This window comes from Anoplopoma fimbria, chromosome 3 (assembly GCF_027596085.1).
Source record: "Anoplopoma fimbria isolate UVic2021 breed Golden Eagle Sablefish chromosome 3, Afim_UVic_2022, whole genome shotgun sequence".
In the NCBI taxonomy this organism is placed as follows: domain Eukaryota; kingdom Metazoa; phylum Chordata; class Actinopteri; order Perciformes; family Anoplopomatidae; genus Anoplopoma; species Anoplopoma fimbria.
The window spans coordinates 18,761,014-19,049,371 of record NC_072451.1 but is presented as its reverse complement, the minus strand read 5'-3'; the positions used below and the strand labels follow the sequence as shown (position 1 = coordinate 19,049,371).

Genomic DNA, 288,358 nt, shown 5'->3' with positions numbered 1-288,358 from the left:
GGTTTTTTCAGATAAAGAAAACTTCACACACATGAAAAAAAAAATGTCATAATGGCACATACAATATATTTACAAGGTTAAAAAGATTATATATTTAAACATGACTGACTGCCCAAATGATAAATACGTCATTGCCTGCTGCTTCAACTGCATTATAAGTTTAGCATGTGTGATTGGCCGATTGTCTCATCGATATTCAAATGTCCTTTGTTTAAATGAAAGCCATATCAGACAAAATTCATTTGTTTTCACAATGATGTTCTATTGCTGGAATTTGCACCATAAAAACTCCCACACTGCAAACCATTATAACAGATTAAAAAAAACACATTAATCCTGGGCTAACCAGATCATAGTTAGTGCATGTGGCTCTAGTGTCGGGTAATGGAACCCTTCTCACATCTCAATAAGCCATATCAACCCCCTTATATCAGCCATGATTTAATGAGACAGCATAACAGCCTTTTTCCAACCCCTGATCTGATTATTAACATGCCACCCTGAACATGCAAACATTTTGGGCCCTCCTTGTCTTCCAGGGAATAAATTCAGTTCATGCTGTATAATGAGAATCGGTATGGGGTCCATATGGTTACTGCAGGGTTGGGTAGGAGCGGAGAAAAGGAGACAGGAAGGGGGTAATGCACCTTTTTAATGAGATATGAGTCTCTGTGGCACACCTGCACTCCAGCAATCTGTGAGGATTGCTCACTAGAGCCTAGAGAGGTATAAGACCCGAGTAAAGTGCAATAGAAGTGCCTTAGAGTGCCTTAAATGCGGATCTGACTTCATCAACAAGTGCAGCCCTGCTGGATTTTACCTCTGTTGTCAGTGAGCAACACAGAAAGCTAACCAGGTATTCCTTGTAAATCTTTTTAGCATGTGTTTGATGGTCATCTGGCTCTCTGTAGGTTGCCGTACAGATTGGATATGGCCCCGAGTGGATTGTGACCCAAAGCGTCAGTTACTCAGTCTATGTTATCTCTCTCTGTGGCAGCTAGTTGGGCGTTTGCCCGCCACATGGCTGACCCTTGTAGCGTCTGTTTCACATGACAATGATGTGATTTTGAGAGTGAGCCAGTTGTGATGATAGCTGGATTTCAGGTACTGCAGGAACCAACAGGGGATAATGCACAATGGTTCAGATGGAAGTCTAATCTGTCCTGCAGATGTTAATAAAGTCATCAATGTCTCATCATAGAGAATAATTCATTCAATCAGCAGAGACGAGCACACACACAGCACAGCATTGTGTCTATAATTGTTTTGACCTTGACGTCAAAGTTCTTATGTGGCATCATTGCCTACAGTGCACAATACAGGAGCTATAGTAGCATTAATTGCCATCCAACACAGCTCTATGATTTCACATTGCAGCCTGACGGGGCTAAACTATCGTGGTTTGACTGGGAAATAGCTGCTCAAGGACAAACTAAGACAAACAGCATGTTATCCTGAGCCAGAGGGGGACCGAGACGACTGATCTTTCACAAGAAGACCACACTAAGACCACTAGGGGCCTATTAGGGGCTACAGATTGTAGTGCCTTGTCATGCATTCCCTCTATTTATGCCTCTCAGTTATCTTTTAAATAATGCATCTCTGTTTAAGCAGAGTCCTGCTATTTTTTTTTTTTAACGCAGCACCTGGCAAGCTTTGGTATTCCGCAGTTTGCTCCCTCCCGGGGCACAGATTTTTTTATAAGGCTTTGTGAGGGGGCTTTGGTTCGGAGATGTGAGGGGAGAATATGACTGAACTGAGAGCTGCTGCATGACAATGATGTTAGTTGGAGGAATGGCTGGTTTGTATTGTGTAGTAGCTGCAACGCACAATGCATAAAGAAATAGGAGAGACAAGGATAAAGAAATAAAAGCACAGCAATCTAACAACCATAATTCATTACGGGTTTATGTCATTCTAAATATGGTAAAAAATGATATTAATAGTAATATATTAATCAATTTTCACACGGCTTAAATATTGAGTAATATGATGTATTAATTTTGTCATTGTAATTGCTGCTCTTAATTATTTTACTATTACAATGTACTTGAGAATATTTCTACAATCAGGAGGGCAAGTGCTTGTATATAATATATATATATTTCCAGTATATGTGCAAGATCGCAATTCGTTGCACAATCATTTGCAATTCCTGTTTGAGTGAATACATAAATTTGAAGTTTGCTACTTGTTGCAAATCTTGGTTCAAATGTGTGCAGCTAATGAGGCCCCCTCAAAGGCCTATTAGAGAAAGAGTTCTGGCCACTCTGATCTGGGTGGTTAGCACTCTTTCCCCAATGGACCTTTGATTCTGACCCAGTTTGTAGACGAAGCATGATGACCTGAATGCTACTAGGTTTATTCTCTCATTAGCTCTGACCTGTGCTCAACAGTATAAGGTCGTCCTCTGCAGTACACTTTAAGTATTCTCTATTTGTTCGCAGTATGCGTATCAATTTTTAAGGTGATACCACTTTTTCAAACCTAGATCAATCTCAGAGGCTCAGAGGTAGAGTGGCTCGTCCACTTAACAGAAAATCGGTGGTTCGATCGCCGTTTTTTATGTTGAAGGGTCCTTGAGCAACATACTGAACCCCAAATTGCTCCTGAAAGCTCAGCCATTGATGTGTGAATGTGTTTGACACATTCACACATCAAATGTTCGAGTGGTCCGAAGACAACTTGTGTCTGCCAGAACTCGTGTTCGTTGCTAGAGTTTCTATCCAGTTTTAAGCAACATTTAAACACTTCAAGATCTTGATCATTTCTAACTATAAATTTGAACTGGATAAAGGATTTTGGACTGGAGTTGTCAGAGAAACAAGTTGAGCAAACGATAAAGGCAGCTCCGTTAGTTTTAAGAGGAGGAATCCTCTGGTTAGCGCCGGTGCTGTAGGGTGGCTTCTGTGGCTCCAGTCCCAAATGTTTTCTCAAAAGCAGAGAATCTTTTAAGTTGAAAAATATCTTCAACTCTGTGTCATTTCCCCTAAGTCTCTCTAACTGGATCAATGGTGAAAAAGTATTGCCGTTAATGTCCGCCCTGTCATGGGAGATTGTTCTATACTAGCACCACTACTACTATTACTACAACTACTGCTACTACTATTCCCTAAATGAATATAATATAATTGAGCAACTATAATGTTCTTCTCAAACAATGTTGGAAACAAGTGGCTTGAAAAATAGCACATTTAGCTGCTGTAAATGGGGTGGAGGCCCTTTAGGACCCTTTAGAGCCCCGAATATTTACAACATCTAGCTCCACCCCTGCCTCTGCAGATAATTCGTCTACCAGTAAAAACCTCCTGAACGAAAAACACTGAAGAAATCAATCCTAATCGGCAAAAGCTGACTACATTGATCGAGATGGTGGTGGAGACAACAACTCTCATGATACCTCACTTCGTCACAACGTCACAATAATCCTTTTTTTGTTCTTGTTTTGATTGAGAGACCCCAAGAGGCAGAAAATGACATATTGTGCATTTATAGCTGCAGTCTGTAACTTCCAAACAGCAGGTGATTTGTGCTTGTCAGGTTTGTTTTAGGTGTGTGTTGAAAATCTGTAAAACCGCAGTTAGTGTCTTCACCCTCAGCAATGTGCACTATTGGGCAGTAACTTGTTACTTAACTGACATCACCAAATGGTTTAACAGAAAGCCTGTGTTAAAAACTGAAGATTTGGTATTAGATTGAAGTGTGGGTTTAGGATTTGTAACGTGACCTATACTACCAAATACAAGAATACAGAATAGAAGAAGTATTCAGCTATTTTTTTAAAAGAGCTGGAGTACCTTTTTTCACCATGCTTCTCCTAATACAAGGATATTATATCAATTTAAAACCATCATAACAATTTACTGAAAAGTTTACAGATGATAAGTGATTCATTGCAATTTGCTGGAAGGTGCCTGTTTGATGTCATAATGTGCACAACTGTTCACTAACTGACAATATCTTTCACATTGAAGCAAACAGTAGGAGGTTAATAATTAAAAATCCAAAAGCTCTGAAAACCTGCATTTTCTGCACTCTAATTCCAAGAATCAAAAGGAAATCTCTTCATTTCTCCCTGCCAGGGATTCCCACAGCATTGCTACAGAATGATCGGTTATCAAACGCATGGCTTTTCAATCACAGAAGGCCGCACAGTTTGGGGCCGTCTCACTCTGCAGTGGAACAAAAATCCCCAAATGGGCCTCGGATGGAAATAGAGGCAATTAAACAGGTTTTTTACAGTCATTCAATTTCACACTGCTGGAGCCTGAGGAACATTTTACCTCAGACTTCAGACTAATGACAGGCTGTAGACTCTCAGGCACTCAGGTCAACGGGATAAAGTTCAACATCAAATACGGACATGGTACCCTGCAGGGCTTGTGGCTGGTGGAAACAATCTGGTTTGTTGAAATACAAGGCTGGTTGTCTAAAAGCAAAATGATCTCAAATTTTGCCTGCCAAAACTTATTCTTTGATGATTTGCTCAAGGCACTTTGACATGATACGTATGACAGGATGGATAGTTGGGAAAAAATCAGCTGGGATTTGGCATTGACCAAACATTTGCTTTTGTACTCCTAACCATCCTTCTTTACTCTGTGAAGTTTCCCCCAAACTCAAAACCAGCAGATGTCACCAGAAGCAAAAGTCTTTACACAGAAGGAGCTCCAGATGGAAAGAAAATGTAAGGAGAAGGAACTTCTGTTTAAAAAAGATGGCTTGATTGGTCAGTTAGACCTTATTATTGAAACTTAAAACAAGATAACAAACATTTAATGCCACATAATAACACAACTTTGTTCTAGGTTTTTAGAGAAAGTTATAGAGAAAGAAAAGACAGAAAGTAGTACTCCTATAATAGTTTGTACATATACACACATGCATACATATGAGACTGTGCACACACATCTTCTCTATGAGGAGATTACATGTCTAAGCTGGAAAAGCCATTTTGAAACCTGCTCAGTACAAAAGCAAACATCAATAAAAAAAGGTATTAAGATTTTTAATCAAGGACTTATTTAACATAGTAATTGGTTGAGACAAAAGCAGAGGACCACATGATTAAATGCTCAATGACCACTTTTCTGCATCCTTTACTAGCAATGTAATTCATCGCAGTCACCTACAGATTCACTGCAGGTATTCTGGGTAGCATCACTGATTTTCAAAGCGCCTCTGTCAGACAAATGTTTAGCATATTCAACATCCCAAGATCAATATGTTGTCAGGGAATAGCGTCTCTCACGCTACACAATTAATTCACTGATGTCGACCTCTGGCTTGAGTTTTAGTGAAGCCAACATCATCCGCCTGCTGATGGGACAAAGAGGGACATAAAGCGAATGACCTGTTTTAATACTCCTCATCAAAGCCCACAATAAAAGATCAAATGGGGCAGGAACAACCAGGATCTCTCACAATGACCTTAAAGTAAGACGCTAAATGTCGTGTAGGTTGTGACAAAGGTCAGCTTGCTATTGATGTTTCCGCTGCAAGTCTAAGTAACATTCCTGTCATGCTTTGATGGGTGGTGATGTAGGCCTCTGGGTAGATATTTTAAAAGCATAACATACATTGCAAAGGGATATTTTAAAAGTCTATCAAGGGTGGGCTGCATGTAAAAAACACATGGATTTAGACTCAGAATGGCCAATCAAAAGTGCATTATATCATATCTTTTCCGCAAAATACCATTTACACATGTGGTTGTCAACTTATACAAGTAACACATTTGAGGAAGAATACATCTTAATCAGGTCTTCTCAAAAAGAAACTGAACCAATTATATATAAATATATATTTTAATCAGTTACTTAAAGGTACTCAATATTGGGGGGGCACTTTTGCTGTGCTTTTTTTTAACATACCAAGGACGGCGCAACTTCATAAAAATGTTTTTGTAAAAGCTTGCATCTCCCACAGGTTTTTCAGTAAATCGTCAGTTGGCATGATGCTGCCAATAACAGGTGTTTGTTTTGAAGCTGAAATCGTGTTTTTTCTGAACTTTAATTCGGATTGTTGTTAATGCATCCATGATAAACCAAATTTTTCAAGGGTTTTAAGGAAAATTCTAATGTTTTCATAAAATATGTGGTAACCAAATGGAGTCACAAAATATTAACAGGTGGTTTGGATTAGATAATAAACTTGGGGTGTGATTATAATACTACAAAAAAAAGTGGTATTTCCCTTTAACCCTAGAAAAATAAGAACCTCCAGTACTAAACCCATCCTGCCCATCACCTGGCCTCATCACGAATGATCTGGGGATTAGCCTCTGCTGGTTATCTGGAGCCACTGATGACAAAGATAGAGAGAACTAGGCATATTAGATGAGTGGTATATTTTTGTACTCTCTGATCGGGTGAAGGAAATGATGGATGGACTAATACCTGTCTGCCTTTTCCTCCTCTCCTGGCTCAGGCTTTATTGAGGTCTTTAGATTCACTTATCTGCAGCCCCCCGGGTTATCTCTCTCGATTCCTTCAATGACAAGTGCCACCTCAGAGAAGCCCTGCAGTCGCTCTTTTCCCTAAACAAAGGAATTCAAACTCCTCCTGCTTTATCTGTCTTTCATGATGCAGATCAAGCATGAAGTGGACGTTTTGCTCACTTTCACAACCAGCTGATTCATTTTGTTGTATTAAGGAGAGCGCTAATTGATCACAAATTGCAATTTAATCTAGTTGTTACACAGAGTTGAATTAAACCGTCTAAACTTGTTTTGCAAGTAGGAAACTCGTTGCATTTTGTGAGAGCCTGTTCTTCTTGTTCAGACCCTATGACTGATAATCATTGTTTTCATTTTTTGTTTTCTTATCTAGTTCTGCACATTGGACCACAACCAAATAAGCAGCAATACCTTTGCATGAGTTTGAACATCTGTGTTTGATGATTGTCAATATTGTGCCAGTTGTCCTTGTTTTCCGCTGCCAGCGCAAACACACAAATGGTAGGAACTGAGGCAATTCAGGTCCGTTTGATTTGAGTTTATCCTTTTGACCAGGCTGTATTTAAACAAATGGTGTAATCTCACTGAGTGGCATCTGTAAAGGATGACCCAACACAATTACTGGTGCTTAAATTCCAGCTGTACTTCAGATAGAATTAATGTTTTGTTTTGAGGAACCTATTTTTGTTCTCTGTTTGAGGAAGTTGAGAGACACACATGTTTTTCCAGTAATGTTTTTACATCCATATTAACTTTATAGGAACATAAGAGTAAAATCTGTGTATTTGCATTAAATTCTTGATAGCATCAGGCGGTTTTAGTCTCTCTATTTGTATCTAAAAACAAGCTTAGTAACACCCACAGTTTCCTTGGTCATCCTATCAGTCAGATGGAAGCAACAGAGAGGATGCATATCTACCTCCCATCCCACTGCCCCGAGGGAAAGTAGCTCCACTTTTCCCCATATGAGGCTGGATGGTGTCATTATCCAGGATCAAGTCCAGATCCCCACCCTCACCACCACCACCACCACCAGGCATGACTCGATTGAGTATTGACAGCATGGGCGGCTGTCTCTCCTCGATGATGATAAACCAACTGGTAAGTGCCATCTGGTGATAAATCAGTTAATATGTCCCAGCATGCAACACACCTACAAACCTTATTTGAGGAGATACATTCTGTTTTTAACAATTTACCCAGTAAAAATGTAATAAACAAAATGCTATCTTTTCTAATAACTTTTCTAATTTACTGCTGTGCGGGTTATACAGAGTAAATGCAAACAGGGCCTTTTATATGAGCAGATATAATATAACCACAGGTAAGCTTGCATACTACAACTAAGCCTTCTACTTCAGTAGCAGTAACAATTATATAAGAATCTATGTCAAGAAGTTGCAGGAAAGTTTGCCGAACAGTTGGCAAGTGTGACACTTTGCAAGGAGAAGACAGGAACACAATGATGTCACCTGGCCCGCTTGCTTCAGATGTCCCGGCTTCTCCGCCTCAGATGGGAAGTTGTTTCAAGGGACGCCCCAGGGCTACGGCGCCTCAAAGAACTCCAAGAAATACCCTTGACCGTCTCGAGAGCACTTCCTCTTCAAAGTGTAAGTGCATTCAAACAAAGAACAATTACTTAGCTGACTGTGCCGCGTCCACAATAATGTAAAATATTTATAAGGGAATTTTTAGGCTGTACATTGACAAATGGGACTTTAAAACTCAAGAGGGGAAGGCCAAAAAAGAATTCACAGATACAGTATAAAAGTGAAAAAAGAATTAGTTATCGTTTTTTTTCAACCTAGTGACCTGTAATGTCTTGCAAAAATGTATTGGATTTTACACTATGTATTTTTAAAGGCTGTTTTCTCAAAATTAGTTTTTCTCATACTCTGAAGATTTTTACAGAGGGGTTGTTTATACTATATTATTCATAGGCTGATTTATAGAACAGTGTTACAAAGTGAGATTGATTATTCCCTCTGTAAAAACGACTAACACGTCGACAACATTTTGAACATGGCTATCCAAAATTTGTATATTTAAACATAAGATTACAGAAAACTTTTTCTGGTTTTCTGCGTGGATTTCCATCCGCTTCATACATACTCCTATTTATCTAAAAAATCGACATAAATCTCTGTTGTACATTTGGTTGATAAAAACTTTTCCAGACAAAATGGGCTAGGTCACATGGATTCAAATTTTAAGGTGCAATGTTACAAAATCTTCTCTAATGTTTTTGTTTTATTGGTAGATAGAATCTCTATTATCTATTTTATGGACTCTTCCTACATAACAAGTTCCACAAGAAATGCATCCCAATAATGAAAAATAAAGCCACTGTTGCAATGCAGAAGGTGGAGAGGGATGAATAGGAGGTTGCAATTTGTAGTTTAGAACATCTTAATATAAATGTTTGATGTATATCTGGGTATGAATATACTGTATATGCAGCTCTCATTGAGGAAGTTGATAGTTTTGTGAAAAATATTTGTCTGAAAGTAAGGGAAAACTGCTGGATTAGCACTGTCATGCATTTTGAAGATTAAACTCTCAAAGAGGAGCTTTTTTTAATAAAAGTATCTGCCAATTTACATCAATGCTTTCCCTGAATCCAATCTAGAGCTAGCAGCCATGGTGACAGTCACTGAGCAAAGGAGAAACAATCGGCTTAAACTCTGGGAAGAATGCAGCCTCATTCCACAGGAATGGATGTAATTCATTTAACAGAGCAGGTGTTAGACAAAACAATTATTACCAAAAGATATTTCCGACGATAAATATACACCAGACACTGATATCCACTGATATCCTCCTTTAAAGCTTCTTTAAAAGCAAATTCCCAGTCTGCAAATTTCAACCTTAAATTCATTAAGAGTTGAAGGACAATGGCAGATTAAACATTATATATCCCATCTTCGTCCACTCGCACTGCTCCCTTTTGCCTCTCTCCTTCCCTCCCCTGGTGAGACTGTGGAGACCTGCGCATTATAAGTAGAAGGCTGATGATTACATTGTTGGACTGAGAGCGATGCTCATGGTGCTGTAATCCCAGCAGTAATCAATATCTCTGGCCGCTTCGCCGTCCCATCCCTTCTACTGCATGTAAAATATCCCCGAGCAACACTCAGCCCACACTTTAATTATTCTCTCAAAGTCATCAGAGGCTGGAACCAACACTGGTTCTGGGCATACTACAAATGAATCACAGCTTTTGTTTAGGGTCGCTTTACGACACCAGGGACTGCGGCAACAAATGATGGTGGAAGTTTTTTAAGTTGGAAGCGTTTAGTGAACATTTGGAAATCAGTGTGCATTTAAGAAAACAAACTTTAAAGATGTTTCATTTATGATGAACATATCAAAGTCCAAAGACAATTAAATAGCATTTTCAGATAGCTCTGTATGTAACCTTATATGTTCTCCTCTCTCTTTTGTTTCATGACCTCAAATGAAACCTTTTCAGGCCAAAGTCGCCATCTGCTTTTCTGTCTTACACTGTAGACATTACCCTGTAATATACTCAGGAGATGATGATGAGTTCAGGAGACCTTTTTTAAGCACAAAACTTAGAAAGTGATGATGGAAGAGCTGGGAGCTAAAATTAGACGACTGCCTGTTACATATTTTATCTCGGCCCATCGTGTAGAGCCAAGCTAGTGAGAGGTCAGCAGTCCAGCACGTGGCAGCTTCCCTTCCTCCATGTAGCACAGTAATCACCAGCAAATGTAACACGCAGGTCCAGCTTGCACTTCTTCTAATTGCTTTGCACCTGACTGCCTGTATGGAGTTAGTGTGTGCATGTTTTCTTAAACACAAAGCATTGTGCAAGAGAGCATTTAGCATAACTTACACACCTTGAATGCCTTATTGTTTGTATTCAATCCTTTTTGTCCTCTGCATTGTTACCTTTTCGTTTTATTTTCCCAGCATGCACTCTGTGAATGAATTCCATGAACCTGCAAAAGCTTTGGTTTTTGGCCTCGGTGCCCTAACTAAACAAAACGTCTTTTCTTTGAGCATTTATTTATGTTGATGCAGCTATTGATCATGCTCACAAGGAAATTATGTCTCTAGGCTTCAATGCTAGTTGGTGGGCCGGGACATTAATCAGGAAATCAATTGTGCTGTCGATTGGCCTGCCCTGTGTTTGGAAAAAGGATTGCAATCTTAAGACTCAGTTGGATTGGAGTGAAGAGCTATCCTGAAATTACACAGCAATGTTATAGCTTTTAAGGATTGTAAAGTATCAGTTAAAGTGCTGATATTGCAGAATCTTCCATTGACCTTAAGTGCTATTTTTTTTTTGTTGCACTGGGTTAACTGTTCTTTTACCATGAACTGTTTATTTTGAGTCAATCCCATGGATTCATGCATTTTAAGCTGTTGCTGAAAATTCTGTCCAACAATTGCACTATTTGTTGGTGTTTGAGTAACAATTGCTAAAAACTGCAGTGCCCCACTTTTACAGGAAGTAGTTAAATTCATTTTTATTTTTTAACTATATGTTTAAAGTGGCTATAAGCTATTTTGCTCTTTCTTAGTATTTATTTGCACCACAGATTAAATAAAATACTAAGATGCCCATTGCAATTTCATATCGTTGTCGATGCAATACAATGGCACAATAACCTCAACATGCACTCAGCAAACATAGTTCTTTTTTTCCACAGTTATTTACTCGACAGGCAAATCTATCCATGGAACTGCCTTTTGTTGTTACAAATTGAGATGTAAGGTTCACTAGTTCAAACATTAACACCACATCACATCAACATGCAGACCACATGTAGTTGGAATAATGAACAAGAGAACAACAATGCCACTGTTCTCGGGGTGAGATCGAGGTTCTCTTTTTCCCCCCTCACCATCACAAGTCTCTTTGACATGCTCTGAATCACTGGTGTCTCTCATTCCATCTGTCATTCTGTCTCTTTTTTGTTATCTCTCCTTGCCTCGGTTTCTCGCTTCCTTTGGACAACTTCAAACATTCCAGCTACATCTGTCTGAGGTCTGATCAACGGAAAAACCAAATAAATTGAAAAATCCCAATTTATCCCAAACTCAACCCTGTCCCCTACAAAATGTGGTTCCCATACAACTTTACTGCTGCTCAATTATTTGCAAGTGACTCCTGGATTATGATTGCAGTTTTAAACACATGGTTATAACTCATAAATAAAGAAAAAAAGAAAAACGCAACAAAGTAATTGGTTAGGATTAATTAAAAAAAACTTGATTTGCCTTAAAATAAATATTGTTATATTTTTTAAGTTTGTATGTAAATTTAAACGACTTCACATCCGGGAATAAATATGTTTGCTCGAAACAGAATTGAAACTACAGTTTTGTTTTATGGGAACATAATTTTTAGACCAGGCTGACGTTTAAGCGTACCGCATCTTTCAAAAGTGCTTCAGTAATTTCACAAACTCATGGCAATCCCGTCCTGCTATCATCATTTTAAACTTACTCTTGGACACACAAGCTTTTTCCTATAATTGCACACCGTCTCACTTCTTAGCTTTGAAAATGTCCTTGTTATGGTAGAGTATGCGCAATGAAAAAGAACCTGCAGAAACAAGTTTGATTGCACCAAATCTGTCAGGGAGGATCATTATCTCTAGAAAGTTTCCAACAGTGAACAGCTGGGAAATTGTCAAAAACCATCTTGTTGTGGATGCAAATGAACCCCTTTGAACTCCACTTTATGTATGTAGGTGTTTATATCTGTCAATCATCATCAGGATTTAGAGAGTCTAGCAAATAGTGCACACGTTCTCTTTTCTATTCACCTTCTGTTGTGCGGATAGCGCAAATGCTGTAGAAAAACGTTGCCATATTTCCTTTAAACCTTGCTCAATTTTATGATAAGGAGAACTCTGCATAGGATTCCACATGTTGAACCACTTAGAGAGGAGCACAATCTTGTTGATGTCAATTGGTAACAAACTGCTACTCTAACTAGACTTCCTGGATTGTATTTTTATTGTCATACCAGTAACCTGGTGAATAATGTGAAGAATATAAAATAACACCAGTCTCATTACAGCATTGGTTTCAGTAGCTTATTTTTATAACGTAATAACCAACCACTATTGGAATATTGTCATTTATTATCAAAAAAAAACTAAAGAAGAGTCTTTACATTTTAAACTGTACAGTGATTAAGGAATGTATCATTCAGGTTGTAAAGATCCCTCTTGGGAAGGCATATAAATAATGTGGCACTTTTCAGGACATTCTACGTCGACGTAGAATGTATGTATTTCAAGCTTTTCAAGTATCATTTCAAGCCAAAGGGTTAACATTGTGAAATGGCTTTCCGGGTGTCATTTAACGCCACTTTGTATATTACATTACATTACATTACAGTCATTTAGCAGACGCTTTTATCCAAAGCGACTTACAATCAGTAGTATATTACATATCATTCACCCATTCACACACTGATGACAGGCTACCATGCAAGGTGCCACCATCAGACTCTACCTAACATTCATGCAACATCCAGTCCACACCGACCACAAGCCTTCAGGAGCAACTTGGGGTTAAGTGTCTTGCCCAAGGACACATCGACTGCCGAGGCCGGGTATCGAACCACCGATCCTCTGATTGGACTACCTTGCTCTCCACTACGCCACAGCCGCCCATATATATATATATATGAGAAATGGTTGAGGTTATGTTAAGGGGACAAAACAATGGTAACAGCAGCACTAAGGTTTAAGCAAAAAAAAACCTTTAGTTAGGTTTAGGAAGAACATTATAATTGGGCTTAAAGTGAGTACATAAACCAAGTAAAGTACTAATGTCAAAGATGTAACATAAGTACAGAAAATACAAACTACACAGAACACAGACACTGTTCTCCTTGATGAAAGTCTTGTGTTTGACCAATTCCCATGTCCTGCCTCCGACTATAACTAGTCGTTCTCACTTTTATATTACATAAAATTGTTAAGTTTTCTGAAATAAACAGGGTCTGTTTTAAGGCAAATGTTTAATTAAAAGCTATGTAATTAAATTAATTCTGTGGACTGTGGATGATGCAAAATGATATCCCCCCACCAGCGGCTGAGCAGGGAATATGTAACATGGAGGGAAGCCAAACTTTGTTCATTTGCACATTCCTTTCACTTTGCAACAAGACAATACAAAGGCGGTTGAAGATAATCAAAGTTTCCCATTTTTATGTCATCTTTTGTGTTGTGTCACATTGCATAATAAATACGGTTCTTTGTTAAACACCCGAAATTATTAACATTTTGGTGCATATTCATTTTGCAGCATCTTTGAATTATAAACGAACAACTAAGGCTGTAGACATAAAGCTTCAATGCACTGCTGCACAGTTGACTCCATCTAGTCTGAGTGCATTGGATGTTTTATTTGCAAGTGTCAGAGTAAACACATGGGCACACATGTTTCCTGCTAAATCACAGAACTTCAGTTTTCAAGGCTCTCTTTTCCCAAACCTTTTAGATCACTTTACAAAAGATGGTTTATCTTTCATACAATCATTTATCATCATGTATTCTTCCAATGAAAAATTCTGTGACTGTCTCTCACACATTGACAAATTTACAAAGCTTCCCTGCAGTTCAGTCGACTCCTGTGTGGGAGAAGGATGTGACGGAGGCTCCCTGAAGTTTTGGTTGTGACATATTTGGAGCGCAAGAGATGTGACGATCGGTGAACTCTGAATTTATAAATTATACATTTTAACAGCCTGCCAGTGACTCAACTGTTAAGGTCAAAGAGACGAATAGCAAGCACACGGTTTTACTTTAAACTTGATTTAAAAAACTGATATGTATTTGTGACGTTGATCATGAGGTTATAATTATAGTTATTCTGAGGGTTTTGTCATTGTTGCTAAATTGCAAGAACACAATTGTCCTCATAATATAACCAGCATTATGCCTAAGTGTGTTCCCTGAAAAATACAGTAACAAACAAAATAACTCCAGGTAAAACAGAATAACGAAAATTACTTTAAACATTTTAATCTGCAAATATAAAATGTCTGAGGTGACCCAGAGGAGAGAAAAATGGAAATAGTGCTTAAGTATTGAATGTGCATCTGCTTTTCTGCCGCTTATCTCCAGTGATAATTACAGCCTAATAAGCATTGTGTATATTGAGTATATTTAAAACACAAACTGAAGAAAGATCAAATAAAGATTTGACCTCAAATGTGTTCGAGCTTAGTACTTCAAAATCCGCCTCTGACCACGAACGTTTCGTCAAGTCAATGTATGATGATATGATATATGATATGAGGTTAGAAAACTAAAACCACCGTATATTTACAGGAGTAAAAACTGATTTTTGATTTCTTGGGAGCAGCAGAACAAACTATAAAGATGATAGTGACAAGTTATCACCTTATTATCACCTTATAAAGTTGTTAATGCAAAGGTGTTGGCAAAGGGTTGCCCATTTCCACATCCAGCAGAGAAAGAGCATCTATTTGGAGTTTCATTTGTCAGCGCCATATACTGTGCATTACCCAAATGTCCCTCTGCTGCTGTATGCATGAAGATTGCTCTGCCGTCTTGAAGCTGGATCAGCTGGATGCCATCACACAGAAATATAAGTTTTTTGTTAACACACTCAGGCACTCAGGTAATTATTCAAGAATTCTATTCAATTCAGAAAGTTAATTTCTTCACAACATCATATGTTTGATCATATATTTGTCTAAGGTAATAGAATTACCTCTCAAGGGAGAGGAGCTCTACAAAAGGATTAGATTTGAGTTTCCTAGACAAATAAAAAATGCTGGTTTACTTTATAAGTTTCATCAAAGTAGAAAATATGTATTTTAGGTGATTTCTCTGCTATGTTTCTCCCTTTCCATCCCATTAAACCACTGAAAAGTCAAAGTTTGAGTTGATCTTTTCCATTGTATTGTTTTCGTTTGTTTTTAGCATACCATATTGGATCAAACATAACCTACACCTGCTGGAAACATGTTTTGTTTCCAGTGGGTGTAGGTTCCGGATGACAGCTCTAAGCAAATAAATAAATAAATAAACAAATTAATAAATAAACCAACCTAGAATCCAGAGTGCCCAACAGGTGCATATGGAATAACAATCGTAAGCCATGTTGGAGGTGGATGATGCAAATTTCTGTCTCCTTTCTTACTTTTTTTTCCTTTAAGAACATTTTTGAGAATAAACTCCCTCGGTACCTGTTAAGTCATGCTTGAGTGTGCAGCATATAGACCTTTTTTTTTTAGCAGATTATTGCCCTAGTCATGGCAGAAAAAGCACAGGTGAAACAAATTTTGTTATCAATGGCTTAATTCTAGTAAGTATCCCTGTAAGCAAACAATACCCGCACCCTGGAACTTGCTCTTAATGTTATCAATTACACCTATTTTTTTTTTCCTGCTATGGCATGACAATATGTCTGATGTAAAAAAGGGTATATTGACTTGTTTTCCAGCTAGCATTAGCTGGTAGCTATAGCACTATCAGCTCTGTACATGTCCACACCTGGAAGCTCTATCTTGACCATACTTGCTAACTGTTAGCTAACTAAAGTCGCTCACAGAAAACAGACAGAAAAGGTAATGCAAAAACTCCACTTCATAAAAAAGGCACGTGCAGGCAAAACAGAATTAAGTTTGAAAAGTTAAAAAAACATAATCAGCTGCAACGGGAACACCTGGTGTGCAGGTGAGGAATGACAGGTCAAAAGCAACAGGTGAGTTAAGAATGTCGAATGGATGGAGGAGAAGAACAAACAATAGAAAAGACACATGGCATCTTAGGTGGGAAACATCACATTTACTGCTGCTCAATTCATTATTTAATCTTGCTACCTCAACTTGAATATATCCACATAATAAAAAACAGCACTGATGCTTTTCTCATTTTATTATGAGAATAAATTTCATTATTTACACCTGTGCTTTTACTACTGGTTCATGTCAAGATGTCTACCATGGAAAAGGCCTACAGATATTTTCACCGCAGACACGCTGACTTGTTTTAGCATTAAAAGCACAGGTGTTACTAATAATGTTAACGATGGCTCTGTTCAAGGTGTCCAGGTAAGCCGTTCCAGTAAGCCAGCATGCTCAATACCACAGACCTGAAACTAGACAATTAAATGCGATCGTTATTGCTATAATATTAATAATTAAAACTGCTGTGCTTTTCCTGCTAAATGCAAAAATGTCTGCTGTGGAAAAGGTCTATTATATATCACCTACTAATGTTCCCAACAGTGTAAAAAGAGACCAAACAACACAACCACACAGCTGCATATTCAGTATATTTATTATTTTGCCAAACAAAGGAGTTACAAGCACAAATGTTTCAGTGGTTGTAATGCAGAATACACTGGGATGTATTCTTATGACATGCCACTGCGACTGACAACATTAGGGTGAATAATTGGTGAGTGTTCCTTTAAGGACGGATAATTGGAAAGGCGATGGCCTGGAACATGAAAATGGAAAATCAGCCAGAGGCATTTTGGGATTTTTTGGAAATCTTTAAATGAATATTTTTTCTCTTTACAAGAATTAATTCAGCATAGATGGAAGTAATAACTGTAGCATTTTAGCAAATCGTGCCAGGCTTTTTTTATGTCTAAAAATAGATTTAGATTTGAAATATTTAAGTTTATAAATCTTGTTGCTGTATGAACAGTAGTTTGTATGGATGTGGAAATAGATCTATGATGTCAAAAATAGGAAGGATTCAAAGCTTTTTTACATTTCAGATGTAGAGTCATGCAGGAGTCATTCCCTTTTGGTTAAGAATATAATGTTTTGTAGCCACATCTTGTCTTGTGTGAAACTCAAAATGCATAAAACAAACATTTATCACCCGATAACGCTATGCTACATATGTTTATCTCAGAAGGGTGTTCCCCCATTAGTCTGTGGAGTAATGCCCACCATAGGGAATTGTTTCTTCACTCACCTAATGTGTAACATCATTCTTAAAATTTAAATATCCTATTACAATTCAATAGATGGAGAGAGAGGGGATGAGCATCTGAAGGAAAGGCACTGGACATGCTTGGGCATACTAAACAGATTATACATATGCGTAGGGGCCCAGCACTCCTCTGTGAATAGAGAGCTATGGATTTGCCCAGACTCTGTCTCTGGCATTTTAATCCAGTGTGGAGATTAAAGCAGTAATCCACCTTCATTTAAAATAAATTGATGCATACTGTACAACAGGTCCTCACCATGCAGGTGTATTAATATAATTTGGTGAGTTTTAATAAATATTGTGGATATACATTTCTATTGAAGGACAAACACAAAGTACACCAACTTGTTAATCAAATGTAAGTAAAGGAGGAGTGGTTTTGCACCTTATGTATGTGACGTGCTTCCTGATTTTTTTTTCACATCAAAAGTTAACCAGAGATCTCTTCTTGATCAATAAAGGCTAAGCATATCTTTTTAAGTAATTTGAATTAGTTTTTCTAGACCAAGTTCAGAATCTACCGAATATTCCCAGCTGCAGCTGCACAGAGGAGCCTGACACCAAATGCTTTACAGTGAAGAGTTTTGGATCTTTGAGCTCTAATGTTTAATCCCCACGGGCAAAACATAGACCCGTCTTTCAGCTGTTGCTTTGAATGTTTCTAACGCTTATTGTTCCTTCACTTTGATGCTTCAGCTTCGTTCTGCAGAATGATGTATGTGGAGAGTTTGGAGACTGCTGACAAGCTAAATTTCTCTGCCAATCGTTGTCCACTTTGCAAATAACACAAGTTAGATGTGGAAACTTTAAACCCCCAGTAAAATATGCTGAAAATTCATCTTCCTCACGAGTAAGAAACATCTCGTGTCCAGCAGATGAACATATTTGTAGATTTAGAATTTTTTTGGAAGGCGGTCTATGTTCCCTCAGATCAGTACCTCCACTGCTAGTGAGGTAATGTTTGTTTGTTTGTTTGTTTTTCTGTCTGTCAGTTTTTGGATGTTGTTGGCACAACGTCTCAAAAATGTATAGACATATTTATTTTTGTTTGTTCTTTTGTCTGACTGTCTCTTTTTCGGAAATTGTTAGCGCAATATCTCAAAAGTAATGGACATCAAAAAGTGCACGAAGGAACATAGGACTGACCTCAATTTTTTTGCAGGGGGAGAAGTAGTTGATGTCACAGTTTTGCCAGTACTTTTATATATGTCACAAAAGATGTCTTGGGGGGATCTCTAATATAAAATTAACATTAATATTAGACAATTCCGCAGCACACATTTTAGGTCCAATGTCAACAAGAACGATGCAGAAAGCATTGCCCTTTGTATAGCGAGGCAGAAATAAGGGTTAGGAGGTCCGATTGGAGGACAGGCATTTTGTGTGACAGACTTTAATGGAGACCAGAGGAGGTCCAATTAATAATTAATCTTTCCAAATCATTTTGCTATTTCTTTTCAAGAACTGTCCCCCCATTTCCAGTCCCCTCTACTGTTATCTGTCTAATAAAAATGAAAATGACAAAATAATCTTTAAAAGAAACAATACACCATAGCCTACACTGTCAGGTTCAACTATAGCCTTGTTATCCAAAATGAGGTTAGCATGGCTGAAAGTTTCTTTAGATTTTTCTCAACCCAACTTTTGCTCGCCATAGTGATGGTACTGCCTGTAGAATATAAGCCATAAGTGGGACTCTGTATTGATCTGTGAAGAAAAATTCTCTTTTAACGTGTCCCTCTCATGGGGAGCTTAGAGCTTGAGGTCATCCAGAGAACAATGGAGGGAGCCTTGATCTCCCTAAAACACACTTTGGCAGGGGCTTGACAGAGACACCAATATCCATCCATCCATATATTTTGAGGTTTGCCATGCACGTGTGAATGTGAAAAGGTAATAAAGTATTGTCTTTACTCCCTTTCAAAAGGACACTATGGGGTAAATCTTTCCTTTGTGATAGCCTCAGGCAGTCGGGATCTCACTGCTATCAGCATTCTCCATCTTTATAATCCTGCCTTATTCAAATGGTGACTGGTTGCCAAATGTTGGTATGTTTTATTAAATCCTCATGTCTTTAGATCCACTTGGCTGGATCACGGAACTGGATGAGACACCGCCACAAAAAACAATCACAATTTTAGACATGTATTGAAAGTAGGCTTGAATTAGAATTAAACCGATTTCAGCTAATCTCATTTTTGATTTTTTTTATATCATAAGCGTTAATTCGTATAATATTAAACAAGAAGTGTTTGGGAAGGATAACAAAAAAGTGCCTTTGCTAAAATATTCATGCATAAATGATTCTGGAAAGGAAAGCATCAGTGCTTAAGTGCTGCATTAAACATTTATTTAATTATAATCACCAGCACATTGGGATAATTTGCATTATTTTATTGCCTCCTTATAGAAAAATAACCAAGTGTAGTTGTGCATATATTGTCAACTGTATAGATTGCTGCCCTTATTATTACTTTATAAGAGAAACAAAAAAGTATGCATAATATGAGCTGGCTTTTCTATTCAAGTTAATGATTTGTCATACGCAGGACAATAAAGTTGATACATTTCATTCATGCCTCTGTATTATATTATATTCTTCCTATATACGGTATTAAACTAATGAATTCAACCAGTTTTAATCCAATATATCACTATCAGGTTAAGGCCAGTGGTGGTCTGAACCTGCTAAAATAACAAACTTGATCTTTAGAATTCAGGTCACACTTCATTTTTCAGCTGATACTGACAATAGATTTATATTTAAAAATATATGTACCCTGTATAATTTATGTGTGTATGGCTTGGATCACTTTTCCTCAAGTCTTAAGTGGACATCTTCTTTTTTTTCTGCTCTGTGTGCCATCTTCAGCTCAGAGGAAAGCCAACAGTCAGGAAAAGCCAAGACGGCAAAGTTTTCAAGAGGATTACAGGCAGACTTTGTCAAACAACCCAGGACAAGGAAATCACTTTCACTAATCCCACTCTCTGATGTCCGCCCCACAAAATGTCCCTTTCATCAGCAATAATTGAACATTGAGCAGACTACCATTGTGCTGGAGTCATTTCCTTTGCCCTTAGCCTTTTGACTTTCAAAGTATCTCGTCTCTCTGTCCTGTCTCAGATTTGGAAAATGTTCTGTCAATGCTCTGATGTTGTATGTCGAGTTATTCACTTACAGTGCTGCAGGATATAACTTACGATTTTCAGTCTGCATCTAAATTAGCCATTTCAACGTCAGTTCCTTAAATCCCTTACTTAGTTGACAGCTTGCTAAGCCCTGCCCCTTAGTTACTGTTGCTACACATGTCAAACTTTTTCTTCTGCTCACACCCAGTTGACAGTGATAGGTTTACCTCTCAAAATATATTAATACAGTGGGTTCTGTATTGCAGGCAGAGTACAACAACTTTCTTTGGAATCTCAGGTCAGTTTCTACGGTAAATTGTAAGCCATTTAGCTGCTAACAATGGCAGCTTAGGTTAGAGCAAATGCACAGTTGAATCAGTTTCATACACTTTTACTCATGTGTTTTTGGTATCTTGCAACAGCCCTGTGTAGAAATCAAACCCTATACGGACATGCCGTGCCTAGTAACGGTTACTAAACTATTATTTGACAATTGCTGATTTTGAAATAGTTTTAGCACATGGTCAGTTCTCCTTCTCTGTGTAAAATTCAGCAAGATATTTCAGTTTAACCTAGAGTATCTCAATTCAGCAATCCCTGCATGTGAGCCACAATTTCCAAGTGCTCTATCCCAAACTGAGTTAGTGAAATGTTAAAACTGGGCTTTGTGTATTGCTCATGCATTTACAAGGAAGGACAGGGTGTTAAAGTTTATACATTTGGGCTTGTTGTTTTGTCTTGTTCCCCAGCAGCAGGGAGTTCTCAGGCACTGCCATCTTCACACGTGGTTAAGCCTGAGGCACTTTAAACCCCCTCCACGACAACCACACAAGCACTCGCTTCTCTCCTCCTCTCCCTCTTGGTCTCTCTGTTTCTGTGTCCGTCACTCTCTCTCTCTCTCTCTCTTTGTCTGTCTTTCCTTTTCTCTCTCTCTCTCTCTCACCTTCTTTCTTCCCCTGTTCAGTGTTCAGCTAGTGAATCCCTCAAGTCTATACCGGACCACTTCCTTTGACACACACACAGCAAAAGGCTGTCTGTCAGCCCCTGCACTGACAGGATGAGGCCAAGCCTCCCCCAAAAGTTGTGTGGGTGTACGTGAGTATATGCAAGATTTAGCTGTGTGAATACAGTACTTTTTTGCATGCTTTTGCATGCATGCGATGTCACATAAGCAAGGATGAAGTGTGGGGAAGTAGGGTCATTTTCAGTCGACATCAGTTTCTACCATGGGTTGGAATTAAAAAAAAAAAATGAGTTCATTTCTCTTAAAACGGCAATTCCATTTACTATCCTCTCGCTTTTACAATATACAAGTGGGCAGTGTGAGATCATATATTGGAGGGACAGAGAGGATTTACAAATGAATCACAAGGTGATTTTTTTTCTACTACTGTACTGTTGCACCTTCACGACAAAATACTTGAGAAAAAAGACGCGCCTGGACAAATTACCTGTTTGACTTTGCTATTCTCTTCAAGGGCATTACTCCATCCTTACCTCTTCGTCTCTGAAGGCTTGACTGGTGCAATGGAACAAAAACGTTGACACCTTGTTTCAACAAATGAGAAATGACAAATGCATAAATCATTCAGGCTCTGCCGCGTAGAGATTTCAGTTTGACACAGTCTCAGGGTGTTTGATGCTCCACTGATGAAAACTTCCACGGAAGCCCACGGAAGGCTCATGCCATCGCTGATGTGCTATAATGGTCACCCTTGTTAAATCTATATCATCATAGGACCCATAATGATTTGAGATGCGTGTCTGTACATTTATGTTGCTACAGACTTCACCACACCCTGCAGTTTTACAAACTTAATCATTCATGCATCTTACATGATGAAATTATCAGTCTGATCAATAATTCAGTTTACAGCCTCATTATGACTATATTGCACCTATATTGTGCTTGACCTCAATACAAAAATAATTCTTTCCCTGTCAGAGGTAAGTATTCCTCTGTGAACTGAAACAATATGTGAGATTTCCAGGGAGAGTCCCTCTTATTGAATGAAAATATATAATAGCACTGCAGCTTAGGTAATATTGTAAACACGCCAACCCAAAGTGGGTCAATATTTGCTCTTTGCCGAGATAACACAATGATAACACAGAATATTTAACTAAACCTGAAAATACAGTGCTTAAAATTTCCAAAAAATAACATTTCTTCCACTTCATCGAGTTGCAAATCAAGCAGCATTTCAATTATTCTCATGGTATGAGTATGGAACACAATTACAGTAAATCCAACTGCTTGCATTACAGTTACTGTATTTCAAGACCAATATTCCACTGATCTATCTTCAAGACCATTCAATTGTCTATTTAGCCAAACGTATAATTACTCGTCTGTAAGCCGAGAGTTATAATTGGGATTCCTTACACGCAATTTAAATTGCCCCATAAACAATTTGTAGGAACCATTAGAGCATCTCATGAAGTGATTCACTTAATGAGGGGGCGGGATGGGAATGTTGAGATGATGAGACGGGAGGTTGTAGCGAATAGGCACTATCCAGTGACATTGGGGAAATAGACAATTAGATCTTGGCAAGCTAAACTGCCATACAATATCATGCTGGCTTGTTTGAAATCAATATAATGAGCTACATGAAGAGTGTTGTAACACTTTTCTTTTTACAGAAACAGATGGAAATAGCCCCTCCCTTGTGCTATTTATGAATGAGTTGGATTGAAAGCTGTGTTGGATTTTAAAGCAAAACACTGAGAGCACACTGTATCTCACTGGTATTATCAAGTGGGAATCTTCCCATCACTGATGTGTTGAAGTTGGTTTATGAAGCCTCCAGAAGGCTAAACAGTATATGTGTGAGTGGAATTAATTAATCTGTATAGCAGCTGTCCCTCATTTAGTGATGATGATTGATTTACACACTAACAACATTGCAGTTGTAGATAAGCATCACAGAATACATATTTAGAATAACCCAGTCAGTGATCTTGTACTTGAGATAAAATTATATTATAAAATATTAAAAATGGGGGAATTAAAAATGTTATTATTACAGAGTATATGAAATACAATAAGGTTTAAGCACTGGACAGAATCAACAGCAAAGCATCATGGATGAAAGAAATAGAAATAATATAGAAATAAAAAAAGATGGGGCACTACACTTTCGTTTTGTTTTGTTCTCCACCTGGAATGCCAATCACTCTTCTACAGTTCAACACTCAATTCTAGTTCCCATTTTCAATTTTATACATAGTGAATTTGTTCTGTTCTGTTTCTGTAAACTGCTGTCCAGTTTGGTAACAATACTTGAAGGGGTTTGTTTGTATGCACATGTCAACACTTCAATGACTTCATTACCTTCTGCTGAAATTTATTTTATATATAGATAGATAGAAATAGATATGTCTAAGCTGTAAGTATCTGAACAGGTCCCCATTTTCTAAATTAAATTATCCTTTTGAGTTTTTTAAAAGATTTTCCCTCTTTGACTGTACATATAGCTTGTCTCTCCAGGTCTAAACCTGAGAGATCGGTAACGGTAAAGTTTACTATCTCCTTCCAAATTGTATTTTTTGACAATTTCAATCCATATTTTCAGTGATTCTTCTAAAATTCACTTAAATTTGTATTTCTGCCTAATTGCCTTGATATACATTACATTACATTACATTACATTACATTACAGTCATTTAGCAGACGCTTTTATCCAAAGCGACTTACAATAAGTGTATTCAACATAGGTATTCAAGAGAACTACTAGTCACCAGAAGTCATAAGTGCATCTCCTGTCTTAAACAAGCATCTAAAAGCATAAACCAGAGCAAAAGTATAGTGCAGAAGCAAATTACTACGAAAACAATAATTGAAACAAACTAATACGAATACAATAAGTGCAACAAACTAATACGAATACAATAAGTGCAATAAACTAATACGAATACAATAAGTGCAACGAACTGATACGAATACAATAAGTGCAACAAACTAATACGAATACAATAAGTGCTACGAGGAAGGCTCAGGGTGGTACTTCATGAAGAGGTGAGTTTTCAGCCTGCGCCGAAAGATGGGCAGTGACTCTGCTGTCCTGACGTCAGTGGGGAGTTCATTCCACCACTGTGGGACCAGGACAGAAAAAAGCTGTGACCGGGTGGATCGGCCGCAGGGACCTCTGAGCGACGGGGCAACCAGTTGTCCCGAGGCAGCAGAGCGAAGTGGTCGGGCGGGGGTGTAGGGCTTGACCATGGCCTGGAGATAGGAAGGAGCTGTTCCTTTCACTGCCCTGTAGGCTAGCACCAGAGTCTTAAACTGGATGCAAGCTCTTACAGGGAGCCAGTGTAGAGAACGGAGAAGGGAAGTTGTGTGGGAGAACTTGGGGCGATTGAACACCAGACGAGCTGCAGCTTTCTGGACGAGCTCCAGAGGTCTGATGGCCGACGCCGGGGCTCCGGCAAGTAGTGAGTTGCAGTAGTCCAGGTGGGAGATGACCAGAGCCTGGATGAGCACCTGCGCCGTCTCCTCAGTGAGCAAGGGGCGAATCCTCCTGATGTTGTAGAGGAGGAATCTGCAGGAGCGTGTGACCGATGCAATGTTTGCTGAGAACGACAGTTGGTCGTCCAGGATCACACCCAGATTCCTCACAGTCCGAGTTGGCGTCACCACGGCATCATCAAAGGTGATGGACAGGTCTCGGTGCAGGCAACCCTTCCCCGGGAGGAACAGTAGCTCGGTTTTGTCCAGGTTGAGTTTCAGGTGGTGTGTCGCCATCCACTTCGAGATGTCAGCCAAGCACGCAGCAATGCGTGCCTCCACTTGGGTGTCACCGGGGGGAAATGACAAGACCAGCTGGGTGTCATCGGCATAACAATGGTAAGAGAAGTCATGCGAGCGAATAACAGAACCCGGAGATGTTGTGTAGAGCGAGAAGAGAAGGGGGCCCAGAACCGAACCTAGTGGAACCCCCGTAGTCAGCATGCGTGGTTCCGACACGGCCCCCCTCCATGTCACCTGGTAGGATCGACCTGTCAGGTAGGATGCAAATAGAGAGTAACTGTGTTTTTTTAATGTTCAGTTTAAAACCCAACATCAGACCGAAGTCATTTTGGAAGTGTTGAATTTGGATTTTTGAGATAGGTAAAAGTTTTTCTATTATACGTTCCTCTTTTGCTAAATTGTTTCCCTTCTGCTATTCGTTTTACCTGATAGCTTGAGCCAAAGGCTCTATGAATATTACAAAAAAGGAGGGGCTAAGGCAGCAGCCCTGGTGAGTGCCTCTAAAAAGCTTAAAACTGTCTGTCAGATGGCAATTGATCTTTATTCTAGCGGTTGGGTCTCTATATAGAGCTTGTAAGCTCATAACAAATTGGTTATTAAACCCAGCCTAGCACTCTGTACAGAAGGCCAGCTGACTGACAAAATGACTCTGACTGATCAGGGCTGCACTTAGATGTTATCTATTAGCCTTTTCTACAATATGCAGGGTTCGTCTGAAGTTATCCTGTGTTTGACGACCTTTTATAAACCCTGTCTGCTCTTCATTTATTAAATCAGGCAGAAAGTGTTCAAGTATTTTTGATATCACAGATGTAAACACTTTATGATCTACGTTCAATATATAGATTGGACGATAAGATTCACAACATTCTTTATTTTTACCTTCTTTTTGGATGATAGATATCAAAGCCTCTTTTCATGATGGTGGTGCCAAAGCCTTGTTGAGTATCCAGTTGAGGGATTCTAGCAATACAGGAGCGAGGTCTTCTTTAAAAATGAATTCGGAAAAAACTGTCAGTCCTTGGGTCATTTTTTGTGATCGGTGCAGTTAATTTGTCATTTTGTACGTTTCCTATGGAAAAGGGAGGGAAGGTCTAGCGATAACAAGTATTGTTTAATGTTATCTTTATCAACTATCTCAGGCTGTAAGTACAAAGTTTCATTGTAGTCTTTGAAAATGCTAGATTTCATCTGGTTCGTAAGCTATTTTATTACTTAAAGGGTATCTGATCCTGTGTATTGAATTTATAACATGTGCCCTTAGATGTCTTGTTAAAATGTTTGTTGCTTTCGGGCCTGATTAATAAAAAGTTTTGTGAATCTCAGTTTCTTTACTGTGTTTTCATTCAAGATGTTTTCTATTTGTTTGTTTAAGGTATTTTATCTGGTTTGTCAAGCCTTTGTCCTCATCTTTTTGTTGTTGTTTCTCTAGTTTTTTTCACTATTTTCTCAAATTCATCGTTATTTGCCCTTTTCATCTTGTTTAAGTACCGTTCCAGAAATGAGTCTCCCTCTCATTATTGCTTTAACAGTGTCATATACAATGTTTGGGTCTACTTGCCCATTTCTGTTATCTTTTATACAGTCACTAAAACTTTCTTAATCTCCTTTACAACAGTCTCATTGTTTAAAAAAACTGACATTTAGTCTACATAAAGTAATCTTCAGTCTGTTATGCAAGTTTATAGTTACATAATTTTCATTGTGGTCTGATACATCTGCTGTTACTATTGAGCACTCCTTCACCCTGTGTGTTTATAGTGTTAATTAGACATTTTTCTATTCTGGAACGCGTCTGATGAGTAGCTGAATGGTTAGTGAAGTATTTTTATAGTGCACGGTGATTCCTCCAAACATTACATTACATTACATTACAGTCATTTAGCAGACGCTTTTATCCAAAGCGACTTACAGGAAGTGTATTCAACATAGGTATTCAAGAGAACTACTAGTCACCAGAAGTCATAAGTGCATCTCCTTTCTTAAACAAGCATCTTAAAGCATAAGCCAGAGCAAAAGTATAGTGCAGAGGCAGATTACTACGAGAACAATAATTGCAACAGACTAATACGAATATAATAAGTGCTACAAACTACTACGAATAGGATAAGTGCAGTAAACAAATACGAATTCAATAAGTGCAGCGAACTGATACGAATACAGTAAGTGCAACAACTAATACGAATGCAATAAATGCTACGAGGAAGACTCAGGGTAGTACTTCTTGAAGAGGTGAGTTTTCAGTCTGCGCCTAAAGATGGGCAGCGACTCTGCTGTCCTGACGTCGGTGGGGAGTTCATTCCACCACTGAGGGGCCAGGACAGAAAAAAGCTGTGACCGGGTGGATCGGCCGCAGGGACCTCTGAGCGATGGGGCAACCAATCGCCCCGAGGCCGCAGAGCGAAGTGGTCGGGCGGGGGTGTAGGGCTTGACCAAGGCCTGGAGATAGGAAGGAGCTGTTCCTTTCACTGCCCTGTAGGCTAGCACCAGAGTCTTAAACTGGATGCGAGCTCTTACAGGGAGCCAGTGTAGAGAACGGAGAAGGGAAGTTGTCTGAGAGAACTTGGGGCGATTGAACACCAGACGTGCTGCAGCTTTCTGGACAAGCTCCAGGGGTCTGATGGCCGACGCCGGGGCTCCGGCAAGTAGTGAGTTGCAGTAATCCAGGCGGGAGATGACCAGAGCCTGGATGAGCACCTGCGCCGTCTCATCAGTGAGGAAGGGGCGAATCCTCCTGATGTTGTAGGGGAGGAATCTGCAGGAGCGTGTGACCGATGCAATGTTTGCTGAGAACGACAGTTGGTCGTCCAGGATCACACCCAGATTCCTCACAGTCCGAGTTGGCGTCACCACGGCATCATCAATGGTAATGGACAGGTCTCGGTGCGGGCAGCCCTTCCCGGGAGGAACAGTAGCTCGGTTTTGTCCAGGTTGAGCTTCAGGTGGTGTGTCGCCATCCACTTCGAGATGTCAGCCAAGCACGCAGCAATGCGTGCCTCCACTTGGGTGTCACCGGGAGGAAATGACAAGACCAGCTGGGTGTCATCGGCATAACAATGGTAAGAGAAGTCATGCGAGCGAATAACAGAACCCAGAGATGTTGTGTAGAGCGAGAAGAGAAGGGGGCCCAGAACTGAGCCTTGTGGGACCCCTGTAGTCAGCATGCGTGGTTCCGACACGGCCCCTCTCCATGTCACCTGGTAGGATCGGCCTGTCAGGTAGGATGCAAGCAGGGAGAGTGCAGAGCCTGAGACGCCCATCCCCTCGAGGGTGGAGAGGAGGATCTGGTGGTTCACCGTGTCAAACACCGCTGACAGGTCCAGGAGAATCAGGACAGAGGAGAGAGAGTTTGCTCTCGCAGCGTGAAGCGACTCTGTCACCGCAAGGAGGGCCGTCTCTGACGAGTGACCCACCTTGAACCCGGACTGGTGGGGGTCCAAGAGGTTGTTCTGGTGGAGGTAGGAAGACAGTTGTTTAGAGACAGCGCGTTCAAGTGTTTTGGATAGAAAGGGTAGAAGAGAAACCGGTCTGAAGTTCTTGACATCAGAGGGGTCAAGTGATGGTTTTTTCAGAAGGGGGGTGACTCTGGCGGTCTTGAAAGCCGAGGGAAAGCATCCCAAACAAAGGACAAACGAAGCAATTATCAGGTTACGTGACCCTACCATTCATAATCCAAATAATAAACGAGTTGTATAAACGAGGTTGGGTTGTATAGATGGATCCAAAAACACCAGACTTGAAAACAGAAGCTCCGGGACAGAGGATGTCGCATGTGTACAGATTGTAAAGCCCTCTTAGGCAAATTTGTAATTTGTGATTTTGGGCTATACAAAATAAACTGAATTGAATAGAAGTCAATGTTGATATATTTTTCCGGGAACACCACTTCTGTCTTTGTTTTAAACGTGGACATATTTGTCACACAACTTCTCTATTTGAGTAATGACCCTTTCATAGTTATTATAACCCCAAACAAGATATATTTTTAAGCCTAACCAAGTAATTTTGTCGCCTTTATCTAACCAAGTTGTTTCCTGTAGGAGAACGCACGCAAAATGTGGAATAACTTTTTGTAAGAAACCATATTAATCGTTGTCAAGGATACATTGAGCTGATCCACGTAGAGCTGTTTTTCACTAATTAATACACAGGAAGGTAATTTAGTCCAGTGGTACCCCTAGTGTCCGGTCCCTTTAAAAGGTCACAAAATAAATCTAAAATAATTAAAAGGGTAGGAAGCAAGAGAAATGTCTCTTTGTGGAACTGTCTAGAACTTATACCCTCAGAAAGAATATTGTTGTAGTTCTAATATTTAAATTGTATGCTATCATATACTTTTAAGTGAAAGCCAAGTGAACAATACAGTAAGTCTTTTGAACTTCCAAACAAACCTTGAGGAATAAAACTTTGACCACAAGAGGTACCGTCATAACTTATTCACCAGCAAGCTAGGATTTGTGTTTTGATACCTCACTTCAAAGAATCTGGATTCTATTTCATGTCGGCATTGGAGGAAAGTCAAAAGGATGCCAAATGCAAAATCCGTCACTGAGGTCAAAGCTACTTCCCAAGATGACAGAGAGGTCGACAGATTCATTGTCAGTGCAGAGATACAATGCCACCTGTCCTTGAAATCCTGTTCTAAGCATTAGCTTTGTCTTTTCTATCCAGCGTGACCAGCTCTCTTTTCTCTTTAGCTGGTCTTTCATCTGTTATTTAATGGAGGGATTGCCAACATGAAAGACGTGACTACTTTGCCTTTCATCACAATGACATCATCTCTCTGGCTACACCTGAGAACTTGTCTCATTAAAATGGAATGCTCTAAGATAAAAAAGGAATCCTACATATCAATCTTGTTGTAGAGAAGAGTTTAATCAAAAGCCCTGTTTAAACAGAAGGGTTTGGGATATCATCAGGGGTCCTGAAGCCTCTGCATTAAGATGAAATGGGAGACGAGTTTGTTTCCATGAATGCTTCCCATACAAGCCAAGAGAATACTGCCATATATATGGGTCTTGTCTAGTAAGTAACCCAAAAGTTGTGCAACTCTTGCAAGATGGTTAAGGTTAGTTATTGAACTCGATTGGTTAAGGTTAGGATGGGTCATTTGGGCTTGGCAATATATTTATATTATATCGCTAATGTAATATGAGGCTAGATATAGTCTTAGATTATGATATCGTAATTCAATAATATGGTTTCATGGTTTTAAAGGTTGCATTACAGTAAAAGGATGTAATTTTCTGAACTTTTACTGACTGTTCTAGATGATTTTTTGTCAACTTAGTCATTATATCCACATTACTAATGATTAATTATCAAAAATCTCATTGTAAAAAGTATTTTGTGAATCTATCAATGGTCAACCTGACAATATCGTTGAAATATCGATTCTGGGGTATTGGTGAAAAGTATTTTGGTTTTGATTTTCTTCATATCGGCAGCTCTTGTCGACGTGAACCCAGTCTTGTGAGTTTTAACGTCTTTCAGGACTTTCTGCCTTCTAGACACAACTTATACTTGCCCATACACCAAAGAATACAGAATGAACCGCTTAGGGGCTTACCAGATCTGTTCATGTACAAGAGTCAGGCAGTACACAATGTGCTTGTTAGACTGTCTATAATATTCATGGCTGCCTGCAGGCTACAGTTTGGTTGGTAGTTTTTTTTTAGCCTTTAAAAATACGCAGAAGTTTGAATTTTTTTGTAAATTTTCTGTAAAAATAATAATAGACATGTAGCTGCAAAACACAATTATTAAAGTAAGTTCATTAGAAACACTACTTGATTAATAAGTTATCAGTTTTATGTATCCTACAGCGTAATGTTTTTTACGAGACTATTATCCCAACTTTGCAGTACTCTTATCTGGATCCAGATAAGAACTTTAGGATCCGTCTATTTGTAATGGTCTCTAAAGACTTCAGGAAAAAATGCATCTCTGAGGCACAACAAAAAATGTATAGGTCATTTGTATTTATCTGTGTGTCTGCTGGGTGCGTCTTCTTAATGTCATTAATTACAATGCTGGGCATGCAGAAACATCAGTAGTTTCACTTAAGATTTTAACCAAACAGTTATTAAAGAGTACCCCTTGAATCGCTGCACTGATTTAAAAAGAAGCTTTCTCTTTTTCATTGAAGTAGAAATGTTTCGCTGTACTATGTTCCCAAGAGACTGTAAAGACATCTTCAAAGGAACACCTGCCCTTATCAGTGTGCTTGACCTATTTCCCCAGCTTCTTTGCTCCAACCCTCCCTCTGTACAGCTCGGGCTACAGAGGACAGGTAATCCCATTGACACCAGCAGAGACTGATGTAGTGCACCTGTGATCTGGTTATCTTGCCCTATCTCGATCGCAGATAAAGCTGGCAGCAGACCGGCGAGGTTCTTGTGAGAGTTATAGGGTTGTCACAGACCATTGACTAGTGCTTAGCTAAGTGAGTACTAAACTGAAAGTTATTAGGGATGACATTGCATGGCAGAGTTGAATGATGCTGCTGATAATGGCTACTGTCACGGTATGTGTTCAATGAATATTACGCTGTATGAGAAGCAACAGAAATTCAGGGTAAAAGAGTGCTGTTGGCTTTAAGGAATCACTGTTCAAGACATCAAAAGAAAGCCTGGACTATATACTTTAGCATCAAAGCATCATATTATATATAAATAGGAGTTCTGCACAGAACAACAGACACATCTGACTGGTGTGGGCTGCTGCATTATAAAAACAAAGTTAAGTAAAGAAATTATAAAAGTAGCCTGAGCATGGTCAATGAAGTGGAACAGCTAAACATAAACAAACTTAAATATTGATGGAGGATGTGAGTCTCCTGGGAGGAAAAGCAAAGGCGTCTTCTGGTGCCTCTGCGTCTGTCTGAGCTGCAGCGAACACGGGGAGCTCCTGCAGCTATAAAAGATGTGAAGTAGCGAATGCAGTCCCTATCATTGCTGGGCATCTAGGTGCTTAACTCATCTTTTACTCATTTTAAAACATAATGTGCACTTTGTTTTATCACAGCCGTGCAACTCAATCCGTGCAAGAGTTGTCCACTCATTCAATTAATCGATTTTGCTGTCATCAGCCACTCTCTCCTGCATGCTCTCTCTATCCTGGGCAGTCTCTCTTCCTCTCCGACCTCTCTGCGGGCTCTTGATGGCAGCCGAACGGTCGTGGCGAGGCCCAGCAGGTATTTAGACTTTCAACGGCTCATGGATAATGTGCATTTAGTGCATGAAGCTAAAAATGTAGCTACTCAGGCCTCCCTAATTCATTTAGCAAAGCCCAAGGAGGCTGCGCTTGTGATATGCAAAATCCATCAGCTGGCGGAAAGATTTCAGGGCGGGAGCACGCAGAAAAAACTGCCTCCAAGAAGCTGAGTTGAAGCGTGTGGAATAGTTTAAATTACTGTCACAATGGCTACTTCCCATCAGATCAGGCCTGATAAGTCACATATGAACGTACATAACAGGAGCAAAAAATGCAGTGGTGATGATAAGTGTCGCTATCAGATCTACTTTGTTTGGCTTTGTTGGTGAATTTCACTGGTTTGGGAGCATTTTTCTAATGGTTATTTATTTTCTCTGCTACAATCAAGCAGGTTGCATCTGGGTTGTGCAGGAGATGCTCATTTCTTTGCGGAAAGGAAAGCAGGGCAACCACCTTCTGACAACTCCCTCGACTCCCCTGGCTTATGGAGTCAGACAGCAAACACATGCCTACACACAGGCACACGCCAACACATACTGTAGGTGGTGAGAGAGAAGCACACATGCATAAAGATGCTGGCAGACGGATGGATAGGGAGTAGGCAAGACACAGACAAATGTGCTGTAACTGCAATTCAAAGCTTGCTGTTTGTAATTACTCACACAATCCTATTACATTTAAAAAATGCCTCTCTGTCAATGTGACAAATCTGGGTACCATTTAAAATGATACAAATATTTTCATCGTTCTCCTAAGAAATGTTTTATTCCCAACTTTATGTTATTCAATCTACAACCTCTAGCATGGTGGGTTTTATTAAAAATTGATTGAGGCTCGTCTACCCAGATGTATTTGCTCTGCATTAAAGAAAAATGTCATCTGCAAACTATTTCAAGTATTCACAATCTCGAACAAAATTTTCTCTCGTGGCGTCAAAGGTATTGAGGCCTATCTTTGACTGATGTGCTGTGGCACGAGTTGTCTTCAGCTGAGATAGGGACTGCAGAGGGCTTTGACAGTGTTCTCTCCAAATATCCTGCTCCAAGTAGAGCTGATCAGAATAGACGCCTCTCTCAGCATTGCTAAGCGAGTTCCACATCACAGTCTGTCACCACTGTCAAAAAGTGGGGACCGCAGTTGGATGCTCACTTTACGACATGGCGATGGCCTGTAACATATTGTTATAGTCTCAAATGTCAGTTTTTCTTTTCATGCTTTAAGTATGGGTATGGACTTGTTATATACAAAATAAAATATTAAGAGGAATGGCCCAAATATATCAGGAAATACAGAGAGTTCTGAATGAAATGATATCTCAGATACAAAATATCACACATATCCTTCCATGAGAGGCAAAGTGGAACATACCGGTGTGTGCTTTATTACTTACTGGTTTATCCAGACACATTTTAGTCATTCTAGTTTTTGTGAGGTGAAAAGTTATGATCATTAATATTTCAGCTATTAAAGTATAGTTATTTAAGAATCCCACTGAACAAATGATAGTGCTCACATAAAGTCCCTCAGCCAAGTGTTTCTTTAATAAAACGTTTTCTGTCTTATGACCTCAATACATGATATACTGGAGTTCATCAGATGATATTCAACATTTGCTCAATCAGTTCCATTGAAGTAGTGTTGCATCCCTGCAGTTCCTCAAATGAGCCAACTCAAAAAGCAAGTCATTCCACATAGACCCCCATGTTAAAATGCCAAACTTTACAGCAGAAATAAACATGTTTACAGCCTGGCACAATGGTTTTGGGCCCTATAGCTAATATCCCCATTAAGGATATTTGTATGGGTGTTAATTTTTATATAACTCACCCGTTTGAATTATATTAAGGCTTAAAGTTGTGCATATCGGTAATGGCTGCTCTGAGTGACATACAAATATTTGAGTCATAGCCACAGTACAAACAGTAATTCTCATCATTAATCCATGCTTGCAGATTGATTGAGCCATTGCAAAATGTGCAAATGTGCCAAAATGCAAAGTATGATAATAAAATAGCTTATAATGTTGATTCCAAGTAAGAAACTAAAAGCTTCCGGTGTGCAAGCTCTCTTTTGAACAAAGACAACAAGGACATGACAAGCCTGACACTCTTTTTGCATATCTTTTCTGTATTTTTGCCTTGGCTTTGGTCACTTTATTTTTTTCCCCCTTTACTTTGCTAAACTAAAATCTAAAATTCACAATCAGTCCTAACAACCTTTTCTGAGGACATTTAAATCTAATGTATCTAAAGACAGCCAGAAGGTAACTCACAAAGTAGATGCTGCGTTCCTGCTGAGCCCTCTGGTGATAATAGCCTCCCAACTTCCAGGTGCTAACAATAGATGGTGTGAATTAGTAAAAGTTAAGGAAGGCCAGAAAGAGTAATTTGTGTAATAGAACCTTGTAATAATCTCATTAAAAAGAGGGAGATGAGTGCAGGGACGAGAACGTTATCCCCCTCCCTTCCCTACATTAGAGATATTTATTACTTAAGTCGTGCAGTGTTTTTCTCATCAGCACCTTGATTTCGACTCAGTGTTTGGCTGCTGGGCAGGATGGCCGGAGAGAGCTCCCATCAACACTAAGGTGAAGTGAAATCTTAGACTGACGGAGCTTTCCCTGGTGACTCTGCGACACGGCTAATGGCCTTGCTCAGGGCCTGTCCAGGCAAAGCTTGTCCATACAATTCTCTAAAGTTTTCCCACTTGCCAGTTCCCATCTGGAGCCAATTCATGAACTGAGATGGTGTGTACCTTTCCCACGAGGTCGCAGCCTGTCTCCACATAACACTTAGCCCCGGCCCCTTCCTTCCACATCCCCCTCTGGTCCACTCTCCTCTCGCTCCACTGAGCTTCTGTTCATTGTGACAGGCCATACAGTGCAGTGCATAACAGTGAGTCAACTTCCTCTTTACTGCAAAGGATTTTCTTTTTTGAAAAAGTGATCAAAGTGCTGCTGTGGGTCAATAACTACAGCCAAAGCACCACTTAACAATATATGCATGTTTTATTACTTATGTAGAATGTGAACAAATGTGAGCACAACTTTGAGGAAGTGTTATATTGTGTTTTTTTATTACTGCATTTATTTTCAGATACATTTTGGTATATCTCAAGTATATGTTAAAACTGCATTTTAAAAATTATTAATTTATTTATCAAGATTCTTTTCTTTTCTCCTGCTAAAGAACATTTATAAAGAAAGTGACAACTCAAGGTGCAGTCACGCCAGATTTCACCCCCCATTCATTTCCAAAATGAATCGGATTAGGTGGATTTGCAGATGACTTGCATGCCTCTTTCTCTCTATGCAGAGTTTAATCTGATTTTGACACTCAAAACCGAAACCTCTCGAATTTCCATCTACTTTTAATTTGTGATTGATTTCTTTTTCAGAAAATTTTAATTAGTTATGTTATTACATATGTAAATACATGGGGAAACAATACAAACAATAAATAGAAGGCATACTGATTGGCTGCATTGGGAGCATGGACACTGAAAGATGTTAATGACACCAAAGTGTTTAATAAGAAGCTGAATAGCTTTTGTGGACTGTTGTTGTTAGCCCGCTAGCCATGCTGGTTCCAGCACTTTATGCTTAAAACCCTACCCACACAACAGTATTTACCGTCGGCCTACTTTACCGTCGGCCTACCTTTAGTGTAAGGTGTAAGGAGTTTGAAATTATTTTCAACATTTCTTCATTTCATTTTCATCCTCCAACCCATGACAACCCTGTTTCTCAACATTACATCCCACTTATGTATTCTTGGAAATGCACATCACATTACAGAATCTACAGATTCTCTAACAGCCATTTAACTGTCTGTAAATGGTAGATTGATCTTTTTTTTTTAAATGAAGTTTAATACAAGACTCACTTATCTTATGAAGGCTGAGATACTTGCTCCCTGTAATCATTGCTCTCCTGCTCATTAGCTTTATCTATAGTAAACATCTTTAAAAAATGTGTCAAAGATATCCCAAAAGTATTTGACCATGGTTTATAGTCTACTGTCTGTAAAAATAGCTACCCTGTCAGTTGTCCAAATAATAAAGCAGTCAAGGGGTCTGAGTGGTCTTAACTTAATCTTAAAAAAAGTTTCGCTCATCTCATTTCATAGTTGCTAAGCTTGTGATCCACCAAAACATACCATCCATAATAAAAACAAAAAACTTTGTAAGCTGCCACAAGTCAAGTGGTGAACAGCAGGAGGCTGTCAGACAGCCCGGCTGAGGGGGTTATGGTTTCCAGTCACCCAGTCAAAGTGCATATTCATTCACGCTGCTCCGCTCTGGTTCATCGCTGCACTGTTCAACTGTGTCTCAAGGGTGACTATCAGACAGGCATAATTTCAAGGCCATGCACTGTTGCTCTCATTGCTATTCTGTGCCATATTTACCTATTTAGCAGAGGAAAGACAGAGTGAACAGGTAAGACTAAAATAACGTTTGATCGATTTAAACAGCGGGGACTTGTTTTATATTTTTTAATTAGAACCTTGAAATCATGATCAGTAATTTTTGACTGCAATGTAAATAATTTATGACTAACATCTCTTACAGATCCACTCGATGACCTTTTTAGAGTCTACATGCCTTAGCATATGCCATTGCTATTGGGCAGAACACATGGAGACACCCTGGACAGGTCAATACAAGTGCTGAAATACACACACATATGCACATGTTCACACCTGTGCCTGTGCCTGTTCAGTCACTGTGAATGAGCACATATTGGGACTGCCTTTTTTGTCTTGAGCTAAAGGAGTAGTGGGATGCCAGAAAAGCTGAGGGCATGTAGAGGGCTTTGCCTCTAGAATTTACTTTCGAGTGCACAATAATCATGCTGACACATAACCTGTAATTGTACCCAATGCTGTAATACTGACACAGTAACCCATCTGTAAAGTTTCACCCATAAAGCTATCACTCTAGAGCACTGGTTTCCTAACCTTTTAGGGATGTAACCCCTATATACTGTAAAAGCTGAGCCTACATGACAGCCCTTGTCAGCATATTCCTATTGCTTGTGAGCAACAATTAATTGTTACCTAGATTTATTTCAATACATTTCCGAGTCCCAACAAGGTCAAATTAACCATTAATTCACAACTGAAGGATTATTGGAAGGTCTTTAAAAAAAGCTTGCGTTATAATGCAATGTATTCTGGCTTCCAACTCATTAAAAAACAACACTTTCAATCTTCGCTGATAGATACCCCTGTTGCATTAATTATCGACTCAGAAATTGCATGTCAGTTTCAGCTCCATAAATGCATCCAATGTCTCTTCAAAATAAACTTCCATCAAATGATTTATTCAGCGTTCGTTGTACTTAGCTCAATCCTCTTATGTCATTTCTGGTTGCAAAACACCACAATGGCAATGGCCAAAAGTCGAGATGTCTACAGCCGAAATGCCAAACTCAAGGCTTCAATGGGTGACATTACGATGCCTACATCCACTTCTTATACAGTCTTTGCTCTTTATACTACTTCAGTTCTCTGATCGTCTAATACTGTCATAGAGGGGTCTTAAAAGACACTAAAGGTTGCCTTTGTGCGTCAATGTCAAGAGGTACTGCGAGCTGACAGTATTTGACGAGGTGGTAGTGAAACCAGGTTGCTCAGATCTATAGACGATAGATGAATTGTTGTTATATAGATGTATGAGAACTGGATACTAGACAACAGGACAACACCCATTTATTCTATTGAAAGTTGCTATCCAATTGCTTGTTTTTTCTCTTCCCGGTTTGCTTTAATTTTTTGCATGGCACTACATTTGTTATTTTTTGTCCCTGGCTTGCCTGCTCGATTCATAGGCTTTATCGATTTACTCGGCCTATATTTATTGACTGTGTTTACAGTTCCAGTTGGTGTCCTGTCAACAGTTTTCATGACTATGTTCCATAGGAATTCAACAGTATGGGCATAGTGCTTTTTGGGCTGTAGTGGATTACCTAAATCTCTTACAATAATACATCAATGCTGTCGACCCAAAGGGCTGCTCAGCTGGGGGCAAGAGGGCAGTAATGTTTTGCTTCAAGCACCCAGCTCAATACTTGTCACTTTACAGGAAGTTTACCAGTATAATCATCACATCCCACATTTCCTTCCGCCATGCAGAAAGTGGTGGGCAACCAAGATGACACTACTGGTGTCAGGGCCACACATCATAAAAGACAAAAGTACCCATCTTTCATGCCCACAGGTCTCTCCCCAGAGCAGAGTGTACTGTACCTGACACAAACCATCAGGGAAATATGCCTCCTCCCACGTATTTTCGCCTCTCGGCAAAGGTGGTGAAAACATACAGTACATCACACAAGGTTCGACTCAGTGCGCAGCACTGTAGGCCCAGGCATCTGCCTCTCACACCCACAGGTCTCTTCTTGGTCCACAGGTCTCTTCCACATCAACCGCACTACGTCAGCAAATGCCACCCACCAGCTATCCCAGCTGCCAAACAGTAGGTGGTGGGAAGCGAAATAGGCAGGTGTACGAAGTACAACAACACCTCAAAACACAAGCCACAGTCTCACAGACGCAAAGGTCTCCTTCTGGTGCTAAGCAAGGACACAGGGAGAGGCCTTGAGTGTCATTTGTAAACATTACTTACAATATGTACATGCAAAATTGTATAATAAAACAGTCTTAGTGAACTAATGTGCACACTTTCATGCAATTATTGGCCAAAACAAAGTATTTCCAAACTAATAAAAATGACATTGCCGTTTGCAAAGTAGTATTAAATTCAGTGATCTAATAAATATATACCATGCCATAGAGAATATACAGACCTTAACACTGTTTTTTGTTTGTTTCGTATCTTAGAAGCTGTATTAAAAAATTAACACTGCCTACTGTGTGGAGCTCTTTACACAAACGAAAGCAATGGACCATTAATATCACCCGCAGGCAAATCCTTGGCCAGATCTGTGTCTCCTTCCTTCTGCCGAACAACACCATTGATGATGCAGTATCCAATTATAGAAGGCAGAAGCTTGTCAAGGTTAATGAGCCCTACCGACCCCTGACCCCACAGCCGATTTGTCTATGTCTACGTCCTTATATCCAGAATGCTGCTGCAAATCACCGCTGAGGTGACATTCCGACAATCAACTCGTTTTCTCTTCACTGCTCATGCAAAAAAAGTTCCCGCACACTGTAAGCAATGATTTTATTAGAGAAACAACGTTTTGGTCATTTGTCAGGCATCTTTTGTGTAATATTGGACTATTTAGATTATTTATGCAAACTTATTTTCTTAAAAGTAACTGATTTCTGTCCATGCCTTTATTAACCATAATGAGGCTAGAGATTCTCATCAATATGTAGCACCATGTCTCCATCACCCATTGAGGAAAAGAGAGTTAATGGTGGGTTGTCAGCGAGGCACTGCTGTCACTATCATGCAGCTCATTGAGGGAGCAACAGCCAAAATAACACTGGTGGGTTCTACATGCCAGTGGTGATGTGCTTAGCACCAAGTCAGATCAGGCAGATCGGGTGAAGTGATGGTTTGGAAAAGAGACATTGTGAAGTTTCTAGATCTTTGTCCTGGTGTAAGTGAAGAAATAAAGAGGCAAGCCTATCTCCTTGTACTAAATTATCTTCCCAATAACGTTGTGCTGCTTTTCCCAATCTTTACCAAATGCTGCCAGTGCTTAAGTATAAAAAAGTTGAAATATGTTGTCACTACAAGCAAACCTTGTAAGATGGGAAGGCCTATTTTGGCAGAAGTTATAATGTTGCTGATGCAATAATTAACATTCCCTCATTATGTTAATAGAAAACAGAATCCGGTCTCCATTACGTTTAATTTAAAACCCATGGTGTTGCAAATTACGTGTATATAAATGTTATTTATAAGAGACAGGGTTGGAAGACGAGGAGTAAAAAAAACACACCCCTTATTCAAACAATCGTTTTTTCAACCAGCTTGGCTCTATAAGCAACGGGGTCCTACATGAATGCACAATTTATTTTCTATGTGAATTTCTTTGTGCTTATGTAGCTAGACCACTGTCAATCAAATCAGATCAAACAACACCCATACAGTGGCTTCTAAATTTTCAGAAGACTTTGTCATCTACCACGGCGATCCACAGATGCCTAAAGAAGCCATGCAAACATACACCCTGGCTTTTCATGTAAAATGAAAAGGGTGATTCCGTCTATCCCTCCGTACCTGGTAGCGCCGCTACTGTCTACCCACCAGGCTCTCTGAGATGGGGGGAATATTACATGCCTCTTTTTTTATGTTCTCTGTAAATCCTGTGGGGAAATTACCCGAGCCCAGTCACCACCGTTTGTGACAGATGGAAAACCTTTCCAAAGGGATTATAATGCCCTAGACTTGCTCTCGTTTCTCATTTCTTTTAAAGCCCAGGTATCAGTTATCTGTCAGCCGAGCTCTGGATTGCCTTGACAGAGGTGCACATGTCTCTGCTCATCCCTCGCTGGAGAGCGGATGAAATTCCCCGTTATGACCTCTCTGTCTCTGCCATTCACAGCTGTCAGGCAACACAATGACACGATGGCGACATTTGAAATGTACCCTCATAGTGCCCTGTTGGGCCTTGTTACCACTATCACTAAGGCTTTACAGCCTTTAACTGGTGTGCCACATTCACAACAATTGCCCCTCGAATTGGGATTAACTTTAAAGTACACATTTGGGATGACAAAATTCGAGGGGTAATAGACGGACTGAACTATTACAGGGGATGTTGCTGACTTTTCTTCTATTGAGGTTTGATGTACAGATGAAAAAGGGTGGTTCTCGCATCAGTAGGTGGGTATGAAGACTATTGTCAGCATGTCACAGGGGGTTCGTCATTGTCCTTTATCTAAGAACATTATCAAAAAATGCAGCCTATGAAACCCTAAAACAAACACAGCACAAGGTTTAAATATTGTATTTGCCCAGATTGATACGGCAGGTTTACCCGACTAACTCAATGGTTTTACACAGAACCATATGAGAAGCCTTCATTGGAAACTGTTTAGAAAAGTGCGCTTAAAAAAAATACTTGGCATGTGATTGGATGAACCATCTGTCGATCAAACTCTTGCCCGTCCAAGTCTGCAGAAGAGTGAAAACACCTTTTCCTTCAGTGTTAATCTTTGCTCTTTTTTCAATGAAGAAATACTCTCTGGTTCCAATATAACTTGTGCTAATGCAGCATCTATGCTAACCCCTTTAGGGGCCGCCATTGTTGTTTAGAAGAAACAGTCACCTCTATGTGTCATCACACATACACCTAATCCAAGGCCACGTTAGCTGCCAGTAGCTCCTCACAGGAGGCAAGATGTTTTTTTCGTATGATGTTGGGATCATGCGCCTCTTGTGTGATCTCGTGATATCAGGAGAACCCAGCTGCAGTGAAAGGTAAACGGCATATTGATATGACAGAAAGTAGGAAACAAAGTGCCTTGTTTAAGAGCTTTTCAGCAGTATCAATGAGGGACTGGAGAGAGATTAGACTCAAACGACATAAAGGTATCACAGCTGCTTCTCTAACCTGCATGCTACTGCCATTCCCCACAATGACACTGTCATGTTGTCTATTCCATTTTTAAGTGTTTGAACTTATCCATGTAAGGGTCAAAAATCCATTATTTCACTTGCTGTGAAACATAAGCACAAAGAAATACAAATATGTGACACATAAGCACAAAAAAATACAAATACACTTAAAGACATGAACACTAACCCTTGACCCAGGGGGAAAGGAGACACAATTCACTGCTTGATTAGAAAATAATTTTCTTTTCTTCTAAGCACTCTTTGTATATGAGATTCCCACTGGTTTGCCAGAGACTTATTTAAGACCACCCAAGATATAGGAAGAAATAAAGCCTGAAGGAAGCTCATTTCCATATGTTGGCCCCCTCGTCCCAGCACTTGCGAGAGAGTGTACTCTACATTGTCTACAGCTTCGCCAGGGGTATGGATATACATCCTTACATCTCTGACATTCATATGAATGGCATTCGCTGTTTCAAAGTTGATTCAAACCTCCCAGGTCATTATTTTCTGAGAAGTATCCATGAGGAACTGTTGAAAGAACTAATTTAAAATCATTTCAGGAGAAAGGAAATGACTGAATGCACAGAGGATAATATGCAAGTCTGCTCTGTTGAGCTGTATATGTAATGCAGTAAATGCTAGTTTAAAGAGAAAACAGCTAAATCAATGCACATCCCTTTTTCGAGGAGAAACTAAAGCAGCACATTTTTCTGGCTCGAGCTCTGGACTCAACACAGACGTGAGAGTGGTGTTGATGCTCTTGTCTCACCATAAGCAAGAAAGCCAATGCACACATTTCACAAAATGTCTAACTATTCCTATAAAATTGTCAAGTTTGGTCACTTTTTTCACAACCCCCCCCGAAAATTCCAAACTGTTTCTTAAAAAGCTGCAGCAGTATGTGAATTCTCTCTCCAGAAAAAACTTGAATCTGGAACCATGAGAAAATACTTCTACTTTGGCCCTCTGGGTATTGAAGTCTTAAATATTTAATTGGATTTTGATATGGCCATCTTGGGGACATTTTGTTATACATGTTTAATTTATTCTCAATACTGTTTATATCTAGATATGACCAATGTATGTGACCATGTTTCTGAATCGAATATATTCTTTCATCAGCATGAAGACAAACAGCATGAAGTACATTTTTACAAATTTTCCTAGATATGTAAATAATATATACAATGATTATGATTAAGAAGAAAAGTCTGTTTATCTTGTGAGTGCACCAATAAAGCTCTGATTTTAAACCAACATCTAAAATTAAGACTTTTAACTGACCAAACAGCATAACTAGGGGGGAAAAAAGAAAAAAGCGAGGAGGGTAATCTTTGGATACAGGGTTGTAATTTTGCTAAGTGAGTCATCAAAGACAGCCATTTAATTCCAGATCTGTCCCAGGCATGAAGAGAGAGATCTTTTGATCAGGGAATGAGGCCAACACTGGGCCTCTAGAGAAATACCCAAATCCATTTTGGGGATTGAAGTCAATTCTGGAGATGAAAAGATCAACCAACTATCTATTTGTAAAAATATTAAAGGTGGAGCAAGCGTTGAATTTGACAAAGTGTATTGGATAAGAATTGCTGACTGCTACTTTAAGCCTGTGGTTTAAAATAAGGTCTATGTCCTGATAACTATATAGACACATTCACTGGTTAGTGTATGTGTTGGTTTTGTTGTAAACATGCTTTGTACCATTCTGTTATGCAACTCTCTACACACTCCCTCTCCTACTCTCTAACACACAAAAATAACACAGCTTAGACTGCTGTCCTCTATTATAGAATAGGAAGAGAGAGAAAAACTGCAGGTGGTTGGCGTTTAATATTTAAGAGCTTTCGTTGGATACCGGCACCTGCCTCGCATACTGAAGGAAAACTGAGGATTTCTCGGCAGAACCTGGCCTGTGGACCCTGTGGCCTCTGCACCGCTCCCTCCATCCCACAACACCGCCTTCCCAGCCACCAACACGTCTCCCAACCCTTTTATGTCTTCTCCACAAAGCCTGTTCCGCACCCAAACACTTCGCCTTCATGCATTTATTCATTTTCCATAACATAAACATCACAAGTAAGTCTGTCTGTCGGGGACTCTTAAAATTCTGAGATTAACGTTAATCCCAACAAACAAAAAGGATTCAGTGGTGGATGATAATGAATAAGTGCTATTTGCATTGTAATATGCATTCATTTGATCTGTCCATGTCCAAGAGACTGCTGTCTATTTTAGCGCTGATGAGACGTTCTGTTTTTGCTGAAGACAATGCTTCCTCCAGATGGTGGGTGGAGATAGAGGTGTCCTTGTTCATCTGGAGGAGTGTTTATCATGATTCCTACGCACTCCTTTATTTTCTGACAAATCAGCTGCAACACTTTTAAACCAACATTTGGGTGAGATATGCTGGCACGCTCCCGTAGGACTCCCGTAGGACTCCCGTAGCTTCTCATTTCTGTCCTCTCCGAGGCACTCGGCACGGGAGGATATTGTTTAAGATGAAAATAGGTGTCATGAGGCGTCACTAAATGCACAGGGACTGTGCTTGATTGCTTTGCTCTGGTATGAGGGACTGTTCTCGGGTCTGTTTGGTGCCTATCACTTGCTGCTGGTTTGCCTCATCATAAATAATGCAGTCTCCACCCTGCCCACCCAACAAACACCCAAATGAAGACAGCCTGCATTGCAGATTCGCAGAATGAGAAAGGTTACTTCAAGGAGCAACCCGAATGAGAAAACAACAGGAAACATTTGACGAGGACGCCTCCATTTCAGAGCGTTGTTTACAAGGATGTGTATTTTTGTTGGAATGATATATGTGTGCGTGTGTGGGTGTTTGTGTGTGTGTGTGTGTGTGTGTGTAGAAAGAGTTGGTGTCAGGGAGCTTGTGTGTACATGTATCTGTTTGTGTGGGGGGAATAAATAAAGGTACCATACATATTAGGGGTAGTATAGAGGAAGAACAGAGAACTCTATGGGTGGATACGAGTACAGTAGCTCTATCTCCAAAAATATCATGTTTTTGGGGGAGATAAGATTGGCAGAAAAAATATGTGATGACAGTTATCTTCCACATAAAAGTCTGCTCAAGCAATGCTCCAGAAAACTTGTGGCTGAGACATTCCAACTATCCAAAAATCTGCTTCCCCTCCACTTTTAATCACCTGAGTTTCTGATGAAATACCTTAGCTGGAGGCTTGTCAATGCCTGTTAATACCCAGAGTAAAGACAAACCAACTGTTCTCTGACTGCAGCATGACAATGAAGGGCTGAATGTACAAACAGATGCAGGTAAAAAATTATGGAAATCCATTCAGTCAATTCACAATTGATTCAGTAGGTATATTTAAACAAAGTAATTAATGAAAGCTCATAGGCTTATTTATTTCTAATGACTGTCAGTCATCATTTATTAAAAAGCGGTATGGAAAAATCACTTTCCATTCCAGTTATTTAGAATTTGCTGAATATGTTTACTGTTCATTGTATTGGTCATTTGATTTGTTTTATTATTTAATTTTTTTTAGAATCTTTTATCTTACCAACTATATATGAATCTGTTTTTTCTGCCACTTAACAGAAGAAGAACAACCTTGCAAAATGAATAAAACAGTATTTTTGCATCGATTTTCTTCATTAATGATAAAAGTTATTGAAGCAAAACAAAACTGCATACAGATTGTTCTATTGTAATTGTTCAGCTTCGTTCTGTGGCATTACTAACGTGACATAACGGCTCAGTGAGTTTGCATTTATAACGTATTCCCTGAGATTCCCTGAAAGGTGATTTTTAGCTGATTTCAATCCGAAACTCCTAAACAACATAAGCTGGTCTGGACCCGGTTAGGTCTGCAGTTTAAATTGTCATAGCAATCTAGTCAGGTTTAAAGAGAGTCATCTTTGTGACATTGAAAACTCAAAATAGCTCACTAACCCACTAATCTCACTTTGTGGTACACCCCTCTGGTCTCACCTCAAACTCAACTGGATTCGCTCTGAGAATTGACTTGACATCTAAGGTTGTCTGGCCTCTGTCCCCAAGGCTACAGAAGTCATGCTGGGTAATTCGTGACCATTATATAACGTGCAGTAGGTGACGTTTTTTGGTTTAAACGTATTTAGAAATAATAATATCTTGCCATGTTTAGTGGCTAAAAACAAACTGGATAATAATCTCAGAATCAGTCTCTACTATTCTTGTTTCAAAGTGGAATGTGTGCAGTTAAGGGGAGCCAGTAGGAGCCAGAGGTTTGTTATTTGTTGAGCCGGCTGGAGTTTTTGAAGATGTGATCTCTTTCCTCCTTATACTACAGCAGCTTCAGCAGTTGATTTCAGTTTATGAGCAGCCGAGTCCCTGTGGTTTTCAGCATCCCAACAGGTTAACCTTAATGAAAAGTGGATTAGACATGGGTGAGTAAATGCTTAGTCAAGCATTTACACAAACACACACACACAAATCAAGATAGTAGACTTTATTTTACAGTGTATGCTAACGCTCTGAATCAATATTCAGTGCACCTAAACATTAGCAAGCAGTCTCCACATCAAAATGTGTTACCCTCAATCAAAAGTAGATTAGGTAGAGGTCAATGACTACCTTGTCGGCTGCCAATGGTCCATGTTGGAAATAATGAACCGCTCAGAACAAGACAGACACAAATAGCATGATATATGAGAGTAACATGCTCAGCACAGGCTGTGCAGGCTTAATCACTAGTCAGGTGATTAATAAGGACGAACACAATAAAACTCCTATCCATTAATAGTTTCATGTTTACGGGGCAACACCCTCCCTCACAGCACTGCCTGCAGAATAGAGAGATGCATGTAGCAGCAACAAAGAATAATGAAAGGCTGCTTGGAATTTTTAATTAATGACAGTGGCAACGGTTATCTGTGCTAAGCCATGTTAACATGTGCCCATGCAGCATTGGTTGGTTACAATCTGTTGACTGTCTCCTGAGTGCCTCTACTGAATGTTTTCAGCGCTTCTGCTTTCTGTAATACAATCCAATTTATAGATAATTGATTCTGGGATATATTCCATCCAAGTCTGCCTTCTGGGAAGTAGACCAGTGGTCGAACAACAACTGAAAAGCCTGAAGACATAAATGTTGAGCCAAGTATCACAAATCTTGGTCTGATTCATTCTAATTATTTTATTTTTCATTCCCTCTGACAAAAAAAACGTGATTTAATAAACTTAACAGTGTTCTCCAACAATTGATGCCACAGTTTCCGAGTAAATGAGGCTTTAAACCACACCAAATGTCATCCTGGTTAAGATCTTGCCGCAATTAACACATTGTCAGCTATTACACATTTACAATCTGAAATATAAAGCCACTGTGCTGTAGCCTGCAGAGTGTTTATCAGCATGCCAATCCACCAGAAATCTTGCAAAGAAATCACAGCTCTCCTCGGCACTACATAAAAAAAGTCTAAACCTTGTCAAGACAAAGCAAAATAACCTCAGGGAATATGTGGACTTTTTGGCATGCCGTACCTAATAAATGTCAAGAGGCTCACATGGGTTTGTAGATATGTGAATCAAAACCGAAATGATAAAATAACATACAACTCCTTCTCCAGTCTATTACCTAATGGGGTGTTCTTTTTCATCTCCATTTGTTACCTTACTTTCAAGCATTTTTTGACACCCAGCTTTGATTATATCATTTTGAATGCAATTTTTTTCAATCATCTGGTTGTGAAAATTTTAATAAGCCTGTGGCAGGTATGAGCCATCTACAGCAGATACTGTTGCAATTAAACACACAATAGCATCATGTCATTTGTCTATTGAAGTAAAGGGGCAGGACATAATCTGAATGTGTCAATTGGCCAATCGCTCAGATGGGAATAGTTCACATTTATCACCTCATTAGAGTTTAAATTTCAGCCTTTTACCTAAAAGGACACTTTCATCTCGTTTCAATATTAAGGAGGGCTGTTGATGAACTGATTTGTTGTTATGATTAAAAATGACTAGTGCTATCCATCATCAGGAGAAATGTAGCACAGCTCCCAGAGACGTTGGCGTGTTGCCCGCTTCTCTCAAGGCAAGAGATGCCGGGTTCCAGCTGCTTACATGCCCTGGTTTTGGTGCAGCTGAGTTGCCACCCCGCTTGCCTCTCTCATACCTGGCAAGGAAGTGTGCCACCCACTCAACAAGAAACAAGACTTTTGATTCAAGATTCCAAGAGTGCAAAGAGTACAGCCTTATCAATCATCCTTGTATGTCATAGATCACAGTAGTGGACTTATGATGATGTACACCAATAACAAAATGCATCCCCTTGAGTCATTTGAAATGTTTCAGAAGTGAATATTCAATACTCAATATTCTATTTTACTCTGACTTTGTTTTCAAATTGGATTTGGTTCTATCAGTGGTTCCTTCCTTCCTTCCATTACTTTGCCTTCCTTGCAACAAAGCCCAGCTACCATCAGTTCATTGTAATAGGGGGGTTGATGTGTATAGACTGGAAATGCTGTCAGTGTTCGAACATCGGGGTTGTTTGATTCGCGTATAGAGTGACCCATGTGTTTTCCCTTTGGCTCAAAGGTACATCAAAGTACTATCGTGGCGTTTTTTTCACTTTGTTGAATCACTCTCGGCATTCTACAAACTGTACGTGCAATTGTCGGAATTGTTTATATGTTACATCACAACTCTATTGCATGTCTGCAAAAGGTAGTAACCCACCCAGAAAATTTGATCCATGAATCATAACCTAGATATACCAAAATGAAAAGCTGAAAATGGTCAAAATATTCAGATGTTTTTTCACCATGGCAGTCAACACTGGAAATGTTTCTTGTATACAATATCTGTTTTGTTCCGCCTTTTTTTTTGTTGATACTGACTGCTTACTGTACTATACAATAATTTCAGTTTTACTGAGCTGAATGCTATTGTGTATCGCACTGAGCTTTAAAGATTCTGATTTCAACAGTTGGTGGAAGTTAACTTGGAAAAGACAATACGGTACTTGATTTAGGGGTTATTTTGGAAAATCTACGTCTGCCCCGTTTGGCAGAATTGTGTTGTGGTAACACAGTTAGCTCATTGTAGTGGTAACTAATAGAGGTAAGGATATAAAGACAGAGAAGTAATTGCAGTACATTTTATAATTTCACCATGAAGTAAATAAGGCTGTTTACAAACAAACTTAATGAATACATTTTATGCTTGGTGTCTCCAATCAGCATTACTTTCCCCAGCGCGCGCACACACACACACACACACACACACACACACACACACACACACACACACACACACACACACACACACACACACACACACACACACACACACACACACACACACACACACACACACACACACACACACACTGCAGTGCTTGAACTAATTCCAAAGAGTGTTTTTTTGACTTTCCCACCTCCTTCCTTACCCTGATCACTTCCTGTTCTAAGCTGCACTGCGGTGGCTTTGGCATAAAATGTCACATATTCCTTGTACACAGAGACTTTTATGTGTGGTAACAACCCACTCAAATTCAGAACTATGTCTCACTTGGAGAAAAGATACACTGTCATATGCCACCAGACAGTTGCTCAACTTGTCACTGTAAAAGGTGAAGTTTCATACCAATTATCGGTAGACTTCAGGTGACGCAATCAGCAAAGGTAAACAGTGAGAACAGCCTTCACACCCAATCTCTACAATAGATGAGTGATGTTTGTCACTGGCATGTGAATTTTTCTCTAATTAAAGACTGCAGCACTCCAAGATCTTTATGTGAATCAGCCATACCTGAACAAGTTTTGGGTTAACTCTCACTGGGAAGTGGTAAGTTATCTAATATTTATACCCCCTCTAATTGCATGCCATAATTACAACCTTGGCCGTAAGAAAGGCTTTGGAATAAATTGAATTAATTTGGCAGCCATAAGTTGTGCCTGCATGCTGATTTACTCTGCTCCTCCTCTGGAGAAAGATCTGATTGAATACACTAATAATACGTTTAAACCAGATAGAAATGCTGCATGAGAATTTAAAAAAAGGAAGCCTGGAGCTGGATGGAATCAAAATAGTGTTATTCCAAATCTCAACGCATAAGAGAAAATCTCAACCCACACATGATGACAACGGGGTTGAAAAGTGGCTGGACAGACTCATTCGTTCTCCCCGTCTTATGTATTTTAGTCTCTTCGTTCTCTCTATATATCTGTCTCTCCTTCTTCTTTTTTCTCTTTCTCTTGACTGCTCACACACAAACGGGCACACGCACACAGGGCGGCTGATCCCGTCCCCCTCTGCGGTCTTCCAACATGCAGCTGGGGTCACGGATGATTAAAGCAGTGGCAGGTGGACTCCACTTTGAAACTATCAATAGACCCCCGAGAGCTGAATCAAACAGCAAACCCTCCATCTCTGTCAGCGCGAGCTCTCTGTGGCACCGAGGGAGAGGACATGCAGAGGGTGAGAGGGCAGACTCCACCTCTGTCTCCTCAATCTGCACCGTAGGACGCTGCTGGAAGAACCACAGAGCAGCTATGGAGGAATTCCTGACTCTCTGATGTGATTTCAAGCAGGCTTTGTGGATTCATTCAGATGACCCTGCAGCCTTTGACCCGTGGGGGCTGGGGGGGGGAGTGAGGAGAGCCATCTTCTGTAGCATTTTTTATTCCCACAATCCTAAGCTGATGTAGTTTGAAAACATTGAAATTCAATGAACTGTGGTCTAATAGTTGTTGCTCGACTGTTTATGGAATCGAAAAATAGGGAAAGCAAAGACAGAAACCCACAATTCCATTATGACTGTTTGATTTTTCTCTTGTGGACTGGTCTTTTAACGTTGGGGCTTTTGACATTTATTTTAGGGAAAGCTAGCGGCATCGCTGTAGGGAAGGCAGAGCAGTCAGTCAGAAGGCCCGCCACTTTGGTCCAGACTGAAATAACACATCAACTATTACATTGATTGCCTGGACATTTTGCACAGGCATTTTTAAAGGTCCCCAGAGGATGACTCATTCTGACTTAGGTGGTCCTCTGACTTTTCCTCTAGTGCCACCATGAGATTTGTGTGATTTGTGGTTTTGAGTGAAATTAACAAATAGTTTTGGAAGGATTACCAGGAGATTTGTGTATATATGTAGCTGTAATCTCTTTGATGATCATCAGACTTTTCATCTAGCGCCATCATCAGGTCAGAATTTCCATTTTTCCTCATACTTTGGTTTATGATCAAATAACAGCAAAACTAATGACATTCCCATCAGCCTCAGACGGATTGTCTGTTTAATGCTAATAAACAAATATCATAATGCTAACACACTCAACTAAGGCTCAGCATGTTAGCACTTTCACCGTGAACATGTTAGCATGTGGACAATGTACACTTTAGGAGAAATTGGGATATACAGATGCATCCACCCCCCCTTCAATCTGTCTATCTACACTGCTCATAATCAAAATGACTGAGCACAGTCATGTGTGTGACTGTCAGGACGACATGGTAGTATTTCCAGGAGGAATGATTTAATGGAAATGTCAAGAGCAGCAGTCGCTCCAAGCAAAGGCTGAACCCTCTGATTCAATGTGAGCCACTTTACCTCAGTGGGGATGAGAGACTTGTTGTCATTCAGCTCCGGTCCCGAACCAAAATCTGCTTTTATCAGAACAGAAATGGCATTGTCGCTTTTTAATGGGATTACAGCTCTTTCATTGCATATTAATTTGCCAGAAATCAATACGGGCTGTGGTTCTATTTGGGGCATTTTAAACACTTAGCTGCTCAGGTTACATTCTGTTGAAAGAGTGATGAAGAGCTAAGAAAAAGAGCTTTGAAAATTAGACCTGTATATTAGGATTTCTTAAATGAAGAGATGGAATAAAAGAAACGAAGGTCAGACAGAACCCTTGAAACTGGGATGGTTTTATTACAAAGGGTTAATTCTTACATTATGAAATTAAATGGATAAAATGATGAAAAGAGGGTAGGGAAAGAGGGACAGCTGAATGACTAAATGTAAGAAAAAGGGAGGATGGAGGAAACGAAGGGACCCATTAGGATCCCCAAATGTGTTTTTACTATAATTAACGGTATTCATCACACACCCTTTTACTAAACAACTGTTACAAAGTGCTTTAAAGCATCATTTGAATTAATAATAAGTTACCATCTTCATTAAAAATCTACTCCAGCATGTGATGATGTTGCCTTCTTGGCACGAGAGCTGTCCAGAGAGTCCTGAACCTGCATGCGAGTATTACTTCAGAAAGTAAAAACAGGAGAATTTGTATGAAAACTGAAAAGCTTTCCAGCTTTGTAATTTATTTTTGTCGTACAAACAACAACAGACAAATATGCCCCAGTCTAATCTGTCTTTAAAAGGAACACAAACATTGAACACCACCTCTAAAAAAAAATATGAATGGAGAATATAAGAGCTGTAGTACTGATTATCTTCAACTCAGTAGTTAAGAGCCTTTATTGCACCGGCATGTGAAACGGTCCACTCAATTACTGTGGTGACCTTCGGATGGGCGCGGTTGTTCTTATCGTGCAATCTCCACCAGTTGGCATTACACCACAATTAAAATGCGTGTACGGAGCGACCTGTCACCGCGGCTGTGTGCGGTGCTGCTCGGCACCCTGTAGTGGAGAGGGTGACATCTATGACTCCTCGCCAAGGGAGCCCGGTAGACGACGCACCTCACTGTAGTTATTCTTTCAGCTCTGCCGAATAATTACAGCAACAACAACAACAACTCCGACCAGAGGAAGGTTTTTTTTATTTTTTTACCTTTGCTTTTGCTCTTCTTCTTTTTTTTTTTTTTTTTTTTTTTTTTTTTTGCAAACGCAGCTTCAATCCTGTACATTATAAGAATGGAAGGTAAGATTACATTTTGTTGTTTTTACGAAAAGCATCAAGTCTTGAAGCGGTGTCGTAGTGGAAATGATGAAACTCGGGTCTGTTATCTAGACAACCAGATCATGTTGTATTTTAATGTAGAGTTTTTTGTTTTTATTTATTTATTTTTTATAATTTATTCGAGGATCCAATTCTTGCAACTTAGGCTGAATTCGTATTGCGTTGTTCTTGTAATTTCTGCCCTGTAGACTTGCCTCTTTTAAGTTTCGGTGGATTTACTCCCCCCCCCCCCGTCATGTTAATGGCTGCTAAATTGTGATATAAAAAAATCATTACTCTTAGGTCTGATTAGCACGGCTTCAGTATGTGATATACCTCTTATCGCCAAGCAGGGCTGTTATATGTATTACTGTGTGCTGTAGTCGACAGTGGTTGAACAGCGGTGCGTTTAAGCTTCCAGCTGTTTGAGTAGGACAATGCCGTAAAAAAAAAAAAAAAAAAAAAAAAAAAAAAAAATGCAGCCCGTCACTAAGTAATTATTGAGCAACTTTAAATAGAAGACTGCACTGTGGTGCCACTGTAGATGTGTCTCTGTGTACGTGTCGATTCTTATCATGCATTTTAAAATCAGTTTCTTCATAGGAACAGAAGGGAGAAAGTAAAATGTATGTGATTTTCAAAAAAGCATCACAGCGAGATAAAAAAAAAAAAAAAAAAAAAAAAATCACCTGCTTTGTTTTATTCTAGCAACGAGTTGCATTTGAAACACCATATTAGCCACAATGGAGATAAAGATCGGGAGGCTGAACCCTCCCATTAGAATGAACGACTCCAGGGAAGGCTGAACGTTTTGTGCAGTTGCTTAAATTTAACAACCGCGTAAAACATCTATTGAAGTTGGGATTTACAAGCAAGTCGGTGTTATCTTTAGGACCCGGCGGAGTGTTCGTTTGTAACTGGACATAGTGGCTCCATTTGAGGAAGATTGCTTATCCCTCCCCTCCTTTTCTCGTCCACAACTCCACTGGGCTAGGAAATCTACCCAAACGACTCCAAGAGTTGCTCTCCCGTCGGGATGTTTTAATGCGCGTTAATGGACTTTAATGAATTTGCGACTGTGAATCTCCCTTGACGGCTACTTAAAGTATTCCTAGTGCGCCATCCCGATGAAGGCTGCGCCGAGAGCCGCGCTGCGTAAAGCCAAACAGCTTGTGTGGACACCAATCCACACTCGGCCGGCGATTGTAAGCTCCAGAGATCTGGTCTAAATTTGAGCCAGTCTTGGACTTTATATGGAAGGAAGGGTTGCATTAGTGGGACGCAAAAGTTAAAAGAAAAAAGTTGAAAGAATAAGAAAAGGTTGTGCCATCTATGTGAATGCGCATGCAATCTCTTTTATTGATCCATCTGGTCAAATAAGAAGAAATAATTAAAGAGAGAAGAATCAGTCGAAGGCGTATGAAAATCTCTCTGCAACAACACCCTGGCTTTAAATAACTTGTTGAACGAGCAGCTCGTCCCCGGGAGCGCATTTAAAATGTGAGTATTTGTTGTGTTTTGAGCATTCAGGTTGCATACCGTTACGTGTATGATGATGACAATCGCGACTAAATGGGCAATTACAGGGTAATTACAGTGGGCTGTTTCATGGGCGGAACGTTAACTGTAATCAGGTTTGAAGTAGATCAAATGAATAAGGAATGAGAGGCTCATGACATAGAATACAACTATTCCACGGCGCTTCATCACTCTGCTCTTTAAAAAGTTTTATTGTATTGAGATGGTTTTCTTTTTCTGCAAGATATGGGAGCATATAGATCTGGATGTTCATCGTATACACTTCATCTGTAGCTGTTTTTTTTTTTTTTTTTTTTTTAAACGTCTCCCCATTATCCTCAGTCTTTTCATAAATAAAATAATGTGACTTTAACCTGTTGAGCAGCATCTCAGTAAAGTAAGATCTAGGTGTGCCTCGACTCTGCGCAAAATGTGACCCAGAACATACTGAGCACAGCTTATGTTAAGTGTCTAAATTGGGACAAATGGTTGCTTCATTGGCATCTTTATATAAAATGCGAATATGACCTGACGAAATCTGAAATAATTGGACTTTTCCCTTGGTCCCTGTCCTTTTTATCTGATTGCATGAATGTTACATGTGCTGGATTTTTAAAATGTTCGCAACATGCAACTGCGTTTTCGCATGTTAGTGGCTCAGGAGAAGAACTTTGAATAATGCATGGCATCAGATTTCATGTGTGGCAGTGGGTGCAGGCAGGCTTGCTCTCTGGCTGGGCTCCACACCGAGGGGACCCTCACATTGTCTCCACATCAACCATATCTATCTGCATGAAAGCACAGTCACTGCTTGTTGTAAATAAAAAAGTGAGGCCGATTGCAGAGGCTAAAGGTGCAGCCCTTCTACGTTAATTGTAATGTTTTATGTTCGAAAGCATTTAGTGCAGCGAGGATGCTGGTGTGAGACAAAGAAATGGAGAGGGTTTGCAGGACTGAGAGACTGAAGGAGAGACCCATAGCGAGCAAGAACGAAGGAGTGAAAGACAATAAGAAGACAAATACACGCCAGTACAGACATGCTGCTGCTTGCCAGTTGATCCCACTGTGACTCATATGGAACGGTTGGTTGTTGGCACGGAGAGCGTTGGAAGCATTAACCCGTTTATTGTTGCACTCATCAGCCAACCACAGAGCATCACTCTGCTCAAACTGGCTTTGGATCAGAAGTTACTGGTTGGAAGTAAGCAAAATCAATAAACACAATGAGGCGGTATTGTATGTGTGCACATCCCAAAATCCAGACCAGGTGCTCGATACAGAAACAAAATAGCAATTGTTGCCGGATAAAGCACCCCAGAAGGAGCTTCTGTTTAGGCTGTCAGAGGCTTGTTTTTATTCTCAAATCAATAAAAGTGTCATCTTGAAATCACCAACATTAATGTTTAATGCACTGGTTGTCCAGTGTGGAGCGTAGCAGCAGTTTTTGAATCCTGTATTTCAGCACCATGAACAGCTCCCCTCCACTCTGCCCTGTATGGGAGGCAAGAGGCCATCAGAAAAGCCACACTCAGACAGAGAGCATAGCCACACTTTAGCGGGATTACTATAAAATGAATGGAATACATTCGCCATGGTTTTTAAGAGACTGGCTGGGAGGTTGTAACCAATACAAGCCACGGGGGCACGGCTGCCTGCTGACTTTTAAAACACTCTGCCATGCTTGAGCTGCCCAGGGGATGGAATGCAAGCGGACACAAGGGGGTGTTTCAGAGGCTTCGAAAACAAGTGAAGGAAAAGAGAGAGGGGGGGGGGGGGGTCAATCTAAGCTTGAGGCTCTCTCTCCCTGCATATGGAGAGTTGCTCAAATATTAATGACATTTAATATAGAATCTGACCTCTCCTTGAATTCTGAGTACCACTGGGTATGAGGTATAGATGGTGGTGGGGGGGGGGGGGGCAGGCAGGGTAAACAACGATAGATATTCTAATGGGGCTGTATATTTAATTTATTGTTTTACTGTGTAATTCATAAACGAAAGATTTGGCGTTGTGCATTTTATGTTTTTTTTACCCTCATGGGATAAAGCAGCCTTCTAAATAGTGTCAGAACACTTATCTTATGCAGAAATAATCTATTGTGCCCAATACTGATTTTATATCAAATACTATTTTTTCTGTCCTGTCACCTTAGTAGTGATCAGATGTTGAATGGCATCTGTCAACAGAGGTTCATTGAGCATCCCGTTACCTTCCTTTCATTTCTATAGATTTCATTACTCCAAGTGTCTATGGATTAAATCCAATATTCCAATATGGTCAGCTCTATTTGCTGTCCCTTATTAGCTATGAATGTTCCCTATTAAATAAAAATATGATAAGCGACCACTACAACGCGGCAGCTGGCAGCTAATTTAGTCTTTATCATGAAAGTCAACTTCAGTATTATGGAAAAGGGTATGTCTAGGTGTGTGTGAGTGCATGTGTGTGGCCATGGCAGTTGGGAAGGGTCCTTCCCATAACATTTAAATTTATGAATTTTGATACACACATTCCCATGAAACAAATGGCGTATTCATCAATCAGACCTCCAGCTGTGTTATCAAATTTGTAATTGGCCTTTTCTTAGGAGTCTTGTTGATTGGCATGAGCACATTTTAAGTGTATGTTTTTTTTTCTACTAGTTTCTTCCTCTCAGTCCCACCAGAGATCTGTCAGATGAAGCCTGCCATCCATACCTCCTGACATGGCTCACTTTGAGTAGTGTGCCGAGCCTCAATGGCAGTGCAGATCACTTTTCTGGCACAGATGAACATCTGTCATTCCAGTTGGAATGTATTCAAGCCTGTAGTCATTTTGTAAAAAGAGGCATTAGGTTAGGAGAAGGAAAGCAATAATTGCCTTAGATGTGGTCAAAAGGTTCAGTCCAAGACAAGATGGCCAAATTAAAATTCTGAATTCTAATGCCTCCATATGCTCGCCATGAGCACAGAAACCAGCCTGCATGTTTGAACCGTAGCTTCTCATTAGCAGGAATTTATATTCCCCAAATCTGATCTGAATCTTTCTCCTTTCACACTCTAAATTGTATCTCCTTTCGTTAATTCATTTGATTTGACTTGATAATCTTGTGATAAAAAAACTGTAATCTCAAGGGACAAATCCAAAAGTAGCGCTTTCCTCTGAAAAAAAGACAAGAAAGACTCTCCCCATGCTTCAAACCACATATTACCTAAAACTTTTCTATTTCAGCAGTGACTGTTGGTCACAGCTGTAGCCAAGAGGGCAGAGAGTAAAGCTGTTGACTGGAAAGTTACTGGCTCAACTGCATGTGCCAGCTGCTTGTGCCAGGTGTTTTTTAAGTCTGAATCTGCGTTACAAATGTGATGTGACATTGCAAACTTGTAATGACCATTTAAAGAGGATACCTCTACATGCTAGTTGATATTGTGCACTCAGTGGGCAGCGGTTCAATTAAAATGTAAGGAAACTTTCCCTCACGTGAACATAGACTTTTTTTCACAAAGGCAAACCTAAGGCCATCTGAGCACATTGACAGTCAGCAGTAACTTAACTCCTATTTACAGTGTCATTACTCTGTTGCAGGCAGCTGAATATAGCTGTTCAATTTTATTTTCCCCACTACCGCACACACGTTATACCTAAGACATTGAGATCGTGTTGGTCTCCGCTGACTGCTGCCAGGCTCCATTACCTGATGAGTAAGGCCATCTGACTGATGGCTTGTGATAGCTCGGAGAAACATACAATCCCTCAAATAGACCATTTCTGTCTCCCAATTTGACTTTAATATTTCCCAAATGCCTTTGAAGGCATTGGTACGAACGCAACTCCACATTCAGCAACAAAGAAGGGATAGAATCGGAAAAAGCAATAACTTAAATGCTGTGACCTGTTACATGGAAATAAGCCTTTTTGTATGAAAATCAAATGGAGATTAGTCTTTGAAGAAAAAGCTCAATTTGGATTGTATACAGTGATTTTGGCAAGGTTATTATTGAGGGATACATATAAACAGTGGAATGCTTTGTGTTTGTGTTTAAATTATGTATGTCTGTGTGAGTAGTAGAAAGTAGTGCCGTTAAAGTGCCGTTAAACCATAGAACGTCTGTTAATACTACAGTGATGATAACAGTGTTTCAGATGTTTTATGTGGTCTTTTTCTCCTGTCTTTTAGGATGCTGCAAAATCCACAATTTGCTGGAGATCAAGCACAGACATCTGACAACCACTGACTTATGAGGAGTGTCACTCCTCTCTGCACATCACATCTGACCGTTGCTTGACCCTTTCATCAACGCCCAACGTTTGTGAAGAAGCTCCCTTGTTGACACACCTCATCAGCTGGGCAGAAGTGGCAGCAATCAAACACAAAACAACTGAATGGTGGCTAATCGTTGCCTGAAGCTGCACACACAAAAGTAGCAACATGCTGCCACAGTTCCCAAATGCACTGTTGCACCGCTCAAAGCTGCAGTTAAATTAGAGAATTCTCAGAAATATTGTCCCGCCTGTGACGAAGCAGCGGCTGTAAAGACACAAAGAAGAAGTTCCACAGCAACCAAACAGAACGAGATCAGCGATGCTTTGGCCCGTATTATTCACCCTGCAAGCTGTGTGCACCAGCGTGTCACATGCCATGCAACATTACCCGGCGGCCTGGGGACACTATGACGTGTGCAAGTCCCAGATCTATACAGAGGAGGGCCTGGCGTGGGACTACATGGCTTGTCAGCCAGAAGCCACCGACATGACAAAGTACCTGCGAGTGGCCCTCGACCCCCCAAATATCACGTGTGGAGATCCGCCCGAAACGTACTGCGCTTTGGTGAGTCGTAACCTCGCCTGTCCCGTGATGGAGACAAATGAGGCTGTAGGCAGGATCACACAGCATACTGGGTCAGGGATAGAGAGCTGTGCATACAAGGCAATGTGCTGCCACTGCAGCAGAGATTAATTTGCACACCGGGTCTTGAGCATTAGGACACAAGTGCTAGCATGCAGCTGCACTGTCACAAGCTAGACGTCAATTTATGAACAAATCTTGGAGAAGCAGGTTTAAAGATACACAGATGCACATAAGCACACACATACACACTAAAAGAAGTAACGCACAAAGACATACAGGCGTCTATTCACAAAGAAATGCACACGTACATGATGACATACATTAAGATAACAAAGACGCAACAGGTCTCAGCCACGTATAGACAATTTTATAGATGGGAGAAAAACCTTCTTTTGCAATCTCTTTGCGCTCCCTGGATAGATTTTCTACTCTCTCGGAAAACACTGCATTGAATTGCAGAACTTAAGCTTCGTTCCTTTGTCCTGCTCCTTAAGTAAATGTATAAATATGCAGCATATTGCAATAAAAGTGTTGCGATATTGGATTTTGCCAACCACTCCGACATTCATGAGCACACGCAGGCATGCATGTATTGAACATATGAGTGCACATACGCAGTCAAACCACACACACACACACACACACACACACACACACACACACACACACACACACACACACACACACACACACACACACACACAGGATCAGCATTAACAGTAACAGGGTAATTGTAATGATGCAGTTATTATGCACTACATGCTCACCTCAATGTTCAGCATTGTGTTTCAATTGGCCCTTATCAACCATTATCAACAGTTCAACCCCAGTTTGCCTTTGTTGAGGATCACACTCAAAGTAATAGCAAGAGCCCATAGGCTTTAAAAGTGCTTCATTAAAAGCTGTGTGCGTGCCCGCAGAGAGCTCCTGCAAGTAAATATTTACCAATTAAAACGGGCATCTTTAAAAGGAGAGTTTTTATCCTCGCAGCTCCAGATGGCATTGGGACATTTAATGCCACAGTAGGATGAAAAAGGAGCTGGCCGCCAGTCGTGTATGACGTTCTGTGAAGCTTTATATCAAAACGAACAGTGAAATCTCAATCAGCCCAGTAGATTATTCTAAATACGCTACATTAACATAACACAGAGAGTAAAAAGAGCTTAATAGAGACAGGGGGAGTCAAATTGGTTAGACCGGTACTTAATTTAGCTGCATAAACTGTTGGTAGTTAAAGATGCTTTGTCGCAACTTTGGCCATGTTTCTTTGATTTCTTTCTAAGCTACAGGAGCAGAAGACTACCAAATAATGTGTTCTTCTTGACATGTTGTGGTTATCCTCAGAATTCCAGCACTAAAATAATGTCACTGATCTGAATAGCTGATGCTACGCTACCAGTAAGGTGCTGTGGGACTATTCAGCGTCTTTTGTTTCCGAATAAACAAGGAGAGCACATTTGGAAATTTGGACGAGATTAACATTGTGTGTTTATGATGGTTTACATGGTGAACATTATCTGTTAAAGGATGGCCATGCAATTGTCAGCATGTTATGATTCTGGAGTATGATTAGCTCACAGAAACACTGTCCCTTAATTGACCCTTAGCTAATGTTGAACATGACAAACATTATTTATTAAATCAGCATTGCCAATGTTAGCATGTTATCATATTGATCTTAACATTTTGCTCACAGCAACACTGTGCCTTCATTCAGCTTCAAAGATTCACTATATCACTCTTGTTAGTCTTATTTCTAATCATACTGTACTTCATTTTTTTCAGAGGGTTCGTCAAAATTCTCTCATTTCCTGAACCCGCCAAGCTTTATCAAATTTTAAAATGCGATTTTAAAAATCCCCAAAAAACAAAACTGCTTTCATGTTACAACCTGAAAAGCTAGAATTCATAGTTACGTTTTCACGAGACGACACAGTTTGTGTTTTAGACAAATTTAGAAAAATGCTTTTTGCAGCATCCTAAAAGACAGGAGAAAAAGACAGTTTGGTGAATTGAACGGACCACAAAAAACATTTGAAACACTGTTATCATCACTGTAGTATTAACAGACGTTCTATGGTTTAAGGGCACTGAGGTGTGTTTTATAACATTTCCCATCCCCACACATTCCAACATGGATATTCAAGCTCTGCCTTGACTTGACTAAAAGGTTATGGTTACGTGACTGCTCTGACATCTCTATATCTGACTGTCAGGATGCCGGGATCACCTCTGACACAAATTTGAGGTTATCATTGTCCAGATGATCAAATACAGCGGCTCCTCCTGCACTCGCTTAAACAGCCGTTGTGCGTTTGATCTGTTTACATTCTCGGCTGGCACAAAGGCAGACTGACACTGATGACCTTTTCCACCGGTGCTTCCTGAGAGTTTGTTGGAGATGAGAGCAGCATGCAAATGAGCTCTTTTAGTCAATCACCAAGTTGCCTGCAGTGAGCCTAGTCTAATCACTTTCCTCAGGAGTTTGTTTCCCTCGTAGCGGATGGTCAAAGAAGCCTGGATGGCTCATTCCCCCTCCCCTCTCTCTGTCTTGTGCTTATGATTCACATCTTTTTTGCTCAAGGATGGGTTTTTTTGTCCAGAAATAAGCTCCAGTGAATATAGTTATGACACAGTTTTTGTTCAAGAAAAGGGCATTAATCATTCAAGAGTGGATCATTTATACATTAAGGTTTGAGGTTGTTTATTTTTTCAGATGAAATGGAAAAGATACCCTTTTGGTTTTGGTTCTAATACCAGGCCTGTTTTTTCTAGAATGTTTCGGACATTGTGATAAAGGGAGTCCAGAATAAACAGTGTCGAGGACAGGTGTTATGCATCAGGGAGTTAGCCCTGTTTTTATTTTTAGCTGCAGACCTTCAGGGGTTCTTCAAAATGTTTTGATATTAAGGCTGTTCTCCCGTGGTGCACTGTGGCATTGTCACTCACTATCACTCAACAACGTTTTAAGGTCTTTTTCAACTAAGAGGCTGTGTGAAAAATAAAACATTGAAATACATATGCTGTAATTCAATAGGAAGGCTGGATCAATTGTCATTACTTCTCCAGATTTCTATAATATGTCTAAGTCATGCATTCGGTATTAACTAATGGAGAAAAATATATTTTTCATATTCAGCATTTTCATGGATTAATACAAATGATCCAATTAGACCCATTTGAATGGTTCTAGCAGAGACAATTAATACACTATCGCACCACATGCACCCTAATGAGCAATAGCTGTTAATGCAAAAGCGCGCCTGCTGTACGTCATCTGCATCTGAAACATCCCATAATCATTTTTGATATGGTTAACAGGCACAAGAGTGTATTTAATTTCAGCACTTTGCTCCCTCTCTGAAATCCAAATCAGGTTGGCTTTAGTGGATTTAATGGCTATTCACAAACAGTAACAGGCCATTACATCGTCTTCTTTGACAGAAGGGATTTAATTTTCATGCAATTTAGAGTAAAACCAAATACTTTGTAGTTGCCAAGTAATGGTCACAGGCGTGTTTATTCCACAAAATGTAAATAAGCTTTTGGCAGATGGCTGCCAGAGCATCTTGAAATTTTTCACAATCTGAATCTGCTGGGTAAATACATTCTGTTCTGTTAAGCAGACCACCCTGACAAGCGTTTCTAACTGAGGCTGCCATGGTGGAGTAGTGTTTGGATTAGTACCCTGCTCATTAGAGAACTTTTCACCCAGTGGTTTGAGATGTGGCAGGGAAAAGTCCACATTTGAGAGACACTCTGTTCTCCAACAACCTCTACAGTGATCTGGCAGCAGATCTAAATGAATGAATGTGAGCTTTGAGTTAGGTTTCAGCGGCCCACACGCTCCACAGTATCTGCAGCATTGCTGATTCATCCGCGCTACGTTGGCAATTGTATAAACATTTGTGAGACTGATTCAATGATGGTGCTTATTCCAGCAACTCTGAGTCTAACTGGGTAGATTCTTGTAATTCCTCTGAACTTTATTCAGTTCTCTCAGAATGGATGAAAGGAGTTGCGGCTGCCAGTTCACCACACGGCCCCCTCCGAGGCTTAGGAAGGAAAGACGAGACGAGAGCTCCCACTAAGCTGCTTGGAGATTGCCACGTTATTGACAGTCAATGCAGCAGACTTATCTTTGCTGGCAATGACGGGTCATTGTGAACTTTTAATCTGTGTCTTACATGCCCACAAGAATTGACGTAATAGACTTTAAATAAATTGATTATAGACAAGAGAAAAGGAAAGGAACCATTGCTTCATCTGGTGTGAGGTCATTGACAGAAATAGTGATTCTGCAGAACGGCTAGTGTCTCAACTCTGTCTCCTAGAAAATATGTTGATATACTTCTAACTTGCTTTGCTAGTTAAATTTTGGAGGAAATGTAATTGCTGTCTGGATCAAGTTCACTGGAAGTTTTCAGGAAGTATAACTGGAGACCAAAGTTTGTATCCCACGTACCATGTCAGGACTCGGTGCTTGGCAAAGATCATCTATCACAATATAGGTCTTTCATATCTCGATAAAGACATATATCACAACATAGTATGTTTTCTAGTAATTCAATAGATGAATAGTTTATATGAAATAACCACATGGTCTTGTGTTTGTCTTCAACAAAGAACTTTGGTGCAAAGTGATGAGATTTTTTGAGAAATTGGTGTTTGTTATTATCAATTTAGACAACTTCATTGTGTATCACGATATCATCACAATATGATTCCATTAAAAGATCATAAGTCATCATATTGAATTATCGCCCAGCCATATCCCACATTCAAGCCAATAAGACTAGGGTGAGGTTAGGGAAAGGTTGGGGTTTAGGTTAAATACCGAAAACGTAAATGCATTCCATATTGTGTGTCTAGTCATTGTAGACTTTTTGAACATTAACCAAGACCACAATCTCTCCCTCACTTTGCAGATGGATTCAATTTAAAAATGTCAGGCACCCTAGTAGCTCAGTTGGGACAGTGCAAAAACCAAATATCAAGGCTGAGTCCCATTTGGTGCACATTTTCCTCTCTCTCTCTCTCTCTCTCTCTCTCTCTCTCTCTCTCTCTCCCCTGCCTCCAAACAATCTGTCGAAGAAGCAGAAATGGCAGAACAAACTTTAAAATGCATTGTGAGTGACATTGAATATTCTATAATAATATATTTGCTATTGAAAACTGGTCACACAAACTTTAAGATACAGGTTGAAGTACCCTGGTTATACTCAGAGTGAGGTTTAATCACTTTCTAAATCAAACTAGACAAAAATCAGTCCCTTTTTCACTCATTCACTGCTGCCTATATCATAGACAGTATATCGTTTACTCTGTAGTGAGAAGTCAATTGAGAGTTCTTATGAATTGTAGTAATTTCAGGTCATCACTGACATGTGCAGTGTCACATAACATACAATTTATTTTACGTTAAAAGAAAATACTGTAGTGTACACTAGTTTCCCATTGGGTCAATTGTCTTTTTAAAAGGCATTTTATAGCACATACATTTCCCACAGAATTCTGAGACTCAAATAAAATGACAGACAGTTATTATATATAACAGAAAGTGATTTCTAACATGTCAGTGCCAAAGCAGTCTGAGCATCTCCAGTTGTTTAAATGACCGAGCAGTTCAGAGATCATACCAGAAACTGCCTCTCTGATCCCTGCACCCTTCCTTCTTTTATTTGTTTGGGGACAGGAAACAGTTGGAGCGTTTAGCTTCCCGTCAACCCTGTGCCCTTGACTGTGTTCTGAACTGGCCCTGCCCAGCACATCATCACCGCACCACTGCGTACCAAGACACCGAGATGACATGCAACATGTCCCCTGACTCCAGGAGAGGGGGGGAAGTCATCATTTATTCTTTCACTCGCCTGCCATCTCTTTTGTCTTCTGGCTTTTTAATTTCCCTGTCCCTTGTTTTCTGTCAGCTCATGATGCATAATATCCATGCCTTGTTTGAACATGTGGAGGTTGGATGCTCCATATGAGGCGAGCACCTGACGGATAGAGATATGTCGGCATTCTTCAGGGATCTGTGACAGGTTAATTCTTAGAGGGTTGTAAATACAAACACAGATGAATTATGCATGGAGATACAAAGGAAAGTGATGGGCTTTGTGGATCGACTAGACAGAGACTTTCTGAACAGATTAACAATTGAATGCATGTTTGCCGCCTGAAATGGAGCCCCTATATGCATTCATTCTTGAAAAAAAAAGTCTAAGCAGATATAATACTTGCCAGTTTTGAATATTTTCTGCAGATGTATGTAGGAATATAATTGCTTTCTTAGCACAAATGATAATAACACCTGGTTTCCTTTTTTTATTGTAAACTGAATTTACAATAACATCAGACAGTTTTTTTGATACAAATTGAGTCTGATATACATATAGTGTACATTATATTACCTATTCAAATTCTCTAATATCCATATTTAGAATATTTTTTTATAGTTATTTAACAGCTATCATTCTGTAAACCAGATTTTACAGTTGTATATTGTATTTTGTGACTTTCACCACACCAGGCAGCGTGGAAGACTGTCGAACATTGAGGGACTTTGATGTTGTGTTTGCCCACTGTGTTTGATAAGATGCAGGGAAACGTGCATCAGGGTTGTTCGAATGTTTCCATGTTTCCATTTAACACAGCTTGGGTCGAGGCACATTTAGTTCAAGGGAGGCAAAGATAACTGAACAATTTTTTTATTATGACATGATAAAACCATTGTCAATTCATTTTTCATCTCAGTGTTTCAGAGCAGTGGCATCTCCCCTAACAACAGAATAAAGTATTTTGTTATTTTACATTAAAGATGAGTTGTTTTTTAGATTTAAGGAAAACAAGCAGAACCATTACATTGCATATCGAAGGCTACATATTAATATTTAGGTATGAGCGGAATTATTGTTTAAACTGTCTAGAAACAACATGGATAACAAGATGATAAGCAGCATTTGTACATTTGTTGTACATTCACTTTGCTTTGGTTAATTAGGGCTGCATGCTACACGTGTGTCAGGGAAAGAAAAAAACTTTTGTGAATTGACTGCATCCCTATTTCTCAGCTCTTTTAGAACTCTAGATCAACAAACTTTACACAAGATATTAAATCTGTTTTTGTTCCCTTTAGGTTTGAATTTTAAAACAGGATGACAAAGTAGAATTTTATTTGCATTTCGTCCTCGGGACCCATATTGCAGGAGATAAGATGGTTTATGGGAATGATTCAAAGGATATTCTCTTACCTCACGCTATGACTCAACTTCCTTTCTTCCAGTAGTCCAGACACATTTAACTAATTTGCTGTAGACTCACATGCCAACGCATTTCTGCCGCTTGCCTGGCCAAGACGTATTGTAATACAAGCATTAATGTTTCATTGGTGAATCAACATGTTTGTCTTACACCTCAGTTCACCGGAAACTATTTGATATTTCAGCGTGACTCAATACCAGCGAGACAGCAGTTCTTTGAGAGCTTTGGGTGAAGTACTTTTCTTGTGATAATGTTGATGTGGTGACCCGTTGGCCTCGGCTAGTTTGAGATTGACTATCCCTCTCAGAGAGCCTCCTATCCCTCCCATTTTGCCGTGTCCATCTCAGCTCTTATACCTTTTGAATAAAGAAATAATTGGGTAACAAGACTGTCTACACTGTAATAAAAGAGAAAAAGAAAAGGGAATTCATTCACCTTTGAATAGAATTATTTGAGTCCTCCCAGCCTTCAATGCCTGTACACCCATTCAGCATCCCTCTATGCCTGACAAGCTGAATGGGATCCTTGTAAAAGATACAGTAATTGAATTACTCCAAAGCTATTTGGCAGGCTGGCTCTCTGTTTCTGCCTAAAAAAACTCAACTTGGCTCACCCATCCGTCAATTTTTTTTCTTCTTTTTTCTTAGCAGGGGAAGTGCATGTGCATGTGAAGGACTTCCCCTCTCACAAGACACGGTCTATAATTTTGGCCTGACTGAGAAGTGTCAAGCCATCAAGCAGTTCTCTCGTGGGAGAGGAACGCTTTGAAAGCTTTAACCTCAACGTCTGTGTTGGTGGGAATGCAGCTGTGTTACAGCGACAGCCTTTTTAGAAAGGATACATACACCTATTCAACATGAATAGCAGCAGAACCTCTCCCTGAATGTAAAACATGAGCTAGAATAGCATACTGACTAGGATACTGTAGGGTAACAGAAATCTATGGTGTCTCTTGCAGTGGCCAAGTGTTGCGTAGTGAAATTTAAGGTTAGGAAAACAGATAGAAGCACGATTTTCACAGTCTATATTATGTATGGCATGTGAAACATATTTTATGAGACAGATAATCACTATCTAAAATAGTGTTATCTTCTTATATTTACATGTAAAGGCAAAGTTCAAAATTTTTGGTGATATGCTAATTATCTTTCTTTTAAAGAGCTGGAGCCAAGGGATGACAATGAGTTGAAGCAGAGTTGCAGAGTTTAACCCATACATGTATAGGAATGCAAAATTAACTTCTAGTGATCCATATTTGAATAATTAGTGAGAGCTTCTGCGCAGTGTCTCCAGCAGTAGAGAACCAAAGTGAAAGCAGAAGTTGCTTGTTCAAGAAGTACTAAACCTCTTTAAAACTCACATTGACATTTCATTGACGCAAAAAATGTGAAAGACAGTCTTTAAAAAAACAAATAAACCAACCAGAAGAAAATTGTAATGAATATGAAATAAGTGTGACTGTGCATATATTGAACTGGGCCATCACTAACCAACCTTGCAAGGAAAACACAGCCACTTATGCATTCCCCATTTTTTTCATAAATGTATTATAATTATTTCTGTTGCTTTTGTTATTATTGTTGTTATTATTATTGTTATTATTATTGTTATTATTATTATTTTTATTACTGCTACTATGAGTACAATTATTGTTATTATCATTATTATTACTATTATCATTAGAATTATTACACACACTTACACACACACAGAATGACTTCATGGCACTTCCTTTAATACACACGCCCCACAGAAGGATCAAACCTTTGCTTTTGCTCTTTTACACTGTAGCCAATGCATGTTTTGTCCTGTAGTGTTAAACCAGACTTGTCACCAAATGTAGCAAGTTCTGTCTTGTCTACACGTCTCACATATCTCGTCTTGTTTACTGAATATTGATAAATTGAAAAATATATCCAGTCTTGTAAAATTATTTTACTCAATAGTCTGTTGTGTGGTTCACTTTATAAATATAGGATGGTCGTTTATTAAATGTCAAATTTCTATTTGACATTTAAATATAAACTTTTGTTTTTATGGGTTGAAGATCATTGAACAAACACTAGGTCAGACGTCATAACTCAACAAAGCAGCAAGTTTAGACATGTATGTATGTATGTAAAAAATCATATTACTTTCTTGATCACGAAGCTTACAATTTCAGGTAGCAAGGGCTACAGCAGATACTGTTTTATCTCAGAATATGGAGGGTAAACCGCAGGAACACATTTCATACTTTCAGAAAGGCTGATGAAAGAAATATTCAATGGATGGATGTCTTTGGACATCTATCCATTTTCCGTAACCTGCTTATCCAGTTAAGGGTCGCAGGTGTGCTGGAGCCTATCTCAGCTGTCAATGGGCGAAGGCCAGTCTAGAGACAAACAACCATTCACACTCACATCCACACCTACAGGCAATTTAGAGTCTTCAATGCACCTAAGCTGCATGTCTTTGGAGTGTGGGAGGAAGCCGGAGAACCCAGAGAGAACCCACGCTGACAACATGCAAACTCCACACAGAAGGTTGTCCAGGAATTGAACCCAGGCCCCTCTTGCTGTGAGGCGACAGTGCTAACCACTATACCACCGTGCAGCCCTGTCTTTGGACAGAGCCAAGTTATCTATTTCCCCTTGTTTCCAGTTTGTATGCAATGCTAGGCTAAAGACATACCATCCACACCTCTTTACTTAACATGCAGACATGAGATTGATCTCATCTTAATCTTGGAAAGAAAGCAAATAAGCGTATTTCCCAAACTGTTGAACTATACCCTGAAGGTATTACTGTAATATGTGCAGCCCATCAACTTTGTACTGTGTTCCCTCTAGAATTCCCTAGAAGTCAAAACGCTGGCTGTGTTTTTATGAAAAGGTCAAGTGTGGCTGAATTTTATGTATTTGTATTCATTTTTATTTTGAGAAAGCATGAGCTGAGTCGAAGGGGGCAAGACTTGAAAGAGAGAAGTAATGGCGAGATGACAGTCAACTGTTGTGACCCTCCTCTCCTTAGGAAACCCAGTCATCATGGTGTCAGGCCGTATCGATCTCTGAGAGAGACTTAAAGAGACTGCGGTAGTTAGGGTGAGGGAGAGATGCAGGGATGAAAGTGCAGATGGGAAGAATGCCTGTTTCCAAAAGTGACTGGTGGGATTTTATCATGCTCAGTGAAAGGGTGACATTTCAGTAATGCTTTATTCCTCACTTTGGCATTTCAAATTAATAAAAGCCTCTAATAACTATGCAGATTGAAAAGATGGAGGACGAGTTGACACACTATGAGCTAACACACTGATGAACAATGCCGCAATTTCACTCTCGCTGTCTCACGTTCTTTCTTTCGCTCTCTCAATTTCATCCCAGTTTCTATCAATTTCGCAGCGATGACCCCTGAATCTCATTGTAAAAGTGCGTCCTCTGATTTTCCCCTCACTGAGAGAGCACTTAGAATCCCTCAGCGGCAGACTGATGTGTTTTAAAAGCTGCTTATATGAAAATAGCAAGAGTCAAAAATCAATAATGCAATGATTTTAGAATATTTTATCAGCGTATTGTTTGGAAGGAGGCATTCTGGGGTAACAAATGGATGACACTTTTGTTTTCTTTATGTTTTATAGGAACGAAATAGAAGAATCAAGAAATGTTGGTTTGTGTGATCAATGCTGGGCTGCATAGTATATTGTTACACTTGATGTGATCAATGACAATCAAGATTTAGTACACACAGAAGTCTGCTTGCTAAGCAAAAATCCACTTCCTTTGCTAATCACTTGGCCATTAATATCAACAAAAAAATAAGGATTTCACATATGACATTGGCCATGATGACAAAAAACTTTATGTAAACAGGTGATAGATATGAAACCTTTTCACAGCCATTATGTTAGACAACATACTCAAAGACTGTGCAGTATGATCAAAACAAAAACCCTTTATACGTCTTACATATTAATCTTGTTAAATGGATTAAAAGATGAAAAAACAAATATTTCCATCACAGCTAAAGCCAATGAGACGCACACCTACAACCCTGGCATTGTTAGTGCCATGCTCCATCTCTACAGGATCAAAAGAGATGCTTGTATAATTAATCTGATGTGTTTATTTTACACACATATCTGCCCCTGTTAAGTATTCTCTCTAAAGTATCTTGACAAGAGAGAGATATCATTTTTTACCACACAAGCAGGCAGCGTTTCATCCAGAGGCTGCTCTGGAATACAGAGCGCCGCAAAAAGGGAGAGATGAAGCAAAGAGAATTAAACATCCTCTCATTATAGCAATGTTAAAGCGTTTTATTGAATCCTGACATCAGAGGGAATCTAATCCCACATACAACCAAGCTCCCACGTGCAGAGACATGCAGCCACACACACACACACTAATACAGAGGAAAATATGCAGGTATGCTCACAAGCAGATAAACACAAATACACAGAAAACAACAAATACACATGTAGACATGGCTTTGATTCAGTTCTCCATATGGAAACACACAGATTTTCACACATGAAGGCAAACGCACACACACACATGAATGTCCACCACCCTACCCCCTGATAATAAGGCGGTGTTAAATTTACCCCAGTGGGAGAGATAATGAGGCCAGGTGTTAATTAATGTGGAGTGCGTTTCCCCCTCGTCTACTGGCGTCCTGTGAATCCCAATCAAGGCTGGATCGCGGCGCGGTTGATTTGCCAAGCAGCGCACTTCAAAAAGCCCAGACTGGCTGAACTGCAGTCCTTAAAGGGGGTGGAGTGCTTGCCATGTGGTAAATCAGAACATGGGCGCAAGGAAAAGTTTGTGTTTTTGTTTTGATCAACAGTTACAGCCACCTCTGCACCCTCTGATGTGCTGTTTATTGAACCACTTGATGCATATTTTTTTATTTTGTTGCCTGCCTCACACAAGACACGTAGAGGAACATACTGCTGTGTTTTTGCAAGTTTTACCTAAAAATCACAAACATATGGCGAGCTATGGTTACAGGGTCAAAGTTTGACCCTTACTAGAGACTAAAAGTCAGAATATACTGACCTCTATGGCACCAATTTATAAAAACATAATTCTGTGTTAAATTATCTTATATCTTATTCCTTATACAGATGACCCCCAGGTTGGCATCCAATAGATTCAACAAATCCTTAAACAACGGTTCATATGATACCTTAAGAAAAGGGATTGTGTTTTTTTCCGTGAGTTTTCCTATCAATTTCAAGCAACACAAGCAATCAGTTTTGCTGTGCAAGCCTATGTTAGTGGCGTTACTTAAGTACGGAAGTAACGTGGAAAAGAAGTCAACGTTGACTTCTGGTTTTACACAGGACACGAACAGCTACCTTTTGCGTGAAAGTCCCGTGATTTGTGTCACTCTTAAACTACTCTTTATACTGCGTAACCTGTCCTGGCTCAGGATGACGTGGATGGATACAAATTGATTGCTTAGGTTTTATATACATTTGAATTGCTTTACTTTCTATCGTTAATTATAATGTATGAGAACAGCCAGCTTGATTAGATTACTCAAGCACGTTTGGGCTAATAGACTTTCATACTAAATAGAAATTAATATTAGCCAATGGTTACCTGGAATGGTAGAAAAGTGCACAAAAGTGCTCTTTAGCCAGTACATGCATGATATTGATTTGCCACTATCTGTTGTCAGGTCTCAGACGTTCATAACCCTTGAACCTCAGATGTGATATGACTCACAGGTCAGATGAGCAATCCTCCTGCCCTTCATTCCTCTGAAGGTCAGAAGAATGAAAAGCCTGGCTCTGTTGTGAGCCACTGCTGGCCGTGACTGCAGGTCATTAAAGCTCTATTGAGTTTCTGCCAAAGCTCTGACTCTCCCAATATCTCACCATGGCTCATCTCAGCTGTCTTTTCCGTCAGGGCTTATACCGAGCCCTGAAAGGATCAACACCCAGTCCCTGTGTTTGCTCTACACTTGAGCATTCCCTCTTCTAAAATAGCCGAAACGAGATCCACCTTGATATCATCCCTTTTTGGCCTGGCTTCTGTGAATCACCACAAACGTATCATCCTCAGTTATGTGAGTGCAGGGCATAGAGAGCTGCCTTTATTTATTTTTTTACACTGTTGAAAGGTGAAGATTTTATTGTGGTCTTAAAATGGGCTTGTGGTGCTTCAGCTCAAATAATGGTCATTTTTTGTTTTCCTGGATCAACTCCCTGAACACTGAATCACAGACGAGTGGTATCTTTCATTTGTCAAATTCTCTTCCGGTGCACTCCATGAATGAGGATGGACATCTGGAGGTGTGACAGAGGGGGTTTGGGCCAGCGACAGGTCTGCAGGTGTCATGCGGCAGGTTAGGAGGTGTAAGGCCGAGCAGGATGATGGGCTGATTAATGTAGCAACACCTCGGGTCCATTGGGAATGACTTCTCTCGCAGCCACAGAGGCTCTGTAGCCAGGAAGCTACTCAGCACATAGTAAAGTACACACAGGTCACTCTTTAATGTTATATTACTGTATGTTTCACAGTAGCTGTGTTTTCATTCGATTGTCAAATTAATTTTAAGCAAACTTTTTCAAATGTCGCAAAAAAAGAGATGCGAAGTAGATGCGTTTCCATCAACTGGTTTGGAGCTGTTACAGCCCGGCTCAATGGCTGCAACATCAATGGGAGACCAGACGAGTGCAAAGTAATAAATAACTACATTTATCAAACAAAACAAACACGGAAAGTCAGTATCAGTAATATCAGTATGTGTGGATGTGTGGAAATGTGTTGAGCAAACAAATCTAAACAGCCGCCATGTCAGCCAAGGAAGAGAAAGATCCATGTTCAGGTGGTGATTCTTTAAACTGTTGGCCTGTGTTCAACCTTTCAGATTGTCTGACCTCTTGTGATTTCCACATCAAATTTTTTTGTTCAAATGTACCAATGCGTCCCTCAATCTCAGCTATTGCTCTGGTGTGTCAAAATGACCATATTCAAGTCGTATTAATTGGGATTATCCTTCAAAGTCTAAGGTCTTTAATAATTCAAATCATGGTTAGCATTTTAAAATATTTCTAGAATTGTATCTAGTGCATTTTAATTATTTATTAATGTATTGTAATACAAAACTGTATTAATAGTGCATTATGTTGGTGAGAAAATGCAATTAATGCAACGCTACAGAGCTGTAATAACCTCGTCAGGTAGGAGAGTAATAGAATAGAATAACGAGTGAGAGAGGATGGATGTACAGGTCATCATTGTTACCATCATCAACTTCAGATTCCTGAAAAGCACTTTTGCATTAGAAATGAACTGCCATTAATTTTAATCCTAAACAAACATCTCATCCTTCTGCAAAGTATATTTTGCATGTGTAGTGTAGGCGAGAAGGTTGGTGGAAACTGGCACATGAAGAACAAATCAAAATTAAATGAGTGATTATCTGATTGACCCACAGTTATGACTGCTGACAAACTGCGCTGTATAATTGTCATCATTATACCCTTCCAGTGTTGTGGCTTCTGACTGAACTGCTTATGTATGTACTGAATGAACTCTTTATATGCTGTGGACCTTTTTCCTATAAAATGGTGCATCAGTCAAATAAAGTCAAGCTAAATTCCTATCTAAAAGCATTAACGGAGCAAAATTGTTAGTCACAAAGTAATTTGCATAGAAACAAAGCAGTGAGCGCATAGTAAAATGTCACAATGGTGAAATAACAAGCTTGCCTTAAAATAGATGGCTTTAGTAGAAAACTGTGGTGAGTTCAATCTGTGATCTGAGCTTTAAGTCCAGAAATCTGTCAACTAAACTGATTGGTTGGATTGCCTGCACACATCCTTCAACTGGAGCTGTCGTACTACAGAGAATTTATCTGCTGAGCCACATCCTGTGTCAAAAGGCACATCAACGAGAGGTTGAGCATTCTGTAAATCTCACAGGCCATATGTCACTCATTTAAACATCTGCTTCACGCCACATCATCGTGTGTGTGTGTGTGTGCATGCGTGTTTGTGTGTTTTGTGTTTGCATGGATTTTTGTATAATGTCTATATACGCACAAACCTCGAGGTTGTTTGTGTAGGTTTTGTCAGTGCAGCCTATTTAGGAGAGAAAACATCAATTAATGTTCTTTTTAGTACTTTTTTTGTGTCAATATCTCAAAGATTTTATTGATATAATCGTTGTGCAACAGATATATTCTGTGTGTTTGTCTTTTGTTTGGTCGCGGTTCAGTAATTAATCTAATAGAAACCATCAAACTATTGAATACAACCGTGAAATTACATCTAAACATCCACTGAGCCTTCGTGACAATCTGTACACCTGAATGTCCCGCATGCTTTGAATGACATTTGGATGCACATTTCCAGCTCAAGTCTCTGTCTCTCCCTCTCTCCTGCTCATTGTTCTTGTGTGACACCCTGATATTGGATTGACCTTATAGGCTGCAGAGATCAGGACATCATTAGCTGTGACCAGCCACAGACTTGCTGCTCAGGCCTCCTGCACTAAGCCACTGCCCCCGGACAGATCGTATAGCACTGATAGAAACCAGCTGGGCTACGTTACCCAGCAGCTATGGTGGCAATAGAGATGTCAGCAATACTAAGAAGAGACAGGCCATTAGAAGCCTGCAGCACTGTATGTAATGTCAATAGGAGTAGACTAAGGAGAATATTTGACTGATATGACCTGACCTAATGGAGAACCTTTAAACTTACAAACCTGGAGCAGAATAAAGTAGAATATGTAGCGTAAAAACATCTGGTATGGTGTTGAGACTAAAATTATTGGAGAGGTGACACATATAATAAAAATGTAAGATGGATCATATAAATGTGTAGCTCAGGTTGAGTTACCCTGATGACATCAGCATGACATCACCAGGGTTATTTTCTTAGACTTTAGAAAGCCCCACTGTGTGGGACTCCTCATAACAACATAACAGGTCTTTATTCATATGCACTTGCCCATTTAATACTCAACATACCTTATATGATTTATATGAGATAACATAATAACTAAATAAAGTAGCATGGCATAAGAATGATATGCCATACATATATTATCATAAATTTATATAAGTGTAGTTATTCTGTGATATGGTACTAGCATTAGTAATTATAATAAAGTGGATGAGTCTATGCACATCAGCAAGCTGCTTTGATCAAAACACAGATTCACAATATTTCAGGACATGAAATAAATCTTAAAATGTCTAAATATATATATATATATATATATATATATATATATATATATATATATATACTTTCATGGCAGCAATTCTTTTGTAAGGGCTGGTCACATTTTGTCAATTGGTCGATATCTCATTTTGGTACAAAACTCTGGTTTCTTTCTAATTCTCTGCAGACTATTTCTTTCTTCCACAGCCGTGATCTGAGGTAAGGATCAAGCTAAGAGAGCTTATTGTTTTTCAATAGCTGCCTGGCAGCAGAATACTGAAGCCCTGGGTCTTAAATGACCACAGAAGGTATTGATCTTCATAAGGCACTGTTTTTGTTGTTAAATAACCACCACAGGAAATCCAATGAAAGGTCCAAACCTTTGTCTTAGTCTCTATCATTCCAGCTTCACTGGGCTGTTTGAAAATAATTCCAGTATGCTGGGCCTTTTTGGGGAGAAAGTAAATACTGTACATGCCACTTAATGTTAGATTGGAAAAGTGCCTTCAAATTATTGAGTGTTATTTATGATGGAAGGGGCTTTTATGAAAGGTTTGTTCCCAGCCAGCTCCCACATGTGAACAGTTAGAATGATCACTTCCCTGAAGGCCTGAAGTTGAGGCAGGCAATAAGGGAATGATTAGGGATTGAATTTATGATTTCCTTTCTACTGGTCTCTAAACACTTCTTCTCGAGGCGTGATGAAGCAAATTTCTCTCTTTTCAAAACTTCTATTTACTGTGCTTCCCACTGTTTAGGCAGGAAATTGTTTTTTCTCATTAGCCTCGGACGCTGCGGTCTGGGTTCTTTATATCGTCTGTGAATAAGGCTCCCATTTCAGAAGATGCAAGGCAGCCACCCTGCTGCTGCCTCAAACCTAACCGTGACAACAAATAAAACAAATATAAGGGAAAATTCATGCTCTTGAATGACAACAGCAAAATCGTTCTCTCTCTTACACCGTCTGTGTCTCTTTCCCTCTCTTGCTCTCCATGTACCATCAAGGTCTGCGCTCTGAGCAGACCTCCATGCTGTCCAAGCACAAGTGGGGAATATAAAAAGCCTCATCACACATCATTGACAAACAGTTGACACTGGTACACCCTAAGAAATGAAGGTGAAAGCTAACCATATAGGATTCTGTGGCATGTCCTCATAGGAGAACCCTTAATGGTTTTGCTTTTATAACGGTATCGTCTAGAACCCCACTGTTTGGTTCTGCTGGGTTGTTGGTGTTCCCTTTTAACATCCATGCTTTCAATAATCCTTGAAGATTTCCTCCCGAAAAGGCTTTGTATGACAAGGGTTCTTAATTGGATCTTAGTCTAACAAGGAACCCTTGAAAAACCCTTCTTCAAAAATGGGTTCTTCAGAAATATAAATTCTAAGGAAGAACTTCAGCCCTTCAAGGTTTGGAACCCTTATTTCTTTGATCCATAAAGCAATTTATTGGCCCTGTGGTCAAACTCAGGCAGCCAACGTGTTTTCCTACAACACCTTAACTCTCTCTTTCAGATCTCACTTTCTGCATTTCTTCTTTCCGCGTGGCCTGTCAAGCTTCATGTTGGCTTTGCATGTGTGTGGGTGTGCATGGGCGTGAGAGGAGAATACTTTTAGAGACTCTGATCTTCCTTTAAAGAACCACAAACGGTGTGCTTGTTTTATATTCTCTCTACCTCCCACTCTCTCTCATGCTCTCACTCTGTCTTAGCAGCATAACACTCATTACCCTCCTAATTGGATCATGCAATGCTCCTTTGCGCCATCTCAGCAGTGAACCACAATCCCTCAGTCTTGTTCTTCTACAACTTATAGTTATCACCTCTACTATAGCTGAGGAGCTGATAGCATATCAGAGTCCCACAGGAAATAAAATGGACCAAGAAGATTTGTATCTTAAAACAGGGAAGTCGTACGAACATCTAACTGTGAAGAAGATAAAACGTCAAAAACATTTCTTTTGCTGGGTAACAAAAACGACAAAGACAAAGAGCGGCCATTGGTCTTTTCAAATAAAATATAATGGCGTCTGCTTATCAGTATTCCTGCCAGTGATCTTCACCCGACAAAGTGGCAGTCTCCGTTGAATGCACGCCAATACCAGAGAGATAAGCGAGTAATGTTGCAGATAGCGCTCTTCTCACCTTTAGATAATTTTGCGTGTAGAGTGTCGGATGATTGCTGATTATCGAACCGCTTTACAGTTGATCTGAATCTCATCTGCACTTAACCTCATTGTTCCTGGAGCAGAGGTGAGAGGAATGTCAATTGGAGTGTGTCTTGAGCTCTCTGGCTCCGTTTCAGCTCTCTCTCTTTCTCTCTCTCTTTGCCATTCACTCACTCACACAGGGATATATACAGCATGTGCGCACACAAGCAAACACATTCAGAGCGCTCTCTCTCTCCCACAAACAAACACAAACACATCAAGAGCTCCTCTTTCTCCCCACTAACACCCACAAAAACATCCAGACTCGGTGGATGTCTATAGAGCAGACACAGGCCCATGAAAAATGCATGTCCTTTTGCGTGTTTCATAAGAAACACTCATCGGGATTCCATTCCCATCTCGGCTGAAACACCACACAGGAATATCAATTACACTGGAAACTTGGGTGGCAGTGCAGGCTGGAATGGCGCTGAAGGAGAATATGGGATCCACAGTGTCATCATAATGAGAGGGTCACAGTCTCCTGCAGCTCTAGAGCCAACATTGCTTGTGCAGGTTATAAAGTACACATTGGCTTGAATGTGATAGAAGTGCTATTGAGTACGGTGGTGGAATCATGATAGGATGATGAGCCAAAGAGGCACCGGGAAAGCAAATAACCTTTAGAGTGTAGAGCTGACCTGGGAGATGCTTTAGGGTTTGTAATCGGTAGGGTGGGACTACAACAGCAAGCAGCTACATAACTAACAAGTGTTCCACTTTTCCTGTGAATATTTTATGCAAAGCTAAATATTTAAGTACCTTTTTCGACATTTCAGTTGCTTAACTTCCCTTCCTCAAACTACAGAGTGCAGTTTGTCAGTTTCTTTAGTCATTTGTCATTTTTAAATGGACAAAACTCTTCCTGCACAACGAAAAACTGCTTATTATTTCAGATATGTTCAGCGTGGGCCTTGATGTCTAATATTTTTCACAACCATTCATAAAACTTACATTAGTTAGTTTATGTTAACATGAAGTCAAGCAGTCTAACACAAAATATAATTAAGACCAAAGACTTATAATTATTGTTTAACTGTTAACTTTTGTGTATTTCTTGAATAGCTATATATATTTATTTGACTTTGGTAATTGATACCTTTTTATATAAGACAAGCAGCACTTAGTCTCACCACAAGTTATGATTTTCAATGTTATGAAGATATATATTTTTTAAATAATATTTGAAAATGAGGCACCAAGTGAGGTTTAAAATAACCCCCACTGGGTGCCCATTTCTTTTCATATTGTATGGGCTAGTATCCCTGAATTCAATCCAAATCTAAACTACTTACTCTTTATTTTGCGCATTGCACTTTAAATACTGTATTTTGTAAATTATCACTCAAAGTTAGTTTTCAAAAATTGGAACTATATAGTATCTAAGAATTGCACCATACTACATATTACACATCGTACACAGATCATTTTATGACTGCAATGTGCACTTACATGTGTGCATTTACCCGTTTTCTTTATAGGAGAATCCTTATATGTGCAACAATGAATGTGACGCCACCACCGAGGAGCTGGCTCATCCTCCAGAGCTGATGTTTGACTTTGAGGGTCGCAACCCCACAACGTTTTGGCAGTCCAGCTCATGGAAGAAATACCCAAAGCCCCTCCAGGTTAACATCACGCTGTCGTGGAACAAAACCATCGAGCTGACTGATGACATCGTACTGACCTTTGAGTCAGGCCGACCGGAGCAGATGGTCCTGGAAAAGTCCCTCGACTACGGCAGGACCTGGATCCCGTACCAGTTCTATGCCACCGACTGCCTGGACGCATTCACCATGGAACCCAAGACGGCCAACGACCTCACCCAGCGAACCCTGCTGGATATCATCTGCACTGAGGACTACTCCCGGGGCTATGTGTGGAAGAACGACAAGACAGTACGTTTTGAGATAAAGGACCGCTTTGCCCTCTTTGCCGGGCCTCGGCTACACAACATGGCATCGCTGTACGGCCAGCTGGATACCACCAAGAACCTGAGGGACTTCTTCACCATCACTGATCTGAGGATTAAGCTGCTGAAGCCAGCCACTGGAGCCACCATGGTGGATGAGAATAACCTCTCCAGATACTTCTATGCCATATCTGACATCAAAGTGCAGGGCAGGTAAGACCCACCTATATTTCTTATTAGTTTTTCTTCTAAACAAAATCAAGTCTGATTGTACTATAGTTTGGGTGCTTAAGCTTTATTTAAAAGCAGCTTCAGTTTGTAGATTGTTACTCTTTATACATTTTTAACCTATTAAAAAGGAGTTTGCTGGTTGTTGACATGCAGTGTCCTCACCAGAAACCACTGGGTGTATCCTTAATGTCTAAACCTGTAGGGTTCAAATCCTTACTCAAACATTTTGAGATAAGATTTTTCACGTATGTGAAGGTCTTTCCCCAAAACAGCCTCAAATATTCCTGTGAACTAAAACTGGCCTTTGTCAGAGGAATTACTTTTTAGTAGTAGTAGGTGTGATGAGGAACTGTATCGACTCCTTCAATGCCTGTAGTCCTCAGAATTGGATAGTGCCAGATCAATATTGACTGATGTTACGGATGGATTGATAGAATTTATGGCATTACAATGGGCACAGATCATCAGTATTAACTGGGGGCGGTAAACCATGTGCTATTGAGCACCAAGAGTTTGTAGGTTTCCATTCCCTACAAAGACACCACACACTGATTAGCACTACTTCAAGTAGAGGGGAAGAGCTCATCAGTGAAATCCCCTGCTGAGGTGATCAGCTGGGATGAAAGTCTACAGACTGTGGCTTCTCTTTAGTACATGGCAACACCCCTGGTATAGACCAACCTACTTTTTCTGTCTTTGGTGTAAAAGTTGCGCCTTCTTGGAATTGTTCTTATGGTCTGGCTCAAGTGCAACAAAATCTAACATAACTGTTATCTAATTTCTACAAAGGGTCTTCACAAGTGCTGCTTATTATGATTTGCGAAGGCACCATCAACCGAAGGAAAAAGTTAACTGCCACAGTCTAAACATGAATGGAAGTCAACGGCCAAATCCCAATGTCGCCCCCAAGGCCTTAAGCCCCGAACCCTAAGGGGCTCAAATTAATTAATAAATGGGAATGAGAGCACACCGACGCCAGAACATTTTATATAAAATTGAGGGTTTGAACTTTACGTCAAGTCAATCTATGAATTGTGGGTAAGTCTTAAGAAATCCTGACTTCAAACTGTTTATGACAGTTGACAATGGGACAGCTCTTGAAAGCTCATTTTCAAAGAGACTTTGCGGACATGTACTTCCAAGTCTGTGAGTCTCTGAGTTTCAACATTGGTATTGGGCCTATGAATGCATTTTGATAAGAAGGATTCCTGATTAAGTAAATTGGCACATTACATTACTGATTAACATTTTGAAATGCAAAGGAAAGAAGCTTCAATTCCATCCTTTCTTTACCTTTAGTCTAGCAATATTTGCACTTTTAGTCACGGAGCATCCAAAGTGTTTTGGTGGCCCAGACAGAGTAAGTTCAACCCAGCCCAAAATTCTGTTTCTAAAATAAGTCTGAATCAGGAAAAAAAGAAGCAGCCTTAGCAGATGCTGAACTCTACTCTCCTAAATTACTTATTATAACCCTAACTTGACAAGGACAGAGAGCTGAGATTTACTCCTGTGAGCCGAGGTGAAGAGAAGAGTTTTAATGCATGTCTCTCTGCATTTTTAATTACTGACCAACATCAAGATTCCACAGACTTTTCATAACCCAAAACAGGATTTAACAATTATTGGGTCAGGTAGCACATCAATTCTGGAGAGCTGAACTTTTGTTGCATTTTTTGTTTGTTTTAAAACACCATCAGTTTAATAAATAAAAACATCGATTTTTTCTTTTTTTTTTATCATTTCTACGACTTTTTGAAATGTTTTTATTTAACTTCAGTTAGTTAACTTAGTTACCCAAGTTTTCTCATTATAATCAATTAGCTTTTCCAAGTTGTATTACATCTACATATATCTCCATCAACAATTAAAACACACTTTTCCAATTGCAATATACACCAGCCTCCTGAATTGCAAGCAGAGGTCAGCTGCAAGGTTGTAAACAGAGTAATATATAATGATATGTGTACTGTTTCTTTTGTTTTTTTCTTGCCCAATTTAAACCATTTCAGTTTAGTTTATTATCTGTCTTCACACAATACAGGGGACTGATAGGACAAAGGACAAAAGACAGTTGAGAAAAGCTAGTAAGGATACAAAACATGGACAATATAGAACTGTAAAAGTGAGCTTTTTATTGTCTGATGTAAACAACTACAGTGGACATATCACGAAAGACTCACTTTTTAAGTGCCTGTGCACATACAATCAGGTATTTGGAGTGCCTACCAACCCACAAACTGTGAAATAAGTCAACACAGTTTTTTGTGGGCTGCCTAAATCAGAAAACATGTGATTCAACAGGCCTTTCAGAGTTGGCTCCCCTTTCTATGTCACATGCAGGCTTATTAGAATATACAGGGAGTGGAGTATCTCCACTCACAGCTTGTAAACTTCCTTTGCAGAGGTGCACCATATTTTTTAACTCTTATTCAAGCACTTAAACAGAGTGTTTTAGACAGGTATATTAAGCTAGACAGTATAAGAACACACGTATGTTTTTGAACATTGAAGCATTTTAACATGTTTGAGTTAAAAAACCTAAATAGAAGTATGAGCCCCGAATATGAGCATTATATATCTCCTTTATGTCAAAAAGTCAAATATCCATTAGGTTTAGGTACTTTACCATTAGCTATAGAAACAGACAGATTTACTGTTCTCCCTGAAGATAATAGACTTTATATGACTTACGTGTGACTAGTGACAAAGTCAATTTCAAGTTTTATTGCTCATTATATGATGATTTAAGGGCTCTTCAAGTGAAATGTCCATAATTTCTGAGTTCTTCTGGATGAATGATTATAAGAAATCGTGAGCTGTATTTTACATAGGGAACCCTTTGTGTGGCTAATTTTCACTCTATAGCATGGGTAGGAAGAAAATGTATTTATTTTTTTTGCAATGCAAAGTAAAACGTATGTTCATGTAATAATAATATATAAATACATAAGTTTAATTAACTGAAAGCACATGCCATACAACTTTAGTTTCATTAGAGCTGCATTAAGTGATTTTTTGCCACTTGACGCTCAACAAGCTGTTAACACGACATTTACATTTTATCAGCTTATAAAGTCCTTATGGCAGACTTGATAGGAAACAGTTGATAATTTCACCAGATGCATAGCAACATTAGCATGCATTTGGAGTCGTGCTTCTTGTCACCTGATGAAACCAAGTGCAATTTTTGCTCTCGTTTTAGCAGTGGTCTGGTCATCACAAACTCCTGAAGGAAAAATATATACTGTAAATAGAAAGACTAAATAGAAATACTTTTTAGCTGCCAATTGCTTCACCAAGTCTTTGTCTTTCTGCCATTTGATGCTGAGCAGGTAGTGTAAAATGGATAAGTGAAGCTTTAAAGAGAGACTATTTTATTTTACCTTACTCCTCCTTTTCTACTTACATTTTTCTGAATTTAAACCTTAATTTTCAGTAAAATTAAGCAGATATCCTCTGCAACGTAAAATATACTCATCAGTGAGTCATCAAAATGCCTCTGTGAGTTTCCGGGAGTGGAAACATTGTCGTTTCATGATGCATGAAAATGGCCCACATGATGGTCGTAAAGGCTCTACAGCTGCACTGCAAATGGGACCTGTGTTGCTTGCTGCAGTTGGTTTATATGAGGATAACTAGGTTGGTAATGACCCATCAGATGGGCCCTCGGTGAATTGAAACAGTTAGTCCCTAATTAGAATTCAGTCGACTTCAATGGCAGATTAGAACCATTAGCATGTTGGCTAATTGGTAGGAGACTAATCTTGTAATTAAGAGCATTTGCAGCTGATTAAATGGTAATCATCAGAGACACATCAGTGAAACGTGGAAACATTCAGAATTGCCAGGATGTGGTTCCAAATTTAGCCTTGCCCTGTTTAATAATGAGGAGATTTGTGGTTGTAACTATGAGGTTTCCTTTTTGAGCGAGCAACAGCTAATGCTTTAAATAACACACACTTGCAGACATCTCTAGAATGTTTTAATGATCTCTGAATGCTGGTCTGAACAAATCAGTCCCTGAACATGAGCTGTCATAACAGGCAAAAAATCAGAAAACACTTCATGATGTTTGATTTCTTTGATCACATGCCACATCAAGTTTTTGAAGTGTTACTGACAATTCAAGCATATCAGAGAGAGATATATATTCTGAAGTCAGACACACTATTCAATATTCAAACTCACACTGTAAACATGAATTGATGAGTTCTGCATTGCAAGGCTTGCCTTCAAGCGCAGAATAGCATCTCCCACAGATATCTTATTTTGCCATTCATTAGAAAGAGTAAAAGGTTGGATGGAAGGAAAATAAGCTATTTTGCCCAATTTTCCATCCTGCCCCTGGGCATCAAATTCAATTTTCCACCAAAAGTTTGCAGTGAGAAAGAAAAGAAAATAAACATACGATTTCTGTCCAGAGGTGGATCCGTAACTCACTTGAAAGAGGGTGATGGAGACGGGCGGAGAGAGACTTATTACAGTTCCCACCAGACTCAGCAGCCTTCTGGCTACAACCAAATGCGAAAGCCTTATCACAGAATGGCCATCCTGTCCGAGAATTCCCAGGATACTCGACAAACGCTGATTAACTTACACACTGCCGGATGTGTGCAGTGTCAGTTAACCTGTGGATATGGTTATGAATGTCACAGCTCTGTATGGGTGGATAGCGCCATGCTTTAGAAATGTTAAATTATATTTCCAAAATGTTCTGTGAATAGATTTTTGTCATTTCATATATTCAGAAATTAGAAAAAAAAAAACAATGATGAATGATAATATCAGATAATAAAGTCATTTAATTTTGGGGAATTTAAAAAATAAGTGTATATTTTGAGCGATCACATTTGTAAAAACCGTCTAGTGTTGTGATAGTGTTGTCAGTAAGGAGAAAGCCCACCGTGAACTATATAAAGTTAAATTAAACCATTGAATCCAAAATGAATCCTGTTTAACCTCATCCTTAATCTCAACCTTCCCCCACCTTAACCATACTGTAGAGAACAAGCTCAGATGCCACAGAAACAATTAACAATGAAGGTAATGCAATGAATCATCAACAAGGTTCATTTAATGAATGAGGCTTGTTACCTGTAGGCTCTTGAAAGCCATTGCGAGAAACATAATGAAATCCCAAACTGCCGATAAAAGTAAACCACATTTCATTCAGAAATAAATCCTGAGAAGCTTAAGATGCCAAACATTACCAAGTAGAAGAACAGAGTAGATTTCTCTTTGAATAATCTAAGAATTGTAACAGGGCATCCATTTATAAACCTGGCTTTACAAGGATCACTTTCACATTGCACTGAAAATACTGTGACAGATCTACCTGTATAATGGTTTTGCATGATAGAAAAGTTATGGGTAAAAGAAGACATAAGGAAAAGGCAGAAGTGGGATTATTTTGTATCTCTCCTGAGTAGAAGGTAGTGTGTGGCAGAGCTAGCCATGCTATTGATTTCTAAAGTTATTCCACATCCACGGAAAACAAAAACCTTGAACCGTGCAGGCTGTTCCACCTTTCACGTCTCCCCCTCCATCGTTCCTCACTTATTGATCAGATGTCTACTCGTTAATTAAGACATGACCGCTACTGGCTGGCTGCGCGGTCAGAGCTGCACATCTGCAGGGCTGCAGCGGGGCCTGGGAATGAGAGGCAGCTAATCCATAAGTGCTAATGTGCTATTTCTCGCATCCCCTTTGTCATTCTCTATTTTACCCAAACCGTTTCTCTCCTTTTTCTTTCTTACATCCCTTTTCAAGAGAGCCACCAGTCACTACACTATCAATGTATATATACATACATATATATATATATATATATATATATATATATATATATACAGTCATATGTATATACACACATACATACACACACACACGCATATATACATATATACACCCACATATATACATAGATACACGAATATATACCTATAAACACATATACACACACAAATACAGTATATGTATATATAGCAATGCCCACTGAAACGCTGCTCCGTCACATGTAAGGAAGAATATCTAATGTTAACATGACTGCAGTTTTGTAGAAATTAAAAAGAGAAAAATAATTTATTCCCTTTGGACTTTCTATACTGACAAATATTTAACAAAAGCTAATTTAAAAGACAAAACATACATCTTGAATGTTATCCCATGGATGGTTTATTCAAAGGCAATTTAAATTCAAAAGAAAACATTTGAAACAGTTTACTAATATTATATGCTCCCCAATGGTCCCCTCGAGCTAGAGACAAACTCTGTATCCCCCTGTCCCGGTGGGAATCCTGAACTCATGAAAGTACCGAATCATACACTTCAACTGTATCTTGCACTTAAAAAAAAAAAAAAAAAAAAAAGAGTATTTAAGTGTAGCTCCTCCACAGAGCATTCAAAGGAGGAGCTTCACACCACACTGAACCACATAGAAGATCTAAACCTGGAGGATATCTACAAAATACCTTCCTCATCATAATATTACACCATATCGACTACTGTAATGTGCCAGGACGTTCCCCTCCGTCATTATCTCCTTCTAACCTGAAGAAGTAGCCTTCCTTACTATGTTTGTGTGTCTCTCTCCCTCTTTCTCTCTATAGCTTGTACATTTATAAGGTAGGACAGGATGCAGCAGGAGGAAATAAATCGATATTCCTCTGGAGTGTTTGCGTAAAGGATGCTGTTGAGGAGGTTGATGGGATCTGTCTTTGATTTTTCGCTCAGTGGGGGTAAACAGATGATTTCATAATTTTTGACTGGTGCAAAGTCAAGTACTGCAAAGACGGCAGAGTATCCTCAATTGCAGTGTGTTTTTATACTTTCTTTCTCCTTCAGTACTTTTCCAGTAAAAAGATTTTTGAACCCAAATCGTCCCCTCATCTTGGGGAATGTCTGTTTCTCCCCCTTTTGGAAGATTTGCTGCTTTTTCTTTTTAGGTCTCAGGAAGACTGTGTTAAAGTGTGCTGTTTATTTGAATCATTCATTGCCAAAGTTAAATTAGTGATCCACCATTTGAATTTAAATGAATGCCCAGACAGTTATCACTACATGGTTAAATAGTGCACTAAAGTAATGTGCTTTAAGCAATCTTTTGCCTTTAGCTTATAAACCTCTAAAGGTGACGAAAAGATGTTGCATATAGTCCTCTTGAGTTACACCAGATTGTAACTGAAATTAAAAAATTCAGAGATCTCTAAGTGGCTAATGAACAACGCGGTATAGTTTTTGAAAAATGTGGGGGTTTTAAAGACTGTAGGAGTTTACATTTTACAAATCGGCATGCATGATTTTTAAATTTGCTTCAATCATTTTTGAATTAAGTCCCTCTAAAATTACCATTACATTGCAATCATATCATATTTAGAATAACACCACTATCAGCAAGGTTACTATATTTCATTTTAGGCCATAGGCTCAATAGTATCAATCTAACTTGCCGTTTGAAAAATGACTTAAAAAAAAGATTTTTCCAGCATCCTGCCAGTCCTGCCAATAAGAGCAGAGATCCAACAGAATTTTTAACTGAGGAGGGTATCATGAATTGTCTTTTTAGCAGTTGAAATTTAAAAGACTAGTTGGGACAAGATACATTTATATGGCTGACAGCCAAAAGTCAACATCGAGTCAAGCCTATCAGACACAGGACACTTGTTTAATTCCTCGACTTGAATCTTCCTTTAAATGGCTACATTGCAGTCTTGCCCTTCACATAATCACACCAGTCAACACAAACTGCACACACATACACCAACATGCACACACAAACTCACTGGTTCTTATCCAGCCTCTCACATACAGTATACACACACACACACACACACACACACACACACACACACACACACACACACACACACACACACACACACACACACACACACACACACACACACACACAAACGCCTCAATCCTCCACACCCGTGCCCTGTGAACCGTGACAGCTGTAGCCAGCTTGATTGACAGAGTTTGAAAGTCAGGTTCAAGTGCAGGTTCACGCGACCCCCAGCGTTACTCCACTACCACCGTAAGGCTCTGCCCGGCTCTGCCAATGCCTGCTCACTTATCTTCCACCAGATGTCTGTCACATGCTGCGATGTTTTCTGCCAGTCATCTCCCTCCGTCTCCAGCGTTTAATTAGTGCTCACATTAAGGCCCAGGCTTTCTTTGTAAATAATATATGGAGAGAAAGTACATCAACATAAGCTGTCTCTGGTGGGCCTGCAGCCATGAATAGTAAAATCATAAACACGTCCTTTTGCTATACTTATTGTATGATCAATCTTGACTACGAGTGGAACAGACAAGGTTGTTGTGGCCTCATGAGTTCAAATTGTGTATGTTTATATGTGCGTGTGTGCTTATTTGAGTAATGCAAGGCCAAAGCATGTATTTCTTATTAACACTACTTTTCTGAGAGCAGATATTTTCTATTTGTACTTTCAACCTTCCCACCATAGTAGCCGAATGCATGCAGTAAGCAACCCTTGCCTGCGTCTATGCTCACTCTCTCTCTCACACACACACACACACACACATAACACAGAGCATGCAGCCGGCCTCTGATTTCCATATTAATATGTCTTCCCATTGCCGATTTCTTCATGGCTTCCTCCTTGTCTCAGTGGCTTACATCACATGAATGAGACGGCCCACCTAGGGCTGAGGTGGGTAGACATTACCATACTGTACGTCTACATCAATGCACAACCTCAATAATAGGCCCTGTCATTGAAACAAATCACAGGCTTTCAGTGGCAGTAGCCCAAGCCACGTAAATTCAAATTTCATTTCGCCCCGGAAATTGAAGCAGGGGGAATTAACTTGTGATCCATTCCTAATATTTCTCCAACAATTTGGAGAGCCCTGCCGTAGCTACTTTATATTTTGCAGGGGACGCAAACAATTTGCTTGAGATGTATTACATTACACCCCGAAGAATGACAAAATTGGCCACAGCACAGAGCGATGAAAACAAGCCTAATCGGACTCTTCAATTTCACGGTGACACAGCCCGGTGTAATGAGGTGACTCTGTGACTCCCATCGTCTCCTCGTGGAAGAGTTCAATACCATCGAAAAATGTAAACCTAGTCAATGTAAAGTAACAATGTCAAACTCATTATGTTAGCTGGATTTACCTTGTTCTTGGTCAAATTATTGTTGTTGATGTTGACTTAATTGTTTTTCTTCCCCTGTCCCTGCAACTGTATGTTATGGAGTTTTCTAGAAGCCGCCTGGATGTAAACACTTTAAATTCGGCCTAATGCTGATTAATTACACTGGATAATGTATTTAATTCACCACTATTAACGTAAAAATTAGTTAGGTTGCACATTACAGCAAGCATCCTTTTTAACCTTTAGGGCCATTTTTAGAAACAACTGTGTTCACTCCATATTTATTTTATTTTAAGATCACATTATGCAAGCTGTATTATTTATTTTAATATACATGAATGATTTTATGCCGAAATAGAAAACACATGTTAGCAAACAATATAACATTCAACATGTGGTCCCACATGAAAGTGTCCGGTTTCTTTTTATACCTTCGCAGATTTCAACGACAAGATTTAAGAAATACTGAGGCCATGAGTCTAGGTCCCTCCAACATTCATATTCCATATATTCAGTTAACCGTTATATTGTAATCTCAGTTAATGTCATTCCCCAACTTTAATGTCTAAATGCCGTTTCAAAACCTTATCAACACTTAAGCCTTAACCACACAATTAAAAGTGTGTGGTTAATTTGTTTGCCTGAAAGGTAGTCAATTTTAAATATACTGAGACAAAATAAAACACTGGGAACAGCCTTCAAAACAACAAAACGTGTTCTCTTTTTGTTAATTGTAGACTTGCAAAGCAATTCAAAGACGTAAGCAATGCATTAAGACTAGATTTTAAAAAGAGAAAAATCAAATAGAGGATACAAAAAAATATTGAATTAACATATTCGAAAGAAAGATAACAATTACAGCGCCGTGCAAGATACAGTATGAGTGAATAGTGCCACATTTAATTAAATAACAGGCAGTGGCAAACAGGTTTTAAACCTCCTTTCACAGAACGTCTGAGAGGTCTGGATGTTCATAATATAGCAGTTGACCACTATTAATCATACTACTTTTGCTCCAGAAACAATTATTTCTGTTTTATCTTTGTTTCAACTGTTCCTACAAGACAGTAAGAGACAGGTTTACATGTTGTTAACAGGATAAACTTCCAGATTTTTGAATTAAATTCTCCTTTTTTGGTCCCCGTGTGGCTGGCATGTTTCACAGCATTCCTTCCTCCTATGTAAAATACATCAAAAAGCCTCTCTTTCCCTGTAAGGTGCTGGCAGGTTATTCTGCTTTGTCCAGGTAACACATTGACATTCATCTAAAACTTTCAGCAAGGCCAAAGTTTCCCCTCAACAGCCTCGATCTCTCCATATCTGTCAGAGCTATCACTGGGCAGGATATGTGAGGCTCTCAAAGTGTCTTGTCGAGGAAAGTTTCAGGAAACCTCAGTATGTATTTATACAGCATGGAGGCGCATTACTGGCTCTGACCATGGGCAACCTGTGTGAGGGAACAGGTGAGTTATAGAGCTGAGGGAGCCCAGCTTGCTCAGTCAGTCAGAGTGGCGATTATGGGTTAAATCTCTAAAGGAAAAAAAAGACAGAGAAGGGACTTTCCAGTCTTAAAATACTGTATAGGTATTTATAAAATTCTCAATAAAAAAAGGTTTTTTTTCCTCAAAACCTTTTGCCGTTTCTTTACAGCATACTTATAATAAAAAAAAGCACAGGTGTTACTTATGACATTAAGGATGGCTCTGTTTTACCGACGTGTCCCATGATACAACGAAGCCATTATTAAAGTGTATGATCAACACCTGAGCTTCTCCTTCTGTGACGTCTCAAAATGTTTTCTGTGAAAAAGGAATATGCAAATATCAGGTAGAGAGATGTCAATCAAGCCCAGTCTGTACATGCCCCAACCGGACTGAGGTCTAATTAGGGAAATAAGATGCAACTTCCATGTGGGTGGACTTGTAGGGCCTGTAACAAAATCTGTAGGAAGGTATCTGCTAACAATCAATCCACCTTGTTATAGCTTTCAAAGCCAAATGAATCCCTATATCTTACTGCAGATTTGCAAACAATGATGTGTCTACTGGATGGCAACGGTTAACAGGATATCACTTAACAGTATTTTTAATTCATTTATATTCTTTAGACAATTAGACTCCTTATTGCAAACATTTCTATCGCTTGACACCAAGATCACTGTAATTTAGACGCTGTGAATTTGTCAAAGAGGCAATGCAGTAAATGGAAGTTGTATCATGCCTGTCAGTCTTCAACAATTATGTCAGGGCAGTATGCTTTACAGTGACAAAGATTGTCACTGTTTGGCAAAAATGCAGTTTAATGGTTTAGTTACTGTAAATGCGGCCAAAAGCAGAAACATACATTTACAGTAATAACCAAAACGTACACTTGATGAAATCAGTGGCTTTAAAGTAATTTCTCTTGGTTAAAAGGTTAAACTTGAACATTTGTGTGAAAGCAAAAGTTTCCTGAACCTGTCTGTTCCACTCCTTTACTTTGAGGTTCTCATTTAATAAGTTCTGGGCTCCTCTTTTGTCTTGGATCAGAGATGCTACAGTGGAAGCTGTCACAAGGAAGGAAAGCTGTGTTCGACATAGTGAGCCTGTCAACACAGTGCCAAGCAGCCAGGAGAAGCCAAGGTTAGGCAGCAGACACAGGGCACACAGGGCCGCTGTCTACTCCAGAATATCAACATATACTACCGCTCGCCTCAACTTTACTTCACTGTAGAGATTTGTTCTTTGTTACATTAAGCATGCCCATGCACAGGCCACAATTTAGTCTGTATCACATTATTCACAAGGTGCAGCATAAATCAGACGCAGAGCATTGTGCCGTTATATTTTTAAAGATTAAAGAAGGTCATTTAAGGTAGTAAGAAGGTCATGACAACTCTAATAATTAGATGAAGCCTCAAGTCTACCCTGATTAATGTAAAAGCTTTGGTCCATTCAAACTATAAAAAAAGATGCATTTATTTATTTTTTGGATTAACTAGATTTTATTAAACCCTGCAGCTAGATCTGATTCTATTTGCCCATTAGATTTCTTCCTCCAGACCAGTTCAAAGAAAATAGAGGAATTTAATTTCAGGTGTTCACGACAATGATGAATTTAATTTATAAAATTCAACAGCAGTACCTGGGTACTCTGGACATTTTAAAGACTTAACTGGGAATATTTGAAAACATAATAATTGGGATTTTTTTTATTCGTATTTCTTTTTTCAGTAATGTCTTGTAGTTACTCCAACTTCCCCTTTCTTACACACACATATACCTGAACAATAACAGACATTTATAGCAGTATCAATTTCATTATTTCTGCAAGCATTTCAACACCCAGCTGAAGAACTGCAACTGATGAGGGAGGGACAAAGACGCTTCATGATCTCCAAGGTCTCTTAAGGGAGGGTCACTTGGCTGGATAATGGATTATACCAATTGTTTTAGTGCAGTACAATGAACAAAAGGTCATTAAAACTTTAGGAAATGTGTCTTCCTAATGATCCCTGTTGAAACTCTGGACATATAGGGGGTCTCTCTTGTGGCCCAAACTGGTGACAGAAAAACTCTGATTTCAATATGACAATGCCAGCGGCAATAGCATCACATCCCAGGGCTCCCCTGAGTGAACTACGTGCACCGGTTGGGCTCGACGATCCAGATTTTGCTGGTTTTTAATTAAGTGGAAGGTCAAATCTCATTGCTCTTGACTTGAGGGAGCTGCTGCTGTCAGCATGGCAGAAGTGCTACACCCAGTCATTAATTTTATAGAGCAGGGACTTTAATTGATTAAAAAGTTAAGGACTATTGGGAATGCAGGGTAAGAGGCAATAGCATTTAGTTGCTGTGAATGAGAGCTGGTATTCAGTAGCATCCATTATGGCGGCTAATGTTGTGAGACGGTACTTAACCTGAGGAAAGATGATGATTTTATCTAAACGTATAGACCCAAGTTGTTTTCAACTTTAATTTGGCTCTAACTGTGGAAATCTGTGTTACTGCAAATGGCCAGGCTGGTCTCATCCAGCATTCGTAGCTATAACTACAAAAAATAATGTGCCTTAATTTGTAGATCATTTTGAATTGTACAAGGATACATTGAAACGACAATTTCTGGTTTAAACTGAAAGGTTCCCAAGGTCATCTAAGGTTTATGTGAATTCCTGCATGATAAAGTAAGATTTAATGAATTTGGAGTACTTTGAGTGATTGAAAACATCCAAAATCATTTTGTATAATTTCTAAAATTGCAGTGAGGTCTTTATACATTGATGGTGGTGTTAATAATAATTGTGCTCTTCTTGGCACTTCTGATGATGAATAATTATATACATCAACCATTTTCACTTAACATATTCATAACTAATGTATAATCAGTTAATGAATAATAGTAGGTTTAAATACTGTATTTTTACAGCTTAGTATGTACACCCATAGGCGTTATTAGTTGATACAGTATATGAATATCTTGTTGCTACTCTGTTAAAACCCTAATGGTAACATACAAAGGATTTGTGCATGCATGCTTGCATTTGTGCGTTATCATTTAGTTAATGATTATTATACACCTTAAAACTGGAGTGAGCTGTTAAAAAGAATATCTTCTATTCAAATACTTTTTAATATTTATATGTGTGAACAATTCCAACCCTAATGAGGCACCTTTCAAAAAGTAATTTTATAAAGATATTTTACAACCCAATAGTGTATTATAGTGGTATACATATTTAATATGTGTGTATGATATTTATAAAGGCTAAACAGAGGGGTTAAAATAAAGTGTTACCAATTAGTGGATGTTACCAGACATCCACATTTAGACCTTATTTACCGGCTTTTGACTGCTGCATATCAGCTTTACAGAACAGGCTACAATTTCCCTCGTTTCCCGCAGTTATCTATCATTAATGTGAGATGTCAAAGTAAGGCCAGGAAGTCAATTAGAATGGATGTTTTTCTGACTGCTGCTGTCATTTATCTGTCTCATGTTCACTGGCGAATGAAGGCGAAAGATACCCGGCTCCTCGGTCTCAAATGGGAGAAATCTTTTCACGGAAGCACTTGTAACAACAAACATAGGCATGATGTGAAACCTTGAGCCGCCCTAACCCCTGGGGACGGGTAGTGTGTCAGAACCCCCCCCCCCCCCCCGGTAGCCCTCCCTCCAACTGATTCTGTCACCCTGCCCCAACCCCAATCTACTAAGAAGCTGAGGTTACCAGTTGTAACCTTTTACCCTCTTGGGAATAAAATCAAATACGGAGAATTATATTTGGAATAAGCATGGAATATGAACTGGAATATCTCATGTGACAACAAACACGGCCTGTTCTGCCTCTGACAGAGACCGGAGTAAACACAACTCTCACTACAATTTAAAAAAAGGGTTACATTCTGAGTACACATAATTTACTCCCTGCTCATCCATGTTTTTAGAAACACACAAGTGAGACTGAAACAAACTTTTCTTTTTTTTTTTTTTTCACGTTCAAGAAAATATGAGCGAGCTTGTTCCATATGGTCAGAAGAGGGGGGGGATTTGGTTGAGTGTTGAAAGCCGTCATGCCTTCTCTCCTCTTCGTTTCAGCAGCGTCTGTCAGCTCTGCCACAGTTCTGTCTAATAAACCAGCTCTGTCGACCGGTAGGGTTTCTTGCCTGAAGGCTCCCTTGCCAAATAACACAGTTACTTTGAAGAAAAAGAAGAAAAGGAGAATTCTCAGGCTACACGGCTTCTCTTTGTGCTATCATTTCGCTATCAGATCCCTGTTTTGTTCTCAATTAGCGAATCTTACAGAGTGCCTTTTATTTAGCTCTCAGAGAGGCAAAAGTGACTTATTTGCATTGTTGTTCTCTCCACAGAGGAAACGACAAATGAGATCTTGTTTATCTTTTTAAAAAGGAGAAACTAATGAAACTTAGTGGAGCCAAGATCTGAGTCGGATAACCCACCAGGATTTCAATTCAATTCAAGCACAAATACACACCGCAGCAAGGGCAGACTTTGTGCATTCTGTCCAGAGGGTATCGATTCAATGGCAGCAGAATGAAGCTTATTCACGTTGTCTGTCTTTTGTTGTTATCTTTCTGTCTCAGGTGCAAGTGTAACCTGCATGCCAACAGCTGTGTGTTTGACAAGGGGAAGCTGGGCTGTGAGTGTGAACACAACACCACAGGGCCAGACTGCAGCCGCTGTAAGAGGCACTACCACGGAAGAGCCTGGAGTGTGGGCTCCTACCTCCCTATACCCAAAGGAACGGCAAATATATGTAAGTATATCAGTATTTCTTATGTTTGGGAGATAAAGAGTGGCTATAGAGACTTTTTGTGCTGGCAGTAATATACCATTTCCAATCTGGCTACAGCAGACACTGGTATCTGATGCAATAATGAAACATCGTACCTTTTAAGTTTTACTTTTTGCTCTTAAGAGATTGTTGCACCTCTTTATCATATAACCTCTTTTCTTCTGGGCTGCCCCTCTCTGAATGTTTTTTTTTTGTTGTTCTAATCAGATACTCCCAATATGTTTTATATTTGGGTGGTGGACTTAGTTATCTTCCTCCAGTACAAAAGGAAGTGCAATTTGTATTGGAAAGTATATCAGACAGTAAAACTCGAATAACTGCCTCGCAGTTATATGCCTCCTCCAACCATCTTTTTATCCAATTAAATATTTTTGTGAATTGTCAAAATTAGCATATGAATTATTGGGTTATGTACAAAAATGTGTTTTGTGAGGTCACAGTGACCTTTGACCACTAAATTGGAATCAGTTCATGGTTTGTGTCAAATTTGAATAAATCACTCAAGGCCTTCCTGAGATGCTGAGCTCAGGAAAATGGACGGATGTGCGGTCCCAGTGACCTTGGCCTTTAACCACAGAAATCAAATCAGTTCATCCTTGAGTCCAAGTGGAAGTTCGCGCCAAATGCTTGTTCATGTGAATTGGACAATCCAAAAACTTAACGCCACTGCTGGAGGTATAAAGACAACCTTGGCCGCTTGTTCAAACTCTTGACATTAAACTCCTTCTTTTCTTACGTGTTTCTTATATGTCTTATCTCTACTCACTCAGAAGCAAAGACGGAACTAACAGGACATCATTCTACTCTAAAAAATCTCTTTTAAGTCTGTTAAGACGTAAAGTGAAGTGAACATTTTCCTCGCATCATTTGCATGGATTTGACCAATTGACCATTCGTACCATTTTGACCATTTTGACAATTTATGTGCCAAAAAAACAGCCAATTTCTAAACTGTACAGACTTAGTTGTAAGCTAGCAAGCAACGAATGCACAGCTTGTGACTGTTGGAGTGTGTCTGTGTTCAGCTCATCCGTCTGGCCATCCACTGACTCCTCGTTGATCGTTTTGACCCCTTTCATCTCCTCGCATCCAAAGCCCCAAGCCAATCCTTGAGCAGGCACAGGGTTTTCAGTAAGACTGTAGGATACAGTTGAAAGCTCCTCAAAAGTCTTGTAAGGAAACCTTCAGCTAACATTATTGCAGTAGCTTTAGTTGTCTAAATGTTACCCATACAGGCCAATCAGGAAACCTTGATAAGAGTGTTTTTCAGAACAGTCTTATGGCTCATTTTGGGAGGTAGTGATGACAAATGACCTATTTTGTTATTTAGATATGAGCACTTGTTGAGTATGTGAGGTTTGTTTTGTATGGACTTAATAATTGATAAGTGATGGTGTGTTTAATTCATTCAGTAAGTGAAAATAAATTCCATTGCATTGAATTTACTTTGTGTCACCTAATGCCTAGATATTTTTCTGCCTGTTCACGTGGTAGTTCTGAGGCAGAAGGTGCTCTTTTGCCTTATCCCCATTATAATCTTGGACGGGAGTTGAGTCACATTTATCAAATCCCATGCCTGAGGCAGGGGGCTCATTGCCTCAATAAATCTAATACAGCGGCTCAGGGATGTGGTGGTGGACGGCTAGCCGAGGCCAGATGGTGGAAGATCTAGCCCTCTGGTCCTCCGTTCACACGGATTCAGCCTTCAGTCCAAAACTCAGCAGCAGCAGTCTGCTGGAATTGACAGCAGTTGTTTTTTTATTTTTATAAATGCTCAGTTTAATTGTCTGACTTGAATTCTCAGACATGGTCCTCTGATTAGATTTGTACATAGATGTGAGGTTGACATTTGATCCACTGATTTGGTGTACGTTTGTACAGTCAGTAACGTCCCACTTACTTGCTCTTCCATGGGCTATTTGTTGATGATGAATTTGAGAATTACTCAGTCATTTATATGAGTCGTATGTATGTTAAGAGTCTGTGGTTGTGTATGCATGTTTGTGCACAAAACTGAGTGGGTGTGCAACACATTTGATTGTGAGTGGGAGTTTGTTTTTGGGAACGTCTGTGAACTGTAAGGAGATATTGCTGGATTTACCCCTGCACCTCTGTGTTATGAGTCTCCCTGCAATGTGGTGCTCGCTGTGAGATTGACAGGCCGTTATTAAAATATCCAACACATGGCCGCATCTGCACTGAACTGATGAAACCAAGGTCTAGCCATATCAAAAGCAATATTAGCACTTGTTTGGCAGTGGCATTACATGCAATAATGTCACACATGGAAGTGACGTAATAATATTGGTCCCCCAGGTGTTCAATGAACACACCTTTGTCTTGAATTATTCTTATTTCTCTCATAAGTAAAGCCCAGGCCCCGTAACATGCCTTTATCCATTATGTGAAGCTCATATTTCCTATGAGGATATTAAACATACAGGCTTCGTATCAAGACAAATATGCTGAACGTGCAAAATGTAATTATGGTCTAATAGCTTTCATCCGTCATCAAGTCTTCCTCTTTAATCATGGAAGTCATTTATCTCACAGGTAGGAACAGGGCGAGGTCTATTACATATTCAAATCCCTGCACATGCAGATATATGGACATACATGACCCTTCATCTGATAAATTAGAGCCAAAAATGGAGCCCTGCGTTGCTATGGGCCATAGCTGTCTGCAGCAGAGTGACTGAGAGTGATTCAAATCCAAGGCTTCCCGAAAAGAAGAAGGAGAAAAAAATATGTAAGTAGCCTGGAGAGTTGAAGAGGAATCACTTCTAGAATTATGTTGACAGTCCACTTTGCAGAAAGCGTCAACTCATCTTGTGTTCAAAAGCGGGTTCGCAGGTTAAGAGAGGTTGGGGCTAAGAGTTTGATCAGACTGTAGAATGTGCTTTGGCTTCAAAGGGCAATATTGCTTGCCCTCCATTTCTCACACAGAACAACTTTTGGTTAGGAATTGCCATTTTCTTGCTTTCTTGCAAATAGCAGCATAAGATCTGTGTTTTTCCATGCTGCCGCAGTATTGTGACAGCCCCAAACTGGTAATTATGTGATGAATAGGGTACAAAAGATATGAAAACCCTGTGAAATATAATCAGAGAAGGACAATGTGATAAAGCACTAGAAAATTATAAGAATTTGCGTTAATCGCAGGGTAGGATTTCCCTGCTGATTACATTAACGCAACACAAAGATGGTGAATCAACAGCCAGATACTGGTAACACAAAGGCTTTCAGAAAAAGTCTGCAACAGGGTTGTCAACATCACATCCAGGAAATGTAATGTATTTTTCAGCATATTGTCTTCAATTTGCAATAAATCATAGGCAAATTATTTCTTTGATTGGATTTATCTCTGTTTTCTAGATACTGCCAATAACACTTAACTGACAACCGGAGCAGATTACAACAAAGTGTATTAATTGTGTGCAGATGCTCTATGACATGATGATACAGAACATTACAAAGCCAAAAGCAGATAAGGAAGGCAAATTGTCAAATACATGTTTATTTTTAAACAAATGAAAAGGCTGATGAAAAGATGTTTTCCGCATCTAGATTTTTGATTATGTTGACATTTTGTCATTGGCAGACCTGTTATTATCATCAGAAGTAGGCGGGTGTTGGACCATGCAGTGGCCGGGTTCTCTGCAGAGCCATGGCCGCTGTTAATCAGTGGACACAGTGGAGATCAGTTTGATGTGTTGGTGGGCTTTCAGTTATTCAAGGAAAACAATTGTTTTCTCTTGCAGTAAAGTTTGAAGAGTTCCATTATATGAGTCAATTCTTTCATGAAACACTGTTTCTTTGCTCTTTACGCAGGTATCCCCAGCAATCATGGACCAGTGCGTAAGTTGATCAAGCTTTTTAAATTGGCATGCTGACTAATGGTTTCCTCCCTCAGTGGTGACTAACTCTAAGCTTGACTGATGACGTTGGTGTGAGAAATTGTTCTGTACATTACCATTATCATTCATGAATATGTATTCCATCCTAACAAGGCATTTATGTAGAATAACATCTTAATATGATACTTTTATGAATGGAACTGTGCATGGTGTGAGAAAAACCATACTGTCTCCAGTTTTAATAGTTAAAAACATTCCTGGAAGACTTTAAATATAAAAGAAACTAGTACAATTTTCTTATCACATTGACACATTTTCTATTTATTTTAATAAGAAAAAGAAATGTTTTAAAAATGATGTTTATTTTATTACAATTCAAATATACATAAATACATGTTACTCGTGTATACTCGTGCTAATAGTTTTGCAAATCATGCTATACTGTGATGTTTTAAAAATGTATACCTGTCTTTCTTGGAAAAGAATGGCAGATTTTCATATATTTCCATGTAGCATCAACATTTATGAATAGTTAACTTAAAGACCATGGAGCTTTGTAAACTTTTTGAGCGATTACATGCCAAAATATTTCTATATTGTACAGAAATGAATAGAAATGGACCAATGTTAAACCCTCAATGCCTGAGATTAATTCTACTTTCCAGGCATCCATTGTTTTAAGGAAGGAAATATTATAAAAACTCTACAGCATGCTTTGCAAAATGGTCAGCAGTTATATAATGTGTACAATTAGTATTTAATAAGCAAAAACTTTGAAAAGCGCTATGATTTTAGATTAAATTACTTGCTATTTCATAAAATACTGTAGGAGTCCTGCATGTTTGGGCCAGTGAATCAGCAGGCACTATAAAGAACTATTTTTTCCCTTCCAAACTAAAATATTTGCTGTAAAGTGGTTTTAACAGTAAGATATTTGCCCAAAGCCAGAAAAGAACAAAAATATCATGAAGACATGGCTCCCACCATGCATCCTTAAGCATGTTGCTGCCTGAAGGCGACTCCTCATACTGGATAACAAAAGCAGCTACCATATGTACATGTCTCTGCCTTTGTCTTGTGGAAGAATCACTCATTTAAGCTGCATGCACACAATTTAACATCAGTCCATTTACTATTTCAAAACAAGTGGCAGAAATTCTCCAATAATTCTGAGGCAAACCAGCCAAGATAACTCATAGATTATTGTTAAAAAAAAAAAAGAGAATCTCTGCATGCTGTCCCTGTGCTTTAACTACATAACAGCATGAAACATATGACAACTCAGTGTAATATATAACCTTTCCCATCTTTACACAGATCGAGCAAATGCTTCATCTCTTGGTGTTGCAAATCGTAACCAAGGTAGGCTTATAGGCTTTGTAACTTCAGCATGACATTAACAGTACAAATAAAGAACTGACTGCTTATTGATTGGCAAAAACAGTGTTATGTAGAATTTGCAAATAGGTTGTTTCCCTAAAGCTGAGATGCTTTCATCCTGCATGCACACAAACACAAGCTGGTCTTACAAGGCAGACTTTAGGGAATGGACCACATGACTCATGATCACCGAGTCCACAGCCTCCTAACCCCTTTGATCATGCCCTCTTTTTAATTACCAAGAATGCTCTCTGGGGGTATACCCTCTATGCCATGTTCACAAGGAAAAAAAGGATAGAGAAGAAGTAGAGGGAAGGAGAGAAGAGGCTTCAGGGGGGTTTATGTAGATTGATCTCTAGCTATCTCCGGCTAATCCTCAAACCCAGATATCCTGTGTAGTGAGTTTTAAGTTGCATCTGCACCACTGCTCTCACAGCCAGGAGAGAAAAAAACAAGAGGACTTTCAGGATTTCCACGATCGAGACAGGGTGTTTCCCTCTCTTTCTGGACTCACAAAGCTGGGAACGAGATGCACCTATGAAAATAATCCATTCTTTGCTGCAGTCAGAGGTCAAAAGAAACTGGTTACTGCACTGGAGTCGATTACAAACAACCCTGCTTTCCTGTGTAATCTGCATCATTTCCATATAAAGTGTCAGAACACAGCATCACTCAGACCTAGAACAATTTCAATGAAAAGCTTTTTACATGTAGATGTACTCATTTGGTCCATCCTGCAGTTACTTTAGCAGTTCTAAATGCCTTTTGACAGTAGGTGTTTACATAGGAAAAATGTTCTAGTGCAAAGAGGGGGGACATTTTATACTGCAACAGCAGTGTCGCTGAAATAAACACAGGGAAGTTATTCAGCATGTGCAATAGGTACCAAATGGGCTGCAACTGACGATCGTTCTTATTATTGATTAATCTATAAAAAAAGATATTGATGAATGAATCTATCGTTATAAAATGGCATTAAACATTGGAAAACAAAACCTCAAATTTCCCACAGTCAGTAGTGACATTTGTTTTTGTCAAACCAACAGTCTACAATGATATAAGAACAAAGAAAAGAGATCATTCTCATATTTGTGAAGATGGAGGCAGATTATGATTAGAATTTGTTTTGCTTGATTGATTTGATTGTGTCAAAATGAAGATTAAAAAGTAAAAATGACATACGTGAAACAGTGTAAACTATTTTTAAATTATCTTAAAAAAGTAAAATGTTTCATAGATACAGGTTAGACATTTTGGGAAATATGCTTAAAGACTGGAAGCAGAGGGAAAAAAAGTTTAGCCAGACTTTGTTTTTAAATATGCAAAACAGCACCTCTAAACTTTACTAGAAAATGTGTTGTGTCTTATTTCTTGACAAAAAAACAGCCACGTAGAACCAGCGGAGACTCCAGGACCTCACTACATCCAGCTGCTGTTTTCCAACAAATAGTAACAAAACTCATTTTTACATTTCTGTTTGTGTACAGATTACACAAACAAAATTCAAATTCAAATCTTTATTTGTGCTGGTAGGGTATTTTTCAACAAAGTCAAACAAGCCTGCTTCCAATCTGTGCTAAACGAAGCTAAAAGGCTGCTGCTGGATGATTGTGTTAACAATCTTCTCATCTAACTGTCAGCAAGAAAGAAAATATTTTATATATTAACTATTTCTTAAATGGCACTTTCTTTTGTTCCAATTCTGACTTGACAAGCTTTTACCAACACAGGACTTGAGTGAAAGGAAAATCAGGCACTTACTATCTTCAGATGCAGTATTGTATCATTGCCACTGTCAAGTGCTACTATGCAGCTGACAGCTTATTGAAGTTCAGAGACTCAAGTCATGACTAATGACAAAGCCTTCATGTTAATTTGATAACAGGAGGCATCGCTGAACACAGGTTTCAGCTTACCCTGACACAATGGAAAAAAAGACATTGATCCAATGTAATTTAAGCAACACAATTCTTTCTCAAAGCCTATAATTAGCAGATTCTGTATCTGAAAACTGTATCCAGTTATAGTTAATTGCGCTGGTGAATCTAGAGTTATAAAGGATTTTTAAAGTATTAAATGAATCCATCAGCTAGTCAGGTACAGTTAACATCCATGTCTGTCCAAAATGTCATCACTTAATCATTTTATCCTATTAGATATTGGTGTGAAATTGTCATGATTAGCATATAAAAAATCTTGAGTTATGGCCTAAAACATGTTTTATGAGGTCTGACCTTTGACCACCAAAATCTAATCAGCTCATCTTTTAGTCCTAGCAGCAGACGTTTGTGCCAAATTTGAAGTAATTACCTCAAGGTGTTTGTGAGATATCATGTTCACAAGAAATAAAATAAAAAGCCGGGGGAATCTTTAATACCATAACTCAGTGATTCATTTCATATTAAAATTATTGATAAGAATTTAGATTTTTTTTAAATTTTGAACTTATTGCTATCACATACAAAATAGATCTTCCACAAAACGCTGTTATCTCGTAAACTTCAGTCGGAGAGTACTTAGGACATCTAGAGTTTACTGGGAAAGAGAGGATCAGGGAGCTGCCTGATTATATTTATGACAGTGATACTCAATTAATGGCTGCATGCAAAATAAAGTACCTGTGTGCCGCTGATCATATTATAGTTCAAAATGAAATAAATTGATTCACCATGTCATTTTTCTTTTTTTTTACTTTCAAATAAGGTGCCAGGTAGAAAAAAAAACATAAATAGACTAATGGAGCTTTCTTATGAATAAAATGTCCCCTGGGCAACCCCAAACAGAGGTACGGGTTAAACCCTAAATGTCTGCACTGTTTATTAACTGGGCTATGGCCTCTTGTCATTTTGCAAAAGTGTTCCCCAAGCAAAGCAAGTCGAGTACTCCTTGTTTTGGACCAAAGCAGACTGCTCAAGAGAGACAATTTGTCAAATATCACAGTATCATTGTAGATTAAATATGCTTTAATTCACAAAATAATCTAAGTCTGTAGTGTCTAACAGAATGTGGCACAGTACGACAAAAAAAGCAAAAAAAATCACATTTGAGGAAGAAAAACCCACACCTTTCAGTGTCATTATGTTTCCAGTCACACAAGCCGCAATATTAGAATTTAATTCAGCTCTTGGTCCATCCTGTCTATCACTGTAGTGTTGTTGCTGTGGTGAATTTTCTCAATGTTGCTTCGTGCAACACCAAGGCCCAAGGATAGATCTGTCATAACAGTTATACTGCTAAAATGTCACACATCTGACCGAGGTGCGAGGTGCCCATATGTCCCAGAGAGAGTCTGCCGGTGACTAACCAGGAATCAAATTGGTGCTTTCTCACTTGCTGCCAGCACAAGTCTAAGACTGTGTCTCCCACAGGCAAGTTTGTCGATACAAAGATACAGTTACGTGTAGAAAATCATTCAAACAGCATGATATTGTATTTCATATTTGATTTTTTAAGGGGCACTCTAATTCTGATGATTCTTTCTAAATCTTTCTCGTCTCTGCTGTGATGGAAGTGCAAACTTACTTGAAAAAAATGCCCTTTTAAACATTCTTTCTATTTACACATTTGGCTTTTCATACCAAATAGTTTTTCACATTTAAGATTGAATTTCTAAATATAAATATTTAAATTGAATAGTTTAAATTAGTTGTATTGTGTACACTGCACATGTGAATGCATACTATTGTACACTAAATAGCCCAACAATTTTAAAGGAATTCTCACTGTGTTGAGTTAAAAGTTTCACAGAATGTTAATTGTATCTATAATAGATAGTAACTGAAGATACCAACATACAAACTTTATTAGTACACATAATATTTCACTAAGTGAGGTTTTTTGTGAGCAACACATAATAAATTACTTATTTTTCTCTGTATTTTGTGATGACAGCAGGGACCTGTTGCTCCACAAAGACACCGCAGGCTTAGGCCTCAGCTTCTGTAAACAAATTGGGCTACAGATGCTTTTAGAAAGACAATGGTCCTCAGGGTCTGCTGTAGGACACACAGATTATCCTTTGGCCACAGGAAACTAGTTAATGTGTAGAATAGACAATGGAGACTCCACTGATCCCATGGTAATTTTTTACCAAAACACACAGAGCAGGTGTTTTCAATTAGCTGTAAAATAAGAAAGCTGCTTTGAAATTACTCATTGGGGTGTAGCCAGTGGGCCATTAATGTTTGAACGCTCTGAGGATAGGAGAGCAGCACTCGTAAATTCAGGTGTCCACTCTAATGCATGCAAAGTTCAAGTATAGACACTTTTGCACTAGTAAAGTGCTCATTTGTTGGGCATGGCTGGACTGAATAGAAGTCTAAATCCTGTCAAACTTGGACAAAGACTGTCAGGGCCTGAGCCATATTTTGGCTGGGCTTAGAGTAATACTTCACCCATTTTGATTCTTAATTTGTTGTGGAGGTATTTAATAAAGAATTTAAGATAACACCGGCTGAGTAGTTGATATACAAATGTCAATTTTGTAGTATACCTCCAAGCTTATTTAGCATCTAGTGTTTTGGGACAGGTCTAGGTTAGGTTGATTATAAACATTACAATAAACATTACAAACCTGCAAAACTGTTTTTGGCTTGGGATTAAACCTGCAATATTGCAAACTTGTTATTAAAAAGTTTTTTTATTTACAAATCTAGCAGTTCAATGTTAACATTGGGATATCAGTGAAAGAAAATCTCGGTAGCTGGAAAGTTCTTGATTATTTTTAAACTATTGTTATTAAAGAAAAATTGATTATAGCAACGGTAATTATTTAATCCTTGCTTTGCATCACCAAGTAATTGCAAAATATATAGACAAAATATTGTGCTTTGTGCAAAATCTACAGTACAGAAACTGTCAGTGGCCATGACAGAGAGCCATGGCATTCCAGCCACTAAAACATCCAATAACAATTTCAGAATTCTAATCTAACCCCCTTTCACCGCTGCACTACTGCCTCTAATTATGAAAATTATAATTTTTCATTTTTATTATTCTTTTTCTTGTTCAGTATTGATTTGCCCTTTAAATTGACCTGGAATGTTAACAAACAGCTTATTCGTGATATGATTTGCAGATCAGAGTCTTTTGTGTCTGTTTTTTGTGTTCCATCTAAATATAAATATCATGATGTCATACTTCCAGCATAGATTCGAGTTTTGTGGACGAAAAAAGTGCCATCTATCTAAAACATCAATTGTAAATGTCAAGTTTTCTTGTCAGTCTCTGAATTAAAGAGCAGTGGCTCCTTGCCAGACTCATTACTTTTGCACCAGTGTTCAACAATCACACAAGGAGAAATCTAGCATGCAACGCAGCCTTAAGACCTGCTGCATTTTGAGTAAGGAGTTTGATTTACTGTTGGAGCTGCTATATATGCTCTTATAATGCCACCATTATAAACCTGTCCATAAAAACATACAAACAGTTTAACACAACAAGGCTGTCATACCAAACCTCTTAGGGTTTCTGAAAGGAGAGGCAGATGAGGGAAGGAAAGTGGGTTCAACACAAGAGTAATTTACAGCACTTCATCACAGAATTATTGAAAATCCCATATTGATGATAAAAACCCTCTATCCTCAGTTATACCTTCCATTTAAAGCACATAACAGCAGTGGTGTCTGTGTGAAGGAGATGGGAATTTTATTAAGTTAAATGCAATACCAATGCCTTTTTAATCAGTTTTGGCAGGAGCAATGATAAAGCTATTTGTTGCGTTTATTCTGATGCATGAGCCACATTACAGAAAACCCAAAATGTGATTAGTATTTATGCAAGTAGAGATATCCAATTACACTGAAATCTCTTGGCAAATATTACCTCTTCCAGGATTTCACCTCTCTCGGCAGAGAGGCTTCCTGGAATAATTGTTTTTGTCTGTAAATGTGAATATTGGCTTATGTAGTCCCAATCAATCTATATGACAAAAACATGGTTGGTGGCCAGAAGAACAATGCAGACCTCAATTTAACATAATTTTCCTCTAACAGGGAATTGTATTGTTTGTTGTAAGGTTAACCGCAGAGAATAAAACAACAACAATTGGTGAAATACTAAAAAGTGCTTATTTGCATATCAAAGGCAGTGGTGGTGCAGGTGGAGCCAGGTATCAATCCTGCGTCTTCTCCTCTTTCTGTCCTTTGAGTGTCATTGTGCCAGAGGGAACACAAATTTAATTCTCCTGTCCTGCACTAGGGGACTGTTTTTAACAATACTCCAGCATCCTTGGATTCACTAATCATTAATTTCACCTCATCACTGCCATGGTTTGTTTTGCTCTTTTGTTTTGCCTGGATTATTTGCTCTGAAGTCCCTTTGGTGCTCCTAAAAATAATCACAAATCCATAAAACGTCTGTCTGTGTTCTTTTGTCATAAACAATCATTCATGGAAAGGGTTGTCACAGGCTGTGGGCTGCGTTCTAGTATTCATACAGTATGTGTCCTGGTTATCTGTCTCCTCTCCTTCTGCACACTTATCCAAAGAAGTCCTTGGCTTCACCCTCCCTAATGTGTCAGCTGTGCTCTAAGGACGCAGAGCGATGCAGACAGGACAAGAGGAGGCAGCTTGTGCCCTGTGAACTTGCCTGTTTAAGTTCTCTGATGCCCCATCACTGAGTGATCTATTAATCACCCCTCCCTGTCTCCCCTGCCCTTTTTCCTTCGTCTCCGCAGCTCGTGTGTGTGACAACGCGATGCTGCGCTGTCAGAACGGTGGCTCTTGCCACCACCATCAGCGTTGCCATTGTTCCCCCGGCTTCACGGGCGTCCTGTGCGAGAGGGCTCGCTGCCAGGGCCCCGGGGAGTGTGATGACCAATTGTCTGGACGGGCCTCCTTCCATCGTCCCCCCATCAGCCGCCAGCTCGCTCTTACCCTTGTTGTGCTCCCACTACTGATTGTTTCCCTTTGCTGAGGGACCCGAACCGGCCTCCCATCCGCAACCAAAACCCTAAGACCACATGTGTTGAGACTGAACTCTCAACCTTAAAGGACATAAATTACAAAGGATGTGTGGACAATGTGCTCAGCATACAATATAAGTAACTCTTTTGTATATCCAATGACACAGTGATGGGAGACAGTATTACTACTGCGACAGATTGTGTACTGGTTATACTGAATGCTAGATGGATTTGTTGAAGGCTGGTTGAAGTCACTGCTGTCTTATAATGTCACAGAGGAAGCGGTTGGAGGACTCCCTTTGTGATTATGTCATTGGCTGATACTTCATCAACAGCGGACTGGAGACTCAGATAGAGCTACAGACACTGAGAGCAAACTGTACAAAAGTAGACACATGATTTCTAAGTATCATCCGAACTTATTAAAAAATAATAATGTGGACAGGGGACATCTTAAAACATCTTGGCTCACCGCCTCCTTCCTTGCTTTCTAGCCCCTTCTCTCCTTTCCTCACTCTTCCCTTTTCCCTTCACCTTCTCCTCCCTGTGCTTTGGTGACTCTGGTGATTTTACTTTGCTGAAAGGTTGTCTGTTGTTTTGCCAAATGCTGCACATGAATTATTATCAAGCCCCTTGACAAGAACCAATCTAATACTTTTTCTTTTTTTCAGAGGCTTTGTAGTCACGCTTGAGCTCACAAGTTGTAACATACTGTAACTGTATTTAATTTTTGTATAAAAACAGATATTTTCATGACTACGCAAAACAAAAAGATGTATTACTTGTTTTCTATTGCTGCCGACATGTCCTGGATGTGGACTATGAGTGCGTAAAGAGTTTGGTTGTATTATTTCTTTGCTTGTGTGGCACATGGTTCTCCTAATTTGAGAGCTACTGTCTAAACTATGTTTACAGTACACACTTACACAATACACTTCCACCAAAGGGAAAAGAAAAACATGTCTTTGTCTTGTTGTTGAACAGTAGTCATTTTATTCAGTAGTAACATTTAAGACCAGATGTGTGTATTGTTTGTAGATACGTACAAGCCGATGACAATAGCTGAATGTCATTTTAAAGGGTTTTTGAAAGCTATCAATACCAATCGTTGACCTATTCAGTGAAACAACAGTTGCTGATAGCAATATATCAGTCAACAAACTAGTTCCTAGTTGTATGACTACAGTTGTTTTTTCTAACGTGTTGTAACCATCCTTGTTGTGCTCATGAAACATGGGAGAATCAGATGAATCTCAAGCCAAAATGCCATCTGCTTTATGTAAATTTAACAAGAAGAATTGGGGGGGGGGAGAGAGATGGATTTTCTGTCACAGAGGTTGTCCAGCTCGAATCTGTAATCAAATATAATCCTTGAATCAAATGGAAAGAGGGGAAGCTTTTTCAAGCTGGTGCGGTTGAAAGCCTGCATCCTGCTGCGGGAGCCTCCGAGAAGCAGCACGTTACGGAAATGAGCTTTAATTCACGAAGGGTCAATGAATCGAAATGAAGTCGCTTCCCACTGGGTGACATACTGATCACTGAGACCAATTTCATTTGAGAGATTAATTTTCTTACCAAGGTTGTCATGAAACACCTAATTGTGTTAGAGTCTACTGTAAGTGCCTCTCATTAAACGACACTGTCTATGAAAAGAGTGGCAAATGCCTTTTTTGACAGAGACACTTGCCTTGGAGAGCAACTTTTGGAATGTGGGGCTAAAGGTGGCATCAAAAAAAAGAAAAAATGTGTTTACAATAATACATCTACCATGTGGAAGCCAGTCCAAAATGCTACTATATCTGCTTGCATGAGGGCAAGTTTGACTTGACTTGTAAGTAGGCCTACTAACTAACTCCAAACTGCAATACAAGAACAATGCTGTTTCTTTATTTTCATGTCCTTTATGTGGACGATGAAATGGTGAAGATGCAGAGTTTTCGTACAATACCATGTATGTAGCCACCAATTTTACATTAAGACCCTTTGATACTGTAGGGTTCTCCTTTTAAAACGAGTCAGTCTGAAGCAGGATTCAGCGTTTTCCACCAAATATTGGAGCAAACATTGGCTTAAATAGCCAGCCAGCAACAGCGGATAAAATCACCAGCAAATGTTGTCATTACAGCCGTAAAAAAAATAACGACAGCCAGCTAGAAATAGGGAAGCCTGCTTATTCCCACCAGTCTGAAATCCAGGATCAATTGTTTCGATTATCGTTGTAAACTGCATACATGCCACTACAAAGCAGAAAATGTCGTACAGACAGTTACTAAGGGCACTGGGGGCTTAGCGAAGGGTGAATTGTTTTTTCAACCATATAACTACGCTCTTGCCCAAAGTACAGTAACAATCATATCACCTTCTGTGATTTAATAGTTTTGTTCAAGGTTCCTGTCTCTGAACTGGCTCTGCCGTTTGTGAAGTAGCCCTCTTGAGACGGTTTGTGGTGACAGTTGGAGGAAACGAAGCTTTAGAGCAGTGTTTAAGGGCCAGATTGTGTGTGTGAAAGACAATTACCTTTATGGGTGCAGTAAAATTGGTGTTTTATGACACTTGCTCCTGGCTTTGGGATGCATTTAGCTATTAGCACAAAAAAAGTTTGAAGGTTAAACCCAAGTCTCCTCCACTTAAATGAAGATTATGGGCACAAAGGGTTGACGAACACCTGAACTGAGACCATTGCTCTGTGTCCAGAGCAAGAGCAACACACTGACATTCTTAGCCACAGAGGGAAAATTAGCTACATAATTCCTCTACATGGCCTAACCTACTGCTGGAGTACAGGCATGGGAATACCCAAAGCAACTTCTGCTTTTTGTACACCAGATTTAAGGACAGAAAAAGTTGCAGCAAGTCCAACTTGTTATTGAACATATGCATCCATATATTTGCTAATACTATCATAAATAGCTATATAAAAATGCTTCCATTTAAACTGCAGCAGCAGTGCAACATTCTATTATAATGTTTTTTTGGTACAATTCTTGAGTGCAGCATAAGGCTATATTTTTTCAGGGGTTGGAATTCAGTGCAGAAGGAAAAGACCTGAGGATTTTGTTCGCTGGTTATGTTCCCCACTGTTCCGTCGCCTTGTCCTTCCTCCTTTCACTTCTAAGGCTCAGGAGGGGGTATTAGGAGGACATTTTTAGACATGAGCAGAGCAGTCCTTGTGTTCTGCCACTGTCAGCACCGGTGGCACCAACAGAAAGTTACATTACATAAGACAAGGGGTATTCAGTATCTAGGAAAGAAGAGGCTCAGCAACATGACTGGAGCACTCGGCTTATAAGTATTCCAATATCCCTATTTAGCTCGTCAATGACACTTTAAAATGCCAAGCAGTATAACTCCAAAAACAATTTAGCGATGCTAAGGGACAGAAAGCTAAACTTTTCTGCCAGTCAACAATGTAAATAATTGCATGCATTTTTCCAAACCATTTGAATATTAATAACACTTAAATGCTAAAACTGGAAACGCAAAGCCTGATTCATATTTGTTCCGAAGGCTTTTTTCAAATCAAATGGCTATAAAAAGGTAAAGCTCATGTTTTAATCTTGTTGAGAAGATATACAGTGATTTACAGCTCAGAAACCAGTTCCTTATACTTCTCACAAGTATAGTACTGTGTTTCTAACAATAAGTCGTCCTTGACCCATCACTGAGCAAGCTTCAGCTGCTGGCACAACTGTCACGTTAACAAAATAAATGAAACGTGAAAAGTGTGGCTCCATATGGAGAGTTGCAGTTTACACTAGAGCCATCTCATCACATGTTTGTCCAGAAGAGTGCACTACTATTTACATTACAGTGACAGGCAGGCTGGCAGGGGAAGCAATACACAACTATCTGCGATTTCAACCCAGTTTTATTTGTCTATTTTTTCAGTTTGTTCGTCCAGACAACTTTGTCTTGAAGGAAAGTTGTTGATTTTGAGATGGTGGATTGAACTTTTTGTATTTTTTGCTACTTTTTCCAATTTAGACTTACATGCAACATAAATTCCTTCAACTATAAAGGCCTGGTCACAACATTAAGGGGCAAAGCAAAAGTGATCTGCTTGTATTCGAGAAATGTGTGCTTAGCTCGGTTGCTTAGGGGTTAGCCTACTCGCAAGGCTGTTTGGCAATCGAGCTTAACTCCAGCTTGCCAGCCAGCTGGGAACAATAGCACAGAATGGTCACAATAGCTCTCCGAGTTCTTTCTATTTTCTCTACGTTGGTTGGTTTAGTCCCTACTGGAATTTTGTTCTCATAATTATACCATATTTCATTCAATTAAGATTCTTTGAAGAGGGGGGAAAAGGTCTCCACACTAACAAGCTTACTTTCAGATAAGTAGCATTACCTGTTATTTATTAAGCTCATTAACCCGGCTGCTGATGGAAAAATAAGTTCAGATATAAATATACAAATATGTATTTATACCCTCAACTACTGTCTTCAAAGCAATCCATTTTCTGGAGGAGTTTGTTATCGGACAGAGGAGGGTTACATCAAAATTGAGTAGCAACACACCAAATAAACCATGGTAGCTTCTTCACCACTTCTCTGTTCATTCAAAGGGCAGCATTGTCAGGTCTGCTTCCGATCGATCAATGACACAAATTCAATGCAGAAAATGTGTCCAGATGTGTACATTGTCCCCACGTGTGACTCGACTGATTGTAGCAATTCCTTTGAAAATAACTGATTTGGCTGCAAAATGTTGTCCTTTTGAGCATTGATGTGACTGGGCCTAACAGCGACATAACTTAATAAATAACTTGCATAGGAGCAAAACAGTAATCAATTTCAGATTTCTTCCCCTGTGAGATACAGCAAGCTTTTCTTAAAGAGGTGCGGAAGTGCAAAGATGCTCCAAAGGGATAAATCAGTGATACAGGGTAGAATAACTGTTGCAATGTATCCACCTTTTGCATAGCATTACATATATCACCTTCTATGTACACTATTTAACAGTTTAAATTAGTTTTTATCATTTAAATACAAATTTACAAAAACATAACTAGAAATAATGATAAAGCTGGTGCTTTTGTGTAGAGAATAGGGATTAAACTTCTATTATATTGTATTAAGTAAAAAGAGGTTACAAGTGACACCGCCTGAAGCACTAAGGCATGCAACAGTGCACCTCATGGGCTTGTATTTGTACAATATAGGCACACTAACTCACCAACATCTATAGGACATTCAAACCCCTCAATCTTAACGAATGTGTCAGCCCCAGCGGTGGAAATTGTATCGACTACATTTATGTGGCAACCCATCAGTAATGGCAGCTATGGAGGGGTGGGAGCAGCATGTCATCTGTGGCTTTATCAAACCCCTATTCACATCCCTGACTTCGCAAGGACAGCTAGTGGGTGGTTTGCTGGCTTGGCACATAGAGCCAGAGTACACTAGAATCAATAGACTGAACAAAGAGGAAGTTAAGCTGAACATAATGGAAATACCTTTCTTTCTCCCCAGTGCTCTTTCAGAGTTCTTGGAAATGACTAAGCAGGAAGCAAAGCTTTCACTCTGCCACCATCCATTAGCTCAAAAAAGATGTAGGGCTATCCCAATTTCGAAGGTTAAGTGAAGAATATTGGACCGTGTTCAAAGCTTCAACGGTGCGGAGGGCACTATAAACGTTACAGAAATTGCATCACCAAAAAGGTACAGGCCGGCTCAGTGTAGGCCAACTGTATCAATCTCTCTTACACATAATGCACGCTTACACACATACACAGAGAGGAAAAGAGGGAGAGGGAGAGGGAGAGAGAGTGTCCTTCTCTTTAAGAGAGTCAGTAGCCTCTTACCCTTCACTCTGTCAGTCAGTTAGAGAAACAGATCTCAGTCAGATATATAACTGGGAGAAATAGTCGTTGTGCCTTCGGGACAGACCCGGTAAGCCTGTGCATTTCAATGGCAGAGGGAGGGGGTTCAAGACGAGAACGCAAGCTGTCAAACGTTCCCCAAACTTGCAGTCATTATTTACTTCAGTGTCCATTTAGAAATGTAGACAAAAATGGGACTGTCCAAAAATGACTAAAAGGTTTTCAATAATCACATCAAATAAATAACAGCAATAGCACATAAAAACAATTTTGCTTACATGTAGGCCTATAAACATATTTGTCAATAAATAGACTGTAGCCTATGTTGACATATAAAATAAAATACCTTTGTTCCAACTGCCTGTCTATCAATCTCCTCCGCTGTGTTTCAGCACCCTGGACAGCACCGAAATGACACAAACGTCTTCTACACCAAACCAACAGCACTATCCATCTGAGAATACATAAAAAAAATATATCGATGCATAATGAATGATGTGATTTTACTATTTCTTATTAAATGTGCTATTTGGGATTTTTTAAGTAATGCTAAGTTTTTATAATTTTTTTTAAATGAAAATAAATAAAAACTATGCATACTGATTTGAACATCTATGACCGTGGCAACATTAAAGCTTCGGGTCAGCCTTACTTTTTTTATACAAGGTACAGGTCACCTATTTCATTTGAAACTATCCTTTTATCGCTGGGGAATAATACCATAAACATTTTGTAGGATGAGATGGCGTCAATGTGGGTTTCTGTGAAATAATATGCACAACAATTATTGCAAAAAATATGGAATTGAAACTATTTATCTGTAATGCATAGGCATTTTCAAGCAGGAACGTTTAGAGGCACTAAGCGAAAGCTATATAAAAAAAATCAGCTTTCTTGTCACGACCATAAACCAATCTGATGTCCCCTCATTTCAATACAATCTAGAGCAGCAATCGGCTCTTCGGATGCAGATGGTAATCCTATTCAGTGTCACACACGATCACAGCTCTGGTATATTTTTTCTCAATGCCAAATCCAGCACTTCTGGCCTTCAGTGCCACACCACAATTGCAAATCAGCCACGGCTGGGTTTGGCACCGCGAGCCCTCGACACCCTGTTGAAGAAATTATTTATGTATCACACCGGTGCCGTCCATAAATAAAAGATACCATTCACAGTCTGTTCTAGAGTTCCCGGAGCGTGGAAGAAAACGGTTTCTCCTCATTTTTTCACATGCTGAGAGGGATGTGAGGTTTGTGTTGTTCCCTGGGTTGCATCATAGACAAAAATAACAAACCTGTTGAATGTATAAGTAATAACTGCAAACAGAGACTGATATCAATTTTTTTTTACAGTATGAGACCTAAAAATCCCACCTAGGCCAATTTTAACATTTAGTTTTTTTTGCTCTACCATATTTAAAGTAGGCACCAAACAAGCTGGTAGGACCGCACCCTGAGCGAAGTATTAGAGTTTAGACTCAAGTAAGTTGTACTTGACGTTTTACTAAATCAAAACGCAAACAGTATGGGACAGGGATACACTGAGCTAAAGCTGCAAGCTGCAATAAAAAAAAGCTGCTTGATAAAAAATGAATCCAAAGGTAAACTGTAAGCATTGTTGTGGAAAGCATGCACATATTGAATGGTAGCGTCAATGATTTATTTCATTATTATTTCTCATTTATTACATCAGAGGGGCAGTAATTTGCCCTTTTTGGAGCTCTTTACCTCTGTCTCCTCACAACCCCAAACTACTGGGTTAACCCAAACATTAAAAAAGGTAAATACCGGCTTATATTGTCATATCTGGTTCAACACGCTTCGTAAGTGCAGCACCATTTTATTAAGGGCAGCAAACACTGACGCACATCAAAATACCTGCACCCATTGTAATCTATGCATGTAAGTTTTCACAATGGTGACATCTTGACCTGTGTGACTGTAGGATCACATGAGTCAATTGATGTAGCACACAATAAGGCAACAGAGGAAGTTGTCAAAGTACAGAAGACAGAGTGCTCCGATTGGCGGAGGATATGTGATACAATTGCCTTTTTTCTGAGGGATGGACATGCACTGAAGCTAGGAAATAGAACATTGATGTGTTCTGATGTGTTGATTATCGTCATCATACAGTGACAAGATGTCGCCACTGTGCGGGCTTATATACGCAGATTACAATGTGTCTGCAGGTATTTGGATGCATGTCACTGTGTACTGGCCTTTACACTTCCATCTACACAAAAAACAAAGCGGAAGCAAAGTCCAGTTCATAATTCACAGGCCTCAGTTTTCATACGGACTATTTCCTATGTAAAAGCGAGTCACCCATATTAAATAAGGGAGGCAGCAGAAATGGATATCTGAAAACTAAAAAAATGTACTATGATTGCTGTAAATCTGCAACCTTCTGACATTATTTGAACAAGTATGTTATTTTCACAAAAAGTATTTGTTCCACATTTGTAGCAAACCAGTGTTGGCAATGGTATTGGTTATCCAATGTTGTCTTGTGTATTAGATGAAAAAGAGGCACAGGTGGTGGTGGTGGCAGAAAACGCCAAAACAAAGAGCTGGTACAAAGAAGCAGTTAAGTGACAAAACTGACACACAGAAAGATAGTCAGCGATACAGACTGACTGGCACAAGCAGTGGTGTTTTAGAGGCAGAGAACAGGCACACAAAAACAAAGAGATTCAAGTTACAGTGGCAAGGAATAAAGGAGGGAAGACAGAAGCCTATACCACAGAAGTCCACCATGAAACAATGGTTCCCTGATGGAAAGAGGCAGCAATAAACACCCCCGTTTGGCAGACCTGGAGGAAGGGAATAGAGAAACACTGGGAGGCCGAGGGGGGAAGAGAAAATCAGCAGGAGGGGTGAGAGACCAACAGGCCCTGCCAAAGCGGCCCCCATGACGAGCAGCACCACCTCGTTAAACCTGTCCACAGGAGTCACAGGCAGATGCTCTGTTTTTTCTATGATAATGGCCGAGCTGCTAAGCAGCTAGCGGCGTCACGCTCCTTTGAACAACTATTGACCTCAAAGCTGTCACTTGGTTTCACGCCAGCGCCGTTTCCAACTCGCCACACTCACAAGGGGCTTGTTGCACTAAGTTTTAATGCAGGCCTAGATGTGTGAGTGTGGCTTGTTATCAAATGTTGGGGGGGGAAAAAAACACCTTTCCGGCGATATGGTATTCATAAGTTTGTGTTAGGCTTCTGCGCTCTGCTCGCCGCATGTGGGCATCAGATAGAGTAGCTAAAGATTCATGATCACCAATTATGTCTTAAGACCTTTAAAAACATGCTCCCCAGCCTGTGCAAATTGGCATAAAGGATATGAAAGTGTTACCCATTAATGCACATTTATTCACCATTTTACATTTAGCAGACCCACCGCTGTCAAGCATCAAAGCACACTCAGCCCATGGAGCCACGAGTCATGAGGAAGTAACCAGGGTAAGGGAGAGATAGAGGGAGGGAAGCGAGGGATAGACGGAGGAGGAGAGAGCAGCGGTTCTCTGAGGATTAGCTCATTTAGACTGCTTTGATCTGTGAGATCTTAATTGCTGGGTAGCACTGATTGAGTCCTCACAGCTACTTAGCAACACTATCCCGGCGAGGAGGGATGAGGGTGGTCTTGTTCTTACCTTCTCATCCTCATTCCTTTTCTTGCTCTGGATAAACTCATCTCAATTCTTGGACATTATTATTTAATTGCATTTCTATTAATGAGAAGGAATAAGCGTCTACAACCACAGTGGTGCTTTCAATGAAACACTAAAAGTAGCATGCTAGACTGCTGATATCTAGCACGTATTGTTTACCATCTTAGTTTATTAATATGCTTGTTAATATTTAACACAAAGCGCAGGCTGGCTGGAAAACCCTTAGTTTTGCAGATATTTATACTTTAAATCAAAGTATTGGAGAAAGGAAAAGTTTCTCAGGTTTTTCATATTCCAAATTTCTATGCCGATGCATCTAGCAGATGCAGATATGTTTCACTGGATAATTGATCATGTGACCTGGTTGCGCTAGATTAAAGCCCTTATACCTAAGCAACACAGCTGGTTCCAGAATGACTCATAATACTTTTCCAAAAATGATCTGATCTACCACCCATATTCTGGGGATACAGTTGAGATTTGTCGAAGATATTTTCTCTCATTGAATTTCTGCTTTTTCAGCCACCTGCAACCTTATGTTCCAGCTTTACAGAGCTCCTCTCATTCACACATTCTTACATCACTGAATCTGGCGAATCATCATTCTTCCCAAATTCCAAGAGCCAATCCATCATTGGATGCTGCTCTTGATATATCTTTGTGATCCTCTGCTCACCAAACACACACACCCAACCACCACAGCCTTCAGGGAATCTTTATCGGTCAGACTTTTACAAAGGTGCTTCACGTTGATGGAGTCTAAATACGTTGCCATCTAAAGAAATACTGTGTACATTTCAAAATGATCTCTCATTGAACAAAAGCTTGACTTGGATTGGGTTAACACTGCGGTTATTGTTAAAAAGAGATTGTCTTCATGGTTATAGAAATCTACTTTGACTGATGACAGGAGCAGGAAGTAAACATTGACACATATTATAAGTGTGAGAAAAGATGAGTCAGAAAGGTTCTGCAGATTTGAATCACAATACTTTTTTTTATTTAATGGTATAAATAAAAGCACAGTAGTGGTATCCGGTTGAGTCTCCCCTCATCAAGTCACATCCTGATTTTTTAGCATCATATGACCAATAAATGGTAAATGTCAGCTACAAAAGCTTCTATGGGATATCTTCAATCTATACATTCTTCTTTTCTCTTGCAAGGCGTGTTTTCATGTACTTTGTCTGAATACAGAAAAACTCTGCAGTTGTACTTGTATGATTTTTGTAAGGGTTGATGGTCACAAGTCAGCAGTTGAATATAAATCTTACAGATAAAGTATTTTGGAGAGTCAAGCCCTTTTCGGAAGAACTGAGAGCTCACCGTATTTGAGGGCAGCTTCAGCTTCCGCTAAATCCCTGTTTAAACCCCGTATAGAGATCCAGAGGGGCTGACTGGCAAAGACTAGGGGTTAAGGAGATCATTCAGACAGATGAAGATGATGCATGGCTTCCTTTGCTCTCTCTGTCTGCCTTTTTGTCTCTCTCTCAGATTCACACACATACCCGTACACACCATCCTCTTCCTCCCTGCACTTTATCTACTCCGCGCAACCTTGTACACCCATTTCTCTCTCTCTCTCTCTCTCTCTGGCTGCTGTCCAACTTCTCTGTCGTCGTCTTTCATCTCTTTGGCTGAGACAGGAACAGGCAGATTAAAGAGAGGAAGAGTATTAAGGGAGCCATTCTTTCTGCCTCTCTGTGACGGGAGGGTTACCGTTAGCGCAGCAGAGCCCTCCCTCTGCTGAGTTTGGTCATTAGAGAGGCTGAAGAGCAGTGGGTGGGGGGGGTAGGATAGGCCTGAGGGAGTTTTTACATTACCAGAATGTCAAAATTGTGAGACCCTTATTTTAAAATCCGTAAAATACAAAATAGGTAATACATTAAATGAATAAGTGTATAAAAACATGTCAAGCAGCACTGATAAACGAAACAAGTCCGGAGCACTGCAGGATCATGTTCCAAAAAAACATAATTTGACAATAACTAGCTGTATAGTAAGAGTATAAATGGCTCAAAGGATCCAAAGCTGTATTCCAACAAACTTTCTATCAATTGGAAAATATCATGGCCTTAACGACCGCTTTGAAGCCCCAAGGTTGGCACTTTGGCTGTAGCCATCTTGTTTTTTGGAGCCAGATGTGAGCTTATTTGGACAAGAGAGTTGGAGAGGAGGCAAACAATATGCTTCAATCAAAATGTACTCTACGGAACAAAATGAACAGCTGACTCAGTGTCTTTTAAAACAACCAAACGCTGAACAACGCCTAAAGCATACCCTACTTTATTGTCTATTTTAGTCTAAATGGGACCATAATTTATAAAAATGAATATCATGCTGTATTGAAGAAGACTTGAAGAAAAAGCTCTATTATTGCTAGTGAGTTGATTTAATCCCCAACAGGTGTGAATATTCCCCCCCTTACAGACCAGGACAAATGACTATTGTAGAAGTTGAAATCTCCACTCGCACCATACATAAAAATACAGAAATACTGAAACAGGCCTAAAGAAAAGTATTCATACTTAGTCGGAAACCTTGGCATTATTTTGAAAACTGATCCTAATTTTGAAATTCACGTTACCATATCACCAGAACAGCGTTTTATCACTTAAAAAGATATGATAATTTTGAGCATTAGTATCACAAACTGACAGAAACTGATCATGCATCTATCTCAAGCAGGTTGGATTACTGTAACGCTCTATTGGCAGGATTATTCTTACAGTGAGAAGGACAGCTCCAGCTCATTCAGAGTCCTTGCACAAACACGAACATTTTATGTGGCGTAGTGGAGAGCAAGGTAGTTCTCCAATCAGAGGGTCGTTGGTTCGATACCCACTTCGGCAGTCGATGTGTCCTTGGGCAAGACACTTAACCCCAAGTTGCTCCTGAAGGCTTGCCATCGGTGTGGACTGGATGTTGCATGAATGTTAGTTAGAGTCTGATGGTGGCACCTTGCATGGTAGCCTGTCATCAGTGTGTGAATGGGTGAATGATGTGTAATATACTACTGATTGTAAGTCGCTTTGGATAAAAGTGATAATTTGGATAATAATGTAATGTAACACTTTACTCTGGTACTGAAATCACTTCATGGTTCCCGGATACAATACAGAATCACCTTCAAAACCCTGCAAATAGACTATAAAGCACTCAAGGCCTCTGTACATTTCTGACTTGACCACTGACTATAACACGATCAGACCTCTCACGTCTTCAGGCAGAGGTCTGCTAGCTGTACCCAGAATAAGATCCATGGAACGGTGAGGGTGCGGTCAGTTACTGTGGCCCTGCTCTCACAACTGTGCCCACATTCAAAAGCAAACTCAGAACTTTAATCAGCTCCGAGGCTTATGGTTAATCACAGTGTGTGTATGTGTAATAAAACGTGCTATATACACAACATTCTCCATTTCTGCATTTGATATGCGAGTGACTAATGCATGCAACAAATGCATCTCTCTTATCTCATTCAGACAAATTAACTTTTAGGTATCTGGCCGGAGGTGAGATTTGAACCTCTTCCAAATTTTAGATGAGCTGCTCTCAAGCAAGAGAAAAGGATCAGCAAGAAAAGGCTAAAGACAAGTAGCTTGTTTCACAAAAGCAGAGATTCTTACACACAGACTGCCAACCGTGTTTCTACGCCGCCTGACAAGAGAGATAAATATGGGAATGCAACCTGTATGGCACTTTGTCTAAACTAATGGGCATTCATGCTCACTAACAGACAAATGTCACTGCCTTCAGGAGCAATTTGGTCAGTATCTTGACCAAGGACACTTCAACATGGTCTGGAGGAGCCAGGAATCAAACCGCCGATCTTCCTATTAGACGACAACACACTCCACCTCTGAGACACAGACTCTCGCATATTTATGCATTGGTCATAGGTGTGGTGTGGCATTTGTTTTGATTGGGGAAATGTGTCAGAACTAACCAGAAAGAAATGTACACAGGTTGCAAAATAGCAGTGTAAATATTGAAAATTATGGTGAAGGGGGATTGAACATTTCCAATTGTATTAATTCAAATTAAAAAAGAAAACAAAGGCCTTCACATAGCTTACATGTTCCTATTCCACAACTGCTTTCTGGTGTCTGTCTTTCCTGTTCTGATTGTTTAGCCATGATTTGAGCCCTGCCAGGTCTCCGCTATACTTTCACAACTCTGACAGACACAACTATGATTGGTGATGCAACCACAATGCTTTTGCTCCTGCAATGTAACATGTGTCTGAGGGAAAATAGCCTATTAAATTTCAAAAGTACAATTCAAAGAGTATGCTTTTATTAAATATTGATGTCACACACATGGTTAGCGGGATGTTAACGTTTGAAGGAAAACAGCATCACTTAACGCCCTTGTGCTACCTTGCGCTACAGAGAGCAGCTGTTACATCACCCTTGAATCATTCATTCTGAAACAGCTCCAAAAAAAAAGAGTTGCGGTAAAGGCAAAATCTGTGGAATGTAAAATGGCTTTCTGGTTTCTATAGTGAATAATCAAAATATGATGCAGCACGCGGTAAAGTAGACCTATACCTCCAGTTACACTCTACAATCTACCCCACACACACACGTGCCCTTTAAAAAAGTATTTGGCTTTTTTGTTGCTTTTGTGCATACGTTTTCCCTCTGCTAATTTCACATGTGTGAAGCCAAACATTAGAACTGAGCCTCTACGTTTTCCTTCAGTGCCCTTAAATGGGAATGATGTGAAATATTATCCAAGTGTGTGTACCTTCTTCCTTTTGATGATTCGTTCTATTCACTTCACAGTATCTTGGGGCCACCTGTAATTGTAGTCATTTTCGTATTCAATGAGATGGAAATTACTAGAATATTACATTTACTTGATATCTTACTCAAGCACAAGATAACAGTACAAAGTAGGCTAACTTAGGTCACTTAATGGACTCTGATTAAACTACAATAGATTTGTAAAAAGGGAAAGGGGTGGAGGGGCAATAATGACAAAAATGTAGGCTATAGTTGTATCAAAGACCCATTAACTTATAAAATACAATACATGTCAACATGTACCAAATATATACCAAACTTCTATCTATAGACTGCTCTTTGCATACAACCAATAAGGCAATCAATACAACCACCTATTTCAGTGTATAGTCTCGCTGGACTTAACCAAAATAGAGGAGAAAATTAAACAATTCAACAAAAAAATGGCCGATAATGAATGAAAAAAGTAAAAATGACACCGCAGGGGGTGAAACATCATTAAGCCACATGCAAGAAAAAGGCCCGACACTTCTAAAACATAAGCAAGACAGAGACAACACACACTTACATCAACAGTAGAAACTCCACAGCAAAAGAGGGCTGCAGTTTTATGCGCAACCTTTATTGCGCAAACACACGCGCACAATGTTACGTTGCCTAGCAATATTGACTTTTTGCTCTGCAGTTACATTCGCAGCTTGTTTGTTTCACTCACCTGTCCAGATGGCCTTTGTGTGAGTCTTGAACGTTGTGAAGTCCTCAACAATGTGCTCCACAATGTGCTCCACAATGTTCTCCAGGTTCAACTCTTATGTTCGTACTTAAAGCATAATGAAACGTCCACTCAACCTCTGTATCCCACGCGCTCCTCAAAGTTTTCAAACATTATGTGCGGAATGAGGCTCTGCAGTTATAACGTCTCAAACACACCCAACGGAGCATTGTAGCATTTAGCATGATGTAGCATGATGATATGCAGAGTTACAATCATGCTAAACTTTAAGGTACACATTCAACATGTGGAGTGTCAGCTGTGTGCAGTGTGTCAGAGCTGCCCTCTTGTGGCCATAGACACACCAGCAGCTTCAGACAGACAGGTGTACAGACATATAAGCAGCTCCTTCTTTGTTGCTACTGCTGATTTATTAATATAAATTTAAATTTAAATTTAAACAATACAAATAATAAAAATAATAATAATGATTATAATAAAAATAATCATCATATTCATATTAATTTTGAATATATATATATATGTGTGTGTTTTTTTCTAATTAGCTACTTTTTAAAAAGATACATAAGTGCACAATAAACCCCACTTTTTTACAGAAAAAAGAGTAAATTTCATCATAACTTACATCCCTTGTTTAGTTTAGCATACATACCTACCATCACCTCTAAAGATCACACATTCCTAGAGTCTTGTAATTCCTGTGCCCACTCTTTATTATCAGCTAAGCTAATCAGCTGCCTGCTGTAGCTTCATATTAAACAGACAGTGGTATTTAACTTTTTAACACATAAGTGAATTCCAAAATGTTGAACTATTGCTTTTCATTTGAGTAGGAGGGAACAATGGAAGGGTTAAGTAGGTGTTACATTTTGGAACCAATCCAGCATCTCATGAAGATGCTTTTTAAAGTCAAAGGTATTGATTCAAATAAACAATGACTGAAAAGAAATGATAACAGAATAGGAATCAAAGCTGTGAGACAAAGCTTTATCAGCAATGGATTTCAACACTTTCCACAACATTAATCCACAACTACTTTGTCTGAAGAGGTCTTGTTCTGTAATGATATGACCAAATCACTTCTGGCTCCACAAGACTAATAGTCATTAAGTTGCAAACACACCGCATGACGGATCCATCCTTCACGCTGTGGAACTGAAATCTTTAGATCCTGTTTTTCAAACAGCATCGGATCATTTCAGTGTTTCCATTTAAATATCACATTTAAACTGTTAAAAATAAAAGTCTGAACAGCTATGTTCCAACAACAGCCAAAGCTCCTCAGGTCCTGCATTTCAATTTGGTGCGGCACCTGGGCGCTGCACTGTCAGCAGGATCTGTGTTCCAGTTGGGTGACTGAGCCTGCCTGGTATTGAAACATGATGACAGTGAAGGCAAGTCTCACACCAGCCAATGGAGTCATCAATAATCAGACAAGGTGAGCATAAAGGGAGGGTGGAGGGTTATCTGGGTACGGCACATGCACTTCCCATGGGGCCGCGGGGGAAGACGGGGCCACAGAGAGGCGAGATATGGCTTGACGCTCCCGGAATCTGTGATTTGACATCTGCTCCGTGTGAGAGTCTGTCAGAGGGCAGGAGAAGGTTTTTGAGGGCCTCGCTGCTCCCTCTTTAGTCGCCGGAGGTGGTCGGCTTTGAATGGACGCTGAATAGTCATTCATCCAACAAAGTCAGTCCTCTTCTTCCACGTAGGTCGAGGGGAACCAGCCCATCTAAGAGGCAACAAAACAGGATACTATTCAGGCAGCATCACATATATTTGACAGGATTTATATTATTCATGTACTTCTTTTATTTCCCACTCTTTCTCATAATTTTGAATGGTATATTGTCCTCATGGTGGGCACCCCCAAACTAATACTCTACATGGCGCTTACAGTGAGGAGCTTCTTTATTAAGTCGGAGATTTATTTTACCCCTGCACCACCCAGGTACCCGAATATAAAGTGTGTGTATAGTCTGAAATTACTGATAAGCTTTAATTAGTTCAAACACCAAAATATTTGAAGAGTCTATACATCAGTAAATTCACTGAAACTACTGCTAAGATAGTTGAACCAACACGAAGACTTCCTTAAAAAAAAAAACCATTTTACTCGCTTAAAAGCTATGGTTGGTAACTTTGAGAAAATATTGAGTACACTAGCTCCAAAAGTCTCTAAATCTAGTGAGAAAGTCACCAAGTTGGCAAAACTGAAGACCCGTCCTTTCAGGCCTTCCTCCAAAACCACTCCCCCAAAACTCTCATAATGAATGTAAACAATGAATTATTGATTGCCGTCGGGATGTAATGAGAATTTCAACAAATATAACAAAATAGTGTTTTTGAAGATCATTTCCAAACCTTGCTTTTAGCTTTAAGGGGGTAAAAAATAATTAGAATTTTTATTCTAATTAACTGCCAGCAGAAGATTATGCCACAATATCGCGACTATGTAAAACACATTTGTTAAGAAATTCTACAATAGCTACCACTGTATATGATAATAGCAAAAATGGCACAAAACACCTTACTGAAGATAAGTGTCCCGGAATTTGCCACATTGACAGGATCCTACAGCAAACCTACCCTGCCATCGATCTCTCCCTTCCACCACCCGTTGGACATCTTGGTGTAGATCTTGATATTGTCTCCCTGCAGCAGGGAGAGCTCCCGTGTGTCTCTGGAGCAGAAGTCATAACGTGCCACTGCAACACCCACCACCCTGGGAGAAAACACTGAGACAGAGACATCTTGTCTCATTCTTGGAAAACATCTTCAATAAATTTCACAAAGATTTTAAGAATACTTTTAGGGATTCAGAATAAATTATTCAGGTTTTAAGAGCAAGTTTTTTTTTACCACAAATGGACAAGAACTATATTATCTCTGGTCCTGTGATTATGCAGCTCTCTCCTCTAATGGGTCCACCAATAACTACCACATTAACAAAATCAATGAGTCAGGCTCCATTCAACAGTTTAACATTTAATATAAAAGTACAGTTTATAGATGCGCTTTGGTTTGTCCCCTTGGGGGCACTTGAAATGTAAAGGATGCTTGCTGACTAACTTGAAACTTTACCTCAAACTGATCTTATTTTTAAACTCTAATAAAACTTTGACAAGAAAAATGTTAAGTCAAGGTCCATACCAAACTACCAACCAAGTACTAACCCAGGAAGATCACAGGGTGAACAAACGCATGAAGCACATTTCTCATAGGTACTATGATAGTACCTATGAGAAATGTGCTTCATGCGATGTGATAGTACTACTATCTCTTAAGTACAATAAGAAGCAAAGAACCCTGACTCTTGGGCCCGATTCATACTGAGTGTAAAAGCATAACAGTCATTGATGAGGGAGAAATATATAGAGCTTCCCAGCTTGGCGGAGACAAATGTACAGCAGAGAAGACAGGTCATGGATTATCATAGTCATGTGTTGATTGCATGAAATGCTGAACGCAGCACTTATCGGGTTATTCAAGGTTTTTCCTACACATGCAGGTCGGTGCTCAAATCAATTGGGAACACAGCTGTACATCGGTTATTTTACTTTATCTGTGGAAATACAGGTGACAAAGCTGGGAAGATATTCTGGATGAAAGGAATACACCTACTCCTTTATGCACACACAGGCACATTTTACCAACACAGAAGTTCAGGCCCACAAATACATTTATGCATATATATGCTTATGCACACAAAGGCAGACAAGGTCAAAGATATCATAATAGACTGTTATGCTGAATAAATGCCGTAAAATGAATAAAACGCCCACTATTCCAATGTGGGAGCATTTACTGACATTCTAAGCCTTATAGTCACACCTATTTCGAAATTAATAATAAGTCTATAATGCTATTTTTATAGTGTAACATATTTGCTGTGGTTCTTTAACAAGTGAAAACCATACAAAGTGAAGTGTATGACTCCTTTTAATTACCTGCAGTGATAATGATATTGATGAATTTAAGTTAAATGTAAATGCCAAAGCTGGCTTTGCAGCTCTTTGCCACTGGTTATTTGACAATCCTGCAGTTATCTTCACAAAGTGGGAGACATCAGAGCTGTCAGAAATTCACAATATTTCCAATTTGGATATCCAAATGGCTGACGTGAATGTTTTTTTCCCCACATGGCAAGTCGTGCGGTCGTTGCAATATGATGCAAAAGCGGAATCATTAGACTACATTATTTAACAAAGACCGGGAAAACTAGAAGGTTTGTCTTTGGAAACCTGGAAATGTGGGCATGCAGCAAGGGAGAGACAAAAAGAGTAGAAAAGATGTACCTGTACCTGACCAGAAAGGCGAGGAAGAGGGAGGAACAAAGCTGCACCCGCCAAGAGGAACTACAGAGAAACGGAGCGAGTGATGGGTGGATTGGGGGGGGTTCAGGCCGTAGTGGGAGCAAAGAGAGAACATAAGCAAAGTAAATATAAGTTTGACAGAAAAAGAGTATGAGAGAGGGTAAAAAGAGTAAGAGAGAGAGAGAGAGAGCAAATGTTGGCAAAGTCATAGAACAAGCAAAAAGCAAGGACGTCTAGGAGAGAAGTGTGAGAGAGGAGGGCCAAAACAGTGAAAGCATCAGACAATTTGTAATACTGGTCTAATAAGGTTAAATTAAAGTAAGTCTTAATGCTAAAACATGACATGATATTTTCTGACAATATGCTGAAAAATTGTACTCCAACATAGAAAACTGCAATGGAACCTAATCCTCACCTTCTTCTGTAACAGGGTAAGGGGAGGATCATTGAAAAGTCTTGAATTTAATTTTCAGAAGTATTTGCCCATAGGATTCTTTATTTGTTGATTTAAATGGTTACTTTATACACCTTTTACACGCTGTGATAATTGAATCTATCTTCTGTGGATGCTGTTGAAGCTCAGAGAGTTTCTATACAAATATCAGTTAGCTGAGGTCGTCCATGTTTTACCGAGCACTGGGACGCATTTAGATCCGATTTGCAATGGTTTGCAGCAATAATGTGCTTGACGTTTTGGTAACAGTTTGGAAAGGGCCTGTTTCTTTCCCATCATGTCAATGCCCCCCTGCAAAAAGCCAGATGCATAAAGAAATGGTTTTCCTAAGTTTGGTGGGGAAGACCTTGAATGCCCCGCATGTGCTGTGACCCAGGCCTGACCCTGCCTGAAAAAAACAGACCATCCTCGTTCCTTTGAATAAGGCCAGTTGCAGAGCGCTCTAGCCAAAAAAATGCAGCAAAAAAGCTGAACCAGGCTCAACTTTTGCTACAATGCAACACAATGTCACCCAGCAAGGCGCTGTAGTGGCCAATCAAATGGAAACAGTAAAACATTTTTTATATAATTGAAAATGTAAAGTCATCCCATTGGTACTTGAACATGCCTCTTTGTGTTAAAGGTATCCTATGTAGCATTTTCAGTTGTCGTTTGTAAACACATAGCATTCAGAGCTGGCCACTTCTCCTTCAGAGATAGAGCACAGTGGTGGTCGAGCGAGCCAGAGAGTAAATGAAGAGAGGGAGCGGTCTATACATTGTTTTTTTAGAAAATGACTGCATGTAATACCTTGACGTTAAAACATGTCTGTTTTCACTCTGAACGTCCACTTTTTGTCAAACAGCAGTAGCTGATTTCACTGATGTTCGTGTGGGAGCAAAACCCTGCAGTTGGGTGTTAAAAACCTTGTGGAGAGCCTCCCTAGAAAAGTTGAGGCTCTTAGCATTATGTAGCAGCATATTGACTCCCACGTTTTTGATATGAGGTGTTCAGCTGCCTACATGCCTTTGCCTAAGTCGTGTAGCCTCTATAATCTTCGCCCGATCATACCGCACCACATAGCAATAACAACCCTTTTGAGCGAACAACAGCAGCAGTGTGGGGGTAAGTATATGTCTGAGCACAGCACGTCGGCATAACAAGGCAATCCACGATGCAGAGCCAATGACGTCTGCTTCCATATGAAATGCCATCGAGCCAGCAGACCCTCACACTCAGAAAACCACTTGTTGCCATCTCAACAATACGGCTACATGACTTCTTTCTCTCCCCCCATAGGGATAAATACAAGCCAGTATGTGTCAAATGTTTGTCTGATCAGAGTACATCCAAACGACTATACACATAGTAAAGTATATACAGTATAAACAAACAGATATATGTATGTGTTAGTGTAAAAAATAACATTTACTGAACATACAGTACAGCCATAAACTGGCACTAGGATTTGATACTACAGCTGATACAGTTTAGTCTGTTAAAACTAAATATCCTGCATTTTTAGAAATAATTTTGGCAGATTTTGCATTGTATTCACTTATAATCATGAATTTAAGACAGCAGAACTGTATATCCTGATAACACTGATGCTTGAATACAAAATGATTTTAGGTTATTTCCAATCCCTAACATTCACAAACATGCACAGAAGGCAAGCAATCAGCCAGACTAAATTAAAGATGCTGGCTTTGGCTCCTCCAAACAAATGACAAGTTTTGATGGTTTTTCCATAGTTCTGCATCTTGTGATCGTTTGCTCAGCCTTGCATTCTGTTTTCTTTGCTATGAGGTGTCTGTTTTGGGATTCAAACCATTTTGTGTATGTGTGTGTGTGTGTGTGTGTCTGTTTTTTGTTTTGGCATGACATCTGTCTTTCCACAGAGGCTGTTTACCAGACAGAGAACGTGGTGCCCACACTAAGTCTGTCTATGGGGGTGGACGACTTAAGGCAATAATAATCTATCCCGGAATGCATTGAGGATCTGTCAAGGCTTTCTCACAGAAGGAAGCGCGCTGAATGGCAGCGATGCACAAACACACCTCTTGCAGAGCTACTTTGAAGCCTGATGCGCTGGGAGACCGAGGCTGCCAACGGAGGCAGAGGGACAAGGATGTAGCAGAATTTTACATCCGAACAGACACAAAAGGCTAACTTTGACTTTGTTCCGGCGTTCGTCTGCTTGCCTCTGCTGTGGCGGCTGTGGGTGTTTACACGTACGCCTCTCTTTAAGTTAAGACAGTTTACCTCCAGCTGCTTTCTGCTCTTTTACATCAGATCATATTTGCAAACTTTTCACAGTTTTGTGGAAACAGGCGCGGTCCCTCAGTTGGACCAGGGGTATTCCCCAGGTGTGTGTTGGCAGCGGGCGGCTGTCACACACTTTTCTCCGCTTGCCAACCCAAGTGAAATGTCATGTCCTGTCAGGAAAATTGTGAAGCCATCTCAGAGTAGGGTAGCATGCGGAGTGTGACGTTTGGAGTAGCAGGCTCCTGGTGCTTGCCTGGGGCATTGGGCCCTAACTGGGACCTCTCTGCCAAGCCTGGAGAGCTGCTGAGGCTCCTTTCTATTTCTTTCACTCACCGTCTCTCTCACTCCCTCCTTTGTCTTTTGCTCTCCCACTGTTTCTCTCACCCCCTCCCCCTTTGTACCCTGTGTCTCCCTTACTCACACTTGGAATTAACATGCCATCTGTATTTTGATATCTCATCTGGTTAAGGAAAAACACATTAATTCAAGGTGCAAAAGCATGAGGAATACATTGCAATTTGAAAAGGATTGGATCAGCTAGATCTCATCTAGAGGTGGTCCAGCTTGTATTGAATATCTCCAAATGTAATCTGTACAATTTGGTCGCATTTTTAAAGAAATGGTTCAACATTTACGGAAATATACTTGTTTGCTTTCTTGCCAGGACTGATTGATACCTCTTTCTTCAGTACCTTAAATACAACACTAGAGCCAGGAGGTGATTCCTTATCTTAGCATAAAAACGTGTCATATCCCATAAATTCTCTTTTTAAACATTAGTTTAAATAAATGAGATAATGTATTCATTTGTGAGCGGTAAAAGGTAAAGATCTCAGCTTGCTATTTCCTCCTGTTTCCAGTCTTTACACTAAGCTAAGATATCATAAGTTGCTCTGAACTAACTGAACAGACAAGAGAGTGTTATCAATCCTCCCATCTACCTCTTGGTTATTTCAAAGATTATTTAACTCCACTTCCAAGAGCTGAAGATGACCCTTTCATGAACGGGGCCTTTTCACTTGTAACCTCCATTTCTACCTGTTTCCTTTTCTTTACTCTCTCCCAACCTCCCATTTATCTCATTCTTTCCCTTTCTTACATCATTGTCTTTCTCACTTTGTACACCCTTTTTGTCATTTCCACCTCTGTTCTCTGTCTCTCTCTCTCAGACTCTCAATTCCTAACCTGCCTCTTCCTTTATTCTGCTTCTTCCTCAAGACCTTTCTCCTTCACATGCCTCCTCAGAGTGAATGAGCATCTGCGTCTGTCTCCGAGGGCCAGTAATGACGCAGGGACTGGACTTGTTGAACTTAAGCACACGTGTGCATTTATTCATGCCTGTTAATGTCATCAGGCTGAAATCAAAGATGCTGCTTTTCCTCTTACAGCTAATAATTACCTCTTAAACACGGTGATGGTACTTCAGCAGTACACTACTGGGTGCATCTTTCATTTTGACCCTGTGAAAGCCTCTGATATTTGAGTCAAACAGTGTTTCTTTATAACATCTGATGTTATTTTGATCCAGATGGATGAGATCTGCCCCATAATTTGCTATCTATCAGATCTATCAGATAACCTAAAACACTGACACAGAGGGTCAGCACTGGCTAAACCACTTGTTTCTTTTCCTTTTTAGTAAAAATAAAAGTATTTTTTGTACAATTGTTTTATCTTGTTTGATTCAAGTTCAGAATAAGAAAAATTACACCTTCACTGAAATGGAGGTGGATCCATTTTTGTATCTATTTATACTGTATTTTATTTAATCATTACTAAATTATAAAAACGAAAATTGAAAAAAGGAAATTTTAACATCTACAATTACATTACATTACATTACATATAATTCCATGACAACTAGGCAAAAAGGTTGAATGTACATTGACAGTAATGAATCATTTGACGGTATAATTTCAACACTTTTTGATTTATCATTTTGGATGAATAGATAGAAACATGATAGATCACAATCAATGACTGGAACTGGAATATAACACACAAAACTTATCAAAGTAATTGTCATGGATTTATTATAAAGCCAATTTATCAAAACTATTTTGACTATATATATATATATATATATATATATTATTTTTATGTTTGACATCTTACATCACCAAACTAAACTACAGTTAGCACTATTTACTAGTGTTATAAAGCCATGGCAAACATTCTAAATCCGACCAAGGTCTGGCTCCCAAGTCATAAGGAGATAAAGCCCTGTGTATGTAGTTAAATGTAATTGAATTGAATGTTGAATTTGACTTCATTGTGATAATGACAAAAGAAGACTAATCAAGCAAAACCGAGGAGATACGTCTCCTAAGGAAAACTGCTGCAGTCTTTCACACTGCGCTGTTCTGCAGGGAGTCCTGTTAGCTCATTTTGCCAAATATTTCTAACATGTCTCACACGTCAAAGACAGGACTACCTCAAGTATTAAGACACGTTTTTAACTTAATAACCGGGCAATAGCTCTGCCATCATGATTTTGTAACGTAAGGTTGGACATTTTTCTACAGTACTTAGAAGTCAGTACAGTACATCAGCTGGTCTATAGTAAGAAAATATAGCAGGTGAGATACTGATTTCAGCAAACTTTTTTTTTTTCTGCCCTCAGTTTGTTCTTTTGTTACTATTTGATGACCTGGAGAATATCAGTTTTGGTGTGTTTTGGTCCTACAGAAGCTTAACAAGCAGGACTACTTCCCAGGGAAAAACAATTCACTTTACTTTATCTGAACTGGACAGTTGTAGCAAAACCCACCTTTCCTGTATCCCACACAGGTCAAAACATAAGCTTAGAATTACTTTCAACTTTAACAGGCTGAAGATCTGATCTGGTAGCATTTCCCTCTGTCATACACAGTCTCAAGGAAGGAAATGTGGATGTTTGTGAAGCAGACTCACCACTGCCAGCCCTGGTAATGGCCTTGGGCATGCTTCCATTGGACAGCTCCCTATAGGGCAACTGCAGAGTGGTGTCAAGACTGCTGAAACCCTCCTTCAATGAATGCTGCTTGTAGTAATCCACCAAGTCCTGTTAAACAAGCACAATAAAAAAAAATACCATTCCCTTAACAATGATAATCCAGGGTGAATATAGATGGCTTTGTGTACAAATGGATAGAAATGAAAGCAAAGAAATGTGGGCCAAATTGGCTTTAGAGGAAATGCTTGTTTGATCTTGATTATACATCAGCAGCCATTACTGAGGAAGTGTTCCTGAGAAGGGCAACGAACTGCAGTTTATCTTTATATCTGCCCATTTAAATTGAAACAAGCCAATATTAGCTACTGATATACAGGCAGTTGCCTCAAACATGCTCTTGTAGCTTTGTGAATGTGTACACAAATGTAGAAATAAACCAGTAGTAGGCACATCTAATCCTTGTACAATATACAAGGGTGCTGCAAAAGCAATGTAATGTCAAAATGATTATACTCATTAATGCTACAGTAGTTTAAATCCATACAAAGTTAAAAGCCTTTACCTGCACAGTCTTGAACAGCCGACTCTCAGCGATGTAAAAGCAGCAATCCTTGGTCAGAATCTTAATGTGCTTGACTTTATCTTTGAACCTGTGGAGGATGAATAAGACATGGGCTGCTAATCAACTATACATGCTTTCACATCAATCCAGTCTCTATGGTGAGCCGTCACGAAGGTCTGTCTCAGCTGACTGCCGGTTGCCACGCTGAGGTGCGCCAAGCAGCTATGTTTGACAAGAACACCTCAGGTTTTCCCTGCTGTAGAATACACTCAAATCAGATAATAATAGAAGCATCAAAGGATAACTAAGTCTTACCCTGTAAGATTAATTAATACTGCATACCAGTGTCTGATTGCGACCCTTTATTACAGGTAAAGTCGTTTTACCGAACTGAGGTTTTTCTTCTTTGTTTGATTTGAAATGTTTTGCGAGGTATTAGAAGCTAAAAGTAACAAGTAATTAAGAAACATATTGTTTTGCATGTTAACCCACTCAGCTTTTAAATAATGCAGTTTAAAGCAAAATTAATGAAGTAGTATTGTTTTAAATGCCCCACATATCAACAGCAGCAAAAAACAAAAACTAAATTTATGATTTAAATCCAATAATGGTTTCTTTGCCAAACATTTGAGTAGTGTGGACAAACTGTTCCACCAAACAGTGATTGGCTGTTCACTGTTTGAGTCGGAATTCCCGAGTTCCCAGTCGGCAATTTCAACTCGAACGCTCCACTGAAGTCAGATTTTTGACTCTGAGATTCAGGAGAACCTCACCAGCCTGACCTCAAAATAAAAGATGGCTGCCTTATATTAGCACTTGTGTTTTATTTGTGTCTCATTACATTAGACGTACACACAGTGCTTTCCTTTGCTATGGTTGTGTATGTGTAAAATATCACATAATGTCTTCTTATCAACTGGTATTTCTAACAATGGCTAACCTGGATAGAACTGGTAAAGTTAACTTCAGACTTGTTGTACTGGAACCCCGTCACCTTGGGTGTGATGTCATTCCCAGCTACAATCTCCTACTTCCAAGGTAAAATGGAAAGCAGCATTGCTACACCTATGTAAGACAGAACCATTTTCATACTGTGTACTAAATATATAGTATGTACTATCTGCAAATCTATTGAAGAATTAACATCTTGTACTGACAGGAAAAAATACAAATGGTGATCCAAAACACCACAACAAAGCCAACATTTGTATTTAATGTCACCGCCATTAATGATAGGCTTTTTTCACTGCAAACCTTTTGACAAATAGTAGGAAAAGCACAGGAGCACTTCACATAATTAACGATAGGTTTGTTCAATTGAACTTTATTACTAAGCCCTGTTGGTGAGCCAGGATACACAGTTGGAGGACTCTGAAAGCAGTGAAAATAAATGGAATGCAGCCCTTATTAATTCCAACAGTGGTTTTCCTGCTTTCAGTCAAAATATCTGGTGTGAAAAAATGGAAATGTTCTTATTTTTCTTTTCTCTATTTTCTTTCTGTTAGTTTTTCTTATGTCCAATTTTTTTAACAAAGCACCTCTATCCGGAAAGACGCATTTAATGTGCTCAATCAATTCAACATGGAAAAATGTACCACAAATAACGTACTGTAGAGTATGTGAGATAGGATGCTATTGAATAAATAATTAAATTATAATTTAATCTTATGTCATTTGAGAATAGTAGCTCATGAAAGCTTCTTTATTGAAAATATTGCAGGCCAACTTTGAAAATACACTGTTCAGTGCATACCTCCTGCAGCATTGTGCAATTGAAAGCACAATGCTATATATTGCATGTCTCCCATGAGGTGAAATGCAAGTATTCCAATGCAGTGTATAACGCATGAGAAGCATATGATATCTGATGTGAATATATATATGAATATATGGCGGGTAATGCGTTATTGATGTGTGTTGAGTTATATGGTGCATAACACAGGGAGACAGCTGAGCCCTGTTTGGTGAGTATTTCCCACCTCCTATAGACGTCCAAGGCTGCACACACAAACACACAGAAACACCATTGAACACACACAAACAAACTGTAGTGTCTAGTGACACTAGGCAGTTCCGGTTGATTAGTAGCAGCTCTCATATGAGGCACCATTATCTCAAACGGCCATCCTGATAATGATCTTAAGCAGTGAGACAGGCAATTAGGATTGGAGTGTTCAATAGCGGCCCCTGTACATCAAAGCTTCGAAAGAGGGACGGTATGAGTCCACCAAACCAAATGGGCTGGAATGGTGTGTCACTGGCTAAATAGTGCTAACATCCAAACACCATTCAGAGTGCACCCTCAATCATTATAATCTCTTGGAGCTGTCATGTCAGGTCGGGGGGGATCCGATAGTCCTTTTTTTTAAAAGACTAAACAAGCTTTGATGCAGCCTGAAAGATATTCACTGGTTAAATGGCCAGCGTTGTATTTCAAAAGGCAGCTACGGAGGCACTCAAGTTGCAGATAAAGCAGCCATTTATTAAAGCCTAAAGGGATGGATGTTTTATCTTAAATTCCAATGCATTGCTAGCCTCCTTTTGAAATACATTTCCAAGACTGGTAGCCAAAGAAACAGCAAGTGGTATGATGCAAAGCTATCAGGCTCTCCTTGAACACATGTCTGGGCAGAAGAGACAGACAAAAGATAGACGGTAAAAAAAAAGATCATCCAATTCCACCTCTTCCCCATGCTGCACTCAGCTGAGATAACTGAAATTAACTGCTACAATGTTTAGATACGAGGTAGGTTCAAATAAACCTTGTGCCACTGACACAGAAAGGGTGAATATACTCTAATTAGAAAAACATACTCTAAATTAACTCTGGTGTCTAGCCATGGAGGAAGTTTTGCTTTTCTTTGCGCAGGTTAAGGGATATTTTTTTACCTGTAACGTAAGCATAATTTAAAGTTTGATGCTCAGAGCCTTCAAATAAAAAACAGCAATAATTATTTCTTGAAATAGACCTCACTGTCAACAGTTTTCTTATTTAGGTAGTAGTTACAATGAAAACTATTCACAGTGAGGTCTGGAAATCATGCTTCAAATGCAATATTGAAGGATGGAAGAAATGTGTGTCAATAAACAACAACTGCTGGTTCATTGTGTTCTTGTAAAACAGTTATTAAATTCAGATGGCTTTCACACTTTGACCACCAAAATAATGCAAATACAAACATAAGTTGCTTAAAACGTCCCTTTCCCGGTGTTTACAATATGCAAACTCAGCTCAAATTTAGCAACAGCTGGGGTTTAATGTTATTGGCCTGGTGCACAATCCCCATAACAGTGAACTGCTGAGGTACTGAACAAGAACAGAAATGAAAACAAAATCACAAATGTAATAAGCAGCCGCTGATATGCCCACCTATTGAGTTCAGGTTTATCCCAAAAAAGAACTATTAGCTAACGTTAAGGCAAAAACAACATCCTGCTGCAGGCTTCATATAACCATTAGTCAAATGCACTTAACTGATTCTAGTTTAGCTCACGTACAAGTTAAAGTTGCCATAGTAATTTCATGAGTAGCAATACTTTGAACAAATCCAAATGCCATTTCTAATCTATAGCTAACTTTCTGAATAATGAATGTCATAACATGATTACTGCAAAGCCTTCAAATTCAGGGGCCCCAAACAAACAACAGTTTATTTTTTTAAGAGGCTGAAAGCTTTAAGACAGATACCTTAAACTTGAGCAAAACTCTTTGCTTGATACAACTAGACTAGTGAGAAAATGTGCTTATTTGCAATTTGGATGAAATAACACTTTAAACTTAATTCTGTCCTCCACCTTCTACATTTTAGCATCAACTGTGATCCATTAGACAAGATAAACTTTTTTCCGTCCTCCATGATAATAAAGTCAGCATAACTTCTTGATTCTGTCTTTGGCATGAGTAGAATACAGCATGACCTCCTTCTGCTGTGGCCCTTCCACCTTTAACATTTGATGAGCTGCTTGTTTTCATACACCACACTATTGTTGTGCAGAGCTATTATTTTCATGTGTGCATTTTGTTTGCTTGAATGATTCTTGCCACTCGCCTCTCAGAATAAGGTGTTTTAAGCCCACAAGACTGCTGCTGACTATGTGTGTTCTGTTTACTCCCCCACTCTTGGTCAACTGTAGTGAGTGAAAATTGTAGATTTCGATTGTAAATAAATGGAAACAAGCCATCATGTCACTTACTTTATACTAATGGCGTATTCAGTGCACTCTTTACTCCTGTGTCGAACCAGATAGGTGCTGTTCTCTCGGTCCAGAAGCTCCACCTCAGCCTGGTATCTCTCCATAGGACCTGCAAACCTGAACCAGCCATAAACAACTACTGCCCTTAGACTGCAATCAATCATTCCAAACATGAGGATGAGAACAGTCCATACAATCAATAAAATAGAGTGAAAATGACTTGTGGTTATTGTAAGCAATCTACAGCCATTTGTTTTCATCGCTTACCAGAGCTGGGCCGAGTAATCGACAGGTTTTGGAACCTGGCATGGAAGAGAATTGTGGTTATTTTGTATTTTTATGGAGTCGATACACGAGATGTGGAGGTCATTTGTGGTAATATGATATTCAAGCCACATCTAATGGCTAAAATCACTCTTCTATAGTGAAAAAGTGCAATTGAAAAGAACTACTATTTCTTTGCCAAGACATCAATAGAAGCCATTATCCACCAAATGCATTGTAATCACACGAAATGTGTCTTATTGATTACGAAAAATATGTACACTTACACATGGGCAAGGCCTCACAGCGTCACTTGGAAAGAAGCCAATCTTGCTTGTCGCCAGAATTTTTCCCTGCAACGGCAACTGGCTGTTAATCGCATTATATTTGTCTGGGAGCAGCGACACCTCTATCTCTCTCTTTCTCTCCTCTCTTACTTTTCCTCTTCCCCTCCCATACTCACTCCAATAAATCCTCAGCAATTAGCACACAACAAGCAGTACATCTAATTTGCAGCCCAAGTTAATTATGGTTCAAACTCTGCCGGCAGTTAGATTTGTACTGCATCAAAACAAGAGCCTCGTTTAACACGAAATAATGGATCTTATTCTGGTCTTTGAATATCCAAACAGCGTGAGCTCTCTGGCTTGCACTAAAGACTAACAATTGCATTTTAGCTAACCCGCCTCAAGCACAACACAAGCTTTTTATGAAATTCATTAATTCCTTCAACAAACATAGCGTAGAGAGACTTGTTTTCTCCAACTGAAAAAAGAACACTTTAGTAAAACAAATTACATGATTTTCCTTCAAACTTCCAAACTTGCCCCTACATAGATGCATAGATCTTCAGTTTAATTCAAACCTTAATTCTCTATCATGTACATCTCGTAGACTCTATATATATATAGAGAGAGAGTGATCATTTGAGTTACCAGTTTTGAGTTTGAGGTCAATTTGCAGTCCATTGAGTCAATCTGAGAAGACAGTAAGTGTTGAGGGCATGTGGAGCTCCTCATTCGGCTTCCTGCCCTGTTTATGCTTTCCTCCTCACTCCTCTTTATTAGAGTATGAAATGCTTTTTGGGACCGTGCAAGCCCCGGCAGTAACTAGATTGGAAAGCGAATCTTTACCCATCTCTATGATTCATTCTGTGTAATAACATTTCATCAAAGGTTTTTTGAGTGCCCCTCTCTATTTGTTATGCCTTCGATAAGCGTATGATAAAGATTAAACTTATTACTCTGTTGGCATAAATAGGCAGCATCCAAAGGATCAAATGAAATTACAGTGATTGATTGTATTGTTCTGCCAGTGGGATGGGGGATAATTGCCTCCTGGGTATCAGGGGATATGAATTCTCAATGTTCTGTAACTCCATCCTCTGGCCCCACAGGGGACGCTGAAGATTAAAAGGTACCCTGTGGAGGTTTCATTGTAAACAAACAGGGTTTTCTTGAGATTCAGTGTTTCCCACCAAAAGGCATTGGATGTGACCGTAAGACCTAACAAACTTGTTGCGAGCACTAGCAAAGCTTTTGTTTTTGCATGCGTTGAAACTTGTATTGTTTCTATGAGATTGTAGTCTTAATTGTCTTCTTTTTTATAACTGCACCATACATCTTTCAGCTCATTACTGCCACCAGCTGTTGACATGCATTACCGCAGTCACTGCAGAATTTTTTGCGGAAATGTAAATGTGAAGAACACAGACTCCAAAACATAAATATATTTAACAGACAACATTTTATCATGATTGATACAGTGTCTAATAAATTATATATGTGGTTTGGAGAACACTTTTATATTGCCTTGCACCTGTGATATTGATGTCATTGCAATCATTCACTGCCCTGCAAAGCCCCCAAAAAAGAAAAAGGTGGATAGCCTTGTTTTTTATCATGCATAGGACAGGTAATTACACAAATTTCTATTATCAATTAATTCCTTTAATTATCTCCTCCCAGCATTGTCACCATGGTAACAAACCATGCAGTGCCATCAGGTCTACAGCATGACATTCTGCTAGCCGTTCTATCGGCTTACAAAAAGCCTCCTCGCATTCATGTCCTCACCCTCCACCTTGTGCTCTGTCACAACAGAGAGAAACATGGAGTATAGGAAATCGGGCTAACCGCCAACTCCCGGCCGTGCCGTTGGCAAAGACTGTGGTCTGATTGGAGCAGCACCAACTGGTGGATGAGGCTTTAATGCCGCTGTAAAGCAGAGTGAGAAACAGCTAGGGAGGCTGCCGGAAAGACCCTAGATAATCGGCCATCCTTTCAAAAATAGATAAGGTCGAACGCTGTCAACCGTTGGCTGACCTCGTGAGATGGTTGCTAAATGTGCCCGTACATGAGGTGGTGCACCAACCATTAAAACATCCTCCAGAGGTTCCAGTGTCTGCTGTTTTATTGTCTCAGTGTGGCACTCAATTAATCAACTAAAGCCACTAATTGGTTAGATCATCTGGTGTAGGCTGTGATTCAATCTGAGGAGTGAAAAAACAGACATATACCCTATTTTTAATGCAACAGGGGTTCTGAAGAGTTCATACAGATCTTCGACTGATATTTCTAATTAACGCTGAGCTCATAATAATATGAAATTTATGGCTCACCTTACTGGACACAGAATGTGATAAAACAACCCCAATATCATTTGTGAGATAAATTGTTGATGTCAACCCATTAATATGTCTTTTAAAGCTTTTGCAGATAGTGGGACATCAAAGAGTAAGAGCGAAGAGGTGACACGCAGCACGGCTTCAAACCCACGACACTGCAGAGACATTGCGTGCACCGAACCAACCCTGTGAGCCGTGACATGTTATTTTTTCATGGAGTCACAGATGTCGAGATAAAACCAAGATGAGCCGAGTGACACGCACCTGCCACCAGGAGCTGTGCAGGTCGGCAAACATCAGTTCAATGACATCCCCCGCATGAATGCTTAGTGGGGGCCCACACTGGGGACAAGGGATGCCACTGTAGTCTCTGATCACAACCATCCTGGGTAAACCTAGCAGACAGGGAATACAAACACATTTATTCTCACACTTTTAAACATTTATCAGAGATTCTTATACAGAGGGACATACAGCAGGTGCAAGAGTGTAGCCTGATTTATCATTACTTCTAGGTAATAGATCAAAAATACTGCAACCAGGTATGACATAAGGAGAAGGGCAACACCGATGAGATGTGGGAATAAGTAATAAACATTTGAATCACAGAGCGCTATGTTGCTCAGAAAACGACTAAAATGAAAAGCTCAGATATTCAAAGTATTCTGCTAGATATCGGGAGTTAAACTTTATGTTAATACTTACTTTAACTGAAATTGTGAACCCAAAGCTTTATAGTCTACAGGGACCTCTTACTCCCCATAGAGCCAACTGTAGCCTAGCCCAAGCGGACATGCAAAATCATATGTTTGAAGTATTTAATTTTACTTCTGACCTTCTCCTTACTGACAGCAATGTCACAGTAATACGGAGACTTCTAAATTACTGCAGCAAGGTTAGGTTGGCAAAAAACAAAATTCTGCATCAAAACTTCATTGTATTGGATTGACAGCAGAAGATGCAGATACTTCAAAACGTGGGCAAATAAAACCAAAACTATCTGCCTGACTAAATATCAGTAGAGGTGAGCAAGACATTTTCTGTTTTTTAAAAACCCAATTTTAGTTCTTGTACCAATCATGTGTACAAAGCAAATACCCTCACTGTCATTGTGCTAAATATTTAAACACAGTTAATCCCTGGCGTTAAAATACATGTCTAAACCACAAGATTGGCACCATCCTAAAAAGCAGCGATTGACTCTTGCAGGAAATTAATCTCTTTGATTCCTGTAAGTTGCGGCTCCAATCTTTCCTCAGCATAGCAGACAAGCACAGCCACAAGCATCCGGCTGAGCATAAGACTAAACACCCCTGCCAGCTTAAAAGACACAGCCACTTACTCTCCACAGACTCACACATCTAGCCCCCTCAGGCACATCTCCCTGCCAGCCACGGCTCCCCTGCGAACCAGCCCGAGGAAACCATTGGCTCACGGTGACCCGCAGATGAATTGAATATCTAACATTCATGTTTTTAATAAGAACAATAAGCACGGCTGTGGCTCTCTTTCTTATGGAAATTGATTTAACACAAAGGCACATCTCAGCGGTTGGGGCCGAGGCATATAGACAGCTGGAAGTGCTTTTTCCGCCAGCATCTCTCCTGCCGAAGTCCTCATAATGATTCCACCCACTCCCATTCATTTCAATGCCGTCTTGGGTTAAGGCATCACGGCATGCGGTGAGAAAAGGGCTTTTTTTGTGCATCCTTCTGCATCCTATTATGAATTTGTTATTTTTACTCAAATATATTTGACAAAAGGAAAGTGTTATTGCTAATTTCTTCCTTGGAACCCTGTGTGTGAGCAGGAGCGATTCATGTCACTGCATTTATTTCTTTGCAGTGGGGAGTTGAATAATATTTGATCACAAATGTGAGGGGGGGTATGATAACATCTGAGGGTTAGCTTCAAACCACCATCTATCTCCTCCAGGTTTCACTCTGGCCTCCAAATAACCGTCTCCTTTTCATCCTGTCTGTGTTTCTGATTTGTTACAGGGCCAAGATGAAAGCAGCTTAAGAGGTACCACGTAAAGCCCTTAGCAGGTCTACAAAAGTGGTGAAGTGGTCAAGCCATACTGACCTGGGTCTGGTGGTGTTGTGTTTTCCTGTGAATGGAGAGCAAACGTAAGCAAGAAGGAGAACAAAAAGGGGGAAAAAAGAAAGACAGAGAGAAATATGCAGAGAGAAAGAGGATATGGAGAGGCCATTCTTACTCCTTGTGCAGGTTCAGTCCGACCTGAAGAATGTGTCATACTCTTTATACAATCATCCTTGAGTGTTATACTCTCCAGGTTTTTCTTAATTTATTTTCTTTCTAATTATTATCCTCATTTTGTCTACAACCCACCTTTGTATCATAGGGTGTTCACTTTTTAGATTAACTGTCACAAATAGATGAAACAGGAATTTCTGAAAGGCAAACTTGAAGTTCTTGCATTGGTTGTGAAGTGGGAGGATTAATTCTGTCCATCAATGGTTTCAAAAGTAAAAGCCCTCATCATTTTCTTACAGGTGACAAATGTCGAGCTTTTATATGTGCCAAAGGAATAATTATATACAATATAGATTTTAAATGTTTAAATATAGTTTTATTAGGAATTGTGTTAGGACTACACTGTAGCATTTTCCCTCTGGTAGCTCTGTGTTGCTGTCTCCCTAGTGTAGAAACACCTTTGCTCTGTTTGTGACTGTCTCCTGACTAAGGATGCTTTCCGCTGAATATCTAAGGGAAGTTGTGAGCTGCACTTTATCAAATTACACAATGGTGAGATTTATTTCTGATCAGAAGTGTTTTCAGTTATTTTTGGTTTGCCACCTCTTGTGAAGAGCAGCACACACCAGCTTCTTTAAACTTTTTCAGAGAGTCCCAAATGGGGTTATGAGTCTGACGGTCTGAAGAGGATACTACAATGTAAGCAGGGCAATAACATTATGCACAGCTAGATTTTTCCTTAAAATATTACGACTTTATTGTCAGTAAATCATGACTTTATTCTCGTAAAAAAATTAAGTGAAGTTAAAATTAAAGAGGTTACTACCCAAAACAAAGACACAAAAAATGACAGAAGAGTGAATCATGCCAACATGCGTGTTGACTCAGCAGTTGATCTATAGGATAATACCTATTTGTAAGCAATACAGAATGCCTGAGAACCTTTTCATTGTATTTTCAAACATTGAACTGTCCCCTGGTGTTTTCATTTACATGAATAAAGACAGTTCCATCATAAATTGGTGCAGAAAAATTCACCAGAATGCAGAATGCAGTTTGACGCCCAACTTTCTTTCTGCCTCACACATCTAGTTACTACAATCTGGCTTCAATCATCACCTCAACAATAGTGAAGTGGTAAAGTAATTTTGTCCAGAGATGCAGTGAATATAAAATTCTTGACCACACTACTTTAAAAACGCTGGCTGCGGCCTTAGCTCCATTATTGATTACATTTAAAGAGGCAGCAGGAGATCTCATTGGCCAGCTGCTATGTGTTGACAGGAGTCTGGCCAATCAGAACTTGTCATGTGTGTCATATTTTCTTATCCGCTATGTTATGCTTCACTTATTGTGTGTCTAAGTCAAAGAGGAGAAACAGTCCAGGACTTACCTTGGGTTTCGGCTTGGCAGCATCTGCAGTCAGGTGAGAGACAGAAACAGTGAGAAGAATACAATATGAGTGTTTGGTGGATTCCTGACATACAACCTCAACTGTCAGCCTCTGCTGGCTCTTATCACACCTCAGAATGCATAAAGACCACAGTGAGTCTGCTGAGAAGGCTTGTCAAAGGCCTGAGCTGCCTAAAGCTTCAGGAAAGGTAATGTAACTGGACGAATGCCCCACACTTGTGACAAAGACCTAAAGCTTGACAAAGGAGTATAATGCAATAACTGCTAAATATCTTTACGGCATAATTCAGCTCTAACTGCTAAACATCATGTGCAATTTAAAGTTTTTTTAATAGCAGAATTCAAATTTTTATTTGAGGGGGAAATAAAGGTAACTTGAAATTTGGGCCTGTGGGTGGCAAAGTAAAGGAAGGTCAAGGGTTACATAAAGATAAGATAAAGATAAAGAGGTTTTTATTGTCATTGTAGTGAACAACGAAATTCAGTTTGGCAGCTCTCAGCTAGCCAGCAGCAGTGTATAATAGTAAGAATAAGAATAATAACAACAATGTACAAGATAAAAATATACAAAAGGAATAAAAAACAGGAATAAAAAACGTTACTATGTACAGCATAGCATTACATCATGCAGAGAGATACTTTTTTTAAATATACACAACAAATTCCATGCTTATGTACAAGGTTGGCAAAGCTCATCGAGTGACATGTAAAGAGGTCTTCCTTTAGGGAACATAAATGTGCTCAGTAAATTTCATGGCAATCTGCCTTTTATATTTTGATATTTTGGCGTACAAGTGGAAATTGTGGCCTAATGGTGGCGCTGTAGGAAAGGTCACCAAAGAGTTAGTATATGTTCTCTGAGGGAAATAAATATGCACAGCAAATATCATGAAAATGATGCCATTTGGTTCCACAATAAGAAATTGCAACAAAAGTTACACACAATCAGTTTTGGAGGTTTCTATCTCACCTGTTCTCCCACAGATTCCCAGTCGACCCAGACACTCCTTATGAGCCCCCAGCCCACATTTCAGACAGCGGTAACCCTGGTTAAAGATGCCCCTGGACACAATAAAATGCAGGATATATTTCATGTATAACAGCGTCCTTATGCGAAATACCTTGACATTTTGAATTTTCAGGCTTCTGTCTCAGTCAAGATAAGAAATAAATTGTCACAGGAAATGTCCTTCAGCTTTCCAAAACCATAAAACTGATACTGTCTGCTGAAAACTGAGACAGCTAACAGTTTGTAGTCCCTGGTTATTTCAATTAAAACGCAGTGCTAATAAGGCATTTCCAGTTAAGTGAGAGGCTAAATTCAAAAATTGCCTGAGGAAAACCCACTGAAGACTAAATGTAAAATATTATTATTATATTCCTTTATTGATCCCCATGGGGGAAATACCATGGTGTCCCATAATACCTCTAATATGCAAGAGATTTGAAAATATATTTTCTTAAGACCAGTGCAATAACATGATGATTTGCCATCCTAGAAAAATGTGTTTAGTTACAGCCGATGTTCACCCTGTCTCAGGTCAACAAGTCAGCTCCACATAATTATCCAAAAGAGTCTGTTCATAATGTATGAATATTACCTGAGCAAGAGGTGGCAGGAACTACAGGAAGTGATCCTTTCAAAGGTGTGCATCATGAACTGGTGGGTGTTGTGGTTGGCTTTCTCTGGTCGAATATTTGATCTGAGGGAAAAACAACAGATCAAATTAACTTTAAATGAAAACATGAGGCTACAGCCATGCTAGTGGCTCTGTGATGCTGCACTTAGCCACGACTGTGCTTAATGTTAACTTCAGCACGCTAATATGCTGACAATGACGTTGCAAACATGCTGATGATAAGCAGGTACAATGCTTACCACATAGACAGTCTTAATTCAGTGTGATAGCCTGCTAATATTTTCTAATTATCACTAAACACAAAGTACAGCTGAGGCTAAAGGGAATTTTATTAGTTTAAGTGTTGGACAAAGGAAAAGTCAGGGGATCAAAACCAAAAATTTCAACTTCACAGTAGATCTAGAGGACCAGTGAGGGGATCACCAAAGTCATTATGATTTATCCTCTGGAGACCGTGAGTGTCTGTACAAAATTGTATTGCAATCCATCCGAATTTGTTGAGATAGTTCAGTCTAGACCAAAGTAGTGTAATGTCAGTGTGTCTCAGTTGTGGGATACATTTTCTGTCTGTTTTTTTTTCAATATACAAAACATTCTCAATAATTTCTTTATCAACTGAATATAACTTCTTTGTTGTGTGAAACACAAACTTATTTACCTGCCGATTCCTTCTCACCTCTGGCTAAAATGAAAGCAATTTCTCCTCCTGTGCATGTGTACTTGTAAATGAAGAGGGCTTGAATCAGCCCAGACGAATCCATTTTTGTGTTGCATGTGTTCAAATGTGAGGTGGGCAACATGCATAGCATTTCTGGAGCATGGACAAACACATTTTTTTTGCGTTGAACACACCATTCTAAGCCATAAGTGCTGCCGTGAGTGCTCCCATAAGTGAGTCCTTCATCAGAGGCCCACATCCTCTTTACAGGTACAATTTTCACTTTCTGAATGGACCCCTTCTGGTGTCCTTACCCAATGCACAGAGGCACACAGCTGTTTTTCAGACACAAACCCTGTATCTGTGCAAAAATAACAGTTTCAGGAAGAAGGGGGTGGAAAGTGGTTATTTCTTCTTTAAGTTTTGGAAATTACACATGAGGTTTTGAGCAAATGTCAAGGGGCCGAGTGGTGACGTGGGTTTATGAGCTCATGTGTGACTACTTTCAGTTCAAGTCAGAGAAGGAGAAGCACTTAAAATGCACATTGATTGATAAAAGTACATCCATACACACTGTAGTGTTTTGCTACAGTGAATCCAGAGCACTATGAGAAGGGAAAATGTATTCGGGAAGGCCATAACGAATCGTCAGCATGCATATCAGGAGTATTGTTTTCATACACATCCAGCCCAAACACAAAATCATTTGTTCAGTCAATCAGCGTGTAATGTCAAAGCAACATTGTACACTCTGAACAAACATAACAAAGGATGCAGACAGGATATCTGCCTTAGAAAAACCTCCCACCATTACAAAATAATACAAAAGATAAACCTCCATAAAGAACTTCTTTGTAGTTCTGCAGCTCTTTGGAAGAGTTTATGTGTACTGTGTTTGTGTCTGTGTGTGTCTGTGTGTGTCTGTGTGTGTCTGGGTTTGTCGGGGTCTGTGTGTGTTATCATACTATTGTCAGCAGTGTGTGTTTGATTACAGCTAAGACCTGATCAAACAGTGCACATGAAAGAGTCAATACCTCTCTTGGCCTTGGTATAACATGCATGCAAACAAAGACAAATAAACAACATACTCCCACATGCGCATACAAGTGCACAGTTTTTCCTGTGATACACACACTGGTATTCTTGCGTTGCGTACAAACTGTCCTGACTCTGGTGTCCATGTGTTTGTGTACTTACATGGCCATTTCAAACTGATCCAGCCACTTCTTCTTCAGTTCTCCGGTCTTAAAAAAGAGCTCAAAGCCGGCGTGTCCCTGCTGGTGAGTCACGTAGAAGCCGTAGCACCACTGTGGAGGTCAGGAAGAAGGCAGGAATCAAACTGAGTGCATTTTCTCATGGATGCATATACACATTTGTGCATAGAAGGAAAACTACCATGGCTACATTGACATTATCTCGCAATGTACACTTTAAATGGTGGGTGGCACGATTGCTCAGTGGTTCACACTACTTTACAGCAACAATCTGAGTTAAAAATGGACTGTCTCTCTTTTTTTTTTTCTTTTTTTATATATATATAAGTAATCTCAGATACCCATGATAGGATGTTAAGATGTGACTGTGAACAGTGCATGATAGTAAATATGCGTACTCTTTGATATACGCCTACCAAGGTAAATGCTTTTTGTGGTGTGACTGTTGAAAAATAGCAAAATATGTAAAAACTGGAAATAAAATAAAATATACCCAAGAAAAATGTGTAATTGCAGGTCGAATCAATGTCATGATGTACCACTATTAATGCCGTCATCAATCATCACTGTCTTGGTGTCTTGGTGCAGAATTGGTGACAGCAGGCTCACAGATCAACAAAGAGTCTGGCTGGTGTTTTTTTTTTTTTTTAGAGCAGCAGCAATAGAAGTTTATTTCTGGTTACGCTGTAATAAAACAGCAGCATACTGCCAAATAACAGTGATCTGGACATAAACTGTGAAGGTATAGATAAATACAGTAATTCTGCAGGAGCACACTGCTAAATCACAGGGATATACTGTCATAACTACTGTGAGGTCACAGTTGTCATCTTAAATTAATTTACTGAAAAAAATAACTTGAAATTGAAAGTAAAGCAACATTAGCCGGTAAGAGAATGTAAATGTACAGTCAAAGATTTAACAGTGCAGAGTTCAACACAAAGGCAATTTGAACTGTGATGACAGAGGAACCAAAGACGGCGTTCGATCTTTCTTTTCCAAATATATCTCAAATGTAGAAACACGACAAACAATGTAAAAAGATAATGATAAAGTCCTCAACTATTGTGTTTCATAAATCTAAAATTCTGGGTCTAGAATATAACTATTGCTTGCTTGTTCTCTCTTCAGCAACACATTCATAGCCTGGCACGTTCTTAAAACCGCTGGCCACCAAATATCTGCTACCACTGCCACACTTAACACGTTAAATGCCTTACCCATGGGCATATTTGGGAACGATTTTCAATCAATTCCCAAACCGCTCAGTTTTTGCCACCCTAATCTGTTCCAGCTTGTTGTGTCATATCTAATAACAGGAAAAGTGGTAGGGTTTACCCGGCAGTGATTGGCCAGCCCTGCAAGGTCCTGAGCGTTTGAGAGCTCTGCGGAGTGTTAAATCATTGATGACTGTGTGGGTGCTCAGTAGCACCACATTCACACTCTGAAGTTTCATTTAGCAGAAAATGATATATAGCTATGAGCAGCCTTGGAGGACTGCACACATTCATCACCTGATATTAGCATCTCTGTCCTGCGGTGTGTGTGTGTGTGTGTTTGAGTGTGTGTTGAGGTGAATGTAGCTTAAATTGCTTAAATGTAGTTACACAGTCTCTGTATGTCTGTGGATATTTGTCTTTTTCTCACGTCTGTGTACTACTGTGCAGCTAAATCTTGGAAGGTGGACGGGATAAAAATAAAGAAATATACAAGCCTAATTACACTCTTTGTGTCATTACATGTTTAGTACAAGATTGATGATTTTTAAAAAATGTTAAAAACTACCTTGAAGAATTCCAACCACACATATAATCCCTCAAAAACACATCAAGGCCATGACCAGGCTTTTTTAATACCAATCACTGCCAACCACACGTCCCACACAGACAGACAACGCCCAAACACACACATCATGATTGCACAATAGAGTAAATGAGGATGATAATGGGGTCCCTTTGATAAAAAACAAAAAACAAAGAGCAATCCCATTCTGGCAAGCTGTCAGTTTCACATTAGCAATCAGCACCGGAGTGAGAAGACACCATCTGTGGGCATACATCAATAAGGCATCAACAAGTCCCCTCCGCTAGTATACGGCCTGCAAACGTTCCCACAAGGCAAAAAATAGCATACTGTATAAACTGTGTGGGGTGACTGACCCTCCACCAGAAAGAGAGAGAACATCATTCTAGATTACTCTCATTAAGCTGCCGACATTTATTTTAGCAATGAAATCTGAAGCCAAACCAAGCCAATTAAACAAGATTTGAGGTGGATAGAGAGTCAATTTTCAATGAAATGTAAAGTGCAGAAATACTTTTAAACAAGTGCAGCATCTGTGTCTAATTATGTGTAAAGAAATATATTTTGTTTTGCAGCCCACTGACCTTTTTACCCTCTCTGTCGCTGGTGGGGTTGTTTGTGATCTTGAAGTTGTTGAGGTCAAGGATGTCCTTCATCTCATAGTTGTCTCCTCTCCTCTTGCAAACAATGACAGCCACATCAAAAAGAAATATGTGTCTGTAAAATAAGAAGACAAAATGTTATATAGTTATATCTATATATATTTATAAATTTTGGTGTTGCACCCTGTGGACAATTATAGTAAATGTATTCAAGAGCTATATTTCAGCAAAGTGACCTTCATCAGACATTTAGTGTGTTTTTTTCCTGTCTGATACCCTAATTTCTTTGTTAAGGACAATGGAGTTGAAGTAGAACAACCTGTCCTGTTTCTTCTTGTCAACACTGGAGACCATGCGCACCTCTCCGTCACCTTTTGGTCGACCGTAGCTGATTAGAGGCTGATTCTAAAAGTAAAATAAGAGAGGGTTAAAAATGAATATGTTAAAATGAGGATGAATTATGTATAAGATAAATGCATTTGAAATAAATGCATTCATAAGTCAAATGCATAATAGTGAAATAGTTCAAATGTGTTAAAAGGTTTCACTTGGGACACATTTCCGGCATTAATGTATTCTGCACTGAAACCCACATTTTGGTGAGAGTCTCTCACAGAAATATAAAAGCTGTTTAACTTCATATTTTAATGACAGTAATAATTCCTTATTGAGAAGCAGTGGCTATTAACAACTCCTTTAACTGGTTTAGGGCTGCATCTTACAATTATTTTCACTATTAATGAATTTGCTGATTATTTTCTAAATGAATTGTTGTGGACAAAATGTCTTAAAAAAGTGAAAATGCCCATTAAAATTCCGTAGAGCCTGATGTGAAATGTTCAAATGTCTGATTTTGTCAGGCATTCATAAATCATGAAATTAAAGAACAAATCCCATTTGAGAAGCTGGAACATTTTTGCACTAATAAAAAGCGTATACTAACAGCTGCTGATAGAAAACAATTTTAATTTACCAGGTTTTCAATAGACCTCTGGTACTGGTCGATCTCCCTCAGTGTCTCATTATCTCTCTTCACCTCGTTGACAAACTGAGCCAGGTCCTGTGTAACACACACACACACACACACACACACACACACACACACACACACACACACACACACACACACACACACACACACACACACACACACACACACACACACACACACACACACACACACACACACAACACACAATATTTAGTTCTCTACATTGAAAGAAATAGTTATTTGCTTTTTTTCCCCTGAGAGTTAGATGAGAAGATCAATACCACTCTCATATCTGAGTGGTCAAGATGAAGCTGGGGCCAGAACACCGCTAACATAAAAACTGTTCAAACCAAATTGTTAAAGCCGTTACCGGGAATAGTCGGCCACATAAAACCCTATTTTTACACTTAATTTGGTACCGATAAAAAAAACAGATACAACGTGTTTATTATTAAGCTTTAGAGGTGCTGGTAGGCACTACTGATGCCATTTCTCCATTTCCAATCTTAATGCTAAGCTAACCTCAGCAGCTGCTGGCTGAATATTTAACATACAGATATATGTTAAGGTCAACCGATGTATGTTTATGTTTTAAGCAGGGTGTTTTTGACCTTTCTGTGATCTGAGCATGCACCCCATGTTAATATTCTAAGTATAAATCAAGGCTTCTAGTTGTCTAAAATTAGGCATTTGCAGCCTTCTTTGTCCTCAAATCAGCTGCCTATCAAGCTCTGGTTTACTAAGAGACTGGAAAGGTGAAGCGCTCACCAGTTTGATGTTAAAAGGTTTATTCAATTTACACCCACTTGTTGCCATGAGTGATTTATGACTTCTTCTTTTGTCATCTAATAAAAGTTGTTAGTTGAATGGCAGACAGACTGTTTCCACTGAATCCGCCTGCTATTGGTAACAAGCTGAAATCACAATGATTACAGAGCATTTTAGATAAGCACTGCACTTACTTTCATGGCATCAAGAGCAATCTTCAAGTTGCTCTTGTCAGCAGCATCGTGAGTGTGTTTGACTAGTTCCTGTTAGAGGCGGACAGAAGGGAAAGGATAGACCGTGTTCACACACAAAACTCAAACTCAATCAAACACATTTAGCACGAGTAGTTGTGTTATTGAATTCATTACATTTGGATTACTTTTAAATGCTACCATGTAGTTTTCATAACAAAACAAGCCTTTTTATGCTCTAGTCATTTTCCTAAATGAATCTTATTTGACAAATATGCTTCAGTTAATACCATAAAAGATAAAACTTAAAAGACAGAGACAGATCATTCAAAAAGCTGTGCGTCAGAAGAAAGGTGCTCGAATGAAACAATTTACTCAAGTATAGTACTTATTCTTAAGTAAGTGAAAATATTAAGTACTTGTACTTTATTGTATTGTATTTCCATTTTATGCTACTTTATACTTCTTCTCCACTACATCTCAGAGGGAAACAGTGTACCTTTGCCTCACTACATTATTTGACAGCTATACTTAATATATACTTTGCAAGTAAAGATTTAACTTGCATAGATATTATCAGTAGGTGAAACTGGCTCCAGCTCAACCAGCTACAACATGACACATTAGTGGATCAGTAATAATAATCCAATCATATGATATAAAATAGCGAAACACTTGGGATGTTTTTCACGGTTTGTTTTTGCTACTTTTATATTTTAGTAAAGGATCTGAATACTCCTTCACACATATGTCTGTTTTATTAATCAACACATGGCAGTTATTGCTGTGAGTGTAACTTGCACAGAGGCTCAGTGAAATCTCCTGTGGATGACTTTGGTCTCATTACCGTCAAATCACCAGTCAAACAGCCAAGGAGACATGAGACAAAATAAACTTATACTAGTCCAGAGTGAGTCATTTTCCCGGCAAACATGATTACATACCATAACAATGCTGTGGTGGTTTATTTTCTCCTCGGTATGGCACCAGTTCCACCATTTTACAGAGAGTAAATTGTTTTGTTTTTGTATAATTCTAGACACATGCTGCTTGTTAACAACTTGCGGCCAATAATATATTTACTTTAGTAGAGAATGATATTATCAAAACTTAAACAAATTACATCATTATATATATTATATATGATATCTAATATTTAAGGTGGATGCAACGCCTTTACCCTTCATTTCCTCTCCGATAACATTACAAAATGATGAGATTAATTATTCCTCCACAGTGCTACAGTGCTGCTTACTTGCTGAGTTGTGTCCACTCTCACTTCCCCCTTTCTATCTTTTTACCCACTTCCAAAAGTCTCTCCTCAGGTGCGACTTGGACTACCAGGATGACCACCATTTACCACGGAGACCTTTACCCTCCACAACAATTTAAAGCAGCTCTCTAGTCGCTGTCCTCGTGTGCCCTGCCAGCTATGATCCGACCTCTGATTCATACTAACCAGGGGAGACGGTATCACACAGTTATCAGTAGGAAGTGAAATTGGGGGTATTTTGAAAAAGCCTGCATGTCGGATTCCTACAGGAAGCAAGAATGCATACACACTGCAAGACATAGATATAATTATGTTAAGTCAACAAGTAAGGGTTAACATAAGTTCACGTGTAATCGATTTCACAATCAGGTGACAGACGTCACGCCTTTCCTTTTAAAAGGCACTCGTTTGAAGAAAATTCTGTAAGTTCAAATGTATTGAGACAGATTGAAATGATGTTACTTCTTTTATTCACTGTTTTTTTGTTGAGATATTTGACATAAGAGGATTAAATGCAAAACCCAAATGACCTGTCCTTTTTTTTGGCAATGAGAATCTGTGAAGAGTTGTGGAGAATGTCGGCCTCAAGTGGCCACTTTTATTTATAGAAAGAAGAATATCACACACTTTGAATCAACTGTGATAACGTTGACAAAACCTCAGAGGGGACAACTCAGAGGAGTAAAACTTGATATCTTTCATAGAAAAAAAAGTAGTATATTAAATTGGCATGTATGTGATAGCCTAAGAGAAAGCTGCAAGTTTGATGCCTTCAGCAATAGGTACAATTTGCTAATTCTTGCTTCAAAAACTACTTTTGTGGTGTCTTGAAGTAAGGCATTAGGGCCCAAATGTTCCAGTGAAGCTGATAATTAAAAGTATATGTAGTAAGTAATAATAAAGTAAAAAATAAATATGGTGGACTGCTGAAAACAAGCACTCAAGATTCATCAAATCCATAAAAAAATGGCCAAACATACAAACTAAATCAGGGGTGGCAGGGCAGAGTCACTGGCACATATGTTGCCATGGAGATGAATTCTGTGCAGCTAGTCTGCTCCAGACGCGGTTTATCTGCTCAGTCAGCAGTCAATCCAATAGAGAGTCATTGTGTTTTTTACAATAATTCAATGTTCTTATTTATGTATTTTGCCTTATTAGACTGCATTAATTACCACAGGTATTTACTGTCTTTAAGTTAAGTACTCTTATTATTTAAACATTGTGAACATTGTCATTTTTATGATTATTCGTGTCATAGTCATCGTTATTGTTAAATATGAAGACTGCTGTTCAAATCATTGTTGTTAGAGGTTTGATGACTTTATTATTGCAAAGATCCAGTTCACTGGACCAATAACTTTATGATGTACTGTACATTTAAGAAACAAAAGGTAAAGGACACCAAGATGTTTCTTGACCTTTTATTTGATCCCTTGTCTGCTGGGAGCATATGATTAATACATTATTTTACAGACATGCTTACAGTGTGCATTGAAATAATCACTTGCTGTGCTAGATTATATATGTTTTACAGAATTCACAAACTGTCAGATGTACTGCACATACTTAAAAACAAAATTGAATCCGCAGAGATGTAAATCAAATATCATAAAATAAACTGCAGGACTGTGACCTAGATATGTAGATAAAAAGAAAAGCACTGAGGAAATCAGAAAGAGAAGTAGGTGATCATTTTGTTGCACACTGTAAGCATTGTCAAGTAAGCAACACAATGTATTAATCATTATTAATTTTATATATATATATATATATATATATATATATATATATATATATATATATATATATATATATATATATATATAGGTTGAAATACATGTTCTAGAATTGGGGATCAGTGGTTGTAATCAATCTTCATGTTAAATTTCTTGAGAAACATATTAACTTCCACTGCTTACGTTTAAGGAAATGTATTAAACTGTTACTTAGTATAATCACGACAGTTTCAATCAAGAGAAGTGGTTAGTAAATGAATATTTTTAGGCTTCTTACGCATACAGTCAGTCCACTATTGTCTGCCACGTTTTGTTTTTTTTACATATTATTTGGATCTTTGTATTCTTCCTTTAGCAGATGTTGACCATTTTAGCATAAAATCTGTGATTACGAATAAAGCTGTGAACGTACATGTATCCAAATAACTTAAACCTGGCTTAACATAGTCGCACCACCTCAACCTGGCTTGGCTAACATGAAAGGTATCAAGCCAGGATTCACTGACTAGACTAGACTAAGCCTTGCTTTTTCTGTTATACTGGATTTCTTAATTCTGCTTTTGTGAAATAGACCCGAGGTGATTTTCTGTGATTATCTAGTCATGGAGAACTGATCTCTGAAATAAACGATTTCCTTTAAACCCTGAGCAGCCTTTTAGACTCCCTTACTTTAAATTAGTGGAGTCAGATCTCCCTACCTGAAGAAGTAGGTGGTACTTGAGGACTCTCTGCATCGGGACAACCAGCAGGTCCCTCAGAGTAAACTTCCCATTGTTGGCTCTCTTTGAGCACTCCTGCAACAAACACAACACACATATTTATAACAGCATGAGCGACAATGCATCACTATATAAATGACTTAGGTGTTACTGAGGCGAGTCAACCAAGAGACAATACAGTGAGCCAAACAAAATTGTGAAATGTGAAATTGGGTATGGAATATTTCTGGATCCTATTCAGTGTTATAGAGCTCACACCAAGCTCAGAATTTATAAAGACATGACGTTACATACATTTTAAATTAATAATTTTTATCTTTCCATTCAAAATCTATCACAAAACATCTGCTATTTTTATTCATTCATTCTACCATATTTTTTCAAGTTTCCTAAAGCTGGAGAGAACAAGAAACATAATGCAATAAAACATGTAATGTAATGTTTATGTAGTGCACATAATTAACACTAGGGGCCGCTGTCAAACAGGGTCTCTGTACAATGGGGTGTGTGTATGCGTTATTCAGGGGTCTCACCTCGAGCTTTAGACGAACATCCTCTTTCTCTTTGCAAATGAGGTCTAACACAGCGATGGCGATCTCCACCTGACTGCAGTATATACCATAAATGAGCAGTCTACAATGCAGAGGAAAGATGTATGAGTGGTGATTTGGAGAAAAAGTACAGCCAGTGTGTGTAGAGAGCCTGATAGTGATACTGTGCTTACTCAAAATTAGAAAGTGTAATATGTTGCAATCATGTGGTTCGTGATAAAGATGGTTTCAATTGATTCTCTGATGAAGAGACATTACAATTCAATATATGACTGAAAAGAGAATTCTTCCTCTAATGTGCATCATTTTGTAGTACTTTCATTTTTTACCCTGAAATGTATAGAGAGCTGAAATAGAGCAAACTGCATACAATCTGAACCTTTTTAGCACACACATAGCAACACGTTGAGGCTTGTCATATAATTCAAATGTAAAACTGGCAAAGGGCTAACAGCCGGTGTGCAGCAGGATGGATACACTTCTGAAAAAGTCTGATATGTAAATTAAGTAATCATGACTTTCATTGTATTGAAAGACAATGTTTTTCAATGTATTGACAGGAAATTGTAGGAGGAAAGTACAGCGATCTAGGGAATCTAAAATGAAACCTTCAGTACACGTAAAGGTGATTTCTGAGATATAACTCCACAAAAGGGGAGTACATTTAGGGAGATGCCACTGCAGTTGCAACTTACATACTTTCCAGGCAACCTTTTAATGTAGATGGATGTTTTCATAATTACCTCTCTTTGTAGCTGATGAAAATCTGGTAGAGATTTAAGGCATTTTTGTTTAAGATGGAGTCCTGCACGTCGACCATCAGGCTCTTATGAACTTTAACCAGGTCCTGCATTAGAGTTAAAAGACGTCAGTACCTGGATATGAACATTTTATTTCCATGTCATGTGACAAGAAGGGAAACTTGTAGGACTTACTGGAATGTTGACAAAAACTTTGTTGATTTCAGCAGCGGAGAAAAAATTCCTGAGAGGGTTCAGGAAATACTAGAGACAGAAGGAAATTAAAACTTGAATGAAACATCACAGCGCCTCTCCTCAGATTCTTTCACTAACTCATTTTTTTTTTTAACTGGAACTGGTAAACCAAATGAAAGTTTAATAATGCATACAATAACAGTTGTGGTGCACATATACAGAAACCAATAACATACATCTCATCAGATAACAGGGTTATTGCAAGGCAAGTTCAGAGAAATGATAACTGGGACTTTCCATGAAATTCCCCTTTTAAATGATGTTTAAAAATTAGCAGATAACATTTCTCCCCACAGATTTTTTAATTAAAAGCAAAGAAAACCATGTGTTTTTCACTTAACAACATACGATCTTAGTGCTCTATAGAACAGTAGAATAAATGATGAACCTTCTCGATTGACTCCAGGGTCTCTGTGTATTTCTCCTCCGTCTGTTTGATCTCTGAGAGGCAGCAGCTCCGGACATCCACCTCTGCCGGCTTCAAGAAAGAAGCACACCTTAGAAAATGTTGCTTAAACACTACTATCTTTTCTTTTGTTTATCTGCAGACACTGGATGGTATCCAGAATATGAATTCAGAATGCGTTAGAATGCGATGAATTAGACATCTGTATTTAGATAACATCACCAAAAGTTATTTATAGACAACAGTATTTTAAAAGCAGCATCTGCACACTTCCTGCTGTGTGCATCAAACACAGCAATAAGGTGCAGAAGGAGGCTGATGAATAGATGAACGGCCCACATCACTCTGAGATCAAAGCTGAGTTCTACATCTGCAGGTCCAGGCGATATCATCAAAATCATTTAAAACACAAAACAGGGAATGGAAAGAATTTCCCTCTGGTTTGCATTGGGTTTTTTTGTTGTTGAAAAACACTTATTGTTGATTACTTTTGTAAGCCTGTAGCTGTGAATTGGTTGAGTGTTTGTTTCCTGGTTGCTTCAACGTATAGGTATAACCATTATGATAACATTAGTATTATTATACTCTTATTTTCAGCGTATTTTAGCAATATTATCTTCGTTTTGTATCATCTAATTTGCTTTTGGCTAATCAATCAAAGTTAACTATGAAAGAAAATAAGATGGATTTATACATTTTCAGTGACTTGGTCTTTCCAGCTGTAACGTTCATAACTCTGGATTTTTGCTCATGAAGATTAACAGGGACATTTATCTTACATATGATTATTAACAGTATAACATGCAGCACTTTCCTAAAAAATAATAATCTCTTTCAATAATCACTTATTAACTATTAGAAGTGTGTTGAAATTTCTGTATCTACAGCTGCTTTGTCACGCCCCTTGGTGTCTGCTAGCATATTTTGCCTTATCATACAACTGTACCTGTATCAAGTATAATTTTGAATGCAGGAATTTATTTGTACCCAAGTATTTTGACATTAATGTTTTGGTACTTTTATTTCAGTTATGAGTCTCCGTACTTAAAGATATCCTGATTTTGAGTTACAGAAGATAGTTTTTGTACCAGGTGAGTGTGACATTTTAGCAATTAGGATATTGTGGGTTTTAGTCCACCAATGTGTACCCCCTGAAGCGTGTGTGTGTGTGTGTGTGTGTGTGTGTGTGTGTGTGTGTGTGTGTGTGTGTGTGTGTGTGTGTGTGTGTGTGTGTGTGTGTGTGTGTGTGTGTGTGTGTGTGTGTGTGTGTGCGTATGAAGGTGACTAATTGCGGTATACCAAGGGGGGATGCTGCTCATTCCTCATGAGGTCTTCATAGATCTCTCCACCTGCGTAGTCTTCTTCCAGCCCGTAGACCGCTGCATACAAGTCGTCCTCATCATCGGGGGCATTCTCACTATCACACACGCACACACATTAACAAATTACTTATTGCATTGTGAACATTGTGGCTAATGGAAGTAATATCATGTTAAATGCAATGTTAAACCAAAAATACATTTACACAGATACAAACAAAAGGCAACACACTTTTTGTAGAATGTGTATGGGATTACAAATGCACGTTTTCTATCACGGCTGTTTTTTTCATCATATTCATAAACTCATTATAATCACTTATTTATAAGATAATGAGAGGAATAATGCACAATTCAAAGAAAACAGTCTCTGAATATAACTCTAATGTGACATGAAAATAATACAAATATTGGACCTGTGACATGTGATTGATGTGGGAGGTATGCAGAAACATGCAGCATTACTCATTCGTTCCCTCTGACAGTAACAGAGTGACGGAGCCAAGCCTTTTACCAAAATATGTGGGTGTCTAGACCCCTGGAGAGCGTGGATAATGAGCAGAGCTGGTTCTGCTACAGAGTGAAATAATCATGTTCTATCAACTCCAGTAATGGCCCCGCAGAGAGGAGCCTCATACATACTCAATCAAGTCTTCCAGATTATTGTAAATGTCCTCATCTTTGAGGCTTTCCTCTGTTGGAAATGGCCTGGAAATGACAGCAAAGCAGTGTGAGGATCAGTGTTTAACAGGAAAATGTCTTCAATGAAAATATTATCAATGGGCAGGAAACTCATTTTTGATGTATCCAAATGTTACCCAGAACAGTTTAATATGCTTTTGGACAGCAGAAAAAAAGTCACAAATGGTAACAACTAGTTTGTACGAGTCTTAATTTGGCCAAAAACTTTAAATTTTATTGAGATGGAGATCTGTTTCTCGCCCATTCTCTCATTAAGTGGATGCTGAAAAATGTATTATAGATGCCAAAATACTATAAAAAATACAGAGAACATTGAAACAATTTAATTTACATTTATTTATTTATTTACATGCTAAAAAATAAAAATAATTACCACACCTGGGATAACTTTATGAAATGTCAAGAGACAGTTTGTTTTGTAAATATTTTAACATTGGGTAACTTACTTGATTCCTCCTTGCTGTGCAACTGCTGTGTAGGAAAGCTTGGATAGTGTATCCATAACCTGGAGAAAAAAAAAAGTGTGTTAATTAATCTTTTTTTATGGCTCAGAGAGATACAGGCACAAATAAAGAAAGGGACAGGGGGGGGGGGGGGAATGCTATACTAGTATCATGTCATCAGGAGTTATTGTATTTAATACATCTCAATTTTAATCTCATCAATGTAAGAAACACTCCAGCAGCGACACACTAGCAATGACTTATCAACCAACTAGCTACAGCATTGGTAACATTTTTAACACCATAGAAACTTTTTAGTATCTATTTGCTGAAACACCTAGCGCTAACCAATATCTCACCAGGTAGCAACACATCGGTTACTACTATGAAGAAGTTGGGGATTCCCTGAACTGCAACTTTGCCACTGCCATCCAACTGGGGACCTTGCTGAGTCTCATTTCATCTGTCTACTAGCCGTATCAAATAATCTGATGAAGGCGTAAATTTCCACGTTGGCTTTAATTCTCAGCACTGGGGAATTTGGTGTTTGTAGCCTTTGTTGTGTTATGTGCAAACCAATTTTGTTATTTCTTACTCTTATATTTTATTAGACCTAAAATGTAAATACAATCTGTTTGGCAAAACTTTACCTAGGCTATTTATTATTATTATTATTATTATTATTATTATTATTATTATTATTATTATTATTATTAATATTATTATTATTATTATTATTATTATTATTATTATTATTATTATCAAATTATAATTCCATTAAATCAAATTGAAATGAGATGGACAGCAGACAGACAGAGGCAGAGAAAGACGCACATGGTCTGCAGGAAATGGTCGTGCTTCCTCAAACTCACACCTTTCTGTCTTACTGTGTGTGTTTGTGTGGTTGTGTTTGTGGTGGTGGGGCTGTCTGTGTATGAGATAGAAATGAGAAGTTTGATCAACAGATCTGTACCGGAACTAGGCTACTACGTAACTACACCAATAAACCAGTATGCTGAAACCTCGACATGCTGCTTCCATCGCCAATATAAAATCTTATCAAAATAACAATTTCTTCACTTTCGTTAATAGGATAGTCACTTCTTTGAAGGCACATTTTAGGTAAATAAACACGATACAATTTGCAAGGGAAAAATTACAGCTTTAAAACCAACAGCCAGTATATGTACCTTCGGATGTTGGGACATAAAGTATTGACAATTTTTGAATGTGTACGTTTTGTGTCATTAAAATTGTGTAAAAATACAAATATAATAATTTCATGACTTTAACTCCAAAATATGCCCAGCTAAACTTAATCATTTGTCTAGTTGGCATGAAGAAGTTTCAAGTTACCAATTCTGGCATAACTCTCTTCTACTTAAAGAGCTATAACAGCCTATCTATCGGCAGTTCATCTTCTCTTCCTGTGTGAATGAGTGCTGTGGCTTTGGCTAAACCCAGGTGTGCTTGTGACTTGAAAGATTCATGTTTGTAGTGTGAGAGACCAGCTGTAAACTGCCAGCTGTAAAAAAGGCCTTGCATCTTCACAAGTTATTCACAATAGATGGATCATTGTCCTTCCTGCAACAAAACAAAAAATCTGCCTTGGAAGTAAGAAGATGGCGCTTATCTGAAATATGATCTAATGTACTTATGTACACTCTGGTCCTAAAGTTCTCATTCAGTCAGTTCATTCAAGTAAATTATCAGCGTTATAATCTCCATTGGCTTTTGCTTTAAAACATTATGTATTAAAAAAACAAACTACATGATCAATTTGATTTCTGTGGCATTTTTGCAAAAGGAAGAATTTATGTTAGTCTTAAAAACAAGTTTTCTTCTCACACCTGAAGTGTTTGATGATGGTTAAAGTGTGGCATGTTTACAAAAAAGTATCTTAAATTCCCAGAGCACCATGAAAAAGTTGTAAACATCATGTCATTAATCAAATGTGCATGCCTGAGAGTTATTTTGTTAGCTAAATTATACAAGGAGTAGTCATTACACACATTAACACTAAACTATAGGTAAATCTGATAGGGTCTTATTTAAACACAGATTAAAGGTGTCCTGTTTATTTAATCCTTACAAAAACTGAGCAGTATTTAGTGAGCTTCAAAGGATATTTGGATTTTGTTACTTCCATCAGCCACGCCAGCTGTTTCCCCCTTTTTCCAGTCTTTAATCTAAACTAAGCTAATAGCCCCTTTGCCAGTAGCTTCATATTTAATGTACAGACATGAGAGTAGTATCACTCTTTTCATCTCACACAAAAGAGCGAATAAACGTATTTTCCAAAACGTTGATCTCTTTCTTTAAGAAGAAAACTAAAAACCAGCCATTTAATGCAAAATGTAATCCTCTATTAACTTGAATTTAGTAAGAAAACATTTTGCTTTTATAGTTCATGTTATGTTGAGGAAAAAATGAAACACATTTCTGTCCTCCAGGCTGCTTCATACAGTCAGCATGGCTGTTCGAGGTTAAACCAGTAGTAACTCAACAGAGGAATGTAGGTTAGAGAGCTCTCATTAGATATTCAGTCGACTAATGCTCAGTCTACGGGCAGAATTGGCACAACTCAACCGGGGTGGATTAGACTGGCTGAGATTTGAGATGTTCTCTTTTGGATGTTTTCTGGAAAATAGGGAAGAGATTGAGGATTTCTTGTTCGGCTGTACAACCCTTCCTGGAGCCAATCCAACCCAATCGCCGAACCTGCAGACACCCATATTTTTAACTAAAAACAAGTTATGATGCCACACAATCTTCCCCCATTCCGGAAGCTTGTTTGTTTGATGGAAAACTCTTGAACATGGCTGAGATTATGCAGCCCAGCTTGTATGTACTGTACATATTTGCAGGCAGCACCTCCCATGCAGGATTATCAGCAGCCAGATTAACTGGAAGCTTCTGTAGAACGCAATACACTGAAGTGAAAGAAAAGAGAGTCTGTGTGGGAAACTGCATGCAAAGCTAAATATGCAATCCTTCACACACATAGAGAGGACCAATGAGCACTGTCTATTTTCTGCAGTAAATTAAGCATTTTAATCATGAATAATAAGCCTGACTAAGGGACTCCTATACCTTTTGCCTGGATTATTATTCATATTTAATAAAAATGTGCTAGCGTATACCAGTAGTTCTCAAACCACCTGGGATAATGTATAAATTATTAAAAATAGATTTAATATCTGTGCTGACAAAATAGTTACATTTATAAGAAGAGAATACTACACATAAGGGGTTGTAGTTTAACCAGATAAATCTTTTTGTAACGATGATAACACTTTTACAGACTTAAAGTTATCTATTTTAGATGTAATAAATAAAGTGTATCACTGAATAGATCTCATTTATCACGTAAATAATAATACAAATAAATTCATACTATATTTCCCCATAGATAAGCCAGAGATGCTCAGCCAATTCATACTGCTCGGAGGCAAAGTTATGCACCGAATGCACTGAAGTAAGGATATGAGGGAATAAGGCTTGTTCAGAGTGAGTGTGCTTTCTTCAGTTAAATCAGGTTTTGGTGCTGCGAGCGAGAGTCCACTGAGTAGCTGAAGGAGCGCACTACAAACCCACTGACCTGGTCACAATGTTTACCCTCACTGAAACCAGCTCCCACAACAATGCAGCAATAAAACAAGTCAACTGATACCTTCAGAAGTGCATCATAAAAAAATGCAAGACGAGGCGATGGGTGGACACATTCTGACACTCACATACATGCACGTGCCATGTTTCCATTTTCTAAAATGTTAAAATGTAGATGCAAATGATCTTAAGTCACTTAACTACCTTACGTAGTAAAGATTTCATAAAATATTTTTAATTAATTAATTTAAAATGTAATTGTATTAATACAGTTGTATGTTATATGTTCTTTTGATGTCATGAGGCTGTTACCTTTCCAAAGTCTCGAACATCAAAGAGGTCGAAGGCTTCAAATAAATCCTTTTTCTTCATCCCAAACACCTCACAGCAAGAAGTCAGGAATGTACGGATGTTCTTCAAGCACAGGAACTGCAAATCGCAAAAATTTAACATTGACATTAAATATACCTTGACTCTGTACATCCCTTACATAATATATGTGCCTCTTCCTAATGCTGGAATCATCTTATGGACAATGGGTCTATGGGTCAGTTCCTCCATACCATCAAAAAAGAATTTAAAAAAACATATTTTAGTCAAACGTAGCCATGCAGATGGTTTTAGTTTATACACACTACAATGTTCTTCTTTTTGCTGTTAATGAGCATGTGGGGCATTTTTTAATACATTATATAGCCCAAGGTATGTTTTGTTTGATCAACTGAAAGAGATGCAAAATTAAAAGGGCCAACCAAATCTATGTGACAGATTTCTCCATGCTCACAGCATTTCAACAATACTTTGCATAATTGACATTTCTTCGCATAAACAGTGTCCAACATCAGTTTTCATTTAAAGTATTTGATCTGCTAAACTGTTGACAGCACGGCCTGTGGATTATCAAGAGAAACAGCGCCATTGTTTCTGGAAAGAGATATTACTGTTTAAAAATGTTTAATGCCTTCATCGTCACAAATAACCATACAACTTACGTGCCTCAATTGCAGCAACCTGAGACAGATGGCTCCATGGTTGGCTATCTTGTCTGTCTGATTTCTAACATGAGTTAAAAGAGTATTTAATGTAATTTGGAAGAACCAACCATTTAAGTCTGTTTAAGCTCAAACAACCTACATTAACACTATAATGCGAGCACAGAGAACTTGAGGCTGCCTTTATAAAAGTGAAGGTGAACAACACACACACAGAAAGCTGAAAGTGAAAATATAAAGTTTCACAGTGCAAAATGAAACCACGAAACATGTGCTCTTTCAGTGTCACTTCCTATTAGGATCTGTGTGTCAGTGGGAAGGGTGGAGTAGAAGAACATTCATAGAAAACAATGTGCTTATGGTTATGGGTTCAAGCGTTGGCCACTGAAATCTATCTACACAAATGGAGCAGGAAAAAAACACCCAGTTAGGCATTCAAACAGTTAACAACTGCACCAACATCGTTTTCCCTCGTGCACATTTTTAAGTGATGACTAAACTATAGTCTGAGTTGATTCTTGAGACTAGATAGGGTCTCTTTTATCACAGCAGCTCATCGTGGAGACGCCTGTAATCACTCCACCGCCCCCCCTGGGGCCCTGTTTGTCTACAAAGGAAGTGCATATACATGATGGCTTTGCACCGCTCCTGATCACAGTCAAAGCCCTGGTGCATATTCACTTTCTACTTTGAGAATAAACACTACAACCATGGCTTCACAGATACACACACACAGACAATAAAAGTGCAGGTCTTTCTTGGCATGTTATGTTTATAAAGATTGAAGAGGGGTTAATATAGGGGCTGATTGATGCTGTATTTAGTTGGGATCTTGACTCTGTTGATTTGATATTGCACTATCACTTTCATTTTGTACCTTATTACATTATTGATTATCTTGCGCTCATGTATATTGGTGTTTAGCAGCATTGATTTGTCTGATGCTGTTGTCTCTATTGAAAGATTTTCTTTGAATATTCCCTTTTCTCCACTTTCTCTATGAAAGAATGAATAACAACAAGCAGAGATGACATTGAGAGCCAAATTATTTATACTTTATATATAAGAATTTTACGGTTTCACTCCATGTTTTGCATTTGCGCTGAAGTCAAACATACAGCATGATATAAATAGCACTTCTGGGCACATTTTCATTACAGTACACTGCACTCTCTCCGCGAGTCCATTACCTTCATGCCCTTGTTTCTATTTCCCAGATCGTAGGTCAGCAGGGCACACTGAAAGGGCCATTTTTAATCTGGAGCCCACTGACACACATGCCTTTCTCGTCCATATTCAGACGGCCTACAGCTGCAGGCTTCGGCCAGCCATTGTTCGGCACATTAAGCCCTGGTTTTGCTTTTACTATCAAGCTAAAAGAGGAGTGGATGTACACTGACAGAGCGCAAACACAACAATGCAGTTTATGAACCCGATAAAAATGCCCTGCTCTGGAACTGGCTTTTATTTATTACAGAAGCGAAGATTTTCAAAGAAAAATTGATTTGTTTAACTAGATGTCTCCTTTTTTTTTTTCTTCCAGTTTGTGGATAGTAAAATCAGAAATAGTTTCTTTGCTTAAGTTATGTTTTAAGAAATCTGGGGTGAAACAGCATTGCAATCATATATCTATGACAACAACTAAAAAAACCTCTAAAAAACTAACCATGTGAAGTCCACTAAACTGTGTGTGTGTCTTTTTTACTAATGGGTCCTTTGACCTTATTAAGAAGCCAAGATGTTGAAGAGTGTTAAGCGTGAAATTTGTCATATGTATCTTATACTTTTAGGAAGACCTGATAAAGATCTAATCACCTGCCATGTTGCCTGAATGTCGTTTAAGGTCTGTGCACAGGAAGTCCTATTGTGACATATTACAAAAAGATTATTAGCGAGTTTAAGTTGATTTTAAGAAGATATATTCCTACAAACATCTATCTCAATTATATCAAGTAAAATGTGTTTTTTACCAAATTAATTTCAATTTGTTTGTCATTTTGTTTTATTAAACCTATATTCAATCACTGAGATAACATCTCAGTTTTGAGCTTTGGTTCAGTGGAAGAATTCACAAAGTCTACTAATAGCTAACTACACATGGCTCCAAACTCAGTTGCAAGCAAACTATGAGCTATTGCACACGTAGTAAAAGATCCCTAACAAATGGGTGGATCAAAGCCAGGATTTTATCAGGCCTCTCCAGTGACAGAAGGAAGAATTATGGGTAAGGAGAGGTCTAGTCTTGGATCATTCCCTTTTGGGTTTCACGGGCTAAGGGACATATAGCACTCCCTCAGTATATCAAAAGAGAATCAATTGCTTGAAGTAAGATTTTTTAAAAAGACAATGAGTCCCTTTGGACTAATTGTCACATTTATCGAAGAAGCAGCCCGAAAAAGACGTGTCCAAATGTCAGTTTGAAACAGACACAATTGGATGGCTCTATATTCCCAAATTCTGGACTTGAACATTATGTCAACGAGACTGATTGGAAATGATCAAAAGCTCACCTTTGTGCTGCAAATCCTTGATGGAGCAACCTAAAGGTAAAACTCCCCTCACATACCACACCAAACTTTTAAGAATCCTGGAATAAGGTTTCTTTATGAAACTCTTTGTTGTTGCCTGCAGGTGTATTAACAAAACAAAAAATGGTATGCATATATTTTACTTTTTTTCTATGGTTGTGTTTACAGACCTGCTTTATTCTCATCGCCTACTCATGTCTTCTGTCTTGTTTAAGTACCTAGCCTACTTCATTCACAACTCATTTTACAGTCAGTGTTCAAAAGCATAAGTGACATTGATTTGGCTTCGAACCACTAAAAGGGCAATTGTTTCTGGAGAGCCTAATTATTAAGTAAAAGTGAACTTACAGTACCAGTCAAAAGTTTGGACACACCTTCTCATTCAATGGTTTTTCTTTATTTTTCTTAATTTTTTTTCTACATTGTAGATTAATATTGAAGACATCCAAACTATGAAGGAACACATGTGGAATGATGTGGTAAACAAACAAATGCTCAACAAACCAGAATATGTTTTATATTTTACATTCTTCAAAGTAGTTGAATGAGAAGGTGTGTCCAAACTTTTGACTGGTACTGTATATTGACATCCAACACCAACTTTTTAACACAGTGTTTGCGTTTATGGCACGCTCTTAAATCCCATTCAAATCTGGCAAACCAAAACAAGATTTCACAGCAGTTTTTGCAGTTCCTCTGCACACGTTACGAGAGACAAGTTGTTTTGAGAGCTGCGCAGAAATGTCTTACCTGTGACATCTGTGGCCTGAGATTGATCTCCTTCAGGTTGATAGTGGCAGATCTCAAGTTGTTCAGAAGTTGGCAAAGCAGCACCCCGTCCCGCAGGGTTTGCGCCAGGTCGAACACTTGCGCCGTGTCCGCAATCACCCGGTGGTTGGCTGGCAGCACGTTGCAGCTGATCAGCCACATCGCACATTGCCTCCAGTACTCCATGATGTCCGGGAGCGGTGGGAAAAACAGCAAGTTAATGCCGAATAAAAAATAAATAAAAAAAACTTTGTTCCCTATTTTAAGCCTGTGCGAGGTCCGCACGTCTCTCCGAACTCCAGCATCGCCTCTGGAGGACGCGGAGAGCTGAAGCACTTTATGAGCGCTGCGTGGGGCAGGCTGCTGTGAGACACTGTGTGTGAACTACCCCACCCCACCCCATCACCACCTCCACCTCCTTCTTCCTCCTTCTTCTGTGATATTTCCACGGAGATGGTCGTTATAAAAAAAAAAAAAAAAAAAAGTGATGTATTTCCCCCTGCTTCTGAAATGAGTCGCCAATGAAAGAAGCTCTGTAAAACCATGTCTTTATGAAACTTCTAATTTAGTTAGGCATGACGGCAATGTGTTTAAACAGTGCAGATTACTTCCACTTTATATATTTACGCAAATGAGAATCTGATTTCTGAGGTTAAAATGTACATGTATTGATATCGTTTTTAAACGTGATATACGTAAATTATCCAGCTGTTGGCAGCAATCAAAACATTTCACATTAATGTATTGGATGTTGGTTTCATTTTTATCTATGGGGCTCAATTAAGTGTTATTTCATTTTCAGTTAATCTGTAGATAAATGTTTCAATTAAATCTGAATGATTGTTCTATAAACTCTAAAAAAAAAAAATGACCACCGCATGTCCCAAACAAAAAACGAAATAGATTGTAATAAAAAAAAAAGATAAAATCATCAAATCACCAGTTGACGGTAATAAATGACTTGATCAATGGATTATTAAAGTTGTTGGCAGTTAATGTTTAGTTGGTCGATTAACTGGATAAAAGACTTAAGATGTCTGCACTTGTTTTATTACACCACACAGTGTATCTCTTTTTATTCTATGAAAAACTGTGTGTGTTACAGATTAATCCTTCCCCCCCACAGTCTCCCACTCTCAGCTGACATTCCATGTGGATTATAAACAGATTTGACAGGTGACTATGAGTTCTTTATGGTGTGTGTATAGCTTGTGTTTCTATAAGTTAGATAGTAAAGAATCAAGGGATCTAACAGAACAGGGAGAAGGACATCCTCCCAGCATGGGATTTACTGTGGATCACTGTCATTAAGCCCATGACATAAACACGGGAAGGAAGCTGGGGGATCCCAATCTTGTTTTACACTGAGTTAGGGAGCCAGATGTTTCCTCCAACAATGAGCAGGCTCATGGGATTCTACTTGTATAAAAGTAAGCTAAGTATGAAAACTTGCTCATTTTTTTACTTAAATACAAAAAAATCACTAAAATACATTTCAATTACCCACCAAATGTACTGTCTACAGTATCAGATAAGATCCCTAAAAATAAATTGAGGACAACAACCCATATTCATATTTGTCAGTCTCTGCAATAGCAGCAGCACCCTCTTAGAGGTATGGGTAAAGCACATAAGAGTACTCCTTACACAAACACCATACAAAACCAGCACCTCATTTATTGTCAGATTTGCTAAGTCAATCATGTTGTGAATGATTCTAATCTTGGTTAGATAAGAACTGGTTAATTGGACATTATTAATAGAAAGTAGAAAACTGTAGCACTGAAGGTAGAAAAGTTACACAGGGGCTCAGCAGCCCCAACCCTGAGCCCCACCAGCAGGTGCCCACAGGGAAAATACATTTTAAAGTGACACAAAAAAATGAGTGATATGTATTTAAAGCTACTCTTATAAACATTTGCTTCAACAATAAATACAATGATTAATGTTGAAGTGGTTGCTTGCAATGGAAATGTATAAAGTAAAAAAGCTTACCTTTCAATGACATCTATATAATGTATAATATGTCAATGCCTGGTTTACATCCCAAGTAGCTAAAGAAACCAATAAGCAATTAAGACAAGGCCAATGTATTGCTTAATTACATTGCCCTGTTTTGAAGATGGTGAGAAAGTCTAGTTACTTTAAAGACTTTACTTGTGTGCAAATATTTTCCATATTCCTAAATCACCATATACAGTACCAGTCAAAAGTTTGGACACACCTTCTCATTCAATGTTTTTTCTTTATTTTTATTTTTTATTTTTTCTACATTGTAGATTAATATTGAAGACATCCAAACTATGAAGGAACACATATGGAATGATGTGGTAAACAAACAAATGCTCAACAAACCAGAATATGTTTTATATTTTAGATTCTTCAAAGTAGTTGAATGAGAAGGTGTGTCCAAACTTTTGACTGGTACTGTAAATACAATATGCACAGAATTGGACCAAGTCCCCAGGGGCTGCTGAACAATAGCTATGAAATCTAAAATAATTAATGAAGAAAATAAATTCTGAACTAATGAATTAAAATATGAATGAATGTGTAATTTATTCAGTTTAATTAAATGAGTCAGGATTTGAACTCCATACTTGATACATATGGCGTAAACAATTATCTAGGTCATCTATAGCAGTTATTATTATTATGAATATTATATTATTATTATTTTATTTTATTTTATTTTATTTTATTTTATTTTAGTAGTACTACTAAAAAAATTAAAAATAATATTATTTTTTTTTACCGGAAGTTTACAGAGGCAAAATAATAATAAAGATACTAATACTAATACTACTCATACAGTATGAGTAGTATTAGTATTATTATTATTTTTATTTATTAATCGAGGCAAAATAATAATAAAGATAATAATACTAATACTACTCATACAGTATGAGTAGTATTAGTATTATTATTATGTTTATTTATTAATCGAGGCAAAATAATAATAAAGATAATAATACTAATACTACGCATACAGTATGAGTAGTATTAATAATAATATTTAAATCGATAATAATAAAGATAATAATACTAATACTACGCATACAGTATGAGTAGTATTAGTATTATTATTATGTTTATTTATTAATCGAGGCAAAATAATAATAAAGATAATAATACTAATACTACGCATACAGTATGAGTAGTATTAGTATTATTATTATGTTTATTTATTAATCGAGGCAAAATAATAATAAAGATAATAATACTAATACTACTCATACAGTATGAGTAGTATTAGTATTATTATTATTTATTAATCGAGGCAAAATAATAATAAAGATAATAATACTAATACTACTCATACAGTATGAGTAGTATTAGTATTATTTTTATTTATTTATTATTTTGCCTTTATTATTTTCCCTCTGTAAACTTCCGGTTGAAAAAAAAAAAGCGTGCACGACACCGGAAACGGAGTCCAAAAAAAAAAAAAAAAAAAAAAAAAAAAAAAAAAAAAAAAAGAAACTGAACCGTCAAAACATAAACAGAGCAGTCAACCTTGTGTGCACGCAGTTGGCTTGCTTTGTAGTCTGTCTTTTACTAAAAAGCTTCATGCACGCGTTCCTAATGTCGTGTATTTACGGAGGAAGGATCTCCAGCCCGGGCACTTAAGTTTGCACATGTGCTAAGCAGGCAGGTGGAGAACAATAAATCTGCAATAAAGATCAGGACTAAACTAAGAAGTACGCCTCGTCGGGCCTTCGAGTAGAGGTAACGGAAGCTATGCTAGTTAGCCACTGCACGCAATGCTCGTGTTTTGACCAGCTGTTTGGTTGTTTAGCAGCAATGTTTAGTTTCAGTATTGGTTAGCCTTACGCAGGCTCGTTCGCGTTAGTGTCGGGGTAAGTGGAGCGCTGCAGAGGACAATGCACTGTTAAGCACCACGAAGCCAGAAACACGGCATGAGTTGGGCCTGTTGGCCAGCTGCAAAGCGAGTTAGTTTGTTTATGTCACGACAAAAACAGCAGCATTAGCCTGGCTGCTAGTGTGGAAGTCACACAGTGCAGCGTCGACAGTTGTGTGCATGCAATGGTGTCGTCCTACTCATGCATGTTATCTTATTATTTGAGCCCTTTGTTATTTTTGCTTCATAAACAAACTTAAAATATTTTTTTTTTGGGGTCCAAAGGTTCTCCCTCAGGTCGACGCAGGACAAAGGAGACAGAATGGCTGAGGCTGACTGCAAATCCACTGCGCTAAACGGTAAAGGACCAGTGCAACAAAAACCTTCAAAATCATGCACAACAGACTGTTAATCACAAGACATGTTTGGCTTTTACCAGGTGGCTCTGAAGAAAAAGAAGCAGAAGAAGATCAACACAATGAGACAGATGCCTCTTGCAGCAAAGAGGGACCAACACAGTCTTCTTCTCAAGATGGTAACCCCATTTATTTCTTTAAAAAAAATGTATGCTGCTAACTTTGATATGGAAGAAACAGTGCTACAATACAGTACCAGTCAAAAGTTTGGACACACATTTTTTCTACATTGTAGATTAATATTGAAGACATCCAGACTATGAAGGAACACATATGGAATTATGTGGTAAACAAACATATGCTCAACAAACCAGAATATGTTTTATATTTTAGATTCTTCAAAGTAGTTGAATGAGAAGGTGTGTTGAAACTTTTGACTGGTACTGTATGTATTTTAATTTATGTTCATATTTAAAACGATATATCTTTACTGTGAGGAATACATTGGTACAGTTTACAGCTGTAGTTATACACCCTTTTGACAGAAATGTCTTAACCTTATCCTCCATGGCTCTGGCTTACCTTACTTCTTTAGCTCTCAAAGACATAGGAGAGGCATCTGGAGACAAGCCAATGCCAGATGTGGATGGAGAGATGCGGGCAAACAGAGAGGGAGAGGAGGAAGAAGACACAGACAGCATGGATGGCAGCGGTCTTTACTCCCTCACTGAGGATGGTGAAAAAGAGAGTGAGGGAGGCAGACGGGAGAGAGCAAGGGATAAAGATGGCGGTAAAAGGGCTGCTAGAAAGAGGAATAGACCTGGCGGCGGCGGCGGCGGCACCAATCAATCCAGCAGCTCAGATGAGGATGACGACGAGGACGACGATGACGAAGAAGAACAGAAAGATGATGATGAAGACGACAATGAGGCTATGGAGGCCTGGTTGGGAGCTGAGCTGTGTGACCTGCGTGGCCCTACATGGCGGGCGATACCCTCACTGCGCTCGAGGGAGATCGGCAGGAACTCACAGCAGTTTGTGAGGCGCGTGTGTGGAGCCCGCGGCCTGGTGCAGAGGCTGGAGCTCCAGGGCCGACTGGAGAGGCACACGGGCTGCGTCAACACGTTGCACTTCAACCCCTCGGGCACACGCCTGGCCTCAGGCAGCGATGACCTGCGAGTGGTGATCTGGGACTGGGCCGTCCGCCGTGCTGAGCTGGAGTTTGACAGTGGCCACAAGAGCAACGTGTTTCAGGTAAGGGAAAACAAAAATCTTAGATCAAACAGGTGATGACTTCATATTTAGCTATAGTAAATGGTAAAACTGACAGGATAGTAGACACAGATTGAAGTGACTGAGTGAGTGACTAATCAAAGTGACTATTGTGGTCAGAGACTTCTTCTCTTCTCCCTGCCCTTAATGTTTATAGGCAAAGTTCCTGCCTCACAGTGGAGACTCCACCTTGGCCATGTGTGCTCGAGATGGTCAGATCAGAGTGGCTGAGCTCTCTGCCACACAGCGCTGCAAGAACACCAAGCGGGTCGCACAGCACAAAGGGGCTGCACACAAGGTGGGTGTCTGCACTGCATGTGTGAATGGAAGTGTTGATGTGTCTGTGCCGTAATTTGCTGCTGTGCCTAGGGCATTTTTATCGGGATTGCCTGCCCCATTCTTGTCAACGTGATTTCTTCAAAGTTTTGAACAAACATCCACTTGGACTGAATAATGAACTGATTAGAATTTGGTGGTCAAAAGTCAAGGTCACTGTGACCTTACATTGACTTCATGTGTTTCTCAGAAATTTCATTACATCTGGCACAAACTCAAGGATGAACTGATTAGATTTTAGTGGTCAAAGTTCACTGTAACCTCACAAAACTTGTTTTTTGCCATAACTCAGGAATTCATATGCTAATTATGACTATTTCATACAAATGTCTAATTGGATAAAAATGATGAAGCTCTTACATTTTGGTCAGAACTTGAAGTAAACTTCAGCTTGACTGGTTGGCAGAGTCATGCAGTTGCTAGTTGGTAATTCTAGTTTCTACCTATTTTGGTTCCAGCTGGCCCTTGAGCCAGATTCCCCCTGCTCCTTTCTGTCCGCTGGAGAGGATGCTGTGGTGTTTGGTATTGATCTGCGTCTGGACCGTCCTGCCAAGTGAGTAATACTATTATTAAAGTTCACCAAGTTCAAATTTAGTCAACTCAGGAACTGGCTTGTGCAGTAAGTGATCAAAATGTCATCAACTCCGACACGGAAGTATTGATACAAATCTGTCCTTTTTAGGCAGTTGTTTGAAAGACAGGATATTTGCGCAACAACACTACAGTCAGTGTTGGTGGACATCCACTTTTCAACACATTACTCTTTGTCAGTTTTCCTGTCTTTGCCATAAGACGTAATGATTTCTAAAACATTACCTGTTCCCAGAGATCATTTGACTGTTTTTCTGTCTCCTTTTAAATTTGTCTGGCAGTAAACTGGTGGTTGTAAAAGAGGGTGATAAAAAGGTGGGACTTTACACCATCTATGTCAACCCAGCAAAGACCCAACAATTTGCTGTGGGCGGAAGAGACCAGTATGTGAGGTATGAAGCAAGTGGTGGTGCTAATGCTGATTATTTCACTATAAATGCCAAATGGCTTCCAATGAAAATAGTATAATAATATTAAAATGTTTTTAGCTGACTGTCTCTTAGATGTTACTTCTGAATTCCCTTTTTCTTTTCTCACTTCCTCTTCTCCTCACCCTCTTTAGGATCTATGACCAGAGGAAGATCAATGAGAATGATAACAATGGTGTGCTGAAAAAGTTTTGTCCTTCACATCTGGTATCCAGTGAGTCCAAAACCAACATAACCTGCCTTGTGTACAGTCACGATGGCTCAGGTAAAAAATTCCATTTCCCTATCACAAGCACAGCAGAAATAAAAACATGTAAAAGCTTGCATGCAGTGTGTATGGAAAAAACTGAATATCCCATAGCATGATTTCATTCCCTTGCAATCTCTATAATTCTGTTTAACATTTATCTTTGAATTCATTTTGATTGTCCTTCATTTCTCCTTCTGTTATGAACATATTTTAGAAATACTGAAAATTCTGAGTCCTACATGCTTGTTTCAATGTCTTAAAACGCCAAAACCTTTGCCCTTGTTAGGCTGCCTGATGCAACCACAATGCAATATCAGGGACATTCAAACAGAATGGGGTCTATTCTAAAAAGCGTCAGTGTGCTCTCATCATAGCAGAACACAAGTCAGGTCAAATTTAGAGTTAATAACAGGAATTTACTTAGCTCAATAAAACAACTTGGCTGAACTTGTCTGAATATCTCTACATGATAAAAAAAAAATACCTCAGACCATCTTCTGCCTTGCTGCATTACAAGGAATTAACCAAAGAGTGTTTGACCCTTTTTGTGTACAGAGCTCCTGGTCAGTTACAATGATGAGGACATCTACCTGTTTGACTCGAACCACAGTGATGGGGCAGACTATCGCAGGAGATACAAGGGACACCGCAATAATGCAACAGGTGTTATATTTAGTTCACAACAATTTTTGTACAAAAATGAAGTAGTGCCTTTTGCATGTACCCACAGTTTTAAAATTGAACGTATCCGCTATAGCCCAACTTCACAAGCATTTGCCGGATTACTGATCATTCTTGCTGTTGCGATTTAACCAAAGAAAACTTTTAATTAAATCTATGGATTCATTTTCTCTTAAAGTTAACAGTAGGACTGCAAAGAGATCATGGTTATCACACAGACTGACTCTGTATCATATGCCCTCATCTTCACCTCTTTCTCACAGTGAAGGGGGTGAACTTCTACGGGCCATGCAGTGAGTTTGTGGTCAGTGGAAGTGACTGTGGACACATCTATCTGTGGGACAAGTACTCTGCTCGAATCGTCCAATTCATGGAGGGAGACAGGGGAGGAGTGGTGAGTCAAAGAGAGGGGGAATGATAGATATTTTTATTGGGTTAAAAGATGACTTGGGATAGGCTGTACAAACTAACTTTTGATCTATAGTGCTTCTGTAATCTCTTTGTCTTAGCGGTGATTACTCAGTATTTGTAATCAGTTGCAGCAAAATACAAATTTTTCTTTTATTTTGATAAGAAACACTTGCACTATGTACTGGTTGTATTTTCTTTCAAAGTAGAGTTTGCTTTTTGCACTTGAGACATCTGTATTAACAGTGTTTTTTGTTTTTTTTTAATTTTGCCCATCTTCATTTTGGCATCTCAGTAATTTTCTCTACCCACAACAACTACAGGTGAACTGTTTGGAGCCGCATCCCCATCTTCCAGGTATGGCCACCAGTGGGCTGGACCACGACATCAAACTTTGGGCCCCAACAGCTGAAAGCCCCACAGGACTCAAGGGCCTTAAAGAGGTATTCTATTCTGCTCTATTATCTCTGAGTGTTCATCTCTGTGTCTCTCCCGGGGTAATCTTGCATTCTGTTGCAGCAAACTGCATAACATTTTGCTCAAGGACTTCTTGTGGTTGCAGTGACTCAAACTTTCTGAAAGGTAAAAGCCAAAGTCATAACACAGTTGAGTGCATCACCGACCCCCCATATGCTCCTCTGCAACAAGAGACACTGTGGGAGGGAAAACGGTTTGCTCACTTCTAGTGTTTTTTTTTAATGGTGTGTTTGGCTATCCGTGAACAACTAACGGAAACATCAGTACACACACTGCAGAGTACATCGCCCCCACTCTGCTGCTGCTACACAGGCAGACAGCTTGGTCATTTCTATTTTATTTTTGGCAAGATTGTGTGATGCGTCTTATATGACATCTTCGAGACGATAGCCTGCATACATCGCTGCTTGTTTTTGAGTTTGAACGTAGTGTGTTTTAGGACGCCTTATATTCCACTAGTTATTAGACAATCTATTGTTGGTCGTATTCATTTAATCACACAATACAGTACTGCTAGTTGCAGACCTAACTGACGGAGATCTGCACTCAATTGAGTACGCCCTTCTAGTTCCCTTCAGTTTTGTATAGTTTTTGCCATAATTTTTTTGGTTGTGGTATATTTTTACCCACTCCTTTTGTAGAGACAAGGGTATACTGTGACTCTAATGAAAACCGCTTTGTAACAGAGTCTGTGCAATATCACCGAAAAAGGTTGACCTGACAGAGATATATATATATATATATATATATATATATATAAATAAAAAAACAAATCCAGTTTTGTAATGGAATTTGTATCAAGGACATGTTTGCTCTGCATGCATGCAACTGTTCGCCAAATTCACACCTGTTGTGTTTTTGTGAAGGTGATGAAGAAAAACAAGCGGGACCGCGATGAAGACAGTGTGCGCCACGGCGACCAGTACGACACCCAGCTGCTGTGGTTCCTAATGAGACACATGAGGAACAGACGGCCTCAGAGGGTGAGCTCTCAAACTCTACAACAAACGATTTTCGCTTCTGCTTTGATTATTTTTTATTTTTTATTTATCCGTGTTTTGCGAGTCCTCCGATTTTATGAGAAGATAATTCTATAATGTTGGAGTGTCCCTTTTAAAAACTATGTAGGATGCAGTTGGTAGTACCCTTGGATTACAGTCTGTCGGGTCTTTTGGTAGGAAATGTACAACAATTGGTATTCCAATGTGAACAATGTACAGTGCTATTTCTAACTACAAAGGACCAGGTTGGCAAGATGTTTAAATTCCTTTTTCAGCCCAAAAGTTTTCTCTATTCTCCTCATCTTTGTCTTGATTCAGACCCGTCATGAGGGTGCGGACACGGACACAGATGAGTCCTGGAGCTCTCCAGATTCCTCTGATGAAGAGGAAGGAGGTCCAGACCACGTCCAGTGCATGTCCTCCTGAGCCACACGTACATACATAGACACACAAACATGCATACATACCTATACATAAACTTTAATGCCCTTGAATTGATGCACATAGGCAAGCACTCTCAGCACACTGGCACACTGATGAGCCACAGACTTGTTTTTGTTTTCTTTCCACACACGTACATACTCAGATAAAACGCACACTAAATTAAACATACTTTTGAAGCAGAGTGACAGAGCTTAACTCCTGGTTTTCCATCAGTTTTGAGTGTGCGAATGACTATTTCACCCTGCATACACACTTGTAGAATCCTGATTTCTGAGAATTGTACAAAGAGGTTTAGTGAGTGCTTACATCCCTATAAAACCACTCGGAGGCCCCTGCTTGTCCATACATTATCTATATGCTCTGTCTAGCTCCAGAACAATGTACCGCGTTTGTATGGCAACAAGCACCTCCTCTCTAGGCACCCTATAGGAAGAAATACATCACCAGCACACAATACGCCCCTCTCTTACTGACACACCTCTTGAGCTCTCTGTGCTGATGAGGGGAGTAAGAGCTTAGAATCATAGCATCAAACCATCCCCTAAATGTGACTCCCTTTAAGATTTGAACTCATAGAGGGAAACCCCAGAGTCCCTTCCCTGCATCGCCCCAGTCTCATTCTGATTTCTTGCCCTGATCTTGTGCAGCTAGTTGCATTTTTCACACGCTTTCGCTCCGAGGACTTCTGAATCCCTACATGCTGCATCACCCGACATGTTGCCCTCGAGCTACTCCCTCCCCTCTCTCTTTCCCTCCCCCCCCCCCTCCCCCCCCTCACTACTGAGTGCACTTTGAATCAGGGATGCTTTAGTTTGAAAACACAGACAAAATGTGCACCGAGTGTGTGATTTTTGGGGGGAAGAGCCGTTGTGTCCCTCCATGGAGACCCCACAGTGAAGTTAAGTTTATTATTATTGATTTTTTTTTTTTTTTTTTTTTGAGTGAGGAGATATTTTGCACTTAAGCGTTTTGGGTTTTTTTTGACCGAGGAAGAGGAGGAGGTTTCGTTTGCTTCCACCAGCCTTTCCTCCCCCTCCTCCCTCCTCCCTTTTCTTCTTCCTCCCTGACTCTCCATCTTTGACAGGAATTATTGGATGGTGTTCAGCATGTGCATAGGATAGTGACTGATGTGGGGCTCTGTTGGGGAACTTAGTCATTTTAAAGAGCCAGAACCGACCTGGAGCAAATCCCAATTGAAACACTGCCTACGTGCTAATTGAGATTGGAGTAATAACCATGGGGTTCCTGAAAATGTGATTACGATCGGTCTCAAAACAATTGCTGAATGATGTCTTTCAAACAAACATTTGAACACCACGACAACTCAAAGAGGAGGACGGGGGGGGGCAGGGTCAATATGCTTGCCAGTCATTTGTTGTGTGAGAGCGATAAAGTCCAGCTTTTCTCATTTTCTATGAGAACTCTAGTTAGTTGAATTGATATGTACATATATAAATATATATTAAAACTGTAAAAACAAAATCAACTTCAGCAAATGCTGTTTGACTTAAAAAAGAGAATAAAAAAAAAAAAGATGTCAAAACATTTGATTGGTATTGATGCAGAGGTTTATATTCTATATGAGGACAAAGTACTTTTAAAATCCAGAGAAAAAAGTTGACTTGAGGCACCATTTTTCTTCAGTTTTTCCTTGATGAATGACATCCTTCTGTTATGAGCAGAACAGCTGTTGAGTATTAACGTTCTGATTCTATTTCTTGTTCAAGAAAAGGAAAAAAAAGTATTTCCTTTCTAGATATTCATCCATCATTTGAGACAGTTAAATCCAGATTTTTCCCACTGGCTATTTTTGGCATCTTGTATACATAAGGCTTTGGATGAACAATTTTTTTGTTCACCACTGCCTAATATTGCATTCTACCAGTTAAGTTGGAAATATGTACAATTCGTGCAATAAACAAAAAGACAGTGCTCTTGATGTTGTCATTACATGGTCTCATTTTGTGTTGTATTATTGTAACATATAGTATGTATGAATTGTATTTACTTTTGTCACCAGTTTGGCAGAATGCCAGAAACTTATTCGTCACTTTAGTCATTCAAGCCCCCCAAAAAAGAATCTACATTTCCTATAATGCAGTTTAATAGCATCTTTAGTCAGACCATCCGTGTTTAGTTAAAGCTCACGTGCCATACAACTACAGTATAAACCAAAACTTAACATCTCAGGTCTAGCATTATGATTTTACAATTTTTTTTTGTAAAATGGATTGTTGTGACGTGGTCTCATTGGTCTCATTTTTGCTTTACAATTAATTTGGTCTATAAGACATGTTATCGTTTAAAACAGATGCACATATCAAAAAAATTATTTGTATGGCAGGACTTTTCTGGAACAGGTGTAGACAATGAAATTAATTATGGCTTAATTTTATTTAGCTACCTCTGGTACTGTGCATTCTAGCTCACTGACAAAGCTTACTGGGACATTTGAATAATATTGGGCCTTGATGTCATGAGTAGCATCTGTGCCGTTCCTACAAAGACGATCCAGGTCTGTGGAGGAAAAGACCTTTTAGTATTAATGGATGTTTCAAACAGACACCTTCTTCCTCCAAGCTGTTTCCAGTGTGCAACCAGGGACTCCTTAAGTTACTCTGGTGACAAGAGCTGCCTACATTACTTATTTTCCCCCATTAAAACCTGATCTATATAAAGAATTGAAATGTCTGGAAGCAGTAGAGGAAGCAGCTTATTTCAGCCAAGAAATGAAAAAAGAACAACCTGCCAAATGATCTTAACATTATGTTTTTATTCTACAGGTCTCAGAATTTTAACTCAATACTTGTTGGCATTGACAATCAAAGAATATTCCCCACACTTGTTAACAGTCACAACAAATCTCCATCCTTGATCTGACATAAAGGAGCCTTATTTCACAAACAAAACTGACAAACACAAATAGTTGACATGTACAAACAGCGGTGTCTGATCAGTAAATCTGACAATGGTGTTTTTTTTAGTTGAATAACATGAACTGACACGCACAGCTTACAGTAAACTAGTTCTCCAGGCTGGTGTTTAGAACAAAACCAGATGCTAAAAAAATATATATTTCCAGAACACATTTCAGACACCTGTGAAACTAAAGAGAACACAGCTTCTATGTCATCACTCTGACATCTCATACTATCCGTCTCACTCTTCACACAAACTGAAAATGCTTTGAAATCACAAGGATAGTAATTTCATAAGACAGCCAATGAATCGTGAAACCAAAAGAACATGTACATGTACATAATTTAGAACCAATGCAGCGCAAATAGCCCTTTACAACTCATCCCAGGTCAAATATGATTACGGGATATGACTTCCTTGTAACACAAATAAAGCAAATATCTTTTGGAATGAGTTGCTTACGTATACAGTAAGCTAGTTTAAATCTCTCCAACAGTTGGGCTTCCAACCTGTTTCAGTCCGTCTGTTGGGCAGGAAGCCAGCGCCTCATGCATGTCAGAGGATGTGATCTAGCCTATCAGATACAATCCGCAATGACATAGTGCAGACATAAATATTAAAAGAGGCACTACCATGGGCTTTCATTTGTTGCCTCAATTATGCTAATGTGCACACACACACACACACACACACACACACACACATCCCAATAAGAATCTGACAGCACAAGAGCCAAGTGTCAGTTGTGTTATTCCTTGAACTCGAGGAACTGCTGCAATCTCTTCTGGTGCTCTGCAGACATCTGAATAGCACTGAGGATTTAGAAAAAAATATATTAAAATAAATATCTGTATGCATTATATTATTTTTAAGTTCATTTTAATGATAGGCCTTACTTTAAGTGATTTCCAAAAGTGGTTGTTATCCTGTAGATGGCAGTCTTGAGAGTGGCCCTGAGAGCGAAGCGCAGTGTTTTGTGAGTGGAGTCTCCCATGCTGCTGGACGACCTCACAGGCTTACTGGAGGCATGAGGCAGCTTGAAGTGGCGATCTACTGCCTGAAAACAAGGAGGAAAGGAAACGACTGCCGTCAGTGTGTGCACGGTGATCTTGTGTCAATATGTACAGTATGTGGAAAATCCCTGTGTCCCTGATGCCTTTGCTTCTCACAAAACAAAGTCATTTACATGCAAAAACACTGAGCACCTTCAAATTCAGTCGGACTCGCCTCAACAGACTGATTTTCAATAAATAAAAATGTCAATAACTGACTTGTCTGACTGACCCACAGGAGTTTCTATGATTTAGATAAAGGAAATGTGTTTTATAATGATTTAGATGAACTCGTCCAATTAACTTTCTCAAACCTTAGCAAGCACAAAGCACTCCGTAGTTTCTACTTGTCTTTAAGGCACAACGTTCAGTACAAGGTATGTTCTTAAGCCAATTCCAAAACTCGATCAATCATGGTTGCTATGCCAATGTGTTCTCTCAGTGCGGCTGCGTTAAACCACGACAGCTTACCTCTTGTAAGAACAGCATGCAACCAAGAATGCTGGGTAATGTAGTCTGTACAACACCAAACTGGTCTTCTGAAAAGGAGGCTTGAACAAGGTAAGACAGCCCTGTAGGAGGATATTAGAGGACATGATTACGTACATGTTGTATCAACAAGGACGTGTTGCATCCATATAAAATGAAAATCAAGTCAAACATCTCTTCCCACCTTCTAAAGCCCAGATGTGAGCCTGGCTGTCTGCAAACAGAGCTTGACTGGAGGCTTCTGGAAGCTGTAAGAGACCATGTTAACTTGTATGAGCTTTCTACTGAACAGACGGATGCATATATACAGTAGACTGATGCATCAGGAAGTTATTATGGGCAGGCTTTAATGAGACTACGTTTCAACATGCATCTGTGATCAACGGAAGATAGGTGAACCTCAGGAAGCAAAGCACACCAACCAAACTAGTTTCTACAAATAGGAAATACTGCAGCGGAAGTACATTATTTGGCGATGATAAACTCATCAGTGCCTCACACTCCTGATATGATCACAAGGACATGACTTCTTAACCTTTAAATGTTATAAACCCAATAGTAAAGCACTCAAGTGACTTGAAAGACAAGTTGGTTACACAACTCCTTAAATCAAGCTTTTAAAGTAATTAGTACCATTGTATCTTAACAGCTAGGTGAACGGAAAAGTGCTACATTAGTAATGTGTGCACAACTGAGCCCAGAACCAGGAGTTGAATTAGTGATGCTAAGAGGGTGAGGTTGTTAGATCTAGTAAAACTACATGAAAAGCTACAGTGTAAGATGAGAGCATGCAGGGAGCCCCTCAGTGTCTACAGATTACAGCATGCACATGCCACACGTCCTTACCTTGTTGAACAAATACATTATCAGCACGCGTTTTGCCAAGAAATTTTTAACCTGAATGGGACAATTAAGTATAAAGTTGTTTTGCTTTCAAAACTACACAATGAAAAGGTAACACAAATGTAGAAATAATAGTTTTACAGACTGAACAGTGGGCTAAACAACTTCAAATATGGAATATCCCCACTTTTAAGATGGACAAACACTGAGAATAAAGGCAGATGATGTTACCTTTACATTATAAAACATATGTAATCATCAGTAATCAGGCCACAATACAGGACACACGTTCTTAATTGTGTTTACAGAACAGAGGTGATTGGCTTTGTTCGTTTTAACAACTGTGCACTTGCTGGCCAATCACTTCATAAAGCAGAGATGACTGCCAGATTGTTGGTTTTGGACAGTAAAAAAAAAAAAAAAAAGATCAGACAAGACGGACCCCTCTGTATGACAACTGTTGTTTGCCCAATGTTAATAAATGTTAATTATGAAAAGTCAATGCTGTATAAACATATTGATATATTTTGTATATTGTAATTCTGTGTGGTACCAACAAGACTGAAGTACCTGTTCTTTTCTGTTCTGAAGGAACTGAGCCAGGCGACTTGGTTTGGATTGCTCCTGCTTGGGACTGGGAACCGAGGCAGGCGATGCGGGGGGACTGCCATTGACCTGTGAATCTGTACAAAGAGACACCAAGTAAAAAAAAAATGGGAACAAGCAAAAAAGCTCAGATATCTATTAATCATCAATCTGCTACTAAACTTCTGCAATGATACCCAGAGCTATAAATTGACATCATGCCATACCAGATGTTCCAAAACCTCTGTTCAGTCATTTCACGTGAATAAATACAGAATATAGAAAAGGTACAAAATACACCTCAAAATTGACTCAACATTAGTTTCAGATGAGGTCAAACTCGTTATTTACTGGCTAAAATTGGACCCAAGTGTCAGTTTGATGTGAGCGACCTGGTGTCTTCCATTAGCCTCCTCTCACCTGTGGAGGTGGACCAGAGCTTTGGGCCTCTCCTCATGATGTGTGGGCTTTGCACTGTGCCAAACCACGGTGAGCATTGGTCCACAGGGGCAGTGAGACGGCGCAGGGCGGGAGAAGCAAAAGGGCTGTCCAGGTCAGGAGTGAACGGTGCCGTCAGAGGGCTGTGTGGGGGGCCAACAATGGAGCGTGCAAAGACAGAAGCTGGAGTTTTCAACAGTAAAGTTTGCCTCGGGCTCATCAGATCTTCTGCGCCTGATGTTACTATTGAGAAAGAAAGAAAGAAAAAAAATGATAAAGGGGACTGGGCATAAACAATTACATTATTTATGATTTTTAGCAACATACCTGATGTCTCGGATGAGGTCTTCCTTTCACTCCCAGTAGACAGGGATTTGGCCCTGCCATTGGTTGCTACGGTGTCATGGTAGGCTATGAGTCTCTGGGTCAGATCAGCCAGCAGAGACAGACACTCCTTACTGATGGCGTTCCAGTTGTGAGGATGGCCACCTGGGAAAGACAAGCATAAAAATATAAATACGTTTCCTTTTTTTTGTAAGCTCATTGTGTATAAATACAGTCTGATTATGTGGAGTGTCGATTGTATTTTTTTGTTGTTGCAAATAATCAATCAGTAACAGCTCAAGCAAGGAGCACTTGTCTGTGTAGAGAACATGACGGACCTGGCTGACTCAGACTGAAGACCTCACAGCGTCTTGATGGGGAGTGTTGGGACAGCAGAGCCAAGTCCTGCAGAGCTAGAAACTAACATTTGGGAAAAGACAAGTTACAACACCAAAATGTGAATAGCAGGGAGCACAAATGAGAGGAAAATCATGTATGTTATTTACCTTCAAAATAATTGGTTGCTTGTCTGTAAGAACTTTAGGAAGACACTGATGGGCATCCTCCGTAAACGATGACTGCACAGGAAAACTGTACACCTGCAGATAACAGAAAATACATGAGATGACTTTAAAAAGGCACACTCCTTAAGTGTAAATTGAATTGAACATGTGAAATGAGTTCTGGTCTGGTGCGCTTCAGATACTTGAGAACTCAAAGCAATGACAACATTGCCCCCTAGTGTCTGTAAATAATTAAAAAGCAAAGAGGTCGTCTCTGCAACACAACACTTTTAGGCCCATTACAGTCACAAATTGGTATAAGAAGGGATTGTCAGAACTGGGCCAATTACATGCATTAGTATGGATGTCACCGTGAGACCTCTGGTTTTGCAATATTAGGGATTGTATACATTATTGATTCACATACCTCAGTGACAAATATCCTAAAAAGCAGCAGAGTGATGTTCCATGTGAAGAGGAGGAAGCTGGCACTGATCCACTGGTGGTAGAGCAGGGAGAGGTCCAGCAGTCCAGCTACGCTGTCCAGAGGGTGGACAGAGCTAGAGGTGGAGGTCACAGACATGAAGACATGAATGCGGGCCAGGAACAGCCTTGTGTAGCTGCAAGTATTTTTATTTGTACATATTGTAAAGCCAATTAAGGCAATTTGTGATACTTGGCTATAAATAAAACTGACTTGATATATAGAAAAACATCACTCATACTGACCTGTTCAAATGAAGATTCAGTGTTTTACAAATCCACGCTTTTGGAATATATCCTGTAAATAATAAATTGAAATATTTTGTCTATCACCTCTAACAACTTTGTGCAGCAAAGATCAATAACAAAATAAAAACAGAGCTCAGGTTTAAGAAAGAAAAGCATGCCTATCAAAGAGACTTTTTGGAAGATCATGCATGTTTTCACTCTGATATCAGTTTGTTCTAAGAGCTCTGTGTTATTGAAGTTTCATTTGTAGACAGAGATCACTTACCCAAAAAGAAATACACAACAATGTAGTTCCTGACAGAGTAAAGTGCTTGAGTGGCGCTGTACTTCACCACCAAAGGTAGGGATCCTTTAAAGCGAAGGTATTTGTATTGCTGGGGGGGGAAAACAGTGTGTTAACATCAACGCTTATCAGCAACCATTTGAAGGGGACAGTCATTTTATTTTTCTTGAGTTTGGGCCAGCCTGTGTAACTGGTAATACCAAGGCTTACATCACTGACAGTATGCATGTTGATTGGCAAAAGTGTAAACCAGATTTAAACAGAGTTGTAAGATGGAGAGCAATTCTTAATGAAAACAAATGGCAACGTCTTTGGGCCAGGTGTGTCTGCAACGACCACTGATGTATTTTTTTGATTGAATGCTTACAACTCACATCGGCTAACTCCCCGTCTAGACACTAAATATAGCAAAACACTCAATTCAAGCTTAAAATAGGAGGCAATGTATGCATGTCATTGGCCTACGGTCATTGTTTGAGCCTTCCAGGCAAAATCAGAACTTAAATATTCAATCTTTGCATCATCAGTAAGATAAAAAGGGGCAAACTCATATCACGTACCTGAACACTGTGAAAAGACACATAGTTCATGTTGTAGATCACACCAAGCAGACTGTGAGAGATTCCCACAAAGGCTCCAGCTAGCAGAATCATGAGGTGATATTCATTCAGACACATCTGAGGGGAACTGTCAGTGCTGAAAACAAATGGAGGAAATTAGGCTGTGGATGAAGCATGTAAAGCTCAACATGATGAGTTGTACGAGATAGCTGCTTACCCATCACCCTGTGTGCAAGGGTAGCCAATTGTCTCGTATCTGCCACCAATAGTGATGGCACAACACCAAGCCACGATTATTCCCATGATACAGTGGGCCATGGAGTTGACAAACTGACGAGGGTGGAGCAGCTGACCCAACAGGGCAATTTTTGAGCATGCAATAGTTGGGATGACTGAAGAGAAACAGAAAAAACAACCAGTTACAACCAAAGGCTAGCATATGTGCTCGCTGTCAAACTAGACACTGTTACCAACACTGCATTATATGATGTGCAGGTATATTAGTTGGATGCAGTGACAAGATGTACAAAAAATATTGCAATGTATGCATCATATTGATTGATTTGGAAAGGATGATACTGTGGGTAAAATAGTGCCAAAAATGATTAATTAAAAGACAGATTTGTCAAGATTAACTACAACAAAATATACTTTACAAATGACTGTTTAAAAAGGTTTTTTTTTTTTTATTATTATTACTTGGGGGTTGTGAAAAATCGCAGAAATAATTCGTTATTTCAGACAATGTCTCTATTACTCTATCAAGGAATAAAGTGATAACATTAATAAAAATGTATCAAATAATTTAGTCCTATGTAAATTGTATCACATGCAGACACTTCATTTCCTTTTATGGTTAGATGTCACTTCTGATTCATTCATCCAAGACATCAGTTTGATTCATATTGTGTACATAAACTCTGAACTGAGCCTGCAGGACCTTGTCAATCAAGGAAATATTTAATATATATTTTCAGTGGCCTTCCACCCACCTGTATAATACTCCAGGTTCATGATCCCCACCATGATGATCACTCCACACAGCAGGATGAAGGTGAAGATGGCACTTGCACATGTTAAGAAGGACAGGCATTCTGCATGTAGAAAAACAGTCCACAGTGAGATTCAAACAACTCCAGATTGACTGTGAGTCAAATCTCACAATAGGCGTGGAGACTGACCTGATATTGTCTGGATGGGGTGGAGCAGACTGAACCTGCTGAGGATTACAAAAACCGCTGTGATGGGTGGCAACAACAGGACAGCCCAAGCAATGCTGGCCACGGCTCTCCAGCAGATCACCTGAGAAGAGCAGTCAGTCATTAGTAAATACATCAATAATTTACCCCTTTACAGAGCAATGGCTTAACCGACAAAGCATTCTTCTGCGTGGTTGTCAATAGGTTATAAAAAAGGTATATTAAGCAGATCCAAAAGGCCTCTCTTTACTTTTTTGCAAATGTATGATCTCTATTCTCTTCAAAACCCTGTTGCAACATTGCCTACTCCCAAGATCTGAGATGTAAACCAGGGTGATGTGAAATGCAGTAAGAGTTTAATCTGTAAGAAGTTTAAACAAAATACTTAGTTGGTAATGTTCACAACTCCACCATGAGGAAAACAAATATTATTTGTGTTAAAATACCCTGTTTATGAAAAGGTAAAGGAAAAAAAAGGACCCAGATTCTATGTGATGTTTATTCAGTGAGTGCATTTGACATCAAGTTTAAATCTTAGTCATGAGCAGTTTGAATTATTTCCTGACATTTAACAGGCTAAACAATTACTTGAAAAAACCAAGAATATAATAAGCAGTGTTTCCTAATAAAAGTAATCCTTATCTGAGACCGGTTTGACTTTATTTACAGTCTTTATTTCCTGTTGCACTGAGGTACAAACTATTGAGCCTCTGCATGGTCACGTGTTTGATCTTATTGATATGATCACTGTGCTGGTTCACTCATATTCACGTAGAAGTGAACGTACAGACATCCCTTTTACATTTATTTACGCTTTTTTATTGATATAAAAGATGAATGGGAAAAACAAAATGTGTGAATCCAGATCTTCTTTAATATATAACGTTACAGCTAACGTGAACGTAATCTTCTCGTGTTAATCCGTTTAATTGTCCTTGTTCCGGTTCTTTTTACTCATCTACTACTCTCATTGCTGGTAGCGTTATACCTTCATATACTGATCTATATCGTGTTCTGTAACTTGTTATTGTTTTTCTCTGAAAGATGCATTAGGTCCGTCTAACTAACGTTAGCATAAACAAACAGGCTACTTGAAGTTAGCACGCTAGCCCACGCAATACGTCTCGTCTTTTATGAAAGAAAATATAACTTTTAAAGACTCACCTTGCGGACAAACCAACAACTTTGCTCTGTAGAAAACATGTTGTGTGGATACATGGAGAGCCAAACAGTGATAATAATCTCTTTGGCTCTCCTGCTGTCAAACTATTCTCCACAGTTTCCCATATCGCGCCACATGCATTCAAAGGACCCTTGAAGGACCCCGATTGAAAGAAAGGTGTCCGTGTTCCTGCCTGATGAAAGTATCACATCCACCCGAATTTAGTTTAATTGACTTATTTAAGATTAAAAAACTATATATACAGTACCAGTCAAAAGTTTGGACACACCTTCTCATTCAACTACTTTGAAGAATCTAAAATATAAAACATATTCTGGTTTGTTGCGCATTTGTTTGTTTACCACATAATTCCATATGTGTTCCTTCATAGTTTGGATGTCTTCAATATTAATCTACAATGTAGATAAAAAATAAAAGAAAGAAAGAAAGAAAAACCATTGAATGAGAAGGTGTGTCCAAACTTTTGACTGGTACTGAATAAATATCAGGCATTGATTAAACAAAATAAGCTCATATAGTTTTTAAAAGCTGATTCAGTTAAATATGCATTTATAAAGTTAGGTTTAGTTTCACAAATACTTAAATAACAACATTGTCACAGAATCAAATTACACAAGGCACCAAAAAAAGCCAGGAATAACATTAAATCAATCATATATCAAATTACTCATTTGGTTGTCATTTACAGATTCATTAGCTATATCTCAGCTTTACTTTCTCAATTGCAGAGTGTTAGTGAATATCAGTCAATAAGTCAATTCTTTATTCCTTTGGTTTCATCATGCATGAAAGCCTTCTTGTCATGATGATAGCCATTTCCAAAGGCTGGAAAACTGTGTTTATCCAAAAGATTTTTGTCATGGTCCCGAGAGAATGGCTTGGTCTCGAAAGCATTGACTGGAAGCTTTTGCGATGAACCAACGGACATCTCAGTTTGAACTGCTTTGTGGACGAATGGCTTCTGCACAGGTTTCTGGGCAATTGCAGGCAGAGCAAGCTGCTCCCTTTGAACCTTCTTGTCTTCCCACAACTTTAGCAAGCGGCGTTGATTATTTGTCATATCCTTGAGATTTTGCTGCAATGATTGCACTTGATCCTCTAAAAGTGTTTTAGAGGTGACTGTATTTGCCAACTCTGAAGTCAGATCATCAATGGTCAGACTCAGTTTCCCGGTCTTCTCCACCAGGGAACTGCACTCACGGTCCTTTTCATGCATGTCGTTGATAATGTCCTTTGTGGTCTTTCCATTGAATTTAGGGCTGCACTCAAGTCCAATCTCAGAACGAAGAGCCTTCACTTGTTTCCTCAGCTCCTTGTTGTCCGTAGTCAAGGTCTTCAGTTTCTGTCTCACGGCCTCAGTTGAGCGCATCCTCGACTCATTCTGTCTGAGTTTCTCTCTGAGAAGACTTTCTCTCTGCATGGCATCATCTCTTTCTTTTCTGCATTTCTCCAAAAGCTTCAATGTCTCAAATTTGGACACTTTCTCACCTTTCCCATTTGAAGTAGCCATCCTTTGATAAGGTTTTCTTTTAATAAATGTTACTCACAACCTATTTAAATAGTCCTTGAACATTATGTTGGTAAATCCACCTCGCATGCACAAGCAGCTACATGCATGCCTAAGACTGAGGCAGGTGACATTCCTCTAACAGGGTTATCCGTTTGACAGGCAGCTCCTGTGTAATTCAAAGCTGGGGCTAGAATGACCATTAATTAGGGCGCCACCATCCCTGTGACACCGTTTCAAGTGACACAATTTTTTCTATTTTGTTAAATACTCGCTCTGTGAATCAATGCAAATGTGAAACACAGACTTACCAGAGGTGCCCTGTGTGTGTGTAGAAACAGGCTTTACATACATAAGTAACATTTTCCACTGCAGGTGATCTGTGCATCCAAACAGTGACACAGTAGATTTCGATCAGTTTGCTCAACCACACGACAGTTTGATGGATGAGTCGGAAAAACTGGAGCAGCAGCCAAATGTTGACTCTCAAAGTGAGTGACTCTCTTTGTAATGTTGAAATCCTCCAAATTAGCTACAATCCCTCCCTTAAATATTTAAAATGTCCCACTGTTGAAATGTACTGGCAGCCTTTAATGCTCTCAGGAGCTGGTAAAAAAAAAAAAAAAAAAAAAAAAAAAAAAAAAAAAAAAAAAAGTTGCCTATACGTGTTGGAGCTGGGGTGATTTAAGGTTGTCCTACCTAAAAACTTTGAGTTAACTGAAAGATAAAAGGTGAACAAAATGATTTACTGACAGCTTAAGCATTTATATGATGCAACTATACAGAGTTACTTGACTCTGAAGCAAGAACATTTTAGAAACTGAACACACACCAATTTAGTGTGTTAGTTTGTTTTAAAATTGATTTGAATTGCAGTTGGTGTTTAGCTTAAATTTTTTTAATTTGAGAAAAAAAAAGTAGACAAAATTATTTTAATTTTGTTGAAAGGAAGTTAGACATTTTGGGAAATGGGCTTGTCTACTTTTTCACTAGGAGTAAGATGAGAGTTGATTTCACTCTCATATCTGTAATTTTAATATAAATCTACAGCTAACAGCCAGTTAACTGAGCTTAGCAAAAAGACTGGAAACAGAGGGAAACTGCTAGCACGAAATCACACCAGAGTAGCGGCGTGTGGCCAAAGCGGAGCTGCCATGGAATGTCTTTGGAAAGCTGTGGTGGCCACTCCTAGATAGACAAGATGAAGCCGTTTAGATTTTGCGGCAAAGTGTGGCCAAACTAAAAGATGAAGATAGTTTAACTTTTAGAGGCGAAGAGCAACCAGAAAATAAACAGCAGCCTATCAATAAACATAGTCCGTTGACTCCTGTGACATATTAACCTATTTTATTAAGAATGTCTTCCTGTCTGAAACATATAAACACACCTCACGGCTGCAGAAAAATGTAATTATTGTCCCAAACCGCACTTAGCCACTTCCTGGTGTGTTTTTGACATAAGGCTGCTAAGTAACACTGTAACACATTAAAAGATAATAAGCATATTTCTATGAATGTGGAATTATTTATTTAATGTTAAAAGACAGTATGCAACTTATCTGTTCATAAATTTTCATTTGTGCTTAAACATAGACTCCGAGTTGACTGTAAATCATAGTCACCTTTATCATTGATGGTTTCATTAATAAAAGATGGGTCCCACAAAAAGATCATTTCTTATATTCTTCCAATGAAACACTTATTGAGAAGAGATATATGAATTTCATACATTTTATCAACTTCAGTTTGTAACTATGTAAAAACAAATTAATAAAAAAAATGCAAAAGTTGTAAATACCTTGGACATTTAGAATGGGTCTTTGGCATTAGTTATGGGCACTTGCGGTTAAATCAGTTAGAGGAAAATACAATGAATCTTTTTGTACATAATAAGTCCAACCCTTAAAAATCTTAACAACACCTCTAAGTTTTGTGCTGTTCATACGGAATATTTTTTACACAAAGTATACTGACAAGTTCCCATTAACTGAATATAAAAAAAAAAAATGCATATACAAAATGCCTTTAATTCTACCAACATAACTGCGCCGACTGGTTAATCTTAATATTTCTACATAAGAAATATAAGCGGAGATACCATACTACAAGAGAACTTATGTGCTTGGTAACACAAGACCCCATTTATCTTTAAGGAATTATAGAACCCATCCCATTAGAAATAACATACTTGGTACCCTTGTTTATTTCCAGAGGTCATGCAGTTGTACCAAGCATGCAGACTGGGTTTTCAGGTCATGAGCCAGAATGTCCGAGTTCAGGTGAAATCAAGACGACCCATGACTTCATCACCACAGCAACCCAATTCTCTCTAATAAGGCAACCGGAGAACCTGCAATTAAAAAGAATAACACTTGCTTTGGGAAGGAGAAATTGTGTAAAGGAAGTCCGGTGTCAGGTGTTTTGTTCTAGCAGGTTTAAAAAAAAAAAAAAAAAAAAAAACACACGCTCGAGCCAAAGCCCATAGAACAGGCCAACAATGATGAGCTCCTACTGACATAGGAGGTTATCATTCATGCTACAAGTGATTGTAAATTTAAACAGGCCATGGGAAAGTACAGGGGGGAGGAATATGTATCTTGTGTATCAGGTTATTAGTGTATTTGTACAATGAGATAATGGCATAAAAAGTGCCTGGGTCACTATTTATTACCTTTAGATAAAGAAAGCCTTTCATGTTGCAGAGGGTGCTTTGGTCAACTCTGTTGCAGCTGAATTGTCAGCTGGTATTGCTTCTTCTGGTTTGCTGAAGAAATAGGCCTAAAAAACAAACAAAGAAAGGAAAGTAAAACAACGTGGCAAAAAAACAATTACAGTATAACGAGAAACAACTGATCCATCAAGAACTATAGTCAGTGTGTCTGTTAGTAAGAGTTCAAGAAATGTTCAGTGTAACAAAAGAGAATACAGCATTCTTGCGATCTATTCATCTTGGTCAACCTTCAGACCACCAGGCTTACTTTGGAGACTAATTACATGATTGTGACCAGACACATGATACCTGACAGTATTGCACTAAGAGACCATTGTCACACCAGTTAGCCAATGCAGTCACAGTTTCCAATAAAGAGAGTCTCCCCCGAGGGAGTTAACGTGACACTATCAGGTATAATCATTTCCCAGAAAGACACATGGGGAGACATGAAAAAAAATGTCTGTGTGGTGTCAAGGATTGACATAGACAAGTTGGGTCAAAGCTTGGCCAGGTTACTGAGATTACGGAGGACAAATGAGAGTGGGTCAATCATTGATGTTATCTACACCAAGATGGACAGGCAGCTTGAATCAACTTGATTAATAAAGATGTAGTTGGGCAAAGCAGGACAATGAATCTTGTATCTTATTTCTTTGAACAGATTTATTTTCCACATCTCCCAAATCTGTAACTAATCCTAAGAGTAAGGTTATGTAAAAGCAACATTCTAATTAGAGCACAATTACCTTACAGCCGACCGCAAGCAGGACGTTGAGCACAACAATGGCCGACATGATTGCTATGATAACTTTAGGGTGGTCATCCCTGACTGCAGGCCAGAAAGTCAACACCAGAACTGAGCCAGAGAGGCAGAGAGCCACAACGACGGTGCACCACCTCAGCCATTCATATGGGAGAATCCATAGGACCTTATGAAGGAAACAACAGTGTGTTATATAATATGTTTCTCATTTTATTTCTAATATCAATGTGAATGATACTTTCTCAACTGAATCACATGCTGTGTGTGAAATATATTAAATATACAAATATAACAGTTTACAGAGGTGAATGTTATAAACATGTTGTAGATAAATCTGGTGATATTCAATATATATATTTTATCAACAAATCCAATTAAAAGACGAGATCCAACAAGTAATTGATCCTATTGACTACTATTGTCTGTGTACCCAATCCCACACACACACTGCCCTGCTGTCATTAAGTATTCATTAGTGCATCAAGGTGTATTAATCAAAAACTGAAAATATGCACAGTTTGCTCTTGTTTGAGTATTGTTTGCTAAAAACTACAGTGCCAAACTGGTTTAGACAGTTTAGGTATTTTTAAAACTAAAACGATGATTCTGTTCCCCATCTTTTTTTTATTTTACATCTTCAATTGGATCCTATGGGCTTGGGGCCGAGTGCTACAGACTGAAACAGATATTCTGAAATGAAAATTGTATTTCTTACCACTGCTGGTATGTAAATGGAAAGGGAATATCCATACACACAGACGATCTCCATGAAGGAGTACGACACCAGGTTCATGATCTTGTTGTTTCTCCATAGCAGCAAACCCCACAGGGCAAGGGGCACAAACCAAGCATAGCTGAAGATCGCTGTTGCAGCTATTGTCACTAGAAAACACAGCAAATTAGAAAATAAGAGTATTTAAGCAAAATGTACAGTCTCTTCTTACATTGAAGCTGCACAAGTAAGCCATAAATACCAGAGAATAACAATACTTACCTTTTTGAAACTCTGGGGTATACTTGTAGTTTGGTTTGCCCAAGTGCACCAGAAAGTTGGATATGTTTCCACTGATGGCAATAGCAAACACAAGGGTTGTGCAAATCCAGAATGGTCCTGAAAGCAAACATATCAAGACATTTGAACTTCAGTATATGTGCCCATTTGGTTTCTTTAAACAGCATTTGTTACTGATATTTCAAAATTTAAGCTTTAAAACAGGGACCCGATTTTCTTATTTTCAAACCAAAAAATATGTCTGACAACCTCTTATTTGGACATGAATGTTAAACTGTCTGTGTGCGTACCATATAGATCAGGATTCCTACGAAGGTGGACATGAATGAAATTCTTTCCAGGCCATGGCAGCATTGATCCAATGATTCTTTCCTTCACCTGAAAGAAATGTTAATAACCGATACCCGTGTTAAGGTTATCAAATTTACATTTGTTCTGATGCCCTGACAAAATGTGACAGTAGTTAAAAGTCATTAAAATAAGCAAATATATTACGTGATGGGTCTCAACGTCAAAAAACTTTTGGTAGTACTCAAATGTCCAGAAGGGGACACTTGTCTTTTCCCCAGAGAGAAGCTTCAATTGAAAAAACATGGAGAAAAGCAAAATGAATCAAACAATTACTAAATGCAACAACTTTTAATAGCAAATGCGTGAAAAAGTGCTGGTTCTAATCTTATGCAGACCTCTGTTTTGTCATCACCGGCCAGTGGGTCCTCGTCATCAGGAGAGAAACCAGCTGCCTTTCTCTGCTTCTCAGGTTTGATATCCTCATCTTCAATACTTATTGTGATTGCATCTCTGTTGGCTTCCAAAAGATTGCCAGCTTCTTCAAATTCTAATTTCATAGGATGGATAAATGGAAAAGCTTAATACAAAATATGGATTTGGATATATGGGGTGAACTATGCTTTTTTTTTTTTCTACCAATAAGTGCAGCACAGTGAGAGTAATGAGAGATTTACTGATGCCATATAGACTGGGAAATAGCACAGCAAATTGAAGCAAAAACATCAATGGAGCAGCTTAATTCCCTTACCAAACAAAAAGATGTGGAGGACATTTACCTTGAAATTGGAATGGGTCATTGGTGGACGCCATTTACACAGATTCACTCTGCGTGGTTCGCCTCACAGGAACGTTTGGGAAAGTTAATGACAACTTAGTTTGGGAAAGCTATGGAGCAAAGAAAACAACATGTTAAGCTGCTAGGCCTAGTTATCCCTCCACGTATGTACTTTATGAATGGACACGTAGGAAACTATAAGCAACACAGGAAAAAGTTAGCTCAAGTTAGCCATTCCCTTACATGACAGCTCATCAACAAACCAGCATTAGCTTAGCTATCTGATGCTACATTACCTAACGCTAGCTAGCTGCCTTAACGTCACTATAGGACTATAGAGGTGCATTTAAAAAACACTGCACAGTTTGGGTTATTCTTTTTAAAACAAAGCATGTTTACCAAATCATACACCAAAACCTGTAAAGAACATCTCCCTTCCGTCAGGTTGGCATTGGTTGGACTCATAGGTTGGAACAGGATATACAAGCCAGAGCCGTTTAATGAGAGTCACGTCATCTCCGTTCACGCAATTTTTTTACAGCAATGGCGGCTCCCGGATCCTACCCGGAAGTAAGTAGCGTATGGTTGCCATGGGATACTGACAAGCGTTCTTGTTCTTCTTCGGGTGTTACGGTGGTTGGCATCCATCTTATTGGTGCATTACCGCCACATTCTGCACCGGAGTGTGGATCAGACAATAGACTTACAGTGTATCCCTCAAATACAACAACAACAACAACAACAACAACAACAACAACAACAACAACACATACCACGTTAATATATATTTCATCCTCTATGTTTTACGATAGACCTACTATAAATGTCTAGCCCCTGATCACCAACTTGCACACTATCCAGCTCTGTCTGCCATCCCAGTAGACCACAAAACAAAACACTAACTAATACATCTGTGCAATACAAATACACTGTGCAATACTATAACTATAATTATTCTGTCTGTATTTATAAGATTCTTTTTTAGTTATTGTGGATTTTTTTATTTTTCTTACTTACTTACTTACTTGTTTAATTAATATACTTGTTTGTTTTTTTCTACTATGTACCTTGTTTGCACTATATCTATGCTGCTGTCATCCGGACTAATAAAGGATTATCTAATTTTATTTTATCTTATCTTATTTTATCTTATCTTATCATCATATCCTATAAAAAAAATCCCAGTGTCCCTTAAGAAAGCTAGTACCCTATACTGTGCTCTCTCACCCATGCTCAGTTATCATTTTAATGTGCATTCCTGCACCCATAGTTCCCTCAGTTTATTCCAATTTATTGCCACATTTGATTGATTTTTTCCCCCCAAAAAAAATTTGACAATTGACCTCTGCTTTGCTTATAGTTATTTACATATCTATATTCCCTTTCCTTAAAGCCATCTTTCCTAACTCATCCACCCTCTCATTCTCACTTACCCCATACATGCGCTCGAACTCACATGAATTTAACCTGACATCTCGATTAGTTATGATTTGGTTTTCTTTGTTTTGTTGTCAAATTAGAGAGTGTAGATCCTTAGCCCACACTCCAGATTATTAGGTGGCGGTGATGCACCACAAAGCTGTCAGAAACATGAGCAGGAAAGAAGGCATCTAATTGGAAACCTCAGCAAGATAAAAGTGCAATTCTTAACAATCGATATTCTGCAAAAAAGAACTCAAGAAGTAAGTGTTATGAAACACTATTTCAGTATCTTAGACTAACAAATGTTATGGAGAAAATATGGTGTATATATATATATATATACAGTACCAGTCAAAAGTTTGGACACACCTTCTTATTCAACTACTTTGGAAAATCTAAAATCTAAAACATATTCTGGTTTGTTGAGCATTTGTTTGTTTACCACATAATTCCATATGTGTTCCTTCATAGTTTGGATGTCTTCAATATTAATCTACAATGTAGAAAAAAATAAGAATAAAGAAAAACCATTGAACGAGAAGGTGTGTCCAAACTTTTGACTGGTACTGTATATATATATACACATTATTTTTTTTATTTTTTATTTTTTTTTATTAAATAGTTTAAGTCATAGACATCCTGATCCACACTCCTTACCAATTGGTGGCGGTAATGCGCCAGTTCGTTGTTTGCCTACCGCCAATAAACCCAAAGAAGAAGAAAGCAGCAGCAGCAGCAGAAGAAGAAGAAGAAGAAGAAGAAGTAAACGGAGATGTTATGACTCTCATGGAGACGGCTCTGGCTACAACAAGGAAAACTTTTAAAAACGCACAAGTGGTTAAAACGTTTGCGTTATAGGCGAATTAATATGAGACACGATAGCAGCCAATAAAATAAAAATAATTAAGAGTCCTTTTTGTTTTGGCTTCATCTCAGTCAACAACCATGGAGTAGGTAACTAGCGAGCTAACGTCACCTGGAGTTTGTTTTAACGCTTCAGCTGTGTCTCCGTCTAAACGTGCATGACGTAAGAGCTGTGTCTCTCTCACAGGGAAAGAAAAAGTGCAACCTTAATATGGAAAATAGCGCCATTTATGTCCGAGAAAGAGGCAGCCTGCGTCGTATCAGCGACATAGTCCTGGCACAGCCGAAGCCGGTGTCCTCATGCAGGAGGACAGATCCGTTTGCACTCCGGAAAGAGCATTTCATATTCACCTACAACGCAGAGGGGAGTCTCAGATACACCACGAAGTCTCTCTTTGACATCACTCTGACATTCGTCGCCAACAACATCCACCACGTGGACTCTCTGGTGGGCTTCCCTGAGCAGATAGGAGACAGGCTTTTTGCAGCAGCAGAGGAGAATCGTGTGTTTTTAAACGCAGACGTCTCTACTAAAGCCCTGCAGTTATTCAGTGATGCATACGGGGGGATGGTGCTCGGATCACTTTGTCTGAGAAATAGGTACGTTGTAGTTGCCAACATATGTTAGTTTACTTGCCAGAGGCAGCAATAGCATCTCCTGTCTCTTTCATTTTTTTTTGTTGCAGATTTCCACTCTTGCATGAGAGGATGGATGAAATAAAAACATTCCACAGTTTGAAGTCTTTAGATCTGTTCGGCTGCAGACTTGGTGATGATCATGAGATATTCCAGCATCTTTCGTCCAGCTCGTTGGCAAGGTAATAACTGATTTGTTTTGTCCCACTGACATTTAAGAGCCAATTCCACTAACACATCTGCCTCTTTTCTTCAGCAACCTAGTTCAGCTTTTCATTGGCGGTAACAGTCTGTCAGATGTCGGCCTACAAAGATTGACCTCACCTATCCGGATGCTGAGGAAGGGACTGGACCGTCTTCAGTTACTTGATGTTTCCTGTTAGTAACCAAAATATTATCTGCTGTCATATTTTATTGGCAGCCCAAGTACCACCACCTCCAGATTAAATAATTTAATCATTAAGATGTTGATCAATTATTCTGTTTCTTGTACAGATAACCCTATCTCAGTAGGGGCTCTACGATACCTCACATGCCTGCCCAAACTTGAAAATCTTGATGCATCTGGGACCAGTTTGAAGGTACGGGGTGGACGTTTGTGTGTAACTCTTGGCTGCAGCTTATTATTGTGATGCTGACATCTAAATGCATTTCATATCTCCAGCTTGGCACTGGATTGAAGACAACCATATGGGACCTGTTGGGGCTCATTTATTCTGAGAAACCACTGAACACCTTTGATCACTCACGATGTAAAACAGAAGGTTGGGCCGAGCAGGTAAATGTTCTCAGATGTTGATAATAGCAGACATATGTTTCAGTAATGTAACCAATGCAATTTCATTTAGGCTAAATGTTGCAGATGTAGTGCTGTTTGATAAATAAATGCATTGTTTCATTTCCAGGTTGTAAACCAGTGGGAAACAAATAACTCACAAATGCCAAAGCAGAAGAAAATTGATGAATCCAGAACATCAGCGCTACGCTTTTGTAAGATACTTTTTCATTGCATTTACATTGTAATATGCTATTTATAAAAGTTAAGATTATGACACATAACCGAAGATATTCTTAAAAGTGTTTTTCTTCTCTAGTTGGCAGGCAGAAGTTTGTCAGAGACGTACTGAATGCAGCCCCTTTGGTATGTGAGAGCGAGGAGGAGGCCCAGACAGAGAGACTGCATTTCTTCAGACCCGCAGCAAACGACCACATACCAGAGAAACAGAACCCCTCCACAAGAATTGATCAAGGGAAGCCTTCCTGGCACAATATGAAAAAAAGGCAGCGTCAGACAGGAAAGCGTGACAGCTCACATCAAAGTCCTCCAACTAAACGTTTGTCCTCCACAGCTCTTTCTGCAGAGGACATTGACTTGTTGAACAGCTATTGAGGTATGCGACCGTGCAGCATGCCACAAAGAGGGAGCAATATCGGTTAACCGGCAACATTTAGGTTGTTGTTTTCCCAGATGAGTCTCGCTAGTTAACTGTAAACACCTTCTCTTGGATACAGGTGGTGTATATTTTTCATAAATAAAGTTTAGTATTATTTATATGTCCACTTCCTTGCCTGACATTTTGTTGTTTGGAGACACAATCTAGCTGATTTTTAGTTGAGAATTTGTTTGGGAAAATGCAGAACTGAAGCTCAAGGCCAAGAGATATGGTTAAGACCTTATTCAGTATCAACCACTTTTTGACTTAAAAAAAGGGGCAGTCTTTTCAGCTGGTTATGAGAAGAGATTCAGCTGTCTCAGCAGAATCCAGACAAGTTGAAAGTCACTTCTGAGAGGGGATATGATGGTCAAGTTTATGTTGGTCTAACTTGAGGGACCCAAAATCCAAGAATTTTAAATCGAAGGAGCCGACAGATGTGTGGTGGATTTTTGTGTTTATGATCTACTTACAGTCCTTTGCAAACTGATATGAGGTGCAATGACCTGCAGAAAGGTGCACAGGTTTCACAAAAGCCAATTTTTACATAAATAGTGCTGCTAATAATTTGTAATAAGTATTACTATCATTATACTGCACAGTATGTTGTTCTTTCAACTAAAATGGACATTTAAGATTAGGTTCTTATGTAATAGCATTAATCTATAACTGTGTAAACTAAACATTTTATGACTCATTCAACAAGAGTCAGTGAAATGCTTAGCTGCAGGCTGGGATCCTGTGCTGCCTCTGATTCTTTATTTGTGTCTGAATGTGAGAGGTGAACTTCACTGGTTGAAGAGTCATGCCCTGTTGATGGCCTACCGGTTCTTTAACACTGAGAGCTGTATGAAGGAATGTTGTTAAGACACATCTTCTTCTCTGATACCCCTCTTAGAACAACAGAGAAACTCGATACCCCACAAACAAAAACTGAACACAGCCTGGCACCAGCAGTCTGTGACGGCAACAAAGCGCAGCAACAGAAACTCAGTAAGGAGACACTGTGTCGCTAGCACCCACAGGCCAGCAGGGAGGCGCATCAGAGGCGTCAGATGAGCATATTAGCTAAAAGGACAAAAGTTGATACTCATTGCAAATAAAGGCAGAGAGGGATTTTCCTGAAATGTAATATTACAAATCTGACCTACTTTTAATATGATTTAACTTTATCTATTCACTTGGCTGCTTGTGTGTTTTGGATAGCTAATAGTTTGGGAGCAGGTGGAAAGCAAAAAGGTTTGGTGACACAAGTGTACTGACAAAGATAAAGTTTATGTTTATTGCTTCATCTGCTGAGTGACTGCTTGTACTGGGACTGATGTTACCCACTAAGTAGAGGTAACTACTGGATCATATTGTTCCTACTATCAAAAATACTGTGTCAAATTATAATTTTGACCCATAATAGTGGATATAACGTATTCATTTGGTTACAGTGAGAATAAAATAGGGATGATGGATGATTTTTTTGAAAGAATAAAGTGTCCTAAAGGCATCAAATAAAAATATAAAGACACTCAAAATAAACAAAATCCTGTCCATCAACCAAAACTTGGACAGCATTTTGTTTATTTTATTATTCTTAACAATAAGATTAAATAAAACATTTTAACATACAGGTTATACAATCCTCATTTTATTCTTGCAGTTTGATTTCAGATTTTTCTATGTATAAATACTCAAACATTCAACCATGTAAAAAGCAATAACTTTACATTCACAAATCCTCAACTTATCATTCAACAAAGACATACTCTACAAAGGCATCAGGTATCACAGTGACTGGATCGATGATTACAGAGTAAACTGATCCGTAGTCTGCTTGTTATAATGGTGTTTCCTGCCCCCTTGTGGCTGCATGCTGTGCAGTTTCCTGTGGAGATGAGCCTCAGCCAGGTCTGCTGACAGTCTCTTGGCCATTTGGTCGGTGGTCCTTTTCATGCTACGGGCCACTTCAATGGCCTGGTCCAGAGTCCTGTTCATTTCTACCTCCTAGAAAAAACAGTTAGCAGACTTTCCAATGAGCTAACCATGAAAAACACAGAAAAGACAAATGTCTTGTATACAGGGAGGATCTTAAAAATGTTTGAATAGTCAGCAGACATGCATGTGAAGAGATTAGACATCTTGCCTTGGTCCCTCTGCGTCTGCAGGTCCTGCTGCCAGTCTTAAAGGGCACTGATGCTGGAGACGGTGTCCGCTGGAAGTACACATTACTGGGCAGGAGTGCCGTATCTGACTGGGTGGAGCGCTTTCTGTGATGGGACGTGGAATGCAGAGGCGGCTCCCTCACTTTATAGCTATATTTTAGGACGGATAGATATTCCATTTTAACAAAACTATACAATCTTAAAACATTATGTGGAAACTATTCATCTTATTTCAGAAAGCGGTGTGTTTGTGGCACATGTTTACCTTGCAGGCAGGCTGCTGGAGGAGCCGTAGCTGACCTGGAGAAGGGGCTTCTGGAGAGACGGAGAGGAGAAAAGAGACCACCTCTCTTTGGAGTAAAAACTCTCCGTGACGGCTGCTGAACTCGGAAACATGAGAAGCACTACAGTGTGTACCAACACAAAACTGCACATATTTATAGCCCTGAATTTTGTTTTGACGTCACAAGGAAGGACATATATGATGATGGTGATGGCGGTGATTCTGATGACAATGTTTAGTCTCTGCTCTGTTTCAAAACAGTTACTCTCGTACTTTTCTACTCTGTGCTCTGAAACTAATAAGTCTATTATGGAAAATTAAAGTTGAAATATGTCATATGTTAATTTGACAACAGACTTTGTTTTATCAAACATAATGACATCACAATGTTGACGTGATAAACATTAGATAATAAAATCACTTACTTTGTGGTCTCTGCTTAGCATAGTTAGTCTTCCCTCCTTTTAAAATGGAGCTGGTCAGACCAGATGTTTTCACTGAGCCATTTCCCTCTGACCCTGAAGGAGCATAACACACAGTATTGGATATAACATACCTGTGTAAATGAGATACATTATAAGAAATTCTGAAACAAATGGGGTATATACTGAACTGTGAAAACCAGCTGAGACTCTGACCTCTGTCGGACTGCAGCTCCTCATGAAGTTTATATCGAAACTCAGGTGCAGAGCGCACACTGCCTCTGCCTCTCCTGCTCTCTACAGGTGAACTGTGGAATTGCATCATGATCTCAGAGCCAGATGTGTCACCACTGTCTGTACCTGGAGAGCGGATGATCAAAACCATAGTAGACGATGGAAGAAATATACGCACACAAACACACATGTACAGATGTTGAGACACACTTTGAGACATGGAGTGTATTGCTGTAATTTGTGTTTTGTTGTGGTACCTTTGCTCTTGCTGGGGTCCATGTCTGAAGAGATCCAATCCTCTATCCTCACCTGACTGGAACTGAGATTGCTCACATTCTGTGTGCTACTCGATGGCTTCCGCACACTAGACGTTAGAATAAAATGGTCACAATAATAACTAAATAATGTATAATGAATAAATGGTAAGAACATGACAGGACTTCCTTGCACTTTCATCTGATATTCAGCAACTGTATATCTTCTGGTGGCTTTTTACTGTATGTATGGTTGTCTGGTTTTTATCCAACAATTAATAAAAGTAGATATCAACTAAATGTTGCATCAATACACCCCAACAATGGCCATTATCCATCTGTTTCTCCACTAATACAGGCCTGCAGAATCAGCTCCCCACCTGTTGCAGGCTGGTCTGTGGTGGGTCCGCGGTCTGTTTTTAGACTTGCGCTCCTGACGATCCTGTCTGTATTTGGAGGTAAGATAGTCCATCTTCTGCGCCAGGTGAGGCAGCTGGACCAAGCTCTCCTCCAGGTCCTTCTTCAGCCGGACTACCTCTGACTGCAAGGCCAAGATAGCCTCGCTAAACACACACATATATACAGATGTTCACTGTGTAAACAGGCAGTGTCTGTAAGCAAGTGTGGCTTCTCCTGAGCTAATCATCTAATCAACTGCTACAGCATAACAACCCTGACTTTCCTCACAGTCTTGGCCAGATCTTTGCGTCTACTACTGTGGTAGCCATATTCTCAAGCCTTAGAAGAGTTTTTTGAAATTCTGTGTATTTGTTTCTGAGTTTAAACTCTGTTTCCCTGTACTCAGATGAATCTCTGCCTGTCAGCGATCTGTTCTGGATTCTCCCCCTGCCTGCTCACTCTCTTCACGTCAGTCAAGCCACTGGATCAGCCTCAAGAACACTCACCCTCTTCCTAGCCCATCTGCCGTTATCTCCATCCTGAAAACCAAGTTTGCAATAAACCTTTTAACCTGCTTTCAGAGTCTGTGTGCTGCGTTTTGGGTTCACTCAATATTGAACATAACATAAAGTTCTAGTTTTCAGCAGTTGCAGCGGTCAACCACCAACACTAGCAGCTCCTCGCCATATACCTACCTATTACATGAGCAGGAGTACAGTGGGCTGCCTCTCTCGTCTGTATCCATGGTAGTGCTGAGTACGGGTTCAGATACGTGGTGATGGAGCTGGGAGGTCAGGCTGCGTTCAGCTCCTGTGTGGTCAGTGGTTTAAAAGTCTTCATTATTGCAGGAATGACCAGCTAAAAAGAGATAGAAAGAGAACTTCTTTCTGCAGGCAGATTTGCTCACCCTGCAGCCTGACTGAAGGTTCCTTAGTGGTGCTCTCCACCCACCGCTCCAACGATGCTGCTGCACCACAGGACTGTGTTTGGACAGATGGGTAGGGACTGGCCCTCCGCTGGCTAGTGAGTGAGGCTGAATGGATGGCTGTCTGCAGGTTGGAGCAGGAGCCTTCGCTGTCTGAGCTACTTAAACCATCATTCTGGGACGGCACACTGTAGATGGGAGGATCAAACTTGAGTTATTAACAAATTTATATGTAGATTGAAACTGTGCATCAACAGGAGCTCATTTTATGAAATACTTCAAAAAGTATTTTATTGTTGCTGTGTATATAGCTTTGTACCTTTCTGTGAGCAGATTTGGTTGAAACAGTCCAGATCCTGATTGATTCAAGTAGGAGCTCCCAAATCCACTGTCTGTCTCTGGACTCACAATCCTCTGTAATCCAGAAGACCCCAAAAACAGTTTTAAAAAAAAAGGGCAGACTATGCATCCTCTACAACACTGTAACTTAAACACCATCCCAGAAATTCTGTTACACACAAACATTAGATGAAAATTGTCAAACAAACCAACTATCTGTGACTGACCTGTGATACAGATGAGGTGTTGAGAGGAGGCTCTAAGAGAATGTGGCTGTCTGAGTCTCTGGCTGATTCAGCTGAAGACGAGACCTCCACAGCCAGACTCACACAATCACCCAGATCACATTCACCCACTGGGTTCAGGACACTACTGGTGCTGTTTCGACTGCAGCAAAGACAACAAGTGAGATATTTAGGTATTAAGAGTCTGTGGAGTGGAGTTGAGGGGAGTTTGGAAAGAATGATGCTTTAGGGAAGTAGTACTTAAACAGTATGACATGGAAAGAATTGCATGTTAAGCTAACTATTCTTGGGAGAGTGCTGTAGATGTTCCCCATTTCTAGATAAACAATACAACAACACATACAGTACAGTACGCAAAAGTAGCTTATTTACTCAGTGACAGAATTACAAGACGGATACTTCAATGAGTAATACATTATTTAAGAACAGACCAGTATAGACAAACCACAACAGAGAGTCATGGCTCTTTTATATGGTAAATTAGACTTTAATAACACATCACTGACCTGTCACGTGTCGACTCGCTCTGTGTTGGGGATGAGCTGCTTCCACTCAAGTATGCTAAGAAGTTGCTGTGATCTACCACCTCTGACGTGACAGAGCTCCTCTCATCTTCAGCTTCCCCACTCTGGATTTCCAGTCCTTCCAGAGAGCCCAGTGAGCTCCTGAAGCAGGACAGAGAAGAAAACCTGCACAGTCACACAGAGACACACGGTGGAACATAACACCATCACCGTACCTGAAACCCTATCTGCCCATGGTAAGGTTGAGAGCGTGCCCATTATTTGAGCACAAACACACATGCAAGCACCACTCAGAACATCAATAGGTAGACACAATAGTGACAGTGAAAGATGCAGTGGTGTATCATTTCATTGTATCTTATTAAAATAACACATGTACTTGTTTGACCACATCATTCACACTATTATAATGTTGTTGGGCTTTAAAGTATTTTTAACAAGTACCTTGAATGGCAGTGGCTGTTTCCAGTATTTTTCAGCAAAGAGACAGTTGTTATGAGTTCACTGCTTTGCTGGAAACCTTCATCTCCATGGACTTCACTGGCCTCCTTGACTTCTTCCTCTTTTTTTTCTTCTTTCTGTGTCTCCATTTTATAACCCACAGTGGAAAAACCTGCACTTGGCCCCTGAAACTTGAGACCCATTCAGATAATTTGCGATTAGTGTAATGTTACACAGACACACACTCAGCATTTCTTCCTGTAGAGAATTTATCACAATTAAATGTGCAGGGTGTGGATGCTACAAAGCAGGCTGCAGACAGGCTGGAATATGTACAGCTAGAAAAGGACTGGATGTTGTAAAGCTGAGCCTATGCCGAATTGCTGGCTTTAAAAGTTAAATAATACCAATAAAGTATGAGTGATGTGGAATATTTCAAGGTTTGTTGAAAAGCTGACACTACACTGAATTTCTGGATAAAATGTGTAAAAAGAGGGGGAAGTAAGAGGAATAGTTTGAAAATTCTTATTGGTTCAAATCTGTATAAGTAAAAAAATACCATTAATGTATTAAAGATGTGGACTATTTTAATTTATTTGGAAAGCTGACAATACACTTCATTGCTTACTGTTATCTATATGAAGAAGGTGAGGTAGTGGGACTAGTTGGTAAAGTGGGAATGGGTTTAATTCTTATGAATTTCATTGAAAATTTGATTAATAGTGGTAGTAGTCAATAATATTATTCCCTGTTAAGTTACAGTTACCTCCTGGGGCTTTAAATTTGAAAAAACTAGTTGAATTCCTTGTTTCCTGTTAACATACAGTGAGAGTTGGGGGGTTTATTTTGAAAAACAAGCCTCATCCTAAGCTTCCTGTTAAGATACAATTCCTCGATGGGGCTCTTATTTTGAAGGTTGCCCTGGTGATGGTAACTGCTAAGTGACTCCTCAGTCAGAGGTAATTGCATAGAGTTTAAGCTGAGGTGCGCTTTTCATTCCCCTGCTTCCCAGACAAAAATAACTCCCATCCTTTAAATATTGTATGTGTGGATTAAAGACCCCCTGATGAACACATAGTGTTAGATGTGTGTGTGAAGTGTAAAAAATGCGAGCTAGGAGCAGGTTAGAAAACTGACCGTTTTTTGTTGTCAGTTAACATGAGTGCCTATGTTGCAGTTGGTTCGAGCTCTTGTCACTTTTAGGGTACTGTAGCCAAATATGTAAATCTGTTTGCTTTCACAGCAACATTGTATGAAAGAGCAAACATTTTGCTACATTTTGACGTGACATTTTGTTCGAAGAGTAAAAACACTGTGGTAAAGAGAGCAGGTTAAAGATAATGTTTTGAAGCTTGCCTCCACTCTTACTGTTGGCTGCCCCACTCAAGCTCTGAACATTCCATGTAAAAAGGCGGAATAAGAAAAAGATTTAAAAAGAACATAGGTTGTGCATGTTTACAGTGTGAACAACCTATGATGAGGCATTAGGTGTGTCTGTGAGTTAGTTACCTCATGCAGGGAGGATGGAGGTGAGGGTGTGGGCATGCAGAGAGGACTGGGCCTCATTTGCAGCATCTCTTTCATGGGTGTGGGAGTGGAGGATGAATGGGGTGGAGAAATCTGCTCACACAAATTTTTGTCTATCATCTCCTTTATGTCCTCAAGGTGCATCCCTATCCTGAATATGTCTCCCTCCACCAGCCTGCACACGTTTTAATACACAAAACACATCACACCCAAGAATGAATACATTAACATCACACTGACACATTCACTCTGGTGAAATGGCGGGGTCTCTTTAACCTGTTTGGGTCAAATATGCCCGTCTTCCTGGACAGGCCCATGTAGCTTTGCATCTCCAGAGCTCTGTGCTGTTCCTTCTTACTGATGTACTCTCTTTCCAGTTGGTCCTGAGCCTCCATAATGCTCCTCAACATCTGACAATGGACATATTTTAAATTTATGGACATGCAGAAAGAAAAAAGAAATAATTTTAATGCACCTTGAAAAAACTAAATTGTGATGTCCTATATTTTGATATTCAGTGCATCTCATAAAGAACTACAAATAGGAAGTAAACAATACTTACCATTTGCTGTTCTTCTGTGCTCACTGACATGATGCTCACATTTAATTTAAATTCTTCCACCTGAATAAGAGAAGGTTCATACATGTTTTTGTGCATTTAATGGTAGCCTAGTAATATCCCTGCACATCTTCAAACTTACCTTCTGCATGAACTGGCTGATGATGTCTACCAGCTCTGCGGTCATTCTTTCACCATCACTGGGACCCTCCTCAGGCCTGCTGGAGGAAGTTGTGTTCATCACCTGATTGTTGCTCTGGGGGGTTGTTTGTTGTTTCTCGCCAAAGTTTTCTGAAAACAAAGCAAGACTGGAGTAAAATAAACCGATCACAGGCCATCAAATTATTAGAAATATGTCTGTGATGATGAGTCTTTGATGAACTTCTACATTTACATTTCATCTAACATATTGGTAAAGATAAAGGAAATAAAGAACTCTCTTCCTCATCATTGCCCTTGAAGAAAGTAAGCTAATATTGTGTACTTTTAGCTAGAATTTGTTATTTTGGAAATTATTTAAAATGACACATGATGCATACAGTTACTGATGATACTGTGATTTAAATATGACGTAGAAATCAAAAGTGAAATATTTTTGGGTGGTTTGGTTGTCTAAGAAAAGATGTCTGTCTAACTACAATAGTTGTCATCTGACCCCATTTGTCTCTATGGAAACCAGTTGCACTTCCCTGCATAATTTGCAGGTAGCGAAGCAAAGAGTTGACCTGTCATAATATCAGATGTCAGACACAGAGACGTACCTGATGGTGGAAGGTGAGAAGCAACGGATCCAAGATGGCTTCCCTCAACTAAGTTACTCTGATGATCATCTTCACACTCTAAATAAAGCATCAGCTCTGCGGAGGGTTGAGCCTGTGAAAGGAGATCCATAAACTTGTAACTTGCATTGAATATGACTCTGAAATTACTCTGAGACTCAGAGATTAAGTTAACTCTTTACTTACTTTGGTTCCTATTCTCATTTGATCTATAAGGTTCTCTGCCTCAGCATATTTGGTTAGTAATTTATCATATTCAGCCTAAGGAAGACAACAAATGTTATCTACAATGCGCAGCATTCATATATGTTATTGTTTGGGGACATACAAGCAAAGGAAACCAAAAGCTGTAGGTACAGGTGCACTGTAAAGCCTGTAATTATTTTCTACCTGCAGGTGATGCACCAGTGCTGGAGCAGACTGTTTGTCCTCGTCTTTAAAGACACAGGGCTTCACTGAAGGCTGGACCGAGTCCTCCAAGACTCTGTTGATCACCTCTAATATCCCTGGAGAGGACTGGGCTCTGTTCATGGTGCTGGGGCTTTGAGGAACAGGTCTGGCAGGTCCATCTGGTGTTTTGGGTATTTTTACCTTTGGGGCAACCTTGGAGAAGTCCGGGAGTGGGTAATGGACTTGGCCTTGACCATACTTCATCTCACTGAAGGACCTGGTGCGCACAAGTGGGGCTCTCTGAACTTGTTTATCCTCTTCGGCCTTTACCTGCTTCTCTACATCTACGGCACTTGTATCCCCACTGCCATGTTCTGAATGTAGACTTGCAGAGCTGGATGTAATGCTGTCAGAGGTGACAGTAGCAATTTCCCTTTCTGCTTCTACCTCTAAACTTGATTTTTTCTCTGATGCACTTTCCTCATCAGTTCTGTCAGAGCAGAAACTCTGATTAATCTCAGAATTACAAGCAGGTCTGTCCGAGTGGTTGCTTTTAATTGTTGTGCTGTTGTGTGTTGGAGCACAGCTGAAAACAGTGTCATCCACGCTCTCCAACAGGGACACCTCGGGCAGGGTCTCTGCCTCGATCAGTCTACGGGGCCACAGCAGCTCCTCCGTGGAGAAGTGTCGCAGCAACAACTGGTCAATATCTGAAGGACAAGGGCATGATGGGGCAGCCTCACTTGGCTTGGAAGCTTCAAAAAGGTTGTCCCGTTTGGTGTTGGCATCCTCTTGAGACAAAGTTGCTGGTTTCTCAGCATAACGCTCAGCAGAAACCAAGTGTTCAATAATATCATCTCTATCTATTGTATTACATTCAAGCCTGCCAGTAACATCAGGACTTGCATGAACCATTTCTCTTCCATCAGAGCTCATGTTGCCCTCAGAATTTGCTGTTTGGTTGAAGTATGGGCTTCCTAGGTCACAATCGAAAGGTAGGTCCTCCTGCTCCTCATCACTAGTATCTTGCCCTGGGTCCTCATGCTTTAAGGGCGGCTCATCTTGAATGGTGTTTGGTCTTTGGGCGGACAGATGCAATAAGCTGCTCTTGGTCTTGCTCTCTACCACCATCTTACTCTGACTGCTGATGACAACACTGGACTCTGACGAGGTAACATCCAAGGCTGACAGCTCTGCGCTCCCTGCCAATTAAATACCAAATTAGAGGGCAGCATAGAATCATGCAAAGGGGACATATCATGAAAAAAACCACACACATTTAGGTATCTCAAATGACTACCACCTGTCTATGGGTGAACTATATTTAAGCCAATCAGAGCAGAAATGGATTTTTCAGTTGGGGGTCTTAAAGAGACAGGCGCTAAAAGGGAGCTTTAAAGACAGAAGGTGAAAACAGGTATGAGAAAACTAATTTGTTTTTTGAACATTAAAGCATGTTAACATGTTGTATAAACCTGAAAATGAACATAAAATGTATCCTTTACACCCACCATTAACAATAGCAACTTATTTTACTCTGGGACTTTTCCAATATGTCATTACATTACAAGAATAAATGACAAGATTACAATAGATTTCCCTCAATACTGTTGTACCATATTACAGCGTGCTTCAAAGGAATTTCCACTGACCAATTTAATTTCATACCCAAGACTACAATCGCCATGATCTGTTATGAATCCGTGAGAAGAACTGTATCTTATTCTTAAATTCACACTGCCCATGTGTTATAACAGTCCGATAATTATTCAGACAGTGTTATGTATAGTTCGGGCAGATAAAATAAACCAGTTCAACATCCAACAAAAAACTCACTGGACAAAAATGATAACGGTGACTTCAGGACTTACCACTGAGATGGATGCTTGCCTCGGAGGTGGCAGATTCTGCCTGGGACAGACGTAAGGCCAAAGAACTCTCCAAATCACTGAGGTGGAGACTTTCATCCTCACTGAGGTCAACAAAGATGCTATGCTGAATGCATTTCTCCCAAAGCACAGTGGGCTTGTCCTCTACCTGAACATCCTCGTCTGATTCCTCTGCTTCTCCCTCCATGGATGCTTTGTCTTCACCTGTGGCAAGACAGGGGGTAAGAAAAGGAGGACGGAGCACCTGTTCATCACTTAGCAACGCAACGTGCAAGCTGACAACATTGGATCAAAACGTGTTACGCTGTCAATTATTAAACAATAAATGCATTGTGTGGTCAGAGGTTTGCATGACATAGGTGTGTAAGGTAATTGTGTGGATGATGTTATGTAGGGGTGAAAGTGTGAAAAAGTGGTGGAAAACCTTTACTTTAAGTTTAGCAATTACACAATGTAAATTGTTAATTGTAAGTAAAAGTCCTGCATTTTAAATCTTGGTATCTAAGTAAAAGGTCTACTTGGCTACATGGCCCCTGTCAAAGTTATACCAACAAAAAAACAACATTATTTTAACATTGTAGATGGTAGATGGAGTTATTAGTATTCTGTTGGGTAGTTCAACATGCAACATTATTAATAATCTGTTTGGTAATGCATCATATTTCATGAGCTGACATGCTTTGTATGCAAAATAAAAAATATGGAACCTATAGTTACAATTTATAGTGACTATAGCTGTCATATATATTCAATGAAGTAAAAAGTACATTACGAATTGTTTGTGGGGTAACCTATATGTTGAAAGTAGCAGAATATAGTAATCCTCAAGTAAGTAAAGTAAAAGTATCTCAAAACTGTATTAGAGTACAGTCGATGGTGAGAGTGGCATGCATTACTAGAAAGTAACATCGGCTGCTACTCTGCAGAGTCTGACTGTCAAAAAGGAAACTTCACGTGTCAGTGTGGGTATATTCTCCACGAGACCTTCAGTCTCTCATCGTGACGCTGTGAACTTACTCGAGCTTTGAACGGGTCCTTCTGCACTGCGACGTCAGTAGTAGGTTCATCCCTTCGACAGCCATTGCTCTCTCGATCCTGACATCATCTTGCATCTAGCTGCAGCATGTGTGTGTGTGTCCTTCTTTCTTGACATATGGTTTCTCGGACAGCTTTAGTGTCTGCAGCATCATTAATAATGTAGCCTGCACGGCAGCGCTGAGCGTCTGGAGCCGGGCTGCCAGCGTACAGGCGGAGACTGGTTGCTAGGTAACCTCCACTAAAATAACTACTAAATAAATTAGTTTTTGTTAGCAAGCAAAAACAGTTTTGAACAATGAACCCCTGTATTTTAAGTGTTTATTGAGAGTATTTTATAGGGTTTGAGTAAGTATCACTTAACGACACACAGCGGCCAAGTGGTACTTTGTGTTGACTTTGCACGCAAAAGGGTGTTAAAATGTAATATGACAAAGTCTACTTGTCCGGTACTGACAGCCCGATAATGACGACACGTCACGTCTTTTCTATTCGAATCCATTGGTCCAATGACTGTTGTTCGGGGCGTGGCTATCTTTGAATGTCGTCCCCTGATTGGCTCCTTGGCGAAAACACGTAGGGTAGTGTACATCCATAAGATTTCTTTTTTCGTTCTCATGGAAGTTAAATCGAAGTTTTACAAAAGGATAATGTAGCGACAAGGTTGCCTAAAAAAAAAAATTGTCCCTTAATTACAGACGTCTGTATGTTTGTTAGTAAGTCGACCTTGTGTTTTGGTTTTTTTTCTGGTGAGAAAGTAAAGAAAAGAAGAGGAGAAGTCCCCATTGTTCGAACTGGATCGTCTAACGTAAGTTTAGCAGCTAACATGCTAACATGCTAGTCCTTAGCTGGATGCGATACTGTAACCAATCTACTGCCTGGGACTGTGGCTTCATGCTGGTGTTAAACTTCTTACCCGTCATGAACCTATGGTGTTCACAATGCTGGCTTTTAAGCCTAAGTAACGATACAAATGTTGGTGGATTCGGATAACTTCATATTTACATTCATGTGAAATGTCAATAAGAATCACAAACATATGGTGTAGTATTTTAAACCTTACTATATGAATATAGTTAAAATAGTTGACATCATAGTTGTTGAACTGTATTCGTCTTTCATTATTATGTCCACTTTCACATAGATTCCTGCATTACTTGCTTTAACCTATATGCCAGTTTAGTAATACACAGCTATACAGGCTTACACACACTCTCCTCACCCAGACCTGTAGCATGTGACATATAGTTTGTACACTCAGTTCTCAGTGTATTAGGTACACTTAGCTAAAACTAATACAACAGCCCTGCAAGGAATATAAAAACATGTTTTTGTTGAAACAGAAAGGTGTCGATTTAAATTTGGTCTTCCCTCATTAAGTTATTTATTTGGTATACCTGGATTTTGTACCTAATAAACTGGCAGCTGAGTGTGTTTATTATCATAGTGTCCATTAGTATGTAGGTCAAAATACTCAAATGTTCATACATTTTGCTAAGTACTGCAGGAACAGTATATTTAGGTGCAAAGTTAATCATAGTCACACCACTTTTCCTTGCAGGCTTCCCAGATTCCCTGTTCCTGTGTGGAAGACGTACCGGTCAGTATCCCAGTACTTATGCAGTTGTTTCTTTCTTTTGTTTCCGTGTAGGCTTTCTGCTGGCTCATGCTGTAATGCTGAGTGGTGTTTCCATATTTAGATTATGCTCTCAGTGGCAGCAGTAATTTTAGTGCATCAATGGGCTGTGTGCGCAATGAAAATAGATTTCATCTGCTGTGTGTTTAAGGTGAAATCATGGCCTGTTTATGACTGAAGAGTCAGTGGTTACCAGCCAAGATTAAAAAGAACAACCTCATGTGTCCGTTGATGTTCCCGTAGTCATGTATCACAACTTCCTGTTACACACTTGTTCGTGCTCACTGTAGATTTGTGAGCAGGTAAGGTCTCTCTTTAACACACCCAGTTGGCATACAATGGTGGAAAAGGCTGCACCAAAACTGGCACAAATCATCTGGTGATTATAATGCTGTGCAGGAACATGTACTCCACAGACTCCCAAAGCCATGGGCTTTAGCTTTGATTATAACTGTTTACATTCACGTAGCAACAGGAAGTCTAGCCTGGGCAAAGGGGTGATTTAATTCCCTTTTCTTTTTATGTTTAGGACAGGTTGATTAAAACACAAGAACTCAACATATATGGAATATAAATTGTGGTACCCTTAAAGTCACACTTGTTCATGTGCAAGTACATTTTTTTAGCAGGCCCTAAACAGAAAAATGTCTCCTCAATTCTAAGTTAAGTGTTGAATTACTACTGCTTACTATTACTATTCTTACTGTGGTGTTGAGAATTTTTATTGAGAGAAATTTACTGGCCTTAACCTTAGTTGAACAATAGATTCTGACATCAACCAGAAATGATTGAGTTGTAGCAATTTGTCAAAACAGTTCTTTGTCTCTGTTTTGGTTGTCATTTGTTTTTAAGATTGGTGCTCTTCTGGCAGTATGAGCTCAGTGCTGATCTAATACTAGGAACTGCTCAACAAGCCTTCTGTAGATCAAAGGTCCTATTTCAAGGTACTTTATGAACAATGGCCTCCTTATTATGTACAGTAAGTAAAACAGGGCCTGGATGAATAAATACAGTACAAATCTGACAATAGTCAAAATTTAAAGTAGTATTAGAAGTGGAAGAAGACAATTTATCTTACACTAAGTGGCCTTTCTTTAAAGTAGGGATAAATATATTTAGTTAGCTGGAAAAAGAACACAATGGTTGTCATTTAATGCCCAATCTAAAAAAATCAATGCCATTTATGTGCCAGTGCCATGTGCTTTAACTGTCACTGAAAAGTTTTTAAATATACAAATTGCTTGTTTGCCATGTCTTTCTTGTCTTTTAGCACAGAGAATTGACTCCGTTTGCAAATTGTAATGTGCTCTGCTCCATTTTCCCATTTTGTCTGTTTGTGGAGGGGCTGATGGGTTAAATTTGGGGGACAAATGGGTGTGGCTAACATGACCTCATGGAGAAATGAGGTAACAGTTAGCTCTGGTCTCTACTTGGTACAGTCTATCTTATCCATGTAGCTTGCTTATCACTGAACTTTCCTTTGGTGGAAGTAGCATACACACAGTATGTTCTTCTGTTTTTTGTTTTGCTTCTCACAGAGTTTCACTTTTAATTTAGTGAGCTTTGTCTTGATAAATCATGCAACAGGTTGCTGGTGCTTCTTTCTTTTCAGGCACTACCTCTTATTTGCATTTACACACTCTAATTTTGATATTTCTCGTGCCATGTCTGCTTGCATAAGTTACATGCTGTGGTGTTCATAGCTTGCACACCTTGTGGCAACTTCAGAGCACACACACACATCTTCAAGCCTGGATGAACTGAGTCACCGTCTTAGACTGAAAGCTTGCCCGTGTTGACCCCCATCCCTTCATTTCCACTTTGCTCTCTCTCTCTCTCTCTCTCTCTGCCCCGCTTGTACACGCTGCTGTTTGGTTGGTGTTGCCATGGCACCGTTTGGCCAGGACGAGGCTTCACGTACAGCATCTTGTGTTCTCTTCACAGAGGGCCGCTGGTGAGATTGAGGTGCAGTGACGCAAAACACACAGTGCACGAACGCAGCCGTGTGGACTGGCGCTCAGGACTCTGCAGCTATGTCTCACACTCATGGAGTTGCCTTCCCCCGTCAACATTCAGCAGAGGGACGGTCACACACTTGACCGCATTTTGTGACTTCTTGTTTGGTTGATCTCCTCTGGTCCAACTCCCTTTTAACCAAAGGTTTTTTTGGCTCTTTTTTTTTTTTTTTTTTTTTTTTTTTTTAAATCGCAACCATTTTTTCGGGAACCAAACTGGGATTTCCCCTCATATTATGCACATCAATGGATTCCAGTGGCTCAGTGGTTAGCACGGGAAATGAGGAGCAGTCTGCCCATGTCCGCTACAGGTAGGAATCTCTCCTCTCTCAACTGAGGTCTGTTGTAGACAAGATGTCCTGGCTCTGTTTTTAACATTTAGCGCTCCCTCGTTAGTTGTTAGTAGTTAGTAGTGAAGAAAAAGCTCCTTATATTTGTAATTATTTTAATGCTTGTTACAAAAGATGTGTCATTGTCGGGTAATAAATTAGGTATTTATTTATTTGGTGTTACCTTGTTGATGAAGTGATGGTTTAGTGTCTAATATGGAATTGAAAATTGAGACCTAAATTCAATTATAGAGCGGGAGGATGTTTCACGGTGCTTTGTGAGTTTGTTGACTCAAGGCAGCCAGCTGTCCATACATACCCAGGTAAAGGGCTCAGGCAGCAGGTGTATCTTGCTCCAGTTGGCTTCAATACTTAACAAGCCCTGAAAAATTCATCACTGCTTGCTTTTCTTTTTTTGCCACACGTGTGTCCAATTTATTCGGATAGAGTAGGCGTCTGCTTGGTTGGATGATTTGTTTTTCCGATGGATACTACTGTCGGGATGGTTGTCCTTAATGAATTGATTCAATTAAACTTCACTACACAGGCTGTTTATGCCTGACACGTCTAATAAATCTATTTAGCACTCCCCAACCGACGTAATCTGTCGGGTGCACACTCTACAGCCCTAATCTCAGGTGACCAGGTCAACAGAGAGCTTTATAGACAAGCAGATTAGCTAAGAATATGCTGATTGTGCAGTTTCCTTGCTGCCATGCATTGGACGTTAATATTGTGACAACATCACACGCGTCTCCTTGAAAGATTTCCAATGCGTGATTCTATAATAGCGCTGTGATGTCAGACCTTTGTCCTGGAATTAAATCAGCAACAAATACGATGTTGATCACCTTTCTTTAGTACAGACTGAGACCTTGAGTTGAGTTTGCGTTCTCCATGCTTCAGACAAAGAGAAGGAGCTGCAGTCTGGAAGTTGTTCTTGTGGAAACCTCGGTAGATGCCTCTCAGAAGTTCCATGTGCTGTTGTTGTTGTTGTTGTAAGAGGCAAAAAGCAAGCAGGTAGGCTAGTATTTGCCACTGTATTTGCTACAGCGTTTGAAAAGTATGTTGTCGACAAAAAAATAAAATAATTTAAGGGCTTAGACTGCTGATTACATGTGCTTTACTGACTATTCAGAACACCATGTTTGCCTTTGTTCACCGATTTATAACCTAGCTGGATGACGAAACAAGCTACTTTGTTTGGTGTGTTTGGGTCATTTTAACAGCACGCCACAGATTATGTAAACAATAACTTCCTGTAATGAATCCACACTAGAATGTGATTTTATGTAAGTGTTTCTGGGTCAGAGATTTCAGACAAAACCTTGGGTGGGTACATAAGGGAAGGATGGCTTGAGATAAACAAACTAAATAGACTTCGTGTGAAGCCGATCTCTTCCCAACAATGCAGTTTCCTGAAAAACAAAAGTTGGCAGACTAGCAATTCTTTCTTTGAACCCACATGCTACTTAATCTAAAGATAATCCATGCGCAGACTAAAAGCCATTGTCTGACATTCCTTTTATTTGGCCTTGAAACACGGAGCCTAACCTCATTTGTAAATCCAAGAGGCTTGGTTAGCCAGTGAACTCAGAAAGCACAATTCTAATTGCATGTTGAATATTATATCCTACATTTCTAAATCGATTTTCCTACACAACCCAATGTGGATCTTTTAAGGCACAGCTCAAAATATGTACAATTCTAAAGCAAAGCTGATGAACAGGGGAATGATCAACAATGGTATACTTTAACATGCCTACACACTCTTTGCTTCATTTCACTGTGAAAGTAACCCACTTCACTTTCTGAGGCATGTCAAAAGGATGTGAGATCTACCATAACAAACAGACCCAGTTTGAACTATTGTTCGCTGTAGGTGGAAGGAAGTAGCTAAAAGTCCTCTTTCTAAGCAAAGGCTGAAAGCTTTGCTCCCTGCTTGTGAGCCGAGTCCGGTCAGTTGGCTGTAGATTTCAGTCAGAGAAGATCTATCTCACCACAAATTCTTTATTATTGGGCTTTAATGATTGTCTTTGGACTCTAGATACTAAGCAGCAGGCCATATTCTTTCTGCTGTAGGATGGAGGTGTCGTGTCTGGAGCTGGCGTTGGAGGGTGAGCGGCTCTGTAAGGTTGGCGACTACAGAGCAGGCGTCTCCTTCTTTGAAGCTGCCATCCAGGTGGGCACAGAGGACCTGCAGGTGCTCAGCGCCATCTACAGCCAGCTAGGCAATGCCTACTTCCACCTGCACGACTACGCTAAGGCCCTGGAGTTCCACCGGCACGACCTCACCTTGACCAGGTTGGACCTGCGCAAGAACCCAACAACCCTGCTATCTGATCATTACTGTATTTATTATTACTAACATAATGTGTGATCAATAGGACTATTGGTGACCTGCTTGGAGAAGCCAAAGCCAGTGGGAACCTTGGCAACACATTAAAGGTGCTGGGGCGGTTTGACGAGGCCGTGGTTTGCTGTCAGAGGCACTTGGACATAGCAAGAGACATTAATGACAAGGTGAGGCAGCAGGACTCTACTGTATACAGTGAAATATTCTGTAGTGTATAGGGGGTGAATCAGGAGACATCTACCTTCAGCACTGACATGTATTTCCTCGGCTTGTGTTAGGTGGGTCAGGCGCGAGCTCAGTATAACTTTGGGAACGTGTACCATGCCAAAGGCAAAAGTATCTGTTGGAGCGGAGCTGAGCCTGGAGATTTCCCAGAGGAGGTCATGACGGCACTGAGGAAGGCAGCTGAGTACTATGAGTAAGTGACTGTACAATATGCTGCTGGTGAATATGTGCGGGTGATGTTTTTATGACACAATGCCTTCCTGCTATTATCCAATTATATTGCATTTGTGTATTTTCAGGGCAAACTTGGCGATAGTGAAGGAGCTTGGGGATCGCGCTGCTCAGGGTCGGACCTATGGTAACCTTGGCAACACGTACTACTTATTGGGAAACTTTCGCAAAGCGGTAGCTTCTCACCAACAGGTTTGTTGTAACCCTGAAAGACCCTTTCATTATAGCATGTCATAAAAAAGTTATAGTATTGTAAGTCATAATATAAAATGTTATTAAAAAGTCATAGTATATGTCTTTAAAAAGTCATAAAGTCAGACTAAGGTGTGTTATAAAAAGGTGTAAGTACAACACAACCCAAAGCAGCTCAAAGTCTGCAGTCTCCATAGACAAGCTTTATGACTGTTACTCTGTCAAAACCTACTTCTGTAATTGGTTGTCCTAACAGAAATCATAGAATGTGTTTCCATGTCCCTGATGTCTTTGAACAGCGCTTGCTCATAGCCAAGGAGTTTGGCGACCGCTCGGCAGAGAGACGGGCTTACTGCAACCTGGGGAACGCTTATATCTTTCTGGGGGAATTTGAAGTGGCAGCTGAGCATTACAAGTAAGTCACAGCCTACTGTCAACTGAGCAAAACAATCCACAATCGTTTCTCTCTTTCTACATTCAGATATGTCGGGTGTGGTGTGACATTACATCTCTTTGAAAGACCACTTTTAAGAGTGTTGCCCCTCAAAACGTAAATAAAGCTTTAGTTTTTTCATGAGCATCTTAAAATTGGCTCTCTGACGACGGCAATGTCATCCCAATGTTATCTTAAAAAAGGAGGGGATCTTCTGTGATGTAAGTAGCCAGGGGAAAATATTAATACCTCTCTGAAGTGTTGTGAACCAGCTTGTCTGCATGTTTATCAGGAGGACACTTCAGCTGGCGAGGCAGTTGAAAGATCGAGCTGTGGAGGCCCAGGCCTGCTACAGTCTGGGCAACACCTACACACTTCTGCAGGATTATGAGAGAGCCATAGACTACCACCTCAAACACCTCATCATAGCCCAGGACCTCAATGACAGGTACACACACTGATTACACACACACACACACATTCACTATAGGAAGAAAAATACCCTACATTTTAACTCCGTCCCCATACATGTATTTAAATGCGTCTTCTGATGCAGGATTGGGGAGGGCCGTGCATGCTGGAGTCTTGGCAACGCTTACACGGCACTAGGGAACCACGACCAAGCTATGCACTTTGCTGAGAAGCACCTGGAGATCTGCAAAGAGGTACACATTACAAAAAAAAGGCAGTGTAAAATCTCCTTTGCCGCATTTTCTATCCTTCTCCTTTACAGTGGAAACAATATTTTAAGCAGTTTTACTTTACAAAAACAGGAAAATAAATCCTTCAGTAGTAAATTAACCTCCGTGTGTGTGTGTGTGTGTGTGTGTGTTTTGTGTGTGTGTGTGTGTGTGTGTGTGTGTGTGTGTGTGTGTGTGTGTGTGTGTGTGTGTGTGTGTGTGTGTTTTAGACTGGAGACAGGAGCGGGGAGCTGACGGCTCGTATGAACGTATCTGATCTCCAGATGGTTCTGGGTCTCAGTTATAGCACTAATAACTCCACTATCTCGGAGAATAAGGATATTGACTACAACCTGCATGGTCAGTGATAAGTTATATGTCTTCTTTAAAAAAAAGTTTGGTTCGTATAGCCGGTGTTTATATATTGTTGTTATTGTTTGTATCTTAGGAGCGAGGCCCAGGATGAGCAGAAGACGCAGCATGGAGAACCTGGAGCTGATGAAACTCACTCCAGACAAGATAAATGTAAGAACTTCTCTCCGGTCACACAAAGTCCACGATCCACTAACGCACTTGATGTTCTATCGTGGCTCCGTCCAAATCACGCTTTTTCTTCAAGTTTGACCACATAGAATTACATGCTTATATTCCCAAAGCTTATCTTCTTTTCCCTTATTTCCTTCTGCATTGTTGTAACTAATCAATTCCTGTGCGTTGAAGGGGCAGAAGTGGAACAGTGACATCCTGACCAAACAGCCCAAACCCTCCCTGGTTAAGAGCTCCTCCAAGCTGTTCTTTGTCAGCCGTCTGCGTGGGAAGAAGTACAAGGCTGGTGGCTCCAGCAAGGTTCTCCAGGACACCAGCAACACCCTGGACACCAGCCAGACAGCCGCACAGGGACCACAGAAGGTACCCAGTACAGGGTGCATTCAGCTGATAACCACACACACACACATGCCTAGACCTCATTTGGTATCCTACAGTTTCCATCAGACCAGGCCTGTTCTGTTAAGCTGTTTTTTCATGTTTCGTGTTTTTGCACTTTATCAGCGACTCAGTCCGGACATGCTTGGAGACGAGGGCTTCTTTGATCTGCTGAGCCGTTTCCAGAGCAACCGTATGGATGACCAACGCTGTTCAATACAGGATAAGGGCAGCATGTTATCATTAAGCAGTGGTCCAGAGTCGCCTCCTAGGGTCATCAGGAAATGTAAGTGCATGTATTCACACATAAAAGTCATCCAATTCTCACAATATATCTTACTTTTCATACCGGAATAAAACGTGTCTGCTGTGTACATCCTCTGACATCGATTCTCTCAAACTCTGTAGCTGTATCAGAGTCTGCCAACGTCTCTGGCGCCCATGGCCGGCGGTTGGAGGAGTCGTCAGCAGCAGGGGGAAGCCTGCCAGGGCTCAGGCTCAACCAGAACAGCAACCAGGCCGTCCTCAGCCACCTGATGGCCAACGCTGACAGTACCGAGCCTGACGACAACTTCTTCGATATGCTTGTCAAGTGCCAGGTACCCGACATGACCAATAATACAGTGCTACTGTTTCCTGTACAATGACAAGAATACAGTGCATTTAATACAAAATAAGTTATAGTGTCCTTTTCTAAACTGGAACATTACATTTTTTTGTTCCTTCCTCTTCCACCAGGGGTCTCGCTTGGATGACCAGCGCTGTGCCCCTCCCCCTCCTCCAGTCAGAGGGCCGACGGTACCAGACGAGGACTTCTTCAGCCTCATCATGCGCTCGCAGGCCAAACGAATGGACGAGCAACGCGTCACCCTGCCTTCAGCAGCTGCAGCGCGGCCCAGCTCCAACTGAACAAAGCACTACAGGGACAGCCAGGTTTTCTTTGTTTTCATCTCATGAAGGTGTGGACAGCGTTGTGAAACACCAGTGGGTGATCGCTCACAAGAAAGCCCTGTATATATTTACACAAGTCCTTTTGGACAAAACAAAGCACTGTCAGCATCACATGTAGTATACAGTATGAAAAAAATCTCAAATTAAGGTGGACTTGTTTCATACAACACCAACAAACTCAGCAGTATCAGGGATTAAAGTGTTGTTTGTTTTTTATCTTTCTGTAGTCATTTCACCCTATGTGTATTTTTAAATACACAACTGCAATTATGTCTGTATTTATTGTCCTTTTTTTTTTTAATGATTGTTATGATTTTGCCGTCCCACCACTATGATGTAATGTGGTTTCCCTCACAGTGGTGTCTGAGTCAGTGTGGTCACAGAGGTACAGCACTCTTTCCATGTATTTTGTATATATGTGTGGTTTTTTTTAGAGGGTGGGGGGTTACCAAATACTTTGCTCAAAATGGTATTTTGAGCAAAGTATTTGATAAAAGAATGAATTGAACCCGTGTGTGTGTACAGCCCCTTATGCTCTTTGTACAAAATGTTTTTATGATAAAGGAGGAATAAAGCCTCATTCATGTAGGCTTCTTGTTTTTGCTTTTTTTTTTTAAAGTTTGATGTGAAAGGTTCATACCAACTAAAGACAAAAGATCCAGCTTGCGTAAAAGACACTTTATTGAACGTACCAGCAGTCAGACTTGAGTTAGCTTGAATTAATTTAAGTCACTTTTAAAAACAAGAATAAGAAAGGCTTAATACAAGAGCCACTAGCATTTCAAAAACATACTAACTGTACATACATAAACACAACTGAAATAAATACATCTATGTACGTATTAGTTTGGCCTTATTTGTTAAAACAATATATATACTATACATTAACATAAAATATGCATCTTTGTAAGTAAATCAATATTAGAAGACAATGTTAAAACACAAAGTGCGCATGTAAAATACAAGAAAATAATATAATGCATATGCACCAAATACTGGTTCTAAATAAATATCAAAACACCCGTGCTTCCATTCAGATTTCTTTGTCCATATGGTTGGACCATTGCTCGGGGCAAAGAATGCCACCTAACGTTGTTATATCGTTCCAGCAGTAAACAAACCAAAGCTTTTAAACACTGAAGACTCCTCAACTGAATGCAAGGGCACCCAACCACAAATTACACTTTGTATTTCCCTTTGATGCCGACATAATAACAACCTTCCATTGCAAGCAAGCCATCGCAAGACACTGTAACAGCTTCAGCGCAAAAAAACACTGAGTTCCAATTCAAAACAAATGCACAAGCTAATTTACACATTTTAGTTAGACATCAGCACATCCCACGGGGAAGCAACAGCTGATAAAGGACTTCTACAGATTCAGCCTCCTGATAGGAAAAGCCCACTACTGACACACTGAAAGAATTACACTACGCACTATAAATTCAACTTGTTTTCCCAAACAATAGCAGCATGACATCAGCTGTAAGAAAATAATATGCAAAAGAAGTAGGAATGTAGGACTTCTCAAGGTGACTTAACAAAATTTGATCTTGAAAAATGACCATATTATCGATTTTGTTTGTTTGCTTTTACATTTTTCTTATGGAAACTGAGAACTCAAGGAAGGCACCATCATGAACAAAGCACTCTGTCCTGTCTAATCTCGACAACTCCTCTGTGAAAAGGACATGCAGCGGCTGTATAACGAGTGACTATGTAGATGAAGTGATGGTGAGCAAAAAAAATAATTATCCTGCTGTTTAACCCCTCGAGATGAAGACGGTGTGACGATGTGCAATGTGAGTGATGTAAAAAAAAAAAAAAAAAAAAAAGGAGAAGCAGCAGCATGTGTGCTTTTGATGTTTCACAGGTTTGTATCCATTTTGGTTTCCTACAGACAGAAGTGAAGTGAAAGGCCCATTCACCTGTTTGTGACTTGATCTGTGTGTGTGTGTGTTTTCAAGTGTCTAGTGTTTTGAAAGAGTGTGACGGTGTTGATAGTGCAGAAGGTGGAGGGTTTAGGGGGAATGTGTGTCTTTCAGATTATAACTGGTTGTCTGTGTGTGTGTGTGTGTGTGTGTGTGTGGTGTGTGTGTGTGTGTGTCCAGAGTGTGACAGTGCGGTCAGCAGAGGACGAGAGGAAGGACAGGTCATGTGTGTGCCATCGACATTGGATCACCTTGTCGCCGTGCTCTCCCACCACGGTCTGAGGCAGCGGCTTGGTCAGGTCACCTAGCAACAGAGACAGGAAGTGGAGCTCAGACAAGCGGATTTAAAGTCATGACACACCATGACACAACATTTTTCGAGACATTATTGTTGATGTGGAGGGAGCTCACGAGAAGACCACTTACTATATGAGGTAAAGTATTAAAAGAAAAGAAGTATTAAAACCTTGTACAAGCAAAATGATCTCTTTGTTTTTCTTTTTGTAGGCATTACAAGCTGGGGAAATACTCTAAGTCTTATAATACTCTTAAGTAGAGTCTCCCTTTCTTAATAACAAGTACAGAATAATATTTACATAGAACAGATGTTTTCATTCATGGCAACAATGTCAAACTCCAAAGATGTGATGAAACCAAGCAGGTTGTGGCAACTGAATGTACAGTTTAGGGAGATTACTTAATATGCCAATCCACTGTAGCTGTCTGCTTATTCAGGGAAAAGTAAAAAATGTTTGCTTGCAGACAACTGGGTGATATATATTTGTACATGTCTATACAGTAAATATGTGGCTACTGCCAGCAGCTTAGCATAGACTGGAAACAGGTAAACAGGCAGCCTGGCTGTGTCCTCAGAGACCACTAATTAACATTAATATATGTTGTTAGTTTAATCCGTACAAAAAACAAAGAGTAGAAAAAAAATGTATGTGCCTATTTCTTGGTTGGGAAAACACCAAAAAGTACTCACTTTACAAAAAAATGCCTGTTAGAGTTTCAAAGAGCCAAAGTTGAATTCTGATCAACCGTCCAAATAACAAAGATTCTGAGTTTACGAGGATATTAAACTGAGAACTATGTGCTGCTCCAAAGCATAAATTATGAGCCATTTAAACAATTTCATATTTATGGTCAAAGTAAAACTGGATAGCCCATATGAAGAAGCTAGCAGTCAGCTAAGCATCATTACTACATGATTAATATGTGAGCAGAGGAGACGTACCTTGGAGGTTGGAGACGATGACCTTTGTGTCGTAGGAGCCGGTGAGCAGGTAGTGTGCTCCAGGGGAGAACCTGATGGATCTCACGTCACTGGAGTGCGGCCGGTACACCTGGACGATTCGTCCTCCTCTGATGTCATACAGCATGCATGCACTGTCTTCCTGTCCTGTTGCTAGGAGACGGCCACTAGGATCGACTGCTACCGAGGCAACAGGACTGCCTGTGCAGTAAAAAAAATAAGGAGTTTAGCTGTAAAAACCAATACATAAACCAGTAAAACGGTCTCATATCATGAAAGCTGAGCTCCTTCTGGTGTCAAACATTGCTCAAAAAAAATTGCTGGGGTTATTTGATTTAAAAATGGAGGTAAAACTCTTCACACACAGGTGATACCTGAGCCATGGAAAGCAGTTCCCACTACTCGGACACAGCTGGGCACCCTGAGGTCCCAGAAACGCACCGTCTTGTCTTGAGAGCCAGAGGCGATCATCCAGCCTCCCCACGTATACAGAGACAGGATGTGACCTGAACAGCAACACAGAAAGGATCACATACTTGTCAGTGGCAATCTTTCTCTCTCTTTCATCTCCACTGCATGTTTTGCGCTCAGAGGTACGTCTGGATGGTCGAGGCAGTCGGTGTACCTGTGTGTCCGCTGAGGGCGTGCAGACCCTGTCCTCTCTGACAATCCGTGGTGTAGATGTTACAATCTCCAGCTCCGGCGCTGATCAAGATGGCTCCTCCACTTTCTGGACCTTCCATGAAGGCCAGGTCTCTGATGGTGCCGTCATGCATGCTGAACTCCAAGTCCGGGCCTTGAGCATAGACAGAGAGAGACGGGAACATGAAATGAGAATAACAGAACTCCATGCTCCAGTTTAAAATCACAGAAGGATCCCACAGTCTGTACCTGTGGCGTTGCATGTCTCTGCACTAAAAGGTAAGACTTTGACATATTTGTCGTTGGAGCCTGTAGCCAGCAGCTGCCCACAGTGGCTCCAGGCCGCGCAGTAGATGGACCCTTTGTGGTGTTTGTTCCTTTTGAAGCGGACGACGGGCTGCTTTATTGGACTTGAACCACTGAGGAGAGGAAGAGTGAAGAAGAGGGGGGGAAAGAAAGCAGAAGAAAGACAAACGGTCGGTGAGAAGATGAGTAAACTGGTTCACATTCAAACAATGTACTGCTATATACTGATGATTTTCAGGATTGAGAAAAGCATTGCTACTTTATCTGAGAGTAGTCAGTTTGTTTTAAGTCTTACCAAATTTATAAAATGAACTTTAAGTCCAAACTTTTAAGTCAACAAGGATGAGAAGCCCTTAAAATGCGCAAGATTTGAACTTTTCATGACAACCTGTCAACTCCATCAGCTGAGGAAAATCATGTGATATGATCAAAATCAGAAGTGGACCTTTTGGTGAGATCATTTTCGTCACCTGCGGTTTCGAACATGAAGAATGAACTCAGCTTACTGTCTAAGCTTTCTGTTACAGACCTTCGTCAGAGCTCTAAAGAAACGGAGCTTGTACAGGTAAAAAAATTCCAGTTAGTGTTACTTATCAGCTTAAAGGTTAGACCATTAAAAAGCCATTAATACACTGTTTATGTCACTAGATGGAAAAATCTGTATCATCCATATTCTACAATGCTTTGAATGTAGGATGCCCAGAATCAGAAAATGGTGTAATGGTACTTTGGTTGGCACCCTAAAAAAGTGGGATGCATCATACCATCATTCATTTCAATACACTGTAATAGAGGGGGCTACTGTTGATAAGTAGAAAAAACTGTTGGACAAGTGCCTTTGGAAGTTCTTGATGTGTCTGTCCGCCTTACCTTGTGTCTAATGTTTCTGGATAAGCACAGACACGTAGAGTTTTGGAGTTGGATCCGACAGCGTAGAGCGATCCAGACGGGTGAAAGGCAACGGCTCGAATAGCTTGAGTATCTTCTAAAGTGTGCACTGGCACAAACAGGCTTTTAGGCTTGTCGCCCTGAAAACACACGAACACACAGATTACGTGTAATTAGCAGTATGATCTATTTGGATCTCCTCTACCCTATGGCATCAATAATGTTATGACGCCGGCATGAGATGATATGATATAATCATGTTTTAATCTGTTTAGACAAATGCCAGATTAGCATTACACTGTAGCGTCTTGTTCTGTGACAAAAACAATAGGGAATGTGCTCAGCTTTAACATCAGATCAGAAGTTCAGAGGGCCATAAAACATTTTTTTCTGGGACAGCACAATTGTTGTGGTAATGTGAGAGGTAATGAGTGTGCGAATAATAAAGACGTGCATGAAGACGTGCATGAACAAAGGTCATTTCAATTCATTGTTGAGGAAATAAAATATTTACAGCAGGTCTGACACAATTGTTTGAGTGTAACTTGCGTGCAAACGTACCTCTTTACTTCTGGATAAGGAGCCTGGAGAGTCACACTGTTGACTTCCTTTCTGTTTCTGCTCACTGCAAAAAAACATAAATACAGCGATCATTAAATTAAATCCTGCAACAAACTCCGGGATAAAAAACAAAGAAATCCTACCCACAGTACCTCTGGGAGACGACAGGGGACTCATTTGGAGGCTCAACCGGGCGCCCCCCCACGGTGCGTTGCGGGGTGCTGCTGAGCACCCCTCCCCCTCGGGTCTGCTCCGGCGTCACAGATGGAGGATTGTTATTGTCCTCGGAGGCGGGCGTGTTCCCGTTGCCATTACACTGCTGCGCCAGAGACTTCACCTCCTCTTCCAGATCCTCCATCCCCACATTGAGCTCCTCCAGCTTCTGGATGGACCTGAGGAGCACAACACACAGGCACATACACACTCATGAACTCTCTCCATAAAGTCTTTCAGCCTGTCCCTCTCTCCCGCTGTCATGTCATCTGAGTTGTCTTGTGCTTATCATTTGGAAAAGGAGAAAGGTTTTTTACCTTTTCCCAATACAGGCAGTCAGTACTCTAGTTACATCTAGTTTAAAATACAAAGGGCAGAGGACAAAAGAAAACTGTAGCAATGGTGTAATTATGCACAGCTTCCCTTGTGAATAATGCAGAGGATACAGAGACAGGGAGAGGTTGGGGAAAGGGAGAACAGGAGGATCTCTCAAGGGACAAATCAAAGGGCCTTTGTCCTGCTGACAGAGCAAAAATTAACACATTTCCAATCGTCGTATTGTCACAGATTCAAAGCTAAATATACTCCTGTGGTGGTTTGTAATCACGCTTAAGTTGCCATGGTTTTTGTTCAAGAGAGGAGTTTGGGTCTAATATTGTTTATTACTAATCCACATGACAGTCCCATGTGATGTGATGCAGCTGATCACCACAGATGGTGCAATGTGGACAGGAGGCGGGGTTTGTTTGGGGGGGGGGGGTCATGCTCGGAGAAACCTTGTCTACTTCTCCTCGTATGACAGCTGCTCCTCTATTGTTTGTAGATATTAAAAGCAATACAGTGATTAGCAAGTTAATTCAGACAAGCTGCCCCCGAATGTCAAACTGCTTCCAGGAGGTTTGCCCTATGTCTTGACAGGTGTCTCTATATATGTTACGGATGCACACTACTCGTCTGACAGCCATCTCTCGCCGTGTCCTTTACCTGTTGAGGAACTTCTCTGTGAGGCTGTGCTGCATGTCGCTGGGCGGGGGCTCCTGCTGCACCCCTCCCTCCAGCAGCATCTGCTGGTACAGCTGCCTCTGCTGCTGCTTCTGCTCCAGGTGCTGCTGCACACGAAGGCGCTGCCGATAGTACTCCTCATACTTCTCTGTTGAGTCACGAAGCTGAGGATTGAACATGAAGCCATTAAAAAAATAAAATAATAATAGCCCCTATTGGTTGGTTAAATCAATGTATGAGTTGAATCTGTTGGGCAATTCACTCTAGAGAGCAGATAAATTCACTGTGTAGAAGAAAAAACGGCATAAATAGAACATATGAACACAGGTAGTACAAACGAACAAGGATACGTGGAAACAGTTTAGCACATACAAAGCATAATATTCACACACTCATTCCACACAGTGAAGCATGTACATCTGAAGTAAGTCACTGCCAACTCCTATTAACACTAATCAAAGGCAGAATTGTGGCCCGATGAACCCCGCTCCACCCGTTTCTTCTGTCAGTTCAGGTATTAGAGGAGGAAGGAAGGTGAGACTGAGAGCTGTGGACAGGTCACTTCCCCTCTCTGTCCTCTGCTTCCTGTCCTGACAATCTGATGGGAACTGTGTGTGTTTGGGGAGGGGAGAGACACTGGCACTGTGCCCGCTGAGAGGAGAACAAGAAAGAGAGGGCAGGAGGAGTGCCACAACCAGATCAAAGGGGCCCCCAAGTCTGCTTCTGTTCCTGGCCTCTATGTGTCTCTAGGGTGACGGGGAAGGCTGCACAAAGCACCAACTTCACACTGAACTGCACAACGGGACCAGAATAGAGAACATGAGACAGACGGAAAGGGATACAGTGTTAACACTGTGTTTACAGGCAACATGAGGGCATTAATGACTCTTTTTTTGGTTATGCTCCTGGGTTCCTGAGCCACGTGTCCCTACTGACCTAGGGCTTCTTTTTCTTAAGAGATCTGGAGTTATAAGGATTTTTAAAAAAGATTTTTGAGGGGATTTATGGAGTTTTGTTATTTGTTTTGGACTTTTTGAAAGTGTAAATCACACTGAATTTAAGAATATGTGAATAATGTCTGTGTGTTCAAGTTTGGGTTATGACAAAGGAGTATTAATTGTGAAGAAACTACAACACACTTCGACAACTTACAACCATGTTTCTGTACACAGACATACAAAACAGCCTTTCCTACATGCACAAAGCTTAAAGGAGCACATTAAGTGGTGGGATATGATGAAAACATACTAACAACACAACACCACAAACACTAAACAAGGACAACTTCCATTAAACAAAGGCTCTAATCCAGGCAGAAGACAACAGAGCTAGAATGGACTGAGCCCATCACCCTAAGCAGCCACGTTAGTCTTGACAGTGACTTCTCTGTAATTCAGACTCGCAAGAGGAGGTTGACTCAGACAAGGCGTACTGAAAGAGTCATCAGAACTGGCATATATATAGACCTTCAGTGTAGGCAACACCCATCAAGGACGGAAAACAATGCAGGGACGTTATAAAAATAAAGCACTCGTTCAGTAATGTGCGACACCCAACCGGTCGGATCGGTTCAAAAGCAATTATTTTTTCTTATTTTTTATTTTTATTTTTAGCTTGTCTTCTTCTGCTATGTCTCTTGTGTGCACTTTACTCTGCGCTGTTGTAAGTCTGCAAATTTCCCCGCTGCGGGACTAATAAAGGATTATCTTATCTCTCTTATCTAAAGCCGGTTGTGTTTACCTCGTTCCTGTCAGCGGAGCCAGCTGATGGAGCGTCCTCGCCCGGAGCCGAGGCAGGACGCAGGTTCTGAGCTCCACCCGAACCCATCATCTTATCCACAGGCGTTTCTGTCCTTGACCTTCAGAGAGAAAACACACCACAGGAACAGATTAACTAAGACATCTGACAAGGTATTGTATAAAACCCAAACACGGACAAAAACGTGCTGCAGTCCAAAAGCTTACGTTTCAGGGGATTCCTCAAAGATGCTGTGGCAGTCAGAGCTCTCCATCATGAGACTCCTGGTCAGGTTCTGCCCTCCTGCTCCGGGGTAGTGAAAGTTGGCAAAGGAGTGGGACATGGGAGAGACCCCTTTGCCTGGCGCTGCCTCCCCCCCGGCACTCACTCTCTTGTCTTGGCCAGACAGTCCGAAAGACAACCCGTCCAACGCGGGGTTCAAGGAGCGTGACATGTAGGTATCAGCGGACTGGGGGCGCCGCAGCGGGGAGGACGGGTACGGAGACAGTTTGCTGATGAGCGGGGTGAGGAGGTCAGAGTAGCCGGTCTTCGTGGGCTTGACCAAGCGGTCCACGTGGATGTTGAGTTGCTTCTGTTCGAAGGCGCAGGAGAAGACGTTGTGGGAGAGGTTCTGCATCCAGGAGAGCAGAGACAGGTCCAGGTCGTCACAGCCGTTACCACAGAGCATGTCAACACCCAGGAGGACCTCGCCCTCTGTGATTTCCTCCCCTGTAGCCTTGCTCTGCACACAAAATAAAACCCCAAAAATGTAAATGAATCTGTAGACTGGTTTTAGACCACAGTATTTCTGTTTGGATTTTAGTTGTCCAAACCTGGCAGAACTCCACACAGCACTCGTAGAGGACTCCCTTAAGGAGCAGCTGGAAGAGTCGGTCCCTACTGGCCTTGAATCCAGCCTCACTCAGCTTCCTGTCTGCAGGGATGAAATCCGCTACCATATTGCAGGCCTCATCAAAACACTGCACCCTGGCCGTGCTCGGGTTCCAATCCTGAAGGACACCAGCAGAGAAATAAGAAATCAACATACATGCCGAACACATGGAAGTTAAAAACTTCAACAGAACACATCATTGGTAGCGGAAAACAATTAAACTTGCAGAAAAATGCACAAGAGGATAAAAAGAAGATACTCTCGGTCTCAGGAAACTTTAAGTATCTTTATTTCATATATTTCTTCTAATATTTCTGTTTTGATCCATTTTCATATATCTTGCCTTGAACTCAGCATGGTTTGTGAGGCGAGGCAGTGTGAGGAGCAGACACAGTTTGCTGTAGTCGTCTTTAGAGGGACAGAACTCCTCCAGGGCATGGAGACACTTGACTGCTTCCTGCATAGTGAACTCCAACTAAAAAACATTAAAACATTTTTTGTCACAGATGACAGATTAGAAGTTTCCCTCCCAATAGCAGAGATAGAAACATAGCCCTATTAGAAAGAGCTTTATCTACAGTAGAAGACTGGAGGAACAGATGAGTGTCATGAAAATGATGATTTCGTCCTGCATCACCCTGAACACACTATTGATGCCATATCACAACTAATACACACCACTCTCCACACAATTGCACACCAATGCACAGATTTCCACAGATGTCCAAAGAAGTCTGTCCTAATCCAGTTAATTGGTCACGATAGCTCTGGCACAGGGTCACAAGCTGCAGCTCTGCCATGTCACGTGACATTAGGCCCACAGAGTATGAGGAGAAAAGAAAGAATGAGTTCTGAAAATAAGAGTCTCTGCATGTGCAGTTATACAGTGTGTGTCAGATACATTCATTTGTGTGTTAATGCATTACTATTTGGGGTTAACAAACAATTAGATTACATATATCCTTATTGAGCCACTAGCCAAAAAAGCTTACACTCTGATTATGAGAAAATGCATCTTGATTATTCCCATAATTAAAGTGATGACTGTGGCATAGAAACCTCTTACTCTTGGATTTCTCGAAGGATAAATGTGGATTTCAGTGCATATTCACACCTGCCTTGCAATATTAGTTCATTTTGTTGTTGAGAAGTATATATTGCCTAATATTATTGTTGCTATTGGGGCATCCATTCGTCCACTTTGGGATAAATGCAATGTGCAGCTCAGACAAAAAGAAAGGGGGCAGCAGAAGGCCACACTTTCTTTTGCCTTTTGACCAAATCTCATGAGGGTGGGACATCACAGGTGAAGAGATATATTTTGTAAAACAGCTTATTCTAGCATCGACAGACGATCATGTAGTATCAGAGGTGCACATAAACAACTTAATCCAGATAAGTCCTTGACTGCACTGAGGCCAATGGCCACCACTCTCCTTGCATGCAAATGCAGCCACCATTGAATAACACACACACACACACACACACACACACACACACACACACACACACACACACACACACACACACACACACACACACACACACACACACACACACACACACACACACACACACACACACACACACACACACACACACACAACCTGCCTTCGCCTGTCTTTTAAAGGTTGTGAGGTTTGATAGATGACTTGCAGAGTTGCAGTTACAAACTACATGTATTAAAAAAACTGCCAGCTTCTTTTTGTCTTTGAGATTGAGCCTTGTTGTTTACTGCAATGACAACCAGTGACAGTCAGTGGGAAGACAAAGCAGCTCTGTTACAAAGTCTGATAATTCAAGGCTGTGTCGTCAATGTGGAGGCTTGGAGAACATAAAGAAATACAGATAGTGAGTACATTCTAAGTTTAATGACTTACATGCTGTGGCTCAGCTTCTGCAGACATGGCGTTGTTCACACACAGAGCCTCCAGAAACTTCTGCTTGAGGATAATGTAACGAAACCTGAGGACATGACAGTTGACATTAGAAAAGTGTTCATGTTGTTTTGGTCTAACTTGGCTGCTGTAGACTACCTCAGCATCACCTAAAGGATATATGCATCTGAACATACTGACAGTGACTCACACAGTGAACACACCTTTTTCCGTCAAACTTATCCATGCACTCCAAAGGTTGAATGAACTGCAAGACCTCATCCCACTGGCCATCAAGCACCAGTTGCCTAAAACAGAGACAGTACATTTTTAATAAACACAGGTTACACATCGAATCATGTTCTATATGTTATATGTAATATCAATTTGTTTTATAATATTTACTGAAGAGTAAAGTATTTCCAGATTCTCTTTTTTATAAAGGTGTATCATGATAAGGAGAGACAAAGGTTTTAAAGTGCACCTCACACTAGAAGGTAAAATACCCGACTGTATTCAATACTCAGGCTGAGTAGAACTGCAGTCAACACACTCTTGGCTGACTTTCAAGTGAGCACTCACATCCACAGCAGTGGTGCAGTGTTACAATATCCCCAATGTAGAGGACACTATCAGAGACACTAAACTTATGACGAGAACAGTTGCCTGTTGTCTCTACTTTATAGTAGGCAACGTTTTTTGAGCTGCAACCTGAGACGAACAGACCCAGACTGCACGTTGTGGTTATTGCTGTTGAGTTCATCTACCTGAGGAAGAGCATGTCGTCTGAGTAGAGCCCGTTGATGACACCGCTCTCCTTCTCCAGAGCCAACATGCTGATGTGCAACTTCCTGGAGTTGAGAAAGTCCAGGATCCCCTTGATGATCTCCACCTCCTTCACATTTATGGTTTCCTCCGCTGTCATGGTGACGACGGGCTGACAATGAAAAGGTAATTTAGCGAAACACACACACACAAACCAAACTAGTCTTAAAGTTTGGTCCAAAGTAATAAACAAGAGTGGAACACAGTTAATTGCTTTGAAAATCACTTTGATTCTTCCTACGTGATTTTGCAAATATGTGCCACATGTAGAATACATCAATAACAGAAAATATCCTTATTGACAGTGTGATAATGATTTCGATCATATTGCCCAGCCCTAGCAGCAAGTTTCTATTGGAGGAGGAATCTAAAATGCATATAAGCATAGTTTTAGGTAAAGATCTTAAGTGGTAATGACTGAGGGACTGTTGTTCGACTGGAAACATGCATGTGTGGAACTGTAAGCATCTGAAATGAATGCACACATCTCACGTTAGCCATACTTCTCGTTTATGAACCCAAATGTACAGATTTCCATCTTAGTCCACAGTCTGATCAAATTTCAACTAACATGCATGAAACTCACAATGCGTAAATGGAAAATTACACATTGGGAATCCAATAGTCACACATCTCAAATTAGCCTACTGCTCATACACTTCTCAGATCAGAGGTGTATAAGGTGACAGCAGTGCAGTCTGTTGTGATTTGCAACAAACTCTTGTTTGCATGCTACTTTTATCTTTAGGCTACACTTAATGAAGTAAATCAGTGGTGTTATCCAGATGGACTGAGCCTCTGATTGGGAGGTATTTTTATGCTCTTCAGCCTTTGATTTAACTTCCCTGCATCATACAACTGATTATTTTATGATAACAGGAGTCCAGCTTTTCCTCATCAGATGATCATGGTTTGTGTTAATCCTTAATCACATTCCACATAAAACTCTGATGAACAGATAAGATCTTACAGAGGTTAAGATAAAAGATGTGGCTGAAACAAGACAGCAACTAATGTGTCTCCAACTTAGCATGAAAGGATGCACACACTCCTCAAACATGTTGTGTTAATGTTATATTATTGTCATGACAGTGAGTATCCTCTTATGCATCATGGCCATCTATCGATCCACACATGCTACATGACACAGAAAGCAATTTGTCCTAGCTGACAAGTAATCAAACACACACAAGCACTGCAGTCCTGCTAAGCTAGCATGATAGGTAGCTAATAACACTGGCACTAAGCCTCAAGTCAAACAGTGTAAGGAGCTTAGGCTACTTGTTAGCTTTACGTAGCTTCTGCATTAAACCACCGGATTAGAGCAAAACTAACAAATAGCTAGTTACCGTGAGAGCTCAATCAAAGCGGGCTAATTTGAGCCCCGGTTGTCAGGAGGGGAGACTGAGCAGCTAGCCAGGCCGAGGGGAGAGAGGCATCATCCGCTACTGAGCCGGACGGGCGGGGTGTTCACTGACAGCTTCCCCCCCACAACACCGACCGGCCTGCGTGGTGCGTTTAATGCTCACCTGTTTCTATAAATACATGGGATGAAAAAACAGTCCACCGGGTGTGTCCGCGCTGTTTACAGACGCTGTCACGACGGAGTGGTGCTCGGTGTTGTCAGCGTTGTTTGTCCTGGCTGTGGCTGTGGCTGTCCCTGTCCCTCCTCCTCCTCCTCCTCCTCCTCTTCTGACTGCGTCTCCTCCCTGCTGGATGTTTCCGTGCCGCTCCGCTGCGGTCCGCTGCTGCCCAGCCCTGCTGCCTGCTGCCTGCTGCCTCCCTGCTGCTGTCTGCAGGAGCGCCGCCTCCAATCCACCCTGCACGCAGATCAGCAGCAAGAGCACAACATGGTAGCAATTCATCAAATACATAGAGATTATTAAGTAGTTAGTGAAACATGTCAGATTGTTAAAACATTTTATGAATAGTCATAAAACAGTGGCGTCCACAGAGGTTGAAATGGGGCCCTTTTCATTTGATTTAACTTCTTTGTGGCCTACCTTGGTGGGATGTAACTAAATGCATTTACTCAAGTACTGTACTTAAGTAAAATTATGAGTACTTTTACTCCACTGTAAATACAAAATATAAATGAACTAATACAATTTGATGTATCATTATGGATGAAGCTAAACAACAGTGTATACAGTAGTTGATATTAGCCCCACCTTTACCAGCTGTTACATTAGTCATCCTTACACATAGATGCATCACTTATTATAATCCAATGATATTATAGATATTATTCTGACAGAGCCATTCTGCATAAAGATGATTCCAGTACTTCTGTACTTTTACTTAAGTATGATTTCAAGAGCACTACTTTTACTTCAAGCCAATGGAAGACTTTTGTGAAAGCTTTTAGGGATCTTTATGCCTACAGTGTCTTTATTAGCACTGACCCTCTGTGGCCCTTCAGTGAACCTCTAACCTATCCAGTCACTATCCAACACTGGTCTGATCCATAATTAAATACATCATTTCCACAATCCATGCAGAACTAAGCATCTATGAGTTATTTATGTCTAAATGCTATATAGGGATTTACAGTGATATTTTAACATAAAAAAAACATTTTGATGGGATTCCCTTTGATTTATCTTTGCGACAATTGTCACCAAGATATGTGAGAAGACATTTTGTAGTTGAAAAATAATCCCTAACAAAGACAAAACACAGCTTTCTCTATTTCAAATGATGTACTGGAAACACTTTCTATATCACCTCAAACATGTCTTTGGCATTTCCATCTGGGATTTCCTGTTAATTATCAGCCGAACATTGATACCAATATATCTGCAATGAGCAAATATTGGCTGATATATGGGAACAGTAGATTATCCATCGATGAAGAACAACATGAGGATATGGGAGAAAACGTGCAGATATTTTGAATAATATTTTCTGTTTTATATAACAGCCTGAATTCTATAGTATTCAGTGTCTTGCCACAGCAGGCTTCAGTAGTCTGGACAAAAATACACACCTACATTATAACAGAAAATGACTACGACACCTAGAGTTTTTGTAAAGTTTCTGAGTCCCTCTGATGGTCTGTCTTTGTGCACCCTACAAGGCCCAGTAATGATGATACTTAGCGATGTTATTTACTTAGCTCTTTTGGTGGTGGAGTGATATTATGTCAGTTTAAATGAGGCTATTTTTTCACCTAAACAATCAAGACAGGGATAAGAAATGAGACACCATGAATACTGTTGATAGCTGGCATTTTAATAAAGCTCAACGTAATAGAAAAACAAACAAAAATCCATGAACAGTTGAGCATATTTAGTAAACTTAAATGAAAATGAATTCAGAGTTGGAAAAAATACTATGATTTTCTCAGTATCCTTTATGAGTTTCATACAATACCACGATAAAGCCTCATTAGGATTTCATATACCTTGCCTTCGCTTTCAACACACTTCCTTCAACAGTTGTACTTCTTCATTAGAACACACCTCCAACATGTCAATGTCATTACAAAAAATACTTCTATATGCCAAAATATATCTGTACAATGCCAACATATACTGAAGGAACTTGTGATAAAAAGTAATGTAAAAGTAAAGTAACAAGCATGACGGAAACGACTCAACGACAGTGGACAGGGTCATGAAGTGCTATTATGGGTGAATTCATTTATTTACAATCTCCTTTGAGGGTAATCAAACTCTAACAGTTAAGACAATATCCACATTAAAGTGGCATTTTAAGTATTTGTTAGTTCCAACTGCAACATGGTCAATGGTGATTATTCAAATGACTCTTAAATTGCACAGACGGATGACACAGGGTGGGATTCCCGTCTATTCTACTACTGATGATCGTCTTATCAGTGATACTGTTGAGTGATCACACTTTTTGCACTTGTAACACAATTAAAGGCCCCAAAGTACAACATACTGATACACATATGTGATAAATTATAAAAGCTACTCAAAAGCTACTACAAGAGGACTCGCTCATTTTGGATGGATCTGCCGTCATATACAAACTTAACTTATATACGTACAGTATATTATGTTTCTCTGAATAAAATCTAACACGCCTTTCAGAATATCTGCAAAGCATTATCAAAATGAAATAAATTAAGAGTCTATAGCAGGTGCTTTCCAGAATTGTTTCATGGTACTCCATATGCTCAATACTCTCATAATTTCACACTTTTGGAAAGTAATTGCAATCACCAACTGAGGTATTTTCCTCACTCTTCTTGGCATTCACTATACACACACAAATTTGAACTGTTTATACGTTTTTCAGTCACATGTAAAAAAAAAAAAAAAGCAAGAACTAAAAAAAATGCTGCTTCTGCCTGATCACAGATCAGACAGGCCACCCTTGTTACAAGTTGCTTGAGGGGGGGAGTAATCTGATCCCAGACCTGTGAGTGCACGCAAACTCTCCTGTATCACAACACTCTTATTAACAGGCGCTGACAAAGTGACACAAAACAAGCATAAGGCCACACATGATCAACTTATAGAAACCAAACTGCCTCTTTCTGAGGCGTGACATTCAGTGGTTCAGTGGTTCAACTAGGTAAGGCATTGGTCCGCCTTTTGTTTTTCTTCTTTTTTTTGGCACGAGAACATTGACACACATGCTGACGAAGTAAACACTTGTGTCCCGTTTAATTAGTCCAGAGTGTAACAGTCAATCTTGTAACAACAATGTCTGTGAGGCCCACTCGTGTTCTACATTCCAGTTGTGAGTTATTACAGTGGGACCACGTGTCCTTTTAATGAAAATCTAAAATACACAAACTCTCCTTTTGATCGTTCCAGAGAAGCATGTCCAAATATTGCCATCCGGTGGCCATCTGGTGCTACTTCGTGAGCAGTTTTTTGGGCGTCACCTGCTTCTTGGTTTGCCACAGATGGCTGGCAATGGTGATGGCGTCCACACTGGCGGACATGGTTTTGGCTGGGATCAGGCTGAACTGCTTTTTGTCAGAGTTATACTTGTACAGGCCCTCGATCATCTTGATCGTGATGCTCTTCGGCCCAATGCCGGCCAGTTTGGTGATCTCCTCCGTCTCCGGGCAGTACGCATACACGGACCTGAACTGGCATCCGGCATCACGGAACAACAAAAGGAAGTTATTGGCTTCGGATTTCTCCATTTCCTGCACAAAACCAAAGAGAAAAGTAATTGTTAAGTGCAGCATATTTAATGCGCAAAAACACAGACACGTATTTGCAAACCATACATCAAGTATCTTGTTCTTCTGCCCTTCGTTGACCTTGCCAGCCAGGCAGCAGTGAGCCAGGGCATTCTGGATGATGTACTTGTTTGACTTGGCACTCGGCTCCTTGTATAGTTTTGGTCCTGTGGGAAGAAAGCACATGCATGAGATGGCAAAAAACTCTGTGTAAATCTTGACAAACTATGTAATCATTACAGGTATGTCTTCTACCTGTGTACTCATTGTTGGAGGGAGTGGATGAGGTGGTGGAGTCATTTTCCCAGTCCTTCTCTCCGTTGCGACTACCAGTCGAAGGACAAGAAGAAAAACCCTCTGCAGAGTCTGGCCTGGAGACGATCACACACAGACCAAACAAATGACACGCACGTAGATGACGAAAACCAACGACAAACACGTAAAGGTTGATACACGTAAGCATGTATGAAAGCGTACCGACAGATTGCACAAACAGACATGCACACACACAGTTATTAAACACAGAGGGAGAGAGAGAGAGAGAGATGTGGCAAAACAAGGTCAGACGCTGTGACACAATTCTCAAACCCTGCCTGTTGTCTTGCATTAAATCATACTGTACATACTTCTATGCAGCTGTGCAGCGAGAGACAGAGAGGCATGTTCAGCCAAGCAAAGCAAAGCCTCAGTGCTGTCTTTAATGGTTCTGAGAGGCATGAGCTTAGGTACTTTCAGAGGAAACAGCAAACACAGCGGTGAAACGCAGAGCAGCAAAGAAGAGAACAGAGCAAACAGCAGCCTGAGAACAATACTGTGAAAAGCAGAGGAGGCTATAGAGAGCAGGAGCACTGAGGCGAAAACATCTCAGCCACACAGGTCCCATGAACCTTAATGCAGAAACAATTAACGGCAGTAATGGAATATGTCAAATGATTTCACTGTTGACACATCTGTCCACTTTTATGTGAGTCCTTTTTTAAACAATGTCAAATGAAAAGCAGGCTCAAGTCAAATGGAGTTATTTCTACATGGAGCCACATCCAGTACACTTTGTCTGATGAATCACTTTTTCGGAGCATTACTAACCTTCCCTTTCTTTCTTTGGGAGAGCTTAGAAAGAACGGGATATGAGCTACTTTATTGCCTCTGAGGGACGCATGCAAAATAGGGAGAGAAACGTGAGAGGGATACAAGAGAATCAAGAGTGTAAGCCTCATAAAAGTCAAGACTTAACAATAAGAAAAATTTACTTAAACATCACAAAACACCCCATGAAATTAAAGTCACGGCAGAGTTTATGATATCTGGGTGTTACAAATGAAATAATGGGGGGGGGGAGTCGGGAAGTTTTGAAAGTTTAATTGAAGGAGTGTACATCATAATGGTGGTAATATATGGATGGATGGTTAACTGCAAAAACCCACTGCAGTATTAGAAAAGGTGAAAATGTAACTTTACTAGTGTGATACTGTGAGATTTATACAATGTTTTATACTATACAAGAATAAATTACCATTGAAAGGAGCTTGAAGAAAGAAAGATGGATGAAAATGGAGGGACAGCCTGTCATCTTGATTCTTGGTTCATTTTTACTAATTTAAACAATCTTTATATTATGTTTCCACTTTATACAGAGGCCTATTTCTTTGGATGTTATTGACAGAGGCAGGTGCAGGTAGAATATTTTTCCTTCTTGTGCTTATAACATCTGTGATTTGTAAATCAAGGCCAAGGTAAGATAGTCTAAAATCCCAGCTACAGGCACAGAGTGGGTCTTACCTGTTGTTCTTCCTGTTATTTGGCTGCTCTCTGTCGTTGTCAGCCAGATTGAGAGACGCCAAAGAAACACTAGACACTGAGAAGCCTCGAGGACGCACCCCTGCAACACGGACAACGGTCAAGCCCGGCTCAGTAATGCAGCTTTAAGTGTGTGTTTGTGCATTCGATTTGCGTGTTGCTCACCTGTTGCTCTCACAGGGGGCGTAGACGACTCCACGACGTCCCTGTGGATGGACTTGGGCCGCGGCTTTTTCTTGAGACTTCCAGATCGGGGCTTGATGACATCGTCCATGTTCTCAAACAGCTTGAGCTGTTTCCTCCTCAAAAACTCAAGCTTGATGTATTCCCTCCTCTCCTTCTCTTCATCCTTTTTCTGCTGCTCCTCCTCAGCTTTCAACCTTGAGAAGGAGACAAGAGATACAGATTTATTGTGCGACTGCACACTCAAGTTCAAAAGACACACTATGTATTGATGGTGTAGACATGGGGACAGTGTTAGCATTGGCATAAAGACAGTAAGTAAAACAGACCGTGCAGCCTCCCTCTTCTGCTCCTGGTCCAGCTCCTGCTGTTGCTTCTTCTCCTGAGTCTCCTTCTCCCTCCGAAGCCTCTTCTCCAGCAGAGCTGCTTTCTTTGCTGCCATGTCCTCCTCCCCTTTCACATCATCCTGGTGTTTTAATGGATGGGGAACACACAAAATACACAAGTCAGAGTGTAAGTAGAGATAAATATAACGCACCTTTATTACCTTCATGAAAAGCTGGCAGTCCTTTTAACTTAGCAGATGAATTACTACACTGTGAATTAAGTTATTATTACATATAAGCGCCTAATGTGTATTCATTAGAATCATGTTGATATTTTTGATATTAGATTCGGTATTACCTTTAGTCAACAAAGCCTAGAATGACCTCTTTATGTTCTTTGATCAGCTCATGGCTCAACAGGCACAATACTGCATGCATATAGCACCATAAGGCTGTATACACTGTATTATTAACGAGAAGTCAATTAACTGTCTATATCAGTCAATATTATAGTTTTAGTGCAGTGGTTAAACTTCAGTTGAGTAGCACTTTTTTACACCAGACATTTTGACCTGTCATAACACAGGTGCAACTAATTACATTCTTAATTGACCCTTCGCTAAGCCCCGCTCAACCGCTGCTACTCCCTCAGCGTCACCATGGAGACGCTGTCACCAGCAAGTGTTATGCTAGCCAGTTAGCTAAGAAGGACAAGGCTTCTGGCTGGAAGAAAAGACCAACAGGTGATGCTCATCAAGCCAACATCTTGGGAACATCAGTCCAAAATTTAAGTGGCCTGTCTTGAGTTGCAAGGGAGCCTTGTAGACATGTTTAAAACATGTTTAATCTATATTCACACAAAAGCTATAACGTGTATTATCTTAGACATTAGAATGATAAAACAATTATGTAGCTAAAGCCCACCTTGAAGAAGAATCCACAGCACATTTTTTGGTCTTTTCCAAACGTGTCCCCTCTCGCCTCTCCATCTCCTTCACCCTCTCCCGTCATCTCCTGGCTGCGGGGATCTCCTCCTGGAGGTTTCAGCTCAGACAGAGTCACCTCCACCACATCTCTTCTGTCCTGTGGGTCTCCCTTGACCCGGCTGCCTGTGGGCCCTTGGATCTCAGACACCGGTTGACACAACACCTCTGATGACCTTGTTTGCTTCACCTCACCCTTTCTTTCCTCCTGTCGCTCATCTTCCTTCTCTTTGGCTGCTTCTTTAGTAGACAGCTGATGAGTGCCAGCACTCTTCTTTACCACTACATCTTCTTTGTCCTCAGTGTTTTCTTTGTTGTCCTTGGGCTCTTGGTTCATGCTGTCCAGAGGCCCCTCGTCGTGGCCCAGGTAAGCAAACGAGCAGTTCTGGGTTTGGCTGGGGGTGAATCGTCTCAGTCTGGGTATGCTGTCCACGGAAGTCTGGGTGTTGAGCATTCGACTGAAAGGTGTGACCTTCAGATCATTTGGTCGTGGAGTCCTGGGTGTCCTGGCATGGAAGGAGGCCGGACGTCGCTTAAGTCCAGCAGGGGACCGGTTGGGAGCGCGAGGAGAGCCAGAAGAAGAAAGGATGGGAGACACAGACCCAACCGAGCCTCGTCCTGATCCCCGGCCTGTAACACTGCTGCTACGCAACTCACGGAGCTGCCTGTGTGGAAGAGAACACACAAGGTCATGTATGTTTAAAAAACAACAACTATCTTTTACTACCTATCATTAGGTCATACCTGTGAGGAGATGGAGCAGGAGGAGGAATGACCCAGGCTTGTTGCTGTTGCTCTCTCATGGACATGATCCTCTCCTGCTGCTGGGCCAAACGCTGCATCTCTGTCTGCAGGAAGCCCAACGACGTGTTCAGCCTCTCAATGGAGCGAGTGTATTCTGTGAGGTCGATTTCTCCCGGAGCCAAGCCTGTTATCACCCACCACATTACAAACAAAGATGAGTCAGTCAATTAACATTTTGATATGATGGTATAATTGCTATGCTGGGCTTGTCTATCCTGCAATTGTATTTTTCTTATTTTGTGGTTTAGTACTAAAATGATTTGTTGATTTATCAAGTAGTTGGTGAAAAGAAAAATCTTTACATCATCTATGGAGTAAAGATCCCACAAAATTGCTGATTTCAGGCTCTGAAATCTGATAAAGATGATTTGAACTGCAAAATTGCACAATTGCATTTTTCACTATTTTCCGATTTCTTGGTTTGAGAATTTGGTTGGTGTTAAGCTGGTGTGAAAGCTTTCAATTGAACTTTGGTGTGGACCTAACAACCAGACCGAGACTGTCTGATAAGGAAGTTCTTCCAAGCTGACTGGTGCAGTTTGTTTGTGGTCTGAAAGCAAATTGACCCAGCAAAGGACTTTATGATACAAAATGTGATTTTTGCATACATTTCTACTTCTTCTGGATGTGAACTATCAAGTTATTATAAGAATCTGTAAGCAGCACTCACCCCCTCCATCCTCACAGGGGGATTTAGGAGCTGCTCCGTCAGGCTTACATCTCTCCGCCCGCTCCATGCTGCCCTGGTTGTTTTCCTTTGAGGCCATGAGCGCCTCTGGAGAAGGTGCTTCTGCTGCGTCTGAGCTGGGGCTGAGGGGGGCAGTGATTCCTTTTCTTCTCACAACATTAAGAAAGGCTGTTCTGCCCATCCTCTGACGATGGCGGGTGAAAGCTGCTTCCACCTGTGAAGAGCGCAACACAGTGTGAATATTTGTATTTAAAGCTTTACTACTGGCTGTCTCTCATTGTCCTGATCTGTTTACCTTCTTCTTTTGGGCTTCAATGGCTCTCCGTTTCTCCTCCAGCTTCATCCTCAGCTGAATCATCTCTGAGGCTATCAGGTGGGAGGGGTCTCTGGGGGACGTTACTGGAGAGGGAGATGTGATTGGCAAAGGAGGTGACATCTGGGAAGAAATGCAAAGATCATTGACATTAACTCTATGAAGACTAACTTCACTCCTAACTGTATTTCTGCCTCTGCAACAAAGGTAGAGTTTAAAAGAGAGAACAGGACACAGACCTGAGAAGAAATGCTTCTTGGCAGGTGTGTGTACGGCACATTGAGATCTGAACTCTCTGGTGTAGTTCCTCCACTACTTCTTCCCTCAAGCTTCCTGAACTTCTGCTCTGCAAAGCTCGTCATCCGGATCATGCCTCCTCCAGAGCCTCCAGATGATGAGGCGGGGCTGACTGTGTGGGATCTGGGGATTGTGGGTGCTGAACTGGGACAGGGGCTGCTCCTGTCACCTCCATCTCCCCTCTCACCCTCGTGGTTAGCATCACTGACCCCATTCCGTCCTCCTTCCCCGCTCCTCTCCTTCTCCGGCTGGTCAGGCAGAGGGCAGGACCGGGTCACGGTCTCACAGTCTGGGTCTATGTCTGAATAGTCTCTCAGGGAGGAGGAGTCCTCATCCAAGCTCTGGATGTCCTCTGTCCTCACATGGATGCCCGTGTCAACTTCATCAGTTGATAGAGAGTTGGGGTCTTGGTCGTTCAGCCGAGCCTTAGCTGAACCCTGCTCGTCTCCTTGACCTTGGGCCCCTGAAGGGTCTGAAGGGTCTAAAAGCACTGAACCGTGGAGAAAGAAGCCATTGTCTCCTTCCCCCACGCCCATGCTAGCGTGGGGCCTTTCAGTGTCGTGGATAATCTTCAGGGCCTCCTCAATGCTCGGAGGAGTTGATGGGCTACTGCGGCTGCCATAGTGATTGTTGGGGCTGTGGTTGCTCTCTGGGAGGACCCCATTGGAGTACCTAGAGACAGATTTGGTTAAATTAACTGATGATTGTTTAAAGGTTAGCTTAAGGGGATATTTACTATATCACCTGCTGGATGTCATTTGTAAAATTAGCATTTATAGCAGATCCCTTAGGTAACATCTGGATTTAAGGACAACTTCGATCATTTTGTGGGGTTTCAAAGCTTATTATTTTGTGTTTAATCTCTAAATTTCACATGCACCTTGAACTTGAACAAGTTGAGGAGCAGAACAAAAAAGCAAATGACTGCACTTGCTGCTGCTGCAGGCACTAACATGGCTATAACTATAAGTAAAGGCTAATTATAACAATAAACCTCCACCCATCTATGCAAATGAAAAGTCCTAATTTTTCCACTGGGATATAAAAATCCTTAAGTCACTAAACAAACAAATGACAAATAAATAAAGAATATCACATAACTTTGCTTAGACTACTTTCACTCTTTAAAACAGTGTTAGAAAACCAAACCCTTCATTTATCTAATGTATGAAAAATTGCTGAATCCCCACCCCAAACTAAACAAAACTGTCTCTTTAATTGAGAATGTGGCAATGTAGAGCATAGAGGTTTTAATTATTTAAAAACCGTCCCTCTGCTGTACCTGCTTTGGTTCTTCATTGAGAATGTGTTGTTCCGCCCGAGTGGTTTTTGGGAGCTGAACTCCCCATCCTCCTCAGGTATGTGTCTGCTCTGGCCGTTTACATTGACAGGCATGAGGGAGAGGTGGCGCTTCATGACCCCTCGAGAAGCATAGTGAACTTTGAAACCAAGACCGTCACTGCTGGCAGAGCGGGTCATACCACTGAGGGAGGGAGCTTCGCAGGGCGGCACAATCGGGTCTCCGTCCAGAGGAATTTCAAAGGAGATTCCCCGACAGGAGGAGCTGAGGGAGGAAATGTAGTGTTAGTTTAATTAGGAAACGTCAAACCGCTTCACATCTGCTTTGGTAGGGCGACTGCGGAGTTCAGGTACCAACCGTTTTTCTTTGGGCCATGTCCCAACACAGCCATCCACGTAGGACATGGAGGTAGACCTCTTCATGATACCTGTCACAGACACAGAGTAGCTTACTACTTACTGCATGTATTAAATCCCTTATTTCAACAGTCAACAACAAATGCTGCGGTGATCTGCTTAAGAATCAAATTTGTGTAGGGCTCAAATATAGCATAAGTGATGCTGGAGCGACTGCATGTATGTAAACCAGCCACTAGAGGGCCTCTGGTTTCACATCCACACATTCTTCCCCTTTTCTGTATTCATGCCCCAGGTAACTGCTGATACTACGGATTATTTTGAATATTTTAAAAGCATCACATAAATATTTAGGGGAAATTCAAAAAAGTATAGGAAAAACTGTGAAAGCTGCGTTAATAAGAATAGTGATAGCAATGCTCCTGTTGTATTTACCAATGAGGAACATGAAACAATACCCAGTAGCATTGTGACAAATCTACTCACATGATCACTCAAGAAAGATTCATGCACAACCTCAACTGATAACAAATGTTTTACCCTGTGCAGGGGCATTCTCAGGGCTGTCAGGTCTGTCTGCATAGCTCTGTTTGATTGGACTGGAAACAGGAGCCATATTTTTACAGGATGATACAGGCTCACAGGCTGCAGAGGGAAACATACGACAGATACTCAAAATTCAACTGCAACCACATGTTAATGAATAAAGTTATCCTGAAGCACGCATAACATATCATCATCATCATCGCAGCTAACAATGGCATGCTGATGTTATTGTTAACTTGTACTGTACCGTTTGGATCGAAGACCCTGGGCTGTACAAATGAGGGTTTAACCACTTCAAACCACCAGAAAAGCTCAGCCATAAACACCAGGTAATTACTCTGCAAAAACACAACACACACACACCTTTGTTGTTAATGTTGCAGTCATATATATATATATACATTTGTTTATGTCATTAGCAAGACATTTGTCCCTTTGCAGTCACAGCTCCCTGTGTCTCTGTTAAGATGTTGGATGAGCTACAATCGCAATATCATACAGCATTTTGCCAGATCAGTGAGGTAACAGCGTGCAAACTGTTGCTAGGTGACGGGCTCAGGTGTGTGTGGTTGAATATTAGTACATGTTTCATCGTCTGAGTGCTTTATTGTCAAAGCCCACGCCTCTTTAAAACTGCCAAAACACACCATCTGGTGTTTAGTTTAAATATGTCACGTGCACGGATGGATGCACAAAGCTGCGAGTTATTAACCCAAATCAATGATGAATGCATTCATGTTGTAAAGAGAAAGGCTCTGGGGGCTTATTTGGAGGATTTCATCCCTAGGAAACCTCTTGGTTAACACACACAGATCAGTGTATTTACTTTCCAGCAAGAATAGATGTAAAAAGAGATAAATTCCTAAAAACTGGATCTTCATTTTAGATACACCAGAGATAACTGCTTAGTGGCATTCACAACATTCCTGTTAAAATATTAAATGAATGGACATGCACAAACACACAGACACACTGGTTAGGATTTAGTGGGCAGGCAATGGGGAGTGGGCAGTGTGCCAGTCCCTTTGACTGGTCTTCATGACCATTTTCTCTCTCTCCTCCCCTCCTTTGCCTACTTGTACAATTCTAGCACTACACAGCTAACACACAATCACTATAACCATCATAGTGAATGAGAAAGGAAGGGAGAAATAGAGAGCAGAAAGTGTACAGTGTAAAACAATGTCTGCTGTGTTATTTTGAAGAATGGAAAGTCCTAGTCAGCTTGGACCGTGACTTGAATCTGAATGTTTCTACCCACGCTCTGTGCATACTATATACCCACACTGCTTCTAAGAGATGCTTGTAAAGTTCTACAGTAAGTATTTTGTTTATTAGAACGAGTGTGTGTGTGAAATTAGGAGATCCTCTGCCTGAGGACTGAGTGAATCAGCAGTTGTTGTTATCTCTGAAGTTCACAGATTTAAACTGTAAGTTAAAAACAGAGGAAATGGAGGTGGCGGGGAGAACAAGGGAGGCAGGCAGAGACGGGGCAGGACTGTGAATCTCCTCTGAGCAGAATCTGTCCTCTGTCTGACAAAAGGGGGAGGGGTTTATTTGGCTTGCAGCGTTTGTACTAGACAAGCACCAACATCAATATGTCATATTAATTTAATGTGGCAGCAAAGCAATACTCACTGTTGCAAAATTATCTTTATGTCCTTGCTAACACACACACAGACACACACACACACACACACACACACACACACACACACACATAATACCAACCTCTGAGAGAAACAAGTCTGCTCACACACATTCATTATTAAACTTTTCCTGGCATGACTCATTTCTGCCTATTTTTTTGCCGCCCTAACTCTCCCTATTCCCCAAAACACTTTCTTAAACTGAAACCACATGATTAAATAGCACTTTCCACAGCATCCACGTGTCTCTCTTTTTTATATATTTGAATATACTCCTTACCTTTATAGATGCATGTGCATAGAGCATGTCCTCCAGGCTGAAGTGACAGCAGTGGTTGAGGTTGTTCCTGCAGAACTCCTGCACCAGCTGCAGGTTGTACAGACTGTCAGCCAAAGACATGGTCTCCTTGAGGCAGATATCTGCTCCGCCAGGGGAGGGGTCAGACACACAAGGGAGGGGTGTTAGGAAAGGCCAGGCAGGAAGAGAAGCAAAAGATAAGGCGTTGTTTATCTTTAAAAAAAAAAGAGTGGATGGGAACAAAATTATCCTACTTTTTTTTACTTTTCCCACTAGTATTTGAACCATGTGCAGTAACTGATTTGAATCACTCAAAATCCTTGAAACATTTCATGACACACATCTTCAAACTCCTACTGGATGAATCATCAGAATTTTTATCCCCTGACGTTACTGTAAGGACGGCCCATGCATGTTTATAATATCTAACAAGAGGGAAAAGACCAGGGACAGACAACCAAACATTACAGCAGCTGGTTTCTCTGGAATGATGTCATTCTGTACTTTACTGTACTTCTTTGTTATTCTTACAGTAAATCAATTTGCCAGCAAGTCGACCTAAATGAACTTGCTTCCACATCTGGTACACATGTGTGTGAGCGCCATGTGAACTATATTTAATCCAGAAAATCTCAGAGCACCCACTCCAGAGTTGCTTATCTTTGAAATAGCAGCCAGCTACTCCTCTAACGGTTCTTCGTCACATAACTCTTGTGACCAATCACAGCCCTACTAAGGGCATTTTTAGAAATGAGGGCGCAGAGAAGTTGAGAGGAAGCAAGTCTTTGTTCTCCATGTCTGTCCTGAAACTGCCTCACAGTGTCTTTCTAGGGTCAACATCCTTAACAATATCCTGCATTTATATCATTAAATGTAACCACAGAAAGTCAAAACAGGGTCTTTAATCTCTTGATTATGTTGTTCTTTGAGATTAAGATTACTTTAGCCGACTGAAAACAACATTTCCTGTAAAAGGCTACTACGCTATTATTTGTTTTTATTGAATTGATAATCAAAAGGCAAAAAGCCTCCAGAAAATAAGGGCATATAGATAAAAATAGTAATGTTCTTTGTTTGAAGCCCTCTATTCAAATGTATGGTTGTAGTTAGAGCAGAGAGAGCAGAGAAAAGCCTCCTTTGTGCTCTATAATTGAGACTTAGTCATTGTGGTCAGCTCATTGAATGCTATTTCTTTCCTATTTCTAATGTATGAGTGAGCTGACTTTAGTCTTGTCTGTTTACTTTTTGGAATAATCACAATAAGAGAGGGTTCGGCTGGTGAGCTCAAAAGGGGATTTTCCCACCTTCCAGTCTGACAGCCTGCGGGCAGTAAAAATGCAGCAGGGTGGTCAGAGCACAGCCGTCTGTGTTGTCCTTCAGCAGGTTCTCCACTAGGGGGAGCGACGGAGTGCTCCTCTGCTGAGTATGATCCCTCCTGTAGCGAGCCTGAAACCATGGCAACAGCACAAAGACATCACATATGTGTCATCGGGGTGGATATGTACAGTTGGCTTTCTCATTGTTGGTGCAATATCTACATAAACACTTTTATCTGCATGCACCAGAGCACACACAACTCAATAACGTAGGTGTTAATTCAAAGCATAGGGTGGGCTTCAGGCTCAACTCAAATAATGAAGATTAAATCCATCATGCAAACAATCAGTTTCGATATCTAGAATTACATTGTCTTAAATTTAAACACATCAGCACCAATGTGCTCCCTTTGATTGCTTCTGAGGAGCGGTTAGTTCTCTAGAAGGAGAAAAGGCACAAAATATATGTAACAAATGAATTGCTTTCAGCATTATACATCTTACGGGGATATGTGATTTAAAGTTTAATAATATTTTGTGTTAGTAGCACATCCATCCTTTTTCTGTTTCTGTCTCGGTAGGCCTGTAAAAACCACAGAGACAATACTACTGCACATGTCTATAAGGGCATCATTACTCCCAGTCTGCCAGAATATTGGCATCACGTATGCATTTTACAAGAGATACGACGTAAGTTTTAATCACAGAAGCCCTCACTGTCTGACAGCCCCTCAGTCTGTGCATTGAGCTCTGAGGAACAAATTGTTGTCTTTCATTACATTTGGTTTGTATAGACAGATTTAGCAGTTCATCTTTTGAAATATTTTTTTTCCAAAGCAGCCAATTTATACACATACAACAGAAGAAAAAAAAACAACGTTTTCAATGCACAATACGGACAACAGACATGCCAGATCCAAAATAAGAAAATGGATAGCTAACAATACCGGGGCATTAGCATTAGTTTCTGATATGTATACAACAGATATAATTCCTGGTGATCATGCTAGGTATAGTTTCTGATCTTATGAGTGATGCAAGTTTTAAATAGTTACTATACCATTAAATCTGATTCTTTTAAATGTGGAGACAAGGGTTGAGGTGGGAGGTATGTTACCAATGCATGATGGGGCTCAGGGCCACATGCAATTACAGTAGAATTGGAAGGGACAATGTGAAGGGGTGCATCCTTGCAGGTTTTGGATTAGACAGAGAAGAAGGTGGTGGTGGTTGATGAAGAGGAGTTCTTCAGAATGGATGGACTTACAGGTACTAATCTCCAGTACCATTTGCTAGGAGACTTTATGGTGGATGATGATTGGACAACAACAGAAGAGAGTGGGAGAGGCATTAGGTCAACAGCATACCATGTTTTGCTACTACAGCTGAGACTGGAGGGTGTGGGGGAGAGAGCACTAGTATGAACTCCATGAATGCATGCTATACCTCTGCAAAGGCTGCACAATCCTCTAAATTAAATAATTGTGTCAATAACTTCCTACATATAACATTACATTGCAAACAAAGAATTTCGTCTCCCCTCCCAGGCTCTGCAATCTGCCATAAAAAGGTGCCTTTATAAAACACAACTCAAGTCTTTTATAATCATCCAACTAGAAGATGATGGAAATTTTACTAAAAAGTGAAGCTCTTTAATTGTCTTTATATTAATTATTATATTTAATTATAAAATTGAACAATTTTTACATCATAGTATTACATCATAGTCCCTTTTGAAATATAAACATTACCAAAAGGCCCAGCGGTGCTTTGAGCTAAAAGCTAACATGTTAATACTCCCAACAACGATGTTAAGATTCTTATGTTAAGCAGGTATAATGTTTTGTATAGATTAATTAAGTTTAAGTTTAGTTTATTTTGCTCTGCAAACCCTGCAAACTTTGCATGACACACGAAGTGCAGCTGGGGCTAAAGGCATGAGAGTTTTGTAGGTATTTGGTCATAAATCCAAGTATTGGGAAAATTTCACCTGATTTTGGCATCAGAGAAAAATTCTATAGGGTTGATCCTCTGGGAAACGTAAATATATTTACAAAATTGTCATAGCAATCCATCCAAAAGTTATTGAGGCATTTCATCCTGTATGGTTGGGGAACCCTTTCAAATTGTTTCGGCGTCTGTTCAAAACATTCCACCACATTTAATCGAAATCTGTTGAAAGGTTATGAGATATGTTGCAAACTAACGAACAGACAAAAATGGGACCCAAAACCTTATAACATAAACCTCCTTTTTAAGGAAGATGTCAAAGCTACAAGCTTAAATTCACACAGTATCCACACACATAAATGCTGAAAATCTCTAACTGTTGTCACAAGACAATTTTTCACACGGTCCCAGAATAGATGAAACCAGACTGAGAAGTGTCTTGTGCTCATCCATTAGTGTGTGTGTGTGTGTGTGTGTGTGTGTGTGTGTGTGTGTGTGTGTTTGTGTGTGTGTGTTTGCAAAGGCATATATGTGCGTGTGAAATTATCTCTTCTGAGTATGTCTTTCTCAGTGAATAGTCTTCTGTTGAAGCTGATAATGTAGAGAGCGAGCTGTGTCATGGAGCGAGTACTAGGAAAGCAGCTGACTGTCACCGAGTGTACAGCGTACTCCTCACACTCTTAAAAAGACCTTCTTCTTCCCTTGTTGTAACTTGTTGCCTTTGACAAAGCCCAGAGTGTGTCTTTGTGGGATGGGTCACATAGCCAATGTGTATTATCAGCTTACAGAGCAATCACACTACGGCAGTGATGCGTCTCACTATACGGCACAAAAACAAGACAATGAGCGGGAGAACATTTGCTAAGAAACTCCCACAGCAAATAAAAGCTCCTTCTAAACTGATTTGACCACCCGAGACATCCTGCAGCTCTTTGAAGAGAAGATAATTTAGCTCCATTTGAGGTAACAGAGACACACTTACCATGTGACCCTTTAACAATCTGTTGTATGCAAACACTTTAATCTATGATAACGGGTGTTTTTTAGCCATGCTTGCAGTGTGGCTTTATGAATGGAAATCTCGGTCAGTCCACCGCTTTGATCCAGACTAAAACATCTACTACTACAACTTTGTTTTTAACTATCGGATGGATCGCCATGACATTTCTTTACAGACATTCATGGTGCCCAGAGGATAAATCCTTCTGACTTAGGTGATTGCCTTGATTTACACCTAATATTTATAGTTTTGAGTGAAATGTCTCGACAACCAATAGAGGGATTGACATCAGATTTGGACCAATTACCTGCAAATAAATTACATTCAGCCTTAGCTATACTTTGTGTGCAGTGCTCATTTAGAATATGTAAGCATACTAACATGCATGCATACCTAACATCAGCATGTTACCATTGTCACTGTGAACATGTGGCCATGCTAGCATTAGCATTTAGCTCAAAGCACCCCTGCGTCACAGAGCAGCTAGCATGGCTGTGGACTTTTAGTCTTGTTGACCCGAGACAAAGGTTAGCATACCATTTAGATGAAGCTATCTTTGAAACCACCGGGGTTCACACTGCAGTCATGGTATTGACACATTCATCTGGATCAGAGTTTAATCTGTGTTTACCTCTTTGATTTGGTATGGAATTGCAGGAAGTTTACTTACTTGTTTCCCATTTGCTACTGTTCTATTTTTGACTGAGTACATGTACACACACTCCCAGTGACCTAATACTTCTTTTTCCATTTTGTAACCTTCACCCTTTTGTCACTGGTTTAAAGCACAGACCCGAGGCGAGGGTCATGACCTGAAAAGGCACTGTGCTGTAGCTTCATGGTTAAGTGAGTGCAAGAGGACGGTGGCTGACTGTTGTGTGTTTGGCCCAGCAGACTGACTCGTTGTGTCACATGGACCTTACATAACTATGAGGCCTGCAGGACGACAACACTGTCTCTGTCTGTCGCTGACCCCCTTTAGCTACAGCTGACAACGTTCCTGAGTGTCTCTCTCCATGTCTCCCACCCTGGTGTCATTTCTCCCATTCCCCTCTCTCGGATTTTCCCTTCTCACTTTTCTTCCTCTCTCTCTGTGTTTCACATTTTTTTTCCTCCTCTAACAGCAGTTTTTTTGCAACTCTTGCCAACATTTCTCTGCAGCTGGTCGAAGACTGGGCTCATCTGTTTCTCTGATTTATAGAGCTCTGTGCTGTATGTGTGCGTTCATGTTTGTCTGCTTGTGCCTTATGTGGACACAGACATAATAAAATATAAGAAAAAGTAGGAAATATTAAAATAAATATTTTAGAACATATACATGTTTGCTTTTTTGCCAAGAGTTGTCAGGGAATATTGATCTTCTCCGAGCGTAAAATGCAAAGCTGGAGCCACCAGACTAGTTTAGTTTAGCCCAGAATCTGGAAATAGGAGGAAAACTTATTGTCTGGATCTGTCCAAAGTAAAAAAATATTTGAAAAAAAAACACATCAAAAGGTCACTAATAAACAAGCACACAAACAACACAACAGCAACATTCAGTGCATTGACTTCCCACGCAACTCCTACTGATACCACAAATTGACGTTTGAACATTGTTGTTGGTTTGTGAATTAAACAAAGGAGATATAAAGTGTTAATTAGTGAGCTTTAGAGGGGCTGGTATGAAGAGTTTGGACAGAAAAAAGCTAGCTGTTTCCAGTCTTTATCTTAGCTCTGCACCTAGACAAAATTATGAAATATTCCTTTAAACACTTTATTGTTTGAATAAATGACAAATAGGAGTTTGCGTTAGTGTATGTTCTTACTGTGTGTGTGGTTGCGTTTGACTCCTGGAGGGAGGCCTCTCTCAGCTTTTGCTCTTCAACAAGGATGTCCCTCAGGTGTTCATTCACCTGGGGAGAGAGAGAGAGACAGACAGACAGAAAGACAGACAGAGAAAGGTCAAATTTCAGCATTTTGTGCACACAGAGACTGAATAGTGAGTCTGTGATGGGAAGAAGATAAACTTGAACATGAGTAAAAGCGGCTTCACACATCAAAGAAACATGTGTCACCACCACCTCTGCCCATTAGCCACTGATGCTAAATATCATTGTAACCTGATATGCAGCACACAGCTGACTTCCAACTCAAACACAATGTATAAAGAACTTTAAAAATGACTCTAATTTATAGTAAAACATTTTCTTAAAAAGACTCAGAAATAACGATTACTCATTTTCTGACTACAAAGGTTCTGTACAAACAGTGATGTAACATTTTGGCTTGAGGATGCACAAGGTCGCATCAGCCAATCCCAACCATGGCGTGCTACGTCTCAGGGCTACACAGAGAGACAACCCCCCATGTGTTTTTTAATGTGTGTCTGCAAATGAATCCTACATGTGTATCTTCCTGTCGTTGGACTGGAAAAGGGACCATCAAGCACATGAGCTTCTTCAGTAAAGAATGTCAGCAATCATTTTACATTTAACTGACTAAACATGCGTTGATATTGGGCTTTTTTCATTATTTTAAACCAAGTAGAACTAGAGCAACATTATATTTTAAGACAACTGTGTCGAAATTTCTTTAAAATCTCCTGCAAGATCAGTAAAAGCAACTTGAAGTGACCAAATAATCTGTAGGATGAGGAAGATTCAATCAGAGACTTAACTACTGCCTCTTAAAGCTTACAGCCCACTCCAGGGCTGACTTTACTCTCCCAATCCTGCTTTAGCAGACCAGAGAAATTCAGACTGATTCAGTTATCTCTTGACACAGTTATCCCTAGACACACTTTCCAGCACCTCTTCTGTCTTCTGTATCCAGAGTGAAAAAAATAACTGTGTTTCATATTGTAAAAGGCTCAAGGATGTGTGCAGTTGTTATCCTCTGAAATGAAAAGGCGCATGTCCTTCTGGTTATTTGTGCAGACGTGTGTGTGTGTGTGTGTGTGTGTGTGTGTGTGTGTGTGTGTGTGTGTGTGTGTGTGTGTGTGTGTGTGTGTGTGTGTGTGTGTGTGTGTGTGTTTGTGTTTGTACCTTGTTGTTCCAAGTGGTGATTGCATCCTCGGTGTCATAAGGCAGCTCCTGGATGTGTCCGTCGCTGTGTGAGGGCTCAGCAGAGGAGTACCTGTTGATGCAGGTCATCACCCTCTCTACACTCACCATCTCCACAGTGTACGCCATCATCAGGGTGTCAATGAGCGCCAGATGGGAACTCTGTAGAAACATAAGAGCGTGGCAAGGATAACCTTTCACTCTAACACTTCTTTCAATTAACATCAAACTGACAATTAAAGGCCTGACTTTATATTTCCATGTTGTGCTTCTTTGTGCATCATATTGACTGCAGATTTTGCTTAAACAAAAGGTCCCTTGAAAAAGAAATGATGTGCAAGTATGAACCATTTCGATACAGCTCCACCTAAAAGCATACAGGACAGCAAATATGCTTTTACAACACAAACCTAATAAATATCACATCCACTCCGTCTAAAAGGCTTTTCAACAATCCAACATCTATCACCTCACTTTCATTCAGTGAGTCAAACCTGACAAATTCTCTATTTGTTTAAGGAACCCACACAGCGTGGCAAAAGGAAAATTGCAAGTTGGAAATATGACTTTCTTTGCTGTGAGGTAACACAAATGTGTCTAAAGTCAGAGAGTTTGCCATAGCGTGGCAGGTGTCCAGGTGTGGAACTGGGGACGTTGCAGTTAAGGGTCTGCACTTCAAACCCCTAAACCACCAGCGTCAGTAACAAAGAAACAAATTCTCATTTTACTTTCAGTAAAAGCACGCTGGCTTTGCTTCCTCAGCTCAACAATGCCACTGTGCATGTGCCACACACACTTATTGTAAGTCGCTTTGGATAAAAGCGTCTGCTAAATGACTGTAATGTAACTGTAATGTAATGTTTACTCAATGTGTAGTATGCAGCAGGCTTAGGATACTGTACCCACAGTTAATCTATCATGCTTCAACACTTATCATGTAATGCCAAGTTAAGAAGTATTGTAGACACCAACAAGTTGCTGAAATGTTGTCTAAATGGGATCCTTTGAAGTTTACCTTTAGAGAATAGTAGTTTCTGAAAGCCATCTGTCCAACCCCTCTGAAACAGACTCCTAAATGTCTGTACATGTAGAATTACTTTTTAAGGGCACACATTACCTAATGTGGTTTTTACCAGCCATCAACACCTACAGTACACAAAGCTTGACATTCTCCTGGCCTTTCTAATTCAATTCCAGGCCGGTCAGACCAACAGACCTCCCCTTCCTTTTCCTGTCACACCACCAGGTCAGCTCAAGAACACTTACGCTCTGTGTGTACATGTGTACAACCTAACTGAACAAACACCTAAAATCAGGTGCTCCGTAATCCAGGTGACTCAAATAAGCAGTGTGACCTCCACCCACCGCAGCCTGTACTGTCAAGCACAGGCCTCTCTATTCAGAACCACAGGGCCTCTTGTAACAGCCAGTGTGACCAAGTGTTTCCCCAAGAAACCAACAACTGATCCGGCGCTAATACTCAGGACTGCTGCTGGTACTCAACCACTGCCAGTCTAAACAAACAGCGTGTGCCAAAGCAATATGGCTGTTAAAAACAAACTACTCATGGAAATAACTGCTGAGACACTTGAATAAACTGGACTTGTGTGTCTGATCTCACAAAATAGAGAGGATATAATCTTATTGTAGGCTGGACAGTTGTTTGGAGACATGTATGCTGGTGGACATAAAGAATGTTATACTGAATGCTACAGCTGTAGTGTGTTAAATGGGTAAACAGGATTGTTCGGATTGCAGCCTGATATTGAACTATGAAACAGTCTGTAGACACTGTTTTGAATTCTTGCATCTTCAGGATATTGCCAAATATTTGACATTGCATGCATTCTCATCCAGAGGTGCAGGAGCCTGTCTGGCTCACAGCTGGACTGAAAGGTAGACAGACAGAATGACAGACAGAGGGAGAGACAGCCCAAGCAGCTTAGACTGGTGCTGAAGATCCAAAATACATGATTTTCATGAAAACCCACTGAGCTTTTTCTGTGATTGAAGCTTTTCTGAACTAATTTGCATAAACCCCACAAAATCTTGAACGGTGTTAAGAAGCTTGTGAAGGTGTGTGCACATTGGTCTGCATGTGTGTTGAGAGCATTGGGTGAAGAAGCCACATGAATTTTAATCTTAAAGACAAATTATTTTTGTTAATTTATGTTTCATTGGGATTTTTGTCAATGATAATTTGCATTAAAGCACAAAATATGGTTTACAATTTCGTACGCCTTAATAGTTGGATGTTAAAGTTTAACCTTCATTTTACAGAGCGTATTTTTTTTCTTCGTTTTGCTGAGAGAGGCTAGACTGCATTTTTGAGGGTGCAGGTGAGGTCTTTTAGAGTAGTAGTAAAATAGAAATTGCAGAATAGTTACTACTTGTTGTTTTACGTTACTATTTGTGCACAGAATAAACAAACATGAGCATGTTAATAAATAGCTTTTTAAGGAGCCAGTAGGCAGATTTTTAAACATTGATAGAGTCAGGCTTGTTGTTTCCCCTGTTTACATTTGTTTGCAAAGCTAAGCTAGCTCAGTAATTAATACACAGACATGAGTGGCATCAACCTTCTTATCTAACTATGGGTGTATTTCCCAAATTGTGAGACCTGTCCTGTAATTACCCTTATTGAAAGTGAAACAGGATGTTCAGACCCAATAATTTTCATACGATCCTAAAGTGAAAATAAACGTGTTATTGCTACCATTTTTATTTATTACTTACTAACTTATGTCTTGACAAAGGTCAAAGGACTGAAACTTTGATGCTGCATGTGTGTAAGACAGACAGACAGACAGACAGACAGACAGACGGACAGACAGACAGACAGACGGACAGACACAGACAGACAGACAGACAGACAGACAGACAGACAGACAGACGGACACGGACGAAGCAGACAGACAGACAGACAGACAGACAGACAGACAGACAGACAGACAGACAGACAGACAGACAGACAGACAGACGGACAGACGGACAGACAGACAGACAGACAGACAGACAGACAGACAGACAGACAGTACATGAAGCCACATCTTACTATTCTACAGACTATCCAAAAACAAAAAACACTACTGTTGACACTACCTCATGGATTGAAAAGCAATGTGCTTCTATTATCCCTTCACAAAGACCTTTGGGGTGTGTGTGGGTGTATATATATGTGTGTGTGTGTGTGTGTGTGTGTGTGTGTGTGTGTGTGTGTGTGTGTGTGTGTGTGTGTGTGTGTGTGTGTGTGTGTGTGTGTGTGTGTGTGTGCACAGAAGCAAGTCTAAACCACTGACGGGGACAGGCGCACCTTATAAGGCTGTGAAAATGGCAGATACTGGTCATAAAGAGCTGTAAAGAGCTGCAGTGCTCACACATGCACACCCTCGACCAGGAGTATGGCTGCATTAGTATGTGTGTGTGTGTGTGTGTGTGTGTGTGTGTGTGTGTGTGTGTGTGTGTGTGTGTGTGTGTGTGTGTGTGTGTGTGTGTGTGTGTGTGTGTGCCCTTGATCAAAGGCATCTATAGGAAAGCACAAAACAGCTAATCAACGTAACCTCTTTCTCCACAAACATAACAAGTATCCGTTCAACGCAAGTATAAACTGAGTAAAGTTCCTCCATCTGAGCAACACAAGTGTTTTTTATTGTACAACTTTATACCAACATGTCAATTTTAGATGTCAGTATGGACCATTTATCCAAAGTGCCACTAAAAAGAATGACCTCGGTGTCACTATCTCTCTCACACACCTCTCTCAAATCCTTCAAATCCCTCAGCACTATTCTGAAGGAGGCTTTTAGTCGAGGGTACACGGCCCTCTTCAGGAAAATTAAATTACCGCTACGGCTCTGTCACTTTCTCGTCTTAGTGTTTTAACACTTGGAGGGCAGCGTGGGCGAGGCAGAAGAAAAGTCGGAGAAAAATATGAAAGTAAAGCTTGACAAGGACACATAGGTCGTGTGCACACTGCTGGAGGTCTGACTCTACGGAAGTGTGTGTGCATGTGTGTGTGTGTGTGTGTGTGTGTGTGTGTGTGTGGGGGGGGGGGCTCTCATTTGTGCACTAGACATGCTTTGCCTCACTGTGAGACCCCACCCTCCACAGTGCTGCAGTGGTACACATCACGTCTTCCTCCTCTCCTCCCCTCAACCCTCCCTGCTCTCCATGTACTCGATTACTCTCCTCCCCCGTAGTCTCCCCTTTGTCCCCTCCTCTTTCTTCTTTCCAGATGGCAATATTAACAGTAGGCCTTTTCCATTCGTTCTCTGGCACACACATGTCGTCCCGTCCGCCAAAAAGGCAATACCTTCCTTGTCCCTTTACTCCATCTTTCCTTTCCACAGCTCTTCCCCAGATCCCCCCTTTCCAGTCGTCCTCATGTAAACCTCCACATCCACCTTTCCTCTCTTCTCTTGCTCTACTTTCCTGCTTCCTCCTGGATCTCAGCTAAATGGTAGCACCCTAAATTCCCTCCTCCCCCTGTTCCCTCCTTCTCTCTAAATATCCATTCGCCCTCTGACAGACTGCCACGCTCCTCCTCCTCCTCCTCCTCCCTGACATGAGTTATTCTTCTGTTGCACAGTATTTGGAAAACCATGAGGTCATCATTTTGCTCCGCAGATATACCATAACCCAAAATGAAAAGCCTCGACTTCAGCCTGACTGAAATTATCATGCTGAGTCCACAAATACACACACAGGCAGTTCCTCTACTTTGCAGAGGCAATCTAATGAAGTACGAAGGGCACAGAGCAACAATAAGGATGGACAGATTAATGTCTGATACACAATAAGGATGGACAGATTAATGTCTGAAGGGCAATAGTCTCTGGGCTCCATTTTTCTACTTAACACTGTCACTTAAACTGTACACTAAATCACCTGCCATGCACTCTGAATCACAGACACAAAGAGAGGGATGTATAAATGCACTTTTATAGTTCATAAAGAACATGGGATCATTACACGCTGCATGTAATCGCCTCCCATAATTCCCACCTTCACAACATCCTCAATCATAGAGTGATGTAGTGAGTACAATCAGCCGTATACACAAAAATGCCCTCAACTATTGATTTTGAATTATTCTCTCGAGCTGTAAAAAGGTAAAGCACAAGCAGAGGCAAAATAAAATACCGGCTTCAACCTGAGATGGAGAAACATTTATGGGCACTCGGTGAAATATGATTAAGCTTCAATTAAATATTCAGGAGATAACAATATCCCGGTCTCATTTAATCCACACTGATAAGAGTTTGGATGAGACAGAGGTGGGGGAAGGAGAGGATAAAAAATGACGAGGGGAGAAAGACGGAGAAAAGGGAGCACACACAGGCAGTTCTTCTACTTTGAAGAGGCAATCAGAGAGTTAAGGAAAGAAACAGTAAGACAGACAGGGAGACAGAGTGAGAGAGCAGCAGAGAGAGGGAGGGGAGAGAGAGAGGGCGCACTGCAATGCAGACACCTTTTGGCGTCAGCAGAAGTGCCCGGTCTCCAGCCATGCGTGTGCTAGCAGTGTGCTTGGTTCTGCTGCTACAGTCTCACCCTTTTCCGACTAAAACACCATAAATTAATGTAACAACTGAATCAGTGGTATTATGTTATATGGCTTAAACAATTAGCTAATCAATTCATTAGTCAATCGACAAGGAATAATTAACAGTTGATCATATTTTTCTCAGGCAAAAATGCCCCAAATGAGTTTGTTCCAGCCTCTCTGGTGTGAGGACGTTCTGCTTGTCTCTGTTCAATATAACTGTGAACTGGATATCTTTGGGGTTTTGGACTGTTGCTTGGACAAAATTAGCAACATAAATAAATTCCTTTGGCATTTATCTCTATTTTCGGATATTCTACAGACAAATCTATCTAATCTCCATAAATCAAGCATTTTCATAATAAGACCAATCAATGATGGAAATAATTGTACGTTGCAGCCCTACTATGTCCCTCCATCCTGCGCATCACACAGTATTGACGGCATACTACAAGAATACTGTGTAATGACACAGAGACCGAACGATGAGTAATGGGTTGCTATAGGAAACCCGTCATTAGCGGTTGTTTTTCTCTCAACGGGACAAATGTTGGAGTACGCTCTTACAGTTGGACACATGGAGCCGTATACTCAAACACACTATCATTTAACTCACTTATTCCCCATGAGGGCAAGACCAGGCAAAGCACACAGATACATCTGGTAGTCTTGATGGCCATCTTTAGCTAGTTTCTGACATTTTATAGACAACTAATGAAATTGAATCCTTAGTTGTAGCCCTGGTTTACATGCTTATATACTCACAGGTGTGTGAGCATACGTTTGAATTTTCAAATGAACGGTCTGAGATCTAAATCTAGTGATCCCATTTCACACATCATATCACCATGGTTACATCATATATCCATTTTTAACTGTAAATTGTAAGGATGTGTTAAATCATGAGTGTCATCTCCACTCACCATGTGTATAGGCGTGCTGGTCAGATCTCTCTCAGTGACCAGTCGGTCCTGGTCAGTGACATACAGGCCTTTCTGGGCCAGAGCCTGGATGACAGCGTTGTGTCCCAGCAACGGTTTGACAGCATCACTGCGGAGGATCAGGCTTCCCGCCCGGCAGTAGAGCTCCGCGGATTGGAGCAGGCAGGCCACAGGAGGCTTCAGGTGCTCCTGGTTGTACTGGTCCCTGTATAAAGGCTCGGCCAGCTCCTCTGGTACGGCATCTGGGCAGAGAAAAGACACAGAAACGGAGAGCGGATGCATGGGTGAGATATCATTTTGATCAATATGCTTATCAAATCCTCCTGAGACACCACCATCGACAGAGACGCAAACACTGAATGCACGCAGGCAATAAAAAATAAAAAAACGCTATGCCACTATTGTTTTCTATATTTTACTGTCTTTGTTGTTACTATGGCTACACATATTGTAGCTTAGAGCCTCGCATTCAGGGCCATAACCAGGTCAAAGCTAGCACAATATCATCACACACACACACACACACACACACACACACACACACACAGAAAAGATAGTCTAAACCACAAAACCTCATTAACATCATGAGTGAAAAGTATATTTTCAAAAAAACAAAAGAGGGAAACAAGGGAGAGAGCTCCCTCACCATCCATGTGTATATTCGTTGGTGCTTATCTTACTGAAGATCCACACAGGACATCTTGTGAGCACAAAGCAACAGTGTGTGTGTCGCAAGAATGTGTTTATATGGTAGTGTGGAGTACCTTCTAATGGAGTTACCTGATGCAGTAAATCTGATTTGAGGAAAATAGCTGGACACGCATAAACAGACACAGCTACACTTCCAGGACTCACTCACTCGTTTCTTCCTTTTTCACCATACTTTGTTGATGTTAACCACATGTTGTGATCAAAGTTATACAATACTAGCAATCAATCTTTCATTGAATTACATATATACTCTATATTTGCACCTTTATTCCATGTGTATCAGGTAAGTAAAGGAATGTATGTGTGTGTAGTGACACACTTTTATAACACTGCGTGCTCCAGTGTGTATTCCTGGTGTGTGGGGTCATTTCCGCTCTGCCTGCCTCTGAATCACACTGAAGGACACAAAGGACATTAAGGGAATATTTTGCAAAGGTACAGCTTTCTGCTTGTTAATCCTCCCAAATAACAAAAACATAGAGACAAAAGAGTTCAATATAACAACATAATAAAATGTAATAATTAAATCTCAAAATTCATTAAGCTTGTGATCAAACATCTGCAGTTTTCCACTGGCTGTGGTTTGTGCAGCTCTCCCATACCGCAGTGCCGGGTGATGAAAAGAGATATTTAAAGCAACAGGCTGATGTTAACCCACATCAACATCTACTTTATAACACGCCCTCCTCAGCTCGTCACAACTATTACATTGATCCTACTTTTGTCAGAATGTCTATAAAGCTGATTAATGGAGCTGTGCTTAAAAAAACAAAACTCTGAGAATACAAATTTGGTAAATAAAATTGACATTGACATTCAAGGTTAATCAAATCCTTTAAAAAAAACATTAAAAAACCAGCAGGCTACAACAGCACGGAAAGCAAATTCTTCTACAGTTCATAAAAATCTGCCTCGTCAAGTAAAAACCCTCTCCTTTGTGTTGGCCATCAAAGAGGAAACAGACAGGAAGTAGCTGCCACAGGAAGTCCAGGCACGGAGAAGACTGCTCCCCTGGAGACCCCCGAGATCACAGCTCAGCATACACAACGACACGGTCAGCAGTGTTTATCTCTGCTGGCTAACTGCTTTTTGTTAAAACAACAAAAAACATATTCAGTTAGAGACCGCCCACTGGTAATGATTTGTGACTTCTTTTTTTACAGGGATTAGACTATTATTTCATTAGCTTTTCTTCATATGTTGTAAGTACGTGGTGTTTCCTCAGTGTTCATTTGAAATCGTGCTGAACTTTTACTTTATACAGATTATTACGGACAAGGTAATAAAACAAATACTTTAAACCTGCAAAAACAAGCTGTGAATGCAACACTGACATTATACTATGTAAAAAGATAACATGGTTAACTTGTTAACAAACAGTTGCCAATTTATACATTATAAAGTTATAGAGCAACATTATAATGTAAGTCCAACATTCACTGTCTTTTAGCTCTGTTTTTGTGCCCTACCAACTCCTGAGGGAAATATCAGGCTCTTTAGCTTTTGCTAAAAACAGCTGCCTGCTACGGACAAAAAATGACTCCATGAGAGCGGTGAGAGTGAACCATTCCTTCCTACCATCTGAGCTGAAGGATAGATGCCGATGTAAATAACCCTTCTCAGCATTTTGCTACATGATGTACTGGATAATCCAATATATTTCCTACACTATGGGCTATGTAAATTGGTGGACAGCCTGAGATTTCATTCCACCACAGCTTGACAGAATATTCTCTTGGCTCTACATGGTTAATTTTCTTTATTTTTTTAGAGATACTGATGGATTTGAAGAATTGCAGTTCCAGCCATCCAGCGACCTCTTCTGAATGGGCTGAATAAAAGGTTAGTGTTGGTGACCGCTGCTTACATCACTAAGCTCTGAGTTATACAGCCAGAATCATTGTGGTGTCTGTTCTTCTATTACCCTTTGGTGTACACTCACCTAAAGATTTGGATAAATATTCAAATTACAACCTCATATTGCCGTATAGTTCAGTTAAACAAATGCTGGACGGGGACTAGTAACCACCGGTTACATGAGTCCCAAAAGAACAAAATTCAATGCTGGCCTCCATTGATTCTTAAAGTCATCCTCCACTCAAACGTGTTGCGCTTATTGTTACTCAACTTGGATGTTGGAGCTCTCCCGCGAGGATTGATGCATGTGCAGAGTTAAAGCCTAGATCTGCTAAAGGGTGAAAAGTTTGTCTGTGCACATGTGGTTTAAATAAGCCTCCAGCACGCGCTGATAGTGGGCCATTCAGGGAAGAAGAGGCATCATGAGACAAACAGTTAAACTTTTAAGCTGAATATCTGCATAATAATGGTTTGTGGATTTTTCAATAAGAGAGAGGGAGTAGATGTGACTCTAACAATGTTTAACAAGTTAATTTAACTTTTTGTGGTAAAAGGCACATGTAAACATTCAAGGCAGAGTAGTTTAATGTGTCTTAAAACATGTCTGGTGGGGTTCTTTAATAGCACTTTAAGGCTAGCACTTAGGCACTGTTGTTAAAATCTGAGGCGACCATTGTCGATCCTCACGGAGACACATCAGGACAAAAGTGTGGAGACAGTAAAACCGACATTTAAGACTCACCAACTCACACACCTCCACGTGCACAAATGTGTTTAGTCTCAGTACTATCAGTCCACATCTTTACAAAGCATCTTAAAAGCCATTTGTTTTTTTGTCTTTCCTTTGATTTTTAACTTTGGGGCTTGTTTTTATGAATTGTCCTCTCTGTCTCTTCCCTTCTTCTTCTTAGTGTCAATGACTTTGTTTTGAAATTTGCCATGCAAATATTTTTCTCCCTAGCATCAGAATCAGAATCTGATTCTGATTCAATTCTATTTTTCTCCCTCTTGCATATGGTCAGCACAACCGTGCTTATGCAAATCCATCTCTCTGAACTTTCAGTCCAAACTTTAATCTGAACAGAAAGTAACCACCAGATTCAAACTACCTCTCCTCGGTCCAAACTAGGCCATACGAGGCTCTGAGGACTGGTTATGAAATGGGCCACAGATCTTGGCGGTGCTGGGAGCTGAAAGTGTGTCACTAGAGGGAAGGAAAAAATACAAGGCTGTAGCAGCATGCTATGAGCCGCTAGGTCGTGTTGAAACCAAGACATGTGGATGTCCTCTACCTTGTGTGTCTCTCCAACATGTCATGCTCTCTGAGAGTCAGTCATGTTCAGCTCTATTTGGAGCTCACTGTTGGATCAATGAGCTGTGATTCAGAGGTCTCTCTCTTTTGATCTGTCTCTTACTAGGTCTGTCTGTCTGTCCGAGACTCAGAGCGCTGTACATGGAGGAGCAGCGGTTTAAAGCATTCAATAGGAGCTGGCGTAAACCTCTGGGATGAGAGCAGGCTGGAATTACTCAGTCTTTATGAGTGGAGGCCTCCAGACCACAGTGAGGACAGGAGACAGGCCAGAGCTCGGATACATGTAGTCACGTATGAGGAGTAATTACTGACAAACATATCTGTATGAAAACATCACCAGTATTACTGTGAAGAAAGGCACAACACACCAGTTTATTGACTGTAAGATAATATGTGAAGCTATAACTGTGCTTAGAAAAGAATGAATTGGTCAATAAATAATTTACCTCATCAACGGAAAGTTAACTGGCAACTTTTTTGATAATCCAAGTCCAGCTTCACCATTGAGGAAATTTTACATGATAGTAAACTAAGTATATTTTGGTTTTTGGACTTCTGGTCAGACAAGACAAGACATTTCAAGACATCGTCTTGGGCATTGGATATGTGTGATGAGCTTTATTCTCTATGTTATGACATTTTATAGAGCAAAGGATAAACTGTTTCAGTCATTTTTCAAGCAAAAATGTCTAACATTTCCTGTTCACAGCTGCTTTGCTGCTTTTCGCCGACTAATATGATAGTGTACTGAATATCTTTGGGTTTTGGACTGCCGGTTGGACAAAACAAGAAATTTCAAGACATAACCCTGGGCAAAGATGAGCATCAATTAACATTTGGTTAGATATTTTAGAACATTTGGATTGGTTGCATGAAAACAAGTTGAACAAGTAGAGGAAACAACCACAGTACAAGACATGTTTACTGTCTATGACAAATGCATTTGCGCTTTTTCGATTGTTTTTGTTGGTGTGAGTTAATGTGCATGTGTATCATATTGTGTTTACATAGGTGCTTGCTTCACAACGCATCCAAACGCATTGAATTTTCTGACATTGCTCAAGTTACGACACACACACACGTCGAGTCCATGCATCTGTTGATCAGCCTGCAAACAGAAGAGGCTGGCAGTAACGATTTGTAGCCAGAGTGTTACACTTCTGCAGCGGGGAATAATTAGCATCAGGGAAAGCAACAGGTTGGATCAATGACACTGTGACATGATGAGTAATGATGTAGCTCATTTGACCTATGAACTCCAGGGAGAGATTGCTGACAAAAAAAAAAATCAGAAATGCACCCATTAACCTAAAATACTATTTAGTTTACATCAGTTTGATAATACTCACTTAGAGGATAACTATGACTACTGTTATTCTGCATTTGGAGACCATTTTTTTTTTACTCAAATCCTGCCATTTTATAGAATAGACAGAGAGGAAATATTTCAGTGTCTATCATTAACAACAAGGGAGGTGTAATTAAGTAGGTAAGGAGTTTAACTGGGTTTGTCTGATAGTGACTCTCTGATTAAAGGCTGTTTACAAATTATAATCCCCTTGGTCCAACATCTGTCTACATAACTACACATGTCAGATGACTATCTTAACAGTGTGTGATGAAGACGATAAGGAGGCGCCACCTACCCGAGCCGAAAGCCTTGGCCACCAGCCACGTCAGGCTGCATGATATCTTGGCCCTGGTGAAGTCGTAGTGATCGAAGCTCTTGATGGCAGGGACGATGAAGGTCCTCCTCATCCCTCTGTCATCTGCCGCTTCTCCCATCTTCTCTCTCTCTCTCGTTACACTGCAGCCGGAGGGTCAGTCAGCCAGAGGAACTCCTCCTGACTGCGGATGACATCCCGTCCAAAGGAATTCAATGCAGAGAAATTTTTTCCCCTTCTCCTGAAAAAATGGTGGGGGGGGGGGAGAAAAAAAAAAAAACTTGCGTGGCCCTGGTTGTTGGAGAGCACGACGGGTTGGATAACATGGGGCGCTCCTCGCTTAGACGCGCACCATCATCCGTTTTTGATATGATCCAGTGATCCAGTGATATCCTTAAACCCCCTGACAGCGGAGCGCAGTTCAGCAGCAGGATCTCTGAAGGTTTCCTCCATTCCCTGACATTCCTCTCCTCGGGTTGTCCGACATAACGGAGCAGCTGTGCGTCAGAGGAGGAGAGCTTCAGTCCAGCACCAGCGGGCCGTTTTCACATCTTAAATAAATACTCCGTTTTGTGTACATGTTGTTCTTCTCTTTCCTAACTGTTTTCCTCTCTCCCTTCTATCTATCTCTCCGCGGCGTCTTCGCTGCGCTTCTCCTGCGGCACTGGATAGGAGGATAGGGCGCACTGCGCAGGCGCGATCCACCCACCCAGTCTATTCAGTCTTGACAGGAGTCATCATAAAGTAACAAAAAACCAAGGTGGAGTTAACTGGCGGGATGGATTATGACTAAATCACAAATGCTCTTTCAAAGGGGGAAATTAAGAAATTAAATGAATAGGTTTATAAATCGGAAACAATATTGGCAGATTTACAGAGATTCATAATAGCTGTGTATTCTGTGGGAAAGAACAGTCGTGAAGAAAGCTTTCTTTGAGTAAAGATTGGGACAGATTGAAAAAATATATAATTTACTTCTCAACCCCTAAACGTTTGATTAATACTATTATATAGAAGGCAGACTAGACAAATTGCAAATCAACATTTTCAAAATATTTTGTATTATCTTATTAGAATTCCTTGAAAGTGGAAACCAGCCCAAAAAAAGAAAAAAGAGTCAGAAGTGGTTGAAACACACTGAAATTGGCTAAAGTACAATAAGGTGTCTGCAGTACATTTTGTCATTTAAAATTGAAAATGGTTTTCAATTTTTTGTGTTCTGATATGAAGTGTGACTCTGAGGTAAGGACTGCTCATTATTACGTATTATGTACAGTAACTCTGTAAAAAGAAAAGGAACCCAATGTTGATTTAAGCACAAAGAGTATTTGTATTTTGTAGGACTTTAGACATTAACACCATCTGCACACTTCACTACTTTTACCTGTGTGTCTCCAAACTGTCAATGCTTCCTGAACTACACAATTGTTTTTCTTAATTACAGTGCTTTTTCCGTTTTTTTACAATATTTATGAAACCGAGAAAAGGTAAGACATGCAGCATGTCAAAACACTTTCTTATTTAAAAAAGTCATCAGTGGCATGTAAAGACTCATTTGGGCTGGAGTCAAAATGATAAAGGGATGGCAGCCACAGGGGAATGTGCACACTCTGAAATAGTCCTGCACCTAGATATAACTGAGTTTAGGCTGAATTAAGTCACACACACACACACACACACACACACACACACACACACACACACACACACACACACACACACACACACACACACACACACACACACACACACACACACACACACACAGGATGCTAGCCTGAATGAAGTCTGAGCGAATAGGATGCTCCTATGGTTGTCATGTTTTTTGTGACAGTCAATCCTGGCTTCACCTAAACGATTACGAACATTGAAATACACTTAATCCCTAAAATGATGTTTTTTTGAACCAAGAACATTTTATTTTTGTACTGTGTGTGAAAGTGCAAGCTGTTTATCAATAATTGAGCATTTTCCATTGTGGTATTGGATCTTTTCAAGTTAATTTTTTGGTGTTAATTAAAGGCAAAATAAGCTGTCACACAGGGGTGAATAAAATAAATGTACACATATCCAGCAGTACCCATGGAAAGACTGAGAGCACAGCTTATACAGTCATTCTCCATTTGGGTTTACAGTAAGAATTTGAATAAAAATGTAGTTATAAAGCAGATCAGAAAACACAACACGAGGAAAAAACTACCCAAGCACAAATATTTGCAAAAACAAACAATATACTAGTAGAAACAAGAAGAACAGATCAACAAACTGTAAAATTATGTGTCATTCATTTTTAGTCTGAACTAGTCAAAGCAGCCTGAGAATCTCAGGGATACCTTGATGGGTCCTATTACACCTGAACGTTAGCTGATCAGTAAAATCTTCAAATTCATTTCCCTGGTTACTGATCACCAAAAACACCTCAACACAATGATTTAAATCTGCATACACACTCACAGTCGATTTGAAATAATAATATGCAAAATCAAGATTTTATTTAATCTCTTAGCTCTCAGATACCAGAATAGTAGTGTTGTTGGATGACACTGGCTTTGTCAACCATGTGAAGGCCGATAAGGAGCAATGAGGAGTGTTTAACAACATTGCCCCCTAGTGTCTGGAGTAGGTTGATACAGCAGGAGAGAACAGGAAGTACATATCACATATTGGTCAGTAGATGGCAGTCCTCTGTTAAATATCTGAAACCATTCTTCTGGTCATAGACTCTCTTTACAGCATCCTGATAATAAAAATACACTTAATTACTCTTTTTAATATTTTATTGATTTTCCTTTCACCAACAGGTTCAAATACCATAAAACAATCTGCTTGTATGAATACTTCACAATGTTTTTTATAGCTTTGACGGCATTTTAGTGTTCAGGCAAAAAACATGACTATTCCTCTTGTTTTCTACAAATACTTTGACTAAACATTTTTTTTTTCCAATCTTTAAGATTATTCAATTCAATTCAATTCAGTTTATTTTGTATAGCCCAGAATCACAAATTACAAATTTGCCTCAGAGGGCTTTACAATCTGTGCACATCCATTATTGCTACTCCTCTGAATCATCTTTGTCTGCACCTCCACCCAAACCCACAGTCATCTGAGAGTCATTACCAATCATAATGTACTTAGCATTTTCAATGTGAATATTTGGCTGTTGTTGTTTCCACTGAACCCTGCCGTCACCGTCGTCTTGTTCAGGTGGCACACCAGGGCCGACAAGAAGTTGGGTTTTTTTCATGTTCTCTTTGATCAGCTGCTTCTGGGGCTGGTTTAAATTCTTCAGTCTCTCTCTCTCCCTCTTCACTGCACACTCTGCGTTCCAGATTTTCCTCATTTTTTGAATCTTCGGTGGAGTGAATAACTTTCTTATTTTCCTCACAAAGCTATTGTTCTCCTCAAGTGGAATTATTGTTTGCAAAACCATAGGGAGGCTCGCTCTGGGCATGCTGTTCTCCTGTGGAAGCACAGGAATAACTGTGTTGTACTTGTGCCTCTTGTTTATGGAGTTGATAAGGGCAGAGTCCGTCTCCACCTCCAGCATGCGACTGTGGAAGTTGCGGGTGAGCAACAAGAGAGTGAAGGCCGAGTTGTTGATAGCATCCTCTACACACTTCAGAGTGCTCTTTCCAGGGATGGCAAAATCCCCGGAAAAAGTTGCACCATGATTACTACCAACGATCACTTCCAAATTTTCCTTCATTCTCTCGGCCACATCTTCATCCTCTGGTGCATGCAAGATAACAAATGCATAAAATATTTCCTCTTCCTCCTCTTCTGCATTTTTAGTTTCTGGCATTTCAAATTGTAAAGGCATCTTGGGTAGAACAATGTTTTTCGGAGTAGGTAGTGAAAAGGTTGGTTTGGTGGGTTGGTTTAGAGTCTCATTCTCAGCGATAAGACTTTCTGACTTACTGCCCTCTGCAGCTAATGTTTCATCCATCTCGGATTGTTGCTTTGCACCAGACAGAGGAGGTTGACTGGATTGAGGCTGAGATGTGAGGGAATGACCAAGTGCATTTTCTGGTTCACATTCGCTAACAAGGACTGCAGGTGCGGTCTTTAGTTTGGATTCATCGGATGTTTCTTGAGTTACTTTGTCATCTTGAAACAAGGCTGTTGGAGGAATGCTTATCTCTAGATGAGTAGGGTATGACGGCATTGAAGAGGTCGCCTGCAGTGGGCTGGGCAGACTGTGAGCTCTCCCTGACTGATACTGAGACAGGGTGACTTTTAAAGTTGTGATTCCTTCATCCAGGCTGCTAAGAGGATCACCGTTAGGCCCTGACTTGAGATCCTTTGAGGAGCAAATCCGCTCTGCAAACTGAGGCCCACAGACCACTTTAGCTTCCTCAGTGAGACGATCATACTGCAGGTCATCACAACTGCTTGTTTTATTATCGTCACTGGAAAGGGCTCTCTTGTACGCCAGATTTCTCAGACATGTATCACACAGCCTCTGTTCTGACAAAACCTTGAAAATACGAGCCAACAGTGTCAAAGATTCTCCTGCAAGCTCTTGAGAATGACCGCAATAGACGGCAAAATCCTCCAATTTTCCTCCGCTCATCTGCCACTTTTCAGCTAGATAGGTAGCGAGGTAGTTGTCTTTCATCCTCTGGAGTTTGTCCAAGGCCCGCTCCTCTTTCTTGAGAACAATCAGACATAAGGCGTGTACGATAATATCTTCAGGAGACTCACCCAGCTGGAATGTCAAGCTAAGCAGCCGCTCCGGAGGTGCTTTAACCACTACGTCGAAGACGTCTTTCAGTCCCGTCCCCTGATTGTCTTGTCCCCTGTGACTCATTTTATAGTTTAAGGTGCTACTCAACCTTTAGACTATAAGAGAAGCTGACAGGATCACGCCTGATTTTCCAAAGTTTTCCTCTTCATTTCTTCAAAAAACTTGAGTTGTTGAGGAGAGAGGTGCACAATTACATGGGCATTCTTCTTTCTGTAAAGAGATCAAATCAACATCAAAAGTTATGCAGTCGACATTTATGGTCATAACATGCTGGGCTTTTTGTTCTGACTGCATGTAAAAACCAGAAACAAGTAGCCCAAATTATATTTAATAGATCAAACTTAATCCGCCAAGATCAAACTGAAACTAAAAACCATCATAAACCTGATGATATAACTCACCTGCATGGAGTCCAAGGAGCCATGACAATGAATTGAGTCTGTGTGTTTCCAGCTCAAATAAGGAAGTCACTCAGAGTATCTTTTCCAGTTTAGTTCGACCAGCAGAAAACTCTTCTCTCTGAACAGGAAGCTCTTAGTGCACGTTTGAGGTCGACCACAGAACACCACCGGTGAGTGAAACTTTTGGGATCATGTTCATCGGTGACCGTACATGTGTCAGTCGTAGGCCTCTGCTAGCCTGAAACTTTCTGACAACAGACTGATGATGTCACAGCTTGTGAAGTAAGGGAGCTCATGAAGGACAAAAAACTAAAGCAGGAAGAAGGAAAAAAACATACTCCGCCTTCCAAATCACTTTTTTACTTGTAGTACATACTTTAGATGTCCTTACAAAGTACATATTTTTGCATGTAGTATTTAGTGAGACATACAATTTTGTTACAACATTGCACCTTGAACTTTGACCCCCTTGCTCATGTATCCCCCTCTGCAGAGCATTGTGGGTCAGAATAGCCACAAAAGCATGCTGGCATGTATCCTGCAAATTGTGACTGGATGCAGTACGACATCCTGGTATTTTTGGCATACTGCATTTGAAATCCTATGTATTGGGACATACTAAATATTTTTCTGGCATACAAAATAGTGGTAGTATGGGTGTTGAAAAGCACAGATAGTTCTCCAAATTACCAAATAACTTGCACAATCCTTAACAGGCGCTTTACATAATGCAAACATTCACCAGAGATGCTGCTCACATCTATAACATGCACTTTGTGACACTTATTCACCTTTGTATAATCAGGTTGCTTTCAACATTGCCAATCAGCACTTGTGATAAGTGTGGAAGTTACTTTAGCTCCCTGTGCACAATGGGCGCAGAAGAGAGAGGAATTCTGGCATTTCTCCCCCCTCTCTGCTGAGAAGCAAGTGTATTTTTATCCACGGAGGAAACCTCCAACCCTGTATTTACTAGGGGTGGGGTCACACCAGGCGGAGCGCAAGCCAGAATCAAATCCCTCTCTACGGTTCAGACAGAGAGCCTCTCTGTTTCTTACTGCTGAGTGCCGTGTGATATGTTTACTGTATGACCACTTCTGAGGGATTACAGTAACTCCATAGGAAGTGTGGTTTCTCTGTGTATTGTGGCATTGGTATGTATGTAGAGTATATACAGGATGAAGCATCACCATTCAGTTGAGCTATATAGCACATACCACCAAGACCGTAGCTCTCTTGTTTTAAACATAACCCCATAATGGTGAATAGTATACCAACTAGGAGACTGTGTGGAAATCATTAAAGGACAAGGGTGGGTAGGGTTACATTTTTAGTAGTAATTGCATTTTTAAATAACTATATCAAGGGGTGTATTTATTTGGGTTTGGGACTGTTTGTTTGGTGGGAAATGAATACATCTGTGTTTTTATTTCACTTAGTATCATACATAAACAACAGAGATGCTACCGTGCTGAATGGGTGAGCAGCTTTCACCACATATTTTGTCACTGCTCTGTGACATTCACTAACCCTCCTGACTCATGTTTCCTTTTGCTGCAAGGGAAAACAGTGTTTGCTCCTCGCTGGCGAGGGGGCTGTGCTACATCCGCAGAAGACATAGAAGCAAATGTAAAAAAACGCAATTGAAATAATATTAATTCTACTTTACTATTCACCAAATAATAGCTAAATATATCGCATGCACGATGCACTTTACATTAATGTGAAATGCTTGTTGCCTCCCTACAGGTCACAGGATCAGATGGGTCACAGAATACGGTGTAACACTGTCACTCTCAGGTTATCAAATATGCAACAAGCTTTTACTTTAACATGAAGGTCTGTAGTAAATATCTTAGCACAGGATTTGTCAGCCCCCCTGTTGTTGTGCAGTCCCTCCAGAAAATATTGCATATAGCAATTGTGTGTCCACACATTTAGGTTAAAGAGGTCAGTGTTGTTAACAACTGTGTTGTTGAGTTTACATGTGTGTGTGTGTGTGTGTGTGTGTGTGTGTGTGTGTGTGTGTGTGTGTGTGTGTGTGTGTGTGTGTGTGTGTGTGTGTGTGTGTGTGTGTGTGTGTGTGTGTGTGTGTGTGTGTGTGTGTAAGTCACAGTTTTTGATGAAAGAGACCAAAAAACATCTAAAAGAGATCATGTAGGAATAATGTGATAAGGGATTTGTTGACCACAGAGCTTAACGCATCTAGGGATTTTACCAACCTGGAACCAGATCCAAAATGGAGTCAGAACCCATTTGTATGTAGGACAGACAATCAGACATACAACTTCACTTACACATAAATTACAACAGCATCTAAACTAAGTAACATATATTCTTTATATCTGAAATCTGGAGTGGGGTTAAAAGCATTATATCATGCAATCCTACATGGCCCTCAGAGCTGCACCTAAAAAATAGAGAAGAATACTCAAAATGTTGTGATGTCTGCCATAAATGTGGTACAATTTACTTCTAATCTGTACATTGGCTATGAAGAGATTTAGGTTTTAATAATGGTACACAATGAAACAAGTTTTACCGAATTCAACACGGTTCTGTATTGTTTTTTTAGGTATTGGTGAGAAAGGTGTTGCAGTTTTTAAAGTTAAAGAAAGGGTGCAAAAAAAAATTGTTATTTGAAAAAAAAGTGCAACATAAGATACAGACCCTTCCCCACCCCAGTAACTTTTGAACGGTCCCTAACATGAAAGCACTCGTGCAAAAAAACCAACACACACACATTCACACCGCCCGAGGATCATCCTCAGATAGTTACATAACGGACTGCCAAACGTCCATCTTTATTGAGGTCAGTTCTTTTAACAAGAAACACGCTCTCCCAGCAGCTGTGTTAGTCAGCCTGGCGGTAAATTTGCTTTCACCTTGCAGCAAAACATATAGTAAGAGGCTCTGTCAGCTCGGGAAATCGTGACTTTGGACAGCTTTGGTAATGGTGTTTTGAGCAAATGCATTCTGACCCTGGCTTGTTTTTCAAGTTGAAACATTACGTTGTTTCAACACAGACACATGCAACTTCACGTGGTTTTATTACCATGAACTAAAATGCACAGATGTGTGTGTCGTTGTGTTTGTGTGTGTGGTTTCTGGCCGTGGGAGAGAGCCCTGAGGGAGACACAGAGGGGTCACGTATAAGAGGCTTTAGGGCACACAAGTGAAAAGGAGGCCCTTTCTTGGACAGAGACTACGGATTAGGATGAAAGACGTATGAGTGGGGGATGCTCTCTCTTTTTTTATCTGTCTCACAGGCTTGCAGCATCTCTCTGCCACATTCTGCATGCACATCTATTCAAGAAATGAGCAAGAAATAATGAAGCAGATACAAAGACGGACACAGTGGAAGCTGCAAAGAGGGAGATACAAAGCCATATAGATATGATAGTGAGATAGGCGCAGAAGAAAAAATTGAGACCTTGACAGATCGATAGCCTCTTTAGAATTCGGTTTGTGAGAGGCCGAGAGAGGCCATGAAACGCGCTGCTCTTTTCCCAGCCACTTGATTCGTCACACATGCTTAGAGAATTTAACACACTCGCTTCTGGTAGGCAAATATATGCTCCACACACATGTACATGTGAAGACACACACAGATACAAGGCCATGCACTCATTCAATAGAGCGTCCACACCCACAGTTTAGCCTCTATTGAACCACTGAATGAAACACCTGCACCACAGCCACGACTGCACTCAGCAGAGAAGTTCTGCATTTTACCGAATTCTCTGGAAATTTTTGTTACATAATACAACGCAGCATATAGCTTTAAAATCTTTTGCAGCAGTGCATTTTGTTCACATTAACTTATGGATGGTTGCAGCTTTAGGTAGCCTACATACATTGAGGCAAGCTCAGTCCATGCGTGTGCTGTGTACCAAAGCCAAAATAATGCCTGCTATCACACACTGAGGCTAGTTTATGTTGTTGACAAAGCGGGGCTAACAGATCTGAGTTAATGTGACAGTTAACTAGCATTAATTCAGGAGCAAAGGTAAATGAAGCGGGCCTGCGGACACGACAGGGGAGTGCGGTGGGGATGGGAAGACGTGTGTACTGTACCACACTGGACCATGCTTGGGTGAGCATGTAGGCCATGCCAACAACAATGCATAATACAGCCTCTGGTGATGGGGGATGGATATGCACACACACAACACCCCCACATCGCACACACACATAGAAATGCACTGGCACAAACACACACACACAAGCTCACACGCATGCACAGACATTGACGGTGATGGGGCATGGAGCAGTTTATGCACATATCAAGAGAAAGTCTTTGATCAGTGTGACAGGAAGGGCACTCGCCCCAAAGGAATTAGCTAACTCTTGCCTTGCAAAAGCACATCCACAATAAATCTGGCATGTTTGCATTTGCAACAGAGAATGTCTGATATTTAGCTTCATTAATATGCTAAATGTATGAATATGATTTGTTCCAGTTCAGCGTCCAGACTAGCATGTCCAAGAGTGGCATGATAACCATAAAGAGAAGAATGTGCAGAAATTCAGGTTGCGTTTATAATCCTCTGAGTTTAATAGGTTGTTAAGCTGCACAAGCAATTTACATTTGGCTTTTAAATACCCACAACCACCAGTTTTATTTCTCCCGTAAAAATATAAAATTTCTGTTACAAATTTAACATTCTATTTATTTCTGCCTTTGGAGTCTGACGATACAGGATTCAGTTGGAATAAATGCTTAGTGGCACTTGGAATTGCTCAACATCGTTCCTGGTCTATTGCCTTTACTCCAGTTTACATTCAGCCTTTTATTCTTCAATATATTATGTTTAATATTTACAATTAGTAATATTAGCATATTTGTAATCTATTTCCTTCAATTAATAATTTGACATTGTTTGGAAATACGATTATGTATTTTAAATATCAGGCTACAGTTTTCAGCTGGTTAGCATAGCTTAGCATAAAGACTGGAAACAGGGGGATACAGCTAGCCTGGCTCTTTAGCAGCAGACCTAACCTGCTGGAAAAACCTTCAGCTTTTGTGCAGGATAAAAAAAACTACTTATAATGTGAGTAAAGATGACACCTACCTCTTAAAGACCTTGCTGGCAGCAAGTAAAAAGGACATGACAAAATACTTGCTTCAGAAAAACTTACAGCTCACCTCTTTGTCAATATTGTTCTGCATCTTCAAGAACAGATGACCTAGTCCATACAAATCAAATAAGAACTGAGAGATCAACAGTGGGAAAATTGTGTGCTTATTAAGCCAAGCAGAAAGATCTTTCATAATTATGGTTTGTTTTATTTTAAATTATGCAAATGTGTCCTTATCTGATTTTTGTTTGTTTTTTTTGTTTCTTATTTATGTGAATCTGGGCTATATAGATTAAATGTGCCTGGATTTGACTTGTTAAATGTAAATTGTTTATCGTTTTGGCCAGTGAGAAAGGTTGATAAGGTTTATTTATGTCGTCCACCCGTTCATAGATTTGCAAATTAGAGCAGAAAAGAAGTCAAAGAATTCGGAAGAGCATGGAGCAGAGGAGGAGACAAATTAAAACCACACAGTATCAGAAATGAGCAGAACTAAAAAAACAAATGGACCCAATCTGGCTGCACTTGCCGTTAGAATAGCTGCCTGTCCAAAAGCCTGTGCCCAATCCCCCATGTCACTTTTGTCCGTCTCCAAACCCTGCGGATGCTCCGCTTGTATAGCAGATGCACATAACCAAAGGATGTGAGGCATGAAAGCAATGGGAAATTCATTACATATTCCTACCCCCCTCCGTTCACCATAATCACCACAATTAGCAGACATCTGCAGTGACTCCAAAGATGGGAATGTATTCAGGCAATCAGAGCAGCTTCACCGACAGCACTGACTGCAGCCCCCTCTGTGATGGGCCTCATCCTGAAGGGAAGCATTCCATTAGAAACTCAGTGATTAATTGAGACGGAGAATTTGCTCCTGGCGTCGAGCAAGAATGAGACCCGACAGGAGGCATCCATGATGGCAGAGTTGTACGCGGGGTTGTTGGAGGTGGTCCGGGGTTGCCGGGGACTGTGCCACTCTGTTGATGATGTGAGATAAGGCGCTCACACCGTGATTTCGCAATTAGCTGTATGAGAACAGCTATATGACAATGTTCTGACCCATCAAGTAAACAAAACCTGTGTGTGTCTAATGATGATCCAGTTTTTATAACTACTTACATTCGGAGGCCAAAAAAAAGCGATTGCTAGTTGATTGCTATTTCTTATATCCCCTGTTTTTGAAGGGGACGATATTTTGATTCCCAAATTACCCAAAGCACCATAGCCCTGTATGGTGAGCATGTGCACCTAGCTTGTAGATAAATGTAACTAATTCGTATGGTTTAACTGCTGAAACTTTGAAGGAATGGTTTGACATTTTGGAAAAATATGTTTGTAAAGATTGATAATGTGAAGCCACATCCAGCAGCCGTTTAGCTTAGCGTAGCATAAAGGCTGGAAACAGGGAAACAGCACTGTCCTAATGTAGAAACTTGTGCTAAGCTAACTTGTTTTAGCTTCATATTTACCATACAGTCTTTGGAGTCGTATCAATGTTCTTATCTACCTCACGACAAGAAGGGGAATAAAAATAATTCCTAAAATGTCAAAACATTCCTTTAAAATGTCTGACTGGATAATTCTCAGAAATGTTGAGTGGCCTGCTGTACAGTATGCGCTCCATCTGTAGAGGATGACAGCATGTTAGACAGCTCATTACTGAAGCAGTTGGATATGTCACTCTTACTAGGCACAGTATGGGACAGCCATGGTTTTAAGCCCCAGCTTAATATGTTGTCATGGTGATCAACAGTAGCATATCGGACATTTTCCATTAATGTTGAGTCCAGGGTTGGCTTGTCTCTGGATCACACACACATATGACATAAGAGTTAATATGCACATCATACAGAGGCACGGCTGCATATGGGCCTTTTGCAAGAAAAATCATGCAGATTCATGAAAACATATTTTGGAGATTATAACATTAATTGAACATTGTCCAGAGTTTCCCTTTCACACATGTTGCAGACAACAGGAGATGTTCAGTGTCAGACACCTTCTCACCTACTGGAAATACACAATACACCATTGGTTTAGGTGAGGGGCGACGCGTGATTAGAGTGCGCAGGAGGCATGATGTTATATGCAAAAAAACACAGGCGCCACATATCCGTTTCGTTATTTGGTCTTTAACAACCTACCTATGGCCGTTTCTTGATTTTGTCTGACGATTATAATGCCGGCCCCTACCAATAGAAGTCCCATCTCGTAGTTTCTCCAGTTAGACATTTTCATTGGCGTCTTCATGTAAATGATCCCTCTTCTTCACCCTTGGATGTTCTTCTGGTTTCGCGCCAGTTGCATGGAAACGTCATCAACACACCCACTCACTCGCTGTGAGTTCTCCAGACAATGAATTCACACATTGGGCTCAATCGGACATTACAAGGACTTTGTACTAGCGAGCTGGTAGTCCGTTCAATGTCTGGTCAAAAATCCGTCTAGATAAGTTCAGGCTTGCAGTGTGTGTGTAAAATGGAATTTGATTTTTCAAGGATATCGAAATGACTGAATGTAAGTGAAATGGGAACAAAAGCGGGAAAACTCAAACATGGTGCGGTGCACTTCATTTACTTGGTGTATGACTTTTGAGTAGAGAGGAGTCACAAAGTCAGCAAGCTGACCCATTAATGTCACAACACGATCTAAAGTTTGTTAACAATAAATACAATTACAAGTATTGAATTAAGGAAGGGTGAGGAATGAATGCAAAGTTTCATTTTTAAGAAAAGGCCTGTGTTATTTATTCTTTTCACAGTTCTGTTTCGGTTGATAATTTTTTAAATGCTTTATAGACCAGTTTTAATCTACAATGTAAACAACTTTTGATTTGACAGGTTGTGAAAATTCCCTTTGAATAGTGTTTGTCCTTTCTTTTTGGTAATGATGTTTTACAAATGTTAGTGATCCATTAATAAAGGATTTTGGTTACATTACTTTGCTTATAACTGAAATAAAACTACAATTTATATTTTGGTATAAAGGATCCTATCTGAAAGTGGTGCCAAAACCTTTGAACACACAGAGAACCATATGACCCTTCAGAGAAAAAATCAAGTATGAATTTTGCAGAATATAAAATTAAGAGGTTTTCAAATGATGGCGGTCACACAAATAAACTCTTACACGGTTAGGTTTTGTGAAAGAGCTGCGATTAAAGCTGAAGCTAAATTAAGAGGAAAGAGATATTAGACACTTAAAGGATATTAAGCCCAGGCTGTTATTCTCATTGGGATGTTTGAAATTAGACTGAATACTGAATAAATCTAGGTGCTTTACTTCTGAGAGCATCTTTCCCACCAGTTATGCAAATTAGCCTTCAGATCAGCACAATAATCAGATGATGTGCTGCTTTGTTGCGATTTGAGCGTGCTATTTCATCGTTTTAACGGAGACAAGAGCAAGGCATCTCTCAAAAAAGAGCTAATTTGCGGTGGACAGCCTCTTGACTGTCGTAAAATTGTAGAGTCACAATGAAATGGGTGTGATCCTCCACTTGGTGCTTCCTTCCTTTCAGTCCAAGGGTCTGGGCCTAATAAAGGCCTGTGTGGTGAAGCACAGACAGACCGCCTTTCTTGCTGTGTGGAGAAATGTGTTCAATCACCATGGCTACCGGTCAGAGAAGAGCCCCCGCTGTGGTTATTAGGATTTCTCTGTCCGCTCACAAACCGGCTCAGTATGCAGGTTAATAACCCACAGTCTGCATTGTGGACGTGAATCTGTGTGTGTGTGTGTGTGTGTGTGTGTGTGTGTGTGTGTGTGTGTGTGCAGGAGGCCTGTAGGTCAAGGGTGATTTAGCATTGTACGGTAATTATCCCTCTACAGAAGGAGTCGTGGCATTTTTCTTTTCTTTTTTTAATAATCATCTCAAGAAAACGCTTAAAATGGACTGGTCCTCTGCCTCCCCACAGTAGCACTGATGTGAGAGCGGGAACACGAGAAAGCTTTGAGCGGTATTGATTCAGCTGAGTACTCTCGGAGCGAGTACCAGAGGATCTGAAGAGAGAATTATCCATGCACCATTTCCTCCCCTACTCCTGTGTGGAAAATTCTGCAGTTCCAGCTGTCTCGTAGCCTACATACAGCAGAAACACACTTAACACACACACACACACACAGTGAGAAAGTCACATGCACACACAGGCAGCCTTTCGTTTGATGTTGCAAAATAATGGTTGTTTGATTTATTTATAGTTGTTCCCTTCCGTTTGGTTGGTCCAGCATATTTAATTGTAATCTTAAAATAGGGCAAACATAGAAAGAAAAAAATGAATAAGAGAAATACACTGCTAAAATGTTGAAAATCTGATTATGTAATGTATATTTTTGTGAAATTGCCATTATTGCTTTGTAACAGTAATCCCAGAGCCCTTATTAAAACAGCTGAGAAATCAATAGCTTCCACAAATACTCTCTGGTTAAAACAAGTGCTCCACTTTGTCTGTTAGTCCACGAGGAGATTATTAGAAGCCATCAACTTAAGCGGAAAAGTCCACCAATGAAATCTGAATTTTTGAGACAGGGCATTGTCTGCATATGCCGCTTTGCCCCCGAGTATCCTCCTCTTCCACTCCCCACCCGGTTTCTCCTGAATAATACACGACAGCCCCCCCCCCCCCCTCTCTCCTCCCCTCCCTCCTCCTCCTCCTCCTCCTTCTCCTCCCCCGCGTGCCCCATCCGTCCAATGGCAGACGCTCATTTCATCAAGCTATCTCCTCTGAGCCAATCCCGGTCCTCCCGGTGATCCCTGTAAACCGGATGCCCCCCCCCCCCCCCCCCCTCGCCCCGCCTCTCACACAGACGTAATCTGTGGATCGGAGGAGCAGGCGCTCAGTCGGTGGAGAGTCGGTCTCGGACGGAAGTGATGAGAGTAAAAAAAATATATATATACATATACATATATATATATATATATATATATATTTATATATACCCACAGTGGCAGACTTGAAGAAATCGCATCAGAACCAGCCCAACAGGACCGTGCATCCTGCTGATTTACAAGCAGCGGGAGAAGGGAAATGTGAGTATGCCATCATGTAAAATGCATAAACTATATACATAGAGAGGCGTTGTTTTTGTTAAATCCAGTAGAATCAGTACAAACTGTATGCTGAGAAACTATGCGTCTTCAAAATATGAATGTATCTGAAGGAGTAATGTGTGTTTCGTGCAGAGTGACTGTGGTAGTAACATGTGATGGGTCTGGGTCGGCGCTCCGCACTCTGCTAATGAGACGGCTTCTCTTAAAATGAGCGCAAGTGAAACATCCCATCGGAAAGGAAAAGCGTGTCTTTTTATAATGCATCCGAGGTAAAAAAACAACAAAAAAACAACAACCTTATTTCTGATAGGTTCTGTGCAGTCCCCCCTTTTTTTTTTTTTTTTTCCTGCACACTTCAACTTTTGTCACGCTTCTCGAGACGCACCGATGGTACACAGTGTACAGATCCTAAATGCAGTTTCCGCTGCTCGGAAAGTTTGAACGGTAGGTTTAAACAGCCAGTGCAGCCCGGTGTGAGCCTCCCGAACAATATAACTTTGATTCATTTACTCTCACCAGACAGTCTGCTGTCCCTATCGGGCCCGAAAGTCGGCGAGCGCTGATAAATGGTGGCTATTATTTTTTTTTTCCCCCAGCTGAACAATGCGCACCGGCTTTGTGCGGACCATCTGTCATTGTATCGACATTACAGCGCCCCCCCCCCCCCCCTGCCCCGAACGATCCGGGTGAGACACCTGAAGAGCGGAGAGCAGACAGCGATCATTCACACGGCCACCACCCGTCTCTCGCCCAGCCGTGACTCACGGTGTGATCGGTGCGTAACGTAGCCAAAAAAAAAAAAAAAAAAAAAAAAAAAAAAAAAATGTAAAGACACTGGAAAATATTTTTAATGTTTCGTGAAGAGGTGCAGCGCAACATAATGCATGCATGACTTGTTTTTTGGTGTGGCAAATGCAGAGAGGCGTTGGAATAGTGCAAGTATAGTCTAGACTATAAGACTGTATTGGCTGTGCGCATCCTGAATTCTCGGAAACATTCAGTGCGCATCTGACTTCCTCCCGGAATTTGGGGCCTCTAGCACATGGCAAAAAAAAAAAAAAAAAAAAAAAAAAACACAGCCAGACTGCCATTTTCAGGATGGGCACTCTTGAGAGGATGCACTGACCTGATAAACGAGCGTTACATACTTTAGTTTTGGGTCTGATGTGCCACTGAGCTTTGCCTCTGCAGGTAATTTAAAGCAGCTGAGCCTGTCTTTCTTTAAGGAGACTGTAGGAGCTGCCGTGCTCACTCTCAGCGTGCCGTGCCAAGCACTAATATGCCTTAAGGTTAATGAGGCAGTCTCCATAAATTCTTAAGCCATTTGGATATAGTAGGTCTAGACGCTTAGTGCAGCACTACTTTTTTACTGGCTGTGTATTGTATACAGCGTGCTTTAATGAAAAATGCATGGCTTTTTAGTGAAAAACAAACATTAACAACCTAATGCTGACATGTATCTGCTTGTACATAAATGTCTTGTACACAATACAGGGGAACAGTCTGTTATGTTAATGCAGAAATGCACAATGGATGAACTATACTCTATGTGATGATGTGCTGTGATAGCCTCACTTCATTCCCTCTCAGGGCTGAGTTACATTTAATTCACTTTGTCCCTTGTGAAGAGAAAAAGCAGCATCCTGCTTCTCCCTCGCAGCAGCGAGTGTCCGAGTGCATCTCGATCTCTCATGTAGGGCCTTAATTTACTTTTAAATTGCTCTCAGAAAGTTGTCATTGTGCGTTGTTATCACGTGTGATGGGCTTCATCAGCTGCAACCTGCAGTTGTGTCGAGAAGCAACCTGCTATCACAGTGGAGAGGCTCTCAACCACAGATCACTGTTCTTCCATACTTGCATCCTGTTTCCTTCTTGACTGCATTCATCGAGCGAATCAAGTTTAAAAAATAATGTTTTTATTGTTTTTGTAAGTCAGTGAAGTTGTCATGTCGTTAACATCAGGGAGTCCCATCTCTCTTCTCCCACCATCACATGACTCCCAGCAGACACCCACTTCTTTCCCCGCTGCCATCAAACATTGAACACACAAAGGCGGAGGAAGAAAAATCCTTACCCACTTTTCAATCATTAAAATACAATCTGCAAAGTTCTTAATTTATTATTTCTGAGTCATCTGGAAGACATAAAAAGCACAGATGCCCAGTGGATAATGAAATAAATTTACAGAAGAAGAGTGCCTGCCTGTGTTATTATTATTATTATTATTATATTAGTATTATAATACTTTTTTTCAGCTCAGACTTTATTGTACATCTATGGATCCAAAGCAGAAGATCTGAGAGCAGCTGTTTACCACATACACTTGCTTTGTGTCTATGCTTTACAGGTAAATGAAGTCAAGGGGTGAATGAGTTCACAGAAGCAGGAACCTGTGTGTCCACATGTGTGTGTGTGTTTGTGCTTCTCTTGGGTGTGCAGTTTCAGTGTTGGGTAAATGGAAAGGTTAGGTGGTGGAGACCCTTCCTGCTCTGCCTCAGGCATATCGACATTCTGCCTATCTAGTTGAGTGGATGACCTCTGACCTCTTGTCTAGCCAAAGGCTCAGGTCTACTCGGGTCAAGCCAGGTGGCTTTCAAGAGCAGATTGGCACGTTCAGGAGCACATGACATTTGAACTATTTCCACTTCCGGACCAAACGTGTTCTTTGGGTAATTAAGAAATTCTTACGGCTAGTGTGTGACGGCGTGTACGTCTGTGTGTGTGTGTGTATTGGTGTTAGAGGTAAAGTTATTGATAAGAAAACACATATTAACTGGTAAGGGAAACGTTAGCTTTTAGCCTTCCTCCATGCTTAATAAGTCAGACACTTCCAAACAGTTTGATTCTTCATGAGCTCCTTTTTATCTAGAAGCTCACACTTAAATGTTCCCTAGTTAGACAAACAACATATTTTCAGTGAGTTGTCAAGGACAGATACTGGTCCGCCATTAGACTTCACTCTCAGCTCATTTATCCGACGTTACAGCTGTTGTGTGGCTGCTTTAATCATGAAGTATGGTAGACGTAAGACAGAAAACATCGCATTAGCCCGATCTTGTCGCAGCTGGAGAGAAACAGCCTGTCTCAAGTCTGTCACAACATGCTCTCCATTGTATCCCCGTGCAAGAAAACTCCCAATGGAAATTTTGGAATCTTTCCCATTGTTCCTAAAGGAATGGGGCTTTCATATGGAAGTGGGGAACGCCAGGAAATGACAGGCATTCTTTGTGAACTATTTGAAAATAAACTTGTGGGTCCTCGCTTCCCTCTCGACAGCTAAGCAAAAAACTAGAAATAAGAAGAGAGGATTACGGTCTTAAAAATCCCTCAATGGCTTTTTAACTTTTTTTTTTACGTTTCCTGCTGCAATTTGTCCACAAAGTATATTTTCTTATTCGGGCTACTGGAGACATGCCATCAGAGTTGCAGCTAAAGAGCTTTTGTCATGGGCTTTTCACTCTTTTTCTCTACAGTTTCTTGAATGGGTGCATTCTTATTTTCCTCCTTATTTTTTTCTTATCTTTCCCCCTGGCTTTAAACACAACCCTGCTGCTTGAGCTCTGCTTTATGAGGTGTGACAGTGAGGTCTGGTTGCCGGGGCGGTCCGTGTGGCCTGGAACTTAAAGCTTTACATTCAGCCGGCTGCGGTCGGGTTTGGGGAGGACTTAAACTCACTTCACCCCTATACAGTTCCTCGTATACAGGAACTGCTTTCATTCTGCTGAGGTGGCATTAAAGTGCACAATTGGAAGGAGAAAAAAAAAAAAACTGCCTTCCTTACCCCCAGTCCTTAATTGCACACGCACAGTTGCAACCTTTTAATAAGGAAATGAGAGGAAGCAAAGTAAAAACAGGTGGTCATAAGCTTCTGAAATTGTACATTTTTTCTTCAGTTTCAACAAGTCTAAAATCATTTTTAAAGTTTAGTTTGGTACCAGGTGTTCATAGTTTAACTTCCTCCTCCTTCCTTTTGAAATTTAATAACAGGTTTTATTTAACAGGCTCTTATTTTTTTGTTTGGCAGTTTTGCCGTCTCCCCCACATTCTGTCTCTCGTCCCCTTGTTCTTTTCCCACCAGGCCAGTGGTAGTTCCCAGGTATTTGTCCAGTGTAGCGTGGCCGGGAGGCTGGTTGTTCTGTCCTCAGTGAG

At 40.0% G+C, this 288,358-nt stretch overlaps 12 protein-coding genes across 17 annotated transcripts; 4 read left to right on the top strand and 8 right to left on the bottom strand.

Moving 5' to 3' along the window:
- The first annotated feature begins 58,924 nt into the window (after positions 1-58,924).
- On the top strand, positions 58,925-107,646 carry LOC129089209 (netrin-G1-like). Its single transcript, XM_054596600.1, has 6 exons — positions 58,925-59,282; positions 79,417-80,060; positions 95,283-95,455; positions 99,326-99,352; positions 100,669-100,713; positions 107,408-107,646. The coding sequence occupies exons 1-6, from the start codon at positions 59,037-59,039 to the stop codon at positions 107,644-107,646; spliced, it is 1,374 nt and encodes a 457-aa protein (XP_054452575.1). The 5' UTR covers positions 58,925-59,036.
- Positions 107,647-123,229: 15,583 nt separating this feature from the next.
- On the bottom strand, positions 123,230-168,136 carry LOC129113336 (guanine nucleotide exchange factor VAV3-like). Of its 2 annotated transcripts, none has more exons than XM_054625572.1 (27): positions 167,732-168,136; positions 163,774-163,890; positions 159,856-159,914; positions 159,350-159,415; positions 158,688-158,805; positions 157,371-157,460; positions 156,923-156,991; positions 156,731-156,834; positions 155,970-156,069; positions 155,416-155,511; positions 151,709-151,777; positions 150,729-150,815; positions 150,075-150,160; positions 149,738-149,870; positions 147,334-147,443; positions 145,440-145,541; positions 144,809-144,900; positions 143,819-143,841; positions 142,294-142,318; positions 140,473-140,603; positions 137,870-137,935; positions 137,586-137,620; positions 137,319-137,435; positions 133,125-133,212; positions 132,541-132,670; positions 125,200-125,348; positions 123,230-124,342 (listed from the first exon to the last, which is right to left on the bottom strand). In XM_054625572.1, the coding sequence occupies exons 1-27, from the start codon at positions 167,933-167,935 to the stop codon at positions 124,301-124,303; spliced, it is 2,508 nt and encodes an 835-aa protein (XP_054481547.1). In that variant the 5' UTR covers positions 167,936-168,136; the 3' UTR covers positions 123,230-124,300. The 2 variants fall into 2 exon arrangements, with proteins under 2 accessions (XP_054481547.1, XP_054481555.1); XM_054625580.1 differs by having other exon boundaries at positions 150,729-150,803.
- Positions 168,137-171,238: 3,102 nt separating this feature from the next.
- Positions 171,239-179,796, top strand: dcaf8 (DDB1 and CUL4 associated factor 8). Its single transcript, XM_054626090.1, has 13 exons — positions 171,239-171,478; positions 171,897-171,970; positions 172,051-172,146; positions 172,563-173,221; positions 173,397-173,537; positions 174,034-174,128; positions 174,448-174,558; positions 174,729-174,859; positions 175,400-175,507; positions 175,789-175,919; positions 176,257-176,376; positions 177,277-177,393; positions 177,730-179,796. The coding sequence occupies exons 2-13, from the start codon at positions 171,934-171,936 to the stop codon at positions 177,835-177,837; spliced, it is 1,854 nt and encodes a 617-aa protein (XP_054482065.1). The 5' UTR covers positions 171,239-171,478; positions 171,897-171,933; the 3' UTR covers positions 177,838-179,796.
- An 821-nt stretch (positions 179,797-180,617) lies between these two features.
- On the bottom strand, positions 180,618-189,096 carry ndc1 (NDC1 transmembrane nucleoporin). 2 transcript variants are annotated; one of them, XM_054596114.1, is made up of 18 exons: positions 188,947-189,096; positions 187,765-187,885; positions 187,576-187,677; positions 186,801-186,975; positions 186,584-186,719; positions 186,006-186,114; positions 185,738-185,789; positions 185,436-185,568; positions 185,012-185,104; positions 184,844-184,925; positions 184,509-184,670; positions 184,164-184,424; positions 183,729-183,841; positions 183,162-183,212; positions 182,500-182,563; positions 182,298-182,398; positions 181,671-181,831; positions 180,618-181,586 (listed from the first exon to the last, which is right to left on the bottom strand). In XM_054596114.1, the coding sequence occupies exons 1-18, from the start codon at positions 188,998-189,000 to the stop codon at positions 181,523-181,525; spliced, it is 2,034 nt and encodes a 677-aa protein (XP_054452089.1). In that variant the 5' UTR covers positions 189,001-189,096; the 3' UTR covers positions 180,618-181,522. The 2 variants fall into 2 exon arrangements, with proteins under 2 accessions (XP_054452089.1, XP_054452090.1); XM_054596115.1 differs by lacking the exon at positions 183,162-183,212.
- A 623-nt stretch (positions 189,097-189,719) lies between these two features.
- On the bottom strand, positions 189,720-190,475 carry zgc:113691 (uncharacterized protein LOC503529 homolog). The gene has a single exon (XM_054596733.1). The coding sequence runs from the start codon at positions 190,473-190,475 to the stop codon at positions 189,720-189,722; it is 756 nt and encodes a 251-aa protein (XP_054452708.1).
- A 1,501-nt stretch (positions 190,476-191,976) lies between these two features.
- On the bottom strand, positions 191,977-196,576 carry yipf1 (Yip1 domain family, member 1). The gene is made up of 10 exons (XM_054596213.1): positions 196,425-196,576; positions 196,027-196,135; positions 195,646-195,797; positions 195,455-195,535; positions 195,250-195,337; positions 194,942-195,058; positions 194,663-194,829; positions 193,931-194,113; positions 193,143-193,249; positions 191,977-192,821 (listed from the first exon to the last, which is right to left on the bottom strand). The coding sequence occupies exons 2-9, from the start codon at positions 196,058-196,060 to the stop codon at positions 193,163-193,165; spliced, it is 909 nt and encodes a 302-aa protein (XP_054452188.1). The 5' UTR covers positions 196,061-196,135; positions 196,425-196,576; the 3' UTR covers positions 191,977-192,821; positions 193,143-193,162.
- A 1,542-nt stretch (positions 196,577-198,118) lies between these two features.
- lrrc42 (leucine rich repeat containing 42) lies at positions 198,119-200,492 on the top strand. The gene is made up of 7 exons (XM_054596464.1): positions 198,119-198,911; positions 198,998-199,129; positions 199,204-199,325; positions 199,443-199,528; positions 199,612-199,725; positions 199,853-199,937; positions 200,042-200,492. Exons 1-7 carry the CDS (start codon positions 198,523-198,525, stop codon positions 200,335-200,337), a joined length of 1,224 nt encoding a protein of 407 aa, XP_054452439.1. The 5' UTR covers positions 198,119-198,522; the 3' UTR covers positions 200,338-200,492.
- A 1,542-nt stretch (positions 200,493-202,034) lies between these two features.
- Positions 202,035-212,835, bottom strand: LOC129089196 (microtubule organization protein AKNA-like). Its single transcript, XM_054596581.1, has 22 exons — positions 212,761-212,835; positions 211,726-211,947; positions 209,855-211,056; positions 209,651-209,725; positions 209,447-209,558; positions 208,828-208,976; positions 208,689-208,748; positions 208,403-208,536; positions 208,109-208,301; positions 206,603-206,784; positions 206,141-206,299; positions 205,617-205,776; positions 205,370-205,464; positions 205,033-205,238; positions 204,821-204,935; positions 204,107-204,289; positions 203,730-203,836; positions 203,455-203,598; positions 203,242-203,334; positions 202,799-202,913; positions 202,515-202,683; positions 202,035-202,375 (listed from the first exon to the last, which is right to left on the bottom strand). Exons 2-22 carry the CDS (start codon positions 211,928-211,930, stop codon positions 202,178-202,180), a joined length of 4,056 nt encoding a protein of 1,351 aa, XP_054452556.1. The 5' UTR covers positions 211,931-211,947; positions 212,761-212,835; the 3' UTR covers positions 202,035-202,177.
- Positions 212,836-213,369: 534 nt separating this feature from the next.
- gpsm2 (G protein signaling modulator 2) lies at positions 213,370-224,833 on the top strand. 4 transcript variants are annotated; one of them, XM_054625922.1, is made up of 15 exons: positions 213,370-213,586; positions 214,340-214,378; positions 218,841-219,062; positions 219,146-219,281; positions 219,393-219,532; positions 219,639-219,762; positions 220,062-220,177; positions 220,488-220,643; positions 220,752-220,860; positions 221,106-221,235; positions 221,324-221,400; positions 221,596-221,784; positions 221,926-222,085; positions 222,208-222,398; positions 222,538-224,833. In XM_054625922.1, exons 3-15 carry the CDS (start codon positions 218,842-218,844, stop codon positions 222,706-222,708), a joined length of 1,920 nt encoding a protein of 639 aa, XP_054481897.1. In that variant the 5' UTR covers positions 213,370-213,586; positions 214,340-214,378; position 218,841; the 3' UTR covers positions 222,709-224,833. The 4 variants fall into 4 exon arrangements, with proteins under 4 accessions (XP_054481897.1, XP_054481905.1, XP_054481889.1 ...); XM_054625930.1 differs by lacking the exon at positions 214,340-214,378; XM_054625914.1 differs by lacking the exons at positions 213,370-213,586; positions 214,340-214,378 and adding an exon at positions 216,640-216,740 and having other exon boundaries at positions 221,602-221,784.
- Positions 224,834-224,854: 21 nt separating this feature from the next.
- wdr47a (WD repeat domain 47a) lies at positions 224,855-236,590 on the bottom strand (the record flags this gene model as incomplete). Its single annotated transcript, XM_054625893.1, has 17 exons — positions 236,412-236,590; positions 234,825-234,994; positions 234,282-234,365; positions 234,061-234,145; positions 232,524-232,655; positions 232,122-232,298; positions 231,516-232,030; positions 231,292-231,409; positions 229,534-229,715; positions 228,489-228,728; positions 228,337-228,400; positions 227,758-227,915; positions 226,831-227,000; positions 226,565-226,735; positions 226,314-226,445; positions 225,922-226,140; positions 224,855-224,985 (listed from the first exon to the last, which is right to left on the bottom strand). Coding segments are annotated over exons 2-17 (2,736 nt in total), but the record flags the coding sequence as incomplete, so codon positions are not given.
- A 1,522-nt stretch (positions 236,591-238,112) lies between these two features.
- On the bottom strand, positions 238,113-269,057 carry camsap2b (calmodulin regulated spectrin-associated protein family, member 2b). Its single transcript, XM_054624199.1, has 21 exons — positions 268,909-269,057; positions 263,365-263,624; positions 256,882-257,061; positions 255,664-255,750; positions 250,897-251,038; positions 249,575-249,714; positions 247,893-247,983; positions 247,640-247,744; positions 247,101-247,170; positions 246,726-247,007; positions 245,386-246,115; positions 245,129-245,269; positions 244,816-245,047; positions 244,086-244,269; positions 243,283-244,006; positions 242,362-242,498; positions 242,015-242,229; positions 241,832-241,931; positions 240,308-240,423; positions 240,101-240,219; positions 238,113-240,016 (listed from the first exon to the last, which is right to left on the bottom strand). Exons 1-21 carry the CDS (start codon positions 269,045-269,047, stop codon positions 239,717-239,719), a joined length of 4,494 nt encoding a protein of 1,497 aa, XP_054480174.1. The 5' UTR covers positions 269,048-269,057; the 3' UTR covers positions 238,113-239,716.
- Positions 269,058-271,268: 2,211 nt separating this feature from the next.
- ticam1 (TIR domain containing adaptor molecule 1) lies at positions 271,269-274,298 on the bottom strand. Its single transcript, XM_054596184.1, has 2 exons — positions 274,078-274,298; positions 271,269-273,886 (listed from the first exon to the last, which is right to left on the bottom strand). The coding sequence occupies exon 2, from the start codon at positions 273,737-273,739 to the stop codon at positions 271,982-271,984; it is 1,758 nt and encodes a 585-aa protein (XP_054452159.1). The 5' UTR covers positions 273,740-273,886; positions 274,078-274,298; the 3' UTR covers positions 271,269-271,981.
- Between the last annotated feature and the right edge of the window lie 14,060 nt (positions 274,299-288,358).

Bases quoted from the DNA above. Each gene is read 5' to 3' on its own strand.
- LOC129089209 (XM_054596600.1), top strand. From the start codon at position 59,037: ATGCTTTGGCCCGTATTATTCACCCTGCAAGCTGTGTGCACCAGCGTG. The intron at 59,283-79,416 runs GTGAGTCGTAAC...TTTTCTTTATAG, and splicing joins CCGAAACGTACTGCGCTTTG to GAGAATCCTTATATGTGCAA. The intron at 95,456-99,325 runs GTAAGTATATCA...CTCTTTACGCAG, and splicing joins CAAAGGAACGGCAAATATAT to GTATCCCCAGCAATCATGGA.
- LOC129113336 (XM_054625572.1), bottom strand. From the start codon at position 167,935: ATGGAGTACTGGAGGCAATGTGCGATGTGGCTGATCAGCTGCAACGTG. The intron at 159,416-159,855 runs GTAAGTTACCCA...TGTCATTTCCAG, and splicing joins GCACAGCAAGGAGGAATCAA to GCCATTTCCAACAGAGGAAA. The intron at 147,444-149,737 runs GTCAGTGGGCTG...TGACCTCCACAG, and splicing joins GCGACAGAGAGGGTAAAAAG to TGGTGCTACGGCTTCTACGT.
- dcaf8 (XM_054626090.1), top strand. From the start codon at position 171,934: ATGGCTGAGGCTGACTGCAAATCCACTGCGCTAAACG. The intron at 174,129-174,447 runs GTGAGTAATACT...TTTGTCTGGCAG, and splicing joins CGTCTGGACCGTCCTGCCAA to TAAACTGGTGGTTGTAAAAG. The intron at 176,377-177,276 runs GTATTCTATTCT...GTTTTTGTGAAG, and splicing joins GACTCAAGGGCCTTAAAGAG to GTGATGAAGAAAAACAAGCG.
- ndc1 (XM_054596114.1), bottom strand. From the start codon at position 189,000: ATGTATCCACACAACATGTTTTCTACAGAGCAAAGTTGTTGGTTTGTC. The intron at 185,569-185,737 runs GTCAGTATGAGT...CTCCACCTCTAG, and splicing joins CTGAATCTTCATTTGAACAG to CTCTGTCCACCCTCTGGACA. The intron at 181,587-181,670 runs GTAAGGCCTATC...CTAAATCCTCAG, and splicing joins ACTTTTGGAAATCACTTAAA to TGCTATTCAGATGTCTGCAG.
- zgc:113691 (XM_054596733.1), bottom strand. From the start codon at position 190,475: ATGGCTACTTCAAATGGGAAAGGTGAGAAAGTGTCCAAATTTGAGACA.
- yipf1 (XM_054596213.1), bottom strand. From the start codon at position 196,060: ATGGCGTCCACCAATGACCCATTCCAATTTCAAG. The intron at 195,536-195,645 runs GTCTGCATAAGA...TTTCAATTGAAG, and splicing joins CCGGTGATGACAAAACAGAG to CTTCTCTCTGGGGAAAAGAC. The intron at 195,338-195,454 runs GTAATATATTTG...CATTTCTTTCAG, and splicing joins TTGACGTTGAGACCCATCAC to GTGAAGGAAAGAATCATTGG.
- lrrc42 (XM_054596464.1), top strand. From the start codon at position 198,523: ATGGAAAATAGCGCCATTTATGTCCGAGAAAGAGGCAGCCTGCGTCGT. The intron at 199,130-199,203 runs GTAATAACTGAT...TCTTTTCTTCAG, and splicing joins TCGTCCAGCTCGTTGGCAAG to CAACCTAGTTCAGCTTTTCA. The intron at 199,529-199,611 runs GTACGGGGTGGA...TCATATCTCCAG, and splicing joins CATCTGGGACCAGTTTGAAG to CTTGGCACTGGATTGAAGAC.
- LOC129089196 (XM_054596581.1), bottom strand. From the start codon at position 211,930: ATGGAGGGAGAAGCAGAGGAATCAGACGAGGATGTTCAGGTAGAGGAC. The intron at 205,465-205,616 runs GTCAGTCACAGA...TCTGGATTACAG, and splicing joins ACACCTCATCTGTATCACAG to AGGATTGTGAGTCCAGAGAC. The intron at 203,335-203,454 runs GTCAGAGTCTCA...ATGCTCCTTCAG, and splicing joins GGAGCTGCAGTCCGACAGAG to GGTCAGAGGGAAATGGCTCA.
- gpsm2 (XM_054625905.1), top strand. From the start codon at position 216,676: ATGGATTCCAGTGGCTCAGTGGTTAGCACGGGAAATGAGGAGCAGTCT. The intron at 220,178-220,487 runs GTAAGTCACAGC...CATGTTTATCAG, and splicing joins GTGGCAGCTGAGCATTACAA to GAGGACACTTCAGCTGGCGA. The intron at 222,086-222,207 runs GTAAGTGCATGT...CAAACTCTGTAG, and splicing joins TCCTAGGGTCATCAGGAAAT to CTGTATCAGAGTCTGCCAAC.
- camsap2b (XM_054624199.1), bottom strand. From the start codon at position 269,047: ATGGGAGAAGCGGCAGATGACAGAGGGATGAGGAGGACCTTCATCGTC. The intron at 263,625-268,908 runs GTAGGTGGCGCC...TTCTCTGCCCAG, and splicing joins GGCCAAGGCTTTCGGCTCGG to ATGCCGTACCAGAGGAGCTG. The intron at 244,270-244,815 runs GTGAGTGCTGCT...GGGTGATAACAG, and splicing joins CCCCTGTGAGGATGGAGGGG to GCTTGGCTCCGGGAGAAATC.
- ticam1 (XM_054596184.1), bottom strand. From the start codon at position 273,739: ATGAGTCACAGGGGACAAGACAATCAGGGGACGGGACTGAAAGACGTC.